General features: G+C 43.1%; 2 protein-coding genes across 9 annotated transcripts in view; one reads left to right on the forward strand and one right to left on the reverse strand.

The window, feature by feature from the left end:
- Nucleotides 1–25,708, forward strand: part of ARHGAP26 (Rho GTPase activating protein 26) — a 387,242-nt gene extending 361,534 nt beyond the window's left edge. For all 7 annotated transcript variants that reach the window (XM_053295420.1, XM_053295423.1, XM_053295421.1 and 4 more), the window contains one exon: nt 23,396–25,708. In XM_053295420.1, coding sequence (XP_053151395.1) covers nt 23,396–23,484 — 89 coding nt within the window. In that variant the 3' untranslated portion in view covers nt 23,485–25,708. The remainder of the gene's footprint in view (nt 1–23,395) is intronic.
- Nucleotides 25,709–54,965: 29,257 nt separating this feature from the next.
- Nucleotides 54,966–185,885, reverse strand: NR3C1 (nuclear receptor subfamily 3 group C member 1). 2 transcript variants are annotated; one of them, XM_053294445.1, is made up of 9 exons: nt 185,617–185,885; nt 181,874–183,043; nt 121,107–121,270; nt 108,694–108,810; nt 96,697–96,975; nt 89,445–89,589; nt 66,231–66,361; nt 64,468–64,625; nt 54,966–61,429 (listed from the first exon to the last, which is right to left on the reverse strand). In XM_053294445.1, the coding sequence occupies exons 2-9, from the start codon at nt 183,031–183,033 to the stop codon at nt 61,277–61,279; spliced, it is 2,307 nt and encodes a 768-aa protein (XP_053150420.1). In that variant the 5' UTR covers nt 183,034–183,043; nt 185,617–185,885; the 3' UTR covers nt 54,966–61,276. The 2 variants fall into 2 exon arrangements, with proteins under 2 accessions (XP_053150420.1, XP_053150421.1); XM_053294446.1 differs by lacking the exon at nt 185,617–185,885 and adding an exon at nt 185,503–185,553.
- Nucleotides 185,886–288,358: the final 102,473 nt, after the last annotated feature.

Consider the following 288,358-nt stretch of genomic DNA (forward strand, 5'->3'; position numbering starts at 1 on the left):
AGGAACGAAAGCCGAGACAGGCAGATCATGAACACACAAATGAAAGAGATGGATTGGGAACAAATATCTGAATGGATGTGTGGTGGAGAAATGGATGTTGGAAGCAGCAGCAGTAAGGCAACAAACAGCAATCCAGATAGCGATTTTTGGTGCGCATAGAGCTGCTGTGCGTGTGTGACCCACCTCAGGCCAGTAGAGTGCACAGCCACAGATGGTGGGATGGTAGTTCACGCCAGAGAAAGTGCGCAGCTACAGTGGCGGGGAGAGAGTTCGGCCGCCTTCAAGTCTCTGAACAGCAGCTGCCACGCTGGGCTCAGACCGGACAAAGCCACAGGCCCGCAAGTGGTTGGGAGCAGGGGAGAGAGCATGTGGGCCCCCTCCTCCTCCCAGCTCACTCTTCCTCCAAGCTGAAGCCGCTTGGCTCCGATGGGATGGCGGGGGACAGAGAGAGCCAGCACCTCTGGCTGCTTTCTCCACTCTGTGACAGAGAGAGTGGAGAAAGCAGCCAAAGGCAATGGGGGCTGGGGAAAGAGTGCATGTGCTCTGACAGCCGGCGGCAGCCACTGTCTGGGCTCCGCTGCCTGTTGGTGGGGGCTGGCTGGGGCATGTGGCCCACATGGGGCCGTCTTCGCTCCCAACCAGGACAGCAGTTGTTCTTTGGTGGCTAGCCTCAGCCAGTGCAGTGGAGTGTGGGGAGATGGGAAATGAAGTCACTGCAGGTGGGTGCAGGGTCTGGGGCAAGTGTGAGGGCTGTTCGAGTGCGGGGCTAGGGGTGATTGCCCTGGTCACCTCACACAAAGGACAGGCCTGAATCTTACAAGTATGTCTGTAAGGAAAGTTATACCTATTAGAACTAGGCTGACCGACTTCCCCATCCCAGTTCATTCTGTTTCAGGTCCAGATATGAACTCTCATGTCCTGGACGACACACAGATACAGGTCAATGTTACCCAAAAAAAAAAAAAAAAGAATCCCTATTTTTATTATAATACTGTAACTTTTACTTTCTTGCCCCATATAATCTATGAGTGGTCCTCATTAAACTTTTTAGATTTTCGCATTTTTTCTTTTAAATCTATTGCCTATACAGCATTGTTTGACTGCCAATCTGTTGTTCAATTTCTCCTTTAATTCATACCCATAGAGCCTATCAACCCGTTTCCCCCCATGGTTATTTTATATTTATAGCCCAATCCCACATTCTCCAATTTGCTTATGTTAAATATCCTAATTGCCTTGCCTTAGCATTGTTTTTGTTTTGTTTTGCTTTGCTTTTCTTTACTTTTATTTTATTTTATTTTATTTTATTTTAACCTATAGCCTGCTCTGTCATTGGGGCTCAGGGATACACATCCAAGTAATTTGATTTGATTTGTATCACTTACAGTGTAATAATGGGGCCTACCATTTCTTCTCCAACACCAGCATTCCCATAGTCTTAGTGAAATGTGCATGGTTGTATTAAAAATTGTTAATGTGGATTAGTTATTCACCCTTCTATGGAATTTAACCCTTTCATTGATACCTTTAGGACATAACATGGTTCTTTCCAAAATGAAGCTATTAAAGGCCATCTGCTGAATCTCCATAATTATCCCCACGTAAGAACATAAGAAATGCTGTGCTGGATCAGGCCCAAGGTCTATGTAGTCCAGCATCCTTTTCACATAGTGGACCACCAGATGCTTCTGGGAAGCCCACAGGCAAAAGCTGAGGGCATACCCTCTCTCCTACTGCTGCTCCCCTGAAACTGGTATTTAGAGGCATCTTGCTTTTGAGGCTGGAGGTAGCCTCTAGCCCTCAGACTAGTAGGCCGTTGATAGGCCTGTCCTCCATAAATTTATCTAATCCCCAATTAAAGCCATCCAGGCTCTTGGCTGTCACCACATCTTGTGGCAGAGAATTCCATAGGTTGATTATACATTGAGTGAAAAAGTACTTCCTTTTGTTGGTCCTAAATTTCTTGGTAGTCACTTTCATGGGATGACACCTAGTTCTAGTGTTATGAGAGAGGGAGAAAATTTTCTTCTCTAGCATGGGGCTATTCTACATAGGAAGCTGCCATATACTGAGTCACACCATAGGTCCATCTAGCTAGTATTGTCTACATAGACTGGCAGCGGCACTGAATATTCTGGGTGAATATTCTTAACAGGTGCAGTATAACATTTACAGGACTCTTCAGCAGTCTCTAGAAGTGCACAGACAGGAGGAATAGACTGGTAGTTAAATTACAGAAGGACCTCGATATTCACGGGGTCCTCCGTTAGTTCTATTTTACTAATTGTGCTGATTATAGTTGTTGCCTGCTTGAGGTAACAGCACACGCCATATGCTCAGAGGCACATAATACCAAATTGTTCTTAAACAATGCTGTAACACTATTGCCACCAGTTTACATAGGTAGTGTACTGGAGCATGGAGGACCTAGCCAAATTGTGCTTTCATGGATATGATTTTGTAGGCCAAGTAAAATATCTCAGACTGGGCATCGGGTCTCGTTCCCCCATGTCGTGAACACCATGGCTCACTGAATTTCCTCACTTTTTGGACTGCCACACCCATACCTTTCCCTGTAAACCAAAGAGTTTTTGCTTTATATAAAAAGAATACAGTCCTCTGCAGTTATGTTTTTCCTTGCTACAGTTTGCTTTTGGGGCAGGGGGAGGAAGTCCTCCAGCACCCCTCAATGCACCACGGCAGGAAGGGTCCTCCCTCAGCAGGGCACTCTTGCCACCCAGCTCGCTGTATGTTCGGGCTGCATGCAGCCCAAGCATACACACAACCCTAGTCCCAGGATTAAGGGCACCCTGGCACCCGCCTTAACCCTGGCTAAAGGCCAGCATTAAAAGTAGGGTTAGGCAAGGCAGAGTCACCGGGATCGGCTCAATCTTGGTGCTGCACACGAACAGCCTAACCCAGGCTGAGCTGCCCTATCCTGGGTTAGGCTGCTCGTGAGAATAGCCTTATCTTTTACCTGGGGACATGCTTCATTGTGCTCTGTTGTCCTCTTGAGTAATACCTTCTTGGGAATTAAATCTGTAAAGAAAGTGCTTTTCCAAAGCTATGCATAGGAAATCCTTTTAATGAGCAGGGCCAGAAGAACCGGGTGGCGGGGGGAGAAAGAATGAGCACTTTAATGTTCTTAAGTACTGAAGGTTAGCTTTCCAGATTTTTGCATGAAGACTTGTTCACTCCCAAGAGTGGATTTTATATTATCAGCACAGAAACAGCAATGCTTCTTCATAATATTTCCTTCCTTCCTTCCCTCACCAACATCCTCCTGTGGGCTAACATGTATGACCAGGCTTACATAACCCTGTTGCCATCACAATGGTTTCTGCAAACAGGAATATAATTTCCTAATGTCTGTTAACTACATAAACACAGAGAGAGAAAAGGGCGGGGAGAGCAAAGGAAAGAGTTTGTGGGAACTCTCTAGGCAACATAGTATGGAGGGGAACTTTAGACCAAAAAATAAGCCACAAAGGAAGGAAGTGGGAATTTAAACCTCAGCACAACGGAAAAGGGGACTGCATAAGCGAAACGATCGGACGTTTGGGTTTCAGGAAAACAGTAAGAGAGAGAGGAAGCCCATGACTCCAGCACTTAGTCCTCCCACTTCCCCACTGAAACCAAGACTAAATATATGTGACTGCATTTGATCATACCTACTGTTGGCCTTCCTTCTCTGTTGTTTCCTCCACTATCAACATTTAGATTGTAGGTTCCTCAAGGCAAGCTGTGTGTGTGCGTGTTTTGGCTTATGTAAAGTGCCATTAACATTGAACACTAGATGATTAAAAATAATAACTCTTTAAATTAAATGGGGAAGAGAGATCTAGGGACTGCTCAAGGCTTTTCAAGTAACTAAGCTCAAGCTGGTGTCTTTATGCCAGGTAGGTAATGATGGTTACAGTATGCGGAAAGTTGCTTTCTCCAGGGATGGGGAGGCAAAGAGAGAGACATCAGAAATGAATTTCCAGTAAGTATTCAGTTGTGCATGTTTGTGCTGAAGTTAGTAAGCAAAGATAAGAATAGCTTGCTTATCTATCACTAGAGATGTGAGTACAGTCCTCAGATGTGAGTACAGTCCTCAAATTTGCTTGGAAATAATCAACTTTGTTGAGATTTTTTATTTATTTTATTTTTTACTATTCCATGAGCCAATTTGAGACTCCTTCCCATACAGCACCCTCTTTGTCAGCCCTAACTTTGTAACAGTGCAAAATACAATAACTTGCAGTAGTAAAAGCACCTTAGCCTCTCTTAGAGGCCACCATAGCTCATAAAGAACAAGCTCATAAAGAACAACAAAAAACAAAAGCACAAATTCGTGTTTAAGGTTTTATAGAGCCATGGATGAGCAAAGAGATTCTTTCTAAATATTATGAAAAAGAAGCTTTTAGAACTTCCCTAGCCAAGTTCTGAAAAGCATCCCCACCCCAACCACCTCAGCATTTCTGTGTTGTTGTTTTTAAAGAGCTCAATTGCAAAATCTTGCTGCCGATAACCGTTTAAGTCATAGACATATTTTTGAGGCCCCAAAATACCCCATTCAAGATTACAATGCAATTTAAAGTGCATTGTAAGTCTATTCAGCTCCCAAGGATATCTGGATAGGGGTCTTGTGTCTCAAAAGACTCTCTCCCAGCTCCCTTTGAAAGTTCAATGCAAATGAACTTGGCAAGGCAGAGAGCTTCATTGTGGAAGATGAGAGTGAAGTCTCATATGTCCTTTAGGAGGTGTTCCGAGAAAGGTGTTAATTTTTCCCACGGGAAGCACTGCTAACCTGACATGCTAGCTTGATAATTCACAATGTAGAGGGCTGAAGCAGAGGCGAGATCAAATTTCCTGACACCCTTTCCTAACTCCATGGTCGTGGAAGCATCCCAGTCTTGCAGTAGGCAAAAGCTCCACTCTGCTCCAATGGACTGTTAGGCCCACAACCTCGCCTCCCCATGGGGCACCTTTACAAACTTCCCCCTACCTGGTAGTGGCTGAGACAACCACAGTCATTCCTTCTCCTTCCTGCCATGTCCTGCCACCCCATCCCCACGTGTTCAAAACTGTTTCAACACACTTCCTGCTGCTCCAGCTTCCCTGCCTTCCAGACTTTTGAACATTCAGGAGGGAGGAGAGGAAGGCCATGGCAGTGGCTGGTTGGCTGGGGATGCAGGTGGGGAGGCTAATCTGCCATCTTTGCCAAGGTGCTGCATCAGGCAATCAACTCACTTCACAGGTGATAATTCAGGAGCCACCCCTGGCCAGATGTTAGAGATGGTGGAGTGGCCGCATTTGGGCCGCAGCAGGTGGGACCAAAGCCAAACAAAATGACTTGGTGTGTTCACTTGGAGCTTGGACCGAGGGACTAGAGACCTGAAGTGCTGTCCCCACAAAGTGACATGAAATCTGTTCAATCGATTGTCTCTTGCCTGCTTGGTAAAGTGCACTGGCAGTGGATACAGAATTCAGCTTTGTCTTCTCCACCAACAGGCAGTCTAGTCTGTGTGTTTGTGCATATGACACAGAAGGCAGCATTCAGGACAGTTTCTGGTAGGGAGCTTCCCCACTTTAATGCTGCGTTTCTTAAATAGGGTTTGTGGCACAATAAGGTTGCAGCCAGGGGAAGAGCAGGGACAAAGAGAGGCTATGAAGGAAAGCAATACACGATGGAAGAATACTCTTTAAAGTGTATTCTTTAAAGAATACTCTCCACTTTGTTTTAAACAAGGTGGAGAGGGCAAACTCAATTGGTTTTCACAACATCCAAGAGAAAGTTATTTGCAAAGCTATCGCTGCAAAACTCTAATAACTTCCAAATGAGGCCTATGCAGGCATGGATCCCATAGTGTGACTGCGCTATGACTGACATGATGAGAAAAATTACTCAAAGGTAATACCTGATTTAATTTCAACAGGCCTACTTTGAGTAATTTTCCTTATCATGTAGGCCACTATTTCTATGATACAGGCTGGGTTCCCGACATACAGTATAGCTGCAGTTTTAGCTGCCCGAGGTTGTAACTGCAGTGTGCAATCAATCAATCATCTTTATTATGGTCAAAGACCAAGCACAGGATAAAAGATCATGTGGTGATAAAATCATATTACATAAAAATTATTATAACCCAAATTATCATGAAATAATTACAACTAAATTACTAAAAATAAATATACTATAAAATTATGATTTATAAAATACAACTCTAACAATTGTGTAGAGACTAGTAAAATAGAGATAAAGCAAGGGTAAATATATAGGTACTAGCTGACCCCACACAGAGCATCTGTGCAGTGCTTTGGGGCCGGCTGTTTCCCCCTCCCTCTTCCTCCTGCCCCGGTCTCTCCTCTCTTCCCCTTCCCTCCAGCCCCATGCTCTCTAGCCCTCCTCCCCTCCCATTCCTCCCCACACAGAGCCTCACTGGGCGATGGGCAGCCAAGAAGGGCCCCGCCACTGCTGTTTTTTCTCCCTCCTGTCCGCCCGCCCACCGCCGCGGCTTTTTTCTCCCCACTCTGCAACCGCCGCTTTTCTCTCCCACCACTCCACCTGTCCGCCACCGCTTTTCTTTTCCCCCACTCCACCCGCCCTCCACCACTTTTCTCTTGCTTGCCCGCTGTCACTGCCTTTCTCTCCCCACCACCCGCCGCTGCCGCCACCACCACCACCAGTGCCACTTTTCTCTCCCTCCCCCCTGTCCACCTGCCACCACTGCTTTTCTCTCCACCGCTGCTGGCCACTGCTGGCACTTTCTTTTCCCCCTCTCCTCCTCACTCCGCCAGCCTCTCGCCGGAACTCTCGCAGCGTGTCACGAGAGTTCCACTGCCAAATCCTGGACATGCATGCCGGCTAAGAGAATTAATTATATAGATTCATAGTTATATACAACTAACTATAAAAGTAAAGGCATCTAAAAAGTACAAAATATTTAGCATATAAAGCGACATAGCTAAAATGTGAAGTAAAAACAACTAACTAAAGTATGGCAATCAAGTAAAATAGTCAGTAATTTAAAATCTGCTACACAGGTTATGGGCTTGCAGTCAGGCTCCAAGAGATCTTGCACACTGCCACACAGAACTTGGCAGCATTGTACATGAAGGTCTGATTTTCATCCGAAAGCAACATCTTTGTATAGTCTTGACTAGGGTGACCAGGGTATTTGAGGAGTTGAGGGAGTATGAGCTTGTCTCTGCTGTCTTTATAAAAGGGGCAAGAGAAGAGTGCATGTTCATGGTTTCCATCTCCCCAGAGTCACGGGGTAAAGCCTTTACATGAATGGGATCTTCCTGTATTTGCCTTCCAGAACAGCAGAAGGAAGGGCATGGCAACAGGCAAGAGTAAATGCCCTTCTGTGGCTTGGTATTTCCAACTGTGTCAAATAGACAGAGGGGGAGACAGTGAATCTGAGACTACCCAAGGCCAGAAAGCCAGGTGCCCTACATAGATCGGCCTGGCGTTCCATGTCCAGGATCCTCTGTTTGATTGCCAGTTTCGCCTTTTCATAGCAAGCAGGGGGAACTGCAGTATGCCCAGACACATGAAACTGGTTACAGGCTGAAAGCTAACTCTGTTTTGCCTTGCCAAACTCCAGTTGGTACTTTTGGTTTTCTCTAAGCTTTCCACCAAAAACTGCGGCTTTGCCACTGAAGCGTTATGCCTGACTACTGATTCAGCTATAACTGCAATTTTGCACCAAACCCCAGTTATAGGCAGCAGCACAGACCTGCCCAAGGACGTGCTTGCTCCATGCTTTCGGCCCTTCTTTCTGGCAGTCTCTTGGAACATTGGCCATGCCCCTCCTGTCAACCGTGCGGCTATGGAGTTGCCAGGCTACAGGAATGCCTACATGGCCCATCCCTGACTGGCCAGCCTGTCAAGCTGCACAGCCACTCAGGGGCACCCTTGATTCCCACTCCATCCCTTGCTCCCCGCCCCCAACCTGGCAAGCAGCAGTGCAAAGGCACGGGATGATAGGACACGCACTCAGTGCTTTGCTCCCCAAAAAGGGAGCAATAGTCCTGTGTGTTCACAAGCACAAACATTCCAAGTGGCAGCACGAGCAGGACACCCCATCACAGTGCCAGGAGGGGAGCAACAAAAGCAGACCCAGGCAGGAAAGCTGGAGCAGCCAAGTCCCACTAGGGCCCAACCCCTTCCCCGGGTGAGGATATTTGCTCCCTAAGTCTTGCTCATGAGAAGAACTGTCTGTGGGCACTATTGCAAAATGTACCAGATGGCTTACCAGATGGTACCACGCATAGTACACAATGGTACTCCTGTTGTAAGCTGCAAAGTGCTCCATTATCCCACAGCCCACTCTCTCATGAGAATGGCAGACTAAGGGGAGCACGGGAGGATGCTCTATGCAGGAAATCTGCATGGACAGGCACTTGGTCAATGGCTGTCCTGGTCTCAGTGACTGCTGCCAAACTGCTGCAAAACCCTCCTCATGCCAGCCCATGTGTGGGTGTGCACCACTGCCCACCGCCCCAAAGGGCAAGCCCACCATTCCGAGACATCTAGAAACCGGGGCTCCCCTCTCCCGGGAATCCCCATGCCGGGACATCTGCATACAGCACCACGTTGGACCCAGCCTGAGAGCTTTGAATGGGTTTTAAGGAACACACCCGACCTCATGGATGCCCACACCATCCATGCAAGTAAGCCAATGCCCTAGCCAATGCCCCCCTCATGGCAGGAATAGCCAGCATGTGTGGGGCATCCCCTCCCCGGCTGCGGAGCAAATGTCCTGGGGGGCACTCCAGCTTTGAGGGGCTGCCACAAAGATTCAGGAGCAGCAAAGTTATACTTTTTTCACATATAGGTTGGCAAAGGAGGGCCCAGCCCCTTCTCCTTCTGGGGGGTTCATGCCCCCCAGGCTTACTCATGGGCAGGGCCAAGCAGCTGGATTGTCAATTATCTGTCACTGGAGCCTGCGCCAAAAGCCATGGCTCAAGAGAGTGTCAGGCCACGGGCAGGGGTGTAGCCATAATTGAGCGGATGAGTTCAAAGAATCCAGTCCCCACCCCCAGCTCCTGAGGGACCTCCAGCTCCACACCTCCCTATTTTCTTCATTCAGAGGGGCCGCCGGAGAGAGGGGCGAACACGGGCTCCCTCTCCCCTAGCTACTGTACACCCCCAGTTGTCATGGGGACACCCCCAGACAACTCATGAGAAAGACCATCAGAGGGGAGGAGAGAATTGCCGAGCGGGAATTCCTCCGATGGCCAAAAATTCCTTTCTTCCATGGTCAGCCCTCTCACAAGAGTCTCAGGCCATAGGAGCTCTAAATAGAGCAAGAATACTTTTTGGATGGTGGCCATCAGGAGCGGTGACCCAGAAACACTTCCCCATGCCTTGGGGACCATAGCCAAGCTTCTGCAGAAACATACACCCTGCCTACCAGTGTTAAGGTAACCCACGCCCCCAGGGACAATGCCACTGTCTTGGATCAGCTGGAAACCAGGGATTCCCGCTGGGAGATCTGCATACAGCAGCATGCCAGCCTGGCCCCGGGAATTTCGAAGGGGTGAAAGGGTCCATGCTGCTGCCCCTGGCCCGCACCATCCATGCAAATGCTTTGGGTGGGGGTGCTATTTTCAGGGTTTGAAAGGCAGCCCCACAGCAGGGATTCCTTAGTAGCCAAGTTCTAACTTTTCCACAGAAAATTTGGGGAAGGGGCTTCCAGTCGTGATCAAGGCAGGGTCAGTCTTGGGTCAACTGAGTTTCTTTTTTCAAAGATCCGGCCACCTGACCTGGGGGTCACTGGCCAGGCATGAGAGGGAAAGGCCATGGGGACACCCCCAGACAATTAATGAGAAAAATCATTGGCAGGGGGCGAGAGAGAGAGAGAGAGAGAGAGAGAGAGAGAGAGAGAGAGAGAGAGAGAGAAATGCCCAGACAAATCATAACTGATTCAAGAGGACAATACTTTCCCTTTTCCCAACAACGCATCCCTCACGAGAGTGTCATACCATGGGGGCTCTGAATAGAGCCAGAATGCCGTGTTCAGGCGACCCTTAAGGAGGGCCACCCTGGAGACTGCGCTTCTTGTCTTGGGGACTACAGACAGGCTTCTGCTAAACCATGCCCCCCCCCCCCCCGGCTGGGATGCCTACTATGTGTACATGTGCACCTTTGCCAGCACCCCAGAATGGCCGTCCCACCTTCCCAGGGTGGCCAGAAAATGGGGGCTCCCCTCTCCCATGGTTCCCCACACATGCAGATCTGCATATGGTGCACAGACGAGACAGGACCCAGAATTGCTATTGGGTTTATAGGTCTGTCCCTGTGCCGCCTCCTCTGCTCCCATCTGGGGAATGACACATGAAACATCTAGATGTCCTCTGGTACATGCAGAAGTCTGCATAGTGAAAGAGGAAGGGGGAGTTGGGGGGGGATCTGGCCTGGTTTTTTCTGGGTTTTTTTACAAAGAAAGGGTGGGGAAGTAGGACCCAGCCACTTCCCGGGTGGGGGGTGGTTTACAACCCTGGTTTGCTCACAAGCAGGGCCAGCAGGATAAGAACCACTCCAGTTTTTGGAGCGATATTTCCTCTGTGATGAGGGTGGCTACCCAAGCCCATGCAGGTGCCTTGCTCACAAAAGTGGCAGCCATGAGTGCTCCAAGTAGAGCTGGGTTGCTGTGTGTTGGGGAGCAGTGTCTTGGGGGATCCCAGGATCCTGGAGACATGGCCGAGATGCCTCGGAAACAAATCCCCTGCTTGGCCATCCACACCTGTGCACAGGTGCGCCCTCGCCTGCAGCCCCTGCAGTCAACCCAGCTACCCCAGGGTCAAGGGAGCACAGAAAAGTGCCCTCTCCTGCGATTCCCTGCGCCTGCTCATCTGCAAGCAGCGCACAGATGGAGAAAACCCAGGAATTTGTAATGTGTGTAAATGTGCTGTCCCATTGGCTTATTCCATAGTCGTGCATGCAGCTAGACTATGGCACATGGGGTATCAGGATGTCTTGTCAGGGACAGGGTGCTTGCAAGGCTTCAGAGGGATTTGGGTAGAGGGAGGTAGTGGGGATTTTTTCCTCTTTTTTTTTAACGAAGAGAGTTGGGGGTCCTACTAAAGCAAGGGGCCCTTGGATTTGAAGGACAGGAAGCAGAGGTTAGGAATAAATAGACAGTTTTCACAATGGAGGGAAATAAGAAGTGGGGTCCCCCAAGGATCTGTACTGGGTCCAGTGCTCTTTAACTTGTTCATAAATTATCTAGAAGTTGGGGTAAGCAGCAAAGTGGCCAGATTTGCAGAGGACACTAAACTATTTAGGGTAGTGGAATCCAAAAAAGATTGTGAGGTGCTCCAAAAAGATATCTCCAAACTGGGTGAGTGAGTGATAAAGTGGCAAATGCAGTTCAGTGTAAGCAAATGTAAAGTGATGCACATGGAGAAAAAAACCCAGCTTCAAGTATACACTGATGGTGGAATCTGAGCTGTCAGTAACTGACCAGGAGACAGCTTTTGGAGTTGTGGTGGGCAGTTCGTTGAAAGTGTTGACTCAGTGCACGGCAGCTTTGAGGGCAAATTCCATGCTAGAGATCATTAGGAAGAGGACTGGAAATAAAAATGCTAGTTTTTATAACAAAGGTCTGTTATAATGCGCTTATGCAAATCTATGCCGTGGCCACATTTGGACTACTGTTTTCAGTTCTGGTCACCATACCTAAAGAAGGACATTGTGGAACTGGAAAAGCTGCAGAAGACAGCAACCAAGATGATCAGGGGCCTAGAGCAGCTTCCTTATGAGGCTAGGCTATGGCATCTGGGGCTCCTTAGTTAGGAAAAGAGGGAACTATAGGGAGACGTGATCAAGGTGTATAAAATTATGCATGGAGTGGAGAGAGTGAACAAGGAGAATTTTTTCTCCCTCTCTCACAACACTAGAACCAGGGGTCATCCCATGAAACTGAAGGCTGGGAAATTTAGGATTGACAAAAGGAAGTACTTTTTCACACAGTGCATAACTTATGGAATTCTCTGCCACAGGATGTGGTAATGGCCACTAGGTTGGATGGCTTTAAAAGGGGTTTAGACAAATTCATGGAGGGCAGGTCTATCCATGGATACTAGTCCAGGGGCTATAGGTCACCTCCAGCTTCAGAGGCAAGATGCTGCTAAATACCAGTTGCAGGGGACCAATGGCAGGAAAGGGGGCAAGCTCTCACCCCCCACCTGTGGGCTTCTTGGAGGCATCTGTGTGAAACTAGATGCTGGACTAGATAGGCCTTGCACCTGATCCATCAGGGCTCCTCTTATGTTCTTATGGTTTCCTAGTGCTTAAGTGGACTGACTATTCTCGTGAGTTCACAGCACGTGGGTGGAGATTGGCCCTTTTACAAGAAAGACCAGTCCACATTCCCAGTAAACTGGCCTTCTCATGAGACTGCCAACCCATCCGGCAGCAAGCTGCTGAACAGAAGGAAGTTGCTTGGGTCTGGATAGGCTGTTCTGCTGGGGTCCCCGCTTGTGACAACTTCCCAGGTTATACAGAGCCCTCTTCCCAGCATCCTCTGCCTTCCCCCATCTGTATATCCCATTCTAGCAAATGTGGGGTTTCTCCTTGAAAGCAGGATTCCACCTATCCACCTACCCCGCAGGAATTAAGGTTTGTGTGGTGCTCTCAGTATGGGTGTCTACTTTGGTGGGGTGTTGTCACTATGGCTGGCAGAAGCAATGCTGGCACTGCAGGGCATTTAAAGGGCTTTCAGTGCCCTTTCCCTGCTGAGGGAGGACGGATCACTCTGAAAATGCACAATTGTGCTCGGCACACCCATTCAGGATTGTAGCCAATCACGCCCGCCTCGGTGATATGGTGACATTTGATCAAAGTCTGGCTGTGGAGCTGGGTGGGATTGGGCTGGGGGCCAAGCGGAAGGCAGGGGCTCCACTCTCCTTCAACTCCAATTTGGCTGGCTGCAGTTTGTTGAACATCTGCGCTGTGAATTGTAGTTAGGAATTGTAACCTCAGCCATGATTAACTGTGGTTCTCCTGTATGTCTGAACCCGGCCATAGTTAAATCCCTGATTTAACTATGATTATATTGTGTAACTGCTCATGATTCACAACATTTACAAATGTTCATTAACTGTCTTTTCTCCTCCTTGTGGCTTTAGGCCAGGGATTCTCAATGTTGGCTCCCCAGATATTATTGGACTTCAGCTCTCCTAACCCCCAACCAAAGGCCACTGGGGCTGGGGATTATGGGAGCTGAAGTCCAATAGCATCTAGGGATCCAACATTGAGAATCCCTGCTTTAGACAGTACGCTTATTAAAACTGTTTCTCCTCCTCCTGGCCACAGAGAGCGTTTACTTCTGGGAGGAGAACCTCATGGCCACATAACCAGGTCAGCTCTGTTCCAGTCATAAGCAGCATTTGGGAGGCATAAGAGGTAAAGGGACTTCTATGGTCGTCAACTTTGAGGGTCATTGGGGCTCAAGCCCTCTCCGGGAATTCCCAGGCAAAGCTCACAGCATGGTAGCTTCTTCGGGATGTCTATCTTGTCTTTGTAGGGACTCCGCAACTCTCTAGGAGGCACACAGATGTCCTGTTAGTTGTTTGATTAAAGATAAGAGGTGGAGCAGACTCTTCAGGTGGCAATCCTCTATAATAAAGTGGTAAGGTGTGCGCCTGTGTCCTTTGGCGGCCCATGTCTTTCACGGCCGTTCTGGGCATGCGCGAAGCACATGCCCAGAACGTGCGTGAAAGATATGGCCGCAGGGACACGGGCAGCCATGTTGGCTCCCAGTCCGGGAGAAGGGAGCAGGGAAAGACGCGGGGCAGGGAAAGGCGGCGGCGGGACCAGCCTGACGGGTGGGCGGTGGAAGGACACGGTGTGGCTGAGGCGGTAGCGGAGCCGCGGCCAGAAGACATGGAATGGCCGAGGCAGCGGAGCCGCGGCCTCGGCAAGAGGATGCAAATGACCCGGCCAGGAGGACCTTGGCGGCCTGCCAGCCCTGGAAAGGGGAGGCCGGTGGTGGCGGGGGCTACGGCCCGGCTGGGGAGGTCGGCAGCGGCAGGCCAAGGAGAAGGCCCCAGCCCAAAGCCCCGCCCACTGGGAAGATGGCCGCGGCGGCAGCAACCGTGGTGAGGAGGCGGCCTCTGTGCAGGCGCCGAGTAGGGAAGGCGGGGGAAGCCGCCGCGCCCAAGGAGAAGACGACAGCAAAGAGGTGGTGGAGGCGGACCTTCCCCCGTTGGCTTAGTGGTGGTGGGGAAAGCAGGAAAAAGGCGAGCCGTGGAGGAGTGGCAGGGACTCCAGGCATGGCCCAGGTGGGTGCCGGGAGGGAGAATGGCGGCGGGGGGCCTGGAGTGCACAACTCTCCTAGCACCCGTTAATTTAACGGGCCTAAAATAACTAGTCATCTATGAAGAAACAATTGAGAGGGAAAAGTCATCTGAAGGGAAGGGAGGAAAGATTGACAGAATAATTTACTGCTAAGTCACCAATTGGGGCCTCAGAAATCCTGCCCTGCCTGCAGAAGGAGAAGTGCCCCCCCCCCCCGTGCGCGCGCTTGAGGAAATTTGGCATAAGAATCCAAGTTCATCCAAACATCCTTAAGTAGTTAAGGAAGCAAACTGCAAGGGGGGAAGGGAGGGTCACATGGTCAGAACCTTTGTAAGCTGCCATTCATTCTGCTCAAAAAAGAGACGAGGCAGTTCCTGTCCCACAATCATTCCAAGCATACAAGAAGTACAAAGCCAGATCCAGGTGCTGCAACAGGCTTGGCCTTCATCCTGGGAAGGTAACCTTTTGTCAGACCTTTTGTGGGGTTTAGGGGGGAAGAATCAAGTTCTGTAGCTCTCACCCAGTGCAGCCTCTCAAGCCCTAGCAGTTGCCTACTACACCATGGCTCAGACTCAGAGAACAGATGCAGATCATCTCAGTCCCAGGTATGGGAAGCAGGACTAACATTTATGTTTCCTTTAAGGGTTCCTCCCAGGGCAATAAGATTACTAGTCCCATGTAGTAGTATTATAATTATTTATTCCGATCGTAGTGGGAAAGTTATAAAAGTAGTTTATCATCATCAATTAATTGTTGTGTGCTCTCTTGTTTAATCTTTACAAATAGCTCCAAAGTTGTAAATTATATTAAGGTGCTCAGTATGCAACAACATTTATCTTTAATGTATTTACTAAGCTTTTTGTTTCCTAACAGCCTCTAGTTTCTGAATCTGTTTGTGTTGCTACTTCCTATCTCTGCTGCAACTTTCTGTCTCTGCTGTACAGACTGCTGGGATCTGTAGTACTGCAGGAAACTCTGTAAGCAGCTACACTACATCCCTCCCTTTGTTAGATTAAACAGACCTAAAAACTAAATACTGTCCAGCTTTTAAAACATTTTCGAAATATAACACATCTTCCTAACATTCTGCCAAAACCTAAATAACCATATCCTTAAATCTAGAGGGCCTTTTAAGTATTCACCCACTTCTCATAGTCCTCTCTGGAGTAAGTTCTACATCAGGAGGATCAGTTTCATCAACTGTTCTGCTGTCACTGTTCTTAGAGAGTTCCTCAGTATACTGCATCACAGGGATATGCAAATCTGAATTATTAGACTGCTAAATCATCACATTTTGGTTGAGATGGAACTTTTCTCAGATGTTTGACATTTCTAATCAAAACACTGCCATCTTGAGTGTTGACAAGCTCAAGTGAAGAATCTGATTTGCTCCAAATAATAAAATATTATATATTACTGTATGTTGGTTGAAGTTTGTTACCTACAGTATTGTTAGCAAAATACACCAGGTCCCCACCATTCAAGCTATAGCCCTTAATCCTATGGGTGGCATCAGCATGTTTCATCTGGTGCCAATACTGTTGATACAGAATGTGTGTAATAAAGGTTGTCAAATTCCTTGACTCTGCAAGTTCCACTTGCCAAAAACCTTTGGTAGCATCCAGCTTGGCAAAAATCTTTGCACCTTGGTTAGCATGTAAGATTATCTATGGTTGCTACAGGGTGAGCTCTTGTACCACAGCTTTGCTTGCTGCTCTCAGATCAATGTAAATTGATTTCATTGGAGTCTTTCTTTGGCACAATCATCATATTTGACACCGAGTTACTACCTTCATGAATTTCTTCTGTAATGCCATTCTCCAGTATCTTGTTTAATTCTTCATTCACAGCTTCTAAAAGGGCATATGGTATACGTCTCAGATTCTAAGCAACAGATGAAACAGACTCATGTAGTGTAATTTCGCTTTATTCTGTTATCTGCCCAAGGAATTCAAACAATAAGCTAAACTCATCCATCAGGTGATCCAGACAAGACCAGGAATGAGCAGATGTGACATAAGAACAGCCCTGGATCAGGCCCAAGGCCCATCTAGTCCAGCATCCTGTTTCGCACAGTGGCCCAACAGATGCCACAGGAAGCCTACAGGCAGGCGTTGAGGGCATGCCCTCCCTGCTGCTGTTACTCCCCTGCAACTGGTACTCAGAGGCATCCTGCCTTTGAGGCTGGAGGTGGCCTTTAGCCCTCTGACTAGTTGCTGATGATAGACCTCTCTCTCATGAAGTTATCCAAACCCCTCTTAAAGCCATCCAGGTCGTTGGCTGTCACCACATCTTGTGGCAGAAAATTCCACAAGCTGATTATGAGTTGTGTGAAAAAGTATTTTCGTTTGTTGGTCCTAGATTTCCTGGCAATCAATTTCATGGGATGACCCCTGGTTGTAGTGATATGTGAGAGGGAGATGAATTTCTCTCTATCCACTTTCTCCACACCATGCATGATTTTATAGACCTCTATCATGTCTCCCCACAGTCATCTTTTTCTAAACTAAAAAGCCTCAGGTTTTGTAGCCTTACCTCATAAGAAAGGTGCTCTAGGCCCCTGATCATCTTGGTTGCCCTCTTCTGCACCTTTTCCAGTTCTACAATGTCCTTTTTTAGATGTGGTGACCAGAATTGTACTCAGTACTCCAGGTGTGGCTGCACCATAGTTTTGTATAATAGCATTATAATATTAGCAGTTTTATTTTCAATCCCCTTCATAATGATCCCTATCATGGAATTGGCCTTTTTCACAGCTGCCGCACATTGAGTTGACACTTTCAGCGACCTGTCCACCACGACCACAAGTTACCTCTCCTGGGCAGTCACCGACAGCTCAGATCCCATCAGCATATACTTGAAGTTGGGGTTTTTCGTCCCAGTGTGCATCACTTTACACTTGCCAACACTGAACCACATTTGCCACTTTGTTGCCTACTCACCCAGTTTGGAGAGATCCTTTTGGAGCTCCTCACAATCTGCTTGGGATTTCACTAACTAAAAGAGTTTGGTATCATCTGCAAATCTGGCCACCTCGCTGCTTACCCCAGCTTTTAGATCATTTATGAATTAATTAAAAAGCACTGGTCCCAGAATAGATCCCTGGGGGACCCCACTTCTTACTTCCCTCCATTGTGAAAACTCTCCATTTATACCTACCCTCTGTTTCCTGTCTTTCAACCAGTTAGCAGTCCACACATATGTACTTGTCCCCTTATCCCATGACTGCTCAGTTTCCTCAGGAGTCTTTGATGAGGAACTTTGTCGGAAGCTTTTTGGAAGTCCAGGTATACCATGTCAAATGGTTCACCCTTATCCAAACACTTGTTGACACTCTCAAAGAACCCCAAAAGGTTGGTGAGGCAAGATTTACCTTTGCAAAATCCATGCTGGTTCTCTCCCAGCAGGGCCTGTTCTTTTCTGTGCTTTACAATTTTATCCTTGATGATGCTTTCCATCAATTTGCCTGGAACGGACATTAAGCTAACCGGATCGCCCCTGGATCCCTTTTTGAAAATTGGTGTTACGTTTGCTACTTTCCAGTCCTCCAGTATAGAACCTGATTGCAGGGATACGTTCTATATTTTGGCAAGGAGGTCAGCAATTTCACATTTGAGTTCTTTGAGGACTCTTGGATGGATGCCATCCGGCCCTGGAGATTTTCTAGTTTTCAGTTTTTCCAGACAGTTTAGAACATCATCTCTTGTCACTTCTGTCTGACTGAGTTCTTTAGCCTCCATCCCTGAAAAGCCTGGTTCAGGAACAGGTATATGCTCAGTATCCTCTGCAGTGAAGACGGACGCAATGAACTCATTTAGCTTCTCTGCAACTTCCATATCCTCCTTAATAATCCCTTTCACTCCCTCATTGTCTAATGGTCCAACCGCCTTCATGGCATGTTCCCTACTTTTGATGTATTTAAAGAAGTCTGCAATGTGATTCACAGTGTCTCCTTTCTGGAGGATATGTAGAGCAAACAAAGTCTTACGACCGAGGCAGGGCTCCTCATCAGCCTCAATAACATACATAAAATCAGTTGCAACTCTATTCTTCCAAGCAAATTGTACCTCAAAGCAACCTAAACATGAGAGTGGGTGGGACTGACCAAAAGCACATTCCTTCTTTGTTGGCAGCAAATTTGTTTGCATGCTTGCAAATACTGTAGGATAAAGTTTAGTGCAAATAATGTTCCATTCACTCCCATTATCAATGACCATCTCCAGTTGTTTTCCATTTACTTTCACACTTCCCTTCAGAATCCACAAAATAAACAGCCCCCTCCTCCTCTCCCCCTTCTTCTTTTTCTCCTCCTCCTGTGATTGCTTTGTGTCCCAGTTGTGTAAAGCATCCTTAGCTTTTTTCTGACAGACACAAGCAAAATGCCCAATGTTTTACCAATAGAAGCAGATAGCTTCTATTCACTGCACCACACTGTTCATTGCACCACACTGTTCTCTAGTATGATACAATAATCCACAGTGATAACATGGAATGTATGTACTTGGCTGATACCTATCATGGAATGCTGTATCCCTGGAAGTTCTAACAAATCGTTTGGTCTTTCTTGACGAATGACATGGTCAACAGAAGTGTCTGCAGAGTCACTACTTAGGTTTTCTTCTTGAGCACTTTCATACAGCTTGTCAATTTTAATTGCTTTATTTAATGTCGGATCATCCTGCTGCAAGTATTTATCTCATAAATCTTTGTATATGTATTTTCCCACTACTTGATCCCAATCATATCAGCTTCTAACTCTCCATATTCACAGGATTTCGCTAATTTTCTAAGTGCTTTGTTTATTTATTTTTATACCGCCCCACACTCGTGTCTCTGGGCGGTTCACAATGATAAAACAGTTGGAACACATATAAAAACACATTAAAACAATTAAAAATTAACAATTTAAAACTAACAATTTAAAAATCAATCACAGAATTAAAACCTATACATTATTAAGAAGCTGAAAAGGCCTAAGTAAAAATATGGGTTTTTAAATTTATTTTTAAATTGTCAGAGATGGGGAGGATCGTATCTCAATAGGGAGCGCATTCCATAGTCCCAGGGCAGCAACCAAGAAGGCCCGTCTCCGTGTGGCCACCAGACAAACTGGCGGAAACTGGAGATGGACCTCCAGAGACGACCGCAATGGACAGTGGGGCTCATAGTAAGAAGATGTTCTCTCAAATACCCAGGGCCTAAGCCGTTTCGGGCTTTATAAGTTATAACTAGCACTTTGTATTTTGCCCAGAAACCTATAGGAAGCCAGTGTAACTCCATCAGCAGAGGTGTAATGTGGTCTCTCTGAGATGACCCAGAGACCAACCTGGCTGCCGCATTCTGAATCAACTGGAGTTTCCACATTACGTTCAAAGGCAGCCCCATGTGGAGCGCAAGTCTGGAGGTTACCAACAAATGTACCACTGTTTTGAGGTCATTGATCTTGAGAAACGGGCGCAGCTGGCATATCAGCTGAAGCTGATAGAAAGCACCCCTGGCCACCACATCAACCTGAGAAACCAGGGAGAGGTGTGAATCCAGAAGTCCTCCCAGACTGTGAACCTGTTCCTTTGGGGGAAGTGTGACCTCCATCTAGAACAGGTAGATCAAAATAGTCTCTGGAGTTCTGACTCTGCACAATCAGTACTTCCATCTTATCTGGATTCAGCTTCAGTTTATTCTCCCTCATCCAGCCCATTACTGCTTCTAGGCAAGCATTTAGGGAGGATATGCCAGCTCCTGAAGAGGTTGACATAGAGAAGTAGATCTGGGTGTCATCAGCGTACTGGTAACACCCAGCTCCAAATCCCCTGATGATCTCTCCCAGCGATTTCATGTAGATATTAAAAAGCATTGGAGAAAATACAGAGCCTTGACGGACACCATACTTAAGCTCAGATTTTGAAGAGCAACAATCTCCAATCGACACCATCTGGAATCTGCCTGAGAGCTGGAAGCGGAACCACTGTAAAACAGTGCCTCCCACCCCCGATCCCCTCAGACGTTCCAGAAGGATACTATGGTCGATAGTATCGAAAGCCTCCGAGAGATCCAAGAGGACCAACAGAGTCACACTTCCTCTGTCAATTGCCAATTGGAGATCATCCATCAGGCCGACCAAGACAGTCTCCACCTCATAGCCTGCCCGAAAACCAGTTTGAAATGGGTCTAGATAATCAGTTTTCTCCAAGACCGCCAGGAGCTGAGAGGCCATCACCCTCTCAGTTACCTTGCCCAACCATGGGAGATTGGAAACTGGCCTATAATTGCTCAGCTCTGAGGGATCTAACGCAGGCTTCTTTAAAAGAAGTCTAATAATTGCCTCCTTAAGACACGGAGGCATCCTGCCTTCCCTCAGAGAGGCATTTATGAATTCCACCAGGCCGCCTACAACAGCCTCCCTGCTAGATAGAATAAGCCATGTTGGACAAGGGTCAAGAGAACAAGTGGTAGGCCTCACCTCTCCAAGCAGCTTGTCCACATCCTCAGGAATCACAAACTGAAACTGATCCAGTCGAGCCACATAAGAGGAGTTGTCGGACACCTCCAGTTCAGACATCAAATTAATTGTGGAGTCTCCATCTAAGTCGGCCCGAATCTGAGAGATTTTATCTGTGAAAAATTCTTTAAACACATCGCAGCAGGTAACTGATGACTCCAAATTCTGGTTCAAGGGATAGGGGGCAGATCCTAGTCCCCTCACAACCTTGAACAACTCCGCTGGATGTAAACTTGCAGAGGCAATATGGTCAGAAAAGAACTGCCTCTTTGCCGCACATATTGCCTGAGCATAGATCTTTAAATGTGCTCTATGTTGTAATCTGTCAGATTCGTGTTACCACAAACAGTTGCCTATCTTGCCGCTTCAGCCCCCGTAGATCTTCCGTATACCAAGGGGCCAGTTTTGAAGCAGGTCGGAGGGGACGCTTAGGAGCAATCGTGTCTACTACCCTGGTGAGCAAGTTGTTCCAATTCTCATCCAGGGCATCAACAGGATCACTGGCAAAGCCAACATTAAATCCCTCCAAGGCTTCTTGGAATCCTACCGGATCCAATAACCTCTTCAGGCAGATCATTCTAATAGACCCCTCGCGCCTGCAGAAGTGGGAAGTGGTCGTAAGTCCAACCTTAACCAGATGGTGGTCCGCCCATGACAATGGGGAAATCATTGGAGTCCCCTTCGTTCTGTGAAGAAATCACTGGAGGAACACCACCCTGATCAGAGTAAAAGACCAAATCAAGCTGTGACCTGCAGTGTGTGTTGGTCCAGAGACCGCTTGGGATAGGCCCATAGTCGTCATGGCCGCTATGAACTCCTGAGCTGCCCCGGACAAATTGGTCCCAAAATGAACATTGAAGTCCCCCAGCACCAAAAGTCTGGGAGACTCCAACGCAAGTTCCGCGACCAAGTCCGTGAGCTCAGTAAGGGATTCCGTTGGGCTGCGGGGCGATCGGTACACCAACAGAAGTCCCAATCTATCCCTGGTCCCCAAACTCAAGTACACACATTCGATATGGTCCGATACCCTAACAGGGACCCTGGTAAGGGAGATGTTATCCTTATAGACCACAGCCACTCCACCTCCCCACCCACGTCCCCTCACCTGCTCCTCTACAGAGTATCCTGGCGGGAGAAGCTGGGACCAAACTGGACCACTAGCCTCCCCCAACCAAGTCTCAGTAATACACATCAGGTCGGCCCCTTCATCCATGATCAAATCATGGATGAGTTCTGATTTATTTTGGACCGACCTGGCATTGCAGAGAAGCAAGGTAAGGTTATGTGGGATGTTGGCAGTGCTCCCCGAGATCAAAGAGCTGGCCGGAGAGCCGGAAAGGGGGACAGCTATTAGATTTCTGACCACCCTTCCCCCGGAACAGCCTGCTGACCTGCCAGCGTTTCTTCTTCTATTCCCCACCACCACTGGGATAGCTGCCCCACATTCAATAGCGCCCCCTATCTCCCCATCTCCAGATGAACCCAAACACATTGTAGCAATTTCAGACCAGTTCTAAAAACAGCTAAACAGAAGCTCTACTGTTGAGTAGCTCCTCGCCAATCTAATAATTAAACAGAGGATCTGGCCCTCACCCTCGTTCTCTCCCAGAGTGGCTGCCCCAAAGGGAAGACCCCCTTTGGTGTCACCCCTTTGGTGGCGACCCTGCCAGTGATGGGCCTGCCGCCACTGGCAACATGCCTATATAGTCCTGGGCAGCCACAGCTCCAACAGGTGGAACGCAGGAACTCAAAGTGCCCCGTCACCTCTGGCCCCAGTCCTGCAAGGACTCACCACCGCAAACAGTCTTGGCTGGAGCAGATGGCAAACAAATGGGGGAGTAACATACACATCTACAGATTCACCCGGTACTTGTATTTTATCGCCAAACTTAAACCGTTCCATCACAACAGTTCCATCTGCATGAAGTGAAATACTTCTCTAAGGCAGCTTTAGCTTGAAAAAAGGTACCTTTCCCCACCGGTAGATTAGAAAACATACGCTGTACTGGAGCTCACAAACAATGCAGCAATGCTGGTCTTAATAGCATCATTTTCCTTAACTAATTTGGCAGCAATTTCATAGAATGTAAAGAAGTCAATACATAGCTTGTCCTCAGTGTACAGGTCATCTGTATTAATATTTAGAGTCTGTCGTGCTGCAAGGCCAGAGTGAGCCATACTGATGTGATTGTTTGATATCCCACCTTCATCGCCAATTGTTGTATACTCTCTTGTTTAATCTTTAACAAAAAGCTCCAGAGTTGTAAATTATATTAAGGTCTTTAATAAGCAACATTTAACTTCACATATTTGCTAAGCATTTTGTTTCCTAGCAGTCTCTGTCTCTGCATCTCTGTTTGTGCTGCTTCTTCCAGTCTCTGCTGCCTGTTCCTCTGTCTGCTGCACAGACTGCTGGGATCTGTAGTACTGCAGGAAACTCTGTAAGCATCTACAGTACAATAATCACAATAATCAATAATAATAATAATAATAAATGGTTCCCTGTCCTCAAAGGCTCACAACCTAGATGTAAGGTATAATTCCTATTTTGTTTTCAAGTCTTTGATTTATAAATTAATTGCTTGCGTTTCTCTTTCCAGTTCATCCATCTCAAGAGCCTGGCTGGTTAGAAGGAACCTTGAATGGAAAAACAGGATTGATCCCTGAAAACTATGTGGAATTCCTATAACTATGGACACATTCATATACAACACTGCTGAGCTTTACATGGTATCCATGACAACTGCTGATTAGAGTATTGTAGATCATTTGCTGTTTGCCACTGTGAAGAGGAAGGTGAAGGACTGATACCTGTTCAGATGAATGTTTATGTAAATAATAATGTATATTTCTCCATATGTAATATATTGTTTGTGCAAAGACACTGCGGAAATTGATGGAAAGCTGGAGGATGCGGTTTCAGTGAAGATTATTCAATTCTTCTAGGAAAGATGTGTTTCCACTTTTTAATTTGTGTTTTGTTGTAGTTCTAGAGGACAAAGTATTAGTAAGTGTGGGAGGAGTGTGGCTTAAAATGAGTATGACTACTTGATATAGGGCCCCTTTCTAGCTGCCATTTAACTGGAACTACTTGCAAAAAACAATGGGATGATAGGTTGAATCCTTGGCCCTCTGTCTGCTGGCATCCAAGGAAGGTTAGAACAACAGAGAGTTGGACTTTCTAAAGTTTTTCTCTGGCTAGCAAAAACAGACATCTGATTTGGTGGAAGGAAAGCATATCTGTTCCTTATATCTTTAGCAAGTAAAGGTAATGTTTACATACATCAAGCCAGTAATGACTTTGTGGTGCAAACATTAGCAATCCATTCTCAACACATAAATAATTCCTATAATGAGAACTGCATTGTTACATATAACAGAAACAATGTAGCAGTCGCATTACAGTAATGCTTTTTAACTTTTTAATGTCCAAATGAGACACGTAACAAAAGTTCAGTGTTCCCCACAGTGCCTATAGCAACTGTGATGTGTCACGTCTCAAATTATGATCAGCAATATAAAGAAAGTAATGTTTGGGGCCAAAAGCCGTGATGACTTGTTTTTAAAAAATAATTTAGAAGGATTCTGAGTAATAACACCCACTGTCTCTGCACACAGGCATTTCCTTCCTGGAGGGCAAGAGGTGGCTTGTGTAGAATAGCACACAGATTGTGTGACTTGCTCTCTGTTGTCACTTAACAGCACAAGTTTGTAGAATCAAGCACCCACATTTTTATTCAGCACGTGGGCAATCCATGTGTCCTCTCTGAGGGCTTTCATTCACAACAACTGCCTCCCAAGAGATCATCTCTTGCTTGCTTTGTAGCCTGTGATTGTTGTCAAGTGTGCAGTACTCACTTTACACAGTCTACTCTTAGATTTGTTGCATAGCTAAGTGAAAACTCTTAAACACACGCATATATGAAGTATTGGGGGTTTTGACATTTTTTCCACCTCTTCATTAATGATGCCTTTCTCAGTGAATATCTATTTGGGGACAGATTCACTTTTGTCCTGAATTGCTCTCAAAGTGTTTTGTACATTTTTCTGCAAAGGTATAGATTTTACATTTCAGGAAAATGACATGATCTGAAAGCCAAACTTTCCAGATATCCTGCCTGTGTATTTTTTTACAGAAAGTGTTGACTGTGTCCTATGGAAATGAAAGGCTGGTCTACTTGCAGAAATACCTTTGACACTTCCTGGTGAATTGTGCGCTCCTTTCTTAGCTGCATAATCATACATTAGTGGTCATAGTCTTTTTTTCTGCTTTAAAATATGCTTCTTAATTTAATCCTAAATTCTAGAGTGGTCATGCTGTGTACGTTTTGCTGATTGTTTGAAAACTGAGGTGTATATATATGATCATTTGAAATATTGTGAGGTAAAAGTTTTTATATATTCCAATTTTTAACAGAGGTGTAATAAACTAGGTGTTCAGTGGACATTTGAAACATGCTCAACAGGAGTTACAAAGGCAAGCACAAATATACAACTGACCTTTAGAGAACATGGCCTTTCCTGCCCTCCTTCATTTTGACATCTATTCTGTAAGGCAACTAGCAGTAGCTTCTGCACATTTTTAGTTTTCATTAATTAGTCCTTCTTGAGCATCTTTGAAAGAGAGCAGTAGATGCCTCTTCCTCTTGTGTTTTATTCATTTTAAAGCTCTGATGTTTACTGAATGAGTAATATACAGATTATATGCAGCATTCATCTCTCTCTCTCTCTCTCTCTCTCTCTCTCTCTCTCTCTCTCTCTCAAAATGGGATTGTTACTATTTTGGATCATTCAGAAATATATACTATTCATTTTACAAATCCATGGACATCTGCCTTTATCTCCCACAATACAATGGGACTCTATTCCCAATATCCAGTGTGTAAAATTTCATTAAAAAAAATTTAAACATTTGTTTACCTTCTGTTTTTTTCTTTTCTAGAACATCAAGCAACTTTCTGAGATTATTTGGATAATAGCTCCCCCTGTTCCATTTTGTTCAGTTTAGTGAAATGGGCTGAAGGCTTTTCATATTCCAGAGGGGTGGTAGTACATGTTATCTGTGTGTGTACGCACACGCACACACACACACACACACACACACAGAGCAGTATCAGAAATGGAAGATTGGCAACTTGAAATGGAAGACTGGTACAGAAGAAGAGGGCCCCCACCTAGCTGACTGTGAGAGAGAATGACTGATCAAGATCACCAAAGAAGCTCATGGCTGAGTGGGAATTTGAACCCGGGTCTCCCCAATCTTAGTCCAACACGCTAACCAACCGCTACACCACATTGTCTCTCTCTCCCTGACTCCCCACCCTTCTCAATCAAATAGGTCTCCATTTGGATCATAGTAGGCAAGTTTTTGACTAGGGCACTGATAACTAGAAGCATTACTGCATGAGCAAATATTTTTCAGGGTAATAAATGTACTGCAACCTTTCTTGTTCATCTTTTCATGTGGACACATTTTTGTGAATTAATGCTAGCATGGAGCCAAAATCAACATGATTGGCTCTTTGGTAAGTGCATTATAGAGGATTTATTTTTGCAAGCTGAGTAGGTATTTTGTGGTTCTTTGCAGTTTTCCCTAATGCAAATATTTATATATAGCAGTATGACTGACCGTAACTTTCCCTTCATTATCTTGCAACTTTAGTTGAAGAAGGTATCCAGAGAAATAAAACTGGCTAAGTAATCAACTGGTCGCTTAAAACATTACTTATGTCAAATAATTTACAGTATATGACTACATTTAACAACCTGAGGAATTTGTTCCATGATACCTAATTAGCAGGGGCGTATCTATAGGGGGCAGGGGGGGCACGTGCCCCGGGCGCCACTTGAAGGGGGGGCGCAATTTCTTAAAATTAAATAATTTTTAAAAATGGCCACCAAAAACAAAATGGCCACTGGGCATGCTCAAATGGCCTCTGTGAGGCCCTAGGGCATGCCACGCCTCGCAGAGGTCATTTGAGCATGCACAGTGGCCATTTTGTTTTCAGCGGCCATTTTTTAAATATATATATATTTTTTAAAATGACCACCGCACATGCTCAAATGGTGCCTGTGAGGCCCTAGAGGCCAGTGGGAGGAGGGGAAAACTTTGCAGACCCCCCACAGCCTTTAAGATGTCCCCCGAAGGGGCTACAGGTAACTTTAAAAAAAATAATATAATATGTCACTGTACACATATTCAGATTGGCACTATGTACAGAGAATAAGGGCTTGTGAATACTGAGCTGAAGTTTATGAGCTAAGATTGTATCCATTTGCTCTTACTTTGCTTCTTGTGATAAGTGAGTTAAATGTGATGTCTTAATAATATGGCTATTAATGGTCAGTTTGTCTTTGAATCAATGTGAAATCCTTAGTATTAAGGCCCACTGGGAGTTTCTTGCTCTTTCTCTCATTTTTACTGTCTTTCTGAAAGACTAGAATATATTCCAAGCAGTGACACAGTTTACTCTGCATATCATTTAATTATTTTCAAAGTACCTGGGAAAAGTCAAATTCTCCATTTATTTTTAAAACTTATGTAATCGTGATGCTACAATGCATAGCAGAGAATTAGACAGGCACTTCTTTTAGTTTTTCCAAGTACAACTCCGCATAATATTTGGGGATTTCATGAGCCCCAGCATACTGAAATTTGTCGTTTTCCAGCATTTTTACCTGAGCTATCCAAACAAACTAATGATAGCCCCACAATTTGGATAGTTTTAAAAAATAAATCTGAAGTGGTAGATAGGAGCTTGACCACATGTATGATATTGGTAATTTTTGTAATTTTTTAAATTTTTAAAATAAAAGTTTTCTGAAACATGTGTGTCAGTCAGATGTATGTTGGGGGGGGTGGCGGGGGGGGGTGCGGCGGGGGGGCACAATTTCAGTGCTTGCCCTGGGCGCCGTTTTCCCTAGTTACGCCACTGCTAATTAGGAACATCTAGTAAATAATGTTCTGCAAATCCTTTCCTTAAGTGATATTGAATATATGAACATTAATATATCATATTGTTCGGGTTAATAAAATGTTCTTTAATATAGGAATGATACATTTATAGGGAGTATTGGTGTGTGATAATCCAGACTCGGTTTTGTTTGTTTGTTTATTTATTTATTTATTTATTTTATTTTTACATTTCTATACCTCCTCTCATTAAAAACAACCCCAAGGCGGTTTACAAAAATTAAAACATACAATAAAAAAGCAGTAAAAACATCAAGCTAAAAAATATAAAAACAGGCATAAAAACAATACAACAGATAGCATTTAGCATTGGCATATGCCCTGTACTCGTAACATTCTTTGTTCATTAAGCAGCAATGCACTTTCCATTCTCAGTTTCTGAAACTGTGACTATGAGTTGACCTTTGGGATTACAACAGAATACTTAGACAACAAAAAAACCCATCCAAAACACTCTTGCTTAGCAGATGAAGTAAGTCTTTGTGAAAGAAGGTAGATTCAAATGTGTAGGCTGAAAAGGAAAGGGAAAGCTCAATTGCCTCTTGCAGCTGCTGTTGCTTTTTCTTCTTCTGAATCTTCTTCTGTATCTCCTGCAATTGCAGGGATTGGGGAAGAGACGCATGCTTATGAGGTGGGACTGCTTTACTGCTTAGACCTACCTAGTTGCTTCTGACCCTGGGCAGTGTGTGTGTGTGTTATAATCTTTGCAGGCCAGCTTCCTTCACTAAACCCAGAGACACTCACATTTTTTACTTTAAAGCTAGGCTTAGGGATAAGAGTTTTGTTGGAATGGTCAGCTGTTTCAAAACAGTAATGAAGACCCTCATCTCAAATTGATTTATACATAGTGTAGAAATCTGCAGGACGCTAAATGGGACGCAAGTTTTAAAAGTCTATAGTATGTTAATTTGATAAATCTTTGAAAGTAGTCCCCAGTTTGCTTTTCTTGTATGGTCCAGGATGGTTTTCTCCCAGATGACTGCTGCCTAATTAATCATCAGGTTTCCTGGTCAAAATGAGTGCCTTAAAGGTGCCTTTCCTGGGGGCTCTCCTCAAAGACTAGCCTTACGTTGCTATCTCCCCCATCCTGCCTCCCATAAGCCATCTGCATGATGAGCAGAGTTTGAGCTGTTCTCTCACCCAGCAGATGGGGACAAAGGCATGGTCCAGATTGTTTAAGTGTTCCCAAGGTGCTGTATTTCCTGTTGCATTGAACTGGAAGTGGGATATATTTTCATGCAAACATGCTTGAATGTGAGTCATCCCACTAGGGGTGCCTGACATGAACATTACGCACAGCCAAGCAGCGTTACTTGATGAAGCAAACAATGTGGAATCAAACATTGCCTTTGGATGTCTATTAAGCTTAAATCTGAGTTTTGAGAGAGAGAAATAAGACCCTGGTTTCCTCAACCTTCCTCTTCACACCTGTTCAGAGTTTCAGTTTCAGCTGGGAAGAACAATATGTCAACAAATATACAGTACAAAAGAATTCTTTAATTGGAAAACTTTACCTTTTTTTAGCACATTGTAGTTACACAAGTGCAACTGACATTCTACCATGAACAAATCCCATTGACTTTTGTTTAATTTACTGCCAAGTAAATGTGTTCAGGTTTGCAACCCAAATGTAAATGTTAGGAAATAGGACATGCTAATCTAGACCTTGCATTCAGGACAGCAGGATGCTTTCTTGACAGCAGATTATCAGTTGTTTTAAGTATTTTTCCACAAATATTAGATGATATATCTATTTGTTATTTGTACTTGCAAAACAGCTAGCAGAAAATACTAGAAATCAAGAATCACACTCATAGATTGATAGTTCTATATATTGCAAAATCTTAATGTCAGATTAAGCATCCAGAAATTCAAACAAACCTGGAATTCCCCCAAAGCAATTATTCCCTTGTGCCACTCACAGGAGACCCTGACAACATTAGAATCCTTTTTTGGGGTGGGGTGGGAGTGCGGTCTTGAGCATTTAGTCCCTTCCATTCAGATCACCTCTGAGTTGTTGATGGAATGTTCATTAAATTGAAAAGGTGAAACTAACAAGTTATTATAGTAAGAACTGATCTGCCTACTTTCCTTTTACTATCCCTACAAATTGACTAAATTTGGTCCAAATTGGTTAGGCAGCTCACAAGTCAGGGTACTTGCACCTCAAACATTCATGGGTCTGCCATCTTGAATTGGGGTGGATGACAACATAACAAACTGTGCGTTTGAGATGTCCCTATGTATCCCTACAACTATACCAAATCTGATCCAAATCAGTTCCCACTTACACCTCAGATGTTCATGTGTCTGCTATCTTGAATCAGGGTGGATGACATCATTACAAACTATGTCCTTTAACTGTCCCTATGTGTCCCTACTCCTGCAACAAATTTGGTTCAAATCGGTTAGGTCCAAATCGGTTAGGTCCACAAGTTAGTCCAATTGTGCCTCAGATATGGGCATGTCCTCCATCTTGAATTGGGGTGGATGACATCATTATAAACTACACCACAGAGATGTCCATACGGGTCACTCACTATACCTGTAGCAAATTTGGTTCAAATCAGTTATACAGTCCACAAGTTAGCCCATTTGCGCCTCAAATGTTTACTCATCCACCATCTTGAATTGGGGTGGATGACATCATCACAAACTACACCATTGAGGTGTCCCTATGTGTCCCTACAACTGTACCTGATTTGCTATAAATCAGTTAGAGAGTCCACAAATTAGCCCACTTGTGCCTCAATGTTTATGAGTTTGCCATCTTGAATTGAGGTGGATGACATCATCACCAACAACGCCGTTGAGGTGTCCTATGTGCCCTATGTGTCCCTTCAACTGTACCTGGTTCATATTGGTGTAGGCCAGGACTGCTCAACTTGGGCCTTTCAGCTGTTTTGGGACTATAGCTCCCATAATCCGCAACCACAGTGGCCAATAGTCAGGCATTATGGGGATTTGTACCTGGGTTTCCACAGTCCTAGTCAAACTCTAACCATGACACCACATGGGCCAGTGGCCTTATTTGGCTTACAAACCAATAGGCACAGGGCTAGCAGCTTTGCTACCGGAGGAAATAAAAAGTGCACTAGGGGCTTATTAAAGGAAAAATTGTGCTGTCAAGTCAATATCAACTCTGGGCAACCACAGAGCCATGTGGTTTTCTTGGTAGATTACAGAGTGGTTTACCATTGCCTTTCTTCCATGCAGTATCAGATGATGCCTTTGCCATTGCCACTGAAGTGAGCATCCGCCTCCAGCACCTTCCTATATCACTGCTGCCTGATATAGGGGACTGCAAATATATATTTACTAGGCACAGTCTGGGAAGCACACTAGCGAGGATTCTAAGTAACAGCCTCTTGCTCCCTAGGCAAGCTGCTTCCCTGCTGTGCCACTGCAGCTGATAGAAGCGTTTAGGCACTGAAAATACTGCATATGTGATGGTGGCAGATTTGTGTGTTTAGAATGTGCATCTGCTGCCCAGCTATAAAGAGGGCAAGAAGTGACCACTTCGAGTGCTAGTTCATGCAGTCTGCTGCACAGCACTGAGTAGATACATCAAGTTATACATAGTAATGAAGGAATAAAGTGTGTGCTACATATTTCATTAGCTCAATTGTTCATTGTTGTAAATATCAACTTAAATGTGCCTTTTTAGCACTTCTTAGTTTTGTTAATAATAAATAAATAATAAATAAATAATGTATAGTAAATAGTTGGGCCCATCTCAGGATTTTGGCTACAATATAGACTGGGAGAAATGGGAAAAACTATGGATAGAAGACATGAAATACACTGCCTGTTATAATTTAAAGGAAAATAATCTTAAAATGATGTACAGATGGCATTTAAATCCTAAGAAGTTGGCTTTAATTTACAAGAACATGTCAAACAAATGTTGGAAGTGTAAAAAAGAGGAGGGTTCCTATATACATTTATGGTGGACTTGTAATAAGTCTAAAGGCTATTGGGATTTAATATACAATGAGCTTAAGAAAGTGTTTAAAATGACTTTCCCTAAGAGCCCAGAAACAATACTATTAGGTATTGATAACAGTTCATTGCCTAGGAAATACTGGATCCTCTTTATGTATCTGACAGCAGCAGCAAGATTGACATTTGCATACAAATGGAAAGACATCCATTGCCCGAGTAAAGAGGATTGGATACTTAAAGTGTTAGAGTTGGCAGAAATGGCAAAGCTAACAGCATTATTAAGAAATAAATTTGAAGCATTTAAAAGGGAGTGGGACCCTCTTCTTATTTACCTAAAAACATATTATAAAATGGATTTCTATCAGGCTTTTGAGTGGTAACAAAAATGTTTTTAAAATGCCCTAGAGCTGATTTTCGTACGATTTATCGGGGGTGGGGGGGACGATTAAATTACAGGCAAGACTTCGGTATTGTAACTGATACTTGTTCTAATGATGAGATGGAGGTCCTTATGTTTTGTTTTGTTTTTTTTTTTTTTTTTTTGTGTTTTTTCTTTCTTTCTTTCTTTTTTTTGTGTGTGCATGTGTATATCTTAGGTTGTGAAAAACTGAATAAAAAGTATTTCTTTAAAAAAATAGTTGGGCCCAGAATTTGTGTGTGCTTCCAGCTATCTGTGTTTTTGTTTTGAAAAGAAGGGGCTTCTTTAGATCAAACATGGGACTCCTAGAACACAGCAGCGCCTCTCTATGGTTCTCCAGTCCTTGGCAGAGTCACACAATAATTCCCTGCACGGTAGGATTCTGATCCTTCTGTCTAGTTTGTGATTAAAAAATAAAAAGAGTTGGGTGGTGCACGAAGTACCATCTGAAGGTCAAAACTGACATCAGTTTATTAAAACAAAACCAGCAGCCATTACAAAGGATTAAAGTTAAAATGTCTATTGATTATAAAAAACAAAACAAAACACCACCACCAAAATTCAGTCTTCTGAATCTGCTGCACAGCTGTAAAGTGGTCAAGAAGGCAGAACAGCTTCAGCTAGCACAGTACCTCCCTGCACCTTGTGTCTCTTGGTCAGGGTCCAAGGCAAAACAAAAGCTCAGTCAGGAGAAACATGGCTACAGGGAGTTGAGCCCAAAGTGGCAGGCAGGAGGAAGGTTCAGAACATCCCTACCTCCTCCTCTTTAAACCATCTCAACTTTACGTAAGTGGTGTGACCCAAAACATGGGTCATGACACCATCATGTCTAGTTAGGGACTTAAAAGAAATGTTGTGTCTTATCACTGCCTGTAAAAACCCAATAGGCTGTTGACCAAACACAACATTAATAGCAGCTGGGGATGCAAATCAGGACCATGGCAGGGGCAAGGGTTGAATTCTCCTCGCACCACAGTTCTGATTCAGATGGAGGGGGCTGTGCTGCTGCTAATTACAAACCACGCAGGGCAAAACAACACGTTTAAGGTTGTATCTGGCCACATTTTGGAGTGTATATAACTGCAGGTATCTAACTTAAGAGCAAGTCTTCCTTGAGTTGTATTAGTATAACAGTAAGGTAGAAATACAAGTAAAATGTTGAGCAAATAGCTCTTTCACAGACGATCATTTTGCTCAAATTTCAGGAAACTTTTGGTCCTTCACATCAACACTAAAATATCTCAAATATATTTGCAGAGTCTCCTGCAGAGGTATTGGAACATAAGGCCTGTTTTGGAAAGGAGTGGGTGTGGTAGACACAAAGAACAGCTGGGAACTGGAGCAGATGTCGAAAGTGCAGAATAGGAGAGTGAGAGAGAAATGGTTCCAAGGAGATTTTTATTAGTAACACTGATGTTTAGCTTCCGTAGGGCTCTAGGAGGGTTGAGGGTTGCAGCCTTCCTCTTGCAGATGAAAGTTGACATTGTAATATTACCTGTCTTGGTCCCAAGAGCCAGGGTTGAAAGGATCTTAGCCATTGGGAGAGTGAAAATAAATTTGACAGCAATCTTCTGGACATCTAGGTGTGAATATTTTAACTGGTGTTCCTTGTTTGCACTCACTGTTCCATTTCTCCACAAGAACTGGGTGCATAATCCATGCAAATAATGTGACACATATAGTACTGTCTATGACTGATTTATGGCGTGTCCCGTGTTAAGAATGACCTCATTCCTCCCGACTAGCATTTTTGTCGGGTCATTCCTTACAACTGACTATGTCTGGCAGCTTTCTGACTGTGACATAGTCTATTTATCCAGTAATGGAAATGTAAAAAAAAAAAAAAAAAAAAATCTGATATTTTCCCATCCAGAAAGAACTTAGCTACATGAGCGGTAGGTGCGAATAAATATTTGCAGTCATGGCCCATGCCCCTCCACCCCCCTCGTATAAACTTTCAAGTAAAGAAATAACATTTGATTATTCTGGTTAAACTATGTTGGGTTTAAATGACTGTGCATGGGACCATAAAATGATGGCTTTAATTTGGAGTGATGGATCAAATCGGAGAGGAGAAATATGACCGGTATCTTGAGCCATGGAGCTGCTTGTAAGTAGGAGCTTCTTAGGCCTCTTAAGTTGTTATTTTTGTGCCTGTTCTTAGCCATACTTACACACTGCAGGGCACTTTAGGTATTTGGGGGGGGGAGGCGGGGGAGGAGGCAGGCTCTGCAATTCAGCCATATGCGGGTCACAGATGAACCCATGCCAACACCATGTTCTGATTTGATTTGATTTAATTGCTCATCAAGACAACAAAAAGCAAACATCCACAAAGCAGAGAGTGCAGAGCACAAGGCAAACAGCAGAGCCAGTGACCTTTCCAGGACCACAGTCTCTTTCTAAAGCTCAACTGATCAGGACCTTAAGGGGAATTGTGCTAAATGACGAGGGCAGCAAGGTCCTTGGCCATCTGCTGTTTCCCAGGCAAGAGCACAGGAGGCTCAGATTATGCTGATCTGCATAATCCATTATTATTGCAGTGTGAATTTGAAAGTGCTCTAGAGCTAACTTTCTGGGAGTTTGATCTTTTTGCATTATACTAAGCAGCAATTACGGATGACAAACTGGGGGGAGAAGAGAATGTTTCCTTGCAAAAGGAATGGAATGGCAGCTTCTTCTTTGTGCAAGAACAATCATTTACAGTTTGGTCATCCACTTAAATTTCAGCAAAGAAGTTCATTTTATGTACACGGAGATACTGTATTGCTCAAGGCAGGAGTTCTTTCTCCCCCTCCTCCCAGCTGTCTTTCAAAGAGGTTTCTCCTCACAGAATGCTCCCTTGCCAAGAAATATACAGTGTGTTGGAATAGTTTGGAGATGATGTATCTAGGCTGAGGAAGCACTCAGATTTTTTTCATAGGAGAGCAGCTGAGGGAGAGTTAGCCAGTTCGGAGGAGAGTGGTTGCTTGTTGATCTTTCAGTGATAATTCCGTAACTAAAATTAACCATGCCAAAGTCCAGCTGTCTAGCCAGCCTCTCCACACCCTCTCTCTTTAAATTGTTGTGCAGATTGTGAGAGCTGTTGACAAAAGAGAAATGAAATAAGCTGACACAACCTAGCTGAGGTGCAGTTTGCTTCAGTGTACCTTGGCGGGTCTGGGCCAATGAGGGTTATAGTTCCTTTCTTTGTTGAAATGGCTGCCGTGTGCTGCTGCTTGGCAGCTCCAGCAGCAACTTTATGTAAAGCATAACCTGAAGTGCTGACTCAGAGGAGGAAGTCTTGGTGATTTACAAGATTGCTAATTGATACTTGAGGAACTTGGGAAGCTGCCATATACTGAATCAGACCATTGGTCTATCTAGCCCAGTATTGTCTTCACAGATTGGCAGCGGCTTCTCCAAGGTTGCAGGCAGGAATCTTTCTCAGCCCTATCTTGGAGATGCCAGGGAAGGAACTTGAAACCTAGATGCTCTTCCCAGAACGGCTTCATCCCGAGGGGAATAGCATACAGTGCTCACACATCAAGTCTCCCATTCATATGCAACCAGGGCAGATCCTGCTTAGCTAAGGGGACGAGTCATGCTTGCTACCACAAGAGCAGTTCTCCTCCCCTCTCCTCTCCACTTTTTCTTTGGCATCATTGTTTATATGAAATAAAAATACATGTTCCATTTCTAAATAGTAGGGAAAAGATCTGAGACAGGATCTTCTGTGCAACTGAGCCAGCTTTCTGCCAATGCAAATTCGCACTGAGATTGCACCCCAAGGCCCCAATGAAGACAACACCTTATAATGGGAGTAAATAAGGTCCACTTTATGATTGTACAGTGGATAACAAACTTGCAACAAGGTCCCTAACTAATCAGAGTTAGGGATGGGCCCGGACCAGTCCGGAGGCCATTGAAGAGGCCTCCAGACCAGTCCGGACCGGTCCAGACCTGGGTGGTTCGGTTCGGGGTGGGGGGGTACCTTTAAGAGCGGCGGGAGGGGTTACTTACCCCTCCCGCTGCTTTCCCGCTCTGGCGCCGTAAACTTACAAGTAATTGGGGCGGCAGGATACCTCCCTGCCGCCCCTTCCCCGACGTTACTTGCAAAACCTCCCAGGAGTGCTTTGCGCGCACACGTCTCTGTGACATGCGCGCACGCGCAAAGCACTCCTGGGAGGTTTTGCAAGCAATGTTGGGGAAGGGGCGGCAGGGAGGTATCCTGCTGCCCCGATTACTCGTAAGTTTACGGTGCCAGAGTGGGAAAGCGGCGGGAGGGGTAAGTAAACCCTCCCGCCGCTCTTAAAGGTACCCCCCACCCCAGTGCCAGACTGCAATTGGTGGTTCCGTGCACACCCCTAACCAGAGTGCGGGTACTCCTCCTAGTGAGGGCCATCCCACACACCAGAGCGAAGGGCCGGGTCCTGATTCAGTCAGGCTCCATGTCCTGACCTCCTCTCACTGTGAGGCTTCCCCCACTGGGGGTGTGTGTGGCCCGACCCACCCCAAACCTAAGCCGCCAAAGCTCTGAGCTGGTGTCCCGCCAACCCCTGAGTGGGAGCCATTCTCAGCCGCCAAAACCCTGAAGGGCTGTTCCTTATCACACCAGAACTGAGCGGCCTGATCTTTGAAATCCCTGGCCCAGATGTGCACCGCAATGACTATTGGGAAGAACTCAAGGAACGTCATATCCCGGGTCACTCACATTCTATCCCAACCCAGGGGCCACCTGGCAGCACATCACCTCCCCCGGAAGAAGAGACCAAAACCATGCCCACCCATTGCAACAGACTGAACCTGCAGCTCAGCCTCCAGCAGGAATTTCGAGCACCAGAGGGAGATGCCATTGAAGTCCTTTAGGAATTCCACCCACATCCTGGCGTCCTCCCTAAACTGTGGGTCACCCACACCCGGTGATGACGGGCTCTAAGCCCTCTAGTAGCTTCATAGAGCCTCCTGAGGAAGGTACGCCTGGGAGCAATCACTCTGCACGCGAAGTTCAAGTGTCCCACTATGACCTGCAACTCCCTCAAGGTGACCTTCCTGGCATTCAGCAGCTGACCCAGGCGCTGCTCCAGGGCCAGGATCTTTTCTGCTGGTAACTGGCAGCATTGGGCCACTGCATCTATCTCAATTCCAAGGAAGACAAGCCTGTTGGTTGAGCCCTTGGTTTTTTCCACCGCCAATGGTACACCCAGTTCTTGCGCCAGATCATGGAACGTGCATATAAGGTAGTCGCAGGCCAATGTGAGCACGGCCGGAAAAAAGGAACTCATCTAGAAAATGCACCACTGAGGCTAAGCCCAACCTTTCCTGCACCGCCCATTCCAGAAAGGAACTGAAATGCTCAAAGGCGGAACAGGAGATGGAACACCCCATGGGTAGGTACACCTCCCCGTGGGGGTAATGTTTAATCTTGTTGTTCATTGCCACTGATCTGCTGCCTCCAGCCTCCTGTCCTGGGCCTCCACCTTTATCCTCTGAACCAGAGGAGGGTTCAAGATCTTTGGGCCATGTTGGACGCTGCTTAGGGGCGGGGGCCTTCCACTTGCCTGGCCCTTTTCTTGGGTAATGCAGCTAACCCCAGTGGGATAAAATTGCCCCCTAGGGAACTGACCCAATGTAACCCAACTAGTTTTTTAAATGCTGCCGATGAATTTAATACCTGTCTCCCCCAATGAATTTAATGGATTAAATTCAAAGGATTTACTAAATGCCCCCCATATGAATTCAATAAATGCCCCTTTATGTATGTATTGAATGCCCACGGTGACTTTAAAAGACTTTAAATAAATGCCCAAATTGCCTATTGAATGCCCACAGTGAATGTACAAATGCCGCCCCAGTGAAAATGCTCCCCAATGAATTTGGTCAATGAACTTAATACCCCCACAATCAATCAATACCCCCCAATCCATCAAATCAATAAATGCTCCCCAATCAATCCATGCTCCCCCAATCAATGTTCCCTTTAAGCGCCCCCCCGTAAAAGGAGCCCTAATAGAGGCTCAGATATCTCCCGGGCCCAGAAAGGCCCTTGGCCGCTCTATCCCTCATCCCGCTGCTCATTTCCCTGGCCCTGTTCGTTTCCCTGGTCTCTGCTGCAGTCTTCCTGGAGCACCCCGCTCGTCTTCCCCTTGCGGCCGTTCCCTCTGGGCACTCCCTCCCCTTGTTGCAGTTGAGCAGCTGGTCCCGTTCCTGCTCACGATCAGCCTGCCCACATGGCCAATTGATGAGCAACCGACCAGCGCTCCTTTCTCCTGCCCGGCAGCCGAAGAAGTGAGCACGTGGTCACTCGAGGAGCGACCGAAAAGTGCTCTCCTCCTCTTGCCCAGTAGCTGAAGAGGTATAAGATCCCTTTACGCAAAGTCTGAGTACATGTATCCAACCCTAGACTGGTGTTGCTGATGGAGGGAAGAGGAGGAGAAGCTGCAGAATGGATTTCTAGTTACCTAGAATGCAGCCTCACTGGTATTAAATGTATGTGCCTTTTGCATTCTGGTATCAATAATAATCAATGTTTGCATGTTTTCTTCCATGGCTGTTGTTTTATGAAGGATGGGGGAGTTTAATAACCGATTCATAAAAGATGATGCACATTTCAAAATTCCAACTTGGGCATCATAATATTGGTTTTGAATGACCAGCTATAAAATAGGGTAAATTTGCATGTGCCAGACAAAGAAATCCCTGCCCAATATTATGATTAGTGCATTGTGTTTTAATTACTTTAATGAGTGAAATAAGAAAGCTTTAAGCAATTATAGATTAATGGGCTTGTGCTAATTAGAATTTAATTTTAACAGATAACAGCAACAAATCCCCCTTTTTCCTGTGTCAAACCTGTGCTTTTTATTCTACTCCCTAGATACTGAAGCGATTATTTGAATGCCAAGTCTGACAAAGAAGCTTGTAATTTAACACAACCCTCCTGAAGGCTCACCAGATAGGGCCTACTGATGACCTATTGCAAATCCTCCCTTCAGCTAATGAAGTTTATACTGGCTAATAAAACTCACATAAAAGTGGTTTGGAAACAGCACCTGCGCTCTAAAACTCACTGACTCACCGAGGAGATATAAAGTGCCGGGGGAGAGGGGAGGAGGGACTGCTGCTGGGCAGAAGCACAGCTTTTCTGTCTCGAAAACAGTGGGGTGGCGGGTGGGGGGAATTGGTTATCTGGTTAAAGCCTCCTCCGGCATTCTGATAAAATAGCTTTTCTGGGACTGTAATATCTGATCGAATCTCTGCCCACAGTGACTGCTCATAAAAACAAAGATACTACCCTGTTGAGGCATTCACTTACCATGTTCAGCATCCATGGAAATGCTCCTGTAAGCCCTGCCCCCCCACAGAGGGCAGCGTTTGGCTGAAATTGGGCAGAGATTCCAGGAGAGATGCTTCTAGTAGTGAGGAACATTGCTTGCCCCAGCAGTCCTTATCAGGAGGAGAATTGGCCCCTGTGATGTGTGGGAGGTAGGGTTTGGGCCGCATCGTGGCAGGGGAGAAGCTGAGAGGCAGGCTTCCATGAATGTTGTTCCTGAGTCCCGTGCCCATGGTAAATAAATATCTGAACAGGGCCACTGAGAGTGCAGTTCAAAATGATAAACACAGGCTTTGGGTGTGTGATGTGTTTGCTTTTTCTAAAGACTCACCCAAACGTGAAGAAAGCTCCATGCAGCAATTCAATTTCAGCAACAAGCCATACTACAGACATGCACTGGCTTTAGTCTCTTTGCAAAACTGAGTACCCAATTTCTATGTTCTCAATGTCTTTCATAGGGGATTGAAGGAGGGGCTCCTAAGCATCAAAATATTCTTTTAAAACCCATTTTCAAAATGCAGCCTATTCAAATGCCAGGAATTCGTAAATATGTATATTTGCAATTACAAAACCCCATTGGAGATGCCTAAATGGTAGGGATGTGCACGAAACGGATTTTGCATTCTGTTTCAAGCTCCAAACAAAACACAAAACAGCAGAAACATTTCATCAAAGGAGTGGGCTTTGACAACAACAACAACAAAAACAACCCAAAATGTTTCAAGTGTTTCAGCCATAGGGGGAAATGGTGGAACTATAGGATCTCATGGGGGGTTGGGGCAAAGGTTAAAATTGTGTTTAAAATTGCCCGCTTGCCCATTTCTTTTGTGGGTTGGGTGGTAGGTAGTACCCATCATGCCCTGCCCTACAACTCACTATGTTGTCTGTAGGAGCTATCCATGGGGGACAGTGGGGTGTTTCGAGTTTCCCCATTGTTCCCTATAGCTGGACTCACAGAATGCATCCACGAGTTTTGCATTGCAATTTGCAATGCATTTTGCAACCCTGCCTTGAAAAACACTGCAGAAGTACACAGAGAAAGGGAATCTGTCCCACCAACACACATTTCAAACACAGTCAAGAAATGGTCAAAAAAGAATCGCTGACCCAGAATCCATGGCCAACCACAGTACATCCACTGCAGTAACATAGCTAGCACAAGTTTCTCTTTCACACAAAATTATGACTCCTTACATTACTTCCTAGCATTGCAACAACTGCCATAGCAGCACCCTTACTTAGCAGTAAGCATAGCCATAAACTTGAGCAACTTTGACTGAGTACACCAGGTTGTACTCAACAGATTGCTGAGCAGACCAGAGCAATGAGTGAAGCACAAGTTAGTCTCAAGGCCAGACATGGAGCTCATCACAGCAATCACTAGGAAATATTTTACACACACACACACACACACACACACACACTCTACTGTCCATTTCTCACCACAACACTATCTCACAAACAAAACAAACCACAAAGGAAGGAAGGCACCTAAGTTCTACCTTTGAGATCCAGCAAAACCGGATAGTTATAGCAGCAATAGCACAGCATATTATACTCAGTGCTGAACAAAGAAAACCACAAAATCAAACTTTCCTTTCACCTCTCCTGATGTAGCCTCTTCAAGAGAGGCACATTATAAGAGCTCTCTCTGTCCCCTAGTCCCTTTGAATATATGTTGTATTTCCCTGCTTTTGAGATTTTTCCTGCCTCCCCCAGCCAATGGCGACACAGTTGCCCATGACAACACTTGATTTGCATGATGGCAAGCCATTGAAGAAGCGAGATCGCAAGCCAATTGGAAGCCCGTGCCAAAAAACCAATCACCAAGGGAAAAACAGGCTTCCAAAATGGTGCTCAAAACGTCATAACATTCTGATTAAAATGTTCTGAGCTCTAAACAGGCCCTTTATTTAAAGGGTGCTCTGTTTCAAGCGCAAAGCTCTTGAAACAACCCATTTCACATTGAAATATTTCACCATCAAAACATTCTGCACATCCCAACCAAATGGGTAATAAGATCATTCATGGGCCATGCTATATGGCAGTGTGTATTATGTTTCATCAGAAACTCTTTTTAAAAGATTTTGCTATTTGTGTTATCAATATGTACCCACAAAACCTAACACTTCATGCCCACGTTTATTGAATTCACATACAAACCAATCCTCAAGCCCCTAAGCTGTGAAAAATCAAAATCAGGGAAGTCATTTCAGAAGTTGTGAAATACAGGAAATAACCAGAGTTTGCGGGTGTGGGCAATGACTCTGGGAACACTTATGAGAAGAGCCTGGAAATGTTCAGAAAGGTCTCGTCGAACCTGTGTTTCATCAGGCATCACTGCTGTGTCAGTCATCAGGTCTGCAGAAGAGTGTGTGTGCGTGCACACACACACACACACACCCATTTTGGAGCACTTTCATTTTATGATGACCCCCCCACGCTTTTAAGAATTTGTTGTCCTCCTGTCTTTCATTTTTATTTTGATTACACATATTCTTACTTTGAACTGTCATTCTTGTCACCAGTATAGGTCGTGGCAGGATTCCAGTGCATAGTCATCATCTGGGAGGTGCCATCTTGCCATGCCTCAATTGGCCATTGTTAAAACAAATGGATACTGTCATGAAAAGATGGTAGCTGACCGCTGCCACTGAACTGAAGCTATCCTCCCTTTCCCCCTTAATGAGTATTTTGATCATGGTGCCCAGGCAGTGTCACTGTGTGAGTTGCAGGCTAAAAATAGAAAAAAGCTCCTGTCCAGTAGCAGCCAGCTTTTGTTCTTGTTGTTGCCCACTCTGCCCCAGGGCAGTTATGGGTATTCAAGATGGCAGTCACCAGGAGCTGACTGTGCAGTGGAGCTATTGCCACTGCTGATACATGGTAGCATACAATACTTTTAAAAATCAAATCAAATCAAATCAAAAATTAAAACAAATGGAGTTCCAAAACTGAACCCCATCTGTGACCATTTGTGATAGGCTCATTTTAGTACGAATGGTTCGGTTAGTACCTAACGAAATGAGGCCATATTCTGTTTGGGTTCCATTCATTCTAAAAGTGAAAGTTCACCCCACCTGTTTGAGTTGGCAAGCTCTGGTGTACAGTTAACTGTTGTCAACACTGTTCCCATGGAGGAGTGGATGGCTTTCTTGGTCATATAAAGCAGGGATTCTCAGTGTTGGGTCCCCAGATGTTATTGGACTTCAACTCCCGTAATTCCCAGCTACAGTGGCTTTTGGCTGGGGTTATGGGAGTTGAAGTCCAATAACGTCTGCGGACACAACATTGAGAATCCCTGATATAAACCAACAGTGTTGTTGTGGATATTATTGTTTAAATATGTGAAGGTTCAAATATGATTAAATAACCCTAGTGGACAACTTCTAACATATCGATGAGAAGAGTCAATTAAAAACAACAGCAACACAAAACCATTTTAGTACTAAAGTTCTGCAGCCTCGAAAGTAGAGAAAGTGAACATTTTATTATATCAAAGCTAGGAATGTCCATTTATTCCCCATTGGATGCAAGCCATTTGCTTTTAAATATATTGGCAATCTTTCCCCAGTTGCTGGGCTTCCTTTTTAATCCTTGGAGGGCTTTTTTCCTTGTATGATTAAATTCCACTGGCTTTCCGTACAATCTGGCAACAGACCAAATACCAAAAGCTGGGTAGGGAAAAAGAAATTAAGCACTCTGCAGCCAAACAATAATATTGCTAGCAATTTTTTATGATTCAGCATAAATTTATATTTACACACACACACTAATATATAGTGCAGTACACGGAAATAGGGCTGAGAACTGGTTTGTATTGCTTCAGCTTGTCTGCTTAATTTTCTTGGATCCCAAAGATCCAAGCTGAGTGAAAACACTCAAGACAAGGAAAAACATGACTTTTACAATATGATTCTGAAGTAATCATCTGCAGTAGTTCACTGCTCTTGTGTAATATATCTTATACTAGTTATTAAGCTGTATTAAACTGAGTCAGAACAAATAATATATAGATCCATCTACCAACACATTCTAGTGATTGTCAAGTAGAATGGTAGTTTGGGCAATTTTCCGTTGGTTGCCTTTATCCTGAGGAGTCACTGGCCAACTAGAGAAAAGAAGGAAATGGCCCCATGGGAAACGGTAGATTACTCTGGGTGGGAAGAAAATGCATGCAACCAGTTCCATTCCTGCCAAAGAAGGGTGGAGGCTGCTCTGTCCTGTTCTCTTGTGCTCTTCTGCTTCATGTTCCTTTATACAGTACCCTCACTCTCCTTTCTGGCTTCTGGAAAGAAGGAAGGAAAGTAAGCACACACCTATAAAATGTAAGATATTTTGTTCTCTGCTGTAGCTCATTGAGTTTACTCCTGTCTCCAACCACAAATGCTGAACCCAAAGATCATACAAACAATTTACTGAAAATATTTGCAGTGCCATGCTCCTAAACAGAAACTATTTCAGTGGTTGAGTCATACTTTTGGATGGTGTTCAGAATCCTCTGTGGGTCTCTAAGATGATGTTAAAATACTTTCTTTGGGAAACCACAGGGAAAGTTTCGATTTGATTTTCATGAGAACTAAATTGAAAACAAAAATCCAGTTCTGAACAGTACATAACATACAGATCTTTCTGAACCTTAAATTAGATTTCTATGATTGACTGGAAACTGCTAAACTGCAGATTTGATCTCTGTTGAGAATAAAATTTACTCAGATTGAGACTAGAACTGACATTCTCATGCAAAGCACCTCCATAGTCTGTAGTCATCTAGAGTCCTGCTGCACAGGTGTGGGCAGGGGTGGAAATTTCCACCAATTTCTTCTTCCCCAAGAAGCATTCTTCAACACTCATCAATATATTGTTGAGTGTCACACAGCTTTCAAGGACATATATTTGTGTGAAAGAGGACTCCCAGGGGAAGTAGTGGTGGTCCATTATAAATTACCTCCCCTGCCCACACCATGGTACGCTAGATTACTAAATGCTGAGGAGGAGCTTTACACACAGTGCCTCTGCATAGTAGTGAGGATGTTGGCCTACATGTTTTAATTGCAAAAAAAACTTTCTTTGAAACACCTTTATTTATTATTTTATGTCCAGAAAGAAAATGCCTTTACTAACCACAGGCTCTCTCACAGTTGTGAGTGATAGGGTTGTGTGTGTGTTTTAACTAGTTGTTTTTTGAGCTTGCTGATTTATATTTTAGATGTGATTCAATGATATATCAGTACAGACAATCTGTGTCTGCAAAGTTGTGGACTCTGTGCATCTCTGAAAAAATATTTGAAATCCATATTGTCTGGCCAATACCAACTGTGGTGGAGAAAATTGGTTACCAAGACTGGCTTCTAAAGAGGTGAGGCGGTTGGTTGGTCTCTCTCTCTCTCTCTCTCTCTCTCTGCTTGACTCCAGCATCTGAAGTGCTATCACCCTCCCTTCTACTCTTCCTTTCTTGAGTTTGTCAGTATTGGCTGACTATACTGATTTCGAAAAGAGAGGGCACTCCCTTGGAACTAGCATTTAAATCTCTTTGAGGGATTTAGCATTGTTCGAGTGCTAGGTCAGGCAGTCTGCTGCACAACGCTGAGTAGCTATATCAAGTTATGCATAATGATGGAGGGATAATGTGTGTGCTGCATATTTCACTAGCTCGAGTGTTAATTGTAAAATCATCTTAAATGTGCCTTTTTAGCACTTCTTAATTTTGTTAATAATTTGTTTCTTTGTTTGTTTATCAAATGTATAGTATATAGTTGGGCCCATAATTTGTGTGTGCTTCCAGCTGTTTGTGTTTTTGTTTTGAACAAAAGAGGCTTCTTCTTTGCAGAGTTAGCTCAAGCATGGGACTCCTAGAACACAGCAGCACCTCTCTATGGTTCTCCAGTCCTTGGCGGTGTCACACGATTATTCCCTGCACGGTAGTGATTCCGACCCTTCTGTCTAATTTGTGATTTTGTTTTTTAAAAGAGTTGGGTTGTGCACAAAGTACCATCTGAAGGTCAAAACTGACATCAATTTAGTAAAACAAAACTACACAGCAGCCATTACAAAGGATTAAAGCTAAAATGTCTATGGATTAAAAAACACCACCACCAAATTCTGGCCAAATTCTAGCCATACTGTCTTCTGGAGGACCATAAAGCAACTTGGATAGATCTCCACTAATTGGAAAATGTTTTGTCTTCGTATTCAAAAGCAAGTAATGGCTATATGATGAATTAGTCTTGGAGGTTAAAGACTTCGGCTCCACAACAGCCTCATGCTCTTTCTACAATATTTGTATAGTTATATATTAGTGAGGTCTGGATTTAGTATGTAGAATATTCTAGTCTATAACACTTTATATCCATATAGCATTACTGAATAAAAATGTGTGTGTGTGTGTGTGAGAGAGAGAGAGAGAGAGAGAGAAAGAGAGAGACTCAACAAATACTTGAGGACAAATGCTTGAGGACAAATAAAGCTTGTTACGATTGCTAAATAAATACCAATCTTCTGAGTAGAACTACTAGATAATTCATTTTGATTCTCTCCCTCTCTCCCCCTTCCTCCAAGGGCCTAGAGCAGCATCCATGGTTCTCCCCTGCCCTGATTCTTTCCTCACAATGAGCCCTGGATAGAGAGGGGTTGACTGACCTAAGGTCACCCAGATAGCTTCTTGGCTGAGAAGAGATTTAAACCCACGTCTGCATAGTCCTAATTCCTTTACTTGGGAGCTCTGCAGCAAATGGCCTCGGAATGGGAGTCCAGCTCACACACTGGCATCTTCCTCTTAGCTTGCTTTGTTGCCAGATCCCTAATCTGGAACCCTTGTCTCAGTGCCTCCAAACTCCCCAGTTTTGCTCAGAGGCCTAATGGAGGGAACCCCTCCGCCTTAGCCTTCCTCTGCACCCTGCCGTAGTTGTCTCACAATAGTTCGCCTTGAGAAAGCACAGCAGCTTGATTCTTTGGCACCTTCTCCGCCTCACACCGAAACTAGTTGACAAAAGGCTCAGGCTTTCCGCTGCTCTTTGCAGTCGCCCTTTCCTACGCCATTTCCCTAGTGGGGCTGCTAAAAGGAAGCAGCTTGCCACCCATCTCACCCTGTTTACAGGGCGGGGAATACCTCCCATACCTGCTGCTGTTGCTGGGCTAGGTGCTGCGGCGTGGGACTGGAAAGCTCCTTTGCCCAGGTGGGGGTGGGGGAACATGGTTGGTGAAGCAGCTGCATCAACACAAGATCCGGCCAGGCCCACCCTCTGCCTGTCCCTCACCTACTGTAGGCATATCTAAGCATCCCTCTGCTTGATCCAAAAAGGGCTTGAGCCTTTGTCTACATTCTATGGAACATGCACAAAATCGTAAAGGCTTTGCAAGCAGCCAGTGCAACCCAAAGGGCTTGTAGCTGCCACCTCCATCTTCCCCCCTTAACCCTACCTTGGGGCAGGCAGAAGCTGTGCTCCAGGCCCCAGCTAAGTCTGATGCCCACTGAAGAGGAGTCCCTAGGGAAGAAAACTTCCAGCGGCCCTTCTCAACTGCAGGTGCAGAGTGTCGTTTTCTCACCAAGAATGCTATAACAGGTAGTCCAAGTACCATCCCTAGTAAGATGTTCCACCAGAGGGGCTGGAGCAGCTACAGCCACTGTGTCCCCTCCAACCCAAGGGAAGCGTGTGGGGATGGAGCAGGGGGAAGGGAAGGGAAGGCAGAGGAGGTGGCTCAGCAGGCTGTGAGCAGGGCTGCGTCTGTGTCCTGCATGGATGTATCCAAGTAGGGGCATTTGATATTGTGAGCACTCCTTGCAGAATGCTCATCTCATACCTACTTTGTTCTGTCAGTAAACCAGAGAGAAGACTGCAAGAAGACATGGGGGTGCATGTGTGTGCCTACATTATACACTGTGCACCAGAACAGCATGAATGCTTGACTTGTGGCACCCTTGCTCGTTAGCTGGACTGCCATTACTAGAGAGGTTCGGGTTGCTTGCATCCATTTTACAATAATTGCAGAACTATTCAGTATTAATGAGGCATCTTTCTGAGATCTGTAAGAGGAAAGGTGGAGGCATCCTGATAATATTTTCCCTGTCCAGCTACTTTAAGCCCCAGTCAGACACCTTGTAATGTCCACCTTATCATACAGCATGGATCATATGTCCCGAGGACTGGGTTATTCACTGAGGTGGGTGGGGAAGCTCTCTCTCCTCTCATGTCCATACTATCCACATTTCAATGATCATATTTCAGTGAATGATTCCAAGTTGTGTTGATGCCTAAAACTAAAGTGCATGGCCAGTTTAATAGCCGATGAGGCCGTTCGGAGCACTTTGCCCTTGGCAGAGGCACAGCTCTGCCTGAGTTTGCCCTGATCATGGAGGTATGTGAATTTGCCCATTATGTGCCCTTGACGTGGCTTCCATTGCATTGGCATTCAGTGGAGGAATTAAACGTATGTCAACTAAACCTTAATCCATCAAAAGCAGGTCACGCCAAGCTGTTAACCAGAAGCTGTTTTCTGACCTTTTGAAAATGTAAACTCCAGATGAGATTGGAGAGACACAATAGTCCTCCACAAGGGTCAGAGAAGGCAGACCTTTTTAGGCAGCTTTTCAAATTCCTACATGGCTATTGCTTGGTCTTTCATGAATGTCATTCAAAGCAGCATCAAGATGGATGGGAGCCATAAGATGTTTCGGACAGAAACGAGACCATTGGTGGATTCCATCTGACATTTTCTTGTGTAAATGAAAAGTCATGCTTGGCCGCATAATGCACACAATTCCGTCTTCACTTCTTCGGAAAGACCCAATGGTGCCTACTGTTGAAGTCGGACAGTATGTGAACTGTCTGTGAACAGCCTCCAAAGGGCAACGGCTGTGTGCCTGCTGCCTCCGTATTACAAACTGTCTGGATAAGGTCAGCGATGCCGAGAAATCTACTTTAACCACTGCAAATGTCATTGGGGTGGGATTAGCATGAAAATGCTCTGCTTCTTCATGTGGCAGATACTCTGGGCAGATGGCAGGAGGGTTGCTGACCGCAAAAGAGAAGATCGCTTGGCTTGGCTTTAGAACCGGAGACAATCGCCTGTATGTTGCAGAGCTGGACTGTTGGGTAATACTGGATCGAAAATCTGTCTTTGTGTTCACATGTGTGTGTGTGCGTGTACACACACACATTTTGCTTTTCTTATAGCAATAGCACTAGCACTAGCACTTACATTTATTTATATACCGCTCTATAGCCAGAGCTTTCTAAGCAGTTTACAATGATTTAGCATATTGCCCCCCAACATTCTGGGTACTCATTTTACCGACCTCGGAAGGATGGAAGGCTGAGTCAACCTTGAGCCCCTGGTCAGGATCGAAATTGTAACCTTCTGCTTACAGGGCGGCAGTTTTACCACTGCGCCACCAGGGGCATAGCATCCCCCAGGAGGAAGGAAGTACAAAAGAAGTTTGTGACATAGGAGGAAAAGAGAGGCAATGAAATGACTTCATTGTGTATTTGACCCTGCTTCTGTGTTTCCCGGCGGGGCAAGGATCCTAGTGTAGCAGAACAGACCAAGGAAAAATAGTTTGGTTGTAACATTCTATATCAAGGTTGCACATGCACTCTCAAAACTGGGCAGTGCAAGACCTGGTTGTCTTTCTGTGCTGAAATTCTACTGTCTCTTGAGACTCCACGACGTTGGCTTAGGTCTTGTAGACATATGCAGGTCCATCACTTGATCTCTCATCGCTCAATCAGTCAATAATTGGGGCCAAACTAGGCTTGATGTGCAAGTTCCTGGACTGGAACTCCCAGCATCTTTTACCCTTTTCAGAAAACAGCCTCATTTGAATTGAGATCATGACATAGGGGAAAGGAGGCGGTTTAACTCTTTGCTCCTGTACATATTCCACTACTTAAACTGACTTATGGAAGCTGCCAATAAATTTCCCCCTCTATGGTTAATAGCAGATTGGGCTGGGGCTGCAACACAGGGGAAAGGGTTGAACGTTCCTTCCCACCGTACCCCATCTTTCTTCAAATCCCCCACCTCTTCTTATTCCCTTTTTAAACATAAAAGATGAGGGAGTACCTCAGCTGAGTGTGGAGAACCATCAGTGGAGAATCGTCTCCTCTGAAAGGTATTTAACCCAAATTCAGGTGACAAACGGTCTGTCTGCAGTGATTCATTTCTGATGGTTCATACATACTTGCAAGTCACTTAGTGAATGTGCCCTTTGATGGTTGCTAAGGCTTTCAGGAGCACAGATCCCACCTAAGCATCTGAGGAGTCCTCCCTCATTTTATAGAATCCCCCCCAAACTGTATTTCCTCCCCCTCCCCCCGCCACCCCCGCTCAACAAAATAAAAATAAAAACTTCAGGTTCCCCTGTCTGCCCTGATGGCTTTCATGATGTTGAGTGCAAACCTTCACATGGAAAGGGCATACATACCATTTCTGTGTGACGGTTATCTTTCTCCTGAAATGGGGCCATTGCAGTCCCATTTCCTTGATAAACTGCCTTCCTCATGTTTTCAAAAGAGTGTGGTTTTTGATCTCATGTCAGACTTAGGAAAAATTCTGTCTGCCTCACATGAATGCACTGAAACTGCATTCATCTGCCTCTTAAGCTTGACTCTGTCCTGTGATCAGATTCCATGTTAATAATGACTACCTGTTTGTTTCATACAACCCTGGGATGGCAAACCTGTTTCAATCTTGCAGCTTTGTACTACAGCATGCAATTTTCCCCATTCAAAGCCCCCAATGTGCAGGTTTTAGGTATTAAAGGCCACCTAAAACCCCATTTGGCTAGGACCTTTGGATGCAGCATAGCAGTTCCTGCACTTAAATTGAGATTATTGGTTAGGCAAAAGCCTAATCGTTACCAAATCTGATTTTCAGATATACGGCACCAAGCTATAGGATACACATGCTGCTATGTTATGACTATGGTGTGCTGCGTTATCAGAGATATTCACAGTGCCTGCCTTTTCCTTGTGCCAATCATTATTAGGAATGCATAGAGTCCATATATTGTCTGCAAACTGGGTTAACTCTCTTGAACTTGAATGTCGGGTTCCGGTTGTCAGAATTAGGCACCAAATTGCTGTGAAATCATAATAGGATGAGGCTGTTCTCATGCGCTGCCTAACCCAGGCTAGGGACACCCTAGGAAAGGAGAGCTGGTCTTGTGGTAGCAAGCATGACTTGTCCCCATAGCTAAGTAGGATCTGCCCTGGTTGCATCTGAATGGGAGACTTGATGTGTGAGCACTGCAAGATATTCCCCTCAGGGGATGAAGCCGCTCTGGGAAGAGCAGAAGGTTTCAAGTTCCCTCCCTGGCAGCATCTTCAAGATAGGGCTGAGAGAGATTCCTGCCTGCAACCTTGGAGAAGCCACTGCCAGTCTGTGAAGACAATACTGAGCTAGATAGACCAATGGTCTGACTCAGTCTATGGCAGGTTCCTATGTTCCTATGTTCCAGACTGGGTTAGGCTGCCCATGATGACCGCTGGGATGGTGCTCGATCCCAACAGGGCAGCACTGCCAAGCCCTGGCCTTTAAGCCCGGCTGTTAGCTAAGATTAAGGGAGTGAGTGTTCCCCTGGCTACCTGCTCCTGTACAAGCATGGGCTGCTTCCAGCCTGGCCGCATATAGAAACGGGTGTCTAGAGCAGCTGGCTCTTGGGGGTATCCCCCAATGCATCGCACATGCCGTGTGGTGAATTGTGGGAGTCATGGAGGCTGGGACAATGAGTCTTGGCCTCAGATCAATCCACCCTGCCCCGCACTGCACAGAAAAAGGCTCATCATGTGGGCGTGTGCTCTACGCTCCCACCAAGCAACAAGTGATCACCTGGGGTGGGGGGAAGGCAAGGGTTGGGAAAGCACGCTGTTGGAACAGAGGATGATCGTTAATTTGAAAGGTGGGGTAAGTACATCCTGGGAAACCGCCCTCCCCCCTGCACCACATGGTGCCACTTAAGTCAGCTCCTCATCCAGGTCTAATTACAATTATAGAACATTTATCACGGTGGAATTGCATTACTGGCTTGCTATTCAACTGGAACTGAAAGACTATAAGCCCTCAGCACAACTCCCAGGGGCCATTTTAAATATTGCAGAGTATTGCCATGTCCGAAGCAAACAAATGCTATTGAAGCCATCTCAGCCTTACATGTAATACTTCTCTCCTCTAATCCTGGGGTTAAATGGAGATGAGCATGGGGAAGATTTGAAAACTACAACTGGACGGAACCTTCTAGAAGGGGCTTTCACTTTCTGTTTAAGATGTGCAAGCAAAGAGACTAGCACCTCATCCCAGGTTAAAAGTGTGGCTTTGGAGAGCTTTCTACACTGTGTAAGAACTCTGGAACTCAGACATTCAACAACAACAACAAATACTTAGATGCCACTTTTCAACAAACATTTTCAAAGCGCATAGAGAAATAATAAATAAGATGGCTCCATTTTTCCACAGTGTTTGAAGTAACGTGGTTTTCTTGGAGTTTCAGTAGCCTTGATCTTACTGACTACATCTACTTACGATAGTTTCTTGTATCTGACATTATTGACAAAATTAGATCTTTTAGTATTAATTGCCAGATTGCAAAATTTAAACAAAGGCTTCCTTTAAACTGATGAAATTTTACTTCCTCAGGGCAGCAGCAGCAGCAGCTCAGACAGGAAACTCTATTTACAGGGAAGACTGTCTTCTCCAAACAGATCCACAACTGGCTGGAGCTATTATGTATTGTAGAGCTGATAAATTGAAAAGTTTATCCTGCCTCGCTGAGACAGTGTTCTGAAGTTCGTTTAAAGAATATGCTAGCCCTTTTAAAGCTCACAAATTTCATCTCTCTCAGTTTCCACATTTGTGGGAACTCAAAAGCTTGCTATTTTGTGATTGCGGGGAGAGGAGGTAATACTTTTAGTAAAGGTATTGCTGCCTTTGGATTCTTCCTAGTGGACCAACATGCAGGAGTGTTTCTAGGTATGTAAATGATCTAACATTTTCCCCCAGTTTTTGAATTCATACATTACTAGTATATCCTTGTTATATCTAGTGTGTTTTGGCAAGGGGCATTGCTAGGTGCTGTTTGGCCTGTCTCTTGCCCACAGTACCTTGTGGTGCTTTCAGAGACCATCTCCCCTTGCAATCACTTCTTGCAGTGGCACCATAAAAATTAATGCCTCATGCATGTGTGTCTCTGTGTGTGTGTTTACTGTGCATTAGTCTCTAGCACTTCAGCTTCTATTTTTGTGGTACCTTTGCTTCTGTGCAGCTTTAAAAATGTTTATCGGGGGAGGTTAACAGTGCTCTCTCTGTGTGTGTGTGTGTGTGTGTGTGTGTGTTACCCACCCATTTCTCCAAGGCTATTAGCACTGCCCCCTCCATTGAGTCCAGCGACTGAGTTGCTGCTGGGTATGAGGGTCACCTGCCTTCTATTGAGCCTGGTCACTCATGTGCCAATCATTTGCTGGATATGAAGCTAAGGGTTCCATGTGCCAAGAGAGTCAGCCTCCTGCACAGCCACATTCCCCTACCATTTACACACAAACGAAAAGCGAAGGAACAGAGAGTGGTAAAAGCAATAGGGAGGTGCACCGGTCCCCCCCCCGCCCCCTGAAGGGGAAGGACGGAGGCTCAACAATGGAAGCAGTAGTGACAGAGCTGGAATTTAAAAAAATTCAACCCAGAGCACCTTTGCTTGGGCTTCAGCGAAATGTAAACTGGTCTCCTGTTTGTAACTTTAATGCCTGATTTTGCTTTAAAAGGTACATTGTTTCATTTTGCTGGGGAGCCTGCTGCTTTTAATCTGACTGGAGAAATTTTCCGTAATAGATCAATTTCAGTTCAGTTATGGGAATGATGGCCGACATACTGTGCAACTTCATGCAGGCAGTGGAATGTAACCTTTGTGCAGCTGCACAAACACAAAAACTGCAGTTGCATGATATAATGGCTGCACTGCTGTACAACTTGATTTGTGCAATTTTTGTGCTTGTGCAACAGCGCTCTTATGCAATGGAGGAAATGTTATGTTCTACTGTGTGCATAATCTGGTGGCCTACTGTAGGATGCCGGGCTAGATGGGCCTTGGGCCTGATCCAGCGGGGCTGTCCTTATGTTCTTAATGTTGAACAGTATGTCAGCTAGTGTTCTAGGTCTTGAGTTTCCATTACAATCACCTAAGGTCATGCATCCCCCACCCACCCCAAACCATCCAAACCCCCTTTACATGTTGTTCTCCTCATTTTAAAGCTTTAACCTTTTATGTGTAAGAATGTACTATATGCCCAAAGGCGTTTCAGGAGCAATAAACTCTTTATATGGAAATAAGTTTAAGCATCTGTTCACCACAATCCCTGAATTCTTCATTTGTACTCGCTGTAAAAAGGCCCTGCAGTGACATGCAGAGATTTCAGCGGTTCTGAGGAGGCATAAAGTTGCTCTGCTCAGCCTGATCCTAAAATTCTACTGGAAATTCCAAGAATCTGTCACACCTCTCAGAAGCGTGACAAAAGTCCCAAGCTTAGGCCCTGGGTATTTAAGAGAACGTCTTCTTCGCTATGAACCACACTGCCCATTGAGATCGTCAGGAGAGGTTCGTCTGCAGTTGCCACTGGCTTGTCTGCTGGCTACTCAGGGAAGGTTTTCCTCTATTGCTGCCCCAAGGCTTTGGGACACACTTCCTGTTGCAACAAGAGCCTCCCCATCTCTTACATCTTTTTAAAAGGCAGTCAAGACACATTTGTTCACCCGGGATTTTAATTAGATAGTTTTGTGTTTTAATAGTTTAAATGTTTTAGTTGTTTTAACCACTTTATTTTTTATTGTTTTGTTGTAAACCGCCCAGAGACTTGCATTTTGTGGTGTATAAATGTGGAATACAAATGTGTTAAATAAATAAAAATAGGCGGAGGGGAGGGTGTAGAAAGAACTGAAAAGGATTACTGTGTGTGTGAGATTCTGTGGAGATAAAAATATCCTCCATGTTCTGCAAGTTTCTGCTTGTACTATCCTAATAGATAGGGAGGTAACCTAACCCAGCCTGGGTTAGGCTGGCCGTCAGAAGTGGCAAGATCCTTGCAGATTCCTCTGCTACGTGACCACCTAAACCTCTTAACAAACCCAGCTGCCAGAGTTCAGCCCCAGGAGACACAGAGATGTGCGCAGCCTTACGGGGGAATCCCCAAATTCAATGCCCGTGCCATGTGTTGCATTGTGGGATGTCTGGAAGCCAGAACAAGTTCCAGCCCTGGATCCCTTTGACCTGCTCTGTGCTTCACCAAGCAAGGCTGCCTGTGTGGGAGTGTGGAGCACACTCCCACCACCTTTGCTGCCAGCGTCTGTGGGGAAGGGGAGGTTTACCCTGCCTTCCCCACGCCTGCACAATGGCGATCGTGAAAATAGCCTCAGTAGAGGTTAGGAACTAATTAACTATTAATTTAACTAGAGGCCAATGGCGCACAAGAAATCAAATGGATGAACTTCATATTTAGTAGTTACCTATGACAGGAAAAAAAGAACTACAACAGCATTTGAACATGTAATGAAAAAGCAGATTTTTATTATGTCATCTCTGTCCATGATTCAGCATTGCTGTAAATGACTTTCATTTACTGCAACTTCTGTACAGATGTGTGGCTTTGAACTTACTAGAACAGCAAAAATTTAAAATGAAAAATAAATGCTCAACAGTTCCACACAAGATTTTACAGTCCAACATTTCACTGAGTAGGTGAAAAGACACTGTTACTACAGAATTATTCAGCATGAATAAAAAACTACAACTTTTTATTTTTAAACAGGAGTCACTTGTTTTAATTTTTACACAGTTTAAAATTACTGTGATTAAAAATAATGAAAAAAGCTTTTTAATAATGCCATACACCAGCATGATACAGGATTTGTCCCCATTATATGTCTTTTGTATAATATACAAAATAGAATGTTGACACACTATTGAATCCGTGCTATTAAGCCTGTTGGAGTGGTGGGAAAAGGGTATTTTCCATACACGCAGCCTTTTACCAGAAAACCAAAGCCTCAAAATGGTCATCTAATATCTTCCAGTAATATGAGGCTCTGTTCCTTGCCTGAAAATATTGTCCCTATATAATGTCAGTAGAATAGAATAAAAATGTGTGTACATTCAGGGTGACAGTCTGATTAATTTCAATATGGATCAGATCGAGGGTGAGGCTCAAGTCTGAATGGGGCTAAGACGCTGGTCCCTTTCTACAAGGTACATGGCTGAAACACCAAAGCTTTTCAACCAATCTCAAAAGTATATGTATAAACCCTCCTATGTTTTGGGAGTATTAACTGTGCAAAAAGGAATATTAGAATGTTTAAAAATGCTTCCCCCCTAGTTTGAGCCACTTCATTCTCCTAAAATAATGGGGCCCTAATTTGTGGTATTTCAATTCCTATCCTTCCGCCCCCTTTTGAGCAGACACTTTTCTTGATGTGTCAGATGCATTCAATCTCAACTTCTGATACACCAGCATATGGTGCTAACCATTCAAGATTTTATTTATATCTTTAGAATTAAGTTTAGATCCTAGAACTATGACTTGAATGAAAACAGCCACTAACTCTCTTCTGTAAAATGCTTGTGCAAGCACTAGGGGAAGACTTGCACACCAATTTAACAGGTAGGTTCTACTGCACTTCTCACTTTTCCACTTGGGCAAGTGGAATAACATCTCTGGAATTTCACTTTTCTTTTAGCACAAGGTGTAGCTTGCTCATTTCGGGACCATATGCATGCAAGAGTGAACCTGTGGATATAACTTGTATAAAGAAAAGGTGGCCTTCCCCCCTCAAAACTCAACATCTAAGGTATTAGGGGGTCTGTTGGGGCCACAGAATTTACAGACCTGAAATACTATCTTGTATGGCTGTACCCCCACACAATACTCTAATTCAATTTTGTATTTTCGTAATTTAATTGGTGTCAGAATTTTTTAAAGTAAATCCCAAATTGGGATCAATTTGACCATTTAATCCGATTAGGGATGGTTGTTTTTTTTGTTTTTGTTTTTTGCAATGATAGGTGTGTCAAGTTACTGGCATGACCAGTAGCAGAGTACATCATCACATAGAATTGTCCCATCAACATTCTGCATACTGCACACAATGAAGGCATGGTGATCTATCCTACGATCTGGGTGCTCTTACCATTTGTAAACATCCTCACCGTGTGTATGGGAGACAGGACTAGCCCAAGTTCTCATTTCTCCACCCACTGCCTTCTCGCTGGTCTCTACAGTGTAAAGCTAAGAGACTATGGTTTTAAAGTTAAGTTGGCACATTCCCACATTTGAGCGCACTTTCTACTGCTGCTGCGTTCAATACTATTCAATGTTGTATTTTTGGTTTACTCTGGCTGGCAAGATGCTAAGCACATTTACTTGGAAGTCAGTCCCACAGATTTTAATAGTCTTTACTTCAGTGTGCTCAGGTTTATGGCCTTGGGTTCTAGTCCTTTCTTTACTGATACAAGAGCTGTAACATTTCTTATCTCAATCTGCAAGCCCTAAAATATCCTATGAGAGGCCATTCCTATTAATTCCCATGTGAAAATCTAACATACGGTATGCATATCTGGGACTATCCAATAATTCCCATGTCAGCATGATGTGGCAAGGCACTGAAGAGGCAGAAGTCAGAATTTTCCCTGCTTTTATTTGAAGTGCCGATTCCCCCAGCACAAAAACAAAACAAAAGAAAACTAGCCAGACAAGAAACAACATATGTTTTTGTTGAATGCTTATGTACTTTAAATGGCTTGAGTTTAAAACCTTTACAGCACATTTAAATTGAAAGTTCTTTCCCACAATCAGCAATTGTATTTTTTAAAAAATGTGAAATCAAAGTCTACAAACTGAACAAATATACGAAATCAAACAAATTAGAGCCTCTTTCCCACTGCTAAAGTACTTATTTGTATGTAGTAATAGTACTGATTTCAGTATACGTCAATTATATTGGTAAACAACCACACAGACATTTGTCCATGCACACACTGCTAGCTTTCTTAAACTTGGTATCAGGGACTAAAATGTTTAATACATGTCACTTCCCAAGTGTAACTTTACAAATTTTCCTGTGAAATAGGGACAGGGTCTCATGCTCTCTCTTTTCAGGAACCTTTTAGAAACCAAATACTTGAGTTTATTAGCATTAGCTAAAAACAGGCAGAATACACATTTCATCCCATGGTTTGCAAACTACTGTTAAAATACTCTCTGAAGCTTAGGTTAACTGTTAAAAATCATACATACTTTTAAGAGCTTATTCAAGAAGAAAGACAAGTTGCTTAGCTGAACCTGGTGTTCTGAGTGGTGATTGATGCAATCACACAGTTGCGTGGTGTGCCACAGAGCATTTTTAGAACCCTCTATAACTCTAGTGAGGGAGCTGGTCCACCTGTGGAAGAGCTCTGCTGGAGAACATTCTCAGTGATGCTGCTTGGGTGATGGTCAGAGAAATACAGCAATACAGACTGGAGAAATGCTGAAGCAAGTTCTCCAACTAAGCACTGGAAGGCTTCCAAAATGTTCTGCAGAACAGCCACACACAAAATGTGAGGCTACACAGAGACCACAAAGAAGAAGAATCACTGTTACTAAGTGTGAGAGTTTACTCCCAAGTATTGACTACAATAGCCAGGGATTTTCTTTTATGAGCTAGCATTTAAAAAGGATTAAGAAAAGACAAAATATTTCAGGCAAAATTTCTATTTTACCAGGAACATTTTTAGTTGAATAATAGAAATGTATTTAGTAGATTGTGAACAACCTATGCTCTATTATTTACATATTGCTGGTACCTGTATGCATTTTATTGCCAAATTTGTCTAGCTGTTTTGCTGTGCTCTGTGAGGCTGAACGTGAAAAAAAACCCCAGATATCCAGTGGTCTGTATGCATAGGCAAATGCCTGTATGAACACACTACTTCAGTTTACATTTTTTGCAGTGGAGGTCAAATAAACCTGCACAGCTGCTGCAGGTTGAACCCTGGAATGTGAGGGAACCAAGCACACAGGCTGGATTACTATAGCCAACCTCCAGCCAGTATGGTTTCTTACAGCGGTTTAATCATTTAGGTTTCAGCCAGAGAACTCCCACTGAATATGGGTAAATTCCTTTTACTTTAAAAAAGAAAAGAAGAAAAACAACAAAATGAAACACACATAATAAAACTAGAGTACCTCTTTAGATACTTCAGAACAATGCTGCCAGGATTAATACTTCCAGACAAACCACAATTTGTATGGGTTACCATTCAACACATTTGTGACCCCTAGAAAAAATATATCACGAGTCATGATAAAGCAATCTGTCATCTAAAAACCATTCTTATGATACACTATACAAGCTATTTTACAATAATTTGATAAATTGCTTTTAAAGCTGTAGTAGCCCTTCCATTCTTTTCATCAAACACTACTAAACAATATATATTTGAAAGTATAAACTAAACACATATATTAGTAGCTTCATATAATATTTTGATTGTTAACCTTGTTAGATTTTTAAGCTCTACTATTTTCTTTCAAAGAAAGATTTAAGCCACTAAGAGCAAACATCATGTTTTCCTTTCTTTAGAGTGGCATAGCATTTTAAATTTTCAGAAAACTCCTAAGGTGCTCAGAGGATGGGCTACTACAGCTTACAAGTTGATTTGTTTTTTTAATGACAACAAGGAAAAACTCACAAGACATACATGGTTGTTTTATGGCACACTAGTAGTTTGATACAGAAGGGTTGGAGCTGTACAGAAACTAAGACCTACTCTAAACCACTAGATCAGTAGCGGAATATTCCTGTTCTCCAGGAAACAAGATGGGTGAACCAGTCAGTGACAAATGAAGTGAAAATGGGTGTATAAACATACACAGGTTTGGGATTTTTATTTTCCATGATAAGAGCTTTCATCTTCTGTAGTTTGGTCTATTTTACTTTCTGCATAAAGGTAAAAATTTTATTTGAAGCAAAATCTTTTAAGAATCATTACAATAAACATAAAATACTGGGCATAATTATAACTATTTTGTAAATCAGTGATATTTTATATGTGTATCTATATGTATCTATATGTATGTATCTCTATATAAAGTATGTATACGTGTGTGTGTGTATATGTGTGTATACACTCACACACACACACACTTCCTGACTGTTAATTGTCAATGGAAATTTAGCCATCAACTTAAAAATGAGTCAGGTGTGTACACATTTGCCCCAATCCAGTGAGAGTGATCTGTGAGCAGAAACTGGCTTCTTTCTGCTTGCTGATCTGCTCTATAGATAGTGCAAAAGGTTTCTGGGAGGGTAGGCCCTCTTGAGCTCAAGACCCAGGGCACTTCTGCATTAGGTATTCATTGCCCAATGGATGAAAAAGTGCTATCAGATCTATCAGTGCTGGCATTGCCCATCACCTTCCCAACAGATGATAAGAGCTGTGCATGCTGATTCCCATCTTGGGAGGTGGAGTAAAGTCAAACACTGCAGATTCCTATTTCTCTGGTATGGGGTCCACAGGTTGCAATCAAGCAATTTGGGGAACCCCAGAGAGGCAAGTGTACTTTGTTATGAAAAACATACTAATTGGTCACTAATAGTATCCTAATAAAAAACCCCAAAACATAGGTTTTACTGTTTTACAGTTGTGTCCAAGGAAAATAGTATACATGCCAATTTCTGTGCACATCAATTTTGTTTTGCACATTACAGCTGCACTGGATTGTGGCCGCTGTATATATAATATACACAAATACACACAAAAGTACACACATATGGCAATAAATTGAATATGGAAAAAAGGTAATTTTTTCCATTTATAAGTAAACTTTTTAAAAATTATGCATATTTTCCTGAAGGTTTCCTGATGGGCACTCAAGACTGATAGTTACTGTCAATCCAGCCCAAGATTCTTATAATTATGGCTATTGCATTAAATGCAAGTAACTAGGCTATTGTTAAAAAAAAAAAAGTGTTCATACAGAGCTGTTTAAGACAGAACATGACATGTATCAATAGTATGTTTCCAGTGTTCAGGTTAGATTTGGACATTGTTTATATCCTTCCCCCCACCCACTGAATTGGCTGAATTTATTGGGCAGATTTAATAGGGTCACTTATGACAGTCTTGATTAGATTAGAAAAGTCACCCTATATTCACACATATATACTTAGAGTAATATCTAGAAATTAAGCTATGAGCTGCCCCACCTTAAAAAACAGCTGTACAATAGGCATCTTGAAGTTGTACAAAAATTATGTAAGAAAAAATGAGCAAGCTTAGTTCACTGTATATAAAGTTAAAGGAAATTGCTAAAACCAGACAGTAATAGCTATAAAAGGCACAACTTCCCTTTTCTGATATACAGTTGTAAACTTTCTTCATGTTACATGCATAAATCAAAAATGCTACCTCAACTATACCCCCACCCCCCAAAAAAAATCTATACCAAAACATAAACCTAGAAAATTTTATCCAGCCAACTGCATAAATTCCTAGCTGAATGTTGACAATGCAGATTCTGAACTTTACACCGCTGATTTTGGTGCATCTTATACTGCCAATATGTTGGTGTACATGGAGGAAAAATCCCAACCCATATTTCTTTCTTTTCCTTCTTCCTGTAATCATTCATTTTGAGGTGTCTGCTTCTGAAACCTAGGTCTTGGCCCTCTGTAAACCACATGTAGTGCATAATTACAAGAACAAAAACAAGAACACCCAATATAGTTGCAAGGACAAAATTAACAAGTCTTTTAGTTTATAAAAAAGAAGCTATAATTTGACTTTTTTTTCTTAAGGCAATCTTTCTGTGTTAAGGCAGTCACTTCTGATGAAACAAGAGTTTCTTGATATTCCCATTTGAATATTTTGGTAACTGATTGCTGATGATTTCTGCCAACATTTCTGGAAACTCTACACTCATGGATTTATCCAAAAACGTCTGGAAGCAAAAGCTTAGAAGATTCTCAACCACCTGCAAATGATAAGAGAGAAGGATAAAATGCTTTTGAGCTTTCTGGGGCACAAAAACAAGTATTGGTATTGTGTTGTGAGATACTTTAAAGCACAATTAAGGCCTTCTTCATATGTTCATTCCTGGCGTTCACTGATTGGAGAGGGGAAGTGAGAGTGCTTTCAACTACCATTCTGTTGTGTCAACAAGTTCCCAAGCCACACCCCTGAACATCCCCAACATTAAGCACTTACAGGAAGAGGCAAGCTCTGGATACAGGGAGAGTTCCTCCCCTGCCTGTGGGCTTAATGCTTGCTTCTGCATACGAAGTGCTGAACGTGGGCAAGTTCAGGAACATGTCACTAGGAACTGTGCAGGAATGCGACTAACTAGCATGCTCCCACTCCCCGTGTCCAATGTTCAGTAAATGCAGAGAGAGAACTTAATATAAAGAGAACACTTCCAATGAAACTTAGGGATCATAAAACCATGTAAGCAAATAGACAGTCCCTCAGATATCCTAGATTCAATCTATTTAGGAATTTATAGAAGAATTGGTACAATGCCAGTGCAGATTTGGGGCAGTCCACTTTGAATGCCAGCAGGAGCACCAGTCTGATATAGTTTAACAGTATTTCTGCCATTACAAGATCATACTTCCGGGCGGGGGGGGGGGCAGGCTACATTGCCCTTGGTTCCCTTAATTCAAATTATTTTAGAGCTATTTGATGAAAACTTTGCCTGGCCTTAAAATATTTTTTTTAATTAAACGTTAACAATCTACTATAAAATTCTCTTGCTTCTTCCAGATGAAAGCACTGGTTAACACCAAACTATGTTACTGGAGATATCCATGTTATCTAGTTAAAACCTAATGATGTTGCCCCAGTTCCATTATTAGCAAATTTGGGATATAATTTTGTTCAGCTCCTAGTGCTTGGATATATTACAAATCAAACCTCAAAATTAAAAAGATCGTACCAACTTTATGAACCAGGACATAAGTTTTGAAAAATATATGAAACTTTTTCAAATGCTTGCCAAGAAATCTCAAATACAGAGCAGATTCTGAACTGAGCCAAGTGGAGTTTACCTATCACAAGCAATTACATTTGTGTCAAGGCAGGATAACTCCATGCATTTTATTTATTTGACATATTTATATACTGCCCCAAACCTGCTTCTCTGGGCAGTGTACAATAAAAACAATACAAATTAAACAAAATTTAAAAAGAATTAAAACATTAAAATAATTAAAAACCCAACATTAAAACTGTACATCTAATTAAAAGCCTGGGTGAACAAATATGTATCCAATGCCTTTTTAAAAGTTGCCAGAGATAAGGAGGCTCTTATTTTTACAGGGAGCAATTTCCAAAGCCCAGGGGCAGCAACAGAGAAGGCCCGCCCCCAAGTAGCCACCAGAGATGGGGAGGCTCTTATTTAGGGAGGCACAACAGGCTTTTATTTCTGCTCTGGCTCTATTTTTTAGGTTGGACTCAAAGAACAATGAAAGGCAGGAAAACAGGTGCTAACATGGTTCCATGAATACTTGTGAACAGTCTATAGGAAAAGTTTGGAAATATTATAGGTTCTAGAGCAGTTCTTAAAGTTGTGCAAGAACACATTGCATTGCATTTTTATACAACACTCTAGGTCAAGGTATAAAACAAAAGGTGTGGAAGGCACGTTATACACATGGAAAACTACCTTTGGATTCATCTCTATATTTCAATTTCTCCCTACAGCTAGTTTTATATTGATAATATTTACATTTTGATGAATCCATGTTTTTGGTATGTACTCCCAGTTACACGGGAACATAAAAAGATGCCTTATAACAAGTCAGACCATCGGTCCATCTAGCTCCATGTACACATGTGCAAGACACAGCGGCCGCTGGAAATAATAGGCACCACATGGCGCAACTACATGCATGGAGCTCTTGCTGTCAGCACTGCAGTCTTATGGTGCAACTCTACTGCAGATGTTTATACACACGCAGGGAACGGGTGGTCCCCCTGCACAGTACATCAGCCACTGGTTCTATTGATATTCTAACACCACAGTGGTTGTAATATCCAGCCAGTGTGTTGTAGTGGTTAAAGTGCTGGACTAGGACTGGGGAGACCTGAGTTCAAATCCCAACTCAGCCATGAAAGTCACTGGGAGACTCTGGGCCAGTCATGCATTTCTCAGTCTAACCTACCTCACAGGGTTGTTGTGAGGATAAACATAACCATGGTATTTCCTCCTTGGAGAAAGAGCAGTGTAATTATAATTACACTTACAATTTAAATGTAATAAACACACACACACACACACACACACACACACACACACACACACACCCTAACTTAGTACTGATTGACGAAGCCTTGAAAGGGTACACTGACTAGGGATGTCCACGAACTGGTTTGGTGCCTCTTCTGGGAAGGGCTGAACCAGCTTGATGGGATGGGGAGCTCCCTTAAGGAGCCTGTAAGGAGCTCCTTACCGGTTTGTCCCTGCCCTGCTGCTTTTTCAGGTGTGGTGCCCAGTCCCCAACTGTGTGGGGCTGCGGTGCTGTTCCCTGCAGCCTCTATGCAATGTCACCATGTACATGGCCGGTGCACATGTGCGCCAACCATTTGTGTGGTCAGCATGGCGTTGCTGACCATGGACTATCTGCATGCTGATGCCGCATGAGGGCTGCAGGAACAGTGCTGCAGCCCCACACAGTCAGATGGGGACTGGGCACCATGCCTGGAAAAGCAGCAGGGACGAGCAGGTAGGGAGCTTCTTACCAGCTCCTTAAGGGAACTGCTCCCTGCCCTGCCAGCCTGAGCCATTCGTGCACATCTCTGACACAGTTTACCCCCAAATACCATAATGTTATGCTGCTGTCTCGACCTTCATTGCCACCAGCATTGCAAAATCTTAATTTAAAATGGCAGGTGGCACTACCATGCCACACAGGTGGCTGTTCCATAAACTAGATTCCAGCCACAGCACCAGTTACCATCTTACTATCATTCGTACACAATCCATGTAAGGAACATACATGCCATAAAACTTACATCGTGCATGGAGTCCAAAAGTTTCGTCAATTGATAAAATCGCTGCCAGTTCTGGCTTGAATTCCCTTCTCTCTTCACTATGGCTTTCCCCAACTCTTTGATGTAGGTCATACGAATTTCATCAAACAAGGCTTGACTCCTCAAGCCCTCCTTGGGAACTGAAATATGGAGATTAAGTTAGTCTGAAGACATCCTGCCATACAGTTAAATAAGTTACACTTTCACATTCATAGTAAAGAAAAATAATTATAAAATACAGGCATTATGAAAATAATGCAGAGAATGTGCTGAATGTGTGTGTGTGTGTATGCGTGCATGCATACACACACGCCCTTATGACGAAAGACCAAAAGTCGTAAGTACAATAGGTTTGTTCTCAAAGATATAAGGTAGTACATAAAAACTGACCAGTTTCAGCACCCACAGCTGTGCAGTTAAAGAACGTTCTAAGCAGCTCTGTCCAGCCATATACAGAGGTGAGCTGGTCAGTTTTTTGTTGTTGCTGTTTATAGGATTTTGTCATTTACCACATCTCAAAAAGACATGTTTCCAGGAAAATATAAATGGGTACTGATTTTCTACTTTTATTCTCCTGCCTTGCATGTCTAGACAAATCTACTAGCCTGAAACTATTCTGCCGGATTTTTGAAAGCCTATCTGCCTAAAACCCAGCAAACCTTTTCTCCACAGAGCTCATATAATAGTATATCACAGATTCAGACTCATTTGTATTATCAGATTCTACTTCCTTGCAGTAGAATCTGTCTGAATGAGGCCTTCATTCAAGCATTTATTTACCACATGCCACTCTGAAATCAGATAGGGATGTGCACGGAACCACGGAGGCGTGGTCCGGCACTGGGGGGAGTGTGTCTTTAAGGGGGGGCGGTAGTACTTTCCCCCCCCCCCCGCCGCTCTTCCCCCTCCAGCACTGGACTTTCCAAAAACGTTCTTGGGGTGGCCGAGTTCCTCCCTGCCGCCCCTGCCCACGTCGTTGTCTGCAAAGGGTTAAAGCAGAAAAAGCTGGTGGCGCGCGTGCTCGTCTCTGTATGTGGCGCGCGTGTGCCAGCAGCGAAGACAAGAGCATGCGCCGCAAAGGGCGCATGTGCGCCGACAGCTTTTTCTACTTTAACCCTTTGCAGACAACAACAGGGGCAGGGGCAGCAGGGAGGAACTCTGCCGCCCCCAGAACGTTTTTGGAAAGTCCAGCGCCGGAGGGGGAAGAGCGGCGGGGGGGGGGAGTACTACCGCCCCCCCCTTAAAGACACACTCCCCCACCCCGAAATTCCGGACTGCTCTGGAGGCCTATTCTATGGCCCCGGACCGGTCCATGCACACTACTAAAATCAGACTAAGACAATGCTTGAACCACTTTAATCAAAAAACCATTTATCTGGTGACATGATTAATGTTTAAATCAAGTTATAATTTTAACACCATTTTTGCACCATTTATTATGGTATGTGGAGACTGCGTTTACATACAAAATTTATTGTGATCCATAAAAACAGCCTTAGTGACAAGGACAAATCTAGTACTGACTGATGTACAAGTCTTGCCCATGCTTAATGTATACAAAGAGACAATATCCTACGACAGTAACTAAGATTGGTGAAGTGTGGTGATAGCGGGACTCTTTGCACACTTGAAAATTGCAGGTTGGACTTGGGATTTGAGGGATGAAGATATCTCAGCGTTTACCAATTCCACAACAATTTATACTCTTCCCTAAAAACACTACAATAACACCAATGTTCACTTACTTGTAGAGAGAAGTAGCAAAGTTTTCATGCAGAGATATTCTTCATATGAAACTTGAAGCCGAGCTAACTCATTAGTAACTATCAGCAAACGTTTGCACTGTTCATACATACAGGGTAAATTCATTCTCTGCCTGAGGAAAAAGCACACACACATTCACTTCAGTACAAAGGGGCCAATAAATTTCTGTATGGAAAATGACCAAATCATCTCCAATGATTTGACAATGTCCCAAATGAGTCAATAAAATAAATAAAGTCAGATTTTAGGAACACTGTTTTATCTGGATGTATATTATTATGGATTATTAACACAGGCCTGGAGATGTGAAAGCTCTGGGGAAAGCCCTAGGGAAAAATATGGTTAAAACTGTTTCCCCCACCCTGGTTTTTCTGCCTCAGCTTTTTCCCAACTGGATAAAATTCTTTGGGGGGAAAGGTAAACCGCCCCCCCCCATCCTCCAATGAAGCTGTTTTGGGGTTGTTGTTTTTCCCCATACTGGTCCTTCTCAAAAATAAAGTCACAAATAGCCTGATCCCACACGCTTACCCAGGAGTAGCTCCCAGGGAACTGCAGTACAGGATTGTAGCCAAAGTCCACAAGAAGCTTAAAAATAAGCAAGCAGGGCCTATTCAGCAGTAGTGCCAAGGCTTTGGATCAAACTCTCAGAGGAAGCATGGCAATGTTCTCCTCTGCTTAATTTTAGGAAGAAATAGAAGGCCCACTTATTCTCACAGGCATATGGAAGCTGATTTTAATTTATTTTAATGTTTCTATCTTATAACACAGTTCATTTGAGCCCTCAGGAGGGTTCACAACGATGTTAAACATAGAAACATAAAAGTTAAGCAAAACAGAACAGCTAACAATCAATACAGTGGGTATAGGAAAGAATCACCCCCTTTGATAGACCTTAAATTCTGGTTCCCTTACATCCTGAAATAAAAACACAAAGAAAATTCCCTTCACCAGCTGTACTTATCCAATGCAACCTATAACATCCAACTGAAAAACATCACAATTACAGTCCAGAAAAAGTGTCAGAAATAAAAAACAAGAATTACTGAGATTGAAAAAGGATCACCCCCCCCAATGTCAATATTTTGTTGAACCACCTTTTGCTTTAATAACAGCCTTGAGTCTGTTGGGATACTTCTCTATCAACCTTGCACATCTAGACGGAGCAATATTTGCCCACTCCTCCATACAGAACTGTTCAAGTTCGGTCACATTGGATGGTAGGTGTTGGTCCTTAATATAAAATGGGGGCTTTCGTACCAGCTTCCGGACATTAGAAGATGTCTATACTAGCACAGATCCGGTTTCATGGTAGAGCAAAACACATGCAAAATTTCTAGGGTCTGGCTGCCAAACAGTGATCAAATATATGTTAAGTATTTTAAGAATCCAAGTCCTAAACAAGTTACTTGGGTTGAAGGTAATAACTAGCATTTGAATTAAGCTCAAAAACAGAGCAAAAAAGCTGGTGATGTTAGTATTGAAAAAAGCGGAATTGCATACTCCAAAAAACTGGCTTGGTCAATAACTACAAAAATACAGAAATCATTTTTGCTTCAGTACATAAAAATTAACATATGAAGTATCCTTTTCAATATCTCCCTATTTTAATATACCACTTCCTCTTCAAAATTTGGTGTTGCACAGCAAACTCAAAGCACTTTTTAAAACTAAAGTGAACTGTTTATTTTTGCTGGTAAAATGTTATTACTGGATTAGGACTGAAAGGGTAATGTAGATCTTTATAGAAGAAAATTCTGTGGTATTAGTAACAGGTTCTCTTTCCAACTCTTTAAATCAATCTTTTTTGATTCTTTAAATCAAACCACCCTCTTCACCTCCCCCCATCAGGGCACCACACCATCTCCTAATTGTGCAGGGGATGTGGTGGTTCAAACGGACCATCTTTCCCATGTAATTTAGGAGGCATGCTGCGGTGGGCGGAGGTGGGGGTGGGATGTCCACACTCTGCCCTCTATGTATCTGAGAGGATGGTTCGGAGTATCATTTGAACTGGCCCAAAGAGCTTTTTGTGTGTGTATATTTTTTTCCTTTACGGGGGTGGGGGAGAGATTATATTGTTCTGTCATTTGCAAGCAATTCTAAAATAATCTATCATCTTGGAATAGCAAAGAATAAAGTGAGAGTTTTTGGTTCCAGATGTGATTTATATTATTTATTTATTAAAATGTTCTTATACACTACCTCCTCCAAAGACTCTAAGTAGTGAACAACAATTTAAAAAAAAATTAAAGGGCAAATGCCTGGCGAAACAGGTAGGTCTTGAGAAGGGCCTTAAAAGCAATTAAAGAGGGGGCTGGAATATTGGGGAGGGGAGGAGAGTATCCCAAAGAAGAAGGGTGGCCACAGATATGCCCTGCCGGGCCCAGGCACCACACAATACACCAGGGCCCATGTATTGATACAACATGTTGTCCTAAATGTGTACAGGAATATACAAGTACCAAATAAAGCTAACACACAGTTTCTTAATATTTTATTACGACCACTCTCATTTTGTCAGAAATTAAGAGAATTCTGAGGTCTTCATTTCATTTTCTGAAGGTTTTTTAAAAATTGTATTGATTATTTTAATGGGAAAGAACACACATAAATCAATACAGTTTTAGAGTTATTTGTTGAATTAATATTGCCATGCTGTAGAGAAGTATTTTTTCTATTTTCAAAGTTATTTCCTTTTCACACCCTGAGAGGGGGTGTAGATGGTAGGTAGGCCCACACCCTGCCATATGTCCCCATCTGAAGAGGATGTGGGGTGTCACTTTGAAATCTCAAGGTGTGCTAAGATACAGGCCATATTTTAGATGCTTTAGCAGCCTATAATTTATGTGCTACAGCCATCCAGGAATGGCTCATCCCAACTGTACTTAGAGCTATATGCAAGAGGTACAGCTGTTCAGAAATAATTCCTCTGAACTGCAGACTATCAGAGAGCTGATGTTTTCACAAGAAATACAAGTCACACCCACTCCTACATCTTCCCCTTGGTTCCACCCCACAAAGCTCCTCCTACCTGCTCCACTCAGCTTCAGCCATAGAAGCCTCTCCTGAGCCATAACAGTGAAACTGAACCTCCATATTTGGAGAAATATACCAGATTATATCAGATACTGTGCGAAAGCTGGATACAGATTCAAAAGCTGTACTTTGAAGAAGCAAGATAGAAAAATTATTGGCACAATGGCGCTTTTGAATTTTCATGCTGGAGAAGACTTTTGAGGATACCATGTACAGCCAGGAAAACAAACAAATGGGTCCTAGAACAAATCAGTCCAGAATTTTCAGTCAAGGCACAAATGACCTGGCTCAAACTATCATACTTTGGACACATTATGCGAAGACGGAGCTCCCTTGAGAAGTCCATAATGCTGGGAAAAGTTGAAGGAAAGAGAAGAAAAGGATGACCAGCTGCAAGGTGGATGGACCCGATTACGACAGCAATGAATGCACCACTGAGAGATCTTAAAGGCCAAGTTGAAGACAGATCATCCTGGAGAGAATCTATTTATGTGGTCCTTAGGAGTCGACACCGAATTGACAGCACTTAATCAATCAATCATATCAGATAATGGGAACAAACATGTTTCTAAGCTTCCCAGAGGCACCTGACTGAAACAAGAGTGCTGCACTAGATAGAAAAAAGTAATTTGCCCAAACCAACCAGAAACCAAGTATAAGGCAGAGATGATCTCAGCCCCCCAACACCTTTTGTCCTCACACTTGCTAATGCAACCCGGCCATCTTACAGGAGGCAAACTGTGAGAAAGAGAGATGAGTGATTTGCTCAAAACTACAAACTTAATACAACAGTATGAACTAGCTTAACCCGCACAGAGCATCTGCGCGCTAGTACTTGATTGCTCCCTCACCTCAGAGATCTCTCCACCGTCACCACTCCTGCTCCTCCTCCTCCATCTGGTTGCTTCCACCCCCCTCACCCCTCTTGGTCACTCCTCCATCCCTTTACTCCATCCCCCTCACCCCTCTTGGTTGTGGTTGCAGCGTTGCTGGCGCCTATTGGCCGAGCTGCAACCCTTATCCCCAGAGACCTCTCAACCCTCATCCAAGCCCTGCTCTTTTTCCTCCCCACAGAAGCAACAGCAGTGGTTGACCAGGCCTTTCCTCACTGCCGCTGCCATGGCAGCTTGTTCCCCTCAGGCTGCTGACAGGCCCAGGCCTGTCCCTTGCCTGTTTCCCTCCACCAATGGCCTCGGTAGCCCCAAACAGCAGCAGTGGTTGACTGGGCCCTTCCTTGCTGCCAATAGGCGCTGCCATGGTCAGTCATTGCCCTCAGGCTGCTGACAGGCTCAAGCTTGTCCCTCACCCTCCCTTCTTTTTCTCTCTCCTCCACTCGCTTTCCCCCTCTTTCTTTCCCCCTCTTCTCTCTCTCCCTTCCTGAGTTAACAGATCGTGTTAATCTTGTTTCCTCATCTAATTCACACAGTAGCAACCTCCTTCTCCTAAAGAGGTCTATGACAATTTGCCACCGGTCAGTTGGACACGGCCAATCACTCCAGGGACAACTCACCACAGGGCACAACACCCCCCCCCCGCAAGCGTGTCCTGTCACTTTGGCTTTCGATCCGGAGGGGACAAGCGGGAGGGAGGTGAGAGGAAGCTAAATTTCCACCTACCACCCCACCAAAGCATGTCTTTCATGTTTTGCAGTGGAAGGAAGAATCTCTCTGCATTCCTACCTGTGGGGTTGTGCCTCATAAGAAGTGAAATGTCAGGTGTGAAGCCTGCACCAGAGCTTTAGAGCAGGCGAGCTGCCATTTTCCTCCTCATATTGCCCCTTTCCGGGTCTCCCCAAAACAGCAGCGGTAGACCTGGGGTGAGCTGTCCCATTCCCCTCCTGAAGAAGCTCTTTCCTCCCTCACGACCCATGCCCACTATTCTTTTATATATATAGATTCCTCTCCTCTACAATCAAGAACATCTTCCGACCAGTAAAAGTTGCATTCCAACTGACCTCAACCATCACAAGCGCCTCCTCCCTATCTGCATATGGAATCTCCACTGCCCAATTCAGAGCCTGTAGCACCGTGTTGATTGGGCAGTGGAGATTCCTCTGAATACCAGATGCTAGGGACTAACAAAAGGGAAAGATCATCATATTCATATTCCTGTGAGTTTCAGAGACCTCTGTTTAGCTGCTATTGGATACTGGACCAGATAGTCTGACTTTGATAGTTTGACTAGTGGCTGAAGTAGACATCTAGGCACAATGTGAAGTTTTTAATGAATACTTTGCATCTGGGAAGGTTTTCACTTTCTTTTATCTACTAATGTTTCTTAACCTGTTGCCACAATGTAATGGTTAATGTCAATGAGCTACATTTTTCAATTAAAAGCACTGGGAATATTATTTACTTGTAATTATGGCTTCAAAGTGTGCATAATCAGAGAATAATTAGAAAATAAACATGAATTTCTATAGTTAATCTTCCCTTCTAGGAAAATGAATAATTAGTAATGATATGGAGTTACAGCAAAACTCCAATGTAATTACATTATAATTACACCACAATTACAATTGCCACTTCGTCATTGTGGTATATGCCATGTGAATATACTATTGCTGTTCTGAGGGATGTGTGTGTGTGTTTAAATAGTTGGGTCTACAGGTTAAAACAGAGCTATCTATTATAAATAAAAGTACAGATGGTCCTATTTTTCATTCTCTAGACATCTATATCTGGTTTATATAAAGTGTATATACTCTACCTCCCCTATAATTTAGTTTAATTAGACTAATAAAATCACAAAAATAAATCTGAAGGAAGGCAGCAAATCAGCAGCAACATTTTATCAAAAAACCTGAGAAGTAAGGATTATTTTACTAAGATCACTTAATGAGCTTGCTTAAAATCATAGTGGGGATCTGAATCTAGGTCTCCCTGCTCCACCCCTCTATCCATTACACCACACTGGCTCCTGTCAGGAGACAAGGCTTGCTTCAATCCTGATGAGGTCTCCTTCGGTAGGTAGGAGGTGAATCCTGCCACTGCAGGAGACTTTAATATTCACCAAGATCTCAAGGAGGCCACAGATCTGGAGAAAAACCTGGAACTTGGTGTCTTGTGAATGTTTCCTCTAGAAGAGCTGAAGATATAAGAGGACCTCAAAGTCCTTAGCTTTTAGCTTTGTATTAATTAATGTGGTTTTAGCCTAGTCTTTTAGCTTGTCTGATTTTATTAATCTTTTATTTTACATTGTAAATTTTATTAATGTTGTCAATCACCACAAGCAGTGTCCTGAAGAGGTGGGGTATAAATATTTTAAAATTTTAAAATATTAAAGATCCATACCCCCATCTGGATCTCATATGGGTCCCATGCAAGACCCTCCTCCATTGCTATCTGGAATCTTGAGATTAGTGACTGCACCAGATCAGGGCCAGCAAAGGAGCACTTGCCTACTTGAGACATCCCACCCCCACAGGACTATTCAGGAAAAGGCAAGGCCAGGATTAGCTGTAAGCCAGGCACTTGTTGGAGAACTGCTCTAAACCAACAGCTCCTTATGACTCAGCTTCCAAGTCTCTGCCTTGGTTCCTGTTTAGAGTTCAGCTCTCTGTTTTGCTATCCTGTCCTGCCGCTCTGTCTCTTCACTTCTGTGTCCCTCCTAACTGCCATTTCAACTTCAACTTCCCAAAGAGACCCACTTGCCTTCCTTGGGCCATAAGTATAGACAGGTCCTTGCTTAATTTCAAAATTTACACATATTATATTTACTCATCGATGTCAACTGAGAAAACTTAGCAGTAATGGGGTTAAGGGGAGAGGTTAATGTGTGGATAGGTAACTGGCTGAAGGACAGGAAACAGAGGGTAGGTATATGGAGGGAATATGGAGATACGTATATGGAGGGAAGTAAGAAGTGGAGTCCCCCAGTGATCTGTACTGTGACCAGTGCTTTTAAATTTATTCATAAATGATCTAGAAGTTGGGGAAAGCAGCGAGGTGGCCAAATTTGCAGATGACACACCAAACTATTTAGGGTACTGAAATCCCAGACTACGAGAATCTCCAAAAGGAGTGGGCGACAAAATGGCAAATGCGGTTCAATGATGGCAAGTGTAAAGTGATGCATACTGGGGCAAAGAACCCCAACTTCACATATACGCTGATGGGATCTGAGCTGTTAGTGACTGACCAGGAGAGGGATCTTGGGGTCATGGTGGACAGCTCATTGCAAGTGTTGACTCAATGTTCAGCAGCTGTGAAAAGGGCCAACTCCATGCTGGGAATTATTAGTAAGGGAATTGAAAATAAAACGGCTAATATTATAATGCCCTTATAAAAAACTATGGTGTGGCCACATTTGGAGTACTGTGTGCAGCTCTGGTAATCATACTTTAAGAAGGACATTGTAAAACTGGAAAAGGTGCAGAAGAGGGCAACCAAGATGATCAGGGGCCTAGAGCACCTTTTTTATGAGGCAAGGCTAAATACCTGGGCTTTTTACTTCAGAAAAGATGACTGCAGGGAGACATGATAGAGATCTATAAAATCATGCATGGTGTGAAGAAAGTGGATAAAGAGAAATGTTGCTCCCTCTCACATAACACTAGAACCAGGGGTCATCCCGTGAAATTGATTGCCAGGAAATTTAGGACCAAGAAACAGAAGTACTTTTTCACACAACACATAATCAACTTGTGGAATTCTCTGCCACAAGATATGGTGACAGCCAACAACCTGGATGGCTTTAAGAGGGGTTTGGATAACTTCATGGAAGTGGTCTATCAATGGCTACTAGTCTGAGGGCTATAGGCGACCTCCAGCCAAAAGAGGCAGGGTGCCTTTTAATACCAGCTGCAGGAGAGTAACCGCAGGAGAGAGGGCATGCCCTCAGCTCTTGCCTGTGGGCTTCCCAGGGGCATCTGTTGGGCCACTGTGTGAAACAGGATGCCGGACTTGATGGGCCTTGTGCCTGATCCAGTAGGGCTGTTCTTATGTATTGCTTCTTGGTGCATAAGTTTTACCTTTACAAAACATTTATAAGGTATAGACTATTCAGAATTTTGTGCAGTTTTATTTTAGTAGTGAAAAAACTCTTTAGTTGAAGACAGCACTCAAGGTGCTTACAAATTCATGGAACCAAAAAGCATGGATATTATAAAGTCTATGTAAACTACTTTTTTATTGTTGAAAAGCAGTATATAAATATTTGTTGTTGTTGTACTTAACTCTTGCACCATATAAACAGTAAACCCATTCTCCAGTTTCACATACTATGCTCACACTTATACACAACAACAAATAAATATTTATTTACTGCATTTCAACAAATGTTTCCAAACATTTCAGCAAATGTTTCCAAAGCAATTTATATAGAGAAATATTAAATAAATAAGATGGATCCCTGTCCCCAAAGGGCTCACAATCTGAAAAGAAATGTAAGACAGCCATCAGCAACAGTCACTGCAGGTACTGTGCCTGGGGTGGATAGGGCTAATTACTCTCCCCCTGCTAAATAAAAAGAATCATCATGTTAAAAAAGTGCCTCTTTGCCCAGTTAGCAGGGATACCCCCCGCCAACACACTTATTTATCACATTTATATACCAATTGATATGTGCATCACTAGGTAGTGTGCACAATTTTAAAATTGACAATTATAAAACAAAGTAAAAACAAAACAATTTCACTGAATAAAAAGTTAAAACAATCTCATGGGATATATGTCTGATTTATGATCATAATAAAGCCATTCATTCATTCATGAGATAAAAACACAAGAACAGTTTGAAATTAATTTCAATTAAAAGCATGAGAAAACAAGTGTGTCTTGAGGGTCTTCCTATCTTAATAAATTAACAAGGGAACATCTGCTCATCAATTTTATTTGAAGCCACTAGATAATAGAGCTGTCATATTTCCTTTGTTCATCCCACCAAAAACTCCAGGCGGACAGAGAATCTGCGGATGATGGAGCATTAGGGCTATGGGAATGGGGGTAGTGGTTAGGTTCCTGACTGCTCGAAATAACTGAAAATAGTTCTCCCCGTTTTCCACCCCAAATCGATCCCCATAAGCCCTACCGTGCTCCAGAGTAGCCCATGGTGCTGAAAATCATTGTTTTTGCCCCCCTTTAAAATAAAAGTAAAAGCCTGGGTCATGTACCAGGTCACGCAGGGACCATTTGCGCATGCACGGCAGCCTCCAAAATGGCTGCTGCGCCAGGGGAAATGCCTGGAAAGGGCTGAAGACCGCCCGAACTTGGTGATGGCTGCAATAATAGAGGCCGGTGGGGGGGGGGATACCTCCACGGACCCAGCCACCACCTTGGAGAAGCCCCCAAGATGGATAAGTTGGGGATTATTTAAAAAACAAAATTATTTGGTCCGTGAACTCCCTGCCCCGGGGGAGGTTCTGGCCGGGGTCGAGCAAAACCAGGGGCAGTTCGGCTTGACTCTGAACTGTCAAACTGAACAGGCTCGAAGTTGAACTAATTTGGTTACAAACCTGTTTGTACACCCCTAGTCTTAGGTGAAGACCTTGGAACTACTCCTTCGTGTGTCGCTTGTGCTGAAAATCTTTTCTATTTTGTGTTATAGGAACGTTTGAGTGGATGGCTTCAGGAAAGGTTCTATGACCGATCCTACTTCATGAGGCCACCGTGCACTACTCAACAGTCTGAGGGTGTGAATGGGTGTGTCAAAGAGCCCTGATCCTGAGTTAGGAGATGAGGATGACTCAATAGACAAGAGCAAGTATTGTTGGTGAAGTAGGGAAAACCAGAGTCTCCTAGGCCACCAAGGAGTGATCAGAATGCAGGAAGCCCTGTACCGATCTGGAGATTGAGGTATGCTTTTGTCGTAGTGTTGTCTGTTCTGATCTGAACTTGAGGACCCCATATGTAAAAGGCAAGATGCCTGAAGGCTTTGAAGACTGCTAGCAGTTCTAAGTAATTTATGTAATGGCGGCTTTCTAAGAGGGACCATAGGTCCTTGAACATTCTATCTTGTAGTTGAACTCCTCAACCTGTGAATGATGCAAGTTGTTGGTGAAGGTGAGTGGAAGCTTGAGTTGGTGAAGGTGAGTGGAAGTTCCTGAGGTTTGGTGTGAGGGTCCACCTTTTGACTGCATGGTGTACTTAATGGGGAATTGTGAGGATTGTGGACTGAGGTTGAGAACATGGGTTGTAGTTGTCCAGGAACCACCTCTGTAATACTCTCATACAGAGCCAAGTGTGAAGTGGAACTGATATTGTAGATGCCATTAGGCCTAATAGATGTTGAAGCACCAGGGCCATGTGGAACATAGGAAGCTGCCATATACTGAGTCGGACCATAGGTCCATCTAGCTCAGTACTGTCTACACAGACTGGCAGCGGCTTCTCCAAGGTTGCAGACAGGAATCTCTAGGAATCAGCCCTATCTTGGAGATGCCAAGGAGGGAACTTGGAACCTTCTGCTCCTCCCAGAGCGGCTCCATTCCCTAAGGGGAAGATCTTACAGTGCTCATATGTGGTGGGGATAATAGAGGAGACAAGTAGCCAGGCTGCTGACAGATTGTATCCGATCCAAGGGGAGGAAGATGGCCTGTCATTCTGAGTTGAAGAAGATGCCTAGAAATCTTATGGAGATGGTCCGAGTTAACTGGGATTGAGGTTATGTCATACATTGCAGTACAGTTGTTCCTGGGATCCCCCTGTAATGTGCCAGTCCAAATATGAGAAGATCTGGATGCCATGTTCTTGTAATTGTGCGACCACCACAGCCATGCACTTTGTGTACACATAAGGTGTAACAGAAGGGCCAAAGAGCATGACTGATTTGGAACTCTTGAGAGCCTATCTGGAAGGGTTTTTTTTTTGGTGCTTCGGGTGAATGGAGATATGATAATAAGCATCCTCAAAGTCTATTGACACAAATCAGATGCCCTTAAGGAGTACAGGAAGGATGGATGAGATCGTGAGCATCCTGATCTTCTTGTACATTATGAAGGTGTTTAGCTCTCTGAGGTCCATGATGGGGTGAATACTACTGTCTCTTCTGGGGATCATGAAGTACTAGGAGAAAAATCCTGTTGCAGGATTTCCCCTCATCAGTTCGATGGTGTCCTTTGATAGGAGGGAGTGTATCTCTTCCCAAAGTCCTATGGATGGATGCGTGATCTAGATTCCAGAGCCGGGGGGATGAGAAACAAATTCTATGGCATATCCAATTTGAATTATGGTGAGCACCCAGTTGCTGGATGTGATGTTCTCTCTCATACATCCAGATAAGGTCCCAGGCATGTTCCAAATCTGTTAAAGTCAGGGTCTTAGGTGGAGGGCTTGGCTTCGGACTGTTGCGTCCTGCTGAAAGAGTATTGCCATTTGTGGTATGGGGTCCATTTTGGACTGCCAAAAGGAATGGTCTGAGGAGAAGGACTGGCTTACGAGGCAAAAGGACAAAGTTTTGGCCTGCTTATTGCCCTTAGTGAATCCATATGACAATTGGGTGATCATAATCAATTTAGTTCCATGGCTTCATCAGTTTTGTACCCAAAGAGTGTTTTGCCATAAAAAGGGGAGATTCTCAATTCTGGTTCTCATTTCAGGTGCTAAAATGGAATAATGCATCCAGGCATGGCGACATAAGGTTACTGTTGTTGACACAGAATGAGCTGTGTAGTCTGTAGCATGGTGTGAGGTGTGTTCCCCCCCTTCAAACAAACTAACAGGAAGAGGGGAGTTTTGCAGGGGCTGTTTTTCTTTCAGGGGTAGGTCTTAGTCTCTCTATCTCTCTGTGTGTTACTTGTTAGGGTTAAGATATCACAGGGCTAGGAGTTCTTAGGGTTACCTAAAGGCAGTGTTTACTCAGTGGCAGGGGTGGAGTCAGCTAGGGCTGGGAGAGGACCACATTCCTTTCCTGTGACTCACATCCTGTGTGACAGTTGGAAGGCTACTCTACATATGAGGTGAAGGCCCGAGAGCATAGCGAACAGGGATAGCAAACAGGATGTAGGAGTTTTGCAGGAGTTTAGCGGGAAGTGTGAGGGGGAGCCTGGAACAAGCCCCTGCAATCACAAGGATCACAAAGAGCCTGGTGGAGAAGAGAACGTAAGTACATATCCCTCCCTTGTATCCCTCATATTCTTGGGAAAGACTGTTCGGACAGTTAAATAGTTGACCATTACAGCTGAGACCTATCCTAATAAACGATCTAATAAACGGACAATAAGCTCCCTAAATACTGCAAACAGCCAACCAAAACAGTATGAAGATAGAAGGTCAGCAGGGGAAGGGGCACTTCCCAGTGTATTACACAGAATGCCACATGTACGACTATTTGCCCCATGGGCAGAAGTCATGGGTGTGTGCTCGGTGCAAGGAGCCCCTGGCTCTCAGGGAACAAATCCGTTCCCTCGAGACCAAGGTGGCGGATCTGGAGAAGCTCAGAGAGACAGAGAGGCATGTGGACGAGAGCTTCAGGGATGTGATAGAGGCATCCCACTCCACGGCTGGTAGCTCCTCTGCTGTCAGGGAGAATGAAGGTCTTGGGCAAGGAGGACATCGGTCTGAGGAAGAGGGAAATGCTCCTTTAGAAGGGACCCCTTCCGTGGATGATGAGCCCATATTCTCTCGCACAGGGGATACTCCTCTGGGTGGTGGGGGCCTCCTTGTAGTGGGTGATTCGATCATTAGAGGGATAGAGAGATGGGTTTGTGACCCACGTGTTGACCGCATGGTGACTTGCCTGCCTGGTGTGAAGGTTGCGGACATTACGCAGCGTCTAGACAGGCTCCTAGACAGTGCTGGGGAGGAGACAGCTGTCGTGGTGCACGCTGGCACCAAAGATGTGGGGAAATGCAGTCGGGAGGTCCTGGAAGCTAAATTTAGGCTGATAGGTAGCATTTTGAAGTCCAGGACCCCCAAGGTAGCATTCTCAGAAATGCTACCTGTTCCACGCGCAAGTACAGTGAGACAGGCAGAGCTGAGGGGCTTCAATGCGTGGATGAGACGTTGGTGCCGGGAGGAGGGGTTTAGATTTGTTAGGCACTGGGACACATTTTGGGGCAAGCAAGGCCTGTACAAAAGGGACGGGCTGCACTTGAACCAAGATGGAACCAGACTGCTGGCACTTAAAATCAAAAAGGTTGCAGAGCAGCTTTTAAAATGACACCTGGGGAACAGCCAATGGGAGCTGGGCAGTATCCCGTTTGGCAAAAACCATCCTTTAAAGTGTGAGCCTGCAAAGAATTCAAATAAAACAGAAGGGGACAGAGCAGAACCGCATAAAGAGCAGACGGGAGCCTGTGCCAGCAGGTCAAAGAGTCAAAAGAATAGCATACATCAGGGGAGAGATTCAGTGTATAGGTGCTTGTATGCCAATGCCAGAAGCCTCCGAGCCAAGATGGGTGAGCTGGAGTGCTTGGTTGCTAACGCAGAAATAGATATAGTGGGCATAACAGAAACATGGGGGAACAGTGAGAACCGGTGGGACACTGTTATCCCTGGGTATAAACTCTATAGAAAGGACAGGGAGGGGTGCCTTGGAGGAGGGGTAGCACTGCATGTTAAAGAAGGGATAGAATCCAACAAGCTAGAAAACCTAAGTGGACTGGAGTCCTCCACAGAAACCCTGTGGGTGACTATACAAGGCCGGAAAGGAAACGTGCTACTGGGGACGTGCTATCGCCCTCCGGATCAAAATGCCGACAGTGACTGGGAGTTGCAGGAGGAAATCAGGGAGGCGTCAAGGAGAGGCAGGGCTGTAATTATGGTTGATTAGACTGGGTAAATTCACATTCAAGTCAGGACAAAGAGGTCAAATTTCTAGATACGCTAAATGACTGTGCCCTAGAACAATTGGTCATGGAACCGACCAGAGAGAAGGCGACATTGGATCTAATTCTGAGTGACACCCAGGACCTGGTGCGTGATGTCAGTGTCATCGACCCTTTAGGGAACAGTGACCACAGTGCCATCAATTTCAGCATACATGCAGGGAGAGAATCACCAAGGATGTCTAACACAGATATTTTGAATTTCAGAAGAGGAAACTTCTCTAAAATGAGGAGTATGGTGAAAAGAAAGCTGAGGGGGGAAATCAGGAGAGTCACTTCGCTCCGGAGTGCATGGAGTTTAGGCAAAACCACAATACTAGAAGCCCAGTTAGATTGTATACCCAAAAGGAGGAAAGGTACCACTAAGTCCAGGAGGATGCCAGCATGGCTAATGGGTACCGTCAAGGAAGCCATAAAAGGGAAGAAGACTTCCTTCCGAAATTGGAAGGCCTGTCCAAACGAAGAGAACAGAAATGAACACAAACTCTGGCAAAAGAAATGCAAGGTGACAATAAGGGAGGCAAAAAGAGAGTTTGAGGAACATTTAGCCAAAAGTATCAAGGGGAATAACAAAAACTTCTTTAAGTACATCAGAAGCAGGAAACCTGCCAGGGAGGCAGTTGGACCATTAGACAATGAGGGAGTGAAAGGGATTATTAAGGAGGATATGGAGGTTGCAGAGAAGCTGAATGAGTTCTTTACATCTGTCTTCACGGCAGAGGATACTGAGCATATACCTGCTCCTGAACCAGGCTTTTCAGGGATGGAGGCTAGAGAGCTGAGTCAGATAGAAGTGACAAGGGATGATGTTCTAAACTGTCTGGAAAAACTGAAAGCTAACAAATCACCAGGGCCGGATGGCATCCATCCAAGAGTCCTCAAAGAACTCAAATGTGAAATTGCCAACCTCCTTGCCTTATCCCTGAAATCGGGCTCTGTACCAGAGGACTGGAGAGTAGCAAATGTAACACCGATTTTCAAAAAGGGATCCAGGGGGCGATCCGGGAAATTACAGGCCAGTTAGCCTAACGTCCATTCCGGGCAAATTGATGGAAAGCATCCTCAAGGATAAAATTGTAAAACACCTAGAAGAACAGGCCCTGCTGGGAGTGAGCCAGCATGGCTTCCGCAAAGGTAAATCTTGCCTCACCAACCTTTTGGACTTCTTTGAGAGTGTCAACAAGTGTGAGGATCAAGGTGATCCAGTTGACATAGTCTACCTGGACTTCCAAAAAGCTTTTGACAAAGTTCCTCATCAAAGACTCCTGAGGAAACTTAGCTGTCATGGGATAAAGGGACAAGTACATGTGTGGATTGCTAACTGGTTGAAATACAGGAAACAGAGGATAGGTATAAATGAAAAGTTTTCACAATGGAGGGAAGGAAGAAGTAGGATCCCCCAGGGATCTGTACTGGGACCGGTGCTTTTTAATTTATTCATAAATGATCTAGAAGCAGGGGTAAGCAGCGATGTGGCCAAATTTGCAGATACCAAACTCTTCCGGGTAGTGAAATCCAAAACGGATTGTGAGCAGCTCCAAAAGGATCTCTCCAAACTGGGGGAGTGGGCGACAAAATGGCAAATGCGGTTCAATGTTAGCAAGTGTAAAGTGATGCACATTGGGACGAAAAACCCCAACTTCAAGTATGTGCTGATGGGATCCGAGCTGTCGGTGACGGACCAGGAGAGGGATCTTGGGGTTGTGGTGGACAGCTCGTTGAAAGTGTCGACTCAATCTGCGGCAGCTGTGAAAAAGGCAAATTCCATGCTAGGGATCATTAGAAAGGGGATTGAAAATAAAACGGCTAACATTTATAATGCCCTTATACAAAACTATGGTGCGACCACACTTGGAGTACTGTGTACAATTCTGGTCACCACATCTTAAAAAGGATATTGTTGAACTGGAGAAGGTACAGAAGAGGGCAACCAAGATGATCAGGGGCCTAGAGCACCTTTCTTATGAGGCAAGACTACAACACCTGGGGCTTTTTAGTTTAGAAAAAAGACAACTGCGGGGAGACATGATAGAGGTCTATAAAATCATGCATGGTGTGGAGAAAGTGGAGAGAGAGAAATTCTTTTCCCTCTCACACAACACTAGAACCAGGGGTCACTCCATGAAATTGATTGCCAGGAGGTCTAGGACCAACAAACAGAAGTACTTTTTCACACAACGCGTGATCCACTTGTGGAACTCTCTGCCACAGGACGTGGTGACAGCCAACAACCTGGATGGCTTTAAGAGGGGTTTGGATGACTTCATGGAGGAGAGGTCTATCAATGGCTACTAGTCGGAGGGCTGTGGGCCACTCCAGCATCAAGGGCAGGGTGCCTCTGAGTACCAGTTGCAGGGGAGTAATGGCAGGAGAGTGGGCACGCCCTCAACTCCTGTCTGTGGCTTCCAGCGGCATCTGGTGGGCCACTGTGCGAAACAGGATGCTGGACTAGATGGGCCTTGGGCCTGATCCAGCAGGGCTGTTCTTATGTTCTTATGTGAGTAGTTGTTTAGGAAGCCTACATGTTTCCTTATGTAGGGGCAGTTCAGATTCAGATCTTCTTGTCAGATGGAAAATAATCCAAGAATGGCACAGGTTTTCTCCAAAGGAAAAGGTTATATCAGGACATAGCTGCCTGATTATTGGCAATCTTGAGATGGTATGTAGCTGTGGAATAAATATGCCTCCTGAGGGAGTCCAGTTTTCTCCCTTCCCTACCTGCAAGATCAGAAAGTACTTTGTTCTTCAATCTAGACCAAGCCACCTCTACTATGACAAAGTTAGGAGTAGGGTATTTTTGAAGAAATTGATTCACTTCTACCTGAACTTGGTAAAAAAATTCTAATTTTTTAAAAGGATGGTGATAGTATGGCTGGCTTCTCCCTGCCGGCTTCTCCCTTTTTTGGTGGCTGGTCTGGGGGTAGCTGCTGCTTCTTCTTTATGCAGAGTGGTGGCACAACACTGGAGGAGTTCGCTACCAGAGAGGAGGTGCTTGTTGTTGGAACTGATAGGTTCAGTAAGATGGTTCCCGAAAGAACACAGGACCAAAGTGACCAATTTTCTCCTGTATTCGGGTGGCTCTGTCCGATAGAGTAAGGTGAGTGGATGATGTGAGCAAGACAGTGATGGGTGGGCCAGAGAATTATTATTTTTATTATTTTTACATTTATATCCCGCTCTTCCTCCAAGCAGCCCAGAGCGGTGTACTACATACTTGAGTTTCTCTTTCACAACAACCCTGTGAAGTAGGTTAGGCTGAGAGAGAAGTGACTGGCCCAGAGTCACCCAGCTAGTTTCATGGCTGAATGAGGATTTAAACTCGGGTCTCCCCGGTCCTAGTCCAGCACTCTAACCACTACACCACGCTGGCTCTCGAATGCCATAGCTGGGGGGTGCAGAAAGAGCCCTTTCCCACAATAAAGCCCTAAGCCTAGATATTCAGTTCAGAAGGGGTTGTTTAGTAAATTTCTGGCAGTGGGAGCAACTTTCTACAATATGCTCTTGTCCAAAGCAACTAAACAGCACTGGTGGCTACTGGAAGATGGTAATTTAGCTCCACATTGCGCGCACCTTTTAAACGAAATCTTTGTCGCCATACAATGGGCGATAATAGATCCCTCCATCCGGGGTGTGGGGACTTTATTTTTGAGGAAATAAAACATCAAACAAAAAGATAGAAGAACAGTATAAAGAAAAGCGAGGAAGAAAAATTATAAAAACAACAGAAGCATTTTCTCCTGTCTTCGGGTGGCTTGTCAAAGGAAGTTCCTGATCAAGCGAAGCAAAGTAAAGTGTGCAGCCGATGATGAAGAACTGAGGAATAACGGTTGGGAGCCTCGTTTTGGATAGCGAATGGGATGGAGCTATCGCCAAAAAGAGAGACAAGATAGCTTGGAAGCACAGGGACCACTAAGAAGAAGTGTGTTTTTATGAACAAGAGACAAATCTTTTGTTCTTATGAACAAGAGACAAATTTAAACAAAAGCTTTTAAAACTGCTAACTCAAACATTTTTCAATAGATTTGTCTGAAACACTTTCTCAGATAGGTTATCCGTGACAAATTATACTGATAATTATAAAATGAAATAACTTGACCTAAAAGAATGTTCTGACTGTATAATGTTTGGAAAGGCTCTCACACATTAACTATAGGGCTGCTCTCACAGCAATATAATGTTGCTGGGTAATACATGCCATAAGTTTAAGATAGTTAATCTGATATTATTCTTCATCTAACAGACAGGTAATTAGTAGATATATGCATTTCCATTAGGGAAATCATTACTAAACCCAAATTCATCAATAGGCTTGAGAGCAAAGTAAATGAGAGTTGAAAAATATGTACACCGCCTCTAGTGATGTACTTTGAGAACTTTGGTTGAAGAGCAGCATATAAATATTCATAGTAGTAGTGGGAAATATTGTGCAAAGGACAGTGATGGGAGTCTGGATGTACTGCATATCACATTTGTCTCAATAGATGCAGAATGAATCCTGTTCGTCTTTTAAAAATGTCTCAGCCCATCCTGCTGGAATATCTTGGATATTATACATCCATATTACATCCAATTAATACATCCATAACTGATTAAGCAAAAACTATTATTAGGATGTTAACTGGGGTGGAATACCAACATTGTTATCATGCTATAATTAGAACTTTAAGAAGAAAATCAATGTCATGTCTTTATTAGGACCAAAACAAGCTTTCAAGTTCTTCATAACACTTTATCAGACTGGTTTTTAAGCAAAGCAGAAGGAGCAAGGAAAGTCCAGCAGTCTGCAATTTGTAACAAACAAAGAATGGAATCCAAGAGAAATTTGCAGAATTAATTAGAATTAGCCTCAGTAGGTGCCACTACATGATGAATCCGAGGTGCTGGGACAAGGATATAAGAATGGCAATCCACTCATTTTTATTAACTGATAACAGTGTTACCAGTGTAACCTCAAATCAGTAATGTTAGTATGAAAAGGAATATTTCTTTTTCATATATTTTTAGAACATATGTCCATATATTTTTAGAATATATCCGTATTCTAAAAACCTATTACAAGGAAAAAGAAATTACTTGGAAATGAGGTTATTTCTATCTACAGGTAGCATAGCCAGGCCTCTGTGTACCAGGAGATCAAACAGCAGTGCCAGCTGGAGATCAAATAGCACCAACAGGCTCACTATGTATCCTACTATTGTGAGAGTTAGAAGATCACATCCCAGACACAGAAGTGCTGTGGGAGCCACTAAAAACTCCTGGAGCTTCACATATCTGCTGTGTTGTATTTAACTTTTTAAAATAAGGCTGCTTGAAGTGTCAAACATTTAATATGTCTAGCCATTACCTGCTTTCTTACTTATTCCATTTTTCACTTTGGGAATCTACTGCTTCCATATGCAGGTACAGAAATACAGAGGCACGGCTGTCTAAGGCTGCATAAAGGAAATTGTTATAAGGTTCGGTCACCCAGCATGCAATGAATACCCAGATCCAGTAATCCATGGGTGAGATAAGGAATGTATGGCAATGGACAAGAACTGGTACACATCCATTTGCAAAGATTTCATCCCACCTCTTCTCTTAGTGCCCCACTCAGTTGAGGCCTCTCTCTGGTTGGGCCCTCTCTAGATGGTCTACAGAGAAGCTCCCTGTGTACATGGACAGACCAAGGGCTGGATGTTCTTCTGGGATGCACAAAATGCACTTTCTTGTCAAGTGGTGACAGCATGTAATCAGTTCAGGTAGTCTTGCAAATGTAGATGCTGACAAAGAGGGTGACAATTTCCCTTCTATCCTCCCTTATGATCATACATTTCTACCCTTTAGGTATTTTAGTATTATTTGTTCTTCCTACAACTTGGCTATTTCGCAACATACCAAAACAAAGTCATATTTCCAATGGCCTATAGAAACATTTTACAAGAACAATCCTGCCACTGAAATTAGCAGAATGCATTACTTTTTACACCGGAATATGCTTGGTGAAAGTTTAAATAATGTTTTTGTTTTAGCAGAAATGCTGAAGATGAGTATATTTTAACTGTTATAGTTCTCATCAGATTTTTAATGCTGAGTTATCAGATCAGTAATTCCAAAATGACATCATGCCAAAGAAAAGCAGAAGATCTTTCTCAGATTCAAATTCACCATATATGGTAATTAGTCAATAAAATGGATAATGTATGACGTTGAGATCCTACAAGTTTCAAACTGTTCTTTACTTCCCTTTTGCAAACACATTAATAAAAATTCTATTACATCTATTTAACTTCTTCAATTTGCCTGTAAGTGTAATCTATGCAAAATTATTTTGCCTGGTCAACAACGGGCCTCACCTACTAGTAAGAAGATAAAAGATCACCTTGCTTTGAAACAATATTTCTCTTGAACATTAACAGTCAGATCAGAACACAGTGAGCATAATGCCATTAGTCACAAAATGTGAGACAGTCTTCCTTAGACAGGCATAAGGTTCCTAGGGATAAGGTCACAATACTTTCACAATCATCACTGTTTTATTTGGATCTTTTTCGTTTGGAGTTGCAGCACAATTTGAATGATTTGAGAAAGCTGCTTTCAATTTAACACGTTTACAAATGGCAGTAATTGTATCAGTAAAAGTCCACCACGATCTTTGATGGGAAGCCAAGCTTGGTGAACTACCTATAGTCCCTTTTCATGTTGTTTTTATAAGCACTTCATGAAATCTGCACTAAGAACCCATGTATCTACAGGAATTGATAAGAACATCCCACATATCCTCTAAATGTTTTGGCACTGTAATAGAAAACATCCAACACAGACAGAAACATTACTAAATTTAATCAGACTAAAATCTGAGGATTAAATCTACTGATTTAGAGTGCCTAGGAAGCAACTGCTTTCACACAATACTAAAATACAGAAACAGATGTTTAAGACACACTCTTGTTTATTATTGCTTCAAAGAATGTTCTACTTGTTCTCCATTGCCATTCACATGCCATTGCTGTGTTATTGGGATTTTGTTAACAGTGTCACCTACACAACAGCATTAGATATGTCACCAACTATTATGTGGAACTGATGTTGCAGTGGGCGTCTGAAGGCAAGAGCTTGTTTGGGAGTAGAAAGGACATTTAATGCTCTAAACTTATTATGACAAAAGGATTCACATAGATTAAAAAAAAAGTAGTCAAGACATCCAGACCAATATGTATGGGCAGCTGTCATAATACTGTATACTAGTAGGTGAGGCCTGTCACTGACCAGGCAAAGTCAATTTATGTGGATTACACTGCTAGGAAAGTTCAAGAACCGAAATCCAGGGGGCCCTCTAATATCACGAGGGTAACATTTACAGAAACCATGATACTGGAGTGCTTGAAAAATCTGGGCTTTAAACCTCCCTGTGCATCAGCTGAAAATCAGGAAGAGTGGCTATTTGAACTGTATACAAATTTAGTTAGGAGGGTAGAAAAGGTGAATAATCAAAACTATTTCCCCCCGCCACCATAATAACTAGATTGGTATACACGGAGGTGACCCATGAATGGGTGAATCCGCTGTGTGGGTGTTACATGTATATGTTGTAGATTTTTTTTTTAATTAACGGAAGTAAAAGAACTTCCATTAATAAAATGGAATGGAATGTTCTTTTACTTCCCTTAATAAAAGAATGTTTTATTAAGGAAAATAAAAGAGCAGTTTGAAATGTGCAGGATTTCAACTTCAAACATTATTAATTTTATTGACTAAATTACCATATATGGTAAATTTGAATCATAGTAAATTTGAATCTCAGAAAGATCTCCTGCTTTTCTTGGGCATGATGACATTTTGGAATTACTGATCTCATTATTGAGTGTTAAAAAACTACTGAGAACAATAACAGTTAAAATATGATGATTATATTCCGAATTTCTAGTTATTTCTAATACAGGAGAAATTATTTATACCTTTCTCCTAGCATATTCTGGTGTAAAAAGTAGTGTATTCAGCTTATTTCAGTGGAAAGATTGTTCATGAAAAATTTTTTATCTGTAAGTAACTCTTAATATTTGGAATTAATCCTTAAAAATAAATAAATATATTTAAAATTTTTTACCAAACACATTCCAGTGTAAAAAGTATGAATTCAGCTAATTTTAGTGGCAGGATTGTGTGCGCAAAATTTGGTATCTGTAAGTCATTGGTAAGTATGATTTTATTTTGAACCAACCAACCAATTCTTCAAAATATATAATAGATAGGATGATATTGCCTGATCATAATCATGTTTTATTTTGATAGTAAAAACAGAAAAATCTAGAATTAGATTAACATACAAAACTTTAAAAGAAAAATCAGTTTTATAACATGACGTGAAATCATAAAGAAGTTTCATAGCTGAAACACCCTTTGAACACTACCCCACCTTGCCTTTACGCTAGAAGGGTTCATTTTCCCTCGTAGCTTAAAGGATCTTTGGTGGGTTGGCGGTTGGAACTGGTGGACAAGTAATTTATTTCAGTCACAAAATCTCTTCAGAATAATTTTGTTCATAAATCCAAAACACAGAATGTCCAAGCTGAAATCCATATATAGCAATGGTTGCCTTACGGGCGTCATCGATGGCCTTTTTACTAGTTTATCTAGTAAAAACTAGTTTTTACTAGATTATCCACTTCCTGCTTTGAGCACCAACATGATGCAAACTAACTGAACTAAGCCTCCCTAACATGCCACAGACTCAATGATTTTAGCCAAATGAGCTGCCTATCCAGTAGAAGAAATAACAAAGTACAGCTTCCTGCACATGCTGATCAGAACAAGTGAACAGGTAAACAGTAGCTCTCACAAGAAAAGGTTGGCAAGATGTGAAACTGATCTGCATTTTTTAAAAGCTGTAAATGTAAAAAAAATACATACTCAAATGGATTTATGATTGATACTGCGAACAAGATATTTGGCTTAGTCTCACTTGAAAATACTGTGCTAAAATTGTATTATTGTTTTTACTTTGCGAATCCATTCAAATATGTTTAGGCACACCCTCGTGCCAAGCTAATGTGCACAGGAAGAACTTTTAAGGTGAGGAGAAAAAAACCCCCACTTTGATGCTATTGCTTTTGTCAGATCCAACTGATTGATGTAATTAGGTTCATGCATACCACCACAAAAATAAAAATAAAATAAATCTTTTAAATTTATTTATTAAATTTCCCCACAGAAATGAAAGGACAAAATATTCCTCCTGTTCCATGAAATCCAGCAGAGTTTACTGAAATACTAAGAAATAATAAAAAGGAAATTGATTTTCCAAGCTGTGTGTCAGTACAGTAATTGTGTGCCTAGCTAAAGAATACAAAATATGTCAGGAAATATTTCTTCAAGTTTCATCAAGCTTTAAAAAAAGTACTTTGATACTACTTACTCATTAATGATCAAATCTGGTGCAAAACATAGCAGGCTTCCATTAGACTGCTTATATGACCTCCATCCTAGAGCAAAGGCCATCAGAAACATCCATGAATACTGCAAAAGGGTCATTTGGTCATCCAGGTGCAAATTTCTGAAACCTAATTCGAAATAAACAGAAATTATTAAATAAACAGATTTCTTGTCCAATATATTTTGAAATTTATAGTTCAGAAAGATTCTCAAGAGTGTCTTGAATCAAATTCAAAAGCGACATTAAATCCCTAGTAATTTCATCAGCGGTCATCTGTGCTCTTACACAATTGGGGTTTGTGCATGCGCCGAGACCTCATCGGAGTTTATCCAAGCTAAATTCTCTCAAACTAGGCAGTAGCCCCTCCCCTTCTGATGGTATGCACATGTGCACTGTCTGTCTCCCTCCTTCAGTCACTGGGTCAGTTGACCTAGAGAACTAAAGAGGGGAGATTGAGTGGGTGTGTAAGAGCACAGATGACCACTAGAAGAACCCAATTTACAAGTAAGCAACCTGTTGTTCTTTGACATGGTCTCTGTGCTCCACACTATTGGGAACATAGCAAGCTGCACCCTGTGTATTTCTTACCTGGAGCCAGGAGTTCAGGAGAAGAGTGAATGTAGGATACCTGTGCCAAAGGTAGCATCTCTGCGGGAGAGGACATCCAGAGTGTAGCCCTGAATGAAAGTGTGGAGATGCCCACGTTGCTGCATGGCAGATGACATCCAAAGGAATAGCTCTGTCAAAAGATGCAAAGGCAGCCACCTTTGGAGTGTGCCCTCAGAGAGTGAGGTATGTCCTCTTTGGCTAACTGATAACACAATGTGATAATCCAATGGGAAATGATCCGAGCGGAGGCAGGTCAGGCCTGGTTGGGACCTGTGTAACAAAGAGTGACTGATAGAAACACCCCCTCACAGTTCTGTGAACATAATAAGGAAGCGCTCTGTGCACGTCCAAGGCATGCAGATGTCTCTGGGCATCATCAGTAGAGTTAGGAAAAAACACTGGCAAGGTGACTGGATGTGACTGGTGAACGGAAGAGACGACCATAGGCAGGAAGGCAATGTCCGGCCAAAGCACTACTTTGTCCTTGTGGAAAACCAGATAGAATGAGTCCATACAAAAAACCTGTAACTTACCTACCCATCTAGCAGACGTGATGGCTACAAGGAATGCTACCTTGCAGGAAAGGAGGCCCAAGGAAACGGATGCCATAGGTTCAAAGGGATGCCGCATGAGACAGATTACTAGGGAGATCCCAGGAGGGAGCCATAATGGGAGCGTATGGGTATAGGTGAGCAAGACGCTTTGAGAAACATTTGATGCTGGGGTTCTTGAACCAAGATGTGGAACCTGAAGGTGAGGGAGCCACAATGGTTGCTAGGTGGACCCTGAGGGAGAAAATCTTAAGTCCAGATTCCTTCGAAGAGAGGAGGTAGGTCTGTCAACCAAAGGAACGACTTGTGGACCTTGTGGGTCCTGAGCTGAGCTGAGACTGTAGGTCTATGTGAGGGTGGAAGTGGTGTAGGAACTAGCTTTGCAAAATGCGGGAATGGAAACGGGTGTGTGGGAGCACATGTAATGTAGTGTTGTAGAAGCTATGTAGTCCAGGAGTTGTTGGATGACCCCAAACTCTGTGATAGTAATGTTGGAATATGTGAGATGCTAGGGAAAGGAGTGGATCCTGCATTCCAGGAGGTAGAGTTTTATATGAAAAGAGTGGAACAGACACCTGAGGAATTCTATGCACCTGTTGGGTGTCTGGATTTGTCGTAGTTGATCTGAAGGCCTAAGCCATTCAGAAGGACGGATTACCAGGGTGTCTACTATGAGGAGCCAGTCCAAGAATGGAAAAATCTTGGGTGGCAAAAAGGCCACCACTTTGTAAAGACTCTTGGTGCAGATCAGTGTTCCTTTTAATTTTTATCATCAGTGAGCGGAAACAGGTTTGTTCTGGGTGGCAGTTTCAAGGCAGTGTGTGTACATAATATACACACACACACTCTCTCTCTCTCTCATTCTCACACACAAATACTGCGCCACACAAAGTGCGGTGTGCAAAAATAAAATTATCTCCCCCCGCCTCCTCCTCTCTTCTTCTGCAGCTTATTAATCAACACTGAAACTAGTTATTCATTACTAAACACCATAAATATGCACCATAAATATGGAAGGAAAAAGAAGTGATTTTTACAATTCTACTCTATTTTATGCTTTCTTGAGATCTGGTTTCCCTTCCCTTGTTTATATGTTTCTTGTTCAAAATTCCCATGGAGAAACCCTGGCATTGCAGGTGACAAAACCAAAAGAAGGCTTCAACATGGGATGTGATAGGGCCCCAGAGCACGGACTGCCTTCCCACAGTTGAAGTTCAGTGAATCATTAGTGACATCAGTGGCTCCATTAGCACTAGAGCTGGAAATAAAGGAGGATCACAGACTTATTTGTATATTATGTTGATGCACATACAGTAGGACACTTTGTATCTGTACCCTGCAATCCAGAGGACCTGTACCCACGTTCATTCAAAATGAACACACATAGAGTCATTCACACAAACACTTGTCGATGGACACCAATAAGAACGTACAACACAATCCCTGAATAAGGTTCACAAGTGGACTCTAATATACAGCCTCAGACATTTTCTTCTTATTTCTCATTCAGATCCAGTTTGCCTCCAAGATATTGGAGGGAATCGTCTCCCTCCATTTGCTGCCGCCAGCGCCGCTCAGGATCATCTGGAGGGAATCATCTCACTCAGTTTGCTGCCGCCAAGCCTGAGCAGCGCCTCTGCCTGTCAGCCGCTTAGGCTCTTCTAAAGGAGGGGATCATCTCCCTCCTGTAGTCCTGCTGCAGCGAAGAGCCCAAGCGGTTTTGGCGGCAGCAAATGGAGGAAGACGATCCCCTCCTTAAGACCCCACGGCGGGTGGTGAGAGGTGGAGAAGCAGCCGCCGCTGTAGATGCAGTGAGTGGCAGTTTAAGGAAGCTGCATGGAGGGCTTGGTGTGTGAGTGTGTGCGTGTGCAGCTGCGTGCCTTAGAGGGAACAGTGGTGTGTATCCTAGGCCAAACTGAAGAAATCTGAATTGGTAGGTGGTGTCCCCTACCTGGAAGTGGAGGTAGCACCAGTGTTGAGGGTGGATGGTGACATGATAATAAGCATCCCTGAGGACTTGAGAGATGAACCATGTCCCCTTCTGCAGTAGGGCGAGGATAGTGGTAATGGTGATTGTGCGGAAATGCTTGTACATGATGAAGTGATTGAGTTCTCAGAGGTTCTGAATGGGGTGAAGCCCTCTCTCATGCTTGGGGACTGTGAAGTAAGGAGAGTGGAAACCCTGTGAAGAGAGGTTGTGGACTAGTTCCATGGCCTTTTTGTCTAGTAGCGAGGCCATCTCTGTGAGTAGAATGGGGGTGACCTTGGTGGTGACTGGTTGATTGAATGAATGGGGGTACAGATGAAAATTCCAGCGTGTATCCAATTCTTATTGTGAGGATGCAAGAGTCTGATGTAATGGTCTTCCATGTTGTCAGTTAGGGAGTTAAATGGGTCCCCAGTCTGCGCTGGAAGAGAGAGTCACAAACCGCAAAGGGGGTGAATGGTCTAAGTTTATTGGATGGAGGATGCTGTGTGGTTTAGGAAGGGCATTTCCCATAGGGCTGGAGCACAAAAGGAGCGATGACTTTGATGGTATGAAGTGGCAGTTTGCTGAGGCCAATGAAGATTCCATCTGGTTAGCCTACTTTGGGTATTGAAGGTTGATAGCTCATGGAGTGCTGTGAAGGTGTTGGACCTTTTGAAGGGTCTCGTCGGTCTTTTCCCCCAAAAGCACACTGCAGTCAAAGGGTAGATCTTCAATGCGTGAGCAGGCATCATATGCTAGGCCGGAAGATTGAAGCCATGCATGGTGGAGGATGGCTACGGAGGTAGCCATGATCATGGAGGCACACACCACAGAGTAGCTAGCAGAGTAGAGTTCTTGCTTGACCAAATGGGCCGCCTCATTGAGGAAAACCTTTGCAGAATCCTTCTTATCTAGAGGTAGGTGGTCTAGAAAGGGTGCCAGACATTCCTATAAGAAGTGGTTGTTGCGGGTGTTGTAGGCCTGGTAATTGGCTAACTTGTGATGTAAAGCAGAGATAGAGTAGAGGCACCTGTGGAAGCAGGGTGTGACCTGTTTTTGGAAAGGAGAACCCTACTGAATTGGGTGTGGAATGGTGCTGCAAGGAGTTTCCTGCCTGCTCATCCTCTGTGTGTACTCTATAGGAATTATCTAGGTGTTTGGTAGGTTGAGGAAAGAGTGTTGTGCATGGCCTTGGTCTTGTGGCAGCACATATGGATTAGAGGCCGGAAGCAGCGGATGAGTCTTAGTGGGATTCTGCAATGTGCCTTGTTCTTGGTGCTCTTTCTGTCTGGATACAGTGGTATCCAGAGCCACGATGGCAAAAAAGAGACCCGGTTCTTCCTGGCCTGTTTGGTAAATTTAGTGCAGTATGTGCAAGATCCAACCTTGTGGGCGCTGCTAAGGCAAAAAACCGGCTGTGTCCATCCGTGGGGTGTGTGTTTTAACTCTGCAACGGACACAGAATGTGACCTTGCTGGCCATAGGCAATGGCAAGGAACAAACACACTGACCAAAAGGGCTGGGTGGTAGTAGTGGGGTTGTGGGGGAGGGCGGCAAGACACAAACAGAAAGGCTGAGCAAAAATATTAAAACAGAAGGCGGGACTAAGAAGGTTTTTTCTTTTTTTAAAGCTTGGAACAACTCACTGACAATGTCAATCTGTTGGTCGATGGAGAAAGACTGAAGGAGGGAGACCACACACATACACATACAAGCGGAAAGGGAGGGGGTACTACCTAGTTTGAGAGATGTTCACTTGGATAAACTCTAACTTAGTGCAGGCACAAAGCCCAACTGTGTAGAGCAAGAGACCACGTCAAAGAACAAACAACACATTAGGGATGTGCAAAACGTTCTGATGCAAAATGAGTGTCTCAAACTTGAAACAAAATGCCCTTTATATAAAGGGCCTGTTTCGAGCTTGGAATAAAACAACCCCAATTTGAAATGTTTCGAGCACCATTTTGGAGGCCTGTTATCCCCTTGCTGATTGGTTTTCTGGCACTGTCTTCCAATTGGCTTGTAATCTCCTTGCTTCTTGAATAGCTTTTTATCATACATGACAAGTTGTCATGGGCAACTGTGTCCCCATTGGCTGTGTCACCCTAAGGGGGTTTGGGAAAAGGTTAACAATTAGTTTAAAATCACCTGCTTACCCATTTCTTTTGTGAATTGGGTGGTAGGTAGTACCCACCATGCCCTACAATACAACCCATTTTGGTGTCCCTAAGAGCTACCCATGAGGAACAATAGGTGTTTCAAGTTTCCCCATTGTTTCCCTATGGCCGAAACACTCAAAACATTTCAGTGTTTGTATTTTGTTTTGAGTCAAAACAAAAGCGGGCCGACCGCTTTTTCAACAAAATGTTTCAGCTGTTTGCATTTTGTTTTGAGCTCAAAACAACACTCAAAATCCTTTTTGTACACATTCCTATTACACAAGACACATGTGGCAGATACACATAATAAAGTTCCACCAGCAACCTCTTTGCAAACGAGATCCTTGGGAGAAGGTGATTTGCACTAGAGAACAGAAGTGGTCAAGGAATGCTGAACTTTCCCCCTGCCAATCACTATCCCCCAGAAACCTTCCCACCCCAATAGTCCAGACCTATATTTACCTTACAAACTTAGGTCTGGAACATTAGAAGGGAGAATTTTAGGTGGAAAGCAAGCATCAGGAGAATGATTTCCTTATCTGTTGCAAATCACCTCCTCTTAAGGGAACCTGCAAGGGAAAATGGGCCATTTGAGCTATTTCACATATAACTGCAGTGTGATGTATAGTTTGCCATAGACTAACGGCACAGAAACCGTGGCTGGCATTCTAATGCTATGTGCATGCAACCAAAAGAGGCATTATTTTGTATGTGTATGTGCTTCTGTGATGTGGGGGGCAATTTTTACCAATTTCCCCTTTTTCGGAAGTCCTCTGTTCAATGAGCAAATATGTCCTTTAAGATTACGCAGCCCTCAGGGACACGTTTGCACATTGAATAGAGCACTTCCAGGAAAGGAGAAAATGGTTAAAATCCCCCGCCCCCACTCCATGTGAGACTAAGTGGTTCAGAAGTGGGAGCGTCCACTGAACAGGTGCTCCTTGCATGCACACAGTGTTTGTTAGGATGTCAGCTCACTTCTCTAATAATTTACAATTATCTGATCACAAAATTCTGCAGATGATCTTCAATGTCAAACACCAAAACTACATTAAACACTACAATAGAAACTTCCCATAGCGAGGCTTAAAAACTTATCTTATCCTTCAAATGTTGCTATAGAGGACTATTTACTATCTGATACGTTTGCACCTAATTTTATACATTCCCAAACTCAATAAGTTTATTTTCTTTTGGGGAAAGGTGGAAGGAGGAGTCAACTTCTGAAGACCTACATATATGTTTCAAATACATTACTAAATATTAGTGGCCTGGGCTGCCAATTATTTTATATCAATGTATACAATTCTGCCATACTGCATGAAATCTCATTAGCCTTCAGAGGAAGACAATCAAAATATGTGATACAAATTAAAAAGAAGACATTCTGTCCTACCTTTCTTGTACACTGGCCAGTGCAACAAAGAAGGTAGGTAGTGCTGTCATTGGCCAGGATTCTGGCAGCGGGATGGACCATTTCTTTTAAGTAACGTCCAACAGAAGCCAGTTTTTTCTATAATAAGCTTGGATTTCCCCTTGTTTTCTAAAAAAACACAGCATAGGGCAGACTTCCTTATACCTCACTGTTACTGCTTGTAATTCCTGCAGTTGAAGTTGGCTGAGAGAGACTAAATTTTCATCCTGATATTATTTTCTAAACCTTTTGGTCCTCCAGAGCAAGCCATATGCATACCAAAACCATTACCAATAGGAGGAAAACATGACAGATGTTTGTGTCTTTCCTTTTCCGGTACAGGTGCAGCACATCTGACTTATCAAATGTGAACGTGGAAGCTGACAACAGGAAGCCTTCTCTACAGCAAGGCAAAAGGGACTTCCATTGAAGTGAGCAGATGTTGGTCTACAATCACAGAACATTATGCACAGAGACATATATAAACATACATAATATCAATACATACCTCCCCCCAGCCCCCACACACTACCTGGTATTGCCTTTGCCCATTTCACTGCAGCAACCACTTGTCTTCCTCCTAGCATATTGAGAGTTGACATTATACGCCAAGTTGTGTCTGGTATTGTGCTGTCATAGCCTGAAAACATCACTTCTGGCTCAATTACTTCCAGTAGGGAAACCAGGGTAGGTGTCAGCTGTGGCAAGGAGGCAGGAACTATAGCCTTGTTTACAGGACTTTCAGCAGTATCCCTCCCTGCAGTCATGCTAGACTGCTGAATTCCTTTTATCTTCTTCTTTGTCTTTCGAGCTAGGGAAAGGTTTAGAAAGCAAAGTCAACTGAAATGGAGAACTAGAAAAATGCTGTTAATGCAATGAATGACTCTTTTTGTGTGTGTCATTGGCAACCCACTAATTTCTTAAAGCTTTATTTGCATGAGCAAAAGTTGAAGCCGTGGATTAAATGTGAAGAGGAAGAAACAACAGCAGTGCATATGGGGTGTGTGTGTTTAATAATAACAAGAACAATAACAACAATAATAAAAAACCTTAACCAGCAAAGACTTTGGGACTCAGTGGTTTCAAAAAGGCCTTTCCATGGTACTAAATCATGACAAGAAAAATAAGAGACAGAATAACTTGGCAATGAATCCACAAAATGTAATATACACTATGGAATTGTGCATACGTGCACATGAATTATATGTTTCTAGACATGACCGAGAAAGCCAGGAAAATTTTGTTGCTTGAGCAGCTGGGCCAAAGATGAACATTCTCCTAGGCAACTGCCTAGTGTTGTAATTAAACTATGGAATACATATGCCAGATGAACTGCTTTAAAAAATCAAATTACCAAAGGCTGCTTTTGTTATTATTTCCAAAGTAACTACGCCACCTCCATACCTTTTTACTTTGATGGATCATAGCCTGAAAATATTTTTTCAGTGGCTGACATCTTGACAAATGAAGCAGGTGTGTAAGCAGCAGCTATGGAGATGCAATGGGACCACCCCGACTACGCCATCTGCCTCCATTATGCACATATTGTCCCGCAAGGTAATGAGCAGGCCCTTCTTCCAGAATGCTCTCTGAGATCCCAAAGTTCTCTGCCACAGTGGAAACACATTGCTGAGGGCAGCAACATGTTCTACTGTGACCGAGGGCTTCAGGAGAGTGCTCTGCCCATTACTCTGTTGTAGAAAAATGTTTACATAATGGAGTGGCTTGCATTGGAGTTACAAAACTGGGCAATGGAGAAACAGATCATGAACTACATTTAAAAGCTAACAGTGCTATCTTTAAGACTTTAAGTCCTTTGGGGACAGAAAAGAATGTTGTATGCTGCTCTAAAATTATGGGATTGAACAGGATATAAACTGAACAAATAAATGGCTGCCATCTCTTGATTGTCTGAGAGCCAGTTCACACATGAAGGTAGCTGCTGCATGGAGCCACCCTTACACTGATGAGGAAATAACCATCTGTGTCCCTTGACAAGCATGCTCTACTTGCAAGTGCCCCAAGTGGCAAGTGCCCCCAGCTGTAATTGCCTAAGTCACAGCAGATACAGTGAGGGAAATAAGTATTTGATCCCCTGCTGATTTTGTCCGTTTGCCCTCTGACACAGAAATGACCAGGCTATAATTGGAATGGTAGGTTTATTGTAGCTGTGAGAGACAGAATAACAACAAACAAACCCTCAAAAGCCCAGTGCCCAAAAGTCAGCGATGGATTTGCATTGTAGTGAGGGAAATAAGTATTCGATCGCTTCACAAAAGATGTCTTAGTGCTTGGTGGCAAAACCCTTGTTGGCAATCACAGAGGTCAGACGTTTCTTGTAGTTGGCCACCAGGTTTGCACACAACCCAGGAGGGATGTTGTCCCACTCCTCTTTGCAGATCCTCTCCAAGTCAGAAAGGTTTCCAGGCTGATGTTTGGCAACCCGAACCTTCAGCTCCCTCCACAGATTTTCTATGGGATTAAGGTCTGGAGACTGGCTGGGCCACTCCAGGACCTTCATGTGCTTCTTCTTGAGCCACTCCTTTGTTGCCTTGGCTGTGTGTTTTGGGTCATTGTCATGCTGGAATACCCATCCACGACCCATTCTCAATGCCCTGGCTGAGGGAAGGAGGTGCTCACCCAAGATCTGACGGTACATGGTCCCGTCCATCGTCCCTTCGATGTGGTGAAGGTGTCCTGTCCCCTCAGCAGAAAAACACCCACAAAGCATAATGTGTCCACCTCCATGTTTGACAGTGGGGATGGTGTTCTTGGGCTCATAGGCAGCATTCCTCCTCCTCCACACACGGCGAGTTGAGTTGATGCCAAAGAGCTCGATTTTGGTCTCATCTGACCACAACACTTTCGCCCAGTTCTCCTCTGGATCATTCAGATGTGCACTGGCAAACTGCAGACGGGCCTGTACATGTGCTGCCTTGAGCAGGGGGACCTTGCGGGCACTGCAAGATTTCAGTCCTTCACGGCGTAGTGTGTTACCAATTGTTTTCTTGGTGACTATGGTTCCAGCTGCCCTGAGATCATCGACAAGTCCCCCCCCCACCCCCGTGTAGTTCTGGGCTGCTTTGTCACCGTTCTCATGATCATTGCGACTCCACAAGGTGAGATCTTGCATGGAGCTCCAGACCGAGGGAGATTGACAGTTATTTTGTGTTTCTTCCATTTGCGAGTTATCGTGCCAACTGTAGTCACCTTCTCACCAAGCTGCTTGGCGATAGTCTTGTAGCCCAGTCCAGCCTTGTGCAGGTCTACAACCTTGTCCCTGACATCCTTCGACAGCTCTTTGGTCTTGGGTATGGTGGTGAGTTTGGAAGCTGAGTGATTGCTTGCTTCTATGGACAGGTGTCTTTTATACAGGTATTGTAACAAGCTGGGATTAGGAGCACTCCCTTATAGAGGGTGTTCCTCATCTCAGCTCGTTACCTGCATATAGTGAAAAGACACCTGGGAGTCTGAAATCTTGCTGGTTGATAGGGATCGAATACTTATTTCCCTCACTACAATGCAAATCCATCGCTGACTTTTGGGCACTGGGCTTTTGAGGGTTTGTTTGTTGTTATTCTGTCTCTCACAGCAACAATAAACCTACCATTCCAATTATAGCCTGGTCATTTCTGTGTCAGAGGGCAAACGGACAAAATCAGCAGGGGATCAAATACTTATTTCCCTCACTGTATAAAACATCCACCTAGAGGCAATGCGAACCAATATTATTATTATTATTATTATTATTATTATTACATTTATATCCCGCTCTTCCTCCAAGGAGCCCAGAGCGGTGCACTACATACTTGAGTTTCTCCTCACAACAACCCTGTGAAGTAGGTTAGGCTGAGAGAGAAGTGACTGGCCCAGAGTCTCCCAGCTAGTCTCATGGCTGAATGGGGATCTGAACTCGGGTCTCCCCGGTCCTAGTCATGCCATCTATTCCAGTGGAGAATCTACTAAATTATGTTTATTTTTATATACACATACAATTACACCTTTAAATTATGGTCATTTATAGACTTACTTGTGGTGTCCTACTAATGAATAGTGTAAGGCACGAGCTATATAGAGTTCTTAGTACATAGCTTTAGTCTTAACTAAACAAGGCAGTGAGATAGCTTGTTGGTCATTAATAGCAGGAAATGCTCAATTTCACATTTTCTTGGTTTTTTTGGCATTCAAACTGCCCTAGCTTTATAAATACGTTATATAATACTTGTGCTCACTTCAAATGGCTCAGAATTTACTCTCTGGTTATTAAACCATGGCACTCATTCAGTAGTATACTACACTAAACAATAACCAACGATACTAACCAATGGCTCTCATTCAGAGATACTTGTTGCATGTATAATCAGTACCACATTTGGAGAAAATTGTGTGCAGTGACAGACATATGCTTAAACACTCATATGCTTCTAACACTCCGTGTTACAAATGTAACACGGAGCCAGGATTATATGTAGATTTGATCTCTGGTTCAGATTCTCGTTTATTTTTGAACTATTGTCAGAATAAATGATGTACTATCATCATTTTGTACACCGCCTAGAGATGTACGTATCAGACGGTATAAAAATATGATAGAAAGATAGATAGATAGATAGATAGATAGATACTGTAAGTAGAATTCTTCTTACTCTCGTGCAGGTTGTGGAGTGGGGGTGAGAAACACGTTCCTGAGGCTCAAAGACATCATACAAAGCCAGGACATATCATATCAGAAGCAGCCACTGAGAAATGGGTGGGAAACTAGCCTTTCAATATTCTATGTGAGGTTGTGCTGTGAACCTCTTGCAAAGGTTGCACTGGTATACATATACAATTTTGTGGATTGACTACTCCATTCTCACTAGTAACTCTGAATTTCTTCTTTGGCCATATAACAAGACCCACCTCAAGTTTGTAAGAAGCCTATTATTCCACATAAAACGGCCCCAAACAAGAAGCAATTGCTGGATCAGAGCAAATAGTTTACTGGGTAGATTCAGATCATTATCTAAACCATGGCTTAGATTAATGAACCTAGGAGAGCAACAGCCTCATGTGCCCCCACCCTGCCTTTTACATGCCAGAAGAGAGTGAAAACATCCACTTTTTATTTTAAACTAAGCACAGTTCCACATGTTTGATCCTGGTTTGTCTGAACAAGCCATGGAAACTATTCACATGTGTGTGAAAAACTGGGCTAAGGAAGGTTTTGCACGTGCATGTGTACTACCAGGATCGGGCCTGATCCTGGTGGCAGCCTGGTGGCAAACCCATCTATGGAGCCAACCTTCAAAACAAAGTTAGAGCAAGCACTCTCCTAACCTTGTTTCTACAATTGTCTGCCAGCCGCGGCTGCTTGCAGCCAGGACTGCCGACTGTGGGGCTCCTGGTCGACTTCAGGGAGGGGGCATCCGCATAATGAACCATGAACTCACACGGTGCATTATGAGAGCTCCCAGAGGTAGGGCAACGCAGGACAACGCGTCCAACACCCTGACCCTCAGAGCTACTGGCAACAGCCAGTAATCATCTGGGCAGGTGATCTGCCCACCCGCCCAGAGGGAAACACTGGATCATCTGCGGGGAGGTAAGCTTTTTAAAGCTTTCTCCCCACTAGCCCTTTTGCCCTTTCTCACTGCTCATGAGAAAGGGCTCATAGTTATAATTAATTAACTAGTCTCCCAAGTTTGAACTATAAAACACACACACAAAAGCTTTCAATCTTCTCCTCTGGTGCATCAAGGAGAGAGGAAGGGAAATTGACTTCTCCAGATTTTAAAACATCCTATTACTTTTCCAAGCCACCCAGAAATGTGTACTAAAATTCACTGTCATTTTAAACATTCCTTTTGCATTAACATGTCATTTTTACATGTTCAAAAAAAAACAGCATCAAATCACTATGGGTCAGATTTGGAAGATATATTTTTTATAATTAAATTTAAGACAATTTTTTAATTGTTAGTGTTTCCATTAGTCTCAGTTCTCCAACTCTTCTCAGGCAGTAGATCTAAAGTACTATAGCAATCAGATTATGTCACATTGTTCATAAAAACAAAAACATATTTATCAAGTTAAAAACAGGGCTAAAAACCCCACCATCAGATTGCAGTACTGTAATCCTAAAGTAGCAGAGTATGTCAGACCATAATAAACTCTCAGTACTTTTTACAAGCAGCAGAGATCTTTACTACACATTATGTGCTAAGTAAGTAAGGGTCTTTCACAGCTATCATAAACTTTGGGCTCCAGGGAAAGAATGTGACAAGTTTGGAGAAACTCCTCAGTATTAAGAATAATAAAAAATGCAAAGCACATGGTTCACTGATATTACTTTACAACTGCATAAGCTCATATTTTAACTGTTTATCTAATAACGTCCATTTACCTAAAATGTTCTCTGTAAACGCTGAGCTCATTTTGCCCCCAAATTATAGAGATTTCAGGTAAAAAGATACTCTATGGTTCGATATGAGGACATAAGTAATAAAAATATTTCTCATACCTCAAGTGTAATCTCAGTGGTGGCTGGTTACCTTTAACTGTAAACTAGGAGGTGCTTACCTCTCCTCCCACTGCACCTGAAAGCTGTTCGGAGCAGCAGCGCGCTGCCCAGCACCCACTGCAGCGGAGGATCAGCACTTTTAAACTAAGCACAGTTCCACAGAGCACACCTGGCAGAGGCCATCTGCGTACCCAGGGAATGGCCTCCATGCATGTGCGGCAGCCAGCTGATTGGGGCCGCAATGGGTGCTGGGCGGCATGCCACTGCTCCGAATAGCTTTCAGGTGTGGCAGGAGGAGAGGTCAGCACCTCTTAGTTTAGGGTTGAAGGTGCCCCTCACTGCCCTCCCCCGCCCCCAGTGCCACCCGCACCAGCTGCTGCTGGGTACTCTACATATTAAGTATTCACAGCATTTTGAAGGCTATCAAAATTAGTGATGTTGATTAATTTTAGAGGGGCGAACTAAAATGTAAACTCCCTCAAGCTAAAAAAAACAGTCATGTAATTTCAAGTCAGGCAGACCCAAACCTATTCAAGTCTAGATCTGTATGGAAATGGGGTTCACCCCCCACACACACACACACGCCCTGCCCCAACCACTGAATACAACAGCAACCACCCCTTTACCTTTGTCAAGAAGGATTCACGAGATAGGTCAACCTACTTGACTCCATCTGAAGTGGCACTTCAGAAGTTCTGCCAGCATAATGGAATTTTAAGTTTTCTAGAAACCTATAAATCACATGGACCCAACATGACAGTCTTGACCACACTCTCCAATGGCATTTCAAGCTTAGGGGTTGGGCAAGTGAGCTAGTGAGCCCTCCCTGAACAGTGAGTTTCTCTCCTTTTGCAATTTTTTTTTTGGGGGGGGGGCTTGGCTGGAGATGGGTATGGGATTGGCACAGAAGATGAGACTGCAAAAGCATTGGCAAACATTTCTGTTAAATGCTCCCAAAACTGAGGTGATTTGTGTGGCAAACCTGGAAGGGAGCGAAGTTGCACATCACCAATTGTAATAGCACAAAACACATACTACTGCCGAAATACTGCCCAACTTGCCAGAAACTTTAGAGGAAAATAGAGAAACTGAGGTAAACATTGGTGGTGGCCTCCCTACCCATTGCCTGTACTGCTATGATGTCACAATGCATTTATTACCTATTCTAGTGTTCTGATAATATACAGACTGGACTTATACAAGGCAGACCAGCATGATTAATATTGACTCTTGACAGAGACATATTTTATGCTTCCATTACCTGATATCCTTTAAATGACAATGCAATGGAGCTTGAGCCCTTCTGAAGGGGGAAAAACATGCAAACTATTAAACTATTTCCCCTTCTCAGTAATCCACGCAATGACCAAGAAAGAAGCAAAAGAAATGGCTAGGGTTGTGTGAATTGATTTGGGTACAAAGTGATTTGTACCCTAATCTGGCAGATTCAGGTAATTTGTCGACAAAACAAATCACCTCTACTCAACTGCCCAGATTCGGGTACAAATCAAATTCTGGCTCAAATTCTGACCCAAAAAATTCAGATTCGGACCTTCATTTTGTGGCCAAAGTGGGTTTGGTGGTAGTGCCCTATGGGTGGAAGCTACCATCCAAATTTCAAAGAAATTGGACAAAGGGGTGATTTTAAAACTTTTTTTAAAGTTGACACATCTTTAAAGCTTTCCCCCATAGGGAATAATGGAGATTTCAGTAGCCTTATAGCTCCACGCAGGGGGCACCAGGGTGGCTCAGAGCAGGCTGTGGTGGGTGGTAGTGCCCAATAGGTGCAAGGAAGCTACCACCCATATTTCAAAGAAATTGGGCAAAGGGGTGATTTTTTAAAAGATTTTTTAAGTTCATGCTTTTTAAAGCTTTTCCCCACAGGGAATAATGGGGATTTCATCAGCCTTAGTTATAACTCTCCAGGGGAGCACTAGGGTGGCCCAGAGCAGGTTGTAGTGGGCGGTAGTGCCCAATGGGTGCAAGGAAGCTGCCACACAGATTTCAAAGAAATTGGGCAAAGGGGGTGTTTTTTGTTGTTGTTTTTAAACTGAAGTTGGCATGTCTTTGTGGCAGAAAAGGGGTTTCAGGGGCAGAAGCGTAGGTCAGGTGGTAGTGCCCCAATGGGTGCCTGCTACCACCCAGATTTCAAATAAATTGGTGAAAGGGGTGATTTTTAATTTTTTCCTGAAGTTTGCACATATTTATGCTTTCTCCCCATAGGGAATAACGGGGAATTTCAGAAGCCCCATAACTCCACTTGGGGGCACCAGGGTGACCCAGAGCAGGTTGCAGTGTAGTGCACATAGGGTGCCAACCACCCCAAGAATGACAAGCCCATGGGGCACTGTCTGAGAGTTGATTCTCTGGTAGGAAATCAGAAATTCCCCATTATTTCCTGTGGGGGGAAAGCTCAAAGTGCAAACCAGAAAAAAATTTAAAAATCACCCCTTTCACCAAAACAAATTGGGGGCGACTCAATTCGGGTACAATTCAAATAGAAAACATCGATTTGTGCACATCCCTAGAAATGGCTCTGCTCCCCAATTTCCATATGCCAGATTACAGGAGAAGTGTCAGTGGTAATTACAAATAATGACTGGCTAGTAAGCCAGGACAAAATGTGTGGATCCTTGCATATACAGCTTTGTTTTAAATCCATGGTTCATTTATTTTGGTATTCTCTTTTTACCTCAAAATCCCAGTGGCAGTGTTTTTCTTCTAAGAAAACATTAGCAAATTGATTAGAAAGTAATCCCTGTGAATGCTAAAATTGTTAGACTGAAAACTAACCACTGAATACCATGTTTCTATTATTTAAATATAAATCTGAATGTAAAGCTCTCTTCCAATTTCATTCTTGCTTTTCGGCAGAAAGCATAATTGAAGATCTCTGCACAGTGGCTTTTAATAAAGTATGAGGTAATTCACACAGTCAAAAACTGTGTTCTGCCCAGGTTTGGGAGTTGTGTGTGCTCCAAATTTTTGGTTGTGTGGAGTGTTTATAAGTGCTTAAATTCCACCATGTCATCAAACATTTAAATATGTATCACTAACTGCAAATTTTGTGTTTGTGAACTGTATATGGTAAGATTGGTCTGCAACTTCTACTTCTTTTAAACCTAGAAAAGTGAGAAGCATACATTTTACTGTAACAAAAATCAATATTTTTATAATTTTCAATAGACAAAAAAAGTCAGAATCTGAAAAAGTGCATATCCCATATAATATTTTAATTTTGCAAAGCACTGTTTCACTAGAAATTCACCACATCAGATAATTACTGCTTTGAAGATTATTTCCATGTATACACAGAGAAGCAGGGTTTACAGCCCTGGCAGGGTGACAACATTCTTTATAGCAGAAAGGAGGAGAGTAATACAGGAAGATAACTTCTCATTTGCAAAAATGAAATCATCTGAAGATTAATTTGAATAAAAATCCTGTGTGAACCCTAAAAAATCAGAAAGCCACCGATAAAAAACCTGAAATTCTACAACTAATTAGTTAAATTATAGCTTGATGTTCATTAAAGTGAACAACTGGAATTTTCTTATTACCCACATAAATTTTCATTAAATTACCCTGAAACAATCTTAATCTCTTCAGAAAGAATCGACTGAGAATGAAAATAGACTAAATTCAGTAAATGCTATAAAGCAGTCATTAGGTTTATTTTTATATATAAAAGAAAGAAACTATGCGTAGAATGCCTAACACTGCCAATTATGTGAAAAAGTAAACCTTCAATGACCATTTATAAGAAGAAAAATACTAGTGAATATGCTAGGCACTGGATATGTGATTTTGAAAAGCATTTCAAATCTCACACATTATGGTGCAGAATCCACCACACTAGAAATTCCTGATATTCAAGAATGTAAGAAGCATCAGAGATTGCATATTGCACATGACTAGGTCTTTATTCTGCCAAATACCATTTGTATTAATGGGGGGCTTGGCAAATTTTATTTGGATCTAGGAGTCAGACAATGGACACTTGATAAAATTACTGGACTTAACCACTGACAGTGTAGGGTTCTCTTTATCCTCTTTACAAGTAATGGACTTTACAAGAAATAGGGCTGCCTAGAACAAATAGACTTCATTAAACAATTCTTCCTCTGAATATGCGAGACAGGAGAACTAGTGTCAACACACTAGTATGAGGGGAGGAGGGGAGATTTCCCAATAACTTTGTAACAACTTAAGTTTGTTGTATCAATAAATACTATACTTTAAAAGTGCATTACTTAAGCAGGATACCACAAAAATTAAAAAAAATGTATATATTGTGGGAAAGGTGGAAGAAAGACATCTTCTGTCCATGGGGGGGGGGGGAATTCACATTTCTATGTCTCTGCTTCAACAAAATAACTGTTTTAAGTGGAGGTTAAAAATTACTCTGAGTAAGAAATTCCTCCCCTTTTCCTTCCCACCTCCCTCCCTTTGGATTGAGCTCTGATGCCCACCATCACCACTCCTGCTGTTTGGCTTCATGTACCCCATGACCCATCGGTGCCTATCCTGGGGGAAAACAGGAAAATGTGATGCTGGAAAGTCAGCGGCAGCAACTGACAGCTGCACGAGCACCAAGAAGTGGTGCCATGCCAATGGGTCACAGAGTGCACAAAGCTGGAACACGAGCAGTGGAGAATGTCAGAGCACTCCCTGAAATGGGGCGGGGGGGGGGGGGGGCGAGAGCAAGAAGAAAAATGGCAGTAGTCATATTCCATTGGGAAGGAACACACAGCTCAGACTTGCGTCCTCTCTGGACAACAACAGCAAGCTTGGCTGTCTGCATGGCCTTCTCCACCAGTAAACATGCACACTCCTCCTATTCCAAACGGGCAGCTGTTAATACTTCCTGCCCACCACTACTCCATACAGCATTAGAGTTCTTCTTGCCTACACCGGGAAAAAAGCTGGTGCTCTCACAATCTAGCTGCTTCTTGCAATACTATGCCATGTGGTAGGAAGAAGGCCAATCTGCCTACATGGTGAAGATGATGGAGGAGGAGGTGAGCATGCCTAGGTGGATCTGGAGAGCACAAAAATGAGGCAGGAAAGGCAGTACGACATTGGAGAAGAGGAGGGGTGGTATTAATGGGCTTTAGGCCCAGGAGGCAGAAATGCTATAAAGCAATAATTAGGTCAGTTTTTTCTGGGCATCATGGTTAAATTTCTAGGTCCAATGGTGAGCCTGCACCCATGGTTTGTTGAGCCCCATATTAATGCTACTACTAGAACTGCAGTAATAACTCTACAGTAGACATTTCTACTAAGAACGGATTACATCTTTGAGATTGTTTTCATTAAGCATTACCCATTGAAGGACTGGGGATTTCCCCAACATAATGGATTTCCCCAATGTAAGGCCAAATGATAGTTTACAACATGGTGTGGATAATTATGAATGAGCCTTAGCGTGTATGCTTATATCCTCACACAGTGAATGTAAGGGAAGGAAATCCTGGTTTGTATGAGCTAAACACAGATAAAACAACCATTTCCCACATTCAGATACAGCGGGAAAGAAACCTTTAAAAACTGAAAGTAGAGTATTTCAATCACCTCCCCTCACGTGCAAAGAAGGAAGATGGGAAAAGGGAAGGCATAAAGCCAAGCTCACCACATTTATGGTTCAGATGATAGTCTGAACTGGGCCAATATCTACTGAAAGAGGAGTATACTAAAAGTAAATCTGTGATGGTGCAACAGGGGGGAAAAAAAGAAAAGTAAGATTTGCATGAATATTAATAGGGTATTTGAAGACGACAATAAGAAATCTAGTCTTGTAGGAACAGAGGAAAAAATTAGAAAGTCATACAGAAGAAATTAATCAAGGAAAATGGAGGGGGGGTTGTCAAGGAAAACTGGGGGATTTGTTAAATATATATAGTAACAATATCCATTCAGAACATGTTAAACCAATTCTGCACATTGTCTCTTCACTGCTTAAAAATGCAAAATGAAACTTGTCAGGAATCCAGGCATAAAACAATTCATTAAAGCACTGTAAGTTACCTTCTAGATTCATGCCAGCTTGAAGACATTTCCGATAGCGGCAAGCTGGGCAATTTTTTCTCCGAATTTTGTCAATTATACAGTCATTTCTTCCAGCACAGAGATAATTGTGTTGCCCTGCATTTGCAAACAAAGAACACTATAATTATAAATACTGACATTTTAAAATATATATTCCAAAACTTGGGGGGCGGGCGTATCTATATGCTCCATCTAGTAAAAGAAATACACAGTTTCATGCAAGCCTCTCAGAAATTCAATATACTTTTCTTTAGTATTACAATTGTGATGCTGAAGAAGATTCCGAGGGTGTTAAAACCACTTATCAAAGCACTGGTAAGAACTGTCTTGTGTGCAAAAGGATGGAAGTCAAATTAGAATGAAAGAAACTAGTAAACTTAAACTAGTTTAATTGTGATAGCTGGGCAAAGAGTCACCTTTTTAACGTAGCGATTCTCTTTATTTAGCAGGGGGAGAGTAACTGGTCCTATTCATCCCCAGCATAGTACCTCCAGTGACTGTTGCTGGTGTCCATCTTATGTTTCTTTTTAGATTGGGAGCCCTTTGGGGACAGGGATCCATCTTATTCATTTGTTTATTTATTATTTCTCTATGTAAACTGCTTTAGAAACTTTAGTTGAAAAGCGGTATATAAATATTTGTTGTTGTTGATGATGATGATTTTTACCAAGGGTAAAAATCATACCCAGCTTAGCAATGTGGCCCAACCTATTTGTTGAGGGAACAGAATGCAATAAACTAGAATACTGTTTCCAAAACACTGTAAGAAAGTAAGCAAATGGGAAGAAAAATGCAGCAAGCGAGGTAGTCCAAGATGAGAAGGGTTTACTTTCCACATGACACAACTTCTAACCACTGCAATTAATGTTCATTTGGATTGGATGTATATTCAAAACATATGGATTATAGATTATATTAAGCAAAGGGGGTTGTTTAGGCTACAGGCCATCTTTTCTGAATTATCTCAAAAAATGAGATTGTTGAAACCTGCAGCATTTTGTGTAGTAATATATATGACACAGAACTGCTACATAGCTCTGTTGTCACCCACCCTGCTCCTGATGGTTTGCAGTGGAAGAGGGACCAAGAGCCCCCTATCCAAATTTCTGCTCACAAAAATCCAGAAGTTCGTTGCTACTCAGGAGGTGGTCTTCTGTTCCCTGCTATATTTTGGATGGTCGAAAGATATATTCTTCCAGCTATTATTAAGGAGTATTGTATGAAGAAGCATAAATGCAGAAGTTGGAGTGGATCTTATGCCATACAATTCTATGAGTTATTATTTAGAGAATTACTAAGTAATGAATAATCTCTTTTACCAAGACTATTCATTACTCGATTCCCTACAAAATTAATTTGTTGGCTTAGAAAACCAGAGCAGAATTGTGGAAACAGGCTGCAAAAGATATTTAATTACCACTCAATTTCTGCATCATCACGTATATGGCTGTGTCGATAAAGGTGATTCGGCTGACATAATATACCTGAACTTCCAAAAAGCTTTTGACAAAGTTCCTCATCAAAGACTCTTGAAAAAAACCTAGCAGTCATAGGATAGGGGGACAAGTACATGTGTGGATTGGTAACTGGCTGAAGGAAAGGAAACAGAAGGTAGGTAAAAATAGAGAGTTTTCACAATGGAGGGAAGAAAGAAGTGGGATCCCCCAGGGATCTGTATTCAAACCAGTGCTTTATAATTTATTCATAAATGATCAAGAAGTTAGGGTAAGCAGCGAAATCCAAAACAGATTGTGAGGAGGTCCAAAAGGATCTCTCCAAACTGGGTGAACCACAAAATAGCAAATGTGGTTCAATGTTGGCAAGTGTAAAGTGATGCACATTGGGACGAAAAACCGCAACTTCACATATACGCTGATGGGATCTGAGCTGTCGGTGACTGCAGGGGGGTAGCAAGGTTGGATTGGGCCCAGAGATGAGATTTTAAAATGGGCCCCCAGCCCCTCAAAGTCCAGGGCCTCCGCACACCCCAGGCCCCCAAGGATTTAAGTCTGATATTTCAAAATAAGTATGCTGCTTGGAAATACATTTCACTGAATACACACATGCACACTTCACAATATATAGTGATATACACTGAATACTACATACAGTGGGTATAGGAAAGAATCACCCCCTTTGATAGACCTTAAATTCTGGTTCCCTTACATCCTGAAATGAAAACACAAAGAAAATTCCCTTCACCAGCTGTACTTATCCAATGCAACCTATAACATCCAACTGAAAAACATCACAATTACAGTCCAGAAAAAGTGTCAGAAATAAAAAACAAGAATTACTGAGATTGAAAAAGGATCACCCCCCCCAATGTCAATATTTTGTTGAACCACCTTTTGCTTTAATAACAGCCTTGAGTCTGTTGGGATACTTCTCTATCAACCTTGTACATCTAGACGGAGCAATATTTGCCCACTCCTCCATACAGAACTGTTCAAGTTCGGTCACATTGGATGGTAGGTGTTGGTGGACTGCTATCCTCCCTGGATCCGGTTGGCCCTCCAAACTGGATGGAAGAGCAAGGAGGAAACTGGTAAGAGAGGTTACCAAGAGGCCAATGGCCACTCTGAAGGAGTTAAAGGACTTCATGGCAAAGAGTGGTTGTTCTGTGCATGTGACAACAATTTCATGAGCGCTCCACAGATGTGGCTTGTTCGGGAGGGTCGCAAGGAGAAAGCCACTTCTCAAGAAAGGCCACATTAAAGCTCGTTTGAGCTTTGCCAGAAGGCACCTTGAAGATTCTGATGCCAAATGGAAAAAGGTCTTATGGTCAGATGAGACCAAGATTGAACTATTTGGCCTCAACACCAAACAGTACACCTGGCGTAAATCCAACGCAGCTCACCATCCACAACACACCAAACCTACAGTGAAGCATGGAGGTGGCAGCATCCTGTTGTTGGGGTGTTTCTCTGCCTCAGGGACTGGGGCTCTTGTTAGGGTCGAAGGAAAAATGGATGGGGCAAAATACCGTCCGATTCTGGAAGAAAACCTGCTACCCTCTGCCAGACAGTTGAGGATGGGCAGAAGATTCACCTTTCAACATGACAACGATCCGCAGCACACAGCAAAATTGACCACACAGTGGCTGAAGGAGAAAAAAGTGAACGTCCTCATGTGGCCCAGTCAGAGACCAGACCTTAATCCCATAGGAAATCTGTGGAGAGATTTGAAGATAGCAGTCCACCAACACCTACCATCCAATGTGACCGAACTTGAACAGTTCTGTATGGAGGAGTGGGCAAATATTGCTCCGTCTAGATGTGCAAGGTTGATAGAGAAGTATCCCAACAGACTCAAGGCTGTTATTAAAGCAAAAGGTGGTTCAACAAAATATTGACAATGGGGGGGTGGTGATCCTTTTTCAATCTCAGTAATTCTTGTTTTTTATTTCTGACACTTTTTCTGGACTGTAATTGTGATGTTTTTCAGTTGGATGTTATAGGTTGCATTGGATAAGTACAGCTGGTGAAGGGAATTTTCTTTGTGTTTTCATTTCAGGATGTAAGGGAACCAGAATTTAAGGTCTATCAAAGGGGGTGATTCTTTCCTATACCCACTGTATTTGTGCTACTTTTAATGCCTAGAACACACTAGAAACACTAATTATTAAAATGAGTCCCTAGCTGCAGATTAGCAAAGGAGACTTTCAACCATGCAGTGTGAGCCTATGTATGTTTCTCAGAATTCTGAACAAATTCAGTAAAGTTTGATTCCAGGAGGTTTTTCACATGGGGCTTTTAAAGCCCCATAACACACATCTCCTCTAGAATGGAGGTGCTGCATTCACATGTTGGCCAGATTTACCCTGAAGTCCCTGCGAGTTATTGGGGAGCAGTTCACACGCAATTCAGGTTTTTCACTGCTCATTAGAGTGTAGCCTGATTTATATCCAGAGTTTTAAAAAACCACTATTTTGCGTTGGTTCTTTGAGACAACTTCAATTTTGCAGTAAAGCCTTCCAGTAAACCTGCAGTAAAGCCTGCTGTGTGTAAAAATCCCAGGTAAGTGTGTGGAGAATTGCAGCCTCAGGCAGCAAATCTAACCACATTTAGCTGGAAGTACATTTCATTAAAACATAAAGGACTTGCTAGCAAGGAAAGCATGTCTACTTCAAAATAAACTCCATTGCATTCAACTGTCTGAGATCCTTCCCTGGTAAGTGCATATAGGATTGCACATGCTCAGGGATGTAAAGCGAACCAAACTAATTTGTGCTCCCAGCATATTCTGCTCCCTATAGGAGACCAGTAAGTCCCACTGAAGTAAGGAAGATAGGTGGGGAGAAATAGAGAAAAGAGCAAGAATTAGCACCATTCCTCAGGAGAAAAAGGGCGGTCGGGGGGGGAAGAGAATGAGGAATCTGCCTCTTCTTGGTAAAATTTTAAGATAGATGAGACATGCCAGGGCTCAAGGAGCTCCTGAAGTTACGCCCTCTGTCATAAAAGTCGTTCTCCCTGCTCCCCAATGTGGAAGTAGGGCTGATTGTGGTCTCTCACTGTTCTAAGATAAAAACCATTCTCTGCAGGTGCTCAGAAGCAGTGTCATTCCTAGTGGGACTGGGGGGCAAATCAGCATGTGCAGGGCCTCCTTAACATTTCATATCATTACAGAATCATACTGACTGATGACATATAGTGCAACTAGTGTGAGTGAGGTTTCTAGACATGCCCAACCATCTTGGCATTTCTGAAGAAAAATAAAATAAAATAAAATAAAACACACAACGCATGCTTCACAGTTCTCACTCAGACCTTCTGGGTTGCAAAACAACTTGAACATAAGTGCATTTATGAATGAATGAATGAACGAATATTATATTGTTTGTTCCAAAGGTTTTTGTAATTTTCTGCCATGAAACAAGGACTTATAGGACTTTTTAGATAGCTTTAAAAAAAAAAAGCCAGCAAATTTTCCAATCTGTTTCAAATTAAATATTCAGAGACTTCTCAGTCTCCCACGCCCACCACCATATCAAAGCCCTACAGCAAGCAAGCAGATCCCTACATATGGTGTGTGTGTGGGGGGGGGAGACCACAAAAAGGAATTCACATTTTACCTCCATTACTGGCAAAGGCTGGGCTGGCTGGCCTGGGCAGAAGGTCTGCAGAAGGCCTGTGGTGGGTAAGGGCAGACAGCGCTGGCCACTCTGCCTGCCTGCTTGCTTCCTTCCTTCGGCACTTGAGTTCAGGCTTCAGGGAGGCCTGCACAGAGGCCTCTCTGGAAGCCCCGCCCACCCACTGATCAGCTGAGAGGCAGGGAGAGAAGGAGCTCTAGCAGTTTGCAGGCTGCTTAGACTGTCAGCCAGGAGGGCAAGGGGGACTGGCTGAGTGAGGGTCCTTGGAGCTAAGCTGATGGGCAATGGGGTGTCACATGACATGTCTGGGGGGGGGCTCCAGGCAGTGGAACCCCCAGACAACTGTCTCCCCTTGCCCGATCGTAGTTCCACCCATGGGTGACTGACCAGGACAGGGATCTTGGGGTCGTGGCGGGAAGGGGATTGAAAATAAAACTGCTACTATTATAATACCCTTATACAAAACTATGGGGCAGCCACACTTGGAGTACTGCGTACAATTCTGGTCTCCACATTTAAAGAAGGACATTGCAGAACTGGAAAAAGTGCAGAAGATGGAAACCAAGATGATCAGGGCCTAGAGCACCTTTCTTATGAGAGAAGGCTACAACACCTGGGGCTTTTTAGTTTAGAAAAAAGGTGACTGTGGGGAGACATGATAGAGGTCTATAAAATCATGCATGGTGTGGAGAAAGTGGATAGAGATAATTTTTTCTTCCTGTCACATAACATTAGAACCAGGGGTCATCCTAGGAAATTGACTGCCAAGAAATTTAAGTAAAACAAACCTTTTCACACAACGCAGAATAACTTGTGGAATTCTCTGCCACAAGATGTGGTGACAGCCAACAACCTGGATGGCTTTAAGAGGGGTTTGGATAACTTCGCGGAGGAGAGGTCTATCAATGGTTACTAGTGGGAGGGCTATAGGCCACTCCAGCCTCAGAGGCAGGATGCCTCTGAATACCAGTTGCAGGGGAGTAACAGCAGGAGAGAGTGCATGCCCTCAACTTCTGCCTGTTGGCTTCTAGCGGCATCTGGTGGGCCACTGTGTGAAACAGCATGTTGGACTAGATGGGCCTTGGGCCTGATCTAGCAGGGCTGTTCTTATGTTCTCATGGCTCTTCAAATACACTTTTCATTGTACTACCTTTCCATGTGGAAGTAAAAAGTAACATACATTTCAAAAACTCACTGAAGTATAAGACATCATTTCCTCCCCCCACCCCAACTGAAACAGAATTACATATTTTCTGCATTTTTTTAGGTTACAAGAAGTTGGTAACACCAGAACGAACTGCCAGCAAAACCAGTTTGAGAAATGTCATTTTGAAATGCTGGTTTAAAATATATGGATTTTACCACTTTAAAAGAGCAAGAGGAAATGTACTGGTTTTTGGAGCCTGTGAAGTGGATAAACTAAATCCTTTGGAATTTTTATGGCACCAAAGATCAAGTTTAAGCAAACTTTGGAAGCAAAGTAAATTCAACCATGCTTTTTAAAGAGCAGATTCTTTCCTTTAAGAATTACACAGTTGTGTCAAACATGGCAAGCAATAAAAGGAAAGCCATAAACCCTAACAGATCTAACTGTTCACAGACTGTATGAGGTTATAAAGAGGTTTAAGTACAGGTAAACCCCATTATCCATGTGGGGTTTGTTCCACAGGAGAACCACGGAAAACAGAACTGTGGATATTGGGGTACTGAATTCAATGGGATGGGGGGAGCAAATAAAGTGCTCTACAAGTGTCCAACTGTCCAGGAATGTCTCCCTCCATCCCAAATTTCCCATCTGTCCGCAAAAAGATTATGTTTTTTTTTAAAGCAAATGAGCCACAACACAGCTCCAACTAAAAATGGCAGTTGGACATGACCCCTGAGGTCATTTCTGGCCATCTAGGAACTGTGGATACATGGGTTTTAGCTCTTTTGTATCTGTGGGAAATGAGGTCAGGTGTTAATTAGACACCCGCAGATATGCATACAGAGTCACCACGTATAGCAAGGTCCACCTGTATTATATTCATAAACATTTCCTCCTTTTTTCTGAAAACAGGAACATTTAAACTATACTACACAAGCTGGTCACTCCTGTATTATAATGCTCATACCAAAATATATTAAATCTAATACAAACCTAGTAAAAGTGAATATTGATACTTGTGCTGCAAGTGGGAAGTAAGCCCAATTACAATAAATTGAATTTACTTCCAAGTACACATGAATACAATGGGCTATCTCAAATTTAACACTGCAGTGAATTTCTCTTAGAAAACAGATACAACAAAATGTTTTGAAATATATATTAAAAATCCTTCTATGTTCACTAGGATCAGAAGATAATGTAGCAAAGCACTGAATGAAAATTCTTACTGAAAAACAAACTAGCCAACATCCAGACTAATGACATACTGGTGTAGCGATGCTGTATGACCCTCAGGGACATCTATTCAGGACAAGAGTCACAGTCAGTTTCAGAGGGATTCAATGAAAATCATCCTTTCCTTATAGCATGTGCACAGCATAAACATGCTATAAGAATTGTCTGGATGTCGGTCACTAAAGTTTAAGGTGCTACTGGGCAATTTTTATTGCAACGAACTAACCAGGCTGTTTATCCAAATTTCCAAAGTTTATCTGAAAAATGAACTTGCTTCTATTCAGTAACACACTCACTAAGTATAGGAGGACTTCATTATCCGCAGGGGTTAGGTTCTCGGCCCACCACCACAGTTAACAAAACTGCAAATGTTGGGACATGAATGCAACTGAAATCTGGGGATTAGGTTCCCAGAGTGGGGCAAGAAAACAAAAGGAGCACTAGCCTTTTCCTGTGCGAAGGTGGCATCCACCACTGGCCTCTTTCCCGGCCAGGGTTTCTCCTAAGTGCTGGCCTTTCTCCTTGCTAAGGAAACATCCCCTGTGTAGAGCGGGGACTGCTGGAGGGCCAATCACTGGCTGTAGCCCCATGCGCTCCTTGAGCGCTGGCCTTTTCCATGTGCCTCCACCCGCTGATTTGGATGGAGACCCGGATTTGAGTGGAGACCCAGGATTTGGATGGAGTCACTGGTCTCACTGGACTTGCAAGGCCTGAGAGGGATAAGGAAGCCCATGACAGTCAGTGAGGAGAGCCACCACGTAGAGGAAGACGTTCCTTTTGTCAGCTCTGCCCAGCCTCTGGCGCTCCCCTGTCCTGAAGGGATGTCACGTTCTATCCCCGTTGCTAAGAGAAAAGAGATGGGGCAGTGCTTGAGGAATACATGGGGGGAAGGGGCAAGGCAGTGCTGCTGCCACTGCAAGGAAAGAGGCCAGTGCTCAAGGGGCGTGTGGGGCGGCAGCTGTTAAAGCCACACTGCGGGGAGAGATGGCAGCACTTGAGGATTGTGCAGGCAGGCGAAGGCACAGGGGGAAAGCCAGTGCTCAAGGAGTGCGCAGGGCAGAGGCTGGTGATTGGCCCACCGGCAGCACCCACTCTACAGAGGAGGTTTCCTTAACAAGAAGAAAGGTCAGCAGTTAGGAGAAACCCTGGCAGGGAAAGCGCCAGCAGTAGATGTTGCCTTTGCACAGGAAAAGGCCAGTGCTCCTTTTCTTCTTTCTCCCCTCTCACTCAAAAAACTGCAGATACGTGAACCTCTTACCCACTGTTAATGAGGCTTGCCCTCTATTTTAAAACTGTAGATATATGAAACTGCAAGTAATGGAACCGCGAATAAGGAGGTTCTCCTGTATACTAGCTAATTTACTTAAAGACAAGCATAAACTGGCAAGCAGGGTAAAAGAAGTCTGTCTGCAGTGACAATATTATTCCCCCCAGAAAAGACTCACAAGCACATTAATTCCTAAGATCAAAAGAGACTTAGAGTGAATTTTACTTAGAGTGAAGAGACTTAGAGTCAATTAGTTTAATCAGTCAGTACTTAAGGTTGCTATCTTAGTGTCAAGTAAGTTACCCTAGATGTTCTTTGATTTTTAAATGAAAAGCAGTCAAAAAAGGCTGAAGTCAGGGTGTGGGATGGGGGAGGTGCTTCTGAGTAGACAAGTGAAAAGCCTCCTACACTGTGAGAAAACTTAGATATTAACAAAAAAAGGTTGGTACTTGACACATACAGATGTGTAAACTAGGATCCAAGTGTGTACAGGACAAAATAATAGTACCACCAAGGCACAACGAGTGGCTTGGAATTTAACTTCTGTTCCAAGAATGGAATCAACTTCCATTCATAGAAGAGTGGTGTTTTCTGGTGGGGTTTTTTTTCTCCCCCCCCCCATTTTGGCCACCCCTTTCCTATGTAGCCCTTGCGCCCACTACAATTCTGATCCTGAGGGCTTGGAAACTTCTGGAACAGAATGGTTAGTGGTACTAGGGGTTGTAGCAAAAAAACCAGGAATCACCAAAAATCAGAGTTTACTGAGTTTATGGACTCATTCCATAGTTTCATCCATCTTGGACCCAAACCACGCTAGGCTCTCAAACAGGAGGTCTTCAATTCTGGCCCGTGCCTCAAGAGTGAGGCCTGAAGAGTGAAGCCATGTGTGGTGGCACAACGCTATGTAACTGGCCCTAGATCTTGCTGTACGGTTAGTGGCATGACGGGACATATGGAGGAGTTGCTTGCTCAATTTGGAAGCTTCCCTTTGTAAAGCAACAGCCAGGTCCCTCTGATCCAACAGGAGGGACTCTAGGTATGGAGATAGCCTTTCCCACCGCAGATAATTATAGTGGGACATCCAGGCCTGATAACTAGTCGTGGACGTCGTGGAGTAAAGACGCTGACTCCTGGAGTCCAACTTCCGTCCCTCTCTATCCATAAAGATAGAGAGAGCTCTATTCCTTCATCTACTTTGGGCAGCCTCCACCACAATGGAATTCGGGGGCTAGGGTACTTATGGAGAAAGTGGCAATCCTCAAATTGGATTCTGTAGAAATTTTCTATTTTCTTTGAGGTAGACTTGACTGTGAACAGCTGTTCCCAGCAACTATGGATGATATCCATCAAGGATGGATTCATAGGTAAGGCCACCAATTAAGGTGCATAATTGTCAATTGAGTAAAAAGTTGGATTAGAGGCAGGCTTAGAGGGATCTTTAACTTGAAGGCCTAAAGCTGTGGCCATTCAGGAGACTGGCTCAGCAAAAGGATTTCAGGTCCTATGAAGGAGGCAGGGATCTGGGATCTTCCACTGTCAGATGGAGTAGGAGCAGAAGTCAAATCTAGCGTATGAGGGGGACAGACAGATCTTCTTGGTCAGGCTCTGAATCTGAGGTCTGTAAAAGTTGAGATGGTGATATTGAGTCTACAGATGGCAAGTCGATGGGTGGTGCTGCCACTTGAGCAGGTGGCTGTTCTGGCAATATGACAGTTGAATGAGAAGGGAGCGATGTAAGTGCCCTACAAGCCAGCTCAGCAAAAGGCTCAGTGGGTGAAGCCGGAGGGGCAAGGCGAGTGAGACGTCCCCTGGTACCCAGAGTAACGCCTAGCAGGAGATCTGCAGTAACAGTGAGGCGGACAAGAGTGCAAACGGGATCTAGAGCGGCAGTCATAAGATGAATGAGTCCTGTTGTAGGTGCAACAAGAAGTGGCACCCCTCCTCCTTTGATGAAAGTCAGAGTAGTAATGTCCACTAGCATAGTCACTTCCAGGAGAGTATGCATGCCCTTCTGGAGACACAGAATAAACAGAGCAAGGAGCATCCCAATAGTTTCCATAGTTCCTGGCATCGCTGGAGGAGGCACATTAGCAATGCCCGTCATAGGCTGGAGGGGTCTAAGCACTGATCAGAGCAGTCAAGAGAAACCCGGCTGTTCCTCCTCCACAGAAGAAAAAGAGGCATCCTAATCAGAGTGGTGGGTGTGGCCATGAGGGGACATAGAGAAAGATGCACTGTGTTTGTCCATTTGGTACTGCGCTGGGTGTCAGTACTGGGCACAATGGAGTATGACACTTGGACTTGCGGAGAGCTTTCTTAGGTCCGATGGGGGCAGCAGCCACAGTCGCCAAGAAGGGGAGAACGCACCACTTCAGCCAAAGTGGAGGCATCCTGTGGAGGTGGTACAGACTTTTTCTTCTTTGGTATCAGAGGTTGAGTGTCTGGCTTTGCCTTGTACACCTTATGTGCAGTTTGGCCCAGCAAGTTAGAAGATGCCAAGGGCAAAGAGGCAGTGTTTACTGTTCCCGAGGAAGCCGAAGTTGTCTGTCCTGATCAGTGTTCCCTGTAAGATGGATTTTCAGATGTTGTTGACTACAGCTCCCAGACTCCCCAGCTGCAATGGCCTTTGGCAGAGGATTCTGGGAACTGTAGTCAACATCTGGAAATCTCTCTTAGAGGGAACAGTGGTCCTGATAGGGAAGCAGAGAGCGCAGGCAGCGGCGTTACTGAATAGGAGGGAAGTGGATGCGTTCCATCTGAACCTAGGCCCAAGGGCCTAGGTTCTGCTGCTGTTGGAAGGTAGTTTTTGCAAAGCAAGGTCTGAAGGCCCACTGACAGAGGCAGATGTGTCCTTAGTTGTAGAGGAAGTGAGGGTTCTTTCCCACAAAAAGGAGCACAGTCACAACTACCTGTTGTGCTGGGCCTGACTTGTAAACTGTTAGCAATGTAGGCAGGATTGTACTTTGTGAGATTCACCCAAACAGAGTAAACAAAGCTGGTGGCCATCAGAAGTTGGGAATTTGGCCTTACAAGTCATACAGTGCTTAAAAGACATGGTTCTAGCCAAAAAACATTGGCTAATAACACAAGTCTCCCCGCCCCAATAAGTGGAGTGGGGGGCAGGGTGGTAAGAAATAAAAACGCCAAAAGGTACGGGGAGGAAAACTTAGTAATCAAAGATAGATGAGAGAGAGAGAGAGAGAAAATAAAGAGCAAAAAAAAAAAGGGGGCGGGGAGTGAGTGAGTCAGTAAACGTTATATGCTTACAGCCTGGAAACTGTCTGACAGACTCAAGGGTCCTATCCCTTTGGTGGATGATAAAAATCTGAGGAGGTAAGGGTATGCAAGTAGATTACCTACGGGAAACAGGGAGGACGAAGTGACAGAAAAATGTGTTCTAAAGTAGCAGCTTGGAAAGTCCACGGACAGGCCTTCACACAGGCACAGAGCCCAGCTGTGTGATGGACAGAGACCACCCAGAAGAACCTCATTAACTAAAGCATCTGGGACCAGTAAGGGACTTGTCAGTTGTTAAAAGACCAAGGATTTGGGGGAAAGGGATGAAGAAAGAGCATGGAAGTAAATGTAAGAGATCCCCGTAATAAACCTCAATGTGAACATACAATGTATTTTATTACACTGTATCCTACCTTCAACGGCTCTTTTGAAGAATACTTTGCAGCTGCCACAAGTTAGGACACCATAATGACACCCAGAAGCCTCATCTGAGCAAACAAGGCAAAGTTTGGGAGGTGGTCCCGTAGTTGTTGAGGAGGTAGTTGGTGAAGCGCTTACATCAGATCTCATTCCAGGGCTAAAGTAAGAAACAAAAGACAGAAAGCTAAAAAAAGAAATTAAAATTGTAGCAAAATCAGAAATACAAAAACCTTGACAATTTGGATTTTGGCATTAATCATTATACTCCCAGCCGAGTATTTAACATTGTTTAGAACTATAATATGCAGCACAATTTATACAATAAGATTCCAGGATGAACGTGCATGGCTATGGCTATGCTAATGGCAGAGATGCTGGAAAGAACTATTCTGTCTACTTTCCTTTCACTATCCCTACAACTGGACTAAATTTGATCAAATTGGTTAGGCAGTTCACAAGTTAGCCCACTTGTGCCTCAAATGTTCATATGTCTGTCATCTTGAACGACATCATCAAACTATGCCTTTGAGGTGTCCCTATGTGCCCCTACAACTGTACCAAATTTGGTCCAAATTGGTTTCCACTTGGATGTAAAACATTCATGCATTCGCCAGCTTGAATTGGAGTGGATGAAATAATCACAAACTATGTCGTTGAAGTATCCCTATGTGTTCCTACAACTGTACCAATTTGGTTCATACAGGCCCAGGCATTGCAAAGTTGATGTGGGGGATGGACAGACAAACACACACACACTCTCTCTCTCTCTCTCTCTCTCACTGCAGGGTGGTCTCATAAGTTTACTTTCCTTAAGGAAAGTAGGCTAAAAAGGTGGCAGCATGGGAACACACACACAATTATTGCCACTATTATATTTAAACATCTATTTTTTCCCCTTCCTTGACTGGAAGACATCAGAAGTATGGAATCTTACTGGAATGCATGCTTCCTAGCTATTTTTAATCTATATACTTGTTATCTAAAATTGTATTAGGATGTCAACTGTAAGTCAGCCTAGATGCAGTTTTAAAGAATTAGTATCTTAAGGCCATTAGGATCAACATAATGTTTAAATGCTTCAGTTTGTACACATGGTACTACTACAGGCATAAAACCACAACACATTTTTTGGGAAGAAACATTACATAATGATTGGCCCAACAAAGGGAAATTGAGCTGGATGCTGAAAGAAGTTAAACTCTATAATGCAAACAGCACTAACTGAAATTTAACATTTAAGTGTATATAGCACAACTTGATATATAATTCTGATAACTGTATCAAATAGCTAAACTCTGAGGTCTAATGCATATGTGTGTGTATGAGATTTAAACAATCTTTTCTTTTTTTTTGCTATAAGATTAGAAGCTGTTTACGATGCCTTTCCATTATGCATAAAACAGAAACATTTCAGTTCTGGAATTATCATCCATCTGCATTTTATTTTTTTAAGAACTCTTAACTGAAGCAGATTCTGATATAGGATACAAAACAGACTTCTTGATTTAGGCTTCATGCTATTTAGAACCTGGTAAAGGGTTGAATATATTTAAGTATAAGCAAGTGCAACTTACATTATTGAGATTTTTAGGCAAGTTAAGAGAGATTTAGGGAAACAGTGGGTAACAACAAATTATGGTTTGATGTTACATGATTGAACTTTAGACTCATGTTCTCTCTTCCCCTTCTGAACTTTGTTTAATTCATTGCTTCCTGATTTGCAACAAGCTATCGTTTGCTGTAACATCTGAACCATCAGATTATGGTTTACCATATTCTCTAAACCAGGATTGTAAGCCATAATTTACCAGTTCAGATATGATGACATACTATGGGTTTGCCACAAACCAGGATATCACCAACAAAGAAACTTGTAGAGTGGGGGGCAAGTATCCCTATGTAGGTTCATGCACACCCGGGAGGCGGGGGGTTTAAGGAGCAGGGAGGGTGCCCTTACACACACACACACACACACACACACACCCGCGTTTCCCTTGCTGGGCTGCCCCAAAAAATGCTGGCGTGGGGCTGCTGCGTACCTCCTTACAGTTCCAGTCAGCACTGTACTGGAAGTGGCCTGCAAGGGGGTACACAGCAGTCCTGTGCCAGCATTTTGGGGGGAAGCATTTTTGGGGACAGTGCAAGGGAACATGGCAGGGTGTGTGTGTAAGGGCACCTTTCCCTGCTCCTTAAAGGTAACTCCTCACCTCTGAACCAGCTCGAATGCCACACTTCCAAACTGGTTGATTCACATCCCTAGTATACATCCAGTGTGTGTGTGAAATTACAAAGACATTAGGCTCATTCACACATTACGTTCAACACTCGTACAATGGGTGTATAGTGTACACAGGTACAGATCTATCTATACACAGGTACAGTCATTCACATGTTATGTTGAACGCAGGTACAGGAGTGCACTCCCTATCTGAACCATGTATTTGAAGGGCCTGTATCCAGGTTCACTTTTAATATGAACCCAGGCAGTCATTCACACAAACGTGTACAAGTGTACAGACATTTGTACACTCATACAGCATAATGTCTGAATCAGGCTAAAGGCGGCCAATGAATGAATGAATTCATTCATAAATGAAATAATGAATGAATAAATAAATTCATAAATGAAAGAGATAGGGGAGGGGAATAGAAAGTGAAACCAAAAGTGAACAGAATGTATTCATGCAGTCTTGAGTGTATTTTCAAAGTGTATCCTCCATTGTAAAGGGGAAAGATGGCAGTAGCCGCTCAAAGAGATCCCATTTGGGAATATTTTAATGATGCTCCTGTACCTATGGATAGGACAGGCATTCGTGCGAAATGCAAGGCCTGGTTGTGCAAATGAAACTGCATTATGAAATGTGTGCAGCCAGTGTGGTGTAGTAGTTAGAGTGCTGGACTAGGACTGGGGAGACCCGAGTTCAAATCCCCATTCGGCCATGAAACTTGCTGGGTGACTCTGGGCCAGTCACTTCTCTCTCAGCCTAACCTACTTCACAGGGTTGTTGTGAGGAAGAACTTAAGTACGTAGTACACCGCTCTGGGCTCCTTGGAGGAAGAGCGGGATATAAAATGTAATAATAATAATTATTATTATTATGTGTACTTTCTTAGACAAGCTATATGAGTTTTAGAGGGACTACAGCTCCGCGTCTCTCCTTTTTAAAAGATGGAATAGACAATGATGGGTGCCAATTACTTTTGTCAGTTTCAAGTTATTTCAGAGACAATTGTGAGTTCTTCTTTTTTCATGGAGGGGTACCAACACATTTGTCCACATGTGTAAATAAAATTAAAAATATTAATTATAACCAAGGAAGTTAAATATATAAACAAAATAATTTTAAAAAACTATATTGAAATAATCTAGACATGATACCGCTTGGATAGTTAGTGTGGATTGAAATATGCCTTCCACCATTAAAGGGGAAAAAGGCAAGGTTGTGCCATTGAGTCGGTGTCGATTCCTGGCGACCACAGAGCCATATGGGTTTTTTTAGTAGAATACAGGAGTGGTTTACCATTGACTTCTCCCATGCAGTATGAGATGATGCCTTTCAGCACTTTCTTATATCGCTGCAGCCCAATATAGGAGTTTCCCATAATCAGGGAAACACACCAGCGGGGATTTGAACCAACAGCCTCCTTGATCGCTAGGCAGGTTGCTTCCCCACTGAATTAGAAATCCTGAAATTCTATCAGACATAAAATCCAAACCATCTATCCAATCCACCAAATTTGACATGGAGTAACTAGGAGACAAGTGCCACCACTTGCCCAAATCTGGTACAGATTCAGAGAACTCACCAAGATACAGTAACCCAAAAACGGATCCCGAAGAAGCTGTTTTGTTTTGTCTTTAAGATTGATTCTTGTTAATTCATGTATTCTTGAATGTGTACAGAGAGAATCCATTTGTTTCATGCCTCTAGGCAGATATAATTCTGCAGTAAAAAAAGGCATGTGGCCTGTATGACCAAATGTTTTTTATTATGCTCCTAGGTTATACAAATATTTTGGCTTGGATCTAACAGTGCTCTATGCAACTGGACAGGCACTTCCACTCATGTAAGGTGCCTCATTAATTTCTATCAGCTCCCCACAACAACATCCCACGCCATTCCAGGAGTGAAGGAGAGTAGGGCGATGCATTTGGAAGAAGACACTGTGTAAGCAGGATTCTGCTCATGCTTCTAAATAAGCCCTTATTTAGTTGCCAAGCCACCTAATGGCACAGCAGAGAAGTAACTTGCCTAGGGAGCAAGAGGTTGCCGGTTTGAATCCCCGCTGGTATGTTTCACAGCAGCAGTGATATAGGAAGATGCTGAAAGGCATAATCTCATATTGCATGTGAGGAGGCAATCGTAAATCCCTCCTGTATTCTACCAAAAGACAACCACAGGGGTCTGTGGTTGCCAGGAGTCACCACCAACTCAACAGCACAACTTTACTTTATTTAGTTACCAAGCAATGTTTCCTAGCAAACAGTTTGAATGCATGGTTGTTCAAGAAATATATTAATTTCAAAACTGGAAAACGTGATTTAATATTTCAAGTTCCTTGCTGGGTCAGACCCAAAATCCATCTAGCCCAGCATCTTGTTTCACAAAGTGGCCAAGCGTAACTGGTATATGTATGCAACTGAGTCTTTCACTCTTGCTTTCCAGCAATGAGGAGCTAGCTAGCATTTCACCATCATGATTAGTAGCCACTAACATATGCATCATCCATGATTTTGTCAATTCCTCTTTTTAAAGTTGTCCAGTCCTCACCTATTGGTCAGAGGAGCCACAGCTACAGCGAGCTTAATTCCCTCCTTCCAGTCATTAAGAATCCTGATGTGATCTAACTGCCAGTTGCCCAGGGACCGTAGACCCGAAGGGAAGCACACTCTGGTCTCTACCATCAGCAAGAGGACTAAGAGCTGCAAAGTTATGTACATGTCTCTGTGTTTTAAAGTGTTATTGTATTATTAAGCCATCTTGAGGATCTTTTCATTCAAAGGAAGGGTATAAATCTAATACATAAAGCCATCTAAACTAGTTGCCAAATCCATAAATTAATTATACATTATGTGAATAAGTGTTTCTTTTGTACATTCTGGATCTCCTGTTAACTAGCTTCATGGGATGACCTCAAGTTATAGGAGTGTGATGCTTTCCACCAATCTGCCTGGAACAGATATTGAGGTAATGGACCAATTCCCTAAAAAAAAAATCGGTGTTACAATCTAATACTCTAAAAAGCTGATTTTTGTTCGAAGACCAGCAATTTCACATTTAAGCTCTTTAAGACCTTGAGTGGATGCCATCCAGACCTAGTGATTTGCTAATTTTGTCAATTAAAAAAAAAGCCATATAACTTCATCTCTTGTCAACTCCACTTAACTCCATTAATCAGACTTCCTCCCTGGCAGGGATGTGTGAGCTGGCTCGAGGTCAAGCCAGTTCGCCATCAAACGGGGAAAACTCGAGGGCTTGCCCTCGAGCTGGACAAGGCCTGGTTCAGCTAGACCTTTGAGCTGGTTTGGGGGTTCTAAGTTAATTTCTTTCTTTCTTTTTTACAGACTCATTGCTGGATCCAGAGGCATTCCAACCCTTCCTCTGGCCATGGGGGTGGGGTGTTTCTGCCCTCCCCCTCCCCCCACCGGCCTTCTCTCGCTCTAAAATGGGTCTGTTTTCGGGGCATTCCAACCCTTCCACCAGTAGTAGTGGCCATTTTGGAGGCCACAATGCATGCCCAAAGGGCCTCTGCATGGACGGGTCATGACACAAACAACACAGAAGCCCAATGGGCATGCATGGCAGCTTCCAAAATGGTCACCGCCACCGGAAGAAGGGCTGGAAGAGCCTGAAAACAGGCCGAACTGACCCGTTTTAGAGCTGGAGAAGGCCAGTGGGGGGAGGGGAGATGGCAGAGACACCTCCCCCGCAGTGGCCACTGTGGTCTCGGATCCGGCAGTGTGTCTGTTAAAAAAAATGTTTTAAACACAGAACCCTCAAACAGGCTCGAATTCTACCTGAGCCGGGGGTATGTTTAGGGGGCACAAAATCTAACATTCCCGTTTCAGTTTGAGTCTGGTTCAAACTGAACTGGGCAAACCAGTTTTGTGCACACCCCTACTCCCTGGAAAATTTGCCTTTTGCATGTAGGTTGTTTGATCTACATCCTTTGCAATGAAGAAGTATCTGAATTCCTGTGACTGAAAACAATCTACTTGAAAGAAATCATGTGCAAACCTGTAAAGAGTATAAGAGTTTCCTTGTATACTGTCTTGGCACTTTTGTGTGATGCCACACACACTCCCTCCCTCCCTCTTTGACCAAGGAGACCTCTCAGCTGAAAGTGCTGACTAAGGGTCAAACCACACATTACCTTGTTATTAGATTCCGTGTGTGTGTGTGTGTTTTCTAAATAGGAACTTTGGGACCAGGATAATGGCATAGAAGAGGGGAGTTCTGCCCCCACCACAGACCCAATTTAGAATGGTGCCCCCCCTCCACACACAGTTATTTGATGGTGGTGGTGAATTCCATTGATGCCAACAGGAGGCATACAGAAGTCATGAAGCAAGTGGCAGCAGTGATCTGGATTACATTGGCCAGGATTTAGATTCCCTTTAATGGCTGATCAATCAGTAATGGCTGCTATATCAGATAACCAGATAAAAACTTAACTTACTGACTGTACAGAGAACCTACCATACTCCATGTTCTACAGCTGTCAAAACCACATTGTTTTGGTTTTGTACCATACGAAAAATAAATGGAATTCAACACAACAAAAAGTTAATATTTCTATGCAATATTTTATTGCAATGTTTTCTATTTCAACATACTGATTAGTAAAACATAGATCTTAGGAAGACAAAGATAGAAGTGAAAGGTAGTATTTATTAACATAGCCTATGGATAGAGAACTAGATACAAAGAGGCAGAGATGTGCTTGTAAACTCCACAATTATTATCCAGAAAGCATACATATTTTCAAATGCATCTATGTTGTATTCTTTAAAAGTGAGTGTATACCACTGCATGCTTTATAAGAGGAGTGTACTGTATTTGTCTCCAGCAGGCAAAGATAAGAACCCTCTAAAAGTTCAAAAGGACAATTCATGTAGACAAGTTACCCAACATAATTTGTTTGTTAATGATTTGCCAAAGTCTTTCAATCAAGCACAAGGTCCAAACATAGTAAAACCTGGGTGTTATGAGTAAACTGACATTGAATGTCATATCAAAATTAAAGATTTCAAAAAGTGCAATTTCTTTAATGGAGAGAAAATCTCTCTCTCTCTCTCTCTCTCTCTCACACACACACACACACAAAAACACACTTACTTCCCTTCAAGTATGAATGGAGCAATACTGAGAGTCTCCAAGGAATCTGGTAGGAAGGCTTATGCGAAACAATACTTGAACGTCGTTCACATGACTAGCCCTACACGGGCTAGAACTGGTCCACCAGGTAGGACTGCCATGAGAACCACCAGGATCACGAGTAATCCCAGTGCCCCTTTGCTGAGTAGCTCGGGTTTTATAACCAGGCTAAAAGTGAGGAAAGAGGGTGTGTCCTCAAAACTCACCACCGAGTCATATGAACAAGCAGGCTGCCGGGAGCTAATTCAACCACAGAGGTGGCAGGGGGGAGGGAAGAACATCCCAGCATTCCTCCAATGCACACCATACTGCTTGTGTGGTGCATTTTGGGATCCTGCTGGCCAGGCTTTGCCTTCTCCCTGGCTCCGCATCACCACACCACTCACAGTGGTGATTATGTGGGTGTGTAACATGGCAAAGCCCAGTGGGGGAAGGTAGGTACAATCCTGCCTTCCCCTCAGCCCTCCCAAGCCACAGCCCAAGTGGTGTGAACAACCTTTTTGTCTTTTTGTGGAAAGATGGCACAACAATAAAGGTATTGATATTATTCAACACGCCACCCAGTGTTCCCTCTAAGGTGGCATGCGCTCACAAGTTTTTTGATGTCCACTTAGTTAATTTTAGATCCCGCTCAGGTTGAATCAGGAAGGACCCACCCTGAATTTACATGCATGTACACTGCCTTGATACTGCCACCCAGAACAAAACTCATTCTGCACACACAAAAATTAGAGACAACCCTGGTGGCAGCTCTGTAAGTTGAAAAATGTACAGGGAGTTGCAAGAGATGAAGTTTTCTCTTCAAGAAATATCTAGGATAGATGTTATTTAGCTACAATTTTCATTATTGTGATAATTTTTTAATACAGCCATCCCTTGCCAACAGCAAGGGCTTCATTCCAGGAAAACTTTGTGGTTGGTGAATTCGCAGTTGACAAGCAATTGAAAAGCACTGTAAACAGGGTTAGGGGAATCATGGTAGCAAAACCCCCTAAAAATAAAGAAAAAAGGGGGGGGAATCACCTGGAATACCTTTAAATCCTCAGTGGACAACAAAAGGAGGGGGACCCCTTGAAGTCACCCCTACCCCCCTGAAAATAATCCCCAACCAGTGTTCTCTCTAATTTATTTCATCTGTGTGCTGAATTGAGTTTTGTTCCGAGCAGCAGTATCAAGGCAGTGTGTGTGCACATGCATTCGGAGTGGGGCCTTGCTGATTCAACCTGAGCAGGCTCTAAAATTAACAGAGCGGATGTCAGAAAATGTGTGAGTGCGCGCACATGTGCACACCTTAGAAGGAACAGTGCCCCCAACCCCCTCAAAATGGCAAACCAGCCCTGCCTCCATTTCCAAAAAAACTCATCAAACCGTAGACGCTCAGGTTGCAATTGGCAAGACCGGTCACAAATTCCCCATTGCGGATATTGAAAACTGCGATTGGGGAAACGGCGGTTGGAGAGGGATGACAGTACATCAGAGCAGTTCAGACATCATGCGGACTCAAGATTAAAATTTGGCTTCTCAGAGTCTTAGCAGTACGCACTGCTCCCCACTTTGCATGTGAACCTCAGAAGAACTTAATTTCCAGTTGTGATGAGAAAGCATCCAGGATTGGTTGTTAACATCCAAACTGATTGATCCTGGCTTATCCTAACCAGAGCTCTTAAAATATACCACAATCAGAACTTGGACATCAAATCTTGGGTTTAGATCATGGTTTATTTGAAGATGTCTGGGTAAAATAGGTCATGATTGGTCAGGCTGGACTCGACATCAACAACGATTCTGGCTTGTTTCTAACAACAACTGGAAATACAATTCTTCGAAAATTCACTTGTTTCTGGGGTGGAGGAAACATGCACTCCTAAGAGACTAACACATCACATTAAATTAAGATATAATATTGGCTCTGTGTAAAGTCTGAACTGTCTGCTCTGCAAGTTACTGGGGTTCCTTTATACAGTTCATGCAAAATGATCTACTGCTATTAAGGTCCTTTAGATCCTTTTTGCCTGTGCCTTCCACAGCGTTCCCTCTAACAGGGATTCTCAGATGTTGTTGACTACAACTCCCATAATGCCCAGCCAGAGGCCACTGCAGCTGGGGATGCTAGGAGTTGTAGTCAACAACATCTGGGAATCCCTGTTAGAGGGAACACTAACACACAATAATAAACACAACCAGATAAAGTGATTTTGCATAAAGATATCAAGGGTTGAAAAAGAAGACAAAAGAAATCAAAGTTTTAGGTGATTTTAAGGTTATTTTAATTTTGAAAGCCACCTACAGGGCTTTTGAGTCAAAAGGTGGAATAAAAATACCCTAAATAAAATAAATTCTCAACTGGACTTTCTGGACTCTCATGTTTCATCTTTGTTAGGCCTGTCAGACTCCAAGCTTTGTAGGTACAGACCACTGGGACCATTTGTAAGCCTGTCACATATCAAGTAGAGGTCACAGATTTGTGACTAGAGAAAGGTACTGATTTTATATCTCATGCCATATATTAAAAAAAATATGCTTTTTGCCTCTTCATTGCTATAATAGAACATATTCTGAAAAATATTTCTGAAACCAAGAAGTACTTTTGGAGAGAGGAGACAGCAGTGAAAATTGCTCCCCCCACTTCTCTGAGCATGTCTGGCTGCTGAGCAGTACACTAGCCAGGGTCGATGGTTTTAAAAATAATAATAATAATAATCAGTCTTTTTATTTAAAAAACCCTCCAATTCTCATGTTAAAAATACCATATTTAAAATTAAATCTCATAACAGACATGATATGTCAACATTTACAGTTTCTTAAAGATGGGTTAGTGACTCTCTATTACACACAGCAAATTACTGTGTGATCAGCCAATCAAAACAAGGGCATTCATTTCTATTTTACCCTATGAAAATGGTTCTACTCTACTCATAAGAACTATTTTATTATGAAAACTAGTATTTTTAAGCCCGTTAAAATAACGGGTGCTAGTACCTTTTTGTTGTTGTTGTTGTTCCCTTTATTCCTTCTCCCTCTCTCGTTTGCCCTCCTTTCCCTTTATCTTTTTCTCTTTCTGTCTTTCCTTCTTCTTCCTTATCTCTCTCTCTTCCTCTGTTTCCTTTGCTTCCTTTAGCGGTCAGGCCGGACACTTCTGCCGGCTCTAATCTCCCCGCCCACCCCCCCACCTGATTAAGGGCCAAATCGGCCCAAACAATTGCCGCCGCCGCCCGCCCTCCCAGGTGCCCGAGTCCTCCTCACCCCCGTCTTTGGCCTGCGTCAGTCGGGCCATCAGGGACCATAATCTGAGAAGGAGAGAGGAGCTCACAAACAGAGCTCCTCTCTCTGCAAAGCCTCTGCCCGAACTGGCGCTTTGGGCACAAAGGACGCCTGCGAGCTCCTCTCTCCTTCTCAGATTATGGTCCCTGATCGCCTGACTGACGCGGGCCGAAGACGGGGGTGAGGAGGACTCGGGCAGCTGGGAGGGCGGGCAGGTGGCGGCGGCCACGGCGGCATTTGTTTGGGCCGATTTGGCCCTTAATCAGGTGGGGGGGCGGCGGGGGCGACTGGTGGAGGTAGAAGTGTCCAGCCTGACCGCTATTGCCTCTCTGCTCTCGGGTGGGGGATGGGGGACCGTGACTGCTGTTGGTGTCTCTGATCGTCTCCAGTGGGTTGGGGGGGGCGTCGGCTGGGGCCGTTGTTCTTGATATGTGTTTCCCATGGCTGTGTGTGCATTTTAACTCTTTGTTGCGGCCGCCAACATGGTCGCCTGGTCCCTGCTGCCGCCGCTGTCTTTTCCTGCCCCGAGTTTTTCCCTGCCACGTCTTTCCCCGCTCCCTTCTCTCAGTCCGGGAGCCAACATGACCGCCCATGTCTGGGCGGCCGTATCTTTCACGGCGCATGCCCAGAACTGCCGAGAAAGACACAGGCGACACGGGATCACGCTTAAGGGTTTTATTATAGAGGGTGGTCCTACTACCTGTGTCCTACCAACTCTTGCTTTTGGAAATTTCTGAGTTTTCAGTTTCTGTTTCTAAGCTTGTTTATCATGTGCAAAGAAACAGGCTGGATAGTAAGGTGGTTGTTTTTGGCTGGGCCAAATCAGAGGAGTTAAGACAGAGACATCATGTAGTAAATGAGGTGATGTAGAAGGGGAAAGAGAAGGCGTTATTCAGTGCCACTAAAAAACTATCATAGTTTCTGGGCATAGAAGATGTTGTAAATGCTCTATTGAGTTGTAAATAAATATGTTTTTAGTTATCAGATTTGCACCATTGTTTAAGAAATATGTGAAGTAGTATCAGTGGAAAACTTGCTTTAAATCAATCATTTAAATTGAGTCCCCCCAGGTGATTTAAATTATTTAAATAGTCTTGATTTAAATCAATCTACCCGATGCTGACAGAGCTCAGAGAAAACAATTCTGCAGGTATGCTGCTCTGCTCTAATGTAGAGACTGTGAGCCATTAGAATACTTACTAGCTAAGCCGACCCTGCACAGAGCATCTACCGTGTTTCCCCGAAAATAAGACAGTGTCTTATATTAATTTTAGCCCCCCAAAATGCACTAGGGCAATTAGCAGTACATCAGAAATTACTGCTAGGTCTTACTTTCGGGGTAGGTCTTACTTTCGGGGAAACAGGGTATGCACTCTTTGGGGCCGGCAGTTACCTCTCCCCCACCTTCTGTCCCAGTCTCTGCTTCCGGGCCCAGCCACCTCTCCTCCCCACTACCACTTCTGCCCCTGCTTTCTTTAACCCCCTCCTGGGCCTTGCCTCCGCAGCCGGGCTGGGCCCGCCACCTCTGGCCTCTATGTCTGGGCTGCGGCAGCAGCAACCAATTCTCCTGGGTGCTCCTCAGCCAATCAGGCGCATGCGCCGCCCAGCCAATCAGCTGGGCTCTGGAATGCACATTCCAAGGCACACCCAGAAGAATTAATATAATAGATGTCCCATCATTCCACCTATCTGTAGGATGCCCAAGATGGTGCACAATAGAAGAAAACAGTCATAAACCTATAAACATTAAAAAGCAAAGTCTGTAATGTCTTCCATGTCCCAAACTCCTTTTTTTTTTTTTTTTGCTTACAACATTGACAGGGAGACCTGGTTTAGGAAGCACACTGTCCGCTCTCTCCGCAGACAATCCGGGTGGGAGCCCTGGGCAGCCGGATCAGCCGCCCACACAATTGCTGCCTCTCCGGCTCTGTAACGCAGCTGGTGGTGGCTGGGGAGCTCAGGAGCCGCACAGCCTCCAGAAGCTCCAGTATACCCTGCACAAGCGTGCAGGGCATACTGGGGAAACCCCTGGAGCTGGGAGGCGGCTTTTCACCATCCCTCCAGGGGCCTACTCATGAGTAACCGTGCTGCGGAGCCGTGGCTACTCACGATCTGTAAAACCAGGTTTGCGTAGCGCTTGCTCTGCAAAACTGGGTTTAGGGGAGGGGTACTTAGGTGGGCTACCCACCTAGGAACCACTGGGCTCGCAGCCGAGCCCGGTGGTTTACACGATGGGGCAAAATCGGGCTAGCAGAGGCTAGCCTGATTTCACCCCGTTGTGTGAATAGCCTCAGGCTCTCTCACTATCTAAGGGCTTTTTCAACTACCACTGAATACAGTCCTAATGATTATATCCACTAACATACCAATATCCATACAAATACCCAAATCTATTAACCAAACTGGAGAGCAACTCTGACGTTTGTCTGAGTAAATATATACAGATGGACCTCATTATCCATGCGGGTTCCGTTCTCAGCTACAACCGCGGATAACAGAATTGCGGATAACGGGTCCTGAAGACAATGGGAACTGTGGGGTTAGGTTCCTGGGGGGCAAGAAAAAAAAACTTTAAAGGTGAGAAATAAGAGAAAGGAAGTAATGTGCCATGTTATCCAGGTCTCCAACTTTCCAGCAGTGCTGTCAACCCCAAACCCCAATTTGGTCAATTTTCTGTGAAAAATCATGGATTTATTTTTTTAACAAAAGAGCCACAAAATGGCTCCTTTCAACAAAATGGTGGCCAGAAATTACCTCCAAGGTCATTTCCAGCCATCTAGGAGGGTACATATTTTAACCCTTTTGTAAAACGTTCAGGTTTCCATTGCCCGGCCGCAGGTACGCAAAACTGCGGGTGTCGGGACCACAAGTGATGTGATCCACCTGTAAAAAGTTTGTCTATGCGATAAGCTTTAACTTTAAACCTGGAGTTTAAACATTCAATTTTTTCCTCATAGTTCAATAACATGGTCAGATTTTGCTGAGCTTGATAGAGGTTTCAAAAAATCTAATATATAATATTTGAAACGATATGCTTTCTGTGATAAATGAACTAAACATTGGAATTCAGCTTCATGGGGGGGGGAGCTTCATGGGGGGGGGGACCAACCTTGCCACCATTACAACATTAACTCAGGATTATAAGCTATTTTCCCTGATTCATTAAATGAGATGGTTTCACCGATGTTTGTAACCCTTTTTTCTAGCAGTTTCACTTCGAAGACAAGGAGAAACTAAAACTCTCTCTATAGCAATAATTACCACTTCCTTCTACTGAATTTTACTTTTAGATTTGAAAATGATAACTGAAGGTCACATTAATTATATTCAACTGCTTAAGCTGACAGTTCTAATAATGCAAACTCCAATCAACATGAGGAGACCATCTTCTGTATACAACAAGCAGCATCAGAAAATGCTATGGCCATGTAACTATTCTTTCATTTCACAACTAGCAATTTTCAGCCCGTTAATCTAACGGGCGCTAGTAGACCACCCCCGCCTCCCCGAGTGCGGCTGCCAGCGGGCCCAGTCCTTCCCAGTCTGCCCCGCCACCTTCGGCCTCCCCTTTCTGGCTTCCCCCGCCGCCTCGCCCGTACCTATAGCTCTGCCGCCGCCGCGCCCGTACTCCCTTGGCGGCTGCTGCCTCCATCGGGGCCAGTCGGCCCGCTGCAGCTGCCGCTGCCTCACCCGTACTTTCGCCGCGGCGGCGGCCGCCGCCATCGGAGCCAGTCACCCCGCCACCGCTGCCTCACCCACATTCTCGCCGTGGCGGCGGCCATCGCCATCGGGGCCAGTCGCCCCGCCGCAGCCACCTCTGGCCGAGGCCGCGGCTCTGCCGCTGCCTCGCCAGCACTCTTCTCCTGTTGGCGGCAGCCGCTTCTCCTAGGCCGCCACTTCTACTGCTCCAACATGGCCGCCCGTGTCTGGGCGGCCGTATCTTTTTCGGCAGTTCTGAGCATGTGCTCCGCGCATGCCCAGAACTGCCGAAAAAGACACGGGCGCACGGGATCACACACAGGGCTTTTATTATAGAGGATGGCAGAGTAAGTGAAACAACAGTGAGCTTACAACTGTGAGCTAACAGGCAAATTTTGAAAACCTTTCCTTGTTGTCCAGGACAAGCTCTTGCTGCTATTTTGGATTTCATCACATATCCCAGTAAAACCAGATCCAATATTGAGCTTCCTAATTTTTTCATGTCCCACCCCAATGAGTGAAAACGTAATTTGGAAATCTTGAAGTGATTAAACATTAAGCTAGTCACTCTTGGTAGCTACATACTGAATTACCTGAAGAAGGTTCCAAGTGCCCTCCCTGGCATCGCCAGACTGAGAGAGACTCCTGCCTGCAACCCTAGAGAAGCCACTGCCAGTCTGCGTAGACAATACTGAGCTAGATAGACCAATGGTCTGACTTGGTATAAGGCAGCTTCCTATGTACTTTCAAATTCAGAGGCATTATGCTTCTGAATACCAGTTACAGAGGAGCAAAGTCAGGAGAGGAGGTATGTCTTATTTTCCTGCTTATGGAATTCCCCGAGGCATCTGGTTGCCCGCTCTGAGAAACAGGATATTGGACTGGCTAGGCCTTGGCCTGATCCAGGAGGGCTGCTCTTATGCTTTTGACTGATGTCTCTGTAAGAGTGACATATAATTTGGACACTCAGCTTAAGGGCTGCCTTTACTCATATGAATGTGTCTATATTGCAGAGTCATCTTCAGAGTTCCCCCCACCTTTGCTCCTTGATCTCTGACTTCTGAAAATGCAGGAAGTGGGATAAGACAGGAGGAGGAGCAATGGGGCAGCAATGGTAGTGCCACCACCAGGTAGGGTGGAGGTGGTGAGTAAAGAGTTGCAAATATTTTGCAATCCAAATGTTAAAGTGGTGGGGGGGGGAGCTCTGTCCCAAAATGCTGGCTTTAGGTAGAATCTCTAGAGTGTTGCTCATAGGTAGATTTTAGCACAGAGCTTCTGGAATGGCATCTGAAACCTCTTTCACAATTGCAAAGTTTATACAATTCTGCTGGACTATGTCTGTAAGGTTAGTATATTAACAAATGCTGTCTCACATCAGTTGTAAAAGCAGCCCTATTAACAGGCTCCAAAAAACAGGTACAGGTGGACCTCAATATTCATGGGGATTCCGTTCTGGGCTGCAGCAGCGGATATGGACACCGCAAATATCGATTTAAGGGACCCTATGGGATATCAGGGCCTAGGTTCCCTTTACGCAAGGTTGGCAAGGGTTTTTTGGGGTGTGTGTGTGTCAGAGTATGCCGAGGTCAGCTGTCTTTTTCCTGACCACAGCTATGCAATCTGCGGATAACAACATCCACCTGTGACATGGACACAGACATTTTAGACTAGCTATTGACTGACTAAGTCGGGGTCAACTCTTAGACTAGCTATACATTGCACATATTCTGCACATCTAATAGCAATTCTCACCCTGCCATACTTTTAACATCTTGCTTTAAACATTATTTTTAGATCATAAATCTCTGATCTGGGGATTACCCTGAAATTTAAGTCCTTTTCCTTTATTCATCCAATTCTGGTGTCACATAATAGTGATATTCTCACAGATGTAAAAAATCTATACAAGCATTACTGCTCTCAGTCAAAGCCTGGCATTGTTCAAAAGCAAGATACAGGGGGAAAGCAAACAAAAAGCAAAGCATTTAATACCTACAAAAAAAGAGAGGTATCTCAGCTGCAGGTGAAACACACATAAATCCTCCATAATCTTTAAATGGATTATAACCTGGGGTCTCGAATTATTGGTTGGCCTTTTTGGCATGCGGTGGGGGGAAATGACTACCCACCGTTTGCTGGTTGGGTGCTCCAGGTGTTGCCATGTTCACCATGTTCGTGAACTCTGATGCACCCTCAGACCAGAGGCTTGGTCATTTTAGCCTACAAGGAAGTGAATTCCTAACGTGTTGCATTTCTGAGATTCCAGACACATGAACTCATCATCTTGATTAGGAAGCCCACTTTTTTCCTGCTCAAGAGCAGGAAAAAGTGGTGTGATCAAGGCGCTCTGGGACACAGTAGCAATAGCAATAGCAATAGCACTTACATTTATATACCGCTCTATAGACGGAGCTCTCTAAGCGGTTTACAATGATTTTAGCATATTGCCCCCAACATTCTGGGTACTCATTTTACCGACCTCGGAAGGATGGAAGGCTGAGTCAACCTTGAGCCCCTGGTCAGGATTGAACTTGTAACCTTCTGGTTACAGGGCGGCAGTTTTACCACTGCGCCACCAGGGGCTCTTCCCTTTTATGCCCTCCCTTTTCTGTACGAGAGTAGGAAAGGAAAGAGAGCGGTCGTTTGGCTAATGCTCTGCTAAGGCACTCCAAGTGCTGCAACTTTCTTCCAGCCAAAGAAGCTCCAGATGCTTCCCTTTTCTGCTTCATAGCAGAAAAGGAAGGTGCAGGGCTTGCCCATTTGGCCCTGCAAGGCCAAGGTGCTTCAAGATCCTTGAGCAACACACAGGCTAACCAAACCCGAGCCTTTGTCTCTTCAGACGGGAGAAGGGGCAGGAAATACTACTCAAGTGCTAGGATCATCCCCGCCTACAACTCCAGCTCAAATGCCCAGGGGAGGGGGGGCTCACTATGACTGTCACACAGTGGTGACACAGTGAGTGAACATGCAGAAGCCTACTTATTCTCAACTTTCTAACACAATACTTAAAACTCAGACATGCCTCAAAATATTAAGTACAGATAAAATTATAAGAAACACAAGATAAACCCACCATTTTATATATTGGGCTCCAATCACTGTCAAGGCAAATTTTGCAACTCTCAATACAGTATGTCAAAAATTAAAAAAAAGTGACTTCAACCAAACAAGAAAGAATGTTTCTCAAACCTAATTAAAGCAAATTATTGTGATCATTGCAAACTTTGTCTATGTCAAAGCAGGATTAAAAATCCAGCAAGTCCCAGGATTCTGCCATTGAGAAATTATACAATTCAATTGTTGTGTAACAAAACTATTATTGTTGTTGTTTATACAGAACCATCTGTGTGCATGATCGTTTACAGCGAGATGACAATCCCTGTTCTGAAGAGCTCACACTCTAAAAAGAAACATAAGGGAGATAGCAGCGGAAGGGGAGGGAAATAGAAGGAGGGATAAATTGAGGAAGACTATGCAATTATATTTACAATTTATACTTGGCATATATTATTTATTTATTTATTAAATTTATGCCCCGCCCAAATTTACATCTCTGGGTGGCTAACAACAATTAAAACATATATAAAAGTTAAAACAGTTCAACATATAAAAGTTAAAACAATACAATAATTTTAAAACCATAAAATTAACAAACAGTATTTTTAAATTAAAAACCTGAGAAGGCTTTGGTAAAAAAAGGGGTTTTCAAATGTTTTTTTAAAAATAGCCAGAGATGAGGAGGATTGTAACTCCACAGGCAGCACATCCAACAATCTCAGGGCAGCAGCCGAGAAGGCCCATTTCTGTGTGACCACCAAACGAGTTGGTGGTAACTGTAGACGGACCTCCTCAGATTTTTATTTATTTATTTTATTAGAGAGATTCAATATACCGCCCACTACGAAGACGCCGGGTGGTGCACAACAAGAAGCAAACAGGTAACATTAACAATTACATTACATTAATAATTAAAAATTATTTAAAAACTAAAGTAACTACCAAAGAACAGAAAAATGAACTACAGGGCAAAAGCCTGGCAAAAAAGAAAAGTCTTCAATAGCGATTTGAAGATCGGTAAGGAAGGGGCTAGCTGGATCTGTAGGGGGAGAGAGTTCCAAAGGAGCGGGGCAGCAATCGGAAAGGCCCTTTCACGGGTCCTAGAGCCCCTAACATCTCGGAAATCAGGGACCGACAGAAGGGCCATCTGAAATGATCTAACCGGATGGGATGTAACTGGATGGGAGAGGTGGGTTTGTAGGTAGACAGGCGCCAGGCCCCGCAAGGCTTTGAAGGTCAGGACCAGAACCTTAAATTGAGCTCAGAAGCGAATAGGCAACCACTGCAATGACTGTAGAAGAGGTGTTACCCTGTCATATTTTCTGGCACCCATGAGTAGGCAAGCTGCTGCATTCTGGACCCACGGCACCTTCCCGATTGTCCTCAAAGGTGACTCTAGATAGAGAGTGTTACAATAATCGAAATGGGAGATAACAAGGGCATGGGTCACTGTCATTAATGCCTGCCGATCAAGGTAAGGGCATAATTGGCGAACCAAATGAAGCTGAGCAAAAGCAATTCTGGCCGCAGCTTCCACCTGCTGCTCAAGCAGGAGGCGCGAGTCCAAAAGGACCCCCAAATCACGAACAAGCTCTTTTGAGGGCAGCGCCACCCCATCTAAAACAAGGTTCACATCCCGCTGTTGGCCGTTATGAGGGCTGAATAAAAATAATTCAGTCTTAGTGGGATTCAGTCTGCATTTGTTTTGATTCATCCAGACCTTAATAGCTTCCAGGCATCGAGTATGACCTCAATGGGTGGTGGGGTTCGTAGTGAAGAAGACACTCTCTTAAATACCCAGGACCTAAGCCATTTAGGGCTTTATAAGTTATAACTAGCATTTTGTATTTTGTCCGGAAGCCTATCAGCAGCCAGCATAACTCCATCAGCAAAGGAGTAATGTGGTCTCTCCGAGATATATGTACGTAGCTTTAGTTGAAATATAGTATAGAGACTAGCAGGTGGGCCAAAGGCTTTACAGGTGAATTTTAAAGGAGGGTTTTAAAGAAAATAAGATAAGATGGTGGCATCTCAGATTAGGATGTTCATGCTGGTTGCTGACCGAAATAAAGAGATATGATTTGATTAGGATGTTCAGGGAGGCAGTTTAGGGAGGCGGAATGGGCAGTAAGGGAGAAAGAATGGAATTGCTGGCAGCTGCTCCAGATATTCTAGAAAGCTGCAGGGGCTGAAGGGGCAAAACCACACAACAATCCACACCCAACTATGCTGCATGGCACTACTAAGCCCTTTATGTATACAAAACAAAATTTCCAAAAAAAACCAAAGCACTAGTGAAATTCAAAGTGGCTCAAACAATTCTAGTACTAGAGTTGACGAACAACGAGGAGCAACATATGTCTTCTATTATGTCGCTCACAGAAGTAATAATTCTCAAGTCCCCAAATCCACGAATCTCTGTAAAAAATAAACCTAGTTGATTCTGTATCTGAAAATGGTTTCCTAGTAATTACAGGGTTTTTTATACAGAGGCAAGCTTGTAAACTCTCTCTCTCTCTCTCTCTGTGTCCCCATTAACTCCTGTATCTATACCCCTACAAATCCAACCCAATACATTATCTCTTGGATTTGAACTCATTTGAGCAGTGCCTCACAGCAAGAGAGGAGAAATTCCATGTCCTGGATCCAATTCACCTGGAAAAAGGTTGAGGATCAGGATGATTAGTTTGCCTCTTGACATATGCCATATTTGCTCAACTGACACTATATTGCACATTACCAGTGGAAAAAAGTCATGTGGGACACTCAGAAGCTATTACTGTTAAATGGAAATATCAATATTGTTATCAATATTAAAGAGACACACACACAATTTATTTATATTTATATACAACCCCAAACCTATGTTTCTGGGTGGTTTACAATAAAAACAATGCAAATTAAAACAAAATGAAAATATTAAAACAATTTAAAATTTAACACTATGTTAAAAGCTGTTAACAACTGTCAAAAAACTGTAAATCTAATTAAAAGCCTGGGTGAACAAATGTGTCTTAACCACCTTTTAAAAAGTTGTCAGAGATAGAAAGGTCTTTTTTCAGAGCTTACACACACACACACACACACACACACACACACACACACACACACACACACTCTTACTTTGTAAAATGTGCCAAATACAATACTGTTGTGTTGAAAATGTAATTTTAAAATCTAATTTTGTACAACTGTATCTCGTGCATATCAGAGGCCTAAACAAGCAAACCTCTCTACCCGGGTTTTGAATTTCCATGGCCAGGTAATTGACATCTGACCTTGGCATAAGTGGGGGAAAACCAGGAAAGGGGGGTTAAATTTGTGTATCTGTGAGTTGGGGGCGTGGGCACCCCAAAATGACCTTGGAGGTCATTTCTGGCCACCATTTGAAGAAAGGGAGCCATTTTGTGGCTCGTCTGTGTTTAAACAACCAACCAACACCCCCATGATTTTTCAAGGGGGGAAACAAATTTTGGACTTTTGGGGGGCATTGCTGGACTGCTGGAGGCCCGTGGAGTACGGTAAGGCATTTCATGTTTCTCCCCCTCTTTTTGCCCATTTTCTCAGCAATTTTCAGGCCTCCAGGAAACTAATCCCCACGATGCCATTGACCTAATGACTCAGAATTTGCAGTTTCCTTGCCAGGAGTTGACACTGACTTGATGACACAATTTCCCTTTATCTATCCACAGTAATTGAGGAGGATGCCCCCCCCCCAGTGAATATCAAGGTCCTCCTGTACAGCCTTTATTCTTATTTTTGGCGGTCAGTTAAAGATGTGGCTTTTTCATTGTTTCTTTTGGCAGGTGATTTTGTTTGGTTTCTAGCATTTGGGGGTTTTCTGTGCAATGGCTGTTAATTTGCTTGCTGCTAACTATTGTGCTTTTCCTTGTAATGATGCATTTTAAATTTTTTCGATGACAGCTTGGACTGTCCTAAGGCAAGAGAGATGAAATATATTTAAAGAACAACAACAACACCATATCTGTTAAACCATATTAACACAATCTTTAAATAACTCAATATTTCCATCATAGGAAATGGTCTTTAAAAAAAAATTGTTGTCACTTGTAGGAAACAAAGGTTTATTGAAAATAAAATGTAAAATTCTAGAACTAACATTCCAGCAATTCTTAGAGACTCATTTCTATTATTTCATAACTTAAAAATCCAGGGAGCTAAAAGCATTTTTAAAAGTTTAAACTTGGATTATAATTTATATGATTACTACTGGCACACCTTCTGCTGCAGCTTCAACACAGGTATGTAATTAGAGCCAAAGTTACCCTTCACAATTTATCACAATATGTTTTGTTAACACTAAAAAAGAAAAGAAAAGAAAGAAAGAAAGAAAGAAAAATTCCAGTTATCATGTGATATGTGAAACACAGGCAGGGGGTTTGAGACAAAGGGGAGAGGGGAAAGAAGCCTAGTGATAAGGATGGAGAGAGGAGTGCCTTCTCAGTCTTTGCTGCCTAGTAGGGGTGTGCAATTAGATTAGCTAGCTAATCGATTAGCCAAAAATTGGGAGTGATTCACTGATTCATTCATGAATCAAATCACCCCTTAAATAAAGGGGATGATTAGATCACAAATTGAACTGCCAGCTATTCAGTGCATAGATTTGCAGGATTCACTTAGCAGGCACATTTTATTTATCTCCGTGTTTTTCAGTCGGAGATTGGTCTCCTGGCACTGGCTTCTGATTGGCTTGAGATCTCCTTGCTTCTTGGTTGGCTAGTTGTCTTTCAAATCAAGTGTTAGCATGGACAACTATGCCACCATTGGCTGGGGGGAGGCCAGAGGAGGGGGTTTCGAAATGTATATAAGGGTCTGCTTGGAGGCAGCAAGAGCTACTGCTTTTGTGCCTCAGGATAGGAGAGAACTTAAATCAGAGACAGAGAGAGACTGTCTGCAGCAGCACTGAGAGCAGAGTGGTAGTGGTGGTCTGGGCCTGCCTATCTCCCACACTGTGAGTGGAGGCTTATCTGACTGTTCTTTAATTCTTTTAATTTGCAGTGCCAACTGTTCCCCCCACTTTGGGGGGGTGGGGGTGGACCAGCAGCACCAGTGGCTTTAACTGTGTGCTGTTTGGAATTTCATTTTATTATTTTTGCTAGCCAGCACCACCCCATTACTTTAAAAACTGGAGTACTGTGTGTGCACACACTGCAGTGCCCCCCCCCAATTATTTTTAAATAGTAACAGGATCCCAGTGGCTTAACTGGGTGCTGTTTGTGTTTGATATTTATTTCCTTGTGTGGTTTCTTTTGTCTCTCATTGCTTGTAAGTCACTAGCCAGCTCCCTTTAATAACTTTAATAGCTGTGATCCCCACCCCCACCCCACTTATTTTATTTCAATTGTACAAGCAGCCCCTATGCTTTAACTGGGTGCTGCTTGGAATTTTATTCATTTGTTTTTTCCCCCAATAACTTGTGAGTGCTGTGCTGTTTGGTTTTTTTTTTTTGCAGGCCTCCTTGTCACCTTTGTTGCTGCTGCTGTCTGCGTGGGCTGCCTGTGACTGATAGATTAAAGTTTTGATATATACATTTTTGTAGGCTGGTGTGTGGTACTCAGCCTGCCAGGCTCACTCTTTTTACCTTTTTTCAGTTTTTGTTTTGATTGGGTGGATGGTTGCCTAACTGGTGCCCACCTGCCCTCCCCGCAGCTGTTGAGTCCCGGTGTCTGCTCGGCCCAAGAGTGCCTCCAAGAGGGACACCTACCAGACTCCAGCTGAAGACACAGCTGGAAGCCCCCAGCGGAAGATGACAGATAGGTGAGACCTCTCTGCCTCAGTCAGGTTGTTTGGGGAAGGGAGGCATTAGGTGGCAGGACTGTAGGACAGGAGGGGTGGGTTAGAGGCCGGTAACAATAATCCCCTGCCCTTCTTTGCCTTCCTTTCTCTTGTACTTTCCCCCATTGTTGCTCGTTCACCACTTAAAACACTCCCCCATTAAGCCTTCTGCTTTACTTGGGGGGATTTAACTTTTAAACCTTCTACTAGTGGGCCTGGGCGCAGAGCATCTGCACCTCTAGTTGGGCCCAGCCATCCCCCTCACCACGCCGGCATGCCCGGCATTCTGGCTGGCTGGCCGGCCACTCCCCCGCCCCCCCCCCCCTCCACTCAGGCCAGGCCGTCCCGCCGGCCAGCCTTTGCTGCGGTTTCATGGTTACTGACAATGCTGCAAACATCACAAAGGCAGCCGAGAAGGGTCAGTTTGAGTCCATCTGTTTTGTGGCACATACTATAAACTTGGTCATGTAGAATGTACTTGGCCTTTCTGGGGCTCTGGCCAGGAGAGACATCCCCACTGCAGGTTCTGGGTGCCATCCTGCTGTTGCCATGGCTGCTCTTGCAGAGAAGTGCCACAAGATAGCAGCTTACTTTCACTAGAGCGAAAAGGGTAGGTGTCAGGATGTATTGACTGTGAGGTGTTGTGTGTACAGCTTTAAATGCGTAGTGCAAGTCACTGTGTTACAGCAGGTGGTGTAAGTGGCAACATGTGAAGCCTGTTAACAAGTAATAAGGCCCTAAGTATCGGCCTGTGGTGATTGGTCACTACTTGTATAAGAATAAAGCTCAAACCAGAGCAACTTGTCCACAGTGGTAAATGCTGCACCACTGTGGTCCACCCAGCTGCTGCTGTATATGTGCCTTATGTTGTGTAGCTGGACTTACTGAGACAATACATCATGTAAGTGTCCTCAACTTCAATATATTCTTTTGTTGAACTTTTACCTGTGTGTGGAGTGTTCTTACTCAACCAAGTGGGACACAGGTGATTTACTCTGCAATAGGGCGCAGCACCCAACAGGTTATGGGCCCAGCACGCTTCCGCTGTGCCCCATAAACAAATGTGAAGAGGGAGAAGAAGCAAGTGGAGAACCCCCTGTGGCATGGAGTTTGAAGGGAGGACAATGGCTAGCGGACAAGCTCTCTATATCCCGGTGAGCAAGCTGAACGGGAACAATTATTTGGCTTGGAGCTTAAAGATGGAGATGTACCTACGGAGGGAGGGTTTGTGGAGTGCAATTAACAACCCCCCTGACCAGCCAGATGCGGATGAGCAAAGGCTGGACGAGAAAGCGTTGGCCAGCATTGTATTATGCTTGAACTGGACCTGAACACCTGATCCCTCGAGATGTTCCAACCCGGTGGAACTCCACCTTTCTCTTCCTCTGGTGCCTTCATGAACAAAAGGCAGCCATCCACAGCCTGGAAAGGAGGTATGGTCTGGAAGTGTGCAATCTGTACATCCAGGACCGGGCACTCATTTCTAAGGTTTTCTTGGCACTTGAGTCATTCTATGTTGCCACAAACAGCTTGTGTACCCAGACAGCAATGCTGAGCTAGGCTTTGCCCGGCACTCTTCTACTCAAAACGATGATGGCTTAGCTCCAGGCCACACTGAACACTGCGGAAGAAATTGCCTTGCAAGGTCGGCTGACAACTGGAGTGGTGGATTGGCTCAGGACACCCTTGGGTAAATCAGAAGAGCATGTTTTATCTTTCCTATGTGATCCAAGGATGAAGGGCAAAGCAGTCACCACTGCCCAGTTGCCGGGACATCCTGGTTGCAGAGATCAGGCAAGCTGAGGAGAGGAGGCTGGTGCATAACCAGGAGAAAAGAGTTGGAGCACCTACTGCTAGTGCACAGTCCACCGCTAGCAGCAGCATCACTGCTGCTTCAGAGACCAGAAGCATGGTGTCCCTGGCAGGACCAAGTGAGTCAGCAGTCCTGCCTCCGTGTTCCACCTGGTGGATCATGGAAGTGTTATCTGGCGTGTTGCCAGGGGTATGGGAGGAGCCCACAGAGCCCTGCAGCAGTGCTGAGCAGTATGTTCTGGCCAGGAGGTGGAGTCAATCACCAAGTCTGGCTGCATGGGCAGTGACTGACAGTTCCCTTTATGCCCACCAAGCAGTGACCATAGTGATATGCTAACCCTGCTAACTTGGCACAGAGGCACCTTTTAATGTGGTGGTTCTCCTTATTTAGCAGGGGGAGAGTAACTGGCCCTATCCACCCCCAGCACAGTCCTCCAGTGACTGCTGCTGGTGTCTATCTTATGTTTTTCTTTTAGATTGTGAGCCCTTTGGGGACAGGAATCCATCATATTTATTTATTATTTCTCTGTGTAAACCACCCTGAGCCATTTTTAGAAGAGTGGTATAGAAACTGAATAAATAATAATAAAATGGTGTTCTCCATGGCCCAGGGGTGTGGTCCAGGGGCCCATTGGCACCTTCCTAATGAGGCCAAAATTACATCTGGGGCTTTTTAGTTTAGAAAAAAGGCAACCAAAGGGAGACATGATAAAAATTATGCATTGTGCACTGTGTGGAGGGAGAGAGAAATTTTTCTCCCTCTCTCTCAACACTAGAACCAGGGGTCATCCCATGAAACTGATTACCAGGAAATTTAAGACCGTCAAAAGGAAGTAATCTTTCACATAACACATGATTTATCTATGGAATTCTCTGCCATGGGGTGTGATGATGGCCACCAGCTTGGATAGCTTTTAAAGGGGCTTAGACAACTTCATGGAGGGCAGGTCTATCAATGGTTACTAGTCGTGACAGCTATAGACTACCTCCAGGTTCAGAGGCAAGATGCCTCTGAATACCAGTTGCACTGAAGCAACAGCAGGACAGAAGGCATGCCTTCATCTTGCCTGCAGCTTCAGGAGGCATCTAGTGATCCACAATATGAAACAGGATGCTGCACTAGATAGGCCTTGGGTCTGATCCAGCAAGGTTGTTCTTATGAGCCAACTATTGTTACTGCTTCTATAGGATGGGTTTAGTGATCACAGAGTAGAGCTGTATCTTATAGTACAATAGTCAGACACAGGTACCTTAGATGTTGTACAAATCGTATTTTTGTGCAAATATGTAAAACTCTGCAAGCAAGTCTTTATTTTGGTTTCTGACCAGCACAACAACAAAGTAAACAAAAGAACAGTTAAGACAATCTACTCCTACAAGGTAACAGGGGATCTCAAATTTCCTAAAACATAGTAAGTAGAAGAAGCTACAAGTTAAGACTATGTAAAAATTAAAAAAAATGTTATAATAATCAATAGTGGTATCATAATGAGTATAAAGGTGGCAAGACAACAAAATTATGTGCCTAATACAGAACGGTGTTAAATCTCATACCATATTGTATTCTGTACTATGTATGACAACAGCACCTGACAAGAGGACAATATGTAAAACTTAATACCATCATCTTCAGAGTGATGTGTACTACTCTTAAACACCAACTGATTACATATTTTTGTGACTTGTGCGGATATGGACAAACTGCTTCAAATTGTGCGTCCTACAATCTGTTCTCTTGACCCTTTCCCAAGTTGGCTGCTTTCATCTGGTAATTACATTATCAGAGGCAGTCTGGTAAATATAATAAATACTTCTCTGAGGGAAGGCAGAACTCCTTGTCTTAAGGAGACTATTATTAGACCTTATCTGAAGAAACCTGGAATGGACCCATCAGAGCTGGCTAATTACAGACCCATTTCTAATCTTCCATGGTTGGGCAAGGTGATTGACCTCTCAGCTCCAGGTAATTTTGGATGGCACAGATTAACTAGACCGATTCCAAACTGACTTTCAAGTGGACTATGGAGCTGAGACTGCTTTGGCTGACCTGATAGATGATCTCCAATTGGCTATCGACAGAGGGAGTGTGGCTCTGCTGATCCTTTTGGATCTCTTGGAGACTTTTGATACCATCGACCATGATATTCTTCTGGGTCGCTTGAGGGAGGAGTGATTGGGTGGCACTGTTTTACAGTGGTTCCATTCCTACCTATTTGGCAGATTCCAAATGGGGTCACTTGGAGATAGTTACTCTACAAAGTTAGAGCTGAAGTATGAGGTTCCGCAAGGCTCCATAATGTCTCCAATGCTTTTTAACATCTACATGAAATCACTGGGATAAATCATCAAGAGGTTTGGTGCATAGTGTTATCAAAAGGCTGATGACACCCAGATCTATTTCTCCATACCAACTTCATCAGTAAATGGCATAAAACCCCACCCCCACGCCTGCCTGGAGGAGATAACTAGCTGAATGAGGGATAACAAACTGAGGCTGAATCCAAATAAGACAGAGGTACTGACTGTAGGGGGTCAGCACCCAAGAAATGCTTTAGATCTGCCTGTTCTGGATGGTGTTACATTCCTCCTGAAAGATTAGGTACTTGTCTGGGAGTGCTCCTGGATCCAAAACTCTCTCTCTGGTTTGTCAGGTTGAAGCAGTGGCCTGGAGTGCTTTTTATCCGCTTCAGCTGATATGCCAGCTATGTCCATTTCTGAAAGTAAATGACCTTAAAACAGTGGTACATATGCTGGTAACCTCTAGGCTTGACTACTTTAATGCACTCTACATGCCTTTGTATATAGTCCAGAAACTACAACTGGTACAAAATGCAACAGCCAGATTGGTCTCTGAATGAACCCGAGAGGGTCAACCCAAAGGGACCACATACCACAGATTTCACAATTGCATGGGCTGCCGATATGTTTCACAACAAAATAAAAAGTGCTTATTATTACCTATAAAGCCCTTAACAGCTTGGCTCCAGGGTACCTTCTCTGTCATGAACCCTCTTAAAATAATCTGGAGAGGTCTGGTTACGATTGCCGCCAGCTCATTTAGTGGCAACTCGGGACCAAGACTTCATTGTGGCTGCCTCAGAGCTTTGGAATACATTCCCTCTTGAAATAAGAGCATCTCCTTCTCTGCTTGCTTTTAGGAAGAACCTTAAGACCTCCCTGTTTTCCCAAGCTTTGAACTGAAATTAAAAACAAAAATTTAATGTTTTTATCTTTTGAGATTGTTTTACTTGTTTTTTGAATTTTAGTGGTGTAATATTTATTATGTTTCAACTTTTTACAGGCAGTACAAAAAGATAAATAGTTAAATATATTTTAAAACTCTATTCACATGCTTCTAACAATGTGCATGTTTGCAAGACTTTTTTTTTTTTGCAAGATGCCAGGAAAAATGCTTTTAAAGCACTGAACACACACACACCATTTGACTTAAGGATATGGCTTTAAAGACAATGCAAAGGGAAAATGACTGCAGAGTAACTGCTTTTCAAAGGGATAACATTGCCAATCAACCTTTTTATTGATTTCACATTTTCAACACATCTGACTTATGTGAGGCCTTGAACGGTGTATATGAACTGATGCACCAGAGCAATGTCCTGGGTGTTTTGCAAAAACATGATTTGTGACTCAAAAGACCTTTACATCTTAACCTATCTACTTTTGCCTTTCAGAAGTTAATATATGAACTTTGGACTAAAATATGTAGTACCTGACACACAAAATATTTTCATGCAATACTTGAAGTTTTTAGTCACTGATCTAGATGAAGTGTTACAAAAAATAGAGATGAGATTATGTTAGTGGGGTAAAAGTAGTAAAACAATATTGAATAACTTATATCAGTTGGAGAGAGGTGAGCAAAAAAAAAAAAAAATCTTCAGGTTTGTTTCTATGTAAGGTAAACTTTGAGCCAGCGTGGTGTAGTGGCTAGAGTGCTGGACTAGGACCGGGGAGACTCGTGTTCTGGGCCAGTCACTTCCCTCACAGCCTAACCTACGTCACAGGGTTGTTGTGAGGAGAAACCTAAGTATATAGTACACTGCTCTGGGCTCCTTGGAGGATGCTTTAGATCTGCCTGTTCTGGATGGTGTTTGTGGATGGAGATGTTCTGGATGGAGACTGTGGAATGCGCTCCCTGCTGAGATACGATCCTCCCCATCTCTGACTATTTTTAAAAAACATCTGAAGACCCATCTCTTCACCCAAGATTTTTCAGCTTTTTAAATTTGTAGGTTTTAATTTTATACTGTTTTTAAATTGTTAAATTGTTTTAACCTTTTATATTTGTTTTGTTTTTATGTCATTGTTAACCGCCCAGAGACGAAAGTTTGGGCGGTATATAAAAGTTAAATAATAAATAAATAAATAGAATTGAGAGAAAAGAGGAGGTGGCTTTTGTTGAAGTAATTTGCCAAGGACTTTCAAAATTAAAGCATTTTGGGATGACTTCATTACTGTTATTTTCAATATTTTAATCTAACATTTAGTGTAGCAACAAAAAAGGTTAAAAAACCAGAAATCACTAAGATCACACAGTTAAGATCATAACAATTAAATCACAATGTATAATATTATTAAAAATATTTTTCTATGCATGTTTAAAAGGGTTACTAGAATTCTACCTTAAAATGTTAAAAAAAGGACTATACTTAAAATCCAATGTGATGGAGTGAGACAGATGTTAGTTCTGGACAGGACTGACCAATTAAAATCCCCACTAAACAAGTTTTTAGCCTCCAAGGGCTTTTACCAAGTCATTTTCACCTTATCACAACAGTCTTCCAAGGTAGGCAGAATTGCAAAGTATTTTTATACGGAAAGCTCTATAGAGAAAACGCTATTCTACCCCTCCTGGAGGAATTAAACATCTCAATATTCACGACTTTCTTCTAATGTTTTGTATAACCTGGAAAGTCTTGCTGTACCATTAATAAAACCACTTATCATTCCATAGAGCCAAATGCCTCCTGGAATAAAAACACCTTTATCCTCCCTCTAAAGATGGCCAAAAAGGGTGCCAGTCAGGTCTTCTTGGGGATGGCATTCAATAAATAAGATATCATTACCAAGGAAGTCCTGACTCTGGTCCCTGCCAACTGATTTTCTGTCAATGGCAGGACATAGAACAAGGCCTAACTGATCACTCTCAGGGCCCAAGCAGATACGGGAGTAGTAGTCAGTCCTTAAGGTAGCCTGAAAGGAGTTAGTTAGGGAACTATTCCTGAAACAAATAGGCAAAAAGTTGAGTCATCTGTAAAAAGTTTTTACATGTTTTACCGAAGTTGAAATACTACATATTTTGAGCTAATGGGCTTAATAAGGAACTTATCCGCCCCAAAAACAAAATTATATTTCAGATGCCTTACAATCCCCTTCACTAGTTTAAAGAACACAAAAACATGTACCATTGCCCCTGGTTTATGTCACACTTTGCTACAAGGCACCGTCTTTGAAGCAACAACTTGAAAGTAAAAGGTATGATGATTCTATTATACCACTAATTTTATTTTTCATCTGAGAAACATTTAAACAATGTCAAATTGATAAAGGATAATGCCTGCAGGCAAAGAACAAAGGAGACTATGGTTCCAGGCTTAGCTGCTTGTTTCAGTAAGCTCTTATTAAAAAGCCTGTGGTTAAAGGCATGTTTTAAGAGGGATTAATTTAGGAACAAAATTTATGGTTGTGCATTTGGTACAATGGTTGTTAAGCGATTAACTGCTACTTGTAAAACTTCTGTCCTGCTTACATCCACAAGCCACAAACAGCCCTTCATCTTGAAGTGTTTCACACAAAATGCTTGGATTTCTTATTTTGTTAACATTTCACAAACTAAATCAGGTAATTGCAAGGTATGAAGCAATACATTTTTGCAAAGGAGGCAGCAAGTTAGATTATGTAAGAGCTAAAAGCTATTCTCATGAGCAGCTAAGAGCGGGCTAGAGCAGTGAAGTCTGCTCTTGGCTGTTTGTGAGAAGCAGCAGGAGACAAGCGGCTGCCAGCACTGCTGCAGCAGTGGCAAACCTACCTGCAGAGCCCGCAGGTAGGTTTAGACGGTGTTAAGGGAGGAAGTGCTCCCTTAGCCCCATTTTTTCAATCATCTACCAGCCCCAGCAGCTGGCAGCCGGGGTTGGCAGACTGTGGGGCTCCTGGCCGGCGTTGGGGCCAGGAGCTCCACAATGTGGTACCACAATGTACCACACACTCAAATGGAGTTAGGGGAGGGTGGAACAATGTATTCCAGCCCCTGACCTTCCACGCTGCCAGAGATAGTGGAGAATCATCTGGGTACACAATCCACACACCCAGCACCCTCAATGAATCATTGGCAGGGAAGGTACCGAAACCACCCAGCCCTTCTCACAGATCATGAGAAAGGGCTCCTAAAATCAGGACTGGACTAATTAGGGAGATAGCAATTATAAGTAAAAAGTACCAAACAGTATTAGAGCTTCCCATTACAAAGCAAAAACAGTTATTTACCTGTTCCCCAGAGATTAAACCACAGAATTTAAGCCCTAGACAAATCAATATTATCAACCTCACAACATCCATGCACAACAGAAGCTCTGAAAATAATCATGGCTGCAACTGCATAATAGAGTACAACCAATGGCATCTAACTGATTAAGTTAGAGCCCCTGGTGGCGCAGTGGTAAAACTGCCACCCTACAAGTTCAATCCTGACCAGGGGCTCAAGGTTGACTCAGCCTTCCATCCTTCCGAGGTCGGTAAAATGAGTACCCAGAATGTTGGGGGCAATATGCTAAATCATTGTAAACCACTTAGAGAGCTTCCAGCTATAGAGCGGTATATAAATGTAAGTGCTATTGCTATTGCTAAGTGAAAACTCCAGTATAGATCTTATGTAAAAATAGGGTAATGTTAATTAAAAACACAAAAGCTAGTTGTTAATTCAATTCACCACTCTATATCTTATCATTTTAGTCTATTCCTATTGCTCAATAACCTTCTATCACTTCTTTTATCTCACACGCACCACACCAAATAGACCATACAAAATTCCACGTTCTATGAAAGTAAAAGTGTGCCGTCAAGTCGATTTCAACTCCTGGCACCCACAGAGCCCTGTGGTTTTCTTTTGATAGAATACAGGAGGGATGTACCATTGCCTCCTCCTGCGCAGTATGAGATGATGCCTTTCAGCATCTTCCTATATCACTGCTACCCAATATAGTACCAGTGGGGATTTGAACCGGCAACCTTCTGCTTGTTATACCACCACTCCAAACTTCCAAATTGTGTAGGCCATTCATTCATATCTACACAAACGTCAAACTTTCCCCTAACTGCAGAATGTTGGCAATGCATTTAGTAGCAGTAATGCATTTATATGAGTATAGGATACTTCTGAAATTTTCAAAGTACTACAAGAACATGGCAATCACAGTTGAAACTAATTTATTTTTTATTTGTTTATTGTTAAATTTATATACTGCCTTTCATTAAAAACAATCACAAGGTGGTTCACATAGAAAAAAATTAAAACAAGACTATAAATATTACACAATTAAAATATTATGCTAAAATATAAAAACAAATCTAATTTAAAAAATTTAAAAAATACATACCTCTCTTATATAGAACTCTATCGTGTGTGTGAGAGAGTGTGTGTGAGAGTGAGAGTTAGAGGGGGGGGGTTTTTCCCAAAGCAACAAACTAAATTCAGGCACAAATTAACTTAGCAGAAATTAAAATACAGAGGAACAAATAAAAAATAAAAAATCAGCATAAAATCAACAACAAAATAAATGGTCTATACATATCTGGGGGCTATAAATGAAGTTATTTTGTATTCATATTGTCATGTGTTTGGGCTCTCTTTAAATATTAAAAAGGTGAAGAATATACAGGTGGACCTTGTTACACACAGTCCCAACATCAACTGTTTCGCTTGTCAGCGGTCAGACAATTGACACCTGATCTTGGTGTATGCTGTTAAAAAGGGGATTAAAAAACAACATATCTGTAGTTTCTAGGTGGCTGGAAATGACCCCCAAGTTCATTTCTGGCTACCATTTTGTGGTACTGACCCATTTTGTTGCTCTTTGGAAAATAATTTCCCATTAGTTTTCACGGGAAAATGGTGAAATCTAAGCTTAGGGGCTGGAATTGCTAGAAAGCTGGAAACCCACAGACCACAGTACGACACTTTCTCTCTCTTACTTCTTTAGTTTTTAGCCATTTTAAAGCCTCCAGGGACCTTAGCAAAAAATATACCTGCTTAAAATGTAGTTATAGAGTCAAGATAGACAAGAAAGAGAGAGTTTTCCAAGCATTTTTTAAAAAAGCGAACAAACTCCTTTCGTTTAAAATGTTGAAGCATCTTCTCTACTTGGTACAGAAGGTTGGCATGAAATAGAATGTTAGCTGTGGACATGACAGACCATATTAAAAAACCCCACTCAGCTCCAAGTTCCCTGAGGGCTCCAGGCAAGTTATTTAAAGCTCTCTTCAGACATTATAAATACTAAGCATGAGTGCCACTTGCAAGGGGGAAAGCAGAGGAAGTCTCAACCCCACTGTCACTCAGCTCCACGCCCAACGACCATGCTTATGACATTGTTTGTCTGAATGGGGCAGCACCATAAGCATGATGGTCAGTGATTCCATGAGCTGCAGCTCACAGGATTGCTGGCCATTACACTTATGGCACCCTCCTCCTGCTGCAGCCTTCCATGCCCATCTTATGCTGTTCCAAAGGAGCCCTCAATTTTCAACAGTGTGTTTTCAGGAAAGAGGGTGGGTTTTCACTGCAGCTGCAGTGAAGGGAAAAGCAGGATGGCCCCATTGGGCTTTCCTGGTTCCAACCCAGGGCATGAAAGAAAGCAAGAAGTGCACTACTAACTGCTTGAAATTCATAACTCTTTGAAACATTACTTCAAAAACAGTTTGCATTCTTACAGATAGACCAGTATGTTGAAAAGAAATATTTGTATTATTGAGTCAATTTTATTACCAAGTGTTCAGGTTTACTGTTACTCAAATATATACATTAAACTGCTCTGAAATCATGTCACAGGAAGGAGGTGGAAACTCATAATCTTACAATTTGTGCTTAACAGGGCAGTGGCATTGTACATGAAGCTGGCTTATTTTTCATAGCATGCTATGCCATCATCTGGAGAAAACAACAAAACAAAGTTCAAATGTCAGACGCCACTGAAAGTTTACAAATAAAACCCAAAAGTGATGGCTATCCAAGTTGTTTCTTCCCAGCATATGGATCTTAGAAATGTATTGTTCCTGAACATGCCATTCTTTTTAGCTACCATGGACAATCACTGTTGATCAACTCGTCTTTGCTGAGTCTGTCTAATCTTTTTTAAAAGCTCTTTAACGTAGAGGTCATCACTACATCTTACACTAGTAAATTCTGTAAGTTAATTGTGCATTGGGCTTCCTTTGTCAGTCTAACTTAAACTGGATGACCATGAGTCCCAGTATGTATGAGAAGCAGAAAAATCTCACCCTAGTCCCCATAATTTTGTGAGCCTCTACAATGCCCCCTACTAAGTAGCCCCCCCACTGTAAATTAACAAACCAAAACCAGAGCAACCCTCTTAAACTATCACTTTAAAATCCTCGATGATATTATGAATTGAAAGGGTCCTTGGAGGTCTTCTAATCCAACCCTCTGTTCAATCCAGGAAACTTCTGCAGCATCCCTGACAGCCTATGCTTGAAAACATGTAGCAAAGGAGAGCCCACCACTGCACAATACAACCTGTTTCACTCCTGAACAGTTATTACAGTTAGGAAATCCTCACTAAACTGTACAAGACAGAGTAAACAGAGAGTTTACAGAGTAAACTGTAAACTCTCCAGGACAGAGTCTCGTTGCACTCTACTTGATACCTCCTTCCAGGATGGCACATTCCTCCTTGTTCAAAGTTATTCAACCAGCTGAGAATTCACCTGACACCTAGCCTATGTCTTGCCAAGGTCATAAAGATTATCATAAGAGACTGTCAAGTACTTTGCTGAAATCAAGATGCACTATAGCCCTCTTAAGACATTATCAAGAGTGCTGCTCATGGGGGGGGGGGAGTAGGGAAGAAGTCCCCCCCCCCATGTCACTCATTCCCCCATGCCCGATGACCACACTTACGGCACTGTTTTTCTGAATGGGGCAGCACCATATGAATCATGGCCAATGATCATGTGAGCTGCAACCTTGATTGATCAAGGTTGCAGCTTACAGGATCACCAGCTATCACGCTAATGGCAATGCTCCATTCAAACAGTGCTGTGTGTGGTTGTTGGACGCGGGGGGGGGGGGGGAGATGGTGAGTGGCACTCACGATTAATAATCTCTGAAGAGGGCTTATATCCACAGTGTTGCCATGATCAACTAAACTAATAATTCTGTTGAAAAAGGGAGATGAGATTAGTCTGGCATGACTTGTTCTTGACAAATCCATGTTGGCTCCGACTAATCAACCAGATTTTTTTCTAAGTGTTCACAGCCAGACTGCTTAATAATTTGTTCTAGGATCTTGCCAAGTAGTGGAGCAGCTAAATTGGAAAATTAAGCTGAATTGTGCACTTTGACTCACAAGCATGAGATTTTGCAGAAATGTTGTCAATTATGTATTAAGAAAGAAAGATTCAACACCAGTGTTCCCTCTAATTTTCACCCCCTTCATCTATGTGCAGAATGAGTTCTGGGCAGCGGTATCAAGGCAGTGTGTGCACACAAGCAGTCAGGATTGGTCTTTCCGATTCAACCTGAGTGGGAACGGAAATTAACTGAGCGGACATAAAGAAAAATTTGTGAGCGCACACACATGGACATGCCTTAGAGGGAACACTGCTCGACATCCCAAAAAATCAAACATGGTGTCACAAGAATCATTCAAATAGTGGCTAAGACTTGAGATTTAGCACAATGTCAGATGTTTCTAGTTTTAGAAAGTAACATTAGGCACTCAGATTCCAAGATGGTGGCTAAAAATCCAAGATGGGGCCTAAACATAAATATGGTGTTGAGATTGAATGTTAAAAATAATCAGATTCATAATTATACAGACCTGAGATTTGTCATAAATGTTGTCAGATGTCTATGCTCTTAGAAAGCAATGTTAGGCATCCAAAAATCCAATATGGTGGCTAAAGATAAATATAGTGGTACAATATAAAGTGTTAGAAGTCATCAGAATCTTTCAAACATTGATGCAGACCTGAGATTCAGAACTGCTGTCAGATGTTTATTGTTTAGGAAGTAGCCTTAGGCATTCCAAAAATCCAATATCATGAATAAAATTTCAATATCGTGGCAAAACAGAAATAATGGGTCACGGTCTTAAAATTCTTCAGAGTAATTTGAATAATGAGATAAAATGGGTATGGGGGACCATTTAAGATTGTATGAGATGCATTTTATTTGATGGAATGAAGTATCAGTATTTGTAACAAGACACGTCTCTTCAAACTGAATTAAAAAATGCTTACATTACTATATGGTTCTACTGAGTGTGTATATTCACTTTATGAGTGTCCATGATGATACTGACTCCTTAGACCAGAAAAAAAATTAGTGGAGTGCCCTTCTGTGCATTCTCTGGGTGTGATACCATATATCATTTTGTGGCAAAGGCAAGAAGTCTGTGTGGCATGCATGGAATGTGTTTGATGATATGTCCAGTGTCATTACAAAACTGAATCAGTGCCCAGCAGTGACTGAAGACCAAGATCTCAACATCTTGGCAAGGTTTGTGGTAATCGTGTATGGCAGAGTTAGTAAACTGTGCATGTGAATGATGCAAGACTGGAATTTTTCAGAAGAAGAAACTTCTCCAAAATGAAGAGTTTGGTCAAAAGAAAGCTGAAAGAGGAAATCAGGAAGAGTCACTTCACTCCAGAATGCATGGAGTTTATTTAATAGAAGCACAGTTAGAACATATGCCAAAAAGAAGGAAAGGTACTACCAAGTCCAGGAGGATGTCAGCATGGCTAACAAGTAAAGTCAAGGAAGCCATAAAGGAGAAGAAGACTTCCTTCAGAAATTTGAAGGCCTGCCCAAATGAAAAGAACAGAAAAGAACACAAACTCTGGCAGAAGAAATGCAAGGAGACAATAAGGGAGGTGAAAAGAGTTTAAGGAACATTTAGCTAGAAGCATCAAGGGGAATAACAAAAACTTCTTTAAATACATCAGAAGCAAGAAACCTGCCAGAGAGGCGATTGGAATGTTAGATGATGAGGGAGTGAAAGGGATTATTATGGAGAATAAGAAATTGCAGAGAAGCCAAATGGGTTGTTCAGGATGTGCTTGGGAGAGCCGGAGAGTGGGGGTAAACTGGGGGCAGGCATTTCTTGGAAGCGGGTACAGGGAGATATGGCAGTGGGAATTGGGCAGGCAGTTATTGTGGGGGGGGGGACTATTCAGGAATTGAGCGCTGCTCCTTTTTCTAGCTCTTCCCGAATCCTACAATACCAAGGAGTTCTGAGAACATTCCATCAAGGCTTAGAAGACTGCTGTTGAAAGGCAAGGCAGTAAAGCATCTCTCATCTTTGATTGTGGATGAGCATGCTGACCTGTATGTGTGACCTGAGACTTAGTTAGATGAGTTGAGGTGGGGTTGGTGTTGCTCAGCACTCTTCTTGCTGCTGCTGCAGCCCCACCTTGAGGGCCTTGGCATGAGAGCTGTAGTCACCTATTATGAGTCCATTCCTCTTTCCAGATACCTGTTTAGGCAATCCCATAATTGACTGTCTGTCCTTAAAAGTGAGCTTTCAAGATAGAATATGGATCCTATTGTACCATCCAGTCTCTTGCACCTCAGTCTCCTTGCCTGTACTTACAAGGATGGTCTCAAAAGAGACATTGGGTTTCTCAAGACCTACTCAGGCTCTTAACATCCAGGAAGAGCCCCTTCAGAAGGAGCAACTCAGTATTTTATGGCTGCCATGACAAATATGAGCCTCTCTCAACTGGTATTGGGCCCTATATCAATGTGGCAAGACATATGCTGGATCTGGTTTTTGCCAACTAGGGAGTGAATGGTCTGGAAGTGGGGGCATTGTCATGGACACAATCACCTGCAATTTAAATCAATAAACTACAGCTGGGGATGATGGGAGTTTTAGTTCATCAACACCTGGAGAACCAAGACTGCCTACCCACATGCTAGAATTTAGTTTGACTGCTTTGACCAGCCTCTGCAGGAGTGTGGGACCAATTAGAATGGTCTACCCCTAGAGGTTTATCTCTGTTCCCAGACAGCCCTCTGGGAGTTTCCAGTGTCTAGAAATGGTGACTGTCGCAGGCTTGGTGAATCTTTGGAACAGTTGCTCTGGAAGGTGCTAACTTAGTGGAGTCTATTCAGCTTCTTTGGATCCATCTTATTACTTTATTATTGTTTTTTCTGTGTAAACCGCTTTGGGAACTTTTCTGGAAGAGCGGTATATAAATATTCGTTGTTTGTTTGGGCAATGGAACAACTCAGACAGCTACAGCAACGCCAGAGGAAAGCTCAAAATTAATCCAACTGAATATCATTTAGGGATGACTATGTGGCTATGTTGAAGGGACGTTTTTTCTCTGCCTCCATTGCATCTGCTCAGTGTAGGTGGCGGGAGGAAATTAAGTGGAAATTTAAGTGGAAATTAGAAGGTGCTTACCTCTCTGTTTCACCAGCCCTGAAAGCTCTTCCAAGAAGCAGCAGAGGAACAGCCCCGCCATTCAACTAGGCACATGCTGCTTGGAAAAGTGGCTGCAGCCAAGTGGTGGCACCGATCCTCTGCCACTGCTGGGAAAAGCTTTTGGGGCCGGCCATACAGGGAGGTAAGCACCTTCTAGTTTCCATTTAAAGGTGTTTCCTGCCACCCCTGTGGCACCCGCACAAGGCTGGCCCATCGCCTTGCCACGGGCCCAACCTGGCCACCCTTGCCCAAGCAAACACCTGGGGGGGGGCAAGGGGCCAAAATACCCCCATGTGGAAATAAGAGAGTGGGGGAGAGCATGCAAACCCAGAACTAGGAAGGCCTTACTGCTCTGTCACCACTCCTCCTCTGCCACCTCCATTCCTTCCCTCTCAACCATTTGGAACCTATTGCTGGTCAGAGAATCCTGCTGTGCTGCCACTGTGCCTCCTTCCCTTGCCCCTCAATTCTGGTGTAAACAATGTAGGAGCCTTACAATAATTTTTAAGAACATGCAAGCCACGGTGTTTCCACCAGAAACACTTTAAAATGTTTAATTATACGGTTGAATTCCTATCAAGACATTCTTTGAGAAATTTTGCTCTAGGCAAATCTCAGCAACATCAAGAAATCCTTTCTCTACTGCATACTTCGGAGTCAGGCGGTACATAAATAAAATAAGTAAAAAATAAACTGCCAATTCTGAAAAATAATTATTCAAAATTGTGAAGTGTGCTGTGCAATTAACAATTAAATAAAAACTGGGAGTCAGGGGCTAAAAGATTTCTCATGTAATAGTTATCTGAACACACAAACATACTAATTCTGTTTCCCAACAGAAATCCACAAATGTGCCCCATTTGCTGCAATAATACAGTTTTGAAGTGGCGAAACAACTGTTTCAAGGAACAGATACAGGCAACTGGTGCATCAGTCTAAGCTGGGCAAAGGAACCCGTTAGACTGCACTGGGTCAGATCTGAAGGAATACCCTCAGACTGCAAACCTGAGTTTTGAGGAGTGCTAACCCATCTGCCACTGGCTACAACACTATACCCACATTAGCATCCTTCTTGACCAAGAGCACTTCCGTCTTATCATGATTAGGTTTCAGTTTACTGGCCCACATCCAGACTGTCCCACTGCCTCCAGAACTGGTCCAGTACTATAGCAGCATCTCTGGAATCTGATGGAAAAGAGAGATAGGGCCGAATACCACCAGCATACTAATTACATTGGGCTCCAAACCTCTGGATGATCTCTCTCTGCAGTCACACAGATGTTGAACAGCACAAGGGTCAAGACTGAATCTTGGAGAATATCATATGCCAACAGCTATGGCATTGAACAGAAGTTTGCAGCAGCACCCTCTGAGACCTGCCTTCCACATAATACTAGAACTAATGAAAGACAGTGGCTCTAATCCCCACCCTGACAAGGCAGCCCAGAAAAATATCTTGGCCACAGAGTTCCCTCTATTTTTTTTTTATCAGTGAGCAGAATGAGTTTTGTTTTGGGTGGCAATAGCAAGGCAGTGTGTGCACATGTGCATTATTATGTGCCACGATATATACAATACACACACACATCCCATAAATATGAAAAGAAAGAAGTACTTTACAATTCTATCCATAAAGCTGAATTTTTATGCATCAGGTATTGGGATTACTGTACGCCCCAACTTTCAGAAGCAGATGTTTAAGGACCATGAACAATGGTTGCAATGGAAATACAACAAAGATTGCTCCCCAACTGTGAGCCTTCTGGGGATAGCGAATCATTTTATTTTTTAAACTTTCCTATGTAAACCTAGGGGAGTATTCCAGTGCTACATGCTCGGTAGCCATATAAACTTTTTAAAAACATAGTTCCCTTCCAGTCAGGGTGGATTTGATTTAAATCAAACTGATTTAAATCACGATTTAAATCACTAGCAGGGTGGATAAAAATATAAAAAATCCGATTTAAATCAAAAAAATTGGATTTTTTTGATTTTTATCCACCCTGCTAGTGATTTAAATCGTGATTTAAATTAGTTTGACTTAAATCAAATCCACCCTGCTTCCAGTTTCAGCCTGAAGAAGTTTTCCTTTCAGCCCCAGTCGTCCAAGCAAGGCTTTACCACATATACATGCTAGTTATCCATCATCCTCTAGTACAGATTACTTTATCAAACCAGTGCTTGATCTGGGCACTCATTCAATGCTCCGAGTGACCCCCCCAAAAAAAATCTGTCTGCCCCTCAGTAGTCACAGTTGGTACATTCTTCACCCCTCAACACATGGGCCAGCCCAGAAGCCCATCATCAAGCAAGATGGCCCAGACAAGCTCTTCCGCCACTGCTTCCCCTAGAGACTTGCTGAAACCAATACAAAGGAGAGAACCATGCCAAAACATAAAGGACCACCATCCACACATCCAATCAGAGAGCCAAATCCTGCTCCCATTTGCATGCTGGGAAGAGTAGTTTTAGAACTTAAACATATGTTTCTGGCTCTGCTATTGCTACTGTAAATGCCTGAGACCAGAGTTCCCTGTAATAGTGAGTCCCAGATGTCGTTGACTACAACTCCCAGCATCTTCAGCTGCAAAGACTTTTGGCTGGGCATAATGTAATCAGCAACATCTGGTAATCCCTATAGACCAGAGCAAGGCACAATCAGATGCACTCTAGGACTTGTAGTTCTGGTAACCAAGGCTGCAATACTGTGTGCATGCCAAAAAGAGAATTCTGTCAACTGAAGTGGCAGTGTTCATTTTGCTTCACGCTTAGACCAGGCCTAAGAGTAACTGAAGCGGGGAGGGGGGCAGAAAACAGAACTAACAAAAGTAATATGGACTTGTATCCATTAGTATAATTAAAAATACTATGATGATTACTTTAAAAAATGCTAATAAAAGTATAATGGACATGTCGGGGTTTCCTCTCTTCCTCCCTGAGACAGAGAGGTGTGTCCAGCCAGCCGGTAGAGTGCTGAGAGAATCCGGGGGCTCCAGACGCCAGGATACCCCTGGCAATTACCTCTCAGAAGCCAGAGAGGATTCAGAGAGAGACAGCTGCCGGGGGATGGGCAGGCATCACCCAAAGAGGCAGCAGATTAGTGGAGAGGGACTAGCCAGGAAAGCAGCTCCACAGCTGCAAGCTGTGGTAGAGTTGGGGAATGATCCCCGTGGGGGCCAGGGATTAGGTGTCCAGGACACGTGCCTGGCCAGGGAAGACGGAGCTGGCTGAAAGCAGGGAGGAGTATCTGAGATGCAGGGATTTATTTAAGGCAGAGGCTGCCGAGGATGAGCAAATCACTCGGGACGGGGTTTGCGATCCTGACAGTATCCCGGAGAGGAACTCAGGCTTTTGGCTCCCACTGGTAGAGGAAGGTGGAGAGTGAATAAACTTCCTTCCTTCCCCAACTCTGAGGCAACACCCGCACCTATAATTCACTGCGAGAGAACAGAAAGGGCACTTTGGAGAATTCCTCCTCCCAAAAGCCGAACAGGACATAAAATATGTATCATTATATTGCATAATAGCTCTTGCAACATATAGAGAAAAAGAAAGAATCCTGCTAGAGATTGGTTGTGTTGTCAAGTCGGTGTTGACTCTTGACGACACAGATTCTCTACAAGATGATGCATCCTCAACTTGGCCTTTAAGGTATCTCAGCGGTACATTCACTGCTGCCATAATTGAGTCCATCCACCTTGCTGGCCGTTGTCCTCTTTCCTTCAACTTTCCCCAGCATTATGGACTTCTCAAGGGAGCTGAGTTTTCACATAATGTGTCCGAAGTACGATCGTTTGAGCCTGGTCATTTGTGCCTTGAGTGAAAATTCTGGTTTGATTTGTTCTATGATCCATTTGTTTGTTTTCCTGGCTGTCCATGGTATCCTCCAAAGTCTTCTACAGCACCAAAGTTCAAAAGCATCAATACTTTTTCTATCCTGCTTCTTCAAAGTCCAGCTTTTGTATTCATAGTGTGTCACAGGAAAAACCATTGTCCGAACAATTCTAATCTTTGTAGCTATACACACATCACGGCATTTAAATATCCTTTCCAAGGCCTTCATTGCAACCCTACCAAGTGGTATTTCTTGGCTGCTGGATCCTTTACTGTTGGTTGATCCTAAAAAGGCAGAAAAAAATCCACCACTTCAATGTCTTCATTATCAGTTCTGAGGCTGGTTGCTGTCAGGCTTGTTGTCATCAGTTCAGTCTTCTTTACATTTAGTTGTAGTCGCATTTTTTCACTGTGCTCCTTGACTATCATTAATAGAGCTTTGCAGATCATCTGCATTTCCAGCTATCAGAATGGTGTCATCAGCGTAGCTCAGATTGTTTCTTCTTCCAACTTTAAAACCATGTTCATCTTCTTCCAATCCAGCTTCTCTCTGTATATGTTCAGTATATAAGCTGAATAAATAAGGAGAAAGCATACAGCCTTGTCTTACTCCTTTGCCGATCTGGAAGCAGTCTGTTTCACCATGTTCCGTCTGGACTGTGGCTTCCTGTACTGCATATAGGTTTCTCATGAGAACAATGAAATGTTCTGGGATGCCCATTTTTCTAAGGATATTCCCCAACTTGACATGGTCAACGCAATCAAAGACTTTTCTGTAGTCAATGAAGCATATATTGATTTCTTTATGATATTATTTGGCTTTCTCAATTATCCAGCATGCCTCAGCAATAATGTCTCTTGTTCCTCAGATTTTTCTGAAACCAGCTTGAACATCCAGCATTTCCCTTTCTACGTAGGGCTCTAATCTGCATTGGATGATCCTGAGCATTATTTTGCTAGCATGTGAAATTAAGGATACCAGCTGGCCTGGGCGCAGAACATCTGCGCCTCTAGTTCTTCCTCGTTCATGGCCCCTTGCTCTCATCCTTCCCCCTCCTCTTCCCCCTTCCAATGTTTTTCTCTCTCTGGCTGGCTACCTGTCCAGCCGCTTTTTCTAGCCACCCATTGCTCCACCCCCGGTAGCATTCTCTTCTCCCCCCAACTGCTGCTTTAGGTCCCCCCCCCGCACACACTGGAGCTGGATGATGCCTATCTGCACCTGCCATTTGGCTGGCAGGCAGCCCCAGAGAAGGAGACTGCACCGCCCTATCCTCTGCCTGCTCGGCTGTTCTTCCACATTCAGCCCCAGTGCAGGACATCTTTACATTTGGCTGTCTGGTGGGCTGGAAAGGGAGACTGCTCCTCCCTCTTAGCCACCTACTCAGCCATTCTCCACATTCGGCCCCAGTGCAGGACATCCTTACATATGGCCGGGCAGGCAGGCCAGAGAGGGAGGCTGCACCGCCCTCTCTGCAGTCTGCATAGCTGTTCATTCCAGTTCCTCTGGTTCCCTATCAAGGAGGTTCAGAACGTCAAAGCAGTTCCTGATGTTCTCCTTGAAAACGGTGGGTACATTCTGAAGATCATATTGTGGAAACTGGATAGCTTTGTTTTTCCGCTTTAGCTTGACTTGGAACTTGCACATGAGCAGTTTGCAATCTGTTCCTCAATCAGCCTCCGGCCACATCTTTGCTGTAATAACCAAATTCTTCCACCTCATGGCACCAATAATGTAATCAATTTGATTTCTGTGTACTCCATCTGGTGATGTCCATGTGTATAAGTGCCGCTTTGGTTGTTTAAAAAATGTATTAGCAATGAAGAGACCACTGGATTGGCAGAAACTAATAAGTCATTCTCCTGCTTCATTTCTGTTTCCTAGGCCACACAGTCCAACTGTGTTTTCCTCCTTACCATTTCCAACGTTGGCATTCCAGTCTCCAACCACTAGCAGCACATCTTGCTTGCATGTTCTATCAATTTCAGACTGAACCTGAGCATAAAACTCATCAATTTCCTCTTTTTCTGCATCAGTCACTGGGGCATAGACTTGAAAAACTGTCATGTTAAAGGGTTGTCCACAAAGTCTAACTGATATTAGTCAGTCACTGACCACACTGTACCCAAGCACTGTCATTGCTATATCCTTCCGAACTATGAAAGCAACACTGTTCCTTCTATGTTTTTCGTGTCCTGAGTAATAACGGTATGATTTTCTGACTGAGTGTCCAATTCCAGTCCATTTTAATTAACTGATGCCCAAGATGTCTATCTGTAGTCGATTCATTTCACCTTTCACTGTATCAAGCTTTCCCATATTCATGCTTCTTATGTTCCACTATTCTGTCTTTGCAGCTTTGGATTTTCTTTTCCCACAAAGCAACATGGCAAAGAGGTCCAGTAGAATAGAATCATATTCCCCGCTGTCTAGGTTCCTGGTGCAAAACATCAATCAGGGTGGCCAACACCATTATCAGGCCTGAAGCCATAAGGTTCCACATAATCTGATTCATTTGGAAAGCTTGGATGCTCACATGCTCAAACAGCACAACCATGTGTGCTATGGTTGCCTTTATAGTATATGTCTACATAGCAGTGTTTTAACATCTGTGCACTTTTCTTCTGCCTGTGCATTCTTTTAGAGACATCAAACTCCACCCAATAATCATGACTATTCCCCACTTCAGCATCTATCAAATGACTAGCTACCAGGGTGGATTTGATTTAAATCAAACTGATTTAAATCACGATTTAAATCACTAGCAGGGTGGATAAAAATCAAAAAAATCTAATTTAAATCAAAAAAATCCGATTTAAATCAAAAAAATCGATTTTTTTTATTTAAATCGGATTTTTTTTATTTTTATCCACCCTGCTAGTGATTTAAATCAGTTTGATTTAAATCAAATCCACCCTGCTAGCTACATTAGCATTATCTGGGATTTTGCAGGCAGGAAAGGACCTCTGTACATCATTACTGAACAGCAAGCCAGCTGTCTCCTTCAAGGATCCTATCTACCCAAAACCCAAAGCTAGTATCCCTAGCCCCATGCTCTCTAATCCACTCATTACCAAGCTTTAGGTATTCCAACTATAAGCTGAAAAAAGTGGTTAAGTGGTAAAGCTGGGATCCAGAACATCAAAGATTCAACATCTGAAGAACAGCTAAAGTGTACAAGGACAGTGAAGAAATACTCTTATCAGGGTGAAAGTTCATAATTTGGTATGTGAACTTTTGAATTACACAGAACTCTTTAATCAGACCATGCAATTAAAAGGTGGGGGGGGGATAGATAATGTGAAGACCCAAGTTCAAATCCCCATTCAGCCATGAAACTCACAGTGACCTTGGGTCAGTCATTCACTGCCAACTAGATCTACCTCACAGGATCTTGCTGTGAGGAAAGAGTGTGGGAGGGGCATGTGCACCACACTGGATAAAAATTTAAATCATATAAATTTAGCCCAGTATGTAGTTTTAGTATTAAACTGGTAGCAAAATAAATTCTTGCAAAGAGCTGCTGCTGATTTATTTAAAACATTTCTATAGAGATATTTATCAAAGCAGCTCTCCAAAGTTCTTTATATATTTTATTATGAACTTATTTGTTGATAACATAGTACAATATTCATTTGTATTTAAAGGTTTAAAATAGTTACATAGCAACATATTGGACCTAGCCACAGAATCACAGGTGCCACAGAACCACCTTACTTAGCAATATTCACATATAGAATTATTTTGTAAAATAATTCAGCAGCCCTGTTTCTGTTCTACATATTTTACTTGAAAAGATAAAGAGATGCCCATTTACCTTCTCCATGAACAATGTCCATCACTAAGTTTTATAATTTTGTCAAGTGTCCATTATCTGTAGTAGTAGGCAAAGAGGAGGAAAAATATAGAATGTACACAAGTATTGCTAACTTGGCAAAGAAGCACCTTTTTAACATGGTGATTCTCTTTATTTTGCAGGGGAAGAGTAACTGGCCCTACCCACCCCCAGCACAGTACCTCCAGTGACTGTTGCTGGTGTGTATCTTATGTTTCTTTTTAGATTGTGAACCCTTTGGGGACAGGGAACAATTTTATTTATTATTTCTCTGTGTAAACTGCTTTGAAAACTTTTCTTGAAATATATATATATAGAGAGAGAGAGAGAGCGAGAGAGAGAGAGTTAATGACAATACTGGTAATTTATTAGCTTTTATGAATACACATGGAAACCTTGCTATTCGTACTCACCATCCGCATTTTTGCGTATCCACAAGTATCGATTTGACACCTGATTTCATTGTCCATGGATACTAACTGGTTAAAACCCATGAATCCATGGTTCCTAGAGGAGTTTCCACGAGGTCACTTCCTGCTGCCATTTTGTAAGCATTTCTAAGCAGCCTGTAAGCAGGAGCCCTTTTGTGGATCATTTCTGTTTAAAAAGGGATAATTTTCCTGTAATTTTTCATGGTTTGGGGGGCATTTTGTTGCAGGGGGCACTGCTGGGCACAAGGAGATCGCACAGAGCACAGTACAGTTTTTTCACACATGTTTGCCCTATTTTCGCTGTTTGGGGGGCATTGCTGGGTACAAGGAAGGCACAAGGAGACCTTTCAGAGCACAGTGCAGTAGTTTCCCTCATGGAATGAGGTCTGCCTGTATGTGTACATTCTGAGTTCTCCCTTCTCTTTGCCTACTAATACACTGTTGTGAACACGGAGGGCATTGATGATTAAGAAATCCATTCTGAGAGAATGTTTGAACAACCAATCAAATGAACATTCTAAATTCAGCACAGCAGGCAAACAATCACTGACACTGTTGAAATAATAGAAAAGCCCATTTTGTGGTTACTCATTATGCATGCCAAAAACCTTTTTTATTTTAATTTTTTTGTAAATTTTTCCTAGGGGCTGAAGAATGGTTTATGACAGTTAAGTTCCCACCAGCACATGACACATTAGGGATGTGCACAGAACCATTCAGCGCTCCATTCTAGGAGCGCCAAACCGGTTCCGTCAATCAGTGTTCGAGCCAATCCGAGGACGAGGGGTTTCTTTAAGGGGCAGGGAAGGTGCTGCCTACCTGCCAGCCCTGGCCCCGCCATATTCCCTGTCGGTGCCCTCGCAAAAAGTGCCAACGGGGGGAAGCAGTGGGGTGGGAGCTGGCAGGTAGACAGTGCCTTCCCTGCCACTTTTAAACCCCGCCCACTCTCCTAGGAGTGCACAGAACCAGTTCCGTGCACATCCCTATGCCACATATAAAAACGTTATGCTTTAAGATAGAATTGTCTATTATTGATTAACAAGGCGTACCCGTCTAATCCCGTGTGTGGCAGCTCTCGTGAGAGTTTGCAAGCAGAAGCACCATGGTGTTTGGGCAATAGAGATTCCATATGCAGATAGGAGGGAGGAGCCTGTGATGGTTAAGGTCAGTTGGAATGCAACTGTTACTGGTCGGAAGATGTTCTTGATTGTAGAGGAGAGAAATCCATTTATCTATCCATCCATCAATCAAAAGATAGTGGGCAGGGTTCTCCAAAGAGAGCAGTCATGAGGAAGGAAAGAGCCCCTTCAAGAGAAGGAGGCTACCACTGTGTGAATTAGATGAAGAAACAGGATGAACAAGAACTGTTGACTCAGGGAGGGAGAGAGAGAGAGAGAAAAAAGGAGGGGAAGAAAGACAGAGGGGAAGAGTGAGTTACAGTTGCTACTTTCCAGTCCTCCGGTACAGAGCCTGATTGTAAGGATAAATTATATATTTTAGCAGGGGGGTCGGCAATTTTACATTTGAGTTCTTTGAGTACTCTTGGATGGATGCCACCTGGCCCTGGTGATTTGCTAATTTTTATTCTTTTCCAGTTTAGAACATCTCGTCACTTCTATCTGACTCCGTTTTTTAGCCCCTCCCCCAAAAGCCTGGTTTAGGAACAGATATATGCTCAGTAGCCTCTGCCATGAAGACAGATGCAAAGAACTCATTTAGCTTCTCTGCAATTTCCATATCCTCCTTAATCATCCCTTTCACTCCCTCATTGTCTAATGGTCCAACCGCCTCCCTGGCAGGTTTCCTGCTTCTGATGTATTTAAAGGAATTTTTGTTATTCCCTGTGATGCTTTTAGCTAAATGTTCCTCAAACTCTCTTTTCGCCTCCCTGACTGCCAGAATTTGTGTTCCTCTATGTTCTCTTCATTTGGACAGACCTTCCAATTTCAGAAGGAAGTCATCTTCTCCTTTATGGCTTCCTTGACTTTACCTGTTAGCCATGCTGGCATCTTCCTAGACTTAATGATACCTTTCCCCCTTTTTGGTTCTAACTGCACTTCTAGAATTGTGGTTTTCAGTAAACTCCACACATTCTGGAGCAAAGTGACTCTCCTGATTTCCCCTTTCAGCTTTCTTTTCACCATACTCCTCATTTTGGAGAAGTTTCCTCTTCTGAAATTCAAAGTGTCTGTGTTACACTTTCTTGCTGATTCTCTTCCCGCATGTATCCTGAATTTGATTGCACTATGGTCACTGTTCCCTAAGGGGTTCATGACACTGACATCACGCACCAGGTCCTGGGTGCCACTCAGGATTAAGTCCAAGGTCGCCTTCTCTCTGGTTGGTTCCAAGACCAACTGTTCTAGGGCACAGTCATTCAGCATATCTAGAAATCTGACCTCTTTGTCATTATCTGACTGTGAATTTACCCAGTCTATGTGTGGGTAATTGAAGTCACCCATTATTACTGCCCTGCCTCTCGACACCTCAGTCTTCCTCCTGAAAAAAGGAGACAGCTCTGTCAGCATTTTGTCACTGTCAGCATTTTGATCCAAAGGGCGATAGTCCTGTTGACTATCTGTTGCGCCTGAGGAAAGGTGAGGAAGCGAATCAGACGGCTGTCCAGAAATGCATGTACATGAATGCCCTGAAGTCTCAAGTGCATGATGAGCGTCACCATGATCTTCATAAAGATCCTCAGGAAAGATGACAGACAGAATGGTAATATTGGAAATGCTGATAATTTTAAGTGAATATGAGAAATCTTCTGTGTTCTGGTAGTATGTTGATGTGGACATAGACCTCCGAGAGATCCACTGACGCCAAGAAGTCCTATGGTAGGATTGCCTCCTTGACTGTGTGCAGTGACTCCATATGGAATTTGCACTTCCAGATAAATCCGTTGAGGTTCTTGACATCCAGCACTGCTCTGCGCAGCCCGTGCTGCTTTGGTACAAGAAACAAGATAGAATAAACGCCTTGACATGTTTCTATCAAGGGTACTGGTTCTATCGCCTGTATCCTTAGAAGATGAAGAATGGTTTGACTCATGCATATATGTTTCTGGCAGTTCTTGGAAACTGATGAGACCATGTAATGGTCGGAAGGGGTGGAAGATGAATTAGGGGGAAATCATTGGAAATGGTGATTAGCACCGAACTGTGTTGTGGCTATCAGGCTGGGGTGAAGTTCAAGAGTGTGCCCCCAACCGGAAGCAAGTCACTGCTTCCTGTTACCTTGTGTGAGTGAAGAGAATGTGCATGAATACTGTGATCTCAGCATCCCTCTGCCCCATTGCCTCCACTGGGTTCGGCCTTGGCCTTTGAAGGCTGTTCCACACTGATTTCTGTACTGTGTGCCTGCACTTCCCTGGACATGTCCTCTAGAACAAAAAGGAGAAGGATGCAGTGCGAAAGTGTCTGTGTCAATCCCTTCAGCCTCAAGGCATGGCCTTTCTGTCTCTGATTTCCACCAGGATGGGATTGAGTACGTCCCTAAAAAGCTTGGAACCTGTGTATGGAAAGGAGTCAAGAGCAAGCTTAGATTTTACATCCACAGTCCAGTTTTTCAACCAGAGATCTGCACAAAATACCCCAGAATCCATAGCTCTGGATACATGCGGGAATCCGCCATAAGTGCTGCTGCCCTGGCCATTTTATTTATTCCTAGGCGACGCTTAGAGTTTTTTGGGGGAAAATGTGCTCCATGAGTTCCTTCACCTAAAGAACAGAAGATAAGAATTGGTGGCTGCTGCCCTGATGACAATGGTGTATGGGCTTTTCTGAGCAAGAGGTTGCATTTTCTGTCCTCTGGTACTTTCAGTTGTTCTTGCCCCACTGTATTCATAACAGAAGCGGATACCAGCTGAGCGACAGGTGTGTCTACATGAGGCACCAAAATCAAAGATATAGCATCAGAAGGCAAGGTGTACATTTTCTTAGGGCAGACTCCCACTGGCTTGATAGACTTGAGCCTTCCACACTCTGCCAACATAACATTCCTACGGAGGAAAGGGCACCATGGAGGTAGGGATGGAGAAGGATGGAAAGAAGTTCTGGACCAGCGCCGAGGCACCTGGAGGGCTTTCAGAAGGTGCAACGTCATTAATGGCTCTCTTAGCCTTAGCAAGGACAACATCGAAGTCAGCTTGGGGTGTGTGTGTGTGTGTGAGAAGAAGTGGGCACTTGGGGGAAAACTTCCATTTTCCTTCTTTTCAGTCTCACAGTTGAGCAAAGACCCAGAGTGAGAGGATTCAGGCTCAAACTGGGTGAATTGGTGAGGCATTACTTTGTTGTGGCTGAATAGACAAGACTGGTAAGGCAGGAGTAATGGGGGTGTGGGAGGTGGCAGAGATGGCACATCATTAGACCATTTAGGTAGAGAAGGCTGGATTGGTCTTTTAGGAGGCAGCAGCACCTCAGATAATAAAGAACATGATCTCCTTTGCCTATATAAGGAAGGGGCCTTTCATGGAGCAAAGCACTCTCACTCACTGATAGGTATAGCCCCCCCCATAAGGACTAGAATCTGGGGATGATGAGAAGGAGGGCCGGGAGGGACCCCTGGGTTTCTTATGAGGTGGTACAGGAGCGGGAAGAGTGAGAGGCAGAGGGGCAGGAAGAGCCACGGTTGCAAGGCCTCGGCACTCCTTTGCAATAAATTTCTTAAGCCAGTTGACCGCATCTGGAGGAAAAGGCTCTCCTGGTCCCTTAGGAGGGGAGAGAGATCTTACACTCTGCAGATCGGCTTTCTTGCCCAACCTGATCTGCCCAGTCTTCCTTGCTAACAACAACAACAAAAATATTTATATACCACTTTTCAACAAAAGTTTCCAAAGTGGTTTACACAGAGAAATAAGAAATAAATAAGATGGATCGCTGTCCCCAAAGGGCTCATAATCTAAAAAGAAAAAAAATACACCAGCAACAGTCACTGGAAGTACTATGCTGGGGGTGGATAGAACCAGTTACTCTTCCTACTGCTAAATAAAGAGAATCGCCATGTTTAAAAGGTGCCTCTTTGTCAAGTTAGCGGGCAAGCTGGTTCAATGGAGAAAGCAACCTCCCGGATTCACCTCTACTGAGGAATCCTTCCCCTCAGCCTTCTTGCACCCACATTGCCCTGACCTGTTCCTTTGGCCCGACCATGGTTCATCGGTGGTTCTCGAGCCTTTCATCAAGACCAGGTGATATGAGCTCTGCCCCTTCCTGGGCCCAAAATCTTTCTCTACCCCCTTTCCTAAATCCAACCGCCTCCTTCTCGAAGAGCATCTTTCTCTTGCCCACTTGGTAACTTACACAATTTGGACTCTAAGTTAAAATGTCTCATTGCAGTTAAATGTATTGTTCATTGTTCCCTCTAAGGGAACACTCACAAGTTTTCTTATGTCTGCTCAGTTAATTTTAGATCCTGCTCAGGTTAAATTAGGAAGGCCCCACTCTGAATGCATCTGTGTACACATTGCCTTGATACTGCCGCCCAAAACAAAACTCAAGATGAAAAAAAATTAGAGGGAGAGCTGGTATTGTTGATAGTAATATTGCTTTAACCACAATTTCTCTCCTCTGCACCCCTCCCTACAATAAATATCTTCTTTTTATTTTTGAAACTTAAATCTTATCTCAGTCCTGCGTCCAGAACTCTGCACAAATTAAAACTAAAATGAAACTGTTCCTTTCTGAGCTAATTTTCCCAATGCAAGCAAAAAGATAGGTTTTGGGGTGCTCCCAATCACCCAGGAGCAATTTCTTTAACAGTATAGCCGTTCCTGCTGGAGCAGCAGAAACAGGGGCAAAACCACGACAAAAAAGCCAAGAGGTATTTATGCCACTTTGTAAGGAGAGCCCATGGAAGGGATCTGCCCCGTCCCTGGACCCTCTGAGAGGGACCCTTGTAGTAGCTCCCCAGCGCAAGATCTCTCTGTTTGGGGGAGTAGCAGGGAGAAACAAATAAAAACAAAAGTAAAACACAGTCAAAGATCCAAAGGTCCAAATTAGCCAAAGAAAAAAGTGTTTGGAATTTAGAAAAGGAGAACAAATATGTTGCCTTCCTACCCTCACACAATATTAAGAGAGGGAAGAATATGGAGAGTTGTAGAGAGAAATAGAAGAACTAGCCTTAAATCTTTGAAAAAATTCTGAGGAGCTCATTTGCAGCCCTACTAGATCAAGCAAGACAGGACCAGAACTGGAGTTTGGCACCTCCCAGCACACAGAACTAGCCTCATGTCAGAAAATTAGTCCCATCTTCTCGAGCACGCTCAGTACACAACCCATGAATAGGATGACCTCCTACACGGGAGAAAAAAGCCCAGTTGACAGCTAAAACACTATCTGACATAAAGGTGAGTTTTGGAATCATTACCATTTTTATATAAAGATAGGGCACATTTGCAGATATAGCAAGGGTGAAAATCCTGGGACTGGAGAGTTTGAAGACTGCTGGTATAAACTGGTATAATAGTTTGATACTTCTTCAGAATCTCAAATTAAGCCATTGTAGAACATCATATTAGAGTATTTCATTATGTAGGAGACCATGATATAGAATGAGGCTGTAGCTCAGTGGTAGAGCATCTGCTTTGCAAGCAAAAGGTCCCAGGTTCAATCCCTGGCATCTCCAGATAGGGCTGGGAGGGACGCCTGCCTTAAACCCTGGAAAGCCACTGCCAGTCCAATAGGCTGACTTGGCACAATGCAGCTTCCTATGTTCCTATCAGTTTATTGACTGTACAGGTTCTAATATTCTCACACTTTCCTTTCCAACTTTCCACACCACTACTTCTAAACTGTAATACTTAGCCATATCCTATGTAGCACACTTAGCAAAAAAAAAAATTTTTTAAAGGTCTCCCTCTATGTTATACTAATTGATCTAAGGCAGCAAATTATTTATTTAGTGTCACTATCAACTTCATTTTTCTCAAAGACGACAAAACAGAAATATACTGATCTTCAAAAAGTTGCCTACTTTTTCTCAAGGTTTTTTTTTTTACAACTTTAATTCAAACTGTACCATGATGAACATGCACAATTTTAATCTATTTATCAAAGGTTATGCACCTGGTAGGTTTGTACTCAAATATCACTGCTGGCACTGAAAACAGTAGAAAAAGAAACCCTTCCTATTAATAGCTATATGTGCATGAAAAAAGCTGTTGGAATTGGCTAAAGTGATTTTTTAAAAACCTCATTAAAAATCAGACTTTCATATGTAGCTATAAAACATTTTTCTCTTTAAAATAACCAGCTTTTAAATAAAATCTGAACTTAATGCAAGCATATGCAGGCACAACCTGGCTTACAAACACCCATACTTAACGGAGATCCATAACATAGCACATTAATGAAGTCCCCAACTTACAAATGCCAACCTGCACAAACAAACAAGTCGTCCCTCTTGGGACACATACTCTTTCTGAGTTATGATCTTCTGACCTACAAAAAAGCTTTTGGAACACAACCATTTGCAAGCTGAGGACTTCCTGTAATCTCTTAAAATTTATGGAAGGCTTTCTTTTTTAAAGAAAAAAAACTGCAAGAGAAAAAATCTCTGCCAGTCATCATACACAATAATAATTCATGTATTCCTTCTATGGCTTGATACTGGGCAGCCAGAAACCAGCAAGTCAGAACAGGCATCCTCTATTGATCCCATCTGGGCAAGCTTCTACTACAGGTGAAACTCTAAAAATTAGAATATCGTGCAAAAGTTCATTAATTTCAGTAATGCAAATTAAAAGGTGAAACTGATATATGAGATAGACGCATTATATGCAAAGCGAGATAAGTCAAGCCTTAATTTGTTATAATTATGATGATCATGGCGTACAGCTCATGAGAACCCCAAATCCACAATCCCAGAAAATTAGAATATTGTGAAAAGGTTCAACAGTCTAGGCTCCAGGTGTCCCACTCCAATTAGCTAATCAATCCATAACACCTGCAAAGGGTTACTGAGCCTTTAAATGGTCTCTCAGTCTGGTTCATTAGGAATCACAATCATGGGAAAGACTGCTGACTTGACAGTTGTGCAGAAAACCATCATTGACGCCCTCCATAAGGAAGGAAAGCCTCAAAAGGTAATTGCAAAAGAAGTTGGATGTTCCCAAAGTGCTGTATCAAAGCACATTAATAGAAAGTTATGTGGAAGGGAAAAGTGTGGAAGAAAAAGGTGCACAAGCAGCAGGGATGACCGCAGCCTGGAGAGGATTGTCAGGAAAAGGCCATTCAAAAGTGTTGGGGACTTTCACAAGTTGTGGACTGAGGCTGGAGTTAGTGCATCAAGAGCCACCACACACAGATGGATCCTGGACATGGGCTTCAAATGTCGTATTCCTCTTGTCAAACCGCTCCTGAACAACAAACAACGTCAGAAGCGTCTTACCTGGGCTCAAGAAAAAAACTGGTCTGTTGCTCAGTGGTCCAAAGTCCTCTTTTCTGATGAGAGCAACTTTTGCATCTCATTTGGAAACCAAGGACCCAGAGTCTGGAGGAAGAATGGAGAGGCACACAATGCAAGATGCTTGAAGTCCAGTGTGAAGTTTCCACAGTCTGTGTTGATTTGGGGAGCCATGTCATCTACTGGTGTTGGTCCACTGTGCTTCATTAAGTCCAGGGTCAACGCAGCCGTCTATCAGGAGATTTTGGAGCACTTCATGCTTCCTTCCGCAGACGAGCTGTATGGGGATGCTGACTTCATTTTCCAGCAGGACTTGGCACCTGCCCACACTGCCAAAAGTACCAAAACCTGGTTCAGTGACCATGGGATTACTGTGCTTGATTGGCCAGCAAACTCGCCTGACCTGGACCCCATAGAGAATCTATGGGGCATTGCCAAGAGATGAATGAGAGACATGAGACCAAACAATGCAGAAGAGCTAAAGGCCGCTATTGAAGCATCCTGGTCTTCCATAACACCTCAGCAGTGCCACAGGCTGATAGCATCCATGCCACGCCGCACTGAGGCAGTAACTGCTGCAAAAGGAGCCCAAACCAAGTACTGAATACATATGCATGCTTATACTTTTCAGAGGTCTGATATTGTTCTATTTACAATCCTTGTTTTATTGGTTCCATGTAATATTCTAATTTTCTGGGATTGTGGATTTGGGGTTCTCATGAGCTGTACGCCATGATCATCACAATTATAACAAATTAAGGCTTGACTTATCTCGCTTTGCATGTAATGCGTCTATCTCATATATCAGTTTCACCTTTTAATTTGCATTACTGAAATTAATGAACTTTTGCACGATATTCTAATTTTCCGAGTTTCACCTGTATTTTATGTCTAGTAGCCACCTAATGGCACAGCGGGGAAATGACTTGACTAGAAAGCCAGAGGTTGCCAGTTCGAATCCCCATTAGTAAGTTTCCCAAACTATGGGAAACAACTATATCAGGCAGCAATAATATAGGAAGATGCTGAAAGACACCATCTCATACTTCATGGGAGATGGCAATGGTAAACCCCTCCTATATTCCACCAAAGACAATCACAGGGATCTGTGGTTGCCCGGAGTTGACACCGACTCTTTTACTTACTAACTACAACTTGCTCAAAATTCTGTACTTAAGTTAGAAAAAATGACAGTTATATGACAAAGGAGTAGGGGTAGCTAAATCAGAAAGAAAAATCAGAAAGCAGCATCACCTGTCTACGAAACCTGTCAAGGCTATAGGCAGGGTGGATTTGATTTAAATCAAACTGATTTAAATCACAATTTAAATCACTAGCAGGGTGGATAAAAATTAAAAAACAATCCGATTTAAATCAAAAAAATCGGATTTTTTTGATTTAAATCGGATTTTTTTTATTTTTATCCACCCTGCTAGTGATTTAAATCGTGATTTAAATCAGTTTGATTTAAATCAAATCCACCCTGGCTATAGGTAATAAGAGGCAATAAGAGTTTCTATTTGGGGGAAAAAATTCCCCTTTGCTGAGTAAAAATAGAAAATATGGCAAATGCTGAGAGCACAAAGTGAAATAGAAGGCCTGGAAATAACACTTCAATATGTTTTTATGATCAGAGTAAATAAACAGTGTACACTTTTATTTAGTAAGTATATAACTCAAATGAATTCTGTTTAATTTGAATCATTTATTTAAATCAGCCTCTTTTTTCTGTTTCCTTTTTGCAATTTAAAATCAATTTACCCTGGGCTAAAATGTGTGAATGCCGAAGTAATGTGCCTTCTTGAGATATATGTATGCACTTGTTTAAGGTACTGGCTCAGTACATGCATCTGCTAAGTCATGATTTCCACTAATCATAGTTCAGAACCTAGACTAGTCGTTTTAGCTTCCAAACGTATAACGAAACCACAGCTTAGAGCTGCTTGTATAATATGTCAATTCAGATACCACGCAAAGCAGAGTTACCACAAACTGTTTGCAAATCCACTTCAAACCATAGTAGCTGATTATGTTTTACTAGTCATTTACCATTAGGGATGCATGATCACCCCGCTGCTGAGCACAAAAAGGGCTCAAGGATTTGTGCACATTCCAACTGAATGTACACAAATCCTCAATGAGACTATTTGAAAATGCTCACCGTCTCCTCTCCCCCTTTCCCCATCTCAAGTACCACACGAAGCTCACCTTGGGGTAACAGGTAGGCAAAGGCTGCAACTAGTGCTCCAGCAGAACGTAATTTCTGCTGAAGGTAGAAATTGAAGGTAGTCTTCTCAGCAAAGCCTGAGATGTAATTCCCACAGAAACTAGTAATGGCATTCCAAGCTCTGGCAAGAGTGAGTTTTCTCACTGGAAATTAGACTGGAAATATAAATTCTAAAATACTAACATAAGAATTAAAAAATTTTATTCTAACGTAAGAATAAAAAGTGATCTAAGTATACTATGTCTATTGTGGCAAAGGCCACTTGGAGACCTCCACAGAGGAATGAGAGTTGGAGCACAAAGTTTTTCCACTGAGGAGGCTGGAACCTGATAGTTCCAGTCCAGTTCCCAGTTAGAAGAGATGCTCTGCCAGGACCTGGAACGCCCATAGCTGCCTACATTGGCTACCCCTTTCCCCAAGTTAAGTTCTTGGGAGACTTAGGATAGCTGGGGCAGATATTACAAGTGTAGGTTCCAGAGGTGTGTGTTTTCCAGAAAATTCTGAATTACAAAATTCAAAATTCCCAAATTGTGCAACCCTCAGGGATATATTTTGGACACACACACACTGGGCTTCAGCCAATGAGATGTTGGAAATGGAAACATTTTCACCAAATCAAAAAAAAGTATAGGAAAATGTTCCAAAAGAATTTCCATCCCACTTTTCTGGCCTGTCCTCAAGTGTCCATGACATCCCTAACTGCAACCCAGCTTTCACATCAAACAATAGTTAAGCTTCTTTACCCACAATCAGTATTCCATCTGTACTGATCCCCTGAAGTACAAGATAAATGTTTTACAAACAAAAACTACCATTCATTAGCTGGCATCCTACCTAACCATTTGCCTGCATGCCAGAAATTATCCTCACTGTGGAGAGTTTCCTGAGTTCTGCAGCGCCTATCTTCACCTCTTCTCCTTTCCCCCAGAAGTGTCCTGTGCCTAAAGCTAAAAATCTACACTAAGGGCTGTACAACCCTCAACAAAAGAGCTGCTACCTTTTACCAGGGATTAGGAGGAAAGAAGCTGACACACTGTTCCTCATTCATAGCTGTGCTAAAATTTTCTTCATTGTTTTCTATAGGCTACTCTCAATTCTGTCCTGGAGAGGAAAAAAGAGAGGGTCAAAGGCAGACAAGCCGACCAGGATGTGAGAGTCTAGTAATGGAGTCTATGGCTGGGGGTAGCTGAGTCATAGAATGTTGAAGGTGTTGCGGGGAGGGAAGAACAATGGAGGGAGAGAGGAGGGAATTGGCCTACTTGTGCCCTAAAGTTCTTTTCAAAAAGTATAATCCAAAGAACAATACCCACAGTACTTCAATTCCATAAGCTTTCCCTGTGGTATAGAAACATGCTAAACAAACAAACAAACAAACAATTTGAAAATAGTAGATGTAATTATAAAAAGCAGCCTAGATGCAACTAAAACAAATATTTATATTTCCCTTTTTAACAAAAACTTCCAAAGCGGCTTACATAAAGAAAGAAAGAAAGAAAGAAAGATCCCTGTCCCTGATGGGTTCACAATCTAAAAAGAAACATAAGATAGACCCCAGCAACAGCCACTGGAGAGGTACTGTGCTGGGGGTAGATAGGTCCAATTGCTCTCCCCCTACCAAATAAAGAGAATCACCATGTTTAAAAAGTGCCTCTTTGCCCAGTTAGTACATTCTATAGAACTTTTACTTCGCTGAAAATAATGCACACACTCATTTTAATATGAAATTAATTCATTTTGTGACTCATTTTAATGTGACTCATTTTAAAGATTAGGCACAATTCTTCCCCAAATGGGGGTACAGTGTTCACAAAAGGTTTCCCAAAGGACTCCACAACAGGAATGTGCAGAACATTCTGAGCTCAAAACAGAATACCCTTCAAATGAAGGGCCTGTTTCAAGCTCGGAACAGAATGACCCTGCACCATTTTTCTCCTTGATTCCTGTGGCAATGGCTTGTGATCTCCTTGCTTCTTGGTTGGTTTGTTATCATATAACCAATTCTGCCGGTTATTCCGATGGAATGTTCTGGGCATTTGCATTCCATTCCGAGCTCGGAACACAACATAAATCCCGTTCTGTGCACATCCCTATTCCACAAGAACCTATTTCTGCTTTCCACCCACATCAATAGATGCATATAGGCATGCACAAAAACACACACCAACATATTATGAGAAATAACCTATACACACTTCCTATTCCCTGCAAAGTTCTGGCATGCTGACTTGTGTATGCAAAACCTATGCACATTTTGAGCTATGCACATTTTTATGCATAGCTGGAGGTGAGAGTAGAGAAGAAACAGTGTTCTATTAAGCCCTATGGGGAGCTGTTTGTACGTGCATGAGGATCATACATTAGTCTCTAATCAATGTCTAAGGCAAATTAAAAACCTGTCTCATATAGAAAAATAAGTTATACAGGAGAAACCAACACTAAGGTAAATTATGTTATTAAAACATCAAAAGAACAATTCAAACACATCATGTACAAAATAAAGCAGTGTTCACAGAAGGAAAGGCTGCATTACTATGGAAATATATACTGGAATAAGTTTCAATGACTGCAGTGGGACTTTCATGAAAATTTGCATACAACTGGACTTTAACACATCTAAAGCCACAATATTATACACAAGTTTAATTCAGAAGAAGTGAGGTGGGGGGAAATGGAGGAATGAAAACCCTATTTGGTGGCAACACATTTTACACTTCTAGAATCTGGAGAAATTTACTAATCACACAGATTTCAGAGAAAGAAAGTACAATCAGTTTTTGTAAATTTCTTATGCAAATATTTCCAATAGTTACATTTAAGAATAAATTGTAAAGAATGGCATTTCTTAATATTCAGAATAAAGCCTGCCTATGACTTCATATTGGAACATATACATTCTTACTTTTAAATATGGTAGACAAAGGGAAAGAAATTGTTGACAGTTTATTCACAATAATTAACACACCATCCAAAAAACCCCGCTGTTAAACTTAAGTTCTAACAGCTGATATTATGAGAACCCATCAAGCTGTGCATACTGAATACACGCAATTCCAAGAAATGGCGATCTTACAGTTTCAATAGTCTATAAGGCGTCTTCTGCCTTTGGTAAAAATTTGTCTCAGCTACTTAAGATACAATAGGTATTTCTGTTTGCCATGTTCACTGTTTCTGTCTTATACATTTTAAAACCATAATGACAAGTTATTTACTGCTGATAGCCACTTCTTTAAGTAATTTATCTGCACACTACATTAACACATGCATACATGTGTAAGTAGTTAGAACAGAATTCTCAATTATATTATTGGCATTAGTTATTATTTTAAAATGTAACATCTCTTACCTTGAATAGCCGTTCGAGAAGATGGGTCTGCCAGTAAAAGCTCCCAGTGGATTAAGAGCATCATCCCCAGTTCCCTGGCACCTATTCCAATTTTCTGAACCAGCAGGATGAGATGGAATGGCATTAAAAACTGGTTTCTGATCCTGCTGTTGAGAGACGGATGCTGTGTTCAAGTCATAGTGGTAGATTTGTCCTCCAGAAGTGCTGACGCCATGAATAGAAATGGCTGATGTTTTATTTCCAAGCACATTTGATCCAGAAAAATTAGTCTGGCAATAAACTGGGCTGATTTTCTCTTGCTTTATTACCCCAGGGGTACACAGTTCAATAAAATCTTCCTTTTCAGTCTTCACTTGTGGTATTTGCATTGTGGGAATGGGTAAAAGATCCCCATGCTCATCAATTTTAGGCTTAGTGTCTGGTAAAACAGGAGGTTTACAGTCCTCCATTTCATTTCCTTCCAAGAGAAAACCCTCATCTGCATCCAGAGGTGAAAGCAAGCTACCTTCATCCAGCATTCTCCAAGGACTTCCATTTGTTTCTTTTCCTGGAGATACAGGGGGCAATTCAAAATCCTGCAGAATATCAAAGGTGCTTTGGTCTTCAGGAAACAGCTTTAAGTTACCACCATTGGTACCAACCTGGCCTTGCACTAAAGCCCCTTGCTCTAAAGTGAGATCATGACTAGCCATGCTTGGGAACGTTGTCTCTAGGGGTACATCAACAGATGGTGCACCCTTTGAGCTTTCTACCAAACTAGAAGACTTATTCAAGCTTGCAATGCTTTCTTCAAGAAGCCTGAAATCAGTTTCTCCTGAAGAGAGACTGATTTGGCCCTGCTGTGGAAATCCAAGTTCGTTTCCCATCACTTTTGCATCTGTCTCACCCATATACAATCCCATTGACAGTGACACTGCTTTGGAGAGATCTGGCTGTGGCACATTGCTTCCTACTCCCTTTGACAAGTCACACAGAACAGGCTGTTGCTTGGAGTCAGACTGAGAAGAGGTGGGCAAGGGAGATGTAGTTGCAGGAGTCTTGACAGCTCCACCCCTAAAGGGTGGATGAAAGTCTATCACAATCCCTCCTTTGTCACGGAAGTGAGCACTTTTCCCTGCTTCCTCCCCTCCTGAGGATGTTAATGATTCTTTGGGCTCCATTATTTTAATACTGGTAATAAAGAAAGAGAAATATTCACTGTTAGCATTATAACAAAATAAATGCAGATGAAAAACACTGCAAACCTAGTTGTGATTATCTGACAGTTTAATCAGAAGACAGACATATGATTTTTATCCGTAATATAATAGTTTCCAATGTCACCATCACTAACCCAACCCATCCTAGGGGCTTGGGACTGATTTTTTTAAATAAAGCTTTTCTCAATTTGGAATTATTAAAATCCAGTTTATACCTATCAGTAATCGTGAAGAAAACTACTCACAATCAGAACACCCAGCCATCTTTGTCACTAAGTAATACATATCAATTATATAAATCTATGCCAAATTGAAATATTGAGAGATAAAATCAAGCAAGTTTTGAATGTGATTTCCCCCCCTCCTAAACTATTACGCTTACTGCAAGAATTCTACGTCACAACTTCTACACCCATTCTACTCTAAGCATCCAAGTTTTTCAGTATAGCCCAATGAGCCAAGTTCCATTAGAATTTTTTTTTCCAGGCACCATATTACCTGGCATGCCTGCTAATTTCCCAAAAGAATCTTACCCTTTCTTCTCTCTCTCTCTCTCTCCCACTACACACACTTTCTGAATTATAAATAAATATTTAAGTTCCAGTTTGCCTAACTTAATATATTATTTTACTTTGTCATTTTCAGACAAACATTAAAAGACACAGTTAATTTCAAGTAGTGCAGACTTCAAATTAAATAAATATATTTACTGAAGAGGAGGGAAAACACACATCCTTACAATGTCAGTCCTCTACATTCCTTTGATTTCTGGAAATTCCATTATATGGTAAAGAACATGCACGTCAGCAATCAGTTTATACTTAAAATCAAGTCCAGACATATTTCATTTTAAATTTTAAAAATGTTCCAGACTTTGTACCCGTTTGCATCGAGAAAAGGCAAGGCAAACTAAACATACATTATCTCCAAACACTACTGATGTTTGTGCAGGACAGCTATGCTTCCAATTAAGTGATCCAAGGATCAATATTGGCAAATATGATGAGGTGTCACTTAAAACACCGTTCATTCTCACAAGCTGAGAGAGCAAAAAAAAATCTAGAAGTGAGGTATTAAAGTAATTTTTAATAATGCTTATTTGATTTCATTTGACTTCCCCTCTTTTCTTCCCAGAATGTTTCACAGCTTTCCTTAAAACATACAAAGCTATAAAAGGTGCTTTGTGAATCGGTAGGAAGCTTTCCTGACAGCTCCCTCCAAAACCAAAAAGACACCATGGAACAAGTAATTCTGTGACATCCTTTCTTCAAAAGTTGCAAAAGAGGCATAAAATATTTTTGGGCCATGGCGCCACCAAGTAATTTTTTCTTTAAGTATCATCGTTTTGAGAAAAAAAGGCGGAAGGACAAGGAAAAAACTGGAGTTGCCACATTTGAAGAGTTTCTCTCTCACACACAGACACAAAAGCCATTAAATGATAGACAACGCTAAGGGGGGGGGGGGAATCTGTCACATGATGCACGTGCAAATGTGAAGAGGGGGACCCTGAGGATATTTCAACAGGATCTCTTTAAGCTAAGCAACAAGGCGTAACAAGGCTAGAGTGGGCCCAGAGACAAAATTTTTAAAATGGGCCCCTCGCTGATACACACACAAACACTTCACAATATATAGTCATGTGACTTGCCTCTGGGGGGGCCTTGAGGCGTGGGGGCCCCCAGGCAGCCGCCTCCCCTTGCCTAATAGTAGTTATGCCCCTCCTCTCAAAAAGTAGATTTAAGAATGAAAAAGAAAGAAATGTGTCAGGACCTGTTGAGCATTTTGCCTGGCACGCCCACTTCTACCAAATAACACCAGCCCTTTGCCTCAAAACTCCAACTTCGAGTTTTCAACTCCTTGTCCTTTTCCAATCCCTCGGGACCGCCAAATTAAACAAATTAAGAAGGGGGGAAACGAGCAACACCTATCTTCATTTATAAAAAAAACCCAACAAACCCGACCACCAACGAATATATTTTAAATACTCCAGAAAAATAACTCTCTCCAAAGAAAGAGAGCGGGGAAGGGTGTCCAAACGATTTATTGTAGTTTTAAAATCCTTCCTTTCTGAGGATAGAGGCTATTTCGGACATTATCTTATGGGATTAAAATTAGCCAAAGATGGTTGTGAAATAGGATAGCATATCACTCCCTCCCCTTCCCCGGTCACTCACTCACTCACACACACACACACCACACACCCCTTCTCCCACGTCCAAATTTAACGCAGACGATTTAGAAGTTGGACGGCCCAGGCGAACAGGAGAAGCGGGATCCCCCCACCCCACCCCACCCCACCCCAATCCGGCCTCACGGCCCGCTCGCTCTTAATGGCAAGGCGGGGGATGGGGTGGGAAGCGAGACATTACTGGAGACAGTCAGACGGGGGGGGGGTTTGACCTCTACGAAAAACACCACCATCCCACTCACCCTCCTCGGCGCGGACGCGCCTCCCTTCGGAAGGCACCGAGCAGAGAAAGTCGAAGCCATTTCGGCCCCCTCCCCAGAGGCAAGCAGAGAGACACAGTCAAAGCCACCCCTTACCTTATCCAGTGGGGGCGCTGGGGCTCCTTTAACCGCCAACTTCCATCGCTCCAGCAAGAAGCGAGGCAAATAAACAACTTGGTGAGCACTGGAAGGAAGGAGAGTTACGGGGCAACGGGATTGGGTGTGCGGTGGGGGTGAGAGCAGCCGCCCCTTTGCAGATGAGGAGGAAAGCAGCCGCCGCCGCCCGCCCACCTCCCTCTCCCCACGCACACGCACCCAGATGCCGCCGCCGCCGCCGCCACCACCACCCCAGCGAGCAGCCCCTCACCTGCCCCTCTCCCCCCACCCCTGGCTGTCTCCAGACACTTCTGCACCCCCCTTTCGCTTAATTAACGCCACACTTCCCCCTCCTCCTCGTCCTGCTTGGCTCTGCCCCCCTTTCCCGTCTGCTCTTCGCACCCCTCGGGCGTCCCGCCCTCCCCCCTCTTCCTCCTTCCTCCCCCCCTCGCCACTCCGGGCCGCCAGTCACTCCGTCAGCGCTCGGCTCTATGGCTTTGCCCCAGCCACAAAATGGACGACGACGACGGCGTTAGCGGCGGTGGCTGCCTCCGCCTCCTCCTCCCCCCGCCTCCTCCCCCTCCCCGACGTGGATAGGGAGCAGAGACGCACAGAGGAGGCGAGGCAGCGCTGCGCTGGCTCGGCCGCTCACGGCACGGCATAGCAGAGAGCACGTCCAGAGAAGGAGCCCGCGAGTGCGCGCATTGCGGGGCAGCCGAGGGGGAACGGTGCAACCTGTTGACTGAAAGCGGCAACTGCAGCCCCAGACAAGGGCTTCTTTCTCCGCCCGGCCCCCTTCTCTTCTGCCACGGATTCTTTTGCTTCCATTCGCCCGCCACCGGGGGCTTTCCTTTGGGGCTTCGTCTTTCCCTTCTTAGCCTAGTTCCAAGGCCCGTCTCCAACGTTCTGGGGAGAGCTAATATAGTGCTTCTTCAGTGTGTTTACTCAGAAGCAAGACTCTCCCCGTTCGGTGGGATTTACTCCCAAGTGAGTCTACGGTGGATGGCAGCCAGCTGCCAGACATTGCGATCCGGTGCAGACTTAACTTGGGAATGAATCCCATTCAGTACAACCGGGCTTATATTTTTTTATTAAACATTTGGTCGGACTGCCTGCGCACGTAGGAAGTTTACAAGGACTAGACACCTGGTGGCAAGCAAGACAAAGCCACTTTCCCGAGTGGTGGGGGAGGGAATTCAATGGCAAGTTTCTACTAAAGATATTTTGAAATACCGTATATATATTCTGCTGTCTGGAATTCAGATTTTTCACATTCAGGATGTATACATTAGAGTAGCTATGTTTCATTGTCACACCAAGAGCAGCAAGAATGCCAACATTTCAAAACATTGCAGAATACCGAGTTCTCCACAAGACACTTTTGTGACAACATTAAAAACCTGCCATTGTAGAAAGGCTCCAGCATTAAGATCAAATACATGAAATGGGGCTGGGGCCAAATAATCTCCAACTCTCTGCTGCTTGACTAATACATCAAAATAAATAAATACCCATAACTACCCAGTGTCCTGCACAGTTTCATATATAGACTTCCTTCCACCTGCTGTTGTATGATTGGTACAATGAGCTACTTTTGCTTGGTCCTACAAAAACAATACTATCCATGTTCTCCAAGAGCGCAAAACTCAAAGCACTCTGGAAGTCATTTTAACATTTAGTTGGGCAATGTAATTGAGAGGGTGGTGGCCTCTCAGCTTCAGGCAGTCTTGGAGGAAACATTATGTAAACTGTCTTGGGGCAGGCTATGGGGTGGAGACTGCCTTGGTCAGCTTGATAGATGATCTCCAACACAGGGAACTGACAGAGGGATTGTGATTCTGTTGGTCCTTTTGGATCTCTCAGTGGCCTAGAATCCTTCTGAACCATCTGAGATGATTGGGAGCTGGAGGTCCTGCTTTGCAGTTATTCCGCTCCTACCTCTTTGGCAGATTCCAGATGGTGTCACTTGGAGACTGTTCTCCAAAACGTGAATTTTTATGTGGCATCCTCCAGGGCTTCATACTGTCTCCAATGCTCTTTAGCATCTACATGAAACCGCTAGAAGAGATCATCAGGAGATTTGGTGCAGGGTATTAGCAATCTGCTGACACGCAAATCTATTTGTCCATGACCATCAGGAGAAGGCATAACCTCTAAATGCCTGCCAGGGCATTTTTCACACAGCAGGCTGTACCTGCAAAGTTTTACTGCGAGTTCAAAGTAGCCCACAAAAACCAATGCAAAAAGTGGATTTTTTCACGCTACACTATAATGTGCAATGAAAAACCTGAATTGCATGTGAAGTGCTCCCCGATAGCTTGCAGAGACTTTGGGGTAAATCTGGCCAATATGTGAACACACACTCTCCATTCTGGAGGAGCTGCTAGCTAAAAGCCCTGTGTGAAAAATGCTGGTGATGGCAGTGATGGGCTGGATGAGGGATAACAAATTGAGACTGCATCCACATAAGATGGAGGTACTTATTATGTGGGATCGGAACTTGGGAGACAATTTTGATCTGATGGTTCTGGATGAGGTCACGCTTCCCTAGGAAAAAAAAGATACGCAGTCTGGGAGTGCGTCTGGATCCAAACCTCTCCCTGGTGTCCCAGGTTGAGGCAGTGGCTAGTGGTGCTTTCTATCAGCTTCAGCTGATACACCAGTTTAGCCATTTTGTAAGATAAATGACCTCAAAACAGTGGAACATATGCTGGTAACCTCCAGACTTGACTTCTGCAGTGTACTCTATGTGAGGCTGCCTTTGTATGTAGTCTGGAAACTGCAGTTGGTACAGAATGTGGTAGCCATGTTGGTCTCTGGGTCATCTCAGAGAGACCATATTACTCCTATATTAAAAGAGCTACACTGGCTCCTAATATGATTCCAGGGAAAATACCAGGTGTTATAACCTATGAAGCCCTAAACAGCTTAGGCCCTGGATATTTAAGAGAACATTTTCATCATTATGAACCCCATCACTCATTGAGATCATCCGGAGAGGTTCATCTGTAGTTGCCACCAATTTTTCTGGTGGCTACTTAAGGATGAGCCTTCTCTTTTGCTGCCCTGAGACTTTGGAATGTGCTCCCTGATGAAATAAGAGCCTCCCTATCTCTGACAACTTTTAGAAAGTCACTAAAGACACATTTATTCACCCAAGCTTTCTAACTAGACTTGTGGTTTAAAACTGTTTTAAGCTTGATTTCTGTTTTGATTTGTTTTATGTTGCTGTAAACCACCCTAAAATGGAAGTTGGGGCGGTGTACAAATATAATAAACAAACATTTTGTTAATCAGACCACATTAACCAAATGTGTTATAATTTCAATTTTAACTTTAATTCTTTTTTTTTGTGTTCATCTTTTTCTCTCTCCACCTAATAGTGCTCCCTTTTTTCTGTATATCAAACAAATCTCTCTGCATGCCCATCTCTCAGTTTACTTCCCCTATCAAATCTCTCTGAGTTTAGCAGAAATTGCACACAAGGCTTTCACTCTCCCAGCAAATTGCTTGACCAATTCAAACCGAACCGGGCAAACTGGTTTTGTGCACACCCCTAGTCTTAGTCACAGATGGACTGACCAGCAGGCTAGAAAACTGGAACCAAATACAGCAAATGTAGGGATGTGCACAAATTGAGGTTTGTGCAAAGGTCTGGTGCCGAACTGGTTCAGAGCCACCAATGATGGGGAGAGTGCAACCTTTATTTATTTAGTTAGTTATATTTATCATATTTTCTTACCACCTGATATGTACATCTCTAGGCAGTGTACAAAATTTAAAACAATATAACAATCACAGATTATTAAAATTCTAATTAAAAGCCTGTGAGAACAGGTGAGTCTTGAGGGTCTTCCCAAAACCAAACAGAGACGGAGATGCTCTTATTTCAGCAGGGAGCATATTTCAAAGCCCTGGGGCAGCCACAGAAAAGGTGGCAACCCAGTCCTGGGTCGCCACCAGACAAACCGGCGGCAAACGTAAACAGACCTCTCCAGAAGATCATGTAAAGCAGCAAGGCTCAAGACAAAGAAGGCACTCTCTTAAAAACCTTGGACCCAAGCTGTTAAGGACTTTATAGGTAATAAGCAACACTTTGAGGGTATTCTCACAATCAGAAAGCTCGGATCGTGGGAACCACCAGGCTCACAGGCAAGCCCAGTTTCCCCAAAGCGGGTAACCCACTTGAATACCCTTCCCCTTAAATGGGATTAGTGGAGCGAGTGCTCCGCTAACCCCGGGTTTTTTAATTGTGTATTGCTGCGGCACGGCTCTGCGGCGCGGTGACACACAAGGACACTCCCAGGCTCAGGGGTCTCTCCAGAATGCTCATGCACTCGTGCAGGGCATCCTGGAACCTCCAGTGGGAGGGAAGGTGCGGGTGGCTGATCCAGCCGCCTAGGGCTGCGATAGTGATCGTCTCTTCCCACAAACCCCTAGGGCTGCGATAGCCCACTCTCCCCACAAACCCCCTTCCGGCGAGTCTCACTGATCGTGAGACTTGCCTCTCCGTATTTCACCCAGAACCATATAGGCAGCCAGTGCAGTTCTTTTAAAATTGGTTATGTGGTCCCTTTGAGTTGTTCCTGAGACAGATCTGGCTGCCGCATTCTGTACCAATTGCAGTTTCCGGACTATGTACAAAGGCAGCCCCACGTAGAGTACATTACAGTAGTCAAGCTTGGAGGTTACCAGCATATGCACCATGGTAGGTCATTTACCTACAGAAATGGACGTAGCTGACGTATGATAAAAAGCGCTCCTGGCCATTGCCTCAACCTTTAGAAACCAGGTTTGAGTCCAGGAGCATTCTCAAGCTATGTACCTGATCTTTCAGGGGGAGTGTTACCCCATCCAGAACAGGCAGATCTAAACCATCTTTCAGGTCCCAACCCCCCACAGTCAGTACCTCTGTCTTATTAAATGCAGGGCGGGCCATTGCAGCAGATAGCTGCATGGGGCAGCTGAAAGCAGGTCAGGACCTGCTGTACTCCCTTTTAAAGGTCCTGTTCACTGCTCCCCCCATCCTGATGGGCCCTCACCTGAACCAATTTGGCACTGAACCTTTGTATGAATCTCGGTTCATGCACATCCCTAATGCTCTCTCAGTGTACACTCAACTATACTGTGAGCCCTTTCTCATGATGGGTGAGAAAGGGCTACCCGGTGAGCGGGAGGAAGCCTTGAAATGCTTATATTCCCACAGATGATCCAGGCTACTGGTCTGGGCATGGAGATCATACACCCAGATGTGCAGCTGCCCACTTGGGCAATGTGGAGGCTCAGGAGCTGGGGCGTGTCACCCCGTCCCGCCGGACACCCATTATGTACCATATGAGTACACAGTGCATTATGGGGATTTCCCCGATGCCGGCTAGGAGCCCCACAGTCTCCCAGCCCCAGCAAACAGCCAGGGCTGGCAGACAATCCTGAAAATGAGGCTAAGGAAGCGCTGCTCCCTTAACCTTGTTTTGGAGGCAGGCTCCAGAGGCAGGCTCACCACCGTTGTGCCACCAGGAGCCAATCAGCTCCTGGTGGTTTTCACGTGCAGGGAAAACTGGGCTGGGCTTCCTTAGCCCAATTTCTCCTGCACGTGAGAACAGCCTCTGACTCTCCCACTGCCTCAGTTCTGAAAGTTGTAGTTCCATGAAAGGAGCTACCATATCTTTTACACGGAATTCCCACTGTGCTCATGTAACTACAGTTCTCAGAATCTCTGGAGACAGCCATGAAAGATCCTATGCTAGTATGAACATCCCTGCCATTCCATACAGTTCCGACCAAGGATTGTTTTCTTCCACTATTAACCATTTTCTTCATTTCAGGGCTTTTGCAGCCACACAAATTGTAGGTTTTAAAAACCTGATAACAGAGACCTAGATTTCTACAGTATACTTGCCAAAGCAGTATAACCCCTGCTAACTGGGCAAGGCACCTTTCAAATTAGTGGTTCTCTTTTATTTATCAGGGAGAGAACAACTGGTCCTATTTCCCACACAGCATCCCTTCAGTGGCTTATTGGTCCTTGTGTTTCTACCTTGAGCCCTTTGGGGACAGGAAAGTATCCAGTTCCTATTATTCTTTTTTCCTTGTAAACCACTTTCTGATCTTTTCTATTAAAAAGCAAAATAATTATTGGAACATATATGCTCTGTAGCAGTATTCAGTCTATTGCAATGCTTCCTTACCCATTAATGTGTTGAGAATTATATTTTGTGATGGCTGATTTCCTCGCTAATATTTATCTATTTATTCAACAAATTTATATATTGCCCAAAACCTATGTATCTGGTCAGTTTACAATGAAAACAGTACAAATTAAAACATAGTTAAAACACTAAAATGATTTATAATTTAACACAATGTTTAAAATGTTAATAGTTTTTAACAGTTTCCTCTGTTAATATTTCCTCTGACTTCACAATAATGACTTAAAAATGTAGTCTTCTAAACAAAATATTGATATTTTTTACCAGTCCAGTATTTATTTCCTGTTTTTTGTTATCTCAGAACCAATAAAATTTTTGCTGAAAATTATGGCACACTACTGCAAGGCATATTTTCAATGTTAGATTTTCTTAGGATCGTGTATTTGCTCATGCTGACAAATGTTGTCACAACCTTGCAATACAACTTGTTCAAAGCTTGATGGATAAAGGAAAATTGTTGAATGGATGAAGTACTGTTCCCATGCCATTGCCATTTGTTTCAGTGGAGTTATGTTTGGTAGATTGTATCCAAATTTATTTCCAATGGTGGTGCTGACAAATTCTTCTAAGGTCTGACTGACCATATTTATTTACTTCACAGTCAGCAAATGAGAAAAACAATCCTCAGTGATTGCCAGTATTTTTAAAAATCTGGCAATCAGGACATGCAAAAACCCTCTTTTCATCATTGCTGTCTCTCTGACATCTCCTCCTACAGCTTCTACTGACATGAGAACTTGCAACCAACTCAGTTTTTGGATAATTTCCAGTTTTCTGTGAGGTAGCCATCAGCCAAGCATGTGTTCCGTGTGACATGAGCACAATAATGATTGATGGCAGCCAGCTTCTGCCTAAGGAGCAGTATGATTTTCCCCTCTCCTACATGGTATTGCTTTATTAAGATGTCATTGCTGCCTCATACCAGTGACCAGAATCCAACAGAGAATTTATTAGGGGATTTGAAAAAGGAGATTATAGGTCTAGTTCAAGCTAGGTATTGCCCTAAGTGAAGCATTAATTTTGACAGACACGTAGGCAGAGGAGAGGGTCTTGTGTTGCCGGCCCAACGGCCCCTCGGAGTGAGGGAGAGAACAAAGAAAATAGGGAGAGGCAAGCGGGGAAATGCTTAACTAACAAGCAGAAGGTTGCCGGTTCGAATCCCCGCTGCTACTATATCAGGCAGCAGTGATATAGGAAGATGCTGAAAGGCATCATCATCTCATACTGTGCGGAAGGAGGCAATGGTAAACCCCTCCTGTATTCTGCCAAAGAAAACCACAGGGTTCTGTGGGCGCCCGAAGTCGAAATCGACTTGACGGCACACTTTACCTTTACCTTTTACTTTAAGCCATCATAGCTCCCCCCTTGAATTTTGATGCATCTGCTGCCCTCTTGTTGTATCCCTGGGGTGGGGAATGTTTTCTCCTGCCCAGACATTAAGATCTGATATGACCCTACTGAACACTAAGATCTGTTAGAGAGCCTTGCCCACTGTTCCACCAATATCTGATGTACGCTTGGTTTGAAAATAGGAGAGGGTTTTATTTGTAGTCACTCCTAGGTTGTGAAATTCCCTGCCAAGAGGCACCTATCCAGGGGCGTAGCAAGGTTGGAGTGGGCCCAGAGACAAGATTTTAAAATGCCCCCCCCCACTCACTGAAGCTCAGCTCATGAAGTAAAGAAATCTTAAAAGAGGCTGAATAGTGGTAACAAAAAGCATAGTACCATTTATTATTTTTATATTATATATTATTATATATTAATGTATCATATAATAATATTAATATATTATAATATATTATATATAACCTATGTGCCACAATAGAACATCATCTTAAATTATTTTTTAAAGGTTTTGTAAATTGTGGACGATGCAAGTCATTTAATGGTACTAGAGAAAGACATGCTGTTCTGGTAGCTCCAGGTCTCTCACATCAATTTCAGAGGATGAATACAACTGAAGGAAGCCCGGGCAGGTGTGCAGCTGGGGGAGTCAGTCATGTGACTTGCCTTTGGTGGGGAGCCCAAGACAGTGGGCCACCAGACAACTGTCTCCCCTTGCCCTATTATAGTTACTCCCCTGCACCTATCACTCCCTCCTTGCTGGTGTTTGCTGCCAGGTTAAGACCTCCTTGTTTTACTAGCCTTTTAATATTTCTCCTATTTATTTGCCATTGGTGTCCTTCCTGCTCGAGTTGTGCTTTTCTCTGCTGCTGCTACTGATCGGTTTGTTTTTGATTGCTGTGTTTTATAGCAACGTTTATGTCTTATCATACATTGATTTTCTTCTAAATTTATTGTAATGTTATATATTGTGAGCACCTTGAACATTTTAACAAAAAGATAAAAACAATATATAAATACTTAAATAATAATAAATAATCACACCAACATTTGGTGTCAGATTGGCTTCATCATCACAAGCATAGTAACATATAGACTGCAAAATTATTTACCTGTGAATATGCAATTATAGCTGTCTTTCACATCCTGTTTCCTTCACCTGCTCTCTTCCTTCAGGGTCCTATAGACAAGATATCTTGTAATGAAAGCAGGGCCTTAAAGTGGAAACATGAACTCTTGTAAGTTGCAGCCAAATCTTGGACTTTTTAACTCAGAGGTAGAGCTCACTGAATTCAACTGAATACTCACAGGAAAGAGTGCATAGTGCTGCATCTTAGGGAAATACAATGATTAAACATGGGTCTAGAGGAAGAAAAGGAAACTGGTGATACTGCAAGAAAAAAGAAATTAGGTGCAGAGTAAAAACTGCCACAGTCAAGATTAGATCTAAATTGTTTGAGTAAATGGTATTAGAATGATTGGTTCACTATTCCCCCCCCTCCCCTTTTCTATATTTTGTGAAACGAGTTGTATTGTCTTGCTTTTGTTATGGGTCACTGACCGTAATAAAGATTCATTCATTCACACTCATATCATCAGTAGGTCAATAATATTATTAATGGACGGGGCAAAAAAAGAAATAATAGCTAACATCCCAACTAATGTTGCACACATGTAGCCAAAAGAAGTACAGAATGTGTGCAGTGAATACATTTCTGCTTCAGCAGTGCAGGTGATAATGTGAATGTTGCCTTCACTTTTAAAAAAAAAAACAATCAAACTTTCCTATTATGTTTTTGTCACTGTTGAAGTTCACACATGTTTCATTATCATAGTGACCCAAGCTAGAAAGAGCAAGACTTCTAATTTCCAATATTAAACATTTTTTTAAAAAAATCAGAAGAAGGAAAACCATATAAGCATATTTTGCAATATATAATTTCAAAAATCAAGGAAAAGAGCCAAAACAAAGGTAAATACTGTAAAATGGGCAGTAGAAGAAAGAACTCATAATAAATAAAAAACTTGAGAAATTACTGGAGAGATTCTCATCTCTACAGTTTTAGTCTTTCAACTAAATTCTTAAAGAACCTTTTTCACTTATCTGTATTATAATACCATGCGTTTATTTGACAGTAATTTGAAAACCAGTTTTTAAGATGGTGTATTTTATCTCTGAAGCACTATGCCAATGGACTTTTTTCCTTAAAGACAAATTGCTGTCTCCATATCTTTCTGCTCACCTTCCATTTTCTTAAAAGTTTGTTATTGGGAGAGTCTGAGGTGGTATGGTAACCTAAGGGTTAATCTGCTTTGCTAGAAAATGGGATAAGTTGTTGGGGATGAGTCATTCACTATTAAAGTCTACAATGCGACCTGCAATAAAATGTTGCAATATATCCAAGCCCCTCTGGAATGTTCTTGTTCAGGGCTCCAGCCAGCATGGAACAGGAGCCTTGAAGTGCTCTTCAGGGTGTGTGTGTGTGTGTGTGTGTGTGTGTGTGTGTGTAAGGGGGCAGCTTCATGAGTGTGAGAGGAAGGAAAAACACACACCTCTTTTTTCCTTTCCCAATCTCTTGAGGCATTCTGCTGCTGTGTTATATAATTCTATGGTGTGGGCTAAGAATTTCATTCCAGTATAGTGGGGTGCTGAAGAGATTCTAGAGAGAGGGAAAGGAAAACATTTCTACTGAAACGTTCCGGTATCTTGCAAGGAGGGGAGTATACATCTCCCCAACTCTATGTCTTCCTCTAGGATATATACTGTAAGCTGTTTGAGCATTCCCCTCCTACTCCCTTGCCTCCATGATTTCTCTCTTGTTTTTAACCTGGCACACTGGCATAAGAACTCTGAAGACTCCTTGAAACTCACAGGACCATTTTGGTTTAGTTAGTTATTTCAATGTATAACCTTTAAATCTGCAAACTTATCTACTTCTACATATCTACTTATTTCAATCTACAAATTTATCTACTTCTATATATCTACATACATGTCTCCTGGGTATGTAGAGAACACACTACCTTATTTTTGGGTGAGCCTGTTTCAAGTCCAACCGGATCAGTATTCAACTACCTGGAATTTTTTATTAGATAGGATGATTCTTACTAGAAGTCAGTGCTTGGTTTGTGCTCTGCATCTTTCCTGTAAGCTTGTTCCAGTGTACAATGCATGGATATATTATCTCAAAATGCTGGAGTCATAAATAGCTTATTATAGAACTTCATTACTGCAGACCCACTGAAGTCAGTGGATTTGTGCCAATGTATTGAATTTTCCCCATTAGTAGTAAGCATTGTTTCCCTTTTGTGTTCACCTTCTACAGTCACTTCATTTGCTATAATAGCAGTGTGTGGTTGTTGCAGAAAAATGTTCTACATGGCAGGAGCTCCACGCAGCTGCCGCAACACGTACAGTATAGAGGACTCACCATGTAGATTGGCAATACAATGGAAATCTTTACACCAGAGCCATGCCTTTGTTCTCAGCGAGTCACCTACATTTAGGTTTTTTGTTCCTGTTTGGTTCAATAAAGTTGTGCCGTCTAGTTGGTGTCGACTCCTGGCGCCCACAGAGCCCTGTGGTTTTCTTTGGTAGAATACAGGAAGGGTTTACCATTGCCATCTCCCTCACAGTATGAGATGATGCCTTTAAGCATCTTCCTATATCACTGCTGCCCAATATAGGTGTTTCCCATAGTCTTGAAAATATACCAGTGGGAATGCAAACCAGCAACCTCTTGATCCCTAGGCAAGTTACTTCCCCTGTAAAGCACCATTAGGTGGCTTTCAATAGAGATTTAAATCAACAGATCAGGTTCTGTTTCAATTGAGGGGTGGGGCCTAGCTTTCAGTTGAAGTTCAAGTAAAAAGATATGTACAGCACAATCCTGTGCACGTTTACTCAGAAATACATCTGATTGTGTTTAATTGGGATTACTCTTTAGTAAGCATATTTTGGATTGCAGTCTTAATTACCTTTATTGATGATAGAACATCATGTATTAATAATAACCCTTAGCATTTGTATTGTATTGTAGAGTGTTCAAAGTATTTCACATGTATTATCTTGTCATCCTTACAACCACTGTGTAAGGTGAGTATTATTATTACCCCCATAGAGCAGATGTGAGGGTGGGCAGGTTGATAGGGGATGGTTTGGTGTCAGGGGGTTTGTCCAGATGCTGACCTGGAAGAGGGTGAGTCTGAGGATGAAGGAGATGGCCTGGGTCTCCACTCCTGATAGCAATCCCCTAGAACAACCAGAGCCGGTCACTCCCTTAGAGACTTCTTGGAGCCCAGGGGATCCAGTGCTCTCTGCTGGTGTTCCAGCCCCTGCCCTTAAGCCCCCCCCCCCCCCGCATCACTCCCGGGTTTCCAGGAACAGAGGCTATGCCAGGCCAGTCCTGAATTCTGGCTTAGAAGGCAGAGCATGTGCTTGGCTGTTTGAGGCATCGCTTAGTGGGTCTCCTCAGGAGGAGGGGGAACCAACCCAGATGTCTTGTTGGAGGAGAGCTGCTTTAGGAAGTCAGGAAGAGGCAGGGCTCTTGGAAGCTATAAGAGTCTTACTTGCTGGTTGCTGGTTCAACAACTCCCATTATGCACTTCTACCCCAGCTGCCTAAAGCTTGCCTTGCCAGACCATGGGATCAGACATTTGCCAAAGACCACCTGTTTCGTTCAAGCAGAGGTGCAATTCAAGGACTTTCTGATTGATAGTTCATTCTCTTAGCTATTGTGTTACACATCCCCTCCCAAACTAGTTTAATCACAGGCACTGTGAAAAAAAAATCTTATGACATTTCCAGTAGATGCTTGTTAAATAGTGCAGCTCCAGAGGAATGGAATACAATCCTCTGAATACTGCTCTCATTTAGATCTCAAAGGAATGTAACCCCCAAATTAGTCGACTCATTCCGATCCATAGCTGGAGTTCAGCACTCAACCAGCATCTTAGCACTTGCCGCTTTATGCTGTCTAGGTCATGATGCTGCAATGACAACAGAAGCCACAACTGGCTGAATCGTATACAAGTATTAAAAGTACAGCAGCTGAGACAATCCACACAACTCTGTGTGTCTCCTTGGCTTACTGGCCCATTCTGCAGCCTTCATAAGCTTTCCACTTCCTTCCAGTCATTCCAGTTCTTATACTAAGTGTGATTTTTTTGGTCAACCCTACTTTCTCAACTTATTTTTTCTTCATGTCTCTACCAAGCATTGTTTACTCAGGTCCCCGATTTTTAGCCCACTGTTTGCTTGTCTCTCTTCCAATAGCCACCCAGTTCCCTAGCCAGTCTTCCTACCACTCCTGTCCCCCCACCACCCTACTCCAACCTGACTTTAAGCATATTAAGGTTTCTTCATAATCTGTCAGCAAGCCCAATTCTCTGTTCCCCAGAAGATACTGGAACAAACTGCTGAAAGACTGATGAGGTTTGAATAATAAAAATTCCTAATTCAATTTGGCAAGACTTTTAATTATAGCACTGGAGTGTACAACTTTTTAAGGGATATGTGCACAAGATGCACTTTTATTAAAGGATAATTAAATCTAGTTTGGGCAGAGGGGCTTTACCCAATAATAATGCAAAAATCCTAGTGGAAAATATCCATAAGCAGGATGATGGATTCCTATCTGCTGTGTCTCATATCTGCTTCCATGGAAATCCAAATGGATTTTGTATTGTAACTAGTGTTGCCACATGCCCAGGATTGACCTGGATAGTCGATGGAGCAGGCATCCTGTCCAGGGTGTATGAAAAGTGTCATCTTTGATATGTCCATGAATTTGAGTGGGAATTTGAGTTGCTTTAACGAATTCTACCTATTTTTCTGGTGCTTTTCTCCAGACACTGTAGCTACATGGTATCAAAGTTTAAAAGGCCCATATTCTTACCCTTTCTCTGACACCAGTGCTTCTTGACTGCCTAGGTTGGCTCTCTCTGTATGGATCAGTAAACTCTGTCCCATCCTTTCTGGATCATCTCTAGAATTAGTAAGGGTCTTATGAAAACAGCAATACGGGACCCCAAGCATAGAAGAAGAAATATTAAAACATTCCAAGTCCAAATATATTTAAACAATGGTCATTTTATAAATGCTTATTAAACAAATTAAATAGTTAATACAGGTTTCTTTCATTTCTCACCTGCATGTGTGTTACTATCATATTTATTTTGCATATTTGATTGTTTTCATTGAAGTGAAATGCTCCCAACCTTCTCCTGTGCAAAGAAAAATGTGTGAAAGAGCCCGTAAGCTTGATTGTCAAGAATGCTTTGCAATCCAGGTTAAAAAAGTCGGGTTTAAAATTTTGTGCGCTCCCTCCTCTTTGATGGTTGTGTCCAAGAAAAGGAATGTGGCAACCTTGATTGTAACATAGGCCGTGATTCAGTGCCTCCCTCTCTGAAGGAAAGAGTACGGCTGTTCTCATGCGCAGTCAAGAGTGGAATAAGGCAGCCAAGCCTGCTCTTGGCTGCTCATGAGAAGCAGCGGGAGGTAAGCGGCTGCCAGCGCCACCACCGCAACAAACCCACCTGCTGAGCCTTCAGTGTAAACAGGGTTACGGGAGCTGGCAGACTGGCTGGTTAAGGGTTGGCAGACTGTGGGGCTCCTAGCCGGCACCAGGGGATACCCACAATGTACTGTGCACTTGTGTGGTGCATTATGGGAGTTCCAGGGGGTGGAAAATTGCATCCCAGCCCCTGATTCTCCACACTGTGAGAGATAGTGGAGGATCGTCTGCAATCCGTGCAGCCAGCGGCACCCAGCACCCTCCTTGGATAGTCTGTGGGGAAGGGAAGGGAACAAAACCCTTCTTGCCTGCCTGTCAAGCCCTTTTCACAGATCGTGAGAAAGGGCTCAGTATTTTGGATCCATGCAGACAGAGTTGGAAGCCACAGAAGAGAGGCTGCTAATGAGTGAGGAGGCAGTAAAGAGGAAGGTGGCAGTAATTTCTTTTCTTTCTGCTTCATCTCTGTTTCTTGGTGCTCATTTGGATGCCATACACCAAAATGGAACCAAAAGGCTACAGGCCCACTCCTACTTATCTGTCAAAGAAGTTGTTCTCTGTTCAGAAGATGCCATGTACATAGCTCACAATTTAAAAAAAAACTTTTCAAATCAGTGATTGCCACTTTTGTTTTACAACAGATAGGTCATTTTCTGATGCTTTAAACAAGCCATTTGAAGGGTAATGGCCCCGTTTGGAAAGGAGATCAACCCGCACTGTGTTGGGCAGTGTGGGCTGGAGCGACTCTCCCTGCCTTAAAGGCAGGGAGAGCCGTTCCAGCCACGCTGACCATGCAGTGCGGGCCGATCTCTCTTTTGTGGCCCCATTTAGGAGGGAGATTGAGTGGCCCCACTGCTTTGGCAGCGAGGGAGATTGAGCGGGGGAGATTGGGGGAGATTGAGCGGCCCTGCTGCATTGGCAGCGAGACCAGGAGCGGCTCTCCCTGCCCTCAGATTACAAGCTTGTTTTATAATTTAGTGCCAGAGGGATATATTGAGCATTGTCCTTGTGTAGCACCACTTCCTGGGTACTCACCAAGGTGCATGCATAGTAATGGTGCACACCCATCTCTAACAATGCTGGACCTTCTGGCCTTGCTTGCTTTGTAATACCTCCATTCTTCTAACTGTATCCATGCAAGTATGTATAGATTATATATGTGTTTTGAGAGGGGGTCTTAGGCCCCTTGCTCTTCAACATGTTTGTCAATAATCTGTATGAAGTGAGTGGAGGGAGTCCTCATCAGATTTGCAGATGATATAAACTTGAGAGGGGTAGCTAGCACTTCAGAAGACAGGAATAAAATTCATAATTGCCTTGACAGACTAGGAAACCAGCTGGAACTAGTGAAATGAAACAAATGCAAAGTTCTGCACTTAAGAAAATAATCATCAGCAAATGTCGAGTTATAGAATGGGGTATAGATGATTTGACAGTAGTGAATGTGGCAAAGTTCATAGAAAAATCACGGATTACGAACTGAACATAAACTAGTAGTGTGATATAGCAGCAAAAAAGCAAACGATATTAGAGTGCATTCATAGATCAAGTAACAAGAAGTAATAAACTTTGTTCCTCACTAGTTAGACCTCATCTCTCCATTACTGTGTCCAGTTCTGGGTGCCACACAAGAAGGATATAGACAAATAGGAACAGGTTGAATGAACTGGGCGTATTTAGCCTGGAAAAGAGAAAACTTAGCAGGGACATGATAGCATCCCAAACAGCTGAAGGTTACGTAGAAGAATGCAAGGACTTGTTCTCTACTGCCCTAGGGGAGATGAGATCTGATGAGTTTAATTTCCAGGAAACAGATTTCAGGGAAATTTTAGAAGCAACATCCTAAGAGAGTAAGTTGACAATGGAACCAATTACCTAAGGAGTGGGGTAGGCTTTCTTTCACTGGTGGACATCAAGCAGAGACTGGACAGCCATCTATTGGGGGCACTCTACCTCTGATTTCCTGCACTGAGCAGGGGCAAGATGACCTACAAGGCTACCTTAGACTCTGAATCCATAATTTGTGAATCTCTATCTTCAACTGAAGATAACACTTCATGTATATGACAAAATGGGCTCCGGCCCATACAGGCTTATGCTTCTGTGCATTTATTAGTCTTTAAGACGCAACCAGACTATATCTTCTTTTTGCTGTACCAACCAAGGGTGTAGCTAGGGGAGAGGGGGCCCGTGTTCATCCCTCTCTCAGTGAGGGAGACAATGAAGAAAATAGGGAGGGATGGAACTGGAGGGCCCTCAGGAGCTGGGGGCCCATGTTCTTTGAACCCTTTCGTTCAATTATAGCTACGCCCCTGGTACCAACCTAATAGGGATTTGTCACCCTTTTACTTTTAGCAATTGTTTATAGGAGACTGTGCCTTTAAGGGCAGGTTTGATGCAGCAAAAAGGCCAAGAACTGCTTGGTCTTGCCAACCAAGTTTGCGAGTACTAGTAGTCATTATATTTCTGTTGTCAAAACACTGCAGGTTTTCTGTACTTCTTTTGCAGGAAATACAAGACCTCTCCAGTGGGTCAGAGATGATGTACAAAGGTTTTAAGTTCCACTGAAAAGACTCTTTCAGAACACAGCTCTGTGAAGAATGATTATTTGTTGAAATGCCCCGATACATGACAAGCAAGACAATAGAAATGCTTTGTAAAGAATGTGGAGAAGAGCTAATTGAATTAATGGAGGCGGAGCCTTTCAAAGCAGTATTACGGGATGAAGCCATGTGTGCCAAGGCATAAAATGTCAATGTTTTGAAGCATTGTAGAGACATCTGGCAACAACATGCAGAATGGCGAACTTTCTGGTTGTTTGCATCACAAACTAACTGGAAACTAATTATAAACTGCCATCCCAAAATCCATCCTTTTCTGTACAAGAGGGTAATGCATGCATCGTTTGATGTGATAACACTGATACTTCAAGTTGTGTAGGTGCAAATCCAGGGACCTTCTCCCTGTGCCAGTGTAAGTATATGCATTCATTCAAAGGCCTAAATGGATGGAGCAAGGGGGATAGGCAGAATGAGAAGCAAAAGCAGAACTGGCCACACCTCCCCCTATTTGAATAATGCAAGAAGCTCTGAAGGACATGCATCTTTCTCTACTTCATATGCCCTTTCCCCATTGTTCTCTCAGGGGAAAAATGGTGAAAGGTTACAGCATAATTCCCCACTCTGTTCTCAGCAGCACAGTGAATAACAACTCAGCCAGTGGAAAATAATGTGGAGAAAGCAATTTGTGCTAGGGAAAGCAGATGATCCTCTCAGAGTCATTGCAGATTCTATCTTCTGCCATTTCTGCTTTTCTGGTTAGCAAGGGCAAAAAGAAAGAAAACTGCATTTTGCATTCAGTAGAAAGATTGATTGGGGTAATTTCAGTGGTCACATATATAATCATATACAGTGTACCTGTATATGATATATGAGTATTCCTGTTGGGGAGGGAGGTGGCCAGTGCCTTCATTAGGAACTTCTTTTCTGCCATTATTATTGCAGCTTGCTGCTGTTACTCTGGACGGGGGACCTGGAAGCCTGTGGGTGGGGAAAGGGATAGAGTCCACCAAACATAGGCCTGTTGGGCCTGAGACACCACAGGAATAATTAAGAAAAAAGATGCATCAGTTGTCAAGGAATGATTGATAAGATGTGCAGTCCATCATAGTCCCATTGGGATAGACCGCACTAACAGAAAGCTCCCGCCACTTTTTTTGTCTAGCGTGGTCTTCATTCAGTAGTTGAAGTGAAATTTTGTTTAGTGATGTCTTTGTTTTTCTCCTTCTCTTACCTGTATAGTGAGTCCCACTTGGGTGTCACCTAGGATTGCTAAGTCTCTTTCAGTTCAGACCCTGAGATTCAGGTGGTGAAGCCTTAATACTAGGACTAGAGTGAGACCTCATAGGCTGTTGGGTTATCGCCTTGCTGTTTCTGATGGATCCACAATCACACATGTACTCCTGCCCCACAAAAATAATCTAAGATTGCTTATTTGCAGTATATTATTAATATGTACAATGGCACATATCACATGGACTGGGAAGAGCTGTGTTCAAATCCCTGCTCACCTATGAAGCTCACTGGCTGACTTTATGCCAGTCGCTGTTGTAAAGCTGCAATGCCTTCATTAGGCTAATTATAATATTTATATATGGGTCACAGGTATCATATAATGCTCCTGGGACTGCTCATGTGATCAGTCCCCCCACCCCACTCCCAGCAGTAGGAAACAAAGATGGCAGAGAGATGGCACATAGAGAGAGGCACACTGGGTGATGCCTCTTTGTCCACAGTGGTGAAGAACACTGGTCAAGCTGTACCTATGTTTTCAAGATGGGATTATTTTTCTCACGGAGTGTTTACAGTTTCCCTTCATTCTGTTTTGGAAGGAGTCTAAGTCATATATATTTAGGGGAAACTCTCCATTTCAGCCTGAGCATGTTCAAAGGATCAGGTGAAACTGCTTCTCATGACAGGTCTCACAAGTGAACAGGGCAAGGCCTAAGCATATTTTGCAATCCTAGTTGTCTCTGGTGTGACTTCTTGACTCATTTGTCCCGCTCTTACTTTGTGCGTTGCCCCAGCATGCAGTTACTCTGTGCTTTAGCCTAATCATCAAATTGTGCTTAGTTCCTCAGGCAGTTTATTTAGATGGGCCCTTATGAGAATTGACTTTGTACTTTTGGCCAGTTTAATAACAAGTTAGTAAATCCCTTCTTGCTTCATTTTTTTAACCTTCACTACATGTAGGCCAAATTATAGCACTTTTTTGTATCTGTGATATGGCCTTTGGCCTAGATTTTTAGCTTATTTGGGAATTTCTTTTACTTCTTTGTACTGGGGATATACTATCCCTCAGTCTAACTTATTTTTTAATAAGTTAGTGGGGATATACTATCCCTCAGTCTAACTTATTATCTTTCACAGAGTTATGGCGATGTGTGTGTAGGTCACCTCAAGATTGCTCCTTTGTAGTATTTATAAATGTGCATTGTTAATATGAAAGGGGAAAAGATGAACGGAATGGAACTGAAAGCTGTGGGAAGTGATTGTGTGTCATGGTTTGAACAAAATTTGGAAATGAAAAAACAGAAGATTGGAGGACTCTTAATGTGTTGGCCACATTCACACATAAGGTGAAACCAGAGTGTGCAGAACCCGTGGTTAATTTTTATAACCGTGAATCACATCACAGGCATTCATCCAGCTGCAGCCCAGCAACCTCTGTTTTCAGGATAAGGGAGCCCCTCCCATTTCCTGGTCCACCGAGTCCGCATCATAGCAAGCTCCATAGTGCTTGTGTTGCCAGATTGTGGGCAAGGCATCAGAAATCTGCAGGGCGGCAGCCATTGGCCACGAACTTCAAGAGGGAGTGCTGAGTGTGACTGTACCTTTTTGGAATGGTCCACACGCCTTCTGCAGGGAAAGGGCATTTAAATCCTTGTAAGCTTGTTTGTATTTATCTATTTATATATCCATTTATTTATCTATTTCTGTGATATGGCCTTTGGCCTGGATTTTTAGCTTATCTTGGGGAACTTCTTTTAAATTTCTTTCTAAATGCCATGCAAGCCCTTTAATTTGACTGGAATTTCACTGCTGCCCTTGTACAGAAATCGAATGAATAATAATAAGAGCCCCGCAACAAAACTGTCTCACAAAGGCACAGTTTCTGGCAGCAGAGAGATGCTGAGGGGCACTTTTTTCTGTTTCTCTGGGAAGGGAACATGATGACTTCCTAGGAAAGAATACGCATATGAGGGAGGGCAAAGGATCCAGGGGTCTGGCTCTCTGTGACCAAGGATGCTCTTGCAATGGCTCACCCTGACAAAGCAGTTACTGGAGACCAAACCACACTCCTGCCCCCATGTTGTCTTCCAACCCAGGGATTAGCCCTCTCATGAGAGGGACAGTCCACTGTGGAGGATCTTAGGCTTGAAAACCTTTGGTCTTCCATCAGATTGTACGCTCATGAGTTGAGCCATCCAAAAAGAGCCCCCTCCCCACAATTCTCTCTGACAGAATTTATGCACAGTGACTCCCTCTTCTCCAGGGAAGGCTTTGACACCTAAAGGAGAATTTGATGCTCCATGTATCCGGGCATTACCAGGTGAGCAGACGGGAAACACCAGGACCGGGGACAGATTTTAACTCTGTTAGAACAGCCCTGCTGGATCAGGCCCATGAGCCATCTAGTACAGCATCCTGTTTCACACAGTGGCCCACCAGATGCCTCTGGAGAGCCTACAGGCAGGAGTTGAGGGCATGCCCTCTCTCCTGCTGTTACTCCTCCCTGCAAAACTCCCCTTGAATTCTCATTCAAATTTCCCAGGTTGTGGCATATGCAGTTTGTTGTGGCATATGCAAATCGGCCACTGCAAGGAATAACGGGAGAGGGAAGCCCCAATTTCCAGCGACCCCAAAAGAGTGAGGTTGCCATGCCAGCCAAAGATAAAAATGTATATGTCCTGATAGTCAACAGGACCAGCAGAGGGCCCACTTGAAATGCTTCCTCGTGGCAGTCACCAAGACTGGAAGAGGTGTTGCCAGGGTACCCATCTCCTTGGCATGCTTGTTTGGAACAACTAGGCTGGGTGGCATCTGCTATCTGGCCTGCATGTGTGTCTCCGTGGCCTAACCCTCTTGTAGGAGAAGGGCTTTTGTCACACATTATTAGTGATTCTGCCCAACCCCCTGTCCCCCTAGACGGTTTTTCTCATGAGTTGTGAATGGATATCCCCATGGCCATTCACTCTCATGAGAGAGCGATCCACTCCGGAGCAGCATCTGTCAACATCACATGGGTTGAATCCTTCCTTTCACTGGAGGCAATGCTGCTCCTGCTAGATAGTTCTTCTCATGAGAAAGCCTAGGGATCACACACATTAACCCAAGGGGAAGGGGCTGGGCCCCGCTTCCCCAACATCATTGTACAAAAAATAGACCTGAGTCATTCAAGAATTCCTGGGTGGAGCTGCCTTTAAAACCTGACCCTGAGTATTACTGCTATATGTTGCCTTCCCTGCTTAATTAGGTTGTTCGGTTTATGGTGCCACCATGATTGCAGGTGCTTGTGAACCTACATCTTTATTGCTTCCTTTTTGGAAAGCAAAGCACATAGTGCCTGTTTTGTCATGCTGTCGCCTTTCTCTCCTGATTGCCAGGAGCGAGAAAACAAGCAAAAGAATGGGAAGGAGGAATGCTCCCATTTGACTTGCCCATTTGACAGGCTTACAAACTTGGAATGGGACATGGTAGCATCCCTGTTGCCAGGCAACTGCTTTAATAGATTGGAGACAGGGGCGGGGCATATGCTTAGAGAGTCAGCCAGTGAGAAGCACTGCTGGCATGGAGTGAGCGTGAACCTGGGCAGGCGATCCTGGCCCTCTCTATTATGATGGTTCCAGAAACAGCATGAAACTGCAGCTATCATGGCATCCACGTTCGGACATTATGCTGCCACCCCAAAATCTCAAGTCAGGGCAGTGAAACTCACGACAAACTGAAGGTTCAAACTGGCGTTTGGCAAGGAAAACCACAGGTTACTTTTGCCATGAAACTGGTTTCATGCATTCGGACAAACACAAATTCCAACCTCTACCCATTTAACTGCGGTTTCGCGTTATGTGCAAATGAGGCCATATATTCAACTTCAAAAAGAAGACCAGCTAGGTGACAACTTCAAATTTGGAGAGGGATAATTTCAATCCTAACTATATTTTAGTATACACAGCACAAAACTTAATGAGGTGGGTCTCATGATCAGTGAGACCCGCTTTTGCCGGGTTTGCTAAGCCCGCTCTCCCTGCAGACGATCGGGCAGACCTGTCTGGCCGGCTGGATTGGCCGCCCACATGACTGCCGGTTCCATGACTGAGCCGGCAGGGGCTGGGGAGTTCGGGGGCCACGTGGCCCCTGGAAGCTCCAGTATGCCCTGCGCAAGTGTGCAGGGCATACTGGAGAGACCCCTGAGCTGGAAGGCTGCTTTTTAGCCTCCTGCCAGGGTTCTACCAGTGAGTAGCCATGACGTGGAGCTGCACCGTGGCTACTCACAATCCCAAAAACCGGGTTTGCAGAGCGCTTGCTCCACAAACCTGGTTTAAGGGGCAGGCTACTTGCGCAGGTTACCTGCTCAGGAACCACTGGGCTTGCAGCCGAGCCCGGTGGTTCCCATGGTGGGACAAAATCTGGCTAGCAGAGGCTAGCCCGATTTCGTCCCATCGTGTGAATAGCCTCATTGACTATATTGCAAGCTGTATTATGAATACATGTTAAGTGCAGCACAACTAGTTCTAGTGGGGAGATCAGAACTTGGGAGAACTCCAATGCTACCCCAAAGTGGCATTGCTATAGATCATTCTACTCTTTAAATGTTTGGGAATATAGATGGGGGAAAGGCCCCAATATTCTATATATAATATTCAAATAATATGCCATTATTCTTCAGCTTTAGTACAAGAGCTTTTTGTTGTGATAATACTCTACAGTGTCACAGAGTAAAATCAGAGAATGGGATGACTCCATATTTCACAATAGTGTTTCACAAATGTGTATGATAAAGCCATCATTGCCAGGGCATAGATGCCCATTTCTCTTGTTCCATCAGCATCAAACACATTTTGTAGGCTCTTGAAGCACTACAACATGTTTTACCTGAGAGTTTTAGCACTGTGTGAAAGAAATTTTGTACACACTTTGGGTAACTATAGCTCCATCACACTGCTTTTCTAGCTGTTTTTTCATCGCTTCATCTTGTGTGTTCACGTGGTCTTTCCAAGGATTTCATGATGAATGCAAGGTCAGAGACCTGGCTACTTGTTTACAAGAGCTGTAACTGGATGTCAACACAGGTTGTCTATACTAGGGATGTGCATGAACCTGTTTGGAGGCCCTTTTAGAGGCCTCCGAACAGGTCCAAACACTAGCCAGCTCGAAGGTTTGATGGTGGGAGTGGGGTGTCTGCTTTTAAGGGTGGGGGAGGATGCACTGAAACACCCCCAGCCGCATTTCCCCCGCCAGCACTTGATTTCCTAGCAGTCCATTGGGGCAGCAGCATATCTCCCTGCTACCCTGTTGCCCCCTTTACCAGATGTAACCGCAAGTACGTGACACGCCTGTGTATGTCAGGCACATGCACACATGTGACACATGCACAGGCACGTGCACGCATGCGAGCGCGTACATCTGGTAAAGGAGGCAACAGGGTGGCAGGGAGGTATGCTGCCGCCCCAACAGACTTTTAGGAAACTGAGCGCTGGCAGGGGAAATGCGATCGGGTGGGATGAGATGGGGGGGGTAAGTGCATCCTCCCCCACCTTTAAAGTTATCCCCCCAACTATCAAACTGGCCCCTGCTGGTAGCAGCTCATCCTCTGAAGCTATAGCTTAAGGCAATAGACAGATCTTATTCCCCTTCCAAGCAGTAATCACTCCAATTATCTATTCAGATTAGGATTCATGATCTTGAAGCATCGGCTGCTGTACTGCAAGAACAAAACCTTGAGATGGTGTTGCAACAGAGCATATTGTTCAGGAAGAAAAGATCTACAGTCGGAGAGTTACCATCTCCTGTTTGCTGACTAAATTATTATTATTTGGCCAGATTCTTATGGTAGTATCTGGACACATAACAAATTTTATGTGTATAAATAGGTGGATTCCAGTGCATTTCAGCTACAGGCTCTGCATTCTGCTCTGCCCTTTCCCCGCCTGTACATTCCTTGAATCTTCCTTGCAATATTCCCACCCCACTTCTTATCTGTGCTATAAAACCATTAAATAAAGATACAGATAATACTTTGTTTTATTTTTTAATCATTTCTAGGCAAAAGCTTATAAAGTTTTATAACAGTACAGTTGCAAAGGGAAAAATGGAATTCAAAACTATTGTGATCATGCTAGAACAGACATATGAATAATAATAATAATAATAATAATAATAATAATAATAATAATAATAATAATCTTTATTACGGTAACAGACATATGAATTATTAGGTTACTATTCCAATGGGGTGCAGGGAGGCCTTGTAAAAAAATTATGATAGAACCATCTATCTGTTGGATTGTTTTGATGCCAGTCCTACATGGACTCTCATATTTTTCCAATGCAGGTAAAAACAACTTGGGGAAGGCAAATTTTGGAACAACAATTTACCAAGGGTTGAGAAACTCCTTGACCACTGCAAAGCCGCCCAGAGACGTAAGTTTGGGCGGGGTATAAAACAAACAAACAAACAAACAAACAAACAAACAAACAAACGTTCTCTCAGGGAGTGCCACAAACCCTGAAGTAGCCACAGATAGGGGACTAATGGGGAGATGGGAGGTGGTAGCGGCAGGGTTTCATTAGACCACTTACAGGAGGAAATTGGATCTATTTTCAAATAATGCTGAAGCAGCCAATATGATTTGCTTTATGAAAAGTAGTGTAAGCATCAAACAGATGGGAACTGAAAAATTAATACGTTTTTCCTGTAAAAAGAAATCACCGTAAATAGGAGTCTAATATAGATCCTTAATCCACCCATCTCTTATTGAAAGCTTTTACAGAAAGCTCTGGAAAAAGCCTATGTTTGCCGAGAAACATCTGTTTATATATGCTGCTTTCTATGTGATTCAACTGATTGTTTAAAAATATATGTATAGTTTTTTGACAAACAAATGTTCATTAAGGATTTCCGAGCAAAGGTCCACTACAAAATAATGGCATTCTGAATGTCAGGTTTATAAGGTTATCTCATTTCCTTTGGTGAATTTTTCATATGACTCATGAATTACTTTTCATTCATACAGATTCTGATTTGTATTCAGATGTGCACTAATGATAAACGTACCAAGATTTTGTTCACACACATGTAAGTTGTTGTACTGTTCCCTAGCCTTTCCTATGCATACAACAATGGGTCGTACAAGAAGCAAAGGGAGCCTATTATATCAGTAGGCAGGTGTTGCCAGGCTCAAACCAGCTTTGTGGATCAGACACAGCTCTTCCCTTTGTTGCCAGTGATGCTATTAGAAAAAGGAATTACATACAGTGACTGACACCCTGACTAATGCTGTACGTGTGCAGCCAAAAGAAGCATGTGTGCAGCGAATGTGGTCCTGCTTCAGAAGTGCTTTGGGCAATGAGCAAATATGTCCCCGAGGGCCACTCTGCCTGCAGAGACAAATATTTGTGCATTGCACAGAGTGCTTCTGGAGGAAAAGCAGATAGAATCCCACCCACTGAAATATGATCACCCATACTTCAGAAGCAGGAGAGGAGCTTTTGCATGCATACTTCTTTTGGCTGCATACATGCAGTGATAGTCACAATGTCAGATAGTTTTGCCTGCAACCTTCAAGCCATAATCCTCCTGATACTAAGTTTGTTCCACAGATCTCTAAAAAGCTTCCAGAACAACCTACCTGGGCAACTTGTAATGGAGGGATGCTGCCAGGTCCTCCTCTATGCTACCAGACTGGCTGCTAGATGTGTACTCATCTCTTGGACCTGAGTGCTTGATATTGATAACAGATGAAGAAATGCCCCTGCTAAGTGAGCAAAGAGACACCTGAGCAAAAGAGCAAAGAGACAACTGAGCAAAATGCTCCAGCTAACTGAACAAAGAGACACCTGTTAAAGTGGTGATTCTCTTATATTTAGCATGGGGAGAGCAACTGGTGCTATCCAACCGCAGCACAGCATCCCTCCAGTGGCTGTCACTGGTGTTTACCTTATGTTTCTTTTTAAATTGTGAGTCCTTTGGGGTCAGGGGACCATCTTATTTATGTGTTATTTATTTATTTATGTAATCCGCTTGGAGAACTTTGATTGTAGAGCGGTATATAAATATCTGTAGTAGTAGTAGTAGAAATGGGGGAACTACTATTAGCATATATACAAATTATCAGTGGTATCACATAAAAAGAACTTGAAAGAAATGGCCATTACCATTTGTTCTGACAGTTAACTACCATAGATTTGACCACCTACTTCCTGGTAGTGTATGTGTGGACTAGACAATGAGGAGTACTCAGCAGTCTTTTTGATGTTCACCTTCACTGGGGCTCCATGTTGTAAGTAGGGAAGTAAGGCTGGGAGAAAGTATCTTGGTTAAGACCACACAATGAGTCAATTGAGAGGTAAGTCTTGAACCCAAGACTTCCAAGTCCAGAATTGGCTTCTGTAAGCTGGTTTGAGTTAACTGTTATAAATATTAATATTTTAGTAAATATAAATAGAATTCCTTATCATCTGGGCCCTAACAACCCTGGTTCTGTTATGAACAACCTACAGGGTGCATTCAGTTAATATATTTTATTATTGAATTACAAATCTAATACCATTTCTAATAAGGCTAATGTCATCCTCACACTTATATAAGAGTCATTAATTATCAAACTGCACCTATCCTGATGCCTAAGGCATCCCAAAATGTATTGACTACAAGATATACTAGCATTGAACATAAATGTAGCTGAGAACTGCTTTCTTTCTTTGATGTGAAGCCAGCCAAAGAAAAGTTTTTGGATCTGTTATGGTCTGGTAGTAAGTTCCAGCCCTGTGAATATGTGGGAGACAAGCAAACCAAACTCTTGCTTCTCTCACTGTTTGGACTCTACCACTGACGTTAAGTGGTATTAAGTTACTGCCATGAAGTCTTTATTTCCTAGTTGCCTCCACTAAACAGCCCAGAGTATCTCTCAGTCTCCAACAAAAAAACTCAGGTGGAGTAGATGGCAAATAAGTGTGGGGTTGGGGCAAAACTCAGTGAGTGTGAGAGATCTGAACAAAGTTGTTTTTACTTAGAAAGAAAAACAAAGCAACCCAATTTATACGTTATAAATTGGTTTTTGAATATATTTTATTAAATAAACATCAACCACCATATGAGCAAATGATAATAAAACAAAGTAGGACAAACACATCCAGCCATCCTATCTAAAACTGTGTCCCTAATGCAGTCAGTCTCAACTCTTCCTCAGGCCTTCAGCAGCTTTCTTCTTCCTGCAACACTTCTAATTTTTCTTCCTCTGGCTTTCTTCTTTCTATCTTTCTTTGACTCCCATGACTAAAACCCCTTTCCAAACACTGTCTTTTATACCCTAAAACTACTCGACCACCTCTAAAGTAGTCAATCAGGAGGGTAGATTTTGCATTCTTGGTTTCAGATTCCCAGGCTAAGCATTTCACCTCAGAATGTAAATTATTTCCTAGGCCAGCCTTTTGACCTTAGGCTGCCATTTGAAGGCATACAACATTTATTTATCTATCATATTTATATACTGCCTGATATGTGTATCTCTAGGTGGTGTACACAGTTTAAAATATAATCATAGTAGAACACAAAATAGAAAAGTGATTCTCAGTTCTTTACAGTTTCCTTTATATATCAAGCCCTTAGTCTAACTATGAGACTACCTGAACTTGTTTATATTTGTGGACTTGTTTATGTGTGTCTTTATTTTCCTGCAAATGTGTTGCATTAACCAGTAGTGATTTAGAACCAAAGTTGCAGTTCTGAATACAAATTTTGTGGTAGTGCTGGTAGAAATACAGATTTTGGCAAGGACATGCATCCTTAGTTAGTATCTGTACAGTGGGTCAGGACAGCATACTGGCATGCTGGTCATTCCGGTGGCATGCACTTTATCACCTGTAGCTTTTCTGTGCAAGATGCAATTGGAAGTTTGCATAAGGCATAATGAAATGGAGGAAAGCAGAGTCTCACGCTTCATACAGATTCAGACATTACTGCTTCTTTTTAAGATGCTCGGCCTGCTAATGTAATTTGCAAATGTCTCCATGCACAGAATCATGGTAAAGGTGGCCTTGAAAGAGTAAGGAGAGATGATTTAGGAAAGGCTTTCATAGGATGGGAGTGGCTGGACATGTATTAAGATACATAAGGAACAAAGATAATTATAGGTAAGGTATCTATAGCAATTCTGCCTAAAAAGGTACCGAAGAACAGCTGCTTCCAATCTGTACTGGCTGCAGATGTGGTCCAGAGGCTCTTACTTTGCCCAGTGCCTTTTTGCCAGAACAAGAAAACACCTTTCATTTCATCCTCCTTCCGAATACAGCAGGCATCAGCTGCTGCATATGCTCTACGAATATAGCTACACGCTCTGCTGTTTTGGCTTCACTAGGCTAAGGTACCTCAGCTGTATAAATGTTTTCAGGATATTCATATGAATCCCTTGGTGGAGGTGAAAGGTAATCAAGGCTCAGTATAATCCAGTGAACATGCAAGGACATGATGCTGTATAATACCCTTGAAGAAATTCTCCGAAGAAGCAGTTCCTGGAATGCTGCACTGAATAATACAGATAAAAATCTCCAGTGAAATGGGGATGTAATAACCGGCAGGAAGTACTAGTATATCTCCTTGCTTTTTCTTCTTTTCATGCTGAAATTGTTTGGGTAAGAAATGTAATTAATCAAACCTCCAAAATTATAATAATGTGTTTGTTTCTTTTTTGAGCAATAACCACCCCAGTTTTAAACTCCAGTAAATGATATACTGCACTTTAGAACGTATAACTTCCCCCCATAAGGCATAATGATAGCAATACCATGAAATGCTTACTAACAGTTTTGATATACTTCTAATGAAATCAAATGCTGAAATCTTAGACATTGAGGTCGTTCACATGACCGGGCGGGCAGGGGGGCGGGAGGAAGGCTTCACTTTGCTCACCTTCCCCCCAGACAATTGAGAGAATGTTTCTGGGAGCGCTGTCCGTGCTCCCATACAATCCATCCCTGGAGAGCTGGGGTGATGCATCCTAGCCTCTGGGTATCCCACAATGCACTGCGCACCGAGCTGGGTGAATTGGGGGATTCCCCCCAGGGGACAGGCACTGTAAGTGTCTGTGTCAGTGCGATTCCAGCAGCTGGGTTAAGGGTGCATTTGCTAAGAGCTGGGCTTTGGTGCTGAGGTTAGTGTTGTGGGACCACTGGGATCCACATGGATCCCAACAGTTCTCACAGCCGGGGCTTGGCTGCTCATGAGAACAGCCTCATCTTCTTAAAAAGGTAGAAAAGAGGTCATCCCAAAATAATAATTATAAAATAAATTAAGGAGTGCATCTCTCTTCCCTCCCTGCCATATACACACTCACTGTGCCAGTCACCAGGTGGGGCGGGGAGATTTGCACGTCTGTGCTTCCCAACCCCATGCACTGAATTAGGCCAGTCAGCATATTGTATGAACAAGCCCATGGTGTTTTCCATACCTGCAAACATGTCCCTATTTTCCCATTCAGGTGAATTGGGAAATAGGGACACGTTGGCAGGTATGGTTTGCCTAATATACACAGATGGAGGCACATTCACTAGGAAACAAACCCACTCTCTCACAGCCGATCTCCGGAGAGAGGCACCTTGAAGCCTGTGACATGTGTTCAGCTTATTGTTTTCTCCCACTGTGATTGAGTCTGTGGCCAAACCACACACTAACGCTGCGGGCAGGCGCACACACGGCGTGCTCATGCATGCAACTTTACTTTTCGGTTACTCCCAGGAGACGTGATGATGGGGAGGCAGAGAGGTAAGCTGCCACCCTGATGGGCTTTAACAAAACAGAGCGCTGGCAGGGGAAATGTGGCGGGAATGGTAAGTGCAGCCCCCGCTGTCAAACCGGCAGAACCGCCCACCGGTGGAACTGGTTTGGAGGCCCATAAAGGGCCTCTGAACCGGTTCCATGCAAATTCCTAGTCTGTGTTCCTACATTACATACTCCTTAGTAGCCAATAAGTATATTGGCCAATAAGTATACGGTCTCCTTTAACTCTTCCCTGCCATTTATACTGGGTTTGAGTTTATCTATATATATTGCCTCTCTAATTTTTTCTTTGTACTAAGCAACGCTCCACCTCCAATACATCCACCTTAATAGGCACTGTTATTCCCTCATGATATTTGGTCATATGTGCTGACCATGGCCGCTCTCCCTTCATATACTTTGTATTTGCCAAGTGTTCTTTAAAATCCAGTGATTAACTCTCTTCCTGTTTCTCCAGTACAAAACTCCCCAAACTCTTTACCAGTTATTCTCTACCCTACTCCTTTTAATCTACAACTCCCTTCCCCATTTCACATACTGGGCAAGCTGTCTTCTTGTCACACCTCCTATTGTATCACCTCGTTCACACACAGCTGCATGGCCTTGGTTCCTTTTATCTCTTGTCTTCTCTCCCCCCCACCCTCCGCCCACTGCGCCACCTTTTTACCTCATTTGTTGATTGAAATTATGTGTAACTAGGTTGTGGACCATATAAGCAGGTGATCCACAGAAGATGGAGAAACACTGCGGAGGCTGGCACTTGACAGTGAAATGTTTGTTTGTACTATGCTTTTAACAACATTTCTAACAATGTTTTGACAAAATATCTGTTTTTACATAATAAATTGGAAAGTCTTAAAAAGAGTACTTGGGAGTCACCTTAAATATGCGCATTGCATTGCCAGCTTATCAATTTTTGTTGCCATTGTTAATGATCATTCATATAGCTTAAAGGCCAAACCAGAATAATATCTGTCTATTCCAAATGATAACATATCACACAAACAATAGGTTAAGGGAAGCTGTTCATTGTCAGTTCTTATAATAGACATTTGTGAAAGAAAACAGAGTATCCTGTTCACATAACATATTTTTTAAAGCAGTGTTTCCTGAAATGACAACAGTATGTGGAAGAAGTATGCTCAATTCCATTTAATCTGGTTATTATTGATTGTAATAAATCATTCCCTCACCTTACCCTTTAATATCCATTTTGGCTAGTTTACTTCCTGTAGATTCAAAAGCTTTTTCCACATAGGCTTTTTTTTTTAAAATGGAAGCTCCTAGAATGAGGCTAGCATTGAAATGCAAGACTGATCACAGTCCTGAACTAGATAGCCATAACATGGGTAGAGGAGAAGCACAGCCCCTCAGGTGCCTTTAAGAGTTTTGATTATGGCCAATCACTTGGCAGAACAGACAAGCTGCTTTTTAATTTAAAACCAGCTATCTTGTTCTGCCCAGTGATTGGCTGTAGTAAATGCTTTCAGACCAGTTCTGGCGGTGCTTAAGTGACCCTCCTGGTGGTGGTGACACTTTGATAAATTAGACATGTGTTATTTTCTTTAAAGAGAAAAACCCCTTCTTCCTGATGTTTGGTTCTGAATTATTTTTTAAGAACCATTTAAAACTATTCTTAGAATTTGTATACAGTCTTCTCCTCATAAAGAGCTTCCAAAAATACTGACATTAATACTAGGGATGTGCCTGATTGGGCTCGGGCAGCCACGGGTGTTGGGGGGGAGTGGTTCACTTGAAAAGCAGGTAAGCAGGTCCTTACCTGCTCTGCTGCCATCCCACTGCTTTTCCTGGCATGGCACTTGCTCTACCAAAGGCTGTGCACACAGCTGTGGTGCTGTCCCTAGTAGCTTGTGTGCTGCAGCCACGTGCAGCCTTGGGTAAAGCACATGCTGCGCCTGGAAAAGCAGCGGGGTGGCAGAAGATCAGTTAAGGACTTGCTTACCTGCTTCTTAAGGGAACAGCTCTCCACCCTGCCGAACCAATTTGGCTGCGGGTGCTCGATCTTAAGGAGGCACCGAACAGTTCCCTAAAGAGGCGCTGAACTGTCCATGCACATCCCTAAATAATCGGAGGTGTGTACTTTTCTCCAACTGCAGAAAATGTTTTCTAGTAAAGTTTACAGATTTTAGAGTAAGTGGAGTTTTAAATTTTTTTAAAAATCACCATATTTTAATCATCAGATTTTAAAACTACGAAAGAAGGCCAGAGAGTAAAGATGTCAAGTGAAATTCAAGCATCCCACATTTGTTTTTTGTTAGGGATATTTCTTCTACCACACTAACAAGTAAAAACAAATTAGTTAAAACACAATCAGACTTGGGGGAACAAATACAGAAAAGAGGGCAAAAGCAATACTGAATAAATACACCATCAGAACTCATCAGCACATGGCCCTCATTATCTGCAGTCTATTGTACCCACAGATGGGTCTTAGAGACCTGGTGTCTTTATCAGCGATACGAGAGAGAGAGAGAGAGAGAGAGAGAGAGAGAGAGAGAGAGACAGAGAGAGAGAGAGAAACTGAGACTGTTTTCACCTGTCCATAGTTCCTGAGTGGCCAGAAATTACTTCCGGTGTCATTTCTGGCCACCATTTTGGAGTATGAAGCCATTTTGCGTCTTTTTTGCGCGCGCACACGCACACGCACACACACACACACCATGAAAAAGCAGAGGATTGGGGGGGCTTAAGGGGGGCATTGCTGGAGAAATGGAGAGCTGGAGAGCCCAGGTACTGTCTTTTTCTCCTCTTATTTCTGCTCCCCTCACTTTTTTGTCCCTTTTTTCATGTGAGGATCCTAACCCCTGGAGTCAAATAGGGGTAAGGTTTCTTTAGTCACAGTTTCCATATTCGTTCCTATAGGCGAGAACAGAATCCCCGTGAATAAAGAGGGCCTCCTGTACACCTCACAAGAGGTCATTGACATAATTGCCCACAATAGTGCTGTCTAACATAGTTTCCAGTGTGTGCTACCAGTTGTCAGCTAAACAAAAGCTCACATGTTGATGTTCAAAATTAGTTTAGTTGCAAAAGAAAGGAAAAATATATGAAAAAATAACATACTGCACAATCCCAATGGGAATGCATCTCCACTTCAGCACTCAGTTCATTCAAGAGCGTGTGGGGGTGGGCGAGGTGCAAGGCTGCTTATTCCCTTGCTGCAATGGCTGGTCACTTCAAGAACATTTCTTTCTTTATTTTTTTAACAAATCTGATTTTTGTTAACAGTGTGCATGGAATTAGGGAAGTTGTCTGCAATGAAGAATTACAGACAGAAAGGGAAAAGAAGGGGAAATGGAACCAGAACCTGAAAGGGGCCTCTGAACAAGGATAGCATTTAGCCAGAAAGTCTTTGAAGATAAGGCAGCTAATGAATTTTGAGGTTGCGGGTCTTGGAATATGTGCAAGGAGTACACTGAAAGACCCACTTTATCTGTGTCTTGTCAAGCTGGTATATTGCATCTGGTACCTTATCTGGAGTGATGGAAAAGAAGGACCATGATGAGGCTGGAAGGAGGCAGTGAATACGGATGTGCTTGGGGGATCACCCTCCTTATGGACCAGGTCCTGTACAGTTCGAGGTCGAGCCCAACCCACCAGGTTGGGCTGGGGCTGGTTCAGTGGTCCCCCCAGTGGCTGACTTACCACCATTGCGGGGCTTCGCGGGGTTCTGCCATAGCTGGGGGGGTCTCCTCAGGTCCCTCCTCCCCCCGGTCATTTTTGGCCCCTTTCAGGGGGCAAATGGCCAGTGTACATCATGTCTGCCACCAGAGCAGAGAGGCTTGTAACAGGCCAAAAATTACTGGGGGGAGGCTGGCAGTGGGAGGGAAACCTCAGGAGACCCCCACCGTGGCAGCACCCCCCCGAGCAAGGCCAGACAGGGTTTTCCAGTTTTGTGCACATCCCTAGCAGAGAACTAGAAAATTAAGCATCAGCAAGTGCTGTCAACATTTGGGGGATTGGATGATTGATGGGGTCCAGGTGGCCATGATCAAAACAAAATATTAGATTTTAATATCTACAGAAATGGGGAACCCAAAGACCCAATGAGAATCTTGGATGCAATAGGTATAAAATGTTTAAAATGTATAAAATGTAGAGTCAGCAGGAAAGCAGCTAATTTTTCTCCCTTTGTCCCCTTATATCCTACCTTCCCCTTATTGCACATTTCTCCTTTGTTTCTCTCCTCTTGAATCTTGGCTCTTTCTTGCCAAGATGCTTTCTATCTCAGAAAATATTTTATTTCTCTTCCCTTCTCTCCTTCATAACAATAATTCTGATTAAATCTCAAGTATTCTATCCTTGAGATTTAATCAGAATTATTGTTGTGAAGGAGAGTATTCGATGTCAAGTATTCTATCCTTCCCTCCCAAGTCCTGCTATGCTGCCTCATCGTGGCGGGTATGTGTGTTCCTGGGAGGGATGAGTGAAATATGCTAGGAGGTATACTCCTAATAGGGTCACCCAAGGCATGAAGGTCATCCCAGCTGCCCTGCTAAAGCAAGCAGGCACCTATATTGGGCAGCAGTGATATAACAAAGTGTTGGAGGTGGATGGTCACTTTAGTGACAATGACAAAGGCATCATTTCACACTGTGCGGGAGAAGACAGTGTTAACCACTCCTGTATCTTACCAGGAAAACCACATGGATAGACAAGATAGAATGATTTTCGATGTAGCGCCAGATGATGGGCCCTTCAGGTTGGATGATCCTCAACATGCTACTGAGGATGAGCTGAGGATCTATCAGAGTACCGCTGGTGTTTATGATGCAGTTTGGTTTAAGCCTCTTGCATGTCTAGCTGCTGATGTTGCCATGCGAGAAAAGAAAACCCGAAGCCGCAAAGACAGTAATAGTGGTTACACGGAAGGTAAGAATTGTGAATATGGGAAAGTTCAACATAGTGAAAGGTGAAATGAATCGACTACAGATTGACATCTTGGGTATCAGCGAATTAAAATGGACTGGAATTGGACACTTTCATTCAGGAAATCATACTGTTTACAACTTAGGACATGGGGGAAAAAGAAGGAACATTGTTGCTTTCATAGTCAGGAAGGATATAGCAATGATAGTACTTGGGTACATTGTGGTCAGTGACTGACTAATATCAATTAGATTTTGTGGAAAACCCTTTAACATGACAGTTTTTCAAGTCTATGCCTTTTCAGGTCAACTGATGCAGAAGAAAAGGAAATTGATGAGTGTTATGCTCAAGTTCAGTCTGAAGTTGGCAGAACATACAAGCAAGATGTGCTGGTGATAGTTGGAGACTGGAATGCCAATGTTGGAGGAAAACACGGTTGGACTGTATGGCCTAGGAACAGAAATGAAGCAGAACAACTTATCAGTTTCTGTCAATCAAATGATCTCTTCATTGCTAACAAAACAGCACCTACACATGGAAATCACCTGATGGCGGACACAGAAATCAAACTGAATACATTATTGGTGCTAGCAAAATAATGCTCAGGATCATCCAATGCAGATTAGAGCTCTACGTGGAAAGGGAAATGCTGGATGTTCAGGCTGGTTTCAGAAAAGGCCGAGGAACAAGAGACATTGTTGCTGATGCATGCTGGATAACTTGAAAGCCAAATAATACCAAAAAGAAGTCAATATGTGCTTTTTTGACTACAGAAAGGCGTTCGATTGTGTCAACCATTTCAAGTTGTGTAATATCCTTCGGAAAATGGGTGTCCCAGAACATCTCATTGTTCTCGTGAGAAACCTATACACAGACAGGAAGTCACAGTCTAGATGGAACATGATGAAACAGACTGGTTCCAGATGGGCAAAGGAGTAAGACAAGGCTGTATGCTTCCTCCTTATTTATTCAACATATATGCTGAACATGTACTGAGAGAAGCTGGATTGGAAGAAGATGAGCGCAGTTTTAAAGTTGGAAGAAGAAACATAACCTGCACTACGCTGATGATGAGCCACCTAATGGCACAGCAGGAAATGACTTGACTAGCAAGCCAGAGGTTGCGGGTTCGAATCCCCATAGGTATGTTTCCCAGACTATGGGAAACTGGTTTGCTTCCCATTGGTATGTTTCCCAGACTATGGGAAACACCTATATCGGGCAGCAGTGATACAGGAAGATGCTGAAAGGCATCATCTCACACTGCGCAGGAAACCCCTCCTGTATTCTACCAAAGAAAATCACAGGGCTTTGTGGACACGAGGAGTTGTAATCGACTTGACGGCACACTTTACCTTACCTTTAGAATGTTATAGTTTGCTCATGCTTATATTTTGATGTATCTTTTGATATACATTTACCATTCTATATGCCTCAAGCCTTTGAATAAAAATTTAAAGCTTTGTGGTCATTGGGTTTTTGGCTTCATCATGTGAAAAGCCTGCTGAGGCAACAAAAGAACTGATTTTTCATTTTCCTGTATTCCAAAAATCAGGATTAGTGCCATGGCAATAAGGAAGAAACTGTTCCTATTGCACTACAATAAGAAATATTTGCACACAAACTCAGTTGCCGAGCTGTTTTGGTTGTTCAGTCATGGAGTTGAGATTTGTGGTTTTGCTGGAAAGGAAAATTGTGTGTCATTATTTGTTTTCTATTGTGTGAAACAGATAGGTTAATTTACATGCAATGTAAGGTTGCACCAATTCTATTATTGTAAGTTATGTTATGAAAAAGGAGTGCTATGGCTTACAGTAGTGGTTGAAAAGTCTAGACACTTTGTTGTAGAAAATGATGTAATCAGCTTCTGCACGAAGATCATTGATCTAAAAAGTGAATGATGTCTTCATGATGGAACATGCACACTGGAAAGTGGTGGTTGTGGCCTTGGTTTCTTCACCCTAACTTTCTACTAAAGCTGAACGTCTGCATCTTGCTGTTGAAACTCTAGCAAATGTGAGGGGGAGGGGGAAGTCCCAGCAGCTGAATAGTCTCCAGTGGCTAATGCAAGTGAACAATCAACTCAATAGTTGGGTGGCATTAAATGTAGAGTGGGAGGGAGCTTAGGCTGAGAAACTAACCAGCAGAGCCTGGCAACCATTCTTCTGAATGACTGAATCTGAAAAGAATGTGTGGGACTGTGTGGGACTGGATGGGATGAAGGGAGTTAGTCAAAGAAAGGTGTCCTCCTGGGGCATGACATTTATTGATCCATGCACTAGTTCTGGGGTTCTTAACCTGTGGTCCGTGGGCCCCTAAAGGTCCATGGATTGGCTTCAGGGGGTCTGTGAACTGAGAGCAAAAAATACCCCCCCCGCCAATTTCCTTCCTGTTACTTTGAAAATTATCTCTGTGGGGAAAAATTCTATTTTACGTCATATGATGTATTAAGTTATTGTTTCACTCCAAACAAGTGTAGGGTGGCATGGGATGCTACTGTACATGGTCAGGCAAAGTACAATCGTCATTGTTGCCATGTTATGACATCTATAATAGTTTCCCATTGATAGGGATTGTTTATATCAGGTCTAGTGACTAGTTACTTTGAGTATCACACTGCACTCTCACATCTGTATATGTGTCTTTTTCCAAAGACTACAGACCTTAAAGCCTGTGACTTTGCACTGAGCTACACAGAGTCTTTCAGTGCTCTATGGCTGGAATCCCTGGGTGTGGTCCATATGAGGCAGGGAAGTACAAGTCATGAACTTGGCCCCTGAAAAATTACAATTCCATCATGGGTCTTCCTTTTATTTTCACCTATGTAGTCAGGCTGTTGCTTTGTGGTATTGGAGGCTTGGACCCTATTCTTTTTTTCAGGATCCCCCAAAGGCAGGCCTTTGTATGTCCCCATGGTGACATTTGAATCCACACCTCCTATTTACTATTGTGATGTTCTTTCCTGTTGAGCAGCTCATAGGGATGCCTGTTGTGAGCTTACTGTTGTACCTTCCATTCTTTTTATCCATGACTCCCTTCCCTATCCTTTTCAAAATGTTCACTCACCTCCAGACTCCAATAAACTTGTCTTCTGTGCAGTATTATTAAACATTTTGTGAGTGGAATCACTGACAACCTAGTTGGGCTGAACTATTTCTCCTAGGAAGCATTTGGATTCTGTATGTATACCTCCTGATTGTTAGGCAATAAGATGTCCCAGTATATACATTAAAGGAAGCACCTCAGAACATATTGGTGTACTGTGTATGTCCCTCTCTCTACAATGGGTAATGTAGTCATCATAGTGTCCCCGTTGTTGTAGTTGAGTGAATAGTGGTCTGCTAATGTGGTAGTACTATTGGTGTGCAATGTTGTGATTGGTGCATGGGGTGGAGTTTTAGGGACACTAAAGGAATGACTGTTAGTTTTGCTTTCTTATCTTTTGTTTATTCTGGTATTATTTTGTATTCTACTTTGCTCTTGGGAATGCAAAGGATGGTGAATATCTCACGTTGGTGTTAGATCCACACAGTGTAGTAGGACCATTGTATTACCCTGAACTTCATCCCCAAGTCAGTAATTCATCATGGTTTGCTACAGTAGCTGGTGCTCCTTCAAATCTGGTGTTGCTCAAAGTTCAAGTCCAAGTGTGCCCACCCACCATTAACCCCACCCCAGTCCATTGCTGCAACCGTACCAGAGCAAATAGCTACTAAGGGAGAGAGTGAGGCTGTTTTTACGGGCCTACCAGGCCCAACTGCCATTTGGCCCCTACCACTGAGACTATTGGTGTCCAAATATTCCAAGCTTAGCAGATAGGGAGGGAATGCAAGGCTCTTACCACTGGCCTGTCAAGCTCAGTGACCACCCAGTGTTTGTCCAGTGACCATCCCCTATAAGCTACCTTGAGTTTTTCTGAGGAGAAATAAAGGCAGAATATAAAGGCAGTGGCTGACATGATATGCAGCACTATGGAGATACTGCTGCAAGAGTGCAGTCTTGGAAGAAGCAGATTATCTGCATCCATTTCAAACTGCCTTTAGGGCAGACTATTGTTGCATCCAGGACAAATGAATAGTAAAGTCCACAAAGTCCTTTATTACAAGCAGCCTTCACAGGCTGCTCGTACATACATAGTAAAAGCTGAGCAAGCCTACTGCTCCTTGCCCTCTTTATATACTGACTCCTTTCAACTGGTTTCTATTTTCAAACCCCTTAAAGGCACAGTACATTTTAAAAACCACATACACCACATTTCTTCCCCTCTTAAATTAAAAGATAAACATAAATTTACATAACATAATCCTTTGTCCATACAGGTAAATTATTATTATTATTATTAATTCAATTTCTATACCGCCCTTCCAAATATGGCTCAGGGCGGTTTACAAAGAGAAATAAAACAAATAAGATGGCTCCCTGTCCCCAAAGGGCTCACATTCTAAAAAGAAACATAAGACACACACCAGCAACAGTCACTGAAAGTACTGTGCTGTGGGTGGATAGGGCCAGTTACTCTCCCCCTGCTAAATAAAGAGAATCACCATGGTAAAAGGTGCCTCTTTGCCCAGTTAGCATATGGGGTTTGTAAATGTCTTACACAAGCTGAATGCCTTTCAGCTCCACCTTCCTCTTGGTTCTGTTCATTTGCCCTTTGGACCTCTTCTATTCTCAATTGGAATCTAGACACTGAATCCAAATTATTGGACACTGTCTGCAAAATACCACCCTCTTCCTTAATTATAGGGGTCAAATGGGAAGCATTCCACACTCTTCCATCTGGCAGCTTATAAGTGTTCTGTCCCTTCCTTTCAATATCTATATGAGGGGATGTAAATCTCCTTTTCGTATCCACCTCTAATTCCTGGTTTCTTGACCCATACATATGAACATTTAAATTATTGTGCCCTATCCCCCCTGATGCTGGTCTGTATATACTCTAGACTCTTCTTGTCTCTTTTCCACCCTTCTCCTCATATCCTGCTCTGAACTAATCTCTGGTCTTGATTTTACTATCCTGGCCCCATTCAGTTTAGTCTGCATCTCTCTCCTATGCAACAATTCTGCAGGTAACCTTTGTGTTATTGCATGATATGTGGCTTTATATACCTGCAAGAATTCAGTCTTCCATGTTTTCCCTTCTAGCTTTGCTGTTTGTAACCTGTCTTTCAAGGCTCTGTTGAACCACTCCATATCCCCATTTGCTTGAGGATAACACACTGTTGTCTTCCTATGTGTAATACATTCTGCTAGGAATGTTTCAAATTCCAAAGAGATAAATTGAGTCCCATTATCAGAGACTATCTCTTTTGGGTTCCCTTCCTTACTGAAAATGCTGGAGAGAAATTTTATAACTGCCACAGAAGTAGCTTGTGATATAAATGCTATTCCAGGCCATTTACTATGATAATCAATCAAGGTAATGGCATATTGGCAATCCACAGGGGCCCCATCCAAAAGGTCTACTATATCAATGGCTACCTTTTCCCATGCAGCACCTGGAAGTGGCACTGGCTGTAATGGTATGGCCCACGTTACTGCTGTTTTATCATGTGACGGGCAAATAGTACAGTCGTCTACTGTGGTTTTCCCAATCAATGCTTTGAATATCTGTGATTGGGAAAATGACACCTCCCTCGCCAATTGTGATTTGAGTATCCGTGAATCGCACAGGTTTTCGTTGGCGCGAGGTGGGTGTTGGGAGTTCCTACCCTCTCCCGTGAGACAGGGTTGTGTACCCAGCCAAACGGCAGGGTGCCAAGGGAAGCCGGGGGCTCCAAACACCAAGGTAACCCCAGTGATTACCTCTCAGAAGTCAGGGAGAGCTTGGAGAGAAGTCCAACAGCTGCTGGGGGGTGGGCAGGGACAGCCCAGGACACAACAGCTTGATGGAGAGGTAATAGCAATGATATTAACTCTACAGCTGCAAACGGCTGCAGGGATATTAAGGAAGGGGGTAGAGTTAGAGAACAAGTCCCTTTGAGGAGCCAGGGGTTGGCTGGCCACGACATTTGCCCAGCCAGGGAAGGCAGAGCAGGTTGGGAGCGGGGAGGAGTGTCTGAAATGCAGTGCTTTATTTAAGCCAAGGGCTGCCAAGGATGAGGAGATCAGCCAGGACAGGCTTGTTGGTCTGACTGTCTCCCGGAGAGGAGCTCAAACCTTTTTGCTCCCACTGATAGGAGATTAAGGAAGTGAATGAACTTCCTTCCTTTCCCAGCTCTGAGGCCATGCCCACACCTAGAATTTAGTGCTGGAGGGCAGAAGGTTTGCTTGGAGAAGGAACGCTGACAGTGGGAAATTTGTGGAGAGTCACAGGAGGAGTTGGAGAGGTGTTGGAGGAGCGTTTGAGTGCTGTTTTGGAGGCGTTGGAGTTGAGTTCAGAGAGACTGCTAGAGGCAGAGGTGAGAGCTGTAGGAATTAGGGACTGTAGATGTTGGGGGAGCCTGCATGGGTAGGGGGGCTGCATGGTTTCTGCATCTTAACTGCTGCTTTTGCACTTCTTGCTGCTAGCGGGGAGCCTGCATGGGTTGAGGGAGCTGTATGGCTTCTGTGAGATTATTCAAGGTCAATGAATCAAGCATCTGCAGCATCAAGAAAAATGAGGATGCCATCAGAGGCAGTGTTGCCAGTGGGACCCAGTCCTCCCTTAAAGTCTCCTACATGCCCTGGGACCCCAACATCCAAAAAATGGAGAAGGGCCTGAACAAATGGATGGAGGGCCAGGCACAGAAAAAGTTCCCTCTCAGCACCCGCATGATTTGTGTCAAGGTGTGGTGGATCGACTGGCACCTGAAGGAGAGTTCTGGAGAGGGAGACCCTGAGAAGTTACAAGCCAACAAGTGCTGGTTTGAAAACTTCAAGAAGTGCTTCAGCCTACACAACGTGAAGCTTGTTGGGGAGATTCCCTCTGCTCACCATGAGGACCAGCTGCTTTTCCTGCTGAGCTGAAGAGGCTGATAGAAGAGAAGGGCTATGTGCCGGACCAGGTGTTCAATGTGGATGAAACTGGACTCATCTGGAAGAGGTTGCCTAACTGCACCTTGCTTGCAGTTAGGGCTCCAGGATTCAAGACCGCAAAAGACAGGCTGACCCTTCTGTTCTGTGCCAACCCCTCAGGTGGCATCATGGTCAAACTCATGCTGGTGTAACAGTCCAAGAGTCCATGGGCACTGAAGAACATTAACCACCTCTCTGTGTTCAGGGCAGCAAACACGAAGGCCTGGGTAACATGCTCCATTTTCATGTCTTGGTTTAAAAACTGCTTGGTGCATGAGGTGGAGCACTACCTAAGAGATAAGAACCTGGCCTTCAAGGTGCTGCTGCTCTTGGACAATGCCCCAACGCATCCTCCGGACCTGCTGCTTGCCCACCCCAATGTGGAAGTGGTGTTCATGCCTCCAAACACCACATTGCTCATCCAGCTGATGGACCAAGGCATCAGCCAGACTTTCAAGAGTTATTACACAAGGCAGAACTTTACATAGCTGACATGATGTATGGAGACACCAACGTGACTCTGAAGGAAGCCTGGAAGGGCTACAGCATCACCCATACCTTGACCATAATCAAGGAGACAATGGATGAGGTCAGGAGCAGCACCCCGAATGCCTGCTGGAGGAAGGTATGAGGAGAGAAGAGCTGGTCTTGTGGTAGCAAGCATTTCTTGTCCCCATAGCTAAGCAGGGCCTGCCCTGGTTGCATCTGAATGGGAAACTTGATATGTGAGTACTGTGAGATATTCCCCTCAGGGGATGGAGTCACTCTGGGAAGAGCATCTAGGTTCCAAGTTCCCTCCCTGGCTTCTCCAAGATAGGGCTGAGAGAGATTCCAGCCTGCAACCTTGGAGAAGCCGCTGGCAGTCTGTGAAGACAATACTGAGCTAGATAGACCAATGGTCTGACTCAGTATATGGCAGTTTCCTATGTTTCCTATGTTTCCTATGTATGGAAGGAGGCTGTGAGGGACAACACAGCTGTGCCAGCTGCGGAGGAAGAGGTTGATAGGATAGTGGCTTGTGCCAGGCGACTTGGTGGTGAGGAGTTTGAGGACATTGAACCAGTGGAAGTCACTGAGCTCCTGGAGTCACACTCTGAGGAACAAGAGAGCGACTTGTGCAAGACCTCAAGCAAGACCTCGAGGCCCTAATCAAATACTCCAGTGAGCTGGAGGAAGCGGGTGAAGAGGAGGAAGACAGTAGGGCCACAGCAAAGCTGACACTGGAGAAGACCAAATGGTTCCTGAAGCACGTCTCAAAGCAGTCAGATGAGGCAGTGGACATGGCCCCCTTCATGCAGTGCAGCCTGGCATTCAGGTGGGGACTGATTAACCCGATTTGGCCCTACACTGAGGTCCAAAAAGACCTCCAGAAGAAGATGGCAAAGCCCACCCTCCTGAGCTTCTTCAAGAGAGCGCAGCCTGGCACTTCAGAGTATCCTGGCAGTTCGGGGAGCACCTGTGAAGTGCCTGCAACAGAGGGTTGCAATCATCATCAGAGTGTGCTGGTACCCCCTCTTCCCCTTAAAACCCCGCACCCCATCCCTCTCACAGCTCCCTCCCCACTGATTGCAACCCACCTCATCTCAGCATCCTGACCACCTGTATGGCTGTCAGGTAGGAAATGCTCCTCATTAAGATTTCTTGTGTTCTGCTGACTCCTGGTGATTTAAAAGTGCACTTCAGGGGTGTGTGTGTTGGGGGGGGGGGTTCATGACTTTTCAAGGGGCTCAATCTGCTCATTCCTGTTGAGTTTTGGTGATTTTAGGGGTTTTAAAAAAGCATTTCTCACTTATCCTTATGTGATTTCATGGTCACGGTTCCCCTCACCCCACTTTCCCCTGTTGACTTTCATGCCTCACCAACTGCAAAATTTGCCAGCTGTGAGATTTTCGTGGATCAGAACTGCGAGGGACGACGGTACATAATTTTATTGCTGCTTCCACTTGGGAATCCATTCCTGGCCACCAATATAAATCCTGCAATCTTTGTTTAGTTCTTACCACTCCTTGATGATTATCATGTGCCGGTTGTATAAACATTTACTGTAATTCTTCTAGCACAAGCAGCCGGTATCCCGCCCCCACCCCATACATATTCATCTTGCACTGAAAATTCTTCCCAAATCCTATAATCAGGCAGTAACACTGGCTCAATCTTATCCTTAGGCCACTTGCCAATCATACTGTATATTCCTGACATCTCTGCTGAACTGGACATGTCATGCATGCAGTCCAAAATTGCTCTTGTGTCACTGCAGTAAGTGCACTAGAGAGAACTGCGACTAACTAATAAGAGAGCCAGCGTGGTATAGTGGTTAGAGTCCTGCACTAGGACCGGGGAGACCCGAGTTCAAATCCCCATTCAGCCATGAAACTAGCTGGGTGACTCTGGGCCAGTCACTTCTCTCTCAGCCTAACCTACTTCACAGGGTTGTTGTGAAAGAGAAACTCAAGTATGTAGTACACCGCTCTGGGCTCCTTGGAGGAAGAGCGGGATATAAATGTAACAACAACAACAACAACTCCCCATCACCCCCATCAGCCAATACCTCTGAGGATGGCAATGGCAATCTAGATAAACAATCAGCTGTCACATTTTGTATTCCTGGTCTATTTTCCATATCATAAGTAGACGAGAGCAATTTTGCAGTCCATCTAGCAATACGACTACCTGCTCATCCAATTCCTTTTGTAGTCAGTAATGATGTTAGGAGCTTATGATCAGTACATAGCTTAAACATATGATCCCACAAATAAGTTCTCCATTTTTCAGCAGCCCACACACATGCAAGTGCTTCCTTTTCAACAGCTGAATATTTCTTTTCAGCATCAGTAAGTGTTCTTGATGCAAAACATCCCCCTCATGTACTTGTGTAAGTATAGCACCCAACCCATAATTGGAGGCATCTGTTGTTACAATTCTAAATAGCACCGGATCAAACAATATCAATGCAGGGCTATTAACAATTAGCCTCTTTGCATTCTCAAAACATGTCTGTGCAGCTACAGTCCAATTCAAACTTGCAGTTCCCCTTAACAATTCTCGAAGGGAGGTAAGACCCAATAAGGAACGCAAAGTCTGCAGATCCTTTGGAGAAGGTGCCTCTAAGATTGCTGCCACATGATCAGAATTAGGCTTCAATCCCTGTACTGAGATGGTATGTTCCCAAAACTAAAGTTCTGTTTGCCTCCATGTACATTTTTTCAAATCAAGCTTTAACTGCTGCCCCGATACAATCCAAAACTGACCTAAAATTATTTTCATGTTCTTCCACCGTTTCACCAAACACAATTATATCATCCAAATAGCACTATGCCCCATTCTGCTTGTTCAAGATAATAGACATCATCCTCTGAAAAGCATTAGCTGCTGAGGCAAGTCCATAAGGGACATGTTTAAACTGAAAAAGTCCATCATGAGTAATAAATGTTGTAAGATCTCTACTATCCTCATGCAAAAGAACCTGATGGTATGCACTTTGCAGATCAAGGGTTGAAAACATCTTTGCCCCTCGTAATTCTGAAAAAAATTCCTCTATATGGGGGAGTGTGTGTCTATCAGCTACAATGGCCTTATTTGGCTGTCTCAGATCCACACAAAGACAGCTACCACCATCGTTCTTCTTTGTCACTTCTATAGGTGAAACCCATTCTGAGGACTATACCTCTTCGATTATATCATTTGCCATCATTTCCTTTTCTTCTGACACAGCTTCTCTAAGCATGAATGGTAACCAACATAATTTTTGTTGTATAGGTACCACATTCCGCTTCATTTTGAGTGTATGGATAACCCCCTTGGCACAATCCACTCCACTCTGATGCTGCTCCTCCTCTATCGTTGCAACTGGTATTTCTGCTGCAACAGTTATTGTCTGGGGAGGCACTACCTTTCAATCTATTACCCACAGATTTAATGTAGCAAATACATATCTCCCAAGAACAGTGGCACCACTAAAAACAATATAAAATCCTCCTATTGTACTACATGGGCCAGAAGTTATTGTTACAGGTAAACATCCCTTCACTGGAATTTGTTTTTTCAACTAACATACCAATTGTAATTTAGGTTTAGTAAATAGTACACCCCCCAAATAATGATATACTGATTCTGACAGTATCCACCATTAAATCCATATCTTTTGATATCCCCACATAATGTAATGTAACCAAAATGTAACCCAAACATTCATACTGCACATAATTTTCTCTGTCAAGGAAGCAGAATTAATATTATCCAGATTCAAGATAGTCACATCTGGAACTGAAATTACCTGCGCCTGCTGGTTACATTGATTACAATGGCATAATTTAGCAAAATGTCTAGTCTTTTTACAAAGTTTACATTGGACCATCCTAGCAGGACATCCTCTATAACTTGCCAAATGTTGCAGTGACCCACAGTGAAAGCAAGCTTTCCACCCTTCTTGGCTTTGTTGAACCAATCTATTACTCCTTTCTTCACAATTGTCTCCTATGCTTAAGTTCTAGATGAAACCACTGGCACTGAGAGAAACCATCAGGAGATTTGGTACAAGGTGTTATCAGCATTCTGATGACACCAAAATCTATTTCTCTATGTCAACATCAACAGGAGAAGGTATATCCTCCCGAAATGCGTGCCTACAGGGAGTGCAGAGCTGGTTGAGGAATAATAATCAGAGACTGAATCAAAGATGGAGTGTTGCTATGAGAGCCCATTTTGGGCCTCCCTGGAGCATCCCTGTACCTTGAACTACAGGCTTGTAGCTCCCACGTTTCCTGCTCAGATCCCACGGGACTGTGAGATCTCCGTTTCCGTTTGTATGAGCTAACCTTTCTGGCCCTGGATCCATGCAGATCCTTCATGGAACTGCATGGAGCAGGGCTGCCCATGTCAGCATGCAGGAGGCACACTGAAGATGATCTGCTTGGTCGCCTAGGGTAGGGAAGGTGAGGTGAAGGCTGCCTTCCCCCCATGCCCTCCCTGCCTGCCCAGGGCAATCATGTGAATCTCCCCAATGTCTTCTTCTCTATGAGCCCCGCTGCCCATTGAGATTATTCAGAGAGGTTCATCCATCTGCAGTTGCCACTGGCTCATCTGGTGGCTACTTAGGGATGGGCCTTCCCTGCTGCTTCCCCAAGATTTTGGAATGTGCTTCCTGCTGAAATCAGAGCCTCCCCATCTCTGACAGCTTTTAAAAAGTCTTTAAAGATGCATTTATTCAACCAAGCTTTTTAACTAGAATTGTGGGTTTAAACTGTTTTCCTGTTTTGATTTCTGTTTTAATTTGTTTTTTTATGATTGTTGTAAACTACCCAGACAAATATACTAAATAAATAAATATTACTAAGTGAACATACATTTTGCCACTCTGCCTATTTAAGAAAAATTAGTCAGTGAAGTTTATTTCACGTGAATTGTTCATATATGTGCAGCCAGGTTTCCAGGAGTCTAGGCTACACTTTAAAAACATCTATGAATGCACAAGTGTGGAAGTGGGCTGTGGCTATTAACGAGGAACAGCATGGCGGGGCACTCCACAGCACTAACTGGTGTTCGCCCCTGATTGTTCCGCTATATTGCTAAGTAAAGGCACAGGTAATAAGGTGCCTGATTGAAAACACTTCAAGATAATGCTTTGTTGCTAGCTGGACAGGAAAAGGATTTGGAGGGAAGACGGCAAAAGAGACAACTCACTAAGTGACAGTACTTGACCTCTTAAGCTGCCTCATTTCATACACATCACATTGCCAGCCCCCTTTGAATGCATTTGATCTAACAAACTCTTCCTACCTTGACCTTGGTTCAATAGCTGCAATCTCTCCTCTCCCCCTGCCCCCACAATCAGGTCATCCTTCTTATTGAGGCACAAGAAGAGCTTCTTTAGCCACCTCATAACATTCTTTATAGATCCTAGCTGACTATTTGAATCCTTGGACACAGGGATATCTTCATGCGCTCCCTGCTGAAATAAGAGCTTCCCCATCTCTCACAACTTTTAAAAAGTCTCTAAAGACTTATTTTTTCATTGTTTTAAATTGTTTGAAGTGGTTTTAATTTTAATCTGTTTTATGTTGTAAACTGCCCAGAGACAGAAGTTTGGGGAAGTCAACAAATTTGAAAAAACAATCAAATCAATCTCTGCTCATGGCCAAAGAGATGATTATGCCCATAATTATGCATATCTCTAGAGCTTAAGCTGTGGTGGCAGGAATGGGGAAGTTCCAGGTGGAAAAGCATGCATGTTGTGCCTCAAAGTTTCTTGGTTTCTAAGCCTTTCATGTGGTACAAAGCCAATGGACTCTGCTGAGACCACAGGCCCTTGCCAAACTCGCAGGATGACTGTTGCACACTACCAGTCTTGTGTGGATGACTATAGAACTCTTGTATGAATATCCTGAAATAGTAAAAAACATGGAAATGGCTACTTTTGCAGTGGTTTGGGCTTGTCTTTATTAATTAGATCTCAATAATTGCACCACGGTCTTAAGATGTATGAGAAATTTAATGGTAACAAATAACACAAAATTAAAAGCTTCCTGTGGTCCATCCCCTCACTCTGCATAGCAAAAGGAAGAATAAGTGAAAGAAGCAGAACATGGATTCTAAGGTTTATGCATAGGTCTTAAGAAAACACTGGGATTTCAGATCTGACCATTTTGCCACAAGTGGACATTTTATGCTTCCTTGACAGGTTAGAACACTCCTCCCTTGTAACCGGGTAATGAGGCACAAGGGTTGAGTCAAGCTGCAAAAGAAAACAGTCAGCCATTCACTGAGATTTTCTTACCAGGGCATCAGTTCAAGACAGCTCTTTAGTAGTATCAACGGATGGGAGGCAAGAAAATTAGAGACCTGGGGATAGTAAAATAGATTATCCCTGCTAGTTACTAAGTATAGCTTGCAAAGACTCTCTATTGCTCATTAAAGCCTTCAGCTCTAATAAGATAGACTTTCCTTCAGCCTCTGTGTAGGAGGTACGGTTTAGTTGTTGAAAGCAGGACTCTCTTGGAAGATACCTTTGCAATGTGAAGTGTGATTTACAAAGAAACATTTATACCAATTGGACTAGAACATCAAGAAAACTGCCGCGGTCTTGGGGAATGTGCAATTCTCGCTGAAAGTTGCTGCTTGATATGAAAAGAAAAATGCTCTCAGATGGTTCTCTGTATCTTCATTGATAGTATCAGGATAGAACCAAGACTACAATCACAGTGAAGGTCAGAATGAGAATCACCATGTACTCCGAGGCCAAATCACCACCAAGGGAATCCGAGGTCAGAGTCAGAAAGTGTTTAGTCCAGGTGGATAAAAACCAAGGAATTAGTTTTGAAATCTCTTTGTGGGGTCAGGAAACAAGAAACAATAATGCAAGGATCAAACAGGTTCTGGATTGAGGTTAAAATAAGGAAATGGTAATTCCTATTTCTAGAAAAAGCTGCTGGGCATGCATCACATAGCAAGGACTCTTATGGCCAATGTATGCTATATAGTCACATGAGGGTGTTACTGAAAACAGAATCCCTTTCATGAGTGGTCTCTTCCATATCCATAATGTTTATATCTATTTACCATTTGGGTTGCTTTCATAGCATCCCAATTTGCCATGCTGCCACCAGCAGCTGCTAGGAATATCTCCCAATGTGATGTTAGAGATCTGTGTGATAAGCAGTTCAAAATGACATGGCCAAGTCTGGGATCATCCTCATGTTGTGTTCAACATATGCTCTGGCTTTTGATTTTTGCTTATTTATATTGGGCATTGAGCTAGTCTGAATAGCTAGACAAAGCCAACAGTGCTAGGTCTCCAGGCAGCTCACCCATGGCCACAGTAGCCATTTTTAGCTTGGGTTTCAGCTTTAGAAATAATCATTGAACTACAGGTGAAACTCGGAAAATTAGAATATCATGCAAAAGTCCATTAATTTCAGTAATGCAAATTAAAAGGTGAAACTGATATATGAGACAGATGCATTACATGCAAAGCGAGATAAGTCAAGCCTTAATTTGTTAAAATTGTGATGATCATGGCGTACAGCTCATGAAAACCCCAAATCCACAATCTCAGAAAATTAGAATATTACATGGAACCAATAAGACAAGGACTGAAGAATAGAACAATATCGGACCTCTGAAAAGTATAAGCATGCATATGTATTCAGTACTTGGTTTGGGCCCCTTTTGCAGCAATTACTGCCTCAATGTGGCATGGCATGGATGCTATCAGCCTGTGGCACTGATGAGGTATTATGGAAGACCAGGATGCTTCATTAGCGGCCTTCAGCAATTCTGCATTGTTTGGTCTCATGTCTCTCATCCTTCTCTTGGCAATGCCCCATAGATTCTCTATGGGGCCAGGTCAGGCGAGTTTGCTGGCCAATCAAGCACAGTACACTGTATACTTTTCAGAGGTTCGATATTGTTCTATTCTTCAATCCTTGTCTTCTTGGTTCCATGTAATATTCTAATTTTCTGAGATTGTGGATTTGGGGTTTTCATGAGCTGTACGCCATGATAATCACAATTATAACAAATTAAGGCTTGACTTATCTCGCTTTGCATGTAATGCGTCTGTCTCATATATCAGTTTCACCTTTTAATTTGCATTACTGAAATTAATGGACTTTTGCACGATATTCTAATTTTCCGAGTTTCACCTGTATACCTTAAACTCACAAGGCATTACACACATATACACAACAGAAGCGCACCATCACCATGAACTGAACAGGTAAGCCACATGGACCCACACCCCTGTAAACAAAGGGGTTGCCTTTGGTTTTTTTTTTACTGTCCTGTATATATTCAATATGCTGAAAAGAAGCAGCTGAAAAACATATAAAATGGCAGGGGAAACCTTACCTGGTCAACTTCAGCATGTTAGGATGCTCTTAAATGCAGAGGAGGAGGGCCAGTTAAAAAAACTTGATAGCCTTCATCTAAAGCCTGCCTAAAAAGCTAGGTACAGAATGCAGGCAATTTCAAAGAAACTTTGTCATGGAGAATAGAACATGCTGCCATCAGTTTGCCAGAGATGGAATATCTGAACACTTAGCAAGAGCATTCCAGCTGATCTTAATTCCTGTTAAGATGCACAGAGACACGAGGTGACTTAAGGTAACAATGTTCAAAACCACACACAGATTTATGTTCAAATCCACACACAAATTTATAGATTAAATTCTTCACCTTGAATAGCTCTTCAAAACAAAGCAGAAACTAATATGATGACAATACTAAGAGATGCAAGACTCAGTTGAATGACTTTCAACTGCCATTAAAGCATGCTGTTTCCCCACCTATACTTATAGGATTCAACTTCTCTCTTAGAAAGTATTTTTTAAAAAATCATTTTGCTTTCTTGATTACAAGAATATTCATAACAAATACTTAGGTAATAATGTCAAGGTCAAATCATAACTCCCTCTTTTAGAAAAATGGGTTCCCTGGCCTCAAAAATAGAGATGTGCAGGAATTGGATTTTGCAATTCGATTAGAACTCAAATCAAATCACAAAATCCTTTAACCGATTCATGAAAACAGTCAGCTTGGCTAACTGTTTTGATCGAATGAATTGGGCACAATTTTTGTGTTCCAGTGCATTGACCTTTTGCACCAACTATCCTAATGACTACTAGGGGCATTGGGAGTAGAGGTAGTTAGTGAGGGTCTCCTTACCTGTCCCTGCTTTGATTAATCAGGTACTTCCTGTAGTGAGTCAGTCCTCTTCCTTTCCTCCTAAAGAGAAGATGGAAACCTCTCTCTCTCCCTTCCTATTCACTATGTAGCTGATAGACAGGATAGGTCTTTCCTATCTCAAATATACTTCACCTATAAATTTAGTTTAGACTACAGTGATCTCCATTCATGTTACTCTAAATAGCTGCAATGACTAAACACTGCACTCTTTAACTGAAGTGGTAGCTTCCTTGGTGCTTTGCTAAATAATCAAAAAAACCCAATATTTTTTCCCCATGGAGCTCTCCCTGGAAAAATAGCACCATTTTGAGTAGCACCTGTTTTTTGGGGGAGAGCCGGTCTGTCAGTTGGGGTTGGCGGGTAGACCAGCTCTCCGCTCCAGAGGCCCTACCTCAGAGGATGTTGGCCCTACCTCAGAGGACTGGTTCAGTAGACCATACCCAGTAGACCAGTCCTCCGAGGTGGGCTGATGTGCTAAGTCAGGCCGATATGCTAAGTCACTGCCTGCATTGTCACAGAATAAGCTTTCAGATGTGCTTTATGTTGTGTCTTGTTGGATTCAAGTCTTGTCTTCATCACTTATGGTCTAGTCTTCTCCCTTGCTGCTTCAGCTCCCATAGCTGTACCATGGAGCCAGTTTTGAAGCAGAACAGAGAAGGTGCTTAGGGGCGATAGTGTCTACTGCCCTAGCAAGCACCCTGTTCCAGGTCTCCACCAGGGCATCAACAGAATCACTGGCAGAACCAACTCTGAAACCCTCCAAGTCCTCTTGGAATCCTATAGGATCCAATAGCCTTCTTGGTCAGACCATCCTAATAGGTCCTGCACCTCTGAAGAGATGGGTTGTGGTCACAAAAACAATCTTTTCAAGATGGTTGTCCGTTCATGACAATGGAGACACTCTAGGAGTTTCCACCCACAGAACACCACCCTGATCTGAACAAAAATTCAAACCAGGAGTGTTTCCAGGAGTGTGTGTTAGTCCTGTGTCCAGTTGGGATAGGCCCACAGTTGTCATGGCTGCTATGAACTTCTGAACTGCACAAGACAAGCCAGCCCTGAAGTGAACATTGAAGTCATCCAAAATCAAAAGCCTGAGTGACTCCAACACCAACTCCATGACCAGCTCTATCAGCTCAGTTAGGGACTCCATTGGACAACGGGGTGCTTGGTACACCAACAGAATCCTCAATCTACCCTAAGTCCCCAGGCCAAGATATATACACTCATAGGAACATAGGAACATAGGAAGCTGCCATATACTGAGTCAGACCATTGGTCTATCTAGCTCAGTATTGTCTTCACAGACTGGCAGCGGCTTCTCCAAGGTTGCAGGCAGGAATCTCTCTCAGTCCTATCTTGGAGAAGCCAGGGAGGGAACTTGAAACCTTCTGCTCTTCCCAGAGCGGCTTCATCCCCTGAGGGGAATATCTTGCAGTGCTCACACATCAAGTCTCCCATTCAGATGCAACCAGGGCAGACCCTGCTTAGCTATGGGGACAAGTAATGCTTGCTACCACCAGACCAGCTCTCCTCGCTCAATATGGTCCAGTTGTCTCACAGGAATTCTGGTATGGAAGATGTTATTCCAATGGATCACAGCCATTCCACACACCCATCCCTCTTCCCCTAACCTGCTCCACCACATAGTAGCCAGTAGGGAGTAGCCAAGCCCATACTGGGCCACTAGCCTCCCTCAACCAGTTATACAAGCCAAGTTGACTTCCTCATCCATGATCAAATCATGGATGATTTGGATCTTATTTTGAACCTACCTTGCAAAGGAGCAAGGTCAGGCTCTGAGGGTGGTTGGAACTACTCACCGAGGCCTGAGAGCTGACAGGACAGCCAGAAGGAGAAAAAGCTATTAAATTTCTGATCTCCTTTCTCGTGTAACGGCCCGCTGACCTGCCAAGTCGTCTGTTCCCCACCACTACTGTAATAGCTGCTCCCGAACCCCCAGAAGTGCTCCTGTTTGGCATATGTTGAACAGGGTTCTTCAAGTCTACCTCAGAATCAGGGACAGGGGTATAGGTTACTGCACATTCAGATATGTATCCAAGTGCAGATGCAGTCTGAACTGCACAGCTTGTATCTGGTTGTGCACCTGATATATGTTTGTAGTTCTTGACCTAGTAAGGGTATGTGAGCAAAAGGCTGCTTCTGCATGTGGATCTTCTTAGTTGGACCAGATGGTGCAGTACAGAGGGAAAGATAAAAGGACAGCTTTCTACCTCTTTACCCCACTCCAGCAATTTTTTCATGAGCCTATACTTGTAGCTATACTTGTGAAGGCTCAACCCACCAAGACTCAGTAGGACTCCCAGCTACCACCTCCCAGCTACCACCATCCAAGTACCACTCAGATACTTAAGTTCACCTATTAATTGAACTACCTTGTGGTAGATGGTGTTTTGGTATAAAGGTGGTAACATACAGAGATGAAATACTGTTCGTGTAATAAAGTATTGTTTATTAAGGGAATACACATTTAAAACACATTTAAGCTGGGCAATTCAAAATTATAGTTTAACAATAAATAAATAATCTTAAGGGACTGAAGGGTTTGTTTAATTAAACCAGGCTTAGTTCCAATTCCTACCAAAACCCTGGTCCAGATTCCATTTCTCCACCACTCCACTCACCAAGGCACCCTGATGCCACAAGCCTCAAAAAGGACTCCTCACCCCACTTTACTGGTTCTCGACTCTGTTGCTGGCCAATTAACTACTAATTAACAATTAACCAGGCTCCCTAAATTTGAGGTATTTTCACTAACCAGCTGCTAGGCTTCTTGAAGGTACAGGGGAAAATCTTCTCAGACCAACACTCTGCTCTTTTGAAGATATATTGGGTAGAGCCAAACTGCCTGCTCCCCTTCAACCCTCCTAATGGCCAGCTCTTTGGTGTCTGCCTTCCTGGGCTTCCTTTTCCTCCCCCGCCCCTTCATCAGCCCATCCTTCTCCAGCACTCCCCTTTTGATACCATAGCCAACTCTCCCTGCAAGCCTGTTCAAACTCTGTTTATATTTATAGTCCATCCCCCAGAATATTCAGGTATGCCAATTGTCACCTTTTTAATTTATCAGCCCAAGCCTTTGCCTTCAGAGTTCCTTCTGCTTTAATTCTCCCAATTTAAGGTCATTTATCTGTTCTCCTAATTTAAGGTCCTTTTATCTGTGGGTCCTTTTTCATTCAACATTTTGGGATGTCACCAAAAGCCCTAAGCTTTGTCTAAATTCCTTCCGGGGAAACAGACAAAGGCTTTATCAGCCAGACGTAAAGAGACTTTTCACTAGTTACAATGTAACTGCCCTAGTGCCCCTAGAGGTCACTTCTTATTGTAGCTAACACCAACATTATGACATAAACAAAGCTAATACTGATGAACTTGTCACACTATCAAACACTCTAGAAGGACAAGACTTCACATAACAACTGATACAGGGTGATCAGCTGAAAAGGTTTGTGTGTGGTAATGGATCTATACAGTGGTTAAAACATGCAATGTACTTGCTATGTAATTTCCCTGAATATGGCCAGATAGTAAGGATTCTCCACATAATCTGAGTGATCCATGTGCCAATTTGTTCTTGACTCTGGGCAGCACTTACCATACAGAGGCTCTTTTAGCTAGCCTCTACAATGGAGACCCTGCTTTGGGTGGAAATGAAATGCATGACAAATAATCCTCTTTATAGTAATACTAAGAGCTATGAAACTATCTATCATCGCTTGTAATATAATGAAAGAGTTTTTTAAAAAAATAAGTTTGATGGAATTTGCTCTGGGAATCTTCCTAAGCTGACAAAAGAAGTGTCCTGTCTAAATGAGGAATGTAGTGCTAAGCAGAGTTTGGAATAAACTGGAGTGGGGATTCCAATGTCCTACAAGAAATGTCCGTTTACATATACATTATGCATCAAAAGCAACTTTGACTAAAAAGCTATCATGAGCTGAAATACCATACCATGTGGTGTCCTAACAGCTTATGTGGCATCACTAACCAATAATTAATGGTAAAATAAAAAAAAAGGTTGATTGTTGAAAAATATGATCTATCCCTACACAAACTGCTGACCCAGGAAGATAAATAAGTTTCCAATTCAGTGGCTATAGAAATCAGTGGAGAACATTCAGTTACCATCCATGGACCTTTAAATACTGCCCCACTCCCCACACAGCATAAGCTTTGCCAATCTGCTTGCATGATTTATTTATTTATTTATTAAAATTTCCTTATATACTGCCTCCTCCAAAGACTCTAAATGGTATATAAGAAAACTAGCAGTATAAAACCAATAATATGTATAAAACCAATAACATGATACTGGCAGTATAAAACCAATAACAGCTGGCTCGTAGAGCAGAATCATAATCAATGCACATACTGAATTATGGAGGCAAAATAATATCATCCAAATTACTTAACACGACTCTTTGTTTTCTGGCCTTAAATGCAAATATCATTTAAGTGAAACAGAAAGGTATAAAAAGATATAAAGAAAGACAGCTCTGTCTTTCAACAAGATATTAGGGATGTGCATGAACCGGTTTGGTGGTCCTTTTATGGAATGCCGAACCAGTTCTGATGTCCAGCGTTTGAGCCCAGTTCGGAGGTGGGGGGGTTCTTTAAGAGATAGGGAGGGTACTCTTACACCCCCCACTGCATTTCTGCCGGCGTTCTCCCCAAAATCGCTGGTGTGGGGCTGCAGCATACCTCCTTGCAGCCCCGGTCAGCATCATAATGGAAGTGCCTGATGCCCGAACCCCCCAGCCTCCCAAGTGTGCCCGAACCAGTTTGTGCACATCGCTACAAAGATATATATGTTTAAAAGATACTGCTATTGTATATTAGGCCACCAAGGTTAAATACTGAAAACTGAAGGTTAATGAAAACTATGTGGTGAAGGTATTAGCAGGCAGCAGGACAAATATTGCCTTCTAAAAACATTAGTCTTCATTTGCAAAATATGAAATAAGTAATTATTGTTTAACTTGAACAAAGTGGGGCTTGATTTGGGCTAGGGTTCACAAGGCTCAGCCTTCCAAATTCTTTGGAATGCCAAGACTCAAAAATGAAACATGTGAAGTAGCTGGTTACATAGAGCCCATGATCATGTGTAGTATGGATTGCCCTTCTTACTGTGTCGACAGTTGGGTAGAGCTATAGTAGGACAAGGTGGGACAAGGCCTATTGACAGAGAGGGGCTGCTAGATGGGAAACAGCTCACCCTTTGCTCTTCCTCTCTCCCACCTCCCAAGTCTCACTGGCACCTTCAAGCTTAATCAGTTATTTCCAGGAATGGAGTGCAGTGGGAAAGAGGGCCAGGCAACACCCCTCCCCGCTTGTCTCCTTGTGATTGTCTGATTAGGTGTTCAGGTTTAGCCCACTGACTGACAGGCTCAACAGTGAGGAAAATGCTGCTGATGCTCAGTGACAGCTTTTGACCTGACTGCTGAGCCTGTCAGTCAGGCTGAGGGAGGGGTGGGCTGAGTCTAAGCACATAGCCAGCCAATGAGAAGAAAATAAAGTGGAAGGAGAAGGTGGCGCCAGGACAGGGGCATACTGCGGAGTGCTGGATGCAAGGCATTCAGAATGGGCATTCAGAATGGGGCCTTCCTGATTCAACCTGAGCAGGATCTCAAATTAACTGAATGGACATCAAAAAGTAAGTGTGTGTGTGTGTGTGTGTGTGTGTGTACGTACGTGTATGTGTACACACATGGACATGTCTTAGAGAGAACACTGGGGGCATCTTTTCTTGTCCCAGGTCCCACTTCAGCCTTGCTGCACCCCTGGCTGACTCTCTGACATCTCCGTAATTAAAGAAACTTCTATGTTGAAGTATGTACTTTCTAGGCATCTTTGAGTCTTTGTCTATTCAGGAACTAGGCACTGGTCGCATTTACACATAACACGAACCGGAGGTGAAGGGGCCTCCCGTTGAAATTTGTGTACCCCTGAATGCATGCAAATGCAGTTCAAAGAATGTACCTGGAGTTTCTCTCCCCAGGCTCCAATTTGAACCTTTGGTTTGTAGTGAGTTTTGACACCTTTAACTCCACTTTTGTGGTGCCAGTGTTACATCCTAATGTGGCACTCTTTGGCAACTGGAGGAAGGAAGCTCTTTCCTCTCCCCAGCTGTCACTGGCAGCGCGGGCTGTCCTTCATTAAAGAAGGAAGCCTGTTCAGCCAGTTCCCTCTGCAGTCTCACAGCAGTCTTGTGACTGCAGGCTCCCTGCTCTCTATTTCATCTGAATTTGGACAGGAGACCAGAAGGTGGGGGAGCGGAACCATTGGACTGCAGTTCCACATTACGTGAGAACGCAGCCCACTGAATCAATATTACTTTTATAGAAGAATCTTAGACAATTGTCTTACAAATCTAAAACAAAACACCAGATGGTAAGATAAACTCAGAGGCGTATCTAGGGAAAATAGCACCTAGGGCAAACACTGAAATTGCGCCCCCTGTCCAAACATCTGACACCCATCTTTCAGATAACTTTACCATACTATCAGCTGAAAAATACAAGTGAAGCTCATCAATCTATTAATATTTCAAAAACTATTTAGCAGTGGACGTAGCCAGACCAAAAAATGCTGGGAAACTACAAATTGCAGTATGCTGGGGCTCATGAAATACCCAAATACTATGTGGAGGTGTACTTGGAAAACTAAACAGAAGTGCCTGTCTAATTCTCTACTATGCATTGTAGCATCACTATTACATACGTTTTAAAAATCAATGGAGAATTTGACTTTTCCCAGATACTCTGAAAATAATTAAAGGATATACAGAATAAACTGTGTCACTGCTTAGAATATATTCTAGTATTTCAGAAAGACAGTTAAAAATGAGAGAAAGAGAGCAAGAAACTCCCAGTGGGCCTTAATACTAAGGATTTCACACTGATTCAAAGACAAACTCACCATTAATAGCCATATTATTAAGACATCACATTTAACTCACTTATCACAAGAAGCAAAGTAAGAGCAAATGAATACAATCCTAGCTCATAAGCTTCAGCTCAGTGTTCACGAGCCCTGATTCTCTGTACATAGTGGCAATCTGAATATGTGTACAGTGACATATTATATTAATTTTTTAAAAAAATCTTTTTTACCTGTAGACCTTTTGGGGGGCTTCCTAAAGGCCATGGGGGGTCTGCAAAGGTTCCCCCTCCCCCTGCTGGCCTCTAGGGCCTCACAGGGACCATATGAGCATGTGCAGTGGCCATTTTTTAAACTTGTTTTTTTTAAATGGCCCCTGAAAACAAAATGACTGCCATGCATGCTCAAATGGCCTCTGCAAGGCCTGGCATGGCCTAGGGTCTCACAGAGGCCATTTGAGCAAGCACGGTGGCCATTTTGTTTTCGGTGGACTTTTTTTTTTTTTAAATAATTTTTTAAAATGGCGCCCCCTTCAAGTGGTGCCCGGGGCACATGCCCTGCCTGCCCTACCCTAGATACGCCCCTGGATAAACTAAATATGACAAACAAATAAATGAAAGCCCACCCCCACATTTGCAGCAGTTCTGGAAGGGGGAATAAACAGTTACTTTTCATTGTGCTTTTTCAATTCAATACTCATTTGTTTGTATATGGACATTTGGAGACCACATGCAAAGGTAGACATGGATTTCAGCGGTTTAATATTGTATTTGTGTTGCTGAATTGCTTGCATTCGCTTTCTTGGGAACAAAGGACTTTCAAACAAACTGTTAAAACTGGTGGGTAGATTTCTAAGCTGTGAAACAGGTACTTAGCATCACATTAGGATTTCAAGCGAAATGGAAATGCTGCAAAGGAGTAACCACAGCAAAAGCAACATGTTGCAAGGAACTGAGGAGATGCAAAGACTAGACGTATGAAGAAACAGGAAAGAGATTAGATAAAATAAAACTTTTGGATGTTGTAGTTCAACCCCTTATATTGACAGGGGTAAGGTCAGGACAGCCCTTAGCAAGCAGGAAAGAGAAGGAGCCCACCTTGTCTCAGTTACTCCTGCCTTGGCTGTAATCACCCTCACACTCCCTACGAACATTAGTCTGTCTACTTGCATACAAACATGGGTGCCTAACTCTTGAGGAGGAAGCTGTTCAAGAATTAAAAGAGAATATTCCAGGATTCCCCACCCCCCTTGTGCATTCTGATTTTTGTGGGACAAAAGTTTATTCAAAGTGAGATGAATCTGGGAATAGAATCCACTTTCCAGGCCAGGGGTTGAGGACTCAAGCCAGAAACAAGCCCAATAAATGAGTCCTGTGTATCCTGTACTTAGGGATTTGAACCTGCACACACATTGTCAAGTGAAAGTGGCCCTCCACTAATGGTTAATGTTCATTGAGATATTTCAAAAAGAACCCAAAACAATATTATCATCAGATAGAAAAACACCAATCTGAAGGGGTTCAGATGTACATGAACCTCTATATGCTATAAAACCTATAGACAGTATATTAACAAAATTTGATTGAATAATGTAGCTAAACTAGAAGTATAAAACAGTATGCATAGAAAATAATAAATCATAATTGGTATACATATCAATCAAAATCAGAGTAGAAGTGATTCCTAAATCCAAAATGTCCTTTTAGACTTGGGTCTTCAAAGTAAATAGCAATAGAAAAGAAGTCCCACACTTGTAATCCAATCTCTCACAAGAGTCATTCTGAAGTCCTAAATGTCCAGAGGTGCAAATGGGTAACCCAATAGACTTTTCTTGTAGGACCAAGATTCAACCACAAACCATGCAAGGAGATAGCTCTTCTGATTGATTGATTGATTGATTGATTAAGTGCCATCAAGTTGGTGTCAACTCCTAGCAAGCACATAGATAGATTTTCTCCAGGATGTTCTGTCAACTTGGCCTTTAAGATCTCTCAGTGGTGCATTCATTGCTGTCATAATTCAATCCATCCACCTTGCTGCTGGTCGTCCTCTTCTTCCATTTCCTTCAACTTTCCCCAGCACTATAAACTTCTCAAGGGAGCTGAGTTTTCATATAATGTGTCCAAAATATGATAGTTTGAGCCTGGTCATTTGTGCCTCAAGTGAAAATTCTGGATTGATTTTTCTATGATCCATGTTTGTTTTCCTGGCTGTCCATGGTATCCTCCAAAGTCTTCTCCAGCACCAAAGTTCAAAAGCATCAATACTTTTTCTGTCTTCTTCAATGTCCAGCTTTCATATCCATAAAGTGCCACGGGGAAAACCATTGTCCAAACAATTCTAATCTTCGTAGATAAAAGACATATCATGGCATCTAAACATCCTTTCCAAGGCCTTCATTGCAACCCTTCCAAGTGCTAGTCTGCGACGTAGTTCTTGACTGCTGGATCCTTTACTGTTGATGGCCAATCCTAAAAGGCAGAAGCTATTCACCACTTCCAGGGGCGTAGCTATAATTGAGCAAACGGGTTCAAAGAACCCGAGCCGTGCCCAATCAGGAGCCGCCATTCGCGGCCCTGACATGCCCCCCACGTCTGACGTCAGATGCGGGGGCAGTAGTTTAGCTCCCGAGTGGGAGCCGTGCGGCCCCTTCGGGAGCTAAACAAAGGCTGGCGCTGCGTTCTCAGTGCCAGCCAGGAGCGGCTCTTCCCTGCAAAGGCAGGGAAGAGTTGCTCCTGGCAGGTGCTGAGAACGCAGCACCAGCCTAACTAGCTCCTGAAGGGGCCACACGGCCCCTTCATGAGCTAAGACTGGTGCTGCAACGCAGCCCAGAAGCGGCTCTTCCCTGCAGCACCAGCCTTTGTCTAACTGCTGAAGGGGCCGCGTGGGCCACTTCAACAGTTAAGCTGCTTCTCCCGAACGGAGCCTCAAGGCTCCGTTCGGGAGCCAGACCATGCCCCCCGTGTCTGACGTCAGACGCGGGGAGTGTGGCTATCGGGGCGCCCACAGCGGCCGCACACAGGCCGCCAGCGGGCTGGCTACGCCCCTGACCACTTCAATAACTTCATTATCAATTCTGAGGCTGGTTGCTTTACTCATTGTCATTAGTTTAATCTTCTGTACATTTAGTTGTAGTCTCATTTTTTCACTGTGCTCCTTGACTTTCATTACTAGAGGTTGCAGATCATCTGCATTCTCAGCTATCAGAGTGGTGTCATCAGCGTAGCAAAGGTCATTGATGTTTCTTCCTCTGACTTTAAAACCACACTCATCTTCTTCCAGTCTAGCTTCTTTCAGTATATGTTCAGCATATAAGTTGAATAAATACGGAGAAAGTAGACAGCTTTGTCTTACTCCTTTGCCGACCTGGAACCAATCTGTTTCACCATGTTCCATCTGGACTGTGTTCCTATCCTATGTATAGGTTTCTCATGAGAACAATGAGATGTTCTGGGACACCCATTTTCCTAAGGACATTCCATAACTTGACATGGTCAACACCATCAAAGGCTTTTCTGTAGTCAGTAAAGCACATAAAAGCACATATTGACTTCTTTTTGGTATTCTTTGGCTTTCTCAATTATCCATCGTGCATCGGCAATTATGTCTCTTGCTCCTCGTTTTTCTTCTGAAACCAGCTTGGACATCCGGCATTTCTATTTCCACATAGGGCTCTAATCTGCATTGGATGATCCTGTGCATTATTTTGCTAGCTCTTCTGATACTTATCTTATAATGCCAAACATGTTTTGGCCTTAACAAGGCCTTTTTCAGTGGCATTCGCCCAATCAATCTTTGTGATTATTTTGATGATAACTAATCAACAGTTACTTAGCCAGTTACTTATTCCTGGTCTATTTAAGCTTCAAGGTCTCTGTGTAAGAAGTAATAAGCAGTCTGTTCAGACATCTATACACTAAATATTCAAGTATCTCTCTATATAAGCCTTAGGTGGTACGTAGCACATCTTGAGGTACGTGGCATATCTTGTGAGAGTTCTGAAGAGAGAGCGGAGACATGGAGAAGGGCTGAGCAGCAGATGGAGGGGCAGCTGCTGCTGAGGAGGAGTAGGAGGGTGGCATAGGAAGGAGGGACGAAGTGGAAGTGGTGATGCAGAAGCATAAACATTGAGCAGTGGCATTGCAGCATTGGTGGCCTAGGTTGGTTCCAACTGCTGTCCTCTGCCATCCCACCAAGTCTCCTCATGAAGAACCGGGGCAGGAGAGTGCACTGAAAGCTACCATCCTCCTCATGAGGAGACTGGGCATGATGACGGAGGCCGGTGGTTGGGAAAGAGAGAGGCATCCGCCTGTGGAAACCATCAGTGAGTGAGTGAAACCAGAGTGATTGAGCGAGCAAGGGGAAGTGGGGAGTGAGTGATTGAGCAAAGGGAGGGGAAGTGAGTGAGCGAGCAATGGGAGGAGTAAGTGAGCAAGTGAGTGAAGGGAATGGGGAATGAGAGAGTGAGAGAAGGGAGGGGGAGTGAGCGAGCAAAGGGAGGGGGTGTGAGCAAGCAAACGAAGGGATGGGGAGTGAGCAAGTGAGTGAAGGGAGGGGGAGTGAGCACGCAAAGGAAGGATGGAGTGAGTGAGTGAGTGAAGGGAGGGGTGAGTGAGCAAGTGAAAGGATGGGAGAGAGTGAGCGAGTGAAGGGAGGGGGGAGTGAGTGAAGGGAGGTGGGAGCAAGCGAGCGAAGGGAGGGGGGAGTGAGCAAGTGAAAGGTTGGGAGTGAGTGAGCAAGTGAAGGGGAAGTGAGTGAAGGGAGGTGGGAGCAAGCGAGCAAAGGGAGCAGGTGTGAGCAAGCAAGCAAAGGGACAGGGAGTGAGCAAGTGAGTGAAGGGAGGGGAAGTGAGTGAGTGAAAGGAAGGGGAGTGAGTAAGTGAGTGAAGGGAGGGGGAGTGAGCAAGTGAAAGGATGGGAGTGAGTGAGCGAGTGAAGGGAGGGGGAGTGAGTGAAGGGAGTTGGGAGCAAGCAAGCAAAGGGAGGGGTTGACAGGGAGTAAGCGAGTGAGTGAGTGAAGGGGAGGGGGTGGCAGAGTGTGAGTGAGCAAGTGAGTGGGTGGCAGAGAGTGAGAAATAAAGCAGGGGCTGTGGCAGGGGGGCAGGGAGAGCAATAAAGTCCTAGCGTGCTGATGCTCTACACAGGATAAGCTAGTTATAAAGAAATGCCCTTAGCAGCATAGGTGTGCTACCAATATTAGCCTCGAGGGTGAGCCAGCTCGCATTCGAACCAGTCTGATCCACTATTTGTGTCAGTTTTCTGGGACAACTTCAAGTTCGCAGTAAAGCCTCCTCATAAACTTGCGGTAAAGCCTGCTGTGTGTAAAAGACCCAGGTACTCTAACTGGTGTTACTGCTGGCCAAAGACTCCTCCTATTCCCCATGAATTCTTTTGTTTTTGAGGACTACTACCTGGTCACATGGAGCAGAGCCAACAGCCACTACACACAGAGCTCCACTGCAACTCCTCACAGGGGAAGGGAGGAGCCAGCATGGTGTAGTGGTTAGAGTGCTGGACTAGGACCTGGGAGACCCGAGTTCAAATCCCCATTTGGCCATGATGTTAGCTGGGTGACTCTGGGCCAGTCACTTCTCTCTCAGCCTAACCTACTTCACAGGGTTGTTGTGAAAGAGAAACTCAAGTATGTAGTACACCGCTCTGGGCTCCTTGGAGGAAGAGCGGGATATAAATGTAATGAATGAATGAATGATGAATGAATGAATAAATATTGTCTCAGTCACATCCCAGTCGTGGTCATGTTAGCCAGGACTGGAAGATGGGTACTACACGAGCTTTGGGTGCCACCACTATCACCTAATCCCTTACTTGCAAATGCTGGCATTCAGATCTGTTGCTGCAGCTGCTGATCATTTCTCATTCCTCTGTCTCTGTTCCCTTGAAGGTAGATGTTCAACAGGTGAAGAGGAAGGACCTCCCACAAATGCTGTGCAGACCACCAGGGACTTTTACACACAGCAGGCTTTACCACAAGTTTACTGGGAGGCTTTACTGCAAACTTGAAGTTGTCCCAAATAACAAATGCAAATAGTGGATTTTTTGTTAACCCCAGATATATATCTGGCTACACTCTAACGCTCAGTGAATTGTGTGTGAACAATAATAACTTGCAGGGACTTCGGGGTAAATCTGGCCGATATGTGAACACCCACCCTCTCCATTCTGGAGAAGATGAGAGTTAAAGGGCTTTAAAAGCTGCATGTGAAAAACTTTCAGGGAAGCTCACAGCATGTCCAGCAGCAGCGGCCAGGGTGATTCCAACTGTTTCTTGTGGAGTTGCCAAGTACCTAGTTGTTCCAGAGAGGCTGCTGTAGCTATGCAAGCAGAAAGTTATGCAATGGGTGAAGCCAGTCCCAACTAATCCCCACTCCTCTGCTGCCATGCAGTCTGCAAAGGCATAGGAGCCCTGCTAGAGTGAGATGGTTGGCACCTCAGCTCATATGTCTCTCCCCACCCCCCACAAATGTTGCTCCATTTCTGAGGCTGTTCAGTAAAGCCATTCTTAGCACAGTTACCAGGGGACAGGATTAGCCAGTAGGAATCCTTTCCCTCCAGCCTAGTTGTTTCTTCCTCAGCTGGCCTCAGGATGTGCCTCTGAAGAGGAGGGGGCGGGGCGGGGGCGTGCTGGCAGGGACTGTGACAACTGCACTGTAATAGTCACTGGGACTTCATTGTGGATTTCAATAAAGCTGGAATACGTTTAATAGTAAAGAAAATATGTTCTGTTATGAATCAAAATAAAGCAGCTCTGTTTTCCAACTGAATACATAGCAGTTATTGCAAGCTGCCACTTGCCTTAATCAATGTCATTTGACAAGCACTCCTGCAATAAAACACAGAGCTGCTTGCATCACCATGTTAGTGCTAAAATGGACATTTTCCTCAACTGCTGGACAACCTGGTCTACAACATTGCCAGAGAGTGCCCTGTTAAAATAAACACTCCTGAAACTGTGGAAATGAAGAAGTGGCTGATTACATTTCCTTCCCCAGAAGTGAAGCAGTCCAGATTATTTTTATTTAGCAAGGCATTTATTAGCAAAGAAGATATATGGAAGTTAGGTGTCCAGCCCACGCCTCACTGATGATTGCAGGAACCTCCGAAATCCAGCCATAGCATAATGCAATTCACTGGCATTGCCATGCCTGCCTGCACCTGTAGATGACGCCTCTCTTGAAAAGCTCTGAGACAAAAATTGGTCACTGCCACAATGCAATCACTGTTCCTATGAGTCTCTTGTTCTACCAGTAACAAGAATATCCCTTTGGCCCGTAGTAGGTGGGAGAAGAATCACTGAGACAGCAAGGATTCAAAGGCAATGCAAAGGGAAGCACTTCCTTCTCTCAATAAACTGGACATGAGAGCCTAGCAAAATAGGATGGCATCTGTCTTAACAGGAAAACTATAGGCATATTTTCAAAGTGTACTATTGTTATATTATACCAGGGAATATTATATCATATTTCTAGGCGGTATGGAAATATGATAAACTATAAACATGAGTAAAATTATTGTAATTATTGTTTTGTAGGAAAATGCTTTAAAGGGATTGTAGGCTTTACAACAATACACTTATTTAATCAATGGAGACTCTTAAATCTCTGTTTAAGAGAGCCAGCACAGCGTAGTGGTTAGAGAGTTGGCCTAGGACCAGGAAGACACAAGTTCGAATCCACATTCAACCATGAAACTCACTGGGTGACTCTGGGCTAGTCTTGTATCTCTCAGCCTAACCTACTTCACATGGTTGTTGTGAGGATACAAATAAACATGTACACCACTCTGAGCTCCTTGGAGGAAGAGCGGGATATAAATGAAATAAATAAATAGATAGATAGATAGATAGATAGATAGATAGATAGATAGATAGATAAATGGTTGATGGGAGTAGCTACATACATATACCCTTCTTGCTATCTCACACATATGAAGATAGCAAACCGAGGCTGCCATCTTAGGCACACGTCCTTAGAAGTTAAGAGCCACTGATCTCAATGAGACCAACTTCTTCTAAGCAAACACACCTGGCATTGCAATGTGCAGCTACTGTGCTATCAGCAAAAGAAAATATGCCACTTCTAATCCAGCCGTCTGTGATCTGGGATATATTAATGTTGGAGGAGGAGGTGGGAAGGTAGAATGAAGGCAAGGAAGGGGAAGCCAGTGAACAGAGAATGCCATCATGCCCACATTCCTTTCCAGTTAGTTAGAGTGTTAATGATCAAGTTGCAGGCTGGTCTGCAGCATGGCAGGGTCAAGCACTCCCGCTGAAAAGTGCAGAGTGATATGCGGTGGAAGCCACGTATAACAGGCTGGTATCAGCTTAATGGGCTGCTTTGCAGCACAGGTCAGTGCAGTTGCAGAGCGTGCAAGGAAAAACATCAGAAGGGTTAACCCTTCCATTCAAATAACTGCTTCTTGATCAGAGCTCCTATTTCTAAGCACATTGACAGCACCTCCAGCTTTGCAAGGCTCAAATAAGGCCATATCGGGAAGCCTTCTTTCCAGGAAAGGAAATGCCTTCTGGATCCCAAGTAGCCTCTTCTGCCTCTTGCCTTGTTCTATCCCTCCTTTGTATGGTTGGTAATTGTTAACTCTTGCTCCATCACGTCTTCTTCCTGACACGGCCTCTGCCTCTAAAACCAAATACCTTTTCCTAGAGCCCCGCTTCTTTCTCACTTCTTGTGTACACTTGCTGTTGGACTTAGCCCGATTGCTCAGCTTTGCCTACCCCCATACTTCCCTGCATTTCCTAACTTGGGCTGCTCTCACCAAATAGAGTTTCCATGTGCCAACTTTTGATTTCTTTCATGATGGAAAAAAGATGGGATATACATGTTACAAATAAATGGAAAAAATGCATTACTCAAACATGTTCACTAAGTGAAAACGAGGCTGTTGATTTCCCCCCTCAGCATATTCTGGTGAGCAACCCCCAACTCTGACTTTTTGTTTTTTTAAAAAGAAAAAACTGGCAACTGGCCCAGAGACAAAAAACAAAGAACACCCAACCAAACAAAAAACCACTTTGGTGAGTCTTCCCCAGTTGACTTGAAGCTTCCCCCCCCCCAACAAGCGGTATTGGTTTGACCATCTTGCCTGTTGAAAACAGTGTCTGCACTGCAACCTTACCACTGCCTGCCATCCAAAGAGTTAAACTCATACGAACGAAACATTACATTGCTACGCTCACTATGTGAGACCAGCTTAATCTTACAAGAGCTCAGCCTCTGCCCTCTGAGAATTCTGAATGCTTCCCTTCCAACAGGTAGAGAAACCTGGAGCTAATAAAAATCATGCATACTGAAGGAGAAGCCACTTACTGTATATCCATTTCCATCCATTGTTTATTTCTCCTTATCTCTCTATTCACAGTAACACAAAACTGGAGGTCCCTTCACCTCCAGTTTTGCAAACCATATGTCCAAATTCAGGCAACCGTAGATAGTGCAAAAAATGGACCCATGGTTTCCTGCCCCAAACTCTATTTGTCACCTTGGGTTTTCTTTATGTTTTGTGGCCCTCGTCTCTGGTTTGGCAGTGGCAGCATTTTGTCTGACCACTGGCACCGCTGTTAGCCTTTTCCAAAGCCAGAGTTGAGGGAAGAAGCTCCTACCTCACCCCAGCTGCTATTGGCTGTGTGAGCTGTCCTTCATAAAACAAGGAAGCCTGCACAGCCAGCTCCCCCACCTCTCTGCAGAGAGGACTCACTCCAGTATGGATGGGAGAGTGGGGGGCAGTGGGGGTGGAACCATTGGACCCATGGTTCCATGTTTCATCCAAAGGTGGTCTCTGTTTAGTGGCTAAGGGCCAAACTAGATGCTAGCTTAACAGTGGGTTTGAAGCCTGTGCTTGGGATTCCCCATGTCAAAAAATAAATAAAAATAAAATACCAAAAACAGCCATAGAGAGGCTGTGGTGTGGACAAACGTATGTGTCACCTTAACCCCACTCAGTTTCCCCAGTGAAAACCCTTTTGAAGCTTCTATAGGGACCCTGTTATTTCATTATTGCTCAATGTCCCTATAGCTGATGATAAGGGATAGTGGAGGCTGCGTTCATAGGCCACAATCTGGAGAATTGTGTAACTAATTCCATGGGCCTTCTAGCCTCTGCCCAAACTGCAACTGCTCTTAAAACTAATGGGGGGAGGAGTCTGCTATTCAAGAAGACAAACCACATCTCATTAGACACATACAAGCTCCTAAACATGCCTGAAACAGACATTTGGATGTTGGCCATAACAATGAATACTGTAGGACCTTAGGCCAAGTCCGAAGCTCATACTGATTATCATAATTAATATTACTGAGAGTATTTTTACAAAGGTCTTTGGATTTGCCTCCTCCAAGTGGGAATTTCAGAGCAGTCTCTGCCAGGTTTGTTTCCTATGGAGGAGAGAGAGAAAGTTTTATTTTATCGTTAAAGAATGATTTATTTATTTACTTACATAGAGACTGGGAAAGAATGGGAAACAGCAGCCAGTGCTAACCTTCACGCATAAGCTCTGGTCCCTGAATGCAACAAGCTCAGGACACACCATCCTCTTTCTGCCAAAACTCTTCCAGCATCCCACTCAGCCAATGTTAAAAGTCACTCCCTTGCAAGCACCAATGGAATGCAAGTGTGTGTCAGTGTGGGCTGGATTGCAGCCAACAATCACAACTAGTAAGAGTCTATAGTGCCATTTTAACCACTGAGTGATGGCGGCCAAGAGGTCACCTAAGATCATTAAAAAAAGAAAAAATCCCAGTCCAAAAATAGGGACAAATATTGTATGAAGTTTTGAAAAAGTTCACCCAAAGGTTTGCCCACAAAATGTAAATTATTTCTAATGTTGGAGCACATCCACCACACTTCTGAAACCTTACTCCTTTACTTCCTAAAAATAGGAGATAAGCTCTAATGAATGATCTATTCTGAATGCCTTAAAATCTTTCCTAGGGGATTTTGAAAATCTCCCCAGCTCAGGTTGTGCTTCTGAGTACAAGAAAACCCCAGAACCATATGATTACCTTACATCAGTTTTCCTAAATGCATCTAAATCATATTGAGCAAGAAGAAAAGCAGGTTAGCCATAAAAGAGCGATATCAAAATATTTTACAGCTCTGACTATAATGTTAATAAATCAGCCCATTTTCTTGATGCGCATTCATTCAAAACCAAAGGTAACATACAATTTTCCTCTTGCCACTCACTAATAACAAAAGATTCAACCTGAGTTCTTTAAACAAAATAAAACAAAGCAAAACAATACCTGATTTCCTGAAATGTTCAGAAACAGCCCTTCCAAAGTGATTGACTTGCTTTCCAAATGTTATTTTAAAACAACATCAAATGCTTGTTTAAAAAAAAACCTCATTATAGGTATCCCCTTTTATTTTCTGTTCTGCTACTTTTATTTTCCATTTTCATCTTACATCCAGATGCTCATGTTCTATTTATCTAAATAAAACAGATTTATGCAGCTTAAAAAAGCCCTCCTCCTTCTCATCCTGGCTGCATGTTTAACAAAAGCATTATCAAATTGTAATCAGGAGCAAATAGTCTAGATATTTTTTCCTTTCAGGTTTATGTAGCATGCCTTCAGTGTCACTGGAATACCATCAGCCAGCTCAATCCCTGACCATCACAGTTTTTTCCCCAGCAAATCTCTTGAGTATCCAGTGCAATTACAACAATCCAAGCATGAGCAAAACCATCTGTCAAGTTCCCCTGTGGAAATGTTTATTGGGGGCCGAGTTCACACAGCTCCCGCTGTTCCTCCCTAGTGTCATTCCCAAATGCCCTGGTTAAATAAAATAGGGCATAGCTGAGATAACAGAATAAAAAGTAGTTATTTATTTATCTCATTGATTTTTTTTTTTTAAATCTGATTATAATTTAAAGAATTGTCAGGGCTTCTTACAATCCAAGAATATAAAAACATCATGTAAAAAAACTGTCTGAAATGCCCTTAAAATGATAAAAGCAGCAGCTAAACAGCAGATTAAAATACAGCTCAGAAATAAAACACACATAAAACACAAATAAAACACAGGCAAATAAATGTACCAAAAGTCCATCAGACTAGTCACCAGACTCATGCAGGTTGACTAAGAACCTTAAAAGAGTCCCCACATGTTTGCACAGATAGCTCTGTAATTGGGACCCTTACAAAGGTGGTACGCTGTACACGCAGGCCCTCCGTTTGGCATTCAGTGCCTGTACATAGGGGGAGCGATGGAGCTTCATACCCTGATGCATGCTCACTGAACATACAAACTGAGTGACTGAAAAGAGCTCAGGTGGGTCATTCAGAGCCAGAGCACTACTGTGGAAAAGGCCTTGTTCACAATTACTTCTAACTTCTGACATTGAGGGTACCCAGGGAAGGGGCTCTGATGATCAACTTAACAAATTGGTTGGTTCATATGAGAGCAGTCCTCATCCATGCCACAATCTTTCATTTACATATCCAGCTCTCACCACAATCCAGCTGTTCTGTCTACACATTCAGGGGCACTGTTTCATATGTGGAGCTTTGTGTCCACAAATATAGCACTCTTAGGAGGCAGAGAATCCTCCTAAGGATTCTCTGTGCAGTGGGGATTCCCTAGAGAGTGTTGAGATCATTTTACAAGCTAAAATGAAGGTAGCAGCCTCAATATGCACAGAGCTCCGTGTGTACACTGGAACACCCGAAATGATGGGCTGTGCTCTCTTGAAATAAATGAGGTTCTTTGTTTCAAAAACAGTTAGAGAAATGTTTCCAAAGTCTAGATTACATAACCTGAGTTGCAAAAACTTTGCATTTTTCAAAACAAAAAACACAAGTATAGTATTTGAATCAATATAATTCCTCTTAGCCATCCAGTGTGATACCATTGGTCCATGGCCAAAACCTACTAATTCACTTTCTGGTGATTTATGAATAGATGCTATTGTTTACAGCAAATTGCTAAATCCCTTTAGTAGCCATCATAATCTTAGGGAGATTTAAGACAAAAATAACAATGTTGTCTGGACACGGCAGATATGAAATACAACAATGCACAGATTTGAAGATAAATAATTTATCCCATTTAGAGTTATTATAGCACTGAGAAGAATTATCTATATATTTAATTCTCCTAAATGTACCCGTTGCTAATCCCATGCATGGCAGCTCTCGCAAGAGCAGCTGCCTGCGAGATAGCGACAGGGACGGGACACAATGGCGGTGGTGTGCCAGCCTGGCCCGGCTGCCAGTTGGCCAGAGGAGGTGGCAGTGGGCCGGCCTGATTCTGGCTCGGCCAGAGGCGGCGGCGGGCCAGCCTGGCCTTGGCTCAGCCAGAGGAAGAGGAGGTGGCAGTGGGCTGGCCTGGCCCTGGCCTGGCCGCCAGTTGGCCGGAGGAGGCGGCGGCGGGCTGGCCTGGCCTCGGCCCAGCTTCCGGGAGTAGGGGCTGGGAGAAGGCTTTCCGGCTTTCCAGCTGGCCGGCAAGCCAGAAAGTGTGGGGTAGTGTGGTGAGGAAGTGGGCCGGCCAGCAGGCCCATCAGAAAGCATGGGGAGGAGGGCGAGAAGCGGGTTGTGGGGTGGGGAGCAGCCAGCCAGAAGGCTGGGCATGCCGGCATGGTGATGGTAGGGAACAGCGGTGGTGGCTGGGCTGACCGGAGGCGCAGATGTTCTGCACCTGGCCCAGCTAGTATATTATTATTCTCATAATAATTATTATAGAATTATAAGAATTAATATAGCATGCGGAAGAATAAAAGAAGCTAACACACAACCTTGGGTGACACCTGCAGAGATGCCAATAGTGCCAGAAATGTTGACTATATTGCGCAGAACTAATTAACTGTTCACAAAACTATTGAAGACTAGCGATGTGCATGGAACCAATGGGGGGGGTGCCTTGAAGGCAGGGGGGATACCTTTAATGACTGGGGAGGGTGCACTTACCCCCTGCTACGTGTTCCCCACCGGTGCTGCAGTTTAAAGGACCAGAAGTACCCAGTGCATGTGCTCACGTTGGGTGCTTCTGGTCACTTCTGGTCTGATTAGGCAACGGGTGGCAGGGAGACAAGCTGCCGCCCTGCCAGACTCTTTTAAACTGCAGAGCTGGTGGGAGAAATGCAGGGGGTGGGGAGCGTGAAGTGCACCCTCCCCAGACCCTAATAGTCTCCCCCCACCTTTGAACCGGTCAAACTGCTGGTCTTTCAAACCTGTTCAGAGGGCCATAAAAAGGTCTCCGAACAGGTCCATGCACATCTCTATTGAAGGCATGGTAGTGGCAGGAAAGGTGTTGGGAAAGTCTGAGAAAGTTCAGCTCCCAGCCCAAAATGAACTGTTTGTGTTCATTTGCTACCGTGTGCAAGATTCAGTTTTTTGGCATGCCACAACAAATGGTTGAAAAGTATGCAGTGGACACTCAAAATCAGCTTGTGATTGGCTGTTAGTGTATGTAGACCTTCCCTGTGGTTCCAGAACACCTGCTATTCACATGGGTAGGCACTAATTCTTGAGCAACCTAAAGCCATGTAATTAAAACAATATTTGATTTTACATTAACTGCTTGTCTTGTCAAGCTCAATAATTTGGAAAAATGAACAGGTAAGCTACTGGAACATATCATATATATACAAATCAACTCACCACCTCTGGGAGACACTGCCATGGGGGGGGGGGCTCCAGAGGTTCCCCCGCCTTCTCCAGCCTCCCGTGGTCTCATAACAGCTCATTTTGGGCAGTTTTCAGCCCATTTTGGGCCTCTTTGTGGTTGCAGAGCCCAGTCCAGATTATGACCACAACAGTAAAGATTAAAGACCTCCCCTCCTGATCTGGATTGGCGCTTCCCTGTGACTTTTGTATAGAAGACATTAACAAGGCCAAATCACATGTTAAATGGAAGGTGTCGTTTGCCCCTGTCACAGCCTGAAGTCATGAGATACCCATCCAAGTTGCAGAGCCTGGCTTCTATGTAACTAGACAGTAGGGTTAACTCATTAATAGGGATGTGCAAACCGGTTTGAATTTGAACTGGTCCGAATTTGAACTGGTTCAAATTCAAACCGGTTCGGTTTGATGGTTCAAATTCGAACCGAACCAGCCATCCGGTTCGAGCTGCAAGTTCAAATTTGAACCAAACCGGGGTGGTGGTGGTTCGAAACCTCCCAAAGTGGGTGTTGTTTCTGAGGTATTCTGGATGTAGATTCTCTGGTAGCATATGAGATTTTCAATGACAAACCATGAATCCACTCTCATTTGCTACCAGAAAATCTACACACAGAAAACCCCAGAAACAACAAAACCCAGTACCTCATGGGTTAGCAACCCATGGGGGTGGTTGGCACCCTCTGTGCACTACACTACCACTCACTCTGGGTCACCCCAGCAACCCCCAAGTGCAGTTATGGGGCTGCTGAAACCTAAATTCTTCCTATGGAGAAAAACCTTAAAGCCTTAACCTTAAATCGTAAACTTCAAAAATCACTTAAAAATCAACCCTTTGCCCAATTCCTTTCAAATAATTCTGGTAGATTCCTTGCCCCCCTTGGGAACTACCACCCACCACACTCAGCTCTAGGCCACCCCTTTCCCCCATCATCAAGTTATACATTTGCTGGAATCCTCATTATTCCCTATGAGGAATTCAAAAATACTTTTAAAATCACCAATAATCGGAGGAGTGTCTGATTGCCTTGGGGTTTTGTGGGTGCTAGGAACCCCTGGGTGCCTACCACCCACCCCACCTTTGTGCCCCTAGGTGTTCCACAATAGGGGATAATGGGCTGGTTTGAGTCCCATTATGAGAAAAATAATTAAAACTATTTCAAATATTCATAAAAAATGGATGCTGGACTAGATGGGCCTTGGGCCTGATCCAGCAGGTCTGTTCTTATGTTCTTATGTTAACCCTCCCTTTCTTTCCTGAGGGAATATGCAGCTATAGTTATTGGCTTTGTATGGTCTGCCACTAATTGCTAAAACCAGAAATGCAAATATATGTGACATAAGACAGAAAAATAACTGAATACAGGTTCATTAATGAAATATAAGAGCTCACACTATGCATCAGTAGTTGGAAAGTCAATTGTCCAACTTAGCATGACGAAAACTTCATAAACAGTTTTAAGAATACGAAAAGAAAAAAGACAGGGTAAGCAATCTGTGGGTTTAATATCTATAGAATATAATTATTGAAATCACAATAGAAGTTGATGCAGGTTTAGAACTGATGATGAAGCAGAAGGGGGGGAAATACCAAACCTAGTTAAGGAGATGCTGTGTGCCACAAATTTGAAATAAGCTAAAAATAGATTGCTTTGAATAAGCAATACAGCAACTTGCAGGCATTGCTGGATCTCTACAAGGACAATAATGAAACACCCAGTAGTTGCATGCAAAGCAGTCTACCATTTTTATATGCAAATAAAATGCTGCCAAATCTAAGGGCTGTTAACACAGGGGAAAATTGGAATGCTTGAGATTTAACATCTACATTTCTGGATAGTCCAGTGTTGAATGATGATATACAATTGATAGATATGACTATTCTCTTATATCTTCTGAAAGGTGTAATTTTCTTTATGTAATTTGAAATTATGTAATTTGATTATGTATTGTGATTAAGCGGCACTATATATGGTAGAACACTATAACTGAAATATTGAATCCTAATTATCCTCAATACTTTTTATGTAGTGAAAAAATGTGCTTTCCCCATCTTTTGAGATGTTACAGTAGTGTGATCTGAGATAGCTCAAGAAGGCTAAAAATAAATGTGCCCCGTGCCTATGGCCATTATCTGTGTCGGTGCTTCACTCCAATACAAGGATATATACAAATTATATTGTACTGGATCAAATTATATTGGGCAATTCTTAAAATAAACAAATATGTAAAAAATGGCCAGAGGGGGCAATAGAGCAATTTTCCAACTTGTTGGAGGGGCCCAGTTATACCACATGAAAAAGCTTCGCTCATCAGCTCTTTGCAAACACAATGGCAGCAGAAAAGTCATTTCTCTGCGCTGCTATCATTGCCATGACATACTCCTGAAAGTGGACTTTAGGTCATGTGTGGTTGAACTCATCACGAATTGTCTTCCACTGTTGCTATAGCTGTCAACTTAACCATTTCATTGCAAGCCAATCTGGCTGTACAGTTTTTATAAATGGGATGTATGTTCATCATGACTAACTCATCTCATGGATTTCACTGGTGCTTAGTCCTAACTAACTAGGTCTGGATGGCTCCCAATGTCTACTTAGAACAATGGTTCCTAAACTTTGAAAGTCGGTGTACCCTTTCCAAGACCTCAGTTAGCTTTAAAAAAAAAAAAAGGATTGCTGCAATAATTTTTTTGTTTTGTTTCACGAATGTTTTATATGGAACAGAGTCTGGCCTGCAGGGGACTACAAAGTACTCCTAGAAAACGTTTAAGTACTCCTAGGGGTACACAAGTTTGGGAATCACTGTTCTGGAACATACAGGCCTTGTCATAAATTTTTGAACTGTCGCCAAAATTGTGATTCTGCTTCTAAATTGAATAATCCAACCTTTCCCTCAGTTAAAGAATGGCTTTCAGAAGAGTTGTATATTGCCTCAATGGCTAAATTAATTAAATATTTACATATGCAGTAGGGTAATATATATTCAAAAGTATAACTACAAATTTGGACACCTTTCCTATGCTATATGATTTTAACTATTAAATGAAGAAATGTCAAGCTTTCTCACTGATAGAATAATAAGCCATGTATCGACTCATTTAGCATGTACAATTATATCTTTTGTTTCTGTGTATAGTTGGGCCTATTTGTTAAATTATAGTTAGTATTGTTTGTAAAGCTTTTGTCAGTGCCATTTTATTTGTGTTTCCATTAAAAAAAAAAAGAAGCAGCCAGGGAATATTTTGAACAAAGATGTTTTATTTGAAAACTCCTGTCCAGCTGCAAGAGAACACGGTTCAGAGGGGGTTTTTTATACGGCAAATCTGCACATTAGTCATGACAGCTTAGATCCCTGGCAAAACAATTCACTGCTATTAGAGTAAAATTATGTAAGCAGCTTAAGAAGATTTATCCAAACGCACCAAAGTGAAGAGACTCACAACTTAGCCATGATATGAAAGGACTTGCACAGCTCTTGACATTAAAAATGACCACAGTTCATATGCAGTAGTGGTCCAAATAATATCTGAAGGTAGTATGCCAGTGTATGTAACCATCTTCTTTTTCCGTTATTAGTAAGTGCACATGTCATATTTTAAGCTGGAAGAAAACAGAATTACTTACAAACAGCAATGTCTAAAATTAGTGCATAATCAAATAAATTTTTTCTCCTGAAAGGAATGGCAAACTCTTTTCAGTAAAGAGAAGAAGCTATTTCTCTTCAAACCACACCAAGTTGTGCATCAGTGATTTACATACTTCTTTATGCATACATTGTTTTCTCTGCAGTTGCATGTGTGTGTGTGTGTGTGTTTGCCATGGCAACTCTTTCATTACAAAGCAACAATCTACCTTGAGGGACAGAGTTCCATTTCTAGAGAAATGCTTTGAGAGGTTATTGAGGGCTTTAAATCTTTCGGGGAGAAATGTCAATAATGTAGTGAAAAGAGGATTTGTGTTTTTTTTGAAAGAGCAACAGCAAAAAGAATGGAATCAAAAGCCTGGGTCCATAGATGCATTAGAAGTCATGGAGCAGGCATTATATCCTCTTGATTATCTGTCAGTTCAAAACAAAAGTAGTGATAGCAAATAGCCCCCTTGATTTGCTCAAAATTTATCCATTTCTTACCCCCAGATTGGGGGGGGGGAGAATCGGATACTTTTCTGAGCAAATCTGAGGCTTGGAATATTACATGTCCTCCTCACAAAGGCGCTTCACATAAGCAGTGTGAAGCGTCAAAAGGAGGTTTGCAGGAAGAGCTGGTTTGCCTGACCCTCTGACAATCGCTTGTTGGAAATGGAGTTCCAGTGCACTGACCTTTTGCACCAACTATCCTAATGACTACTAGGGGCATTGGGAGCAGAGGTAGCTAGTGAGGGTATCCTTGCCGGTCCCTGCTTGCCTCTACTCTATGAACCCTGCTTTGACTCCTCAGGTACTTCCTGTAGTGAGTCAGTCCTCTTCCTTTCCTCCTAGAGAGAAGATGGAAACATCTCTCTCTCTCCCTACGTATTCATTATGTAGCTGATAGATAGGATAGGTCTTTCCTATCCCAAATGTATTTCACTAATAAACCTATTTAGTTTAGACTCTACAGTGATCTCCATGCATGTTACTTAAATAGCTGCAACAACTAAACTCCGCACTCTGTAACTGGAGTAGTAGCTTCCTTGGTGCTTTGCTAAATTTTCACAAACCCCAACATTGCTTACCTTTCCCTGAATGGGCAGATCATCCACCTGGATGAGTGGCGCAGCCCACCTATGGCTTGCCTGGCAGCTCTGAGGGTTGGGTGCAGTGAAGCACCGCCATGCGGTGCCCCATCTCCAGAGCCCAAATAATGCAGTGTGCATTACTGGGGGTCTCTCTCCCCCTAAGTGTGTCCGCTGTGGCTGCCAGCAGCTGCGGCAGACACACAATCAAATAAATGAGGGTAAAGGAGCTTGCTCCTGTAACCATCTTTAAGCTGGAGGCTACATAGGTGGAGTTGCTACTGTTTAGCCACTGAGATCGGCCATGATCCTGGCAGTTCACAGCAGTGAACAAAACTGGGCTTAGCTCTCTTAGCCTGATTTGCTTGCTCGTGTGAATAGCTTCAAAATATCCTACCTACTAACCTCCCCACTTCAACAGTCCACTTACCCTCTACTTCAGGCACGTAACAATGATAGGGCAAGGGGAGACAGTTGTCTGGGGGCCCCACTGCCTGGAGGGGCACCCCAGGGGCACCTCATGTGACTCCCCATTGCCCCCTGCCCAGCCCCATAGCCTCTCAGCCACTTGCCCTCTTCGCCGTCTCTCCTGCTTGTTCTGCTGGCCCCCAATCGAAGCAGCAGCCCAGCTGCAAAGAGCTCCTTTTCTCCCGCCTCTCAGCTGATTGGCGGGTGGGCGGGGCTTCCACGGAGGCCTCCTTGTAGGCCGCAGTGAAGCCTGAACTCGAGTAGGGCCCAAGCCAGCCAGGAAGGAGGAGGCAGCCAGAGTGTTCTCTGCAGCAGAAGACCCCTTGCTGCACTGCTTAACCCAGACCAGCATTTGCCAGGTAGAGTGTGAACTCCTTTTTGTGGTTACCTTCCCCACCCCCCCCCCATATATAGGGATCTGCTTGCCATAGGGCTTGGATATGGGGGGGGAGGGACCGAGAAGTTTCTGGATATTTATTTTGAAACAGCTTGGAAAATTTGCTGACTTAAAAAAAACTATCTAAAAAGTCCTATAAGTGGCTTGTTTCATGGCAGAAAATTGCAAAAACTTCTGGAACAGTATTTTATTAATTTTATTTATTCATTCATTCATTTATAAATGCACTTATGTTCAAGTTGTTTTGCAACCCAGAAGGTCTGAGTGAGAACTGTGAAGCATGTGTGGTGCTTTTATTTTATTTTTCTTGTGTGTGAACTGCTCCCCAATAACTTGCAGGGACTTCAGGGTAAATCTGGCCAACATGTGAATGCAGCACCTCCATTCCAGAGGAGATGTGTCTTAAAGGGCTTTAAAAGCCTTCTGTGAAAAACCTCCTGCAATCAAACTTGACTGAATTTGTTCAGAATTCTGGGAAAACAAACATAGGTTCACCCTGCATGGTTGAAAGTCTCCTTTGCTAATCTGCAGCGAGGGGCCCATTTTAATAATTCATCTTTCTAGTGTGTTCTAGGCATTAAAAGTAATACAAATGTATAGTACTCAATGTATATCACTATATATTGTGATGTGTGTGTGTGTATTCAGTGAAATGTATTTGCAGGCAGCATACTTATTTTGGAATATCAGACGTAAATCCTTGGGGGCCTGGGGTGTGCGGAGGCCCTGGACTTGGGGGGGGGGCCCATTTTAAAATCTTGTCTCTGGGCCCACTCCAACCTTGCTACGCCCCTGCTCTACTTACTGGTCTCCAGGGCAGTGAGTTGGAAAAGCAATGACCGATCTTCCCTTTTTAAAAGAATGAGGCAGCAGACTGTTTCCCCACCCCCTTAAACTTAAAGTCAAGCGTAGGGTGTAGTGATTTGGGGGGCCAGTAGTCTTTCCAAAGGCTATGGCCATTGCAGCAGCCCTTGAGAAGACTGGTAGTCCCAAATCCCACACTTCTCCGAATTGAAAGGGATAATCTCTCCTTTGAGGTGATATGAGCTTTTCTGAGTCCCCAAAACTTTTTTTTTTTTTTTTAAGAATGAACTAGGACAATTTAGTTGGCATTTTAAAATAGCCCTTGCCTTAGAAAAAAAACTGTTTAGGAGGCAACTTCCTCTACCTCTTTATTGAGGTTTCTGTTAAGATTAGTTTATACATAGCACATACATTACTTGATTCTACTATACTTGAGTAATTTACTATATGCTTGATGATTCCCACCTGAATGTGTAATTTTTTAAATTGAAAAGCACAGCGTCTGAGGTGATGTGTAAGTTCTAATGGTGGTGTTGTACCTTTGCTTCCCTATATTCTCCATTGAATTCATGTTGAGCAAGTGTATAAAATGAAAAATAATACTTCTTCCCCATGATAGCCCAGACTCCTGGGGAATCTGGGAATTTGAATTCCCAATGCCTGGAAGGTAGCCAGTTTCTTCAGAAAAGCCAGTTCTTCATTAAAAGGTAAGCCCTCCATCCCCTGAAGCATCATCCTGAAGCATCAGCCCAATACAGATTACTGGCTCAGTGTGATTCAGACCATATCTTGCATCATGTGCAGTATGCATGAATGTCTTGGATTGTTATTAGGATTGGGCCAATAATTTGGCTCATGCACAACCCTAATAAACAGCTCTGGTCACCCATATGGCTTTGACTGAAAGATATTTCTTCTCTTTCCCTGTTAGGGCTGGTTAACAGGTGAATATACTTTCGTCTGGTCTCTCCCAGGGGCGTAACTATCATTAGGAAAGGGGAGACAGTTGTCTCGGGGCCCCACTGCCTCAAGCCCCCCCCCAGGCACATCATATGACTCCCCGCCCGCCCATGTTGCACCCCCTGGATCTTTTAAGTACCCAGCAACACCTTTGTAAGGGAGAGAGGAAGAGTGATAGGATTTTCCATGCAAAAAGCTGGTATTAGCAGGTATGTTCCAAATTAATTCTTAAAAAAAAAAATCTTCCCCTAAGTGTATTTTAGTGTAAAAAGTAGTGAAATCAGTTAATTTAAGTGTGGGGGGGGGGAGAGAAAAGGAAAAGGAATGAGAGAAAGAGCAGAGAGGATGAGGAAGATGGGTGGTATGAAGTGGGCGCAAGGCTATGTGTGGCTCACCAGGGGTGCATCAGAATCTAATCTGGCCCACCACCAAACTTTAGTTTGACATCCCCTGGCATAGTGCATTTGCAAGAGAGAGAAAATCCAAGCCCCAATATTTATATGGGAGTGGAATCTTTTATGAGGGGGGATTCTTGTTGCACCCCCTGTAATTTCCTGCTGGATCCGCACCTGTGAACTAGATAGTCACCGTATTCATAATGGGGATGTGAGTGTGTGTGCACTATATATTGTGAAGTGTGTTTGTGTGTGTATATCAGCAAGGGGCCCATTTTAAAATCTTGTCTCTGGGCCCACTCCAACCTTGCTACACCTCTCCTAAACATCCCTTGGTACAGGGATTATGTGGAAAAGTGCATTGTATCAATCGATGCTCCACCAGTACACTGCTATTTCCATTAGGGATATGCAAAACGTTTCAAGTCCAACACATTTTGATCTTGAAATGTGCCGTTTCAAGTGTTCCAATTTAGAAACAAAACACCCTTAAAATAAAGGGCCTGTTTCGCGCTTAAAACAAAGTGGCCCTGTTTTGAGTCTAAACATTTAAGTACTTTGAATGCCATTGTGGAGGGCTGTTTTTCTGGGAAGAACTGCTCTGATTATTTGGGTCAGTGGGTCGACCAGGCCTCTGCTCTGGGTTATGCGTGTTGGCTCACCTCGGAGGACTAGTCTACCCACTGTGTGAGGTGAGTCGACCTGGCCTCTGCCCTGGACTTCGCACATCAGCCTGCCTTGGAGGACTGGTCTACCAGGTATACCAGTCTTCTGAGGTGGGCCAACGAACTAAGTCTGGGGCAGAGGCCTGGTCTGCTCACCTCATGCAGCGGGTAAACCAGTCCTCCGAGGTGGGAGGATACACAAAGCCCAGGGTGGAGACAGTCTACCCAATTCACATGGCAGGTAGATCAGTCCTCCAAGGTGGGACATCATGCAGTCCAGGGCGGAGGCCTGATCCACCTGTTGATTGCAATTGGTAGACCAGCTCTCTCCAGAAAAACAGCCCTCCAAAATGGCATTCGAAACACTCTGAATGTTTCGAGTTTGTTTCATCAAAACATCTGCCTTGGCTGCTATTTCAATGAAATGTTTTGAACACTTTGCATTTTGTTTCAGTCTCGAAACGAAACACAAAATCCATTTCATGCACACCCCTAATTTCCTCGATTGTGGTACTACCAAAATGTACCTGAAACAGAAAACTGTGTGTGGGTGGGTGGTGGAGAGAAGCTTGCTTCAGACATTATGCTGTATAAGTGTTCAGCTGTCTGTACACTTTTGGTGTGAATGACTGTACCTGTGTTCATTTAAAAAGTAAACCTGGATACAGGCCCTTCAAATAGGGGTTTGCACGGAACTGGGCCAGTTCGGTCCAGCCCTCATCGAACCCCTCCCCCCTGGTATGGTCCGGTCCTGGACCAGTCTGCAAACTTTTCAATTTTTTTAAAAAAAACAACATAAAACAAGTACCTGTAGCCCCTTCGGGGGGCTTGCTGTAGCCGCGGGGTGTCTGTGTGTCCGTGCGGGTTCCCTCTCCCCCCGCCGGCCTTCCTCATCACCCCTGCGGCCAGGTAAACAAAGCCTTTTTGGTCCTTTCAGGCCGCCGTACAAGCGCGCGGCTGCCATTTTGGCAGCTGCCGCACATGCGCGAATGCCCTCTGAGAGGCCAGTTCGATCACGAACCCACAAATCCCTGGACCGAACTGTCGGACTGCAGACCGCCGGACCCGTTCCACACATCCCTATCTTCAAATGCATAGTACGGTTAGGAGGTGTACTTCTATACCTGTGTTCAGCATAACATGTGAATAACTGTACGTTTATGCACTGTACACTCATTGTACGAGTGCTGAACATAAAGTGTGAATGGATCTAGAAAGAGAGAAACATATTTAAAGTGGCGCAGTCACTTTTTGTCTTTTTTGCATTTGTTGGCTGTCATGTCTCTTTTCCATGGTTGACAAGCAATTATTAAAAAACCCACCCTTTTGAACACATTGCTATCCCGTTACGACTATTCGTTGCAAACTATATTTTGTCCATTTTCTTGAGAAAGCTTTATGTTAGATATCTTGTGTGTAGTTTGAGGAAATCCTTGATCTTGACTTTGCACCAGTAAAATTTTGGTTCATGGACTGAAGACATCATTTACAGTCCTAGGATAGATCTATGAAGGGTTTCCATAAATTCAGAATGAAACCCCTGCTGAGCAAAGAGGCACCTTTTTAAAGTGGCAATTTTATTTACTGAGCAGGGGGAGAGCAACTGGCCCCATCCAGCCCCAGTACAGCTTCTTTCCAGTAGCAGTTGCTGGTGTCTACTTAATGTTTCTTTTTAGATTGTGAGCCCTTTGGGGACAGGGAGCCCTTCCTTCCTTCCTTCCCTCCTTCCTTCTTCTCTTTGTAAACCGCTTTGGGAACTTTTGTTGTATATTTATATTGCTTTTCAACAAAAGTTCCCAAAGCAGTTGTATTTAAATATTTATATATAATTTGTATTTATAATATATAAATAGTATATATTTATATATAAAAGTAGTAGTAGTATCACAGCCACCTAATGGCGCAGTGGAGAAGTGACTTGACTATCAAGCCAGAGGCTGCCGGTTCGAATCCCCACTGGTATGTTTCCCAGATGATGGGAAACCCCTATATTGGGCAGCAGTGGTATAGGAAGATGCTGAAAGGCACCATCTCATACTGCATGGGAGGAGGCAATGGTAAACCCCTCCTGTGTCCTACCAAAGACAACCACAGGGCTCTGCGGTTGCCAGGAGTTAACACCAACCCAACGGCACACTTTACCTTTAGTAGTAGAATCAGAAATGAATGATAATTAAGAGAACCAGAACGTACTGTTGCTGACTGACGTAAGGAAAATTACTCATAACAGTCCAATTGAAATTAAAAGGGTATTAAACATTGCCTAATATCCTTTGAATAGGACTAGTTTGAATAAGACTGGTTTGAGCAATTGTCCTCATCATATCAGCTGCTCTCTTTAGTGCTCTGCAGTTTCTGCAATCTAGATTTTTTACCTTTATTTCAGCAAAAAGGACAACCAATAGCAAGAGCTGAAATTCCACAGAAGAAGAGGGGAAATGGAGCTAATGCTGAAGCTTGGCAGCTCCACCACAGGATATCAGGAAATCAGGAAATCTAACACACTCTATCAAATGAGCTGTGCTATCTAGCTGCCCTGTCGAAAATCCATGGCTTCTGTAGCTTTAATTAAAGCATTCCTTTCAGACAATCTTACTGCACTTTGTAGGAGAAAACAAAGGTGCCTTTTATGAACCGCTTGAACTCTCCGGTAGACGTTCCATTCTTGTGCCACAAGTTGAACCCCCACCAAGGAGAATCTTATGTAAATATTATTGCTTTCTTTGTACATCATGAACTTGAACAGTTCTTTGCATTTATGCTGCCTGGTTATATAGCAACCATATACTTGAAATGGTTTGTTTGCATATAAATGGTTGTTGTGTCAGAGCTAAGCTGTGTTAACATGATTTGATTGAGAAGATGCTGATGCCCAACATACTGTGCTTTCAAATGTCATGAAAAAATTCAAAATAAAAATGGGAACGATCAGATATCTGTTTGGATGAACTGATTTTCAAACAAAAAAGCCGTTGAAGAGACAGCATTTTCACATGGAAGATTTAAATCAATGCAGAAGTTCTTTTCTGCTATTTATGCAGATGTCTTATTGTAGATAATGTGGAACAGAAAAATTTGTGATGCAGATAAGTTTTCTGATAGATAGACAAATGATTTCTTTTGTATTGGCCATAGGCTGTAACAAATAAAAGTGTACAGGTTCTGCACTGTAAATTAAAAACAATAGCAGTAATGCAGACCTGAAAACTTCAACATCAATAACACGCTGGCAGTAAAATAATGATCACCACATACTTTCAATCTGGATGATATTTTTCTTTTCCAAACTAGTCCCTGCAGTGAAAAGGGGGGCATGTCAAGAGCACACGTTTCCCCCACAAATTCTCCTGGTATTTTTCTTTATGGTCTGGGGGGGGGGGTGTCAGTTCAATGGAATCACCACTCTATACATGATCCAATATGCTTCGAGGATGTCAGTATGGAGATACCCTGGATGCAGTCCATAGATTTTTTTTTTTGGAGGGGGGCAGTTGTCCAAATTGGCCCATTGATATTGCATTGATGCCTGCTTCAGTGGTGCCCCCAACAGGCAGAAGAAGAAAACTGGGCCTGCCAAAACAAAGGAAAATGTGGATAAATGGAAACTATGCTAGAAGTGAGCACAATATGTGAGATTCTAAAACATGTTGAGGTCATTCATACAACTGGAAACTGGGCAGGACTTGTGGCTACCTAGGTTTGGGAGCTGTGTGTGCTCCCAATTTTCAGTTCTGTGGGAACAACCAATTAGGTAGGAGGAGGGAGAAGTAATTGTGTGGAATCAAAGTAGGAGGGAAAGCACCGTCCTACCCAGCTTTCATACCCAGCATTTGACCAAGGTTGGAGGAAAAGCTGTCCTGCCCAGCATTTCCTCCTAGCTTGATTCTACACAATCCTGACATCCAAACCAGATTTTGGATGCCTCCATTGGTTTTCAGGTGCTGCCATGTGCAAACAGGTGCCACGGCATTTCTGAAGAGGTCTGCATGTGGACACATGTCAGCTATCATGGTCTGTGGCTATGCTTTGCTCAAGTGGGGGAAATTAGCATCAAATGGGTGCAGACCAATCAACAGCAGTAAAATACTCAAAGTCATGACTGAGGCTGCAGCACGAACACACTGGAAAGAATTAAGGAGGATAGATATTTGTTCTTGAAAACAAAGAATTGTTTTATTGAGGGATATTGGAAGTAACTGGCCCTATCCAACCCCAGCACAGTACCTCCAATGACTGTTGCTGGTGTCTATCTTATGTTTCTTTTTAGATTGTGAGCCCTTAGGGCACAGGGATCCATCCATCTTATTTATTTATTATTTCTCTGTGTGAACCGCCCTGAGCCATTTTTGGAAGGGAATTCATGGAATTCATTCAATAGAAATCAAATGAACGAATGAATGAGTACAGAAGTAAGAAAAAGTCAGTTATTCTTGAGGCATGTTGCCAGGCTACAGAACTGGGAAAGGAAAGAGGTTTGAGTGAAAGAAAGAGAAAGAGAAAAAGTATTTGTCATAGCTATCTGTGTCTAGCTAGGGGAATCTGTCTCTCTGGTGGCTCATGCACGAAGCAAGCAAATGAAGTGCATCCAGGCAGCATGGGGTGCTGAGTCCAATGGCAACGTGCAGGTGGGTGCATGGACAGCAAGGATGGCATATATGGCAAATGCAAGAGGCAAAGGCATGATGCCCTATTTTGAGGGGGGGGGGTGTTTATAGGCAAAAACATACCCTGAGGCATGACTAAAGAGTTGCAGGCCCTCCTTGAGAAATTCCTGATGTTAGGAGACTCGCTCACAATAAGGCAAGAATATTGGTTATTGATTAGGTTATGTCGGGGTGGCTCCCCTTTACAAAGAAAGATTCACGAAAGAGATTGCCTTAGGCAATCACCTGAATAGAGAAGGAGGGGACACAACATGCCATCTGGCATTTCTTCACTCATTTGAGAAAGGATGGGAGGAAATGAGGAGAGAAGTTTTGTATAGCCTGAAACTTCTTATTGTACATGGAAGGAAGAAGGCTTGCATTCCTTTCCCTTTTGTCTCTTTCCAACTCTAATTTGGGTCTACCCTTCATCCCTCTCTGCCTATGCTCAGATGAAATCAGAGAGGGGCATTTCCTTCAGCCTGTTGCAGTCCTTTGCAAATTGACCCATCAGGCACTTTGGGAACTGGTTGCCATTATGCCTATTTGTTTGGAATGCAGCCAGCAGCATTTCTCTTCCAAGCAGGCTAAGGAAAGAAAAGAGGTACACTGGAGCATCCCAAAATGGTGTAGTGAATGAGGCTAGTAACATGACACATACATACATACATACATACATACACATACACCCCGCAACTCATCACACACATGTTCCATGCAAGCACACATACCACAAGCATTCTGCATGCAAACACATACACAAAATGTTGCAACGCATCACATGTAAATGTGCACTTCAGTGTGCCACACTTCACATGCAAACATGTATTACAGCGTGAAAGATCACGACACATACAAACAATGCAGCATTCCACATGAAAACAGTGCAGCAGTATACAAATGTTAGACAGCATGTCAGATGCAGGCACATGCACACACACACAGACACCATATCATTTATTAGATACAATGACAAATCAATACAGCAACATGTAATACACCACACACTTAATACACGATACACAAAACTGCATAGCAACATGCAACACACACCTCAGCACATTTCTGAATCACACACAAAAACATACTGATGCATTAACTGCTTCCCCATCAAAAAATGTGCTTCAGCTCACTCATTTGAACAGCTATCTATCTATCTATCTATCTATCTATCTATCTATCTATCTATCTATCTATCTATCTATCTATCTATGGTACAAGACCAAACATAAAATACATACAACAAGAAGCAATAATACAATTATCAGAAGAAGAAAAAAAGGGGGGGGGGAGAATAACACATAAAACATATCAATTAAAATTTGTTAAAACATTTCTTATTTTTATAGCAGCTGCACAAAATCTGGCTGTGGCCAAGGTAATTCCCTTGTGCTGACCTGACAGGAAGAGCTCAACATAGAACTCATCCTGATGTCCCAAAAATTTGCACAAATAAGGTTCGAGCCAGGAGGTACGGATGGTTTTGTAAAAGGTACAATGCAAGAGCACATGCGCAGTTGTCTCAACCACTTCTGCACCACAGGAACACAGTCGATCCTTATAAGAAACGCCCTTATACCTTCCCTCCAAAACCATAGATGGTAAGACATTAAATCAAGCCTGGGAGAATGCTCTCCTTTGGGTCAGAGCAGACAAGTACGTAAGATGCATTGCCGGAAGTGGGTAACTTGAGAAGTAATCATTATAAACTCCAATAGAGACCCTACTCAGGTCCCTTTGTTTCTCCAGGTCACAAATTCTCTGTTTTAAAACTTTTTTTGACTAAATCTGGGCCTAAGGGGCATATGAATTGCTCAGAAAACCCACAATTACCCAGTATGAGCTGTACATTTTTCTTCCAAATAGACTAATATTCGTCCTTTAGAACCAAAGGAACCAAGCCCAACCCATGAGAGTTAATTTTGTGCCAGTAATTAATTGAATGTAACCAAGCCCGGGCTACTATCCTGATAATGCCTGCCTCTAAACGAAGTGATGCATTCGAGACTCAATGAGGGAGTTGGAAAATACCTTGTAGAAATCTCGTTTGAACTCGTTCAAGTGACTGTAGATTTCCTGTCAAAAAAATATCTGTATTCCATAGAGCATCTGCGCTAAAATTTTAGCTTGGTAAACCATCAGCACAGCAGGAATGGAATAGGCCCCTTTGGTGTAATTTTTTTAAAAATACAGCTGTGACTGTATGTTGAGCCTTAGTGGCTAAATAGTCACAGTGGGGTCTCCATGAGAGATGCTCTTGAACAGTCATTACTGTTTTGGGAATCTTGTCCTACCTGGCTAGCTTAAATCCACCAAACAGACACAAGTTGCAAGATTGCACCTTTAATTAAATATGTAATTGGCAATGGAAACTTGGAAAGCGCATAACTTTAGAAATACCGAACAGATTTTCACCAAACTAGCTAAAGGCAGACTCTTGCAAAATTCTTACACACAATCTAAACTAGCAGTTGGAAAAAAATATGTGTTTGCAGGAGCAAAAAAGCCTGGTTGCAAGCATCATGAGGTATTTGATTCAATGCAAACTTTAAAAACTAATTCATCAATAAAGAAGTGCACAAATTGTATTTTGCAATTCAATTCAAGCTTGAATTGAATAGCAAAATACTTGAATTGATTCCTTGAAACAGTGGCCATTGCTGGCTGAATCAACTCAAATGAATGAATTAGTTCAAATCAATTTGAGCGATTCGGCCATAGAGAACAATGGGGAATTCAAATCCTCCATTGTTCCCCAAGGGTAAGTCATAGGAACATCAAAGTGGGTTGGGTGGTAGGGAATGATGGGTGCTACCTACCACCCAAATTCACAAAATAAATGGGCAGGTGGGCAATATTTAACAAAAACTTAACCTTTCCGCCAACCCCCCATAGGATGCCATGGGGGTTTTTGAGAAAGGTTTTTATATATATATATATTGATAGCTGACGTGTCCACTGACGTGTCCAAATGGGCAGGTGGGCAATATTTAACAAAAACTTAACCTTTCCGCCAAACCCCCATAGGAATTTTTGAGAAAGGTTTATATATATATATATAATTGCCTGTTTGTCCATGTCTTTTGTGGGTTGGGTGGTAGGTGTTGATGGACCATGATATATATATATATATATATATATATATATATATATATATATATATATATATAAAATTGCCTGTTTGTCCATGTCTTTTGTGGGTTGGGTGGTAGGTGTTGATGGACCATGATAGCTGACGTGTCCACATGCAGCCTTTTCAGAAATGTTGTGGCACCTGTTAGTGTCAGCAGCACTAACAGGCAGACTATGACACATCTGGGTTTGGGGTTGGCCAGGATGGGAAAAACTGCCAGGGGTGTTGTTGTGGGTGGGGGTGACCATGAGTCACTTAACCTCCATGGTCAACTCTGGCTGTCCCAGGAGGTGGAGGTTGGCCTAGAGGAAGACCAGCCACTCCACCATGTCAGCACCCATATGTGTGCAATGGGGTGTCACCACACCCCCGGACATGGAGAACACCCCTCTTGCTGTGGACACTGGTTGGCAGGCACAAGAGGAACCATCTGGCAACTGCTGCCAATTCTGGCCAGACTTGGTGGTGTGTTGCCCAAAACTGGATCAGCTCCATTTCCTGGCCTGCCACCGACTCTTGCAGGTACTGCAGCACACACTGCTCAGCACTGCTGCAGCCCCTTAAATACATTTTGAAACTCCCTCCTTTGTCCTCCCCGCTCTCTGTTCCCTCCCACCAGCCAACGGGGTACAGTTGCCCATTAGAGCACTTGATTTGAATGATAACAAGCCAATCAAGAAGCAAGGAGATCTCAAACCAATCAGAAGGCAGTGCCAGAAAACCAATCAGCAAGGGGGAAAAACAAAACAGGGCTCAAATGGCACTTGAATCAATTCGAGCTCAAATCAAGGTTGATTCAATTTGAACTCGAATAAGGCCCTTTATTCAAGGCCCAAATCTATTCGAGTTCAAATTTCTCAATTCAAGCTCGAATTGATTCAAGTCGAATTGATTTGTACTGTATATCTCTACTAAACCAATTCTTTATCAGAATTTTCTGAGCATTGTACACCTCACAAGGTAGTTTCTCAATGCATTTTTTCCTGTGGATATGATGAATTGCCTTGATCTTATGATTAATCGCATGTTTGATCTTTATAATGATAGACTATTTAAAAGCTCACTATGCAGGCACTTTTGTGCCTATATCATATAATTCTACCAGTTTCAAAAATATGGCTCAAGAAGAAAATACTAGCCAATGCCAACAACTTTGCATGTAGATGTTAATATTGATTCTACTGAAATCCACAACAGTTATGTGTAGATAACCATATATAGGATTTCAGTCAACATAAGCAAGGATAGTAGAATAACATCTGATCCGTGTATAGCTTGCAGTGAGTTTATACTCTTGGCAGAAGTCTGCTGATCCTCTAGCCACCCTGTAAACATACAGACAGGATTTTATGTAGGTGTCAAGTTGATTTCTTTGAAGTGTCACCCAAAACAGAAACAACACTTTCAGTTACAAAAAGCTGTTGTCACTCTGCAGTTGTTACTTTCTTAGCAAGGATGCTATTCTAGCATTTTGTTTAGGCATGTCATTGCAACTTAGCAGTCCTGGAAAACAACCATTGCAGCTATGACTGAAAGAAGTGTGTGCGCGCGCGTGTGTGTCTTTGTGTAAGTCCATCAGTGATGGGGGGCAACAAAATGCATGAAAATATACCCTAATATACAATTACTCAAGTAGAACTGTGTATTATCTGTTTCATGCATACATATGTCTTTAATTGCTTTATAGTAGTTAGTTTAGAGGTCATGAAAGGGAATCTGGTCCTCCAAGGTCCATGAATTCTACTTCCCACATCATAACTTCCCACATCAACAGAGAATGCCTTCTTTTTTATCAATCCCACTGCCTGTTAAGATCTTCTGGGGAGGTCCAGTTGCAGTTGCCAACAGCTCGGTGGAGACTCTAAACCGGGCCTTTTCTAGAGTTGCCCCAGCACTCAGGAACTCACTTCCTAATGAAATTAGAGCTTCTCCTTCTCTGAATGTTTTTAAGAAGGACCAAAAAACATACCCTTTTAGTCAGGCTTTTAGTTTATAGTTTTAAAGCTTCAATTTTTAGAGTTTTTATTGTATTTTAAATTATTTCAATTACATTAATGTTTTAATGGTTTTTATATTGTGAACCACCCAGGGACATTTTTGTATAGGGCGGTATAGAAATGTACTAACGAACTTACTAACTAACTAACTAGCTAACTAAACAAACAAACAAACAAACAACCAAACAACAAACAAACAAAACTGAATAAAGAAGCACAAATCCCTCAAATGGCTCCTATTTGTTGTCGTTATAAATGATGCTCTATTTTATCAGGTCCACATTCTCATCTACTTTATCAAGTACACACACACACACACAGACACCAACAGAAGTTTAGGGGCAGATAAATCAAGTTATCAAGTTAACGAAGTCACAATTAATGATAATGGAAATGGAAGAACATCCTGATAGCTGGGGTGCAAAATGTGAATACAATTATTTATACATTTGCTGAAGCCATACTGATGCAAGATAGGTCCTTCATTGTTATTCACCATAATAGCTATGAATGGAATTGCTATGCACAGAGGCAATATAGTTTTGATTGCGAAATACTAGTGACAAACTAGGATAGATGTCCCCATCACGCCCTGCTTGAGAGCTTCTCTGGAACATCTGACCTGTCACTGCTAGAAGCTGTGTGTTTGGGGGGGGGGGAATGATCTTTGCACCAGCAAGGCTATTCTTACTTTTTTCTTTTGGTCTTACAAGAGCCCTGGACTGTATTTGGACTGTAGTAAGGCCTATACATGAGCCTTGTACTATAAAGATTCAACAATAATTCAGGAACTAACTGAAGTAAGTGACAGTTCAAGAGCTGCATTTTCTTCGAGTGGATGCTAAGGAGCTCTGTCTGGATCTTAGCTGCCTTCAGTCCCATTCATTTGCATGAGACATAAATATCAGTGGGGCTCAATAGTGTTCACTTTGCAACAAATTAATTAGAATACCATTTTGAGACCCTGATCAGTACGATAGCTCTAAAGAGGGGTTCTGCCCTCTAAGGCATGAGTGACTGAAAAAATAGAAATCAAATCTCTCTCTCTCTCTCTCTCTCTCTCTCTCTCAAATAAATTTAAATAAATACATAAATAAATAACCTCTGCAGTAAATACTTGTGTGAAAGTGGTGGAGTAGAAGACTCAGCAGAAGAAGACAAAACATGGCTTGATAATGTTGCTGCTCCTTCCTCCATGGCTGCCTTAATGGCATCTGGGGAGAGGGCAGGATTGTGTCTGGACTCAGAATGGAGGTAGAAGATAGCATGGATTACACTATGATCACATATGGCTTCAGTTGGATAGGCAATCAAAGGGGGTCAGGATTGGGAGGGTTTTCCATACTCTGCACTGTGGCTTTGGGAAGGGGTTACGTTTACTGATTAGAGGATGGTACCTTCAATTGGTACCTTGGTGACAATGGCAGGTTTAGTGCGATACACAGGGATTTCCATAGAATGAGCTATCAGCACCTAGAGGCAGTAGAATGGGGAAAGGGATTTTTCAGGGTTCACTCTCTCAAGGCTTTTAGACCCCAGAGGGCTGGGAATTTAACCCTTTTAGGGGCAGCCTTGGAGCCAATGCTCCTGGGCCTCCAATTCTCCTGGGCCTCCAGCAGCAACCAGCTGATATTTCACTGTGAGATCTGAGTGTATATACTGAGCGTGCTGGAGGAGAGCTACCAGAAGTGGCTCAAGCAAAACCTCTTTGCTATCTGACAAGGAGGAAAACTCCTGGAGTCCGAGCCCAGGCTGCTCACCTAAAAAATGGAGGGCATAGCTGTGCTGGTGAGACACTGCGTCAGCCAGCCAAGGGTTCTTCACGCACTGTAACTGAGTACATTTAGTTATGCTCTGCAGTTCTATGTAGTCAGTTAATGAAGTTGCAGCTCAGGTTTAAGCTACTTCCTGTACTTTGTCTTTTATTTCTATACAGCTCCAAGTAGCTGTTAATAATTTCCCATAAAATTAGACTGAAAGCTATAATCAGTGGTGAAAATGAGCAAGAGCAGACAGATACAGAGGTACCAACAAAACATTATGGTGCTCCAGAAAAACCTTTTAGCTACATCCATCACAAAGTGAAGAGTACCAATATAACATGATGGAACCTCAGGTAAAATGTGGCAATTTCATAACTGTAAAAATAATATGAAAGCTACTTTTTCTCCTACCTTTCTGTTTTCAAAGTCTACAAGGCATCTTACAAAAGCAATATAAACCATGTAAGAACAGAAAAGAAAAAAGAGAAAAGAGAAGAGAAAAGAGAAAAGAGAAAAGAAAAGATAAAAACAGTCACTGCAGAGATGTTAAATATGAGTATGTGTTTATGGGGTATTTCAAACACTTTGTTCCAATCCCTTCAGACTCCAACATTCTGAAAGTTTTCAGAAATGAAAAATGTGCTCCTACATGCATGGCACTAGGAGTGAGCAGTGATTGTCCTGTAATCATTTGCTTCTTCTTTTCTGCACTCTCCATGCTTAGCCTACTGGATAGCATCCAAAATTCACTAGATGCTCTCTGTGGGGGAGGGGTGGGCTATGATGAGAGGAGGGTAATGCAATACGCTCTTGGACAGTGCCAGCGTATTTAAATGTTTGTTTATTGAGTAATTTATCTCTGGCACATTAGGAGGTCTTTAAACAGATCTTCACTAGCAAGGAATAATTGCTGTTCCTCTGATTAAGTTGAAATGCATACAGATGTATGAATAACAGGACACAGTATTTATATAATAATCTCATATCATATAAATAGAGTGGCTGTGTACAAGACTAAAGACAGAGCTTATGAATCATTCACACAGTTTATGTGACTGAGTGAAATTTGGCTCCTTCTTCAGTGAAAATCGAGTTCTTCACCACCAGCTCATTGCAGGGTTTAATTAACAATTTCCATTGCATAGCCATGACTATTTTACACCCCTGAAAATTATTCAGACTTATGCCACAAGAGTGACAATATGCAAGATAGACTCAAGAAAATAACATATGGGTTAATTGCCTCCTGAAGCATTTTACGCCAAATCTAGCAGGACCAGATCTCAGATTTTACTCTGAACAAGTTATGAGTCTTGGTGTGTGTGTGTGTGTGTGTGTGTGTGTATTTTTGATTTTGAAATATCATACCACTTGGTTTCTTTTGGTGAGTAACAAGAATTACTTAGGGAATCAGGGTAAATTCCAGAAGAGCAACTGTGCCAGAATTTCAGCAGCAGCAACAATAAAAGATTGTAAAGATTAAAAGATGAATTGTGGCATTAGGTTTTGTAGGCAGGCAAGTAGGCAAGTGTCAGCTTCATCCACAGTACATCTAACTTGCATTTGGTAAAGTAGGTTTTTGCTTCCAACAGCTCATGACATAATAAATGTGTTTGTCATTAAGATTCCACAAATCTCCTTGATGTTTTTCTTTGCTATGTGGTACCATCAATACTCTCAAGCAATCAATGAAAACAAATAGTCCAAGGATGTTACATTTCAAATTTCAGAAGTGGGTGAGGTAGGAGGAGCGAAAATAGACAGGCCAGGCTAACAATGGATTATTGTGATCAAATTGCAATTACATACACTATTACACATGCTTGGTCAGTTGTGGATCAAGAGGTTAAGGTAAACATCTTGTGGGAAATGTGGATTATTGTTATTTCCTTGGCAAATATAAGGGGAAAAACATTCTAATAACGATATCCTTGTAAATCAGTTTCTGATTTGGGCTCTTAAGAACTCGGAACTTCCATTAACTCTGGAATTTTCATTTTTGGACGTCTGGGATTGTGGTACTAAGTATGTCACTCCTCTGTTTCTAGCCATTTCTGACATGGAATAACTGGGTGTCATATACGTGAGTAAGCTGCAAGACTGATCAGCAGCCCTTATGAGAGAGATATTACAGTTGCCAACACCACTGCCCTTATTAATTTTTAAATAAACAATTTGATTTTAATCTAGTTTAAATGGATTAAACACATTGTTATGTGTTTTTTATTTTAATGTAAACTGCCCTGAGCCACTTTAGGAAGGGTGCTGTACAAATAAAACCAAATAAATAAATAAATAAATAAATACATACATACATACATACATACATACATATTTCCCCCACCCTTTAGAGGGGCAGAATGAATAATGGGTTCACAAATTTTTTAAGAGGGAAAGAACACAAATTATGAAGATGGGGTGAACAGTCTCAAGTTAAGAAATGTTAGCATTTGCCAACACCACTACAAACAATCTCACTTACTTGCAGCTCCCAATCCCTTTCTGCCAGCCTCCAAAACTTATTCTTTTTCCAATATCCTTCCCCTTTTTCATACCTGTACATCCCAATTGAGAAGCCCCCTATCACACATATAAAACATTTTTTCTTCCCTGCTTAATTATGTTATTGCTAGGATGTCCCTTGCTCAGCCCTACACACTAATGCCATCACCCTAAATATGTGTATTTGGAAGCAAGTTCCATTCATTCTGGTGAGATTTTCTTCCAAGTGAATATGCTTAGCATTGCAACTGGCAGCTCTGTGTGTTATGTCAAAGCAGGGAAAGTAGATGTATGAGTGACTTGTGCATTTTCTTTTGTGCTTCAAGTGTAATGTCTTGAACTTCAGTATCTTTGTGAGGGGAGGATGTGCAGGCACCAGATGCAGGGCAGCCCAGACATCTCATGCTCCAAACTATACTACCCAGGACAGACTAAAGAGGATTTGGGGGCCCCCAGGGGGTGTGGAGGCCCTGGACTTCAGCCCCAAAGTCCAGGGCGTAATGGCGCCTCAGGCTGGCTATATATAAGGCAACATTCTGTTATTACTTCCTCTAGTACTATATACTTCCTGCACAAAATGGTGTACTATGTATGAGAACATCACACTTCTTACTGAAAATCTTTATTCTCAGTTTTTCTCCACGCGGAATACTTATATTCCCATATGCTCCTGCAGGTTGTTTCCTTGTGGTCAGTCCAGCTGTGAGAAAGTAGCCATAAATTTCTGCCAGAGAAGACAGTTTGTAATGCGTCACTGCATCAACTTTCTAGTCTGGGAACACTCCGAGGGATGTTAGGATTCTTGATCTCTAGCTTAGAATGCTTTTAAAACGCATTTAGAACGGGACATGTGTAAAATCTTGGAGCTCTCAGCATTCCCTGATGTTAATACTGGACTAAAAGCAGAGAAGGATCCTTTGTGTGAGAGTACTGAGTAATTTTAAGGAGTCTGTTTCAGATGTGTGCCAATTATAAACCAGTAAGAAAACCTCTTTGGCTGAAAGCGATAGATACCCAATAAATAAGTGTCTGAATTCCATATTTTAAAATTCTCAAGGTATCTTTCAATTGGCCACCTGAATTCAAAATCAAATCTTTATTGTTACGGTCATTCAACCAGCAAAACACAAAGTACAAAAGCTTTACATAAAAGCGAGCTTTACATAAAAGCGAACTTGGTCAAATAGAGTAATAAACTGTTAAAACATAAAACAGAACCATAACACCCGAGTTCATCCATTACATAAAACAGAGGGCTCCATAATCTAAAATTTAATTCAATCCAACCCCATATCTCGCTGCTCAACATTTCTTATCCTAGTCTTATTAGCCAGAAAACAATACTTCGCCACGTTATAAGATACTACATCCGAATGGTCTGTCAAAAGTAATTCCAGATAGCACTGCTCAGAACAACTGTTAAAAAAGGACTTATATATCTCTCCCGCAAAGTTCGATAAAACTGACAATTCAATTAAAAATCCATAGCTTTAAAAGGACATTTTAAGTACGTTTGTTTATTTAATTAGATTTACAGATATAGTCATAAGCCTAGGCAGATGCACAGGTGACACAGTCACCATTCAAGAAATTTGGTGGTGCATTACCCACCATCTTAATTCTAGAAAACATGTTCTCCTGACATTTGTGAATGAAACCTTCTTTTACTGGAGGAGAAAGGACAACAGGATTTCTTTAAACCCCATTCCTAAAATACAAGAGGACCATACAGTAACAAGGATAGGACACAATGGGTATCTATTTACTCAATGAAGGGAAAAAGTTCTAGATCAGGGCTGCTCAACTTTGGCCCTCCTGCAGAAATTTGTTTGTTTGTTTGTTTGTTTTATTTAGATACTGCCTAACATTGAAATCTCTAGGTGGTGATGTTGGCCTACAACTCCCATAATCCCTGCTTATTGGGCTCTGTGGCTGGGGATTATGGGAGTTGTAGCCCCCAAACAGCTGGGGGGCCTCAGCTGAGCAGGCCTGTTCTAGATAAATGAATGTCCGCTCCTTGACATCTGTGGCTGTGTTTAAAAAACACTAAAGATGTTTTTTTTTATTTTTAGAATAACCAGGTTTTTACCACTTAGGGGCTGCCAGGTCTCTCAGCTCAGTTTGTCTTATCTATCTATCTATCTATCTATCTATCATATTTTTATACCGCCTGATATGTACATTTCTAGGTGATGTACAAAATTTAAAATATTTAAAAGTCAACACAGATTAAAATACATGACACAATAAAAATAGCATAAAACAGTTATTAAAGCAAATTGTTAAAATTATTAAAAATTAAAAGCCTGTGAAAACAGGTGAGTCTTGAGGGTCTTCCTGAAAACAGAGAAGGAGATGCTCTTATTTCAGCAGGGAACATATTCCAAAGCCCTGGGGCAGCCACAGAGAAAGCCCAGTCCTGGGTCATCACCAAACGGGCTCATAGCAACCGTAACTGGACCTCTCCAGATGATCGTAACAGGTGGCAAGGTTATTGACAAAGGAGGCGCTCTCTTAAATAGCCTGGACCCAAGCCCGTGAAAACAGGAGAGTCTTGAGGATCTTCCTGAAAACAAGCAGAGAAAGAGATGATCTTATTTCAGCAAGAAGCATATTCTAAAGCCCTGGGGCAGCCACAGAGAAAGCCTGTTCCTGGGTCACCACCATACAGGCTGGTGGCAACTGTAACTGGACCTCTCCAGAAGATCATAACAGGAGGCAGGGTTCATGACAAAGGATGCGTTTTCTTAAATAGCCTGGACCGAAGCCATTAAGGGCTTTATAGGTAATAGCCCACACTTTGTATATTTCACCCGGAAACATATCAGTGGCCAATGCAGTTCTTTTAACACCAGTGTTATATGGTCCCTTCATGTTGTCCCAGAGACCAATCTGACTTCTGCATTCTGTACCAAGTGTAGTTTCTGGACTATGTACACAGGCAGCCCCATGTAGAGCACATTACAGTAGACAAGATGTTTTTTGTGGTGTGTGGTGAGTTTTTTGTGGTTTTTTTTAGTTTTATTGTTCAACTGATTTAACAGTTTTAAATGTGATTTTTAATGTATTTTAGCTTTTGCAAACTGCCTTGATATGCCTCATGAAAGACAATATAAAAACTGAATAAATAAAATAAATATATCTTAAACTAGACTTAGCCACCTTTATATATTTTTTAAAAATCAAACCAAACAAATTGAAAAGCCATTGCTTTTAGAGGAGTTCTTAACTCTTCATGTATTGCATGGTTGTATTGCTATCATCTTGGATATTATAAACAGTGGTGCTGTTTAATGTGCATTGGAATTCTGCAGGTAATTGGCTACAAGGGTTGTTTACTGAGCCAAGATAAGCCAAGATGAGGTTTGGGCAGGGGCCAGGCAAAATTAGATGTAGACATTAGGGTTTTTTTTAAACAACTGAAAGGGACCGTTCTTTCTAAACTCATACTTAATGAGTATTTCAGTATTTCCCAAAGGTGCTGAACTTTATGAGACATGAATCTGTCACCTAAGACAGAGATTCTTAACTTTTTTGCACCTACAGATCTGCACACACACCCGATCCTCAAATATTACCAGTGGATCACTTGGACCCCCAGGTTACAAGCTCCTGGCCTAAGAAGGCACACACAGAAACCACATACTATTTAGGAGGATTGCCAGAAATTAGTAAAGTTACTGAATACATCTGCTGTACAAATTAACTTTTCTTTCATGGCCAGGAAAAGGGCTCAATCTGGAAGCCTTCAGCAAACTACCCTTCTCCTTCCCCATCTTATGGTGGGGTTACATTGGTGGAGGAGGAAGGAGAAGAGACAAGAATGAGATGATTTTTCTTGGCTGAGGGAGACATTACTTCAAGACAATTCTTAGGGATTGGCAATTGGTAGTTCTAGGCATTGACAGTTGGCCTGAGGCCTTTAGCATATGCCCGATAATGCTGCCCCTTGATGCTAGCCTTGGTCAGGCTATCTGAGACAAAGGCAACTTCCCTCAGGTGAAATCGGTAGGTGACACTGATTTGTGCTGGAATTTATGGCAGCATGACCCACTTGCATTCGCCAATGACTCTTAAACTTTCTGTGCCCAGCAGTATCAATAGAGTGTCCATCAGAGTGCCCAGACTTCTTGGTTGCTAAGAGATGGTGATGGCTGGGCAGATGTGGAAATAATGGTCACTGTTATCCCTGGGCCCCTTCAGCATGTGCCCTGGATGTTTGGCAGGTTCCCTGGATCTCTGGTGTTTCCACCTACCCCACCAAACGTTTTTTGAATATGGAGGAGGAGGCGGCAATGGTTGGGGACATGTGCTAGGCTAGAATTTTAAATTCAGAACCAGAGGATGCTCCTTCTCACCACTTCATGCCTTTCCTCTACCCTGCCCACTTGGAAGCCTCCCAAGACTTTATGCCATTCAGCTACATGAGAGTAGCTGTGCCTTCTTTGTGCAGGTCAGAGTGAAAGAAATTAATGAAGTATCACTGGTGAAGCACACTAGGGTTGTGTGATGTTAGCATGTTGATCCTACACACTTAAAACATCCATAAAATACTCCCATCTCACTCACATGGTCATTGACAGAAGATACAATCAGCCTATTAATATGCTTTCACAAATAAAAGCCTTTGTACAAAGTCCAAGTAAGCAGCTTGTGAAAATTACATTGAGATGCTTAGTAATTATAAATCAGTGGTGATTTTGCTCTTCCAAAAAGGAAATGAGACTATTTAAAAAGTATTACTAACCTTCAGTTTTTAAAGGGCATTAATTAGCAGAGCAGTATAATAGACTGCAACATGGTTGGGTATAAAATCTTTTCTCAGTGCTGGAATACACCAAGAGAGTGAATGCTTTAGTTCCACAAGAATGTATTGTTTATTTAAATGGACTTCTAGAAATATTAAAGATATTATGGTATCTAAAGAGGAACCTGAATGTTCTCTGAGGATATGGATGGCCATATAATATAGTAGTAGATGAAACAATAAGACTTTCTTCAAGTGGCTGTGCTCTTTTAAAATCATGCTTCAGATATGCTTACAGAAATTACATTTTTGAGAGTGTTTTAGTCAATATTGTGATAGGTTTGTATAAATCTATATCTGGCTTACAAAGTTGTAACAGGGCATATCTACAATATAAATTTTGGTTTCTCCCAAATAATTGTGGGAATTGTAGTGCGGTGAAGGAACTGAATTCTGTCATAGAGATCCCTGTCCCCATGAACTATGGATTCCCTAAGAAACGGGAATGAATTTGAAGCCATTTTAAGTTTGATAGTGTCGATATACCCCTAGGCTGTGCAAAGGGCACCACAGTTTCATTGGAAGATGAGGGGGCTTGCTGGAGATGTGTCCAGCACAACCATATAATTGGTATTAGAGAAAATCTCAAGGGAGGGCATAGCTATAATTGAATAACAGTGTGGGTAAAGTGTGTCGTTGAGTTGGTGTGGGTAAAGTGTGTCGTTGAGTCTGCAGACTCAGAGAGATTCATAACTTCCCTTTTGAGGGTCTACAGCTAGGTCTTGAACCTATACATGAGATCCTCTCCTCTTTTAGATTTCCTTACCAGTTTTGCCAACCCATTTCCAAACTGAAGTATACCGAACACACTGGTATCCTAAGAGTAAAATCTATAGAACTCAAGATGTTTTCAAACTAATGTAAACCCACACACTTTTGTTTACTTCCTGAAGTGTGAAAAGCAGCCGCAGGAGGCTTTCCACACAGGGCTGTTACCACAAATTTCCTCTGGAAGAGAGTGTGTGCATTCAAACACTGGCCAGACTTACCCCGAAGTCCATTTGAGATCTTTGGAAGCACTCCACTCACAAATCGGGTTTTGTCTTCCGAATTCTAGCTTGTCCCAATGTGTTTCTGGGTTTTTAAAATCCTGGTTTTAAGGGAGTTTTTCTGAATACACCACAGCAAATGCAGGGAGAGGCACTGATTAGGGTCTTTACACAACATGATAAGAGGAAAGCACTCTTTAGGAATTCAAATAGAATTGCCTTGGCTAGATGTGGAGAGTGGAAAAACCAGTTTTCAGGAAGCAAAGACTTCAAAAGTTCTAGTTACAAAATGTCTGTGTATGCTCAAGTTGACTTTTTTGAACAATATTAATCTGCTTGATTAACGTTTTCCCTGGTTAAAAAAGAGGTATTACCAACACACTGATGTAAAGCACACCACAAATGTGTTGAATAAAAGGGGGGGAATATGTTAGTGTATACAAATGTTCCCAGTCTAGGACACAAGGTTTTGAAGGCACCATTGAAGGCAACATCCCCATGGAGCTCCCAGATGCACCCACACACACACTCTTTCTCTCTCCTCCTCCTCCATTGGCTCAAAGGAAAACATGGAGGCATGCAATGTGAACGTGCACAAAAAGAAAACCTGAGAGCAGAGGGGAGAGGCTGCTTCCCTCATGTCGCAAGTGTAATTCAAAGTGGCTTAGTTCATCATATACCCCCAAAGCTGGAAGCTCTGTGTGGAAAAGCTCCAGGTTGAGTAATGGAACCACCCCATGATAAAGCCTTTGCCACTGCAAACACTCTGTATTCACCTTGTGGGCCCTGTCTGTTTTCTTCCCCTGTGCAGGGTTGCATTATACACTGACTTCATACATAGTCCATTTTCTTTCCCCAGCTGGTTTCCTTCTGTTTAACTGTTCAAGTGTTGGTTAGACTGTAGATCAAAGTTCCTCCAACACCTGAAGCCGAGAATTACCCCCCAAAGCATCCGATTTATTATGATGTTCGTACACTTGAGAAGCATAGGAAAAAGGGCACAAAATGTATTTTCATGCTGTTTCTCTGGCTACAGACCTGTACCTTTCACTGATGGGGAATAGGACTATTTATGCATTGTTTCTTTCCTGCTGGTGATTATGCAATTCTTCTTGTTTACAGAGCACAAATTGTTCTAACAAACAATTAAAATGGAGTATAGTACATGGTTAAAAATTGCTGAATATTCTTATTCACAAGCAGACCTACAGCTATGGAAAGGGAACGTTATGTCAAGGGTACAAACTATCTAGATGAAGTAAATACATCTAATAATGTCCAAAATCCTCAATCCCATTTATTCTATTATAGCTACATTGACCTAAAGTAAACTGTCAGTATTTAAAGTCAACTCCATTTCTCCTGAGTGGGTGGTCTAAGGATTGCACCCAAAGTGTGATTTTCACACAGTTTGTATGGTGCTTTGGTACGGCATCATATTGTTGAATTATGAGACAATGGTATTGTCAGGTACTCAGTCTGAAGTCCTTGGAAACTAAGGGTAATCTAAGGACATTTAACAAAAGTGTTTACTTCATATCACAACACAAGAACGCTTGGTATACTATAGTAAAATTTATTGTATTGTGTCAATGCATAAATCAAAAAGATCCTGACAACTGGAATTTGATGTAACGTGCATGAAGGCTTTTTATACATCAAACTTCACTGTTAATTTTAAATTATGGGAGTTCCAATTAATCCTCCAGAGATAAATATTGCTTTATAATATCTGAAGCCATTGAGAGGCTGAGGCTGGAATCTTGCATA

This window comes from Hemicordylus capensis, chromosome 2 (genome assembly GCF_027244095.1).
Source record: "Hemicordylus capensis ecotype Gifberg chromosome 2, rHemCap1.1.pri, whole genome shotgun sequence".
Lineage (NCBI taxonomy): Eukaryota > Metazoa > Chordata > Lepidosauria > Squamata > Cordylidae > Hemicordylus > Hemicordylus capensis.

What these genes read in the sequence shown, in the direction of transcription:
- NR3C1 (XM_053294445.1), bottom strand. Translation starts at nt 183,033, where the DNA reads ATGGAGCCCAAAGAATCATTAACATCCTCAGGAGGGGAGGAAGCAGGG. An exon ending in AGCTGGCATGAATCTAGAAG is followed by an intron (nt 96,976 to 108,693) that starts GTAACTTACAGT and finishes ACCTTTCCCTAG; the next exon opens with CTCGAAAGACAAAGAAGAAG. An exon ending in CCAGATTTGATCATTAATGA is followed by an intron (nt 66,362 to 89,444) that starts GTAAGTAGTATC and finishes CTTTTTCCTCAG; the next exon opens with GCAGAGAATGAATTTACCCT.